At 36.7% G+C, this 218,546-nt stretch overlaps 9 protein-coding genes and 2 long non-coding RNA genes across 16 annotated transcripts; 3 read left to right on the top strand and 8 right to left on the bottom strand.

The window, feature by feature from the left end:
- Positions 1-3,614: 3,614 nt before the first annotated feature.
- Positions 3,615-11,916, bottom strand: LOC139140684 (uncharacterized). 3 transcript variants are annotated; one of them, XM_070710063.1, is made up of 6 exons: positions 11,758-11,916; positions 10,411-10,789; positions 9,777-9,931; positions 7,147-8,989; positions 5,400-5,503; positions 3,615-4,592 (listed from the first exon to the last, which is right to left on the bottom strand). In XM_070710063.1, exons 2-6 carry the CDS (start codon positions 10,700-10,702, stop codon positions 4,470-4,472), a joined length of 2,517 nt encoding a protein of 838 aa, XP_070566164.1. In that variant the 5' UTR covers positions 10,703-10,789; positions 11,758-11,916; the 3' UTR covers positions 3,615-4,469. The 3 variants fall into 3 exon arrangements, with proteins under 3 accessions (XP_070566164.1, XP_070566166.1, XP_070566167.1); XM_070710065.1 differs by having other exon boundaries at positions 9,777-9,922; XM_070710066.1 differs by lacking the exons at positions 9,777-9,931; positions 11,758-11,916 and having other exon boundaries at positions 10,411-10,600.
- Positions 11,917-16,877: 4,961 nt separating this feature from the next.
- LOC139140702 (uncharacterized) lies at positions 16,878-24,328 on the bottom strand. Of its 2 annotated transcripts, none has more exons than XM_070710086.1 (5): positions 23,812-24,328; positions 22,819-22,970; positions 21,972-22,143; positions 20,509-20,612; positions 16,878-19,694 (listed from the first exon to the last, which is right to left on the bottom strand). In XM_070710086.1, the coding sequence occupies exons 1-5, from the start codon at positions 24,320-24,322 to the stop codon at positions 19,482-19,484; spliced, it is 1,152 nt and encodes a 383-aa protein (XP_070566187.1). In that variant the 5' UTR covers positions 24,323-24,328; the 3' UTR covers positions 16,878-19,481. The 2 variants fall into 2 exon arrangements, with proteins under 2 accessions (XP_070566187.1, XP_070566188.1); XM_070710087.1 differs by having other exon boundaries at positions 22,077-22,143; positions 23,812-24,322.
- Positions 24,329-24,434: 106 nt separating this feature from the next.
- Positions 24,435-26,890, bottom strand: LOC139141275 (mitogen-activated protein kinase kinase kinase 14-like). Its single transcript, XM_070710901.1, has 3 exons — positions 26,612-26,890; positions 25,225-25,318; positions 24,435-24,997 (listed from the first exon to the last, which is right to left on the bottom strand). Exons 1-3 carry the CDS (start codon positions 26,888-26,890, stop codon positions 24,435-24,437), a joined length of 936 nt encoding a protein of 311 aa, XP_070567002.1.
- Positions 26,891-28,816: 1,926 nt separating this feature from the next.
- LOC139140700 (uncharacterized) lies at positions 28,817-36,355 on the bottom strand. The gene is made up of 7 exons (XM_070710082.1): positions 36,133-36,355; positions 34,000-34,086; positions 32,747-33,055; positions 30,995-31,953; positions 30,007-30,141; positions 29,481-29,617; positions 28,817-28,951 (listed from the first exon to the last, which is right to left on the bottom strand). Exons 3-7 carry the CDS (start codon positions 32,832-32,834, stop codon positions 28,945-28,947), a joined length of 1,326 nt encoding a protein of 441 aa, XP_070566183.1. The 5' UTR covers positions 32,835-33,055; positions 34,000-34,086; positions 36,133-36,355; the 3' UTR covers positions 28,817-28,944.
- Positions 36,356-36,878: 523 nt separating this feature from the next.
- Positions 36,879-42,740, bottom strand: LOC139140683 (uncharacterized). 3 transcript variants are annotated; one of them, XM_070710060.1, is made up of 5 exons: positions 42,684-42,740; positions 40,658-40,710; positions 37,951-39,538; positions 37,293-37,386; positions 36,879-37,053 (listed from the first exon to the last, which is right to left on the bottom strand). In XM_070710060.1, exons 3-5 carry the CDS (start codon positions 38,393-38,395, stop codon positions 36,999-37,001), a joined length of 594 nt encoding a protein of 197 aa, XP_070566161.1. In that variant the 5' UTR covers positions 38,396-39,538; positions 40,658-40,710; positions 42,684-42,740; the 3' UTR covers positions 36,879-36,998. The 3 variants fall into 3 exon arrangements, with proteins under 3 accessions (XP_070566161.1, XP_070566162.1, XP_070566163.1); XM_070710061.1 differs by lacking the exon at positions 42,684-42,740 and adding an exon at positions 41,817-42,018; XM_070710062.1 differs by lacking the exon at positions 42,684-42,740 and adding an exon at positions 41,855-42,018.
- A 2,067-nt stretch (positions 42,741-44,807) lies between these two features.
- Positions 44,808-107,028, top strand: LOC139140681 (unconventional myosin-Id-like). The gene is given in 22 exon segments (XM_070710059.1): positions 44,808-45,056; positions 67,843-68,051; positions 82,494-82,587; positions 87,252-87,417; positions 88,884-89,033; positions 89,856-89,975; positions 90,692-90,847; positions 90,849-90,899; positions 91,229-91,371; positions 91,901-92,126; positions 93,468-93,598; positions 94,012-94,064; positions 94,067-94,140; positions 97,828-97,905; positions 98,523-98,689; positions 99,242-99,449; positions 99,954-100,177; positions 100,437-100,581; positions 101,341-101,442; positions 102,161-102,277; positions 104,502-104,650; positions 105,944-107,028. Coding segments are annotated over 22 exon segments (3,024 nt in total). The 5' UTR covers positions 44,808-44,958; the 3' UTR covers positions 106,107-107,028.
- Positions 107,029-126,905: 19,877 nt separating this feature from the next.
- LOC139140680 (cyclin-dependent kinase 5 activator 1-like) lies at positions 126,906-129,537 on the bottom strand. Its single transcript, XM_070710058.1, is given in 2 exon segments — positions 126,906-128,626; positions 128,629-129,537. Coding segments are annotated over 2 exon segments (903 nt in total). The 5' UTR covers positions 129,299-129,537; the 3' UTR covers positions 126,906-128,393.
- Positions 129,538-131,888: 2,351 nt separating this feature from the next.
- On the top strand, positions 131,889-142,256 carry LOC139140679 (uncharacterized). The gene is made up of 3 exons (XR_011554040.1): positions 131,889-132,382; positions 138,563-138,727; positions 141,442-142,256. It is a non-coding gene; the product is annotated as an uncharacterized lncRNA (long non-coding RNA).
- Positions 142,257-165,894: 23,638 nt separating this feature from the next.
- Positions 165,895-169,590, bottom strand: LOC139140678 (DNA polymerase III PolC-type-like). Its single transcript, XM_070710057.1, has 6 exons — positions 169,464-169,590; positions 168,415-168,890; positions 168,148-168,285; positions 167,499-167,641; positions 166,601-166,685; positions 165,895-166,345 (listed from the first exon to the last, which is right to left on the bottom strand). The coding sequence occupies exons 2-6, from the start codon at positions 168,836-168,838 to the stop codon at positions 166,302-166,304; spliced, it is 834 nt and encodes a 277-aa protein (XP_070566158.1). The 5' UTR covers positions 168,839-168,890; positions 169,464-169,590; the 3' UTR covers positions 165,895-166,301.
- LOC139140677 (uncharacterized) lies at positions 169,472-172,968 on the bottom strand. Its single transcript, XM_070710056.1, has 5 exons — positions 172,585-172,968; positions 171,184-172,188; positions 170,494-170,685; positions 170,057-170,299; positions 169,472-169,608 (listed from the first exon to the last, which is right to left on the bottom strand). The coding sequence occupies exons 2-5, from the start codon at positions 171,802-171,804 to the stop codon at positions 169,567-169,569; spliced, it is 1,098 nt and encodes a 365-aa protein (XP_070566157.1). The 5' UTR covers positions 171,805-172,188; positions 172,585-172,968; the 3' UTR covers positions 169,472-169,566.
- A 2,456-nt stretch (positions 172,969-175,424) lies between these two features.
- LOC139140676 (uncharacterized) lies at positions 175,425-177,190 on the top strand. The gene is made up of 3 exons (XR_011554038.1): positions 175,425-175,807; positions 176,615-176,750; positions 176,960-177,190. It is a non-coding gene; the product is annotated as an uncharacterized lncRNA (long non-coding RNA).
- Positions 177,191-218,546: the final 41,356 nt, after the last annotated feature.

Raw genomic sequence — 218,546 nt, 5'->3', positions numbered from 1 at the left:
CTCTATCAAAATCAAGAATCAAAATCTGGGGTCACCGTGCAAATTTTGGAACTATAGAGAAACAAATTACTCAAGATTTATCTATGTTTGGCATTTCAAACGGCCGCCATCCCTGTGTTAACTCTATGGAGAAAAAAATAAAATTTGCGATTTTCGAAAAACTAAGCAAGTTAAAAGTTTTCTTACACCAAGAACCTTAAAATGAGCCCCCACAAGTGGTATATCAGAAAAGAATTGGAAATGTTTGAGAGTCCGAATATCTGTCCCCGCGGCGCGTTCTATCAAAACGTATCAACACATCCACTAATATAGTTTATTAGCGGGGTAAATCAGACAGATTATGCAAGAATACGTCCACAAAATTAATATTACAATTTGTTGAGTCACTCTATTGGTTCCAGTACACCGAGGAATAAATGAAACTTTAATACTCGTACGAGTAAGCTGGTGCACCGTGTTCGTTGATCTCTATATTAAGTAGAATAAAGCTGACAGAAAATCGCATCAAAATCTTTCTTTGCACGGAGGATTCTACCATTTGAGCTGAAAACATTCGGGGACAGTGAAAAAAAAGCGACAAGCACCCAACACAAGCCATATATCCATGGCAAGAGTGCTTTATTTATTTATTTATCTAGTTATTCGGATGACCAACAGGAGTAAATTCCGATTACAGGCTCCGCAAAACATAGAAAATACATAAAATTACACAAAACATACAATTGACGAAAAAAATTACGGTGAACATTAATCATCGAAATAAAAATAATTTATTATACTTGCATTAAAAGGACCAAATATGTCAAAAATGTCAATACTCGAGTTTAATTTCGATATATCGTTACAACAGCATATGGCAGAAAGGAGTGTTCGAGAACATTAATGCTGGAAAAGGGTACCCGAAATCACAGTCCCTCTATCCATAGAGGGACTATGGGAGTGTGCCGAAATGGTTTAGCCATAGGCTACGTTCACCGTTCAGTGGTATTTTAGTCAAATAAGAACAATTTACCGCAGAATGAACACATTTTTATAGAAAACTAAGATCAGAAACCTTACTGCGATTGTAAAAAAGAGACAATTTGAAACATTTGCATAATGCTGAGTATCCTGAAGAACAATAGCGCATATTAAGTTTAAAACATAAATGCTCTATGAATTTCTTTTTAATACGCTCAACCTTGTCTACAAGATTCTTTTGCTGGGGATTCCAGATAACAGAATAATATTCGAGGCGGCTGCATTCAAGGGCGATATAAAACGTGTTTTACTTGAGACACACCTTTGGTTGTCTTCGGGCTTTAGGCCATTCTCGAGTCACGTGACATGACAACATTATTGTTGATAACATCTTTTGCACTTCTGCCATTATTGACACTTCTAGTTCCTGAGACCTTATTCGTCGTTGCTTGTTGGGTGTCACTTTGCTCCTCTGCAGTTGGGTTTATGCAGTCACCAATGGATATGTATGATTGCCGCTAGCTCTGCATGGCAGGGCTGTGTGTTACCGGCGTTACACGGCCGTGGTGGGAGGCCGTGTAACGCCGGTAACACACAGCCCTGCCATGCAGAGCTAGATTGCCGCACACTTCATGTACTTTAGTGTTCATAGTGGTCAAAAAGCACAATACTATAAACAGTTATTAATTTCAGGGGATTAAATCCATGTAAGCGTCTTGAAATAACTTTGCTGTAATATTGGGATCGGGAAGGGAAATTTGAACTCCGATCACCTATGAAGATATTTCTGACATCCACTATCCAGTGTAAGGTCTTGCCTTGACAGTGTGATTAATGGTGAGGCTGTTCAATAGCACGTAGCTCTGATATAGCCTTGATCAGAAGAGGGAATAACTCGTCTTGTTTAGGTGGGGTAAATATAATTTCTCGCGGTTCGATAGTATAGAGAGAAATTGATGTCTTCACGTTACGTAAATTTGGCACGTGGCATTAATGATTAATGCGTGGGCGGGGCTACGGAGCTATAAGTTGGAAGTTTAGAATTAGGTATTCAGTCTAGCCAGGCACTTCAGCAGCCTACAGACGTGTTCGTCCAAGTTATCTTCAAAAACAAACAAACAAACAAAAAAAACCAAAACACCAAAGATGTTGTTGTGTTTTCGTATTGAGGGAATAGGGAATGAACGAAAATGGTGAAGTCCGACACCACTGCCCCGTGGTCCTGTGTTATGCACTGTTTTCGGACACAGGTTTCCAGAGAATTTCCCTTATCTAAGGTTTTTTGACCTCTGGTTTTTCCTGGACGGCATGCACAGGTGACGCGGGTACTACATTTCATTTGCGTCCGCCACGCCATTAGCTCGCACTGGAATGCAATGACAGGCTGTGTTGCCAGTACACTGTGATATGTCTGTGTATGTAATGTATGTGTGAACACAGGAACAGACACTGTTGATGGTTTGATGTCTAGACTAGAACTGATTACTTTATTGTCTAATAGTAAAGACTGTAATATATCACGTCATGGATGCTTAATCTCTGGAATGTGATTGTCAAGTCAGTAACTCAAGGATGTTTACTTGACGAAAGCCCCAGTTATAATGTGTACTGTATACTTTGCTCTACTTGTCTGTAATAAAGCTGCCCCTCTGGCTGATCCATGCCCCTCTGGCTGATCCATCATTAATGAATGAATGGAGTGGAACGTAATTCATTTATTAGAATGAGAGTATAGAGAAGACGTGTCCTTCTACGTGGGTGTAGTGCGCCCTCTACGGCTAAAGAGTGAGCCGAACTTTACTTTGTTTATTTATTGAGGGCGCACACATTCATGTTTGTCAATGATCATGAGGCATGCATGCTATGCATCAAATACTTCTATCTTCATTGTCTCTTTTCTCAGCTTAATTGTCAATGGCAATATTGAAACAAACAGAGAAAAACGCTGCTTATTATTCAGAAATTTTGAAAATTGCATTTCTCATTTTAGTTTTCTCTTCCAACAGAAACTTCAGTCAAGATTACAGTTTAGTTCAATTTAACCTGCAGGTGCCATATCAGAGACCATGATTTAAATTTTCATTTTATTGGCACGCCTGTTTGCCAACAGCATAAGATCAGATTAAAGGTATACAGTCACCTGTAATCTAAATATGCCCATATATGGTCAAAGGAACGTTCCTTGGTATTCAAAATGCCCATGTGAGGGCGCTGTTTTTAAAAAGCGGCCACCCGCTTAAAATCTGTGATTGGTTAGATTTTTCTGTTTCCATGGTAACTGTGGCAAAATTGGAACAGGTGACAGTATACCTTTAAGATAACTGGAAAGCTGCATCTACATAATTTACAAGTCAATCATGAAGGCCTCGCTGATTATAGGACATCAGTGGGGAATCTGGTCTAGACCTCTTCTTGTTACAAAATGGTTTGTGTACAAGGTGTGACTGGGCAACTTTGAACTTGCACTCATTTGCTATTGTGTCTACAGTCTTTGAGTTGTCATGAACAATGGAAATAATAAGCCTAAGAACAGTTGCACTCATAATACTTTCCATGGAATGACAGCGGATCATCCTCACTCCCAATTTTTAACCATTCCACATTGCCATGATACCTGCACTATGACGCTCCCAATAACAGACACAGAAGCAAAATCTTGTAAAATTGCTGTTTATTGCTGGATACACAGCTTGACCCCTCTGGTAAAAACTGCCAGCAGATTACATACACAGTGTATTCCAAAATATATACATGAGATCTTCAAAATATTGCTATATATACATATATAAGTTGTAACTTTAAAATTGGAAAAATAAAAAGATATATGTACATAGTAAAATACTTATTGGTAAAAAGTTGTACTCTTTTATTGGTTTGATTATGATACCCCACACCTTCCCATCAAAGAGACAAAAAATCTCCTGGAGATCATTTTGAGGAGTTAAAATACACTGTGTCTGTTTCAGTTATTTCATTAGCTAGAGAAGTCTCCCTGGCAATTTAAATACATGTACACCAATCATAAAGATACACATGTGTGACTTCATGTATGGTACACATATGCCCTTTTGGTGTTCAACTGTGTTGCTTTCCTACGGGTGAGGTCTCTTAATACATAACATACATCCTGATCTTTTCATATCTCAACATCCTGTCTTCTGATTTGTCAAAGCCATTTTCAAAAGTGTTTGACCTTCCTGGTCCATGATTTGTCATTATCAAAGTCAACTGTAGATGGCACCCTTGATGTCATGGATAATGATATGTACAGATTCACTTCTGAACACTTGAAGCACGCTCACATCTATCCATCCATCCCTGCCTAGCCAAAGACCTACGGCTTCAACTGTGATAACAGATTTGTGAATTTGGATCAATACTTCTTTCAAACTGTCAAACGCGAGTACATGTCACACCCCTTTTTGTATCAACAGCAGAAATACAAATGTACTCCTAAGTCTCAACCCTGCAACTTTCAGAAGTTACAAGTACTGTCCTGTTGTCGATTGTTAATGGTTTGGTAGAACTAAAGCCTTGATATCTCCTTTGCCGACGTCACTGCCGCCATCCATGGGCTGGCCATTGGCTTGGTTCATTAGAAGGAAGTCTGTGTAGCCAGTACTGGCTCTCACCTGAAACACAGCAATAAAATACTGTCACCCATCATACTTGCTTGAGTCAATACACAGCATGACACAACAAAGTGCACACTGTTAAATATCGAACTCTTGACCGATTCACATTAATCTCATTAAATGTGTCCACTTATGGAAAGTGCGTAAATAAAGCGTTGCGTAAATAAACGTACGAGTCATTATCAAGAGTGAATATTCACTGGCTGAAAACTGCAATATCTATTCACATTACAGATAAAATGAAGAACACACAGCTAATAAATGTGTGAGTCTATTGCAAATGACTTTCAAGACATTGAGAAGTAACCTGCATATTGGCTGTGGCTTTTTACCCCATCTTTTTGTTACCAAGAATAACTGCATGGCTTACAGACTTTGCCAAATGGCATAGTCTAATGTCAAAGTTATTACAATCTTCAAGGATGTCAATGTATCTTGTTATGTTTCATGCGTCACAATTTTTTCTGTATAATTCTTCAATGGCATGGTGCTTACAAATTGAGTAGTTCAGAAAGAAAATTCCTCTACTTTTTGGCAAAACAGCCGGGAAAAAATAATTTTCTCTCCTATGCATCATTGGCAATAATCTTGGTACAGGTATACCGGTATGTTATCATCTTCGAAAACAGTTTCAGAACACTTCTTCTTTGAAACTAGAAGGCCACTGAGCACTAACTATTTTCACGTGTTCACAGCCGGAAATTTAACCACTGGCAGAAAAAATGGCAGCAACATTTACAAACAGTGTTATTGGACACAATTGAAGTGGTGACTTGGGAGTGATTGTCCGACAGTGAAACTCACCTTGTCCCTGACCAAGTTGTAGACCTCTTGGACAGTGTTAGTTGACCTTAGATGTGCCACGGTTGCTATTAACTTCTGCCCATAGAATACTTGAACACGTACACCTGTATAGCGTAGAAATCAGGACAATCTTGAACAACTTGAGCTTGAAATATCTAATTTCACTTATATTATTATATTTCCTACAATAATACCCACATTTGCAATTATTAGATTATTAGTTTATACCCTTGTCTTTTTTACCTCTTTGAGTGCTGTAATTTTTCCAACAAAATTGTGGTGCAACATTTTACCTATTTTAATGAATTTTTCTGTACGTTTTTTGATAATTTTGGACCAAATTGATATCACTCTTTATTGACTACAATTTTTGAACAAAATTTTGGAAAAAATGAAAAAAAATTATTTGGATCTGAAAAAAAATTGTCTTTGTTATATATATTATACAGTCGACAAAAATTGACTTTGGCACTCAAAGGGTCAATACATTTCCATATGGCCTTGTTACATCAAAATTCCCACGTACATGCTGTATATGGACAGAAAGCAGGTGAAAGTATTGATCCCTAGTGCCAAGTGTAAACCAAAGACCAATGATTGCATACTGAGATTAGGAGAACTTTCTCATGTCTAAGCTATTCAATTTAGACAGAATGCTTTCATCTACAAAGGCAACACACACAATGAAGACACAGACACCAACAGTTATCGTAACTGTTATTGAAAAAGTTGAGACACTTCATCAAAGAATAAACAACTAAACCTGTGATTGTGTAACAGAACTTTTTCAACCAAACACCTTGCTCAAGTCACTGAAAATCAAATTGATTAAAATCTGCCAGTTCCTGCAGTGCTGTGCATTAATCATCAATTTTCTGAAAAAAACGTTCTCCTTTTGTTCGTCTCTATGAATAAACAATGTCATTTAGTATTTCAGATTGACTAGAATAGCCACTCAAGAGTATTTGAAGTATCTTCATGTGAAAACATACCATCATTTTCAAACTCGAAATTATGTTTTCAAATGTATAGAATAAAACTTTGAAATGATTTCAAAAAATGTGAAATTTTGAACTCAATGAAGAACTCTTGACGGCAGTAATGAGAGATTTTGATATTGTAAAGAACTCTGAATTTATGAGCTCTGGGTTGAGTAAACATGGCTGACATAGTTATGCAGCTAACGGCCATTTTTGCTTCCAAGAAGCACAACAATGCTGATATTGATAAAGCCAGTTCTATGTAATCATTAACATAACAAAAGGTAAAACCATGGCAACCTTTCGACGTCACAGTTCAGGAAACCTGTTGAGACTCTATTTTAGGTACTGTATGGGTGGATGACCTTTGACATTAAATAAATCACTCCTCAAAGGTTAAATGTGACTACAGAGCAAAGATAAAACAATATACATGTATGTAAAACCTGTTTTCAAAACTAAACATTTTTTAACATTTGTACTGTGGGATGGTATGGCAATGAAGTCCAGTTTGGCAGCCAAGATGGACGAACCAAAATTGTACTGACATTCACATGCAAACCAAAATAACAGCTTGCGCCTCGGGCACAAGACACTGACTGCAATGATACTGAAGTATGAATAATGCAATAAATATGCACAACCTGGGACCCCATTATTCTGTTTAAAAACAAATCCTGTTCTACGAAGTCTGTTTTCTGATGACTCAGCTACCTTTTAACGATCTTGAAATAGGTCTGTATTTCTGAAGTAAACAAGGAAGTTACCTGGATATTTGTGTTGGCTGGTCCCATTTCCAGTAGCTGGTGCTACCAAAGTTTGTTGTTCAGTCTCTACCTGACAGGCTGACATTGTCTCCATGAAAAAGTGTCCGACTCTCTGCGACAGCGCGGCCAATAAATTGCGGCTTGGTGCATTAGTTTTTGGCCTGTGTTGGAGGAAGGCCGGGTGGTAGGCTGGTAATGCTGGAAGAGGGAGAGGTTTAGCTGCAGAGGCACTTGTCTCATTTCTGTCAATCAGTGTGGAGGCGGCGCTCGCGTCAACACAGGCCTCCTGCTTAGCCGTTATGATGTTCTCACTTTCACATGACTCATGTCTGTTCCTTTGCTTGAAGTCATCTTCCGCACACTCAAGACCCTGTTCCGAGTCTTTCCTACCATCAGGTGATGCAGGAAGCCCATTGAAATACAATTGTTTGTGTTTAACATCACCTGTACAATCTATTCCAGTAATAGAATGCGGCACTTTCCTTGTCGTGGGTGACAACTCAGGAATGGCGATGTTAACATTTCTGTTAACACTCGTCAAATTCTCTTCATTTTCTTGAAAATTATCATCTCCTACTTTAATTGTCGTGAGTAGCGCTGCCTGACCCCCAGCCACATCTGGGTTCTTAAAGATCTTTTTCATGGTTTCTGTCCTAATTCCATTTCCTTCAGCGCCTTCAAATCGGGCAATACCGTTTTTGTGCAACTGTTTGCCTTTGACATCTTGTGTCACAATGCAAGGTGTAAGGCTTGCTGGCTGCACAGGGCAGAAGGTATTACTTTTCCCACTTTGCTCTGACACAGCATCTCTGCCTTCAAAAACATTCTGAGTACTGCTGTCAGTCTGTTCACTTGGCTGCACAGGGGGAAACTGAACTGCTATTTGATAGCATTTGCGTCTTTTCATTGGTCGAATGCTCCGTTGGTTTTGGCACTCTCTGTGTACAGTCCTCCCTCTCGGCACAGGCTGCAATGAGAGTTGCCCTGTCAGGGATTGTCCACTGGCAGCAGAAGAACAAGGCAAACTTGCAGAACTAGTACCGTGATCTGTCCTTTTGGGGCTACACTTGCCAGAATGATCGTCTGAAACTACAGTGCAGTCCAGGCCTTCTCTTGACTTTGACAAACCGTCGGAAGTGTCACTGAAACTGTTATCGCTTTGCTTGCTGCTGGATGCACTACCACTGTGGCTAACCTCACAGCTAAAGTCACTAGCACTTTCACTTTTTGATGACTGACTTTCAGAAAAAGTTGTATTTTGATCATCATGAGGCACTTCCTCTGTGTCTTTGGGGATTACAACAGAATTTTCAGCCTGTAAATCATCATCAACAGATTCGTGAGTTTCAAGCTCAATGTTTTTCTGTGGCCTCGCCCTTTCCCGCTGTTCATATATTTGCTGCATGAAAAGGAGACTCATGGGTACAGTGGGAGGGCATTTTCCAGGATTTGGGTTTCCACATTCCCTGGCAGGTACAACAGCTTTCCCTTGGTTGTTTACTTGTGTCTTGCTTTCATTTCCTTCAGTATAGCTTCCTTCAGACAGACTTAAGTCATCTTCAGTGAGTTTCAAGTCAGAACCAACTACCTTTTCCAGCACTTCGTCACTTTCTGATGTGCTGTCTGGGTGAGCTCCGGCAAGCTGTTCGGCACAAGAAGCCGGCTGTTGAATCTGTGCAGCTACAATGTGTTCCTGTTCCTCTTGTACTGGATTGATGCCTGGAGTTGAAATTGAGGGCACGGCTTGCCTCACAACTGCTGTACTGAAATTACTTGCCTCAGCAAATCCGGTGTCCCCAACTGTTCCGTGTCTCTCTGGGGCACATGCTTTGTTGTATTGGATCTACATTGAAAAACAATACAAATGTCAATAATTGTTTATCCAATAAGACAACAGCAGTAAAAATTTCCATTCAGACACTGTGCATTTTTTGGGGTCATTTTTTCACGGTTTAATTGTTATAAAAAAATAAAGACACAGAGACCCATGGAAATATCCATTACATATTTAATACTTGAAAAGACCATATACTTGTAAATTGTTCACAATGACATTTAAAATCCTACTTCAGGGGAGAGAAAGTTACTGTTTGCATTGACAAGAGTGAGGATGGTTTACACACAATTTTTGTTGTAGTCTTGTACATTGAATTGTCTCTGATAGGTTTCACTAGAGTGTGATGACTTGTCTGTCTCATGGCCATCAACCGTCGATTCTAGATGTCTACTTTTAAAATATTAAAATTAATTTCGATTAGCAGTACTTTAACCCTTTGAGTGTTGTAATTTTTCCCGCCAAAATTTTAGTTCAAAATTTTAGCAATTTTTATGAAGTGTAATTTTTTTGACAGTTTTGCTCTGAATGGATATCACTTTTTATTGTCTACAATTTTTGATCAAAACTCTGAAAAAAATCTGAAAAATATTGTCTGGGTTACAATTTGTGAGGGTGACAAAAATTGACTGTGGCGCTCAAAGGGTTAACTAAACTTCCTTTGAATATGCCATGAGCTCAAAACAGAAATCTTAAAAACTTAGTATGATGGATCAATTCCTAAAATTTGACTTTCACTTCCGTGTATACGAAAATAAACTCTGTTAAATCACTGACAATTTTTTAAAGCCTTTACCTGCTCTTCAGAAATTGAGAGAGTCTGGGCACAAAATGTATCGTGCCCAACCTTTTGTAGTTCAATGGAGTCTGTCTTAGTCCACTGATCACACGTCAATTCTTCCTTGTCCTCACCAATGTCTTTCAACATTTTCAAATCCCCACCTATACATTTTTAAGAAGAGAAACAACGAATCTCATTTTTGACTTCACACCAATCACGTTACACTTTAAAATTTCAGTTCATTCAAATTTTCCTTGTTTTCTCAAGCTTGTTTATGAACCTGTGGTGTTAACCCCACAGTTGGAGTTAAATAGTATTGATCCCAATAAAAGTTTTGTCTCATTAATGTATTTCCTGATGTAATTAACATAAAAGGCACAAAAGTATGTGATTTGCACAGTTAACTGGGCCATGGAGTCTTGAAAATTTTAAGACAGGAAAATCTTATTGCGTCTTTGTTACTGAAAGAAAGAGATTTTCTCATTGAATGACTGGGGTTATGAAGATTGATCAATCGTGCAAAGAGACTGGAGGACTGTACTGTATTTGGCTGATCTTGACGTGCCCCTGTATGCTTAATGCTTGGGACTTATCATTTACACTATCGCATATGTATCAAGCAGACTTTGCAGAGAAACACATGCCTTACCTTCAAACTTTCCTGCACCATCACCTCTTCTGATTCTCTTCGGAAGACCATCCAGCGCTGGGTCTACATGCTTGGCGACAGAAGGATGCTTCCTCAATGAAGAGAGGCACAAGTCCACTTTACCGGACAACTGGTCAAGCTCCTCTCGTAGGCCTTGAAGTTGGAGAAAGGCATTCAACACACAACCTTGGTCTGCACTGTCCTCAAACTTAAACTGCCTATATGGTTCCGGAATACCCTGTTCCTGGTGGCCTATCATTTGTGGCTCGTATTCTGGCAGGTAGTTTGCCATGTTTTTGTTGTCTACCGTTCTGTTCTTGTCTGTCTTTGCGAGGTCTCATACACACAACACATTAGTTCTGAACTGTGCGAATGTGCTCTGTTGAGAGACAGCAGATTAAGAACATCAAACATACCCTTAACGATTACATACATGCATTTTGCTCAAAGACATTTTAAAAAGTACCTTGGTTCCTGTGGGAAAAATTAACTGAATTCGTGTGAATTGTATATTTGACAACCAATCTGCACCTTAATCAAATACTGTACAGGGGAAAAGAATATAATTATTTAAACAGGAACACACAACACATTTCTTTCTTCTTATTATCTCTTTGTCGATTGATTCCAATGTTAGCAATAGTAAATAGAGATCTGATTATCTTTGCTTAAGGAAAGCTAATCAATTTATCCAATTTTGTTGGCGACGCCTATATAGGATATACACAACAAAATGGCATGTACTGCTCAGTACATGTCTTGATGTCCACACCATGGAAATTGGAGGTAGTCTACCTCCATGCCCATACAAAAAAGGCATAATTTATCCATTAAACCAGCATCGATGGCTCCAATACATCTCTAAATTCACATCTGCTATCCTTTTTGCATCAAAATTGATTTTTTTCTGCATTTTGGGGTACGATTTCCGAGATGACCCTTTCTATTTCTAATTGGCCTATCAATTCACCAATGAGCCTATGGAGGTAAAGAACGAACTTTTTACCTCCATGGTATACCGATTTGTTGCAAGCGATCGCGGATAGTCAAACACAGCACCAGTTCTTTCAAATGTACCGCAGGCTGAGCTGTTGTAACAAATGAAATTCTTTTTTCCAAACTTCCTACATTTCTATTACAAATAAGCTTGCATAGTGGCCTTTGCCGTGTATCGAACCATAACTGTCACAGTGTAGCATGGCGTGTGTACATACGTACGATGGACGTAGAAACATCTTTAGCACTGGTATAAAACGCGAGCGTTGATCGATGATCGTCTGTAATATAGAAAGTGCTTGATTAAGTCGATAGGAAGAGTGAGTGTTAAATTTTAAAACTGTTACAGACCTGAACATAGGTACGGAAACTGGCATCTGCGATGTCACTTTTCCGATCAAAAGTGCCGTCAAAACAAATATACGTGGTCCGACGGCGCGCCGCTCCCAACTATTTGTATACATTCAATTTTGCAATCATGTGATTTTTCGGGTATTGATACACACAGAGCATGCAGAGCAGAGAGGCCAAATCGAGAATTTCGCAATCAATTTATATATTGCAACAGTGCGATTTTACAAAACAAATAGTCCCTCACTTCGCTATATGAAAGACATAAAGATAATCGCAGAAACCATAGACCCTAAGACAAACAGCACCATAATCGTTACGACGTACTGAGCTCAGTGTCGCTATCGCAAAGTTGATCGACGAACTACTTTTTTGCGAATTTATATATATATAGGGTGAACGCGTACGTACGACCGGGGGGGGGGGGGGGGCATTAAAACGATGGACCAATGACAGTGCAGTACGGTGACCCACATAGTGAAATACGTGACTGTATAGCTTGGCGGGTGATGAGCACGTGGACACTCCAGAAAAGCATAGGCGACGAGCTGCTAAGGGAGCCGTCATTATTTATGGCCTGGGGGGGTCGGAGGAATCTGAGGGGGGGTCACTCAAAAAATCGAAAGCTACAGGGGGGGTTGCTCAAAAGTGGAGAACAAGAAAGGGGGGGCTACTCAATTTTGTTGACATGTATTGAAGCATTTAGTGGAGTTACGAATTAATACAACAATAATAGTAAAGATATGTATATTCATACCCGGTATTTGTGTACACAACACACACACACACACACACACACACACACACACACACACATATAATATATATATATATATATATATATATATATATATATATATATATATATATATATATATCATAATACAGGTGGTTTCAAGTAGAAACTAAAATCTCATTACACTATTTGTTTCACGTTATTGTGATCTTCAGACGAGAATGATCAGCTATTCGATGTGGCAAGCCTTATGTTAGAGGCTAGTACTGAGTACATTTTTCAGTATTTCCTGATTAAAGATTGATATACTTGCCTGATCATTAATGAGAAACGTCTGCTTTCTATATTCTACATTGTATAGGTTACCGATAGGGGAAAATGTGTAAAGCAAGCTTTTCTGATGCTATAAAGTTTAAAACCAGTTGAATGCCTTGACAACAAACCATCTTTTATTGCAGGAAAATAATAATAAATAATAAATATGAATAAATGTATGCCTGTCGCTATTTTTTCGGTTTCAAAAAATATAGTTGAAATCAGTGAACTGCAATATAAGTTTTGGAATACTGTCTCAGATTTATTTTCCTTTGAGTTTTTTATACGAAAAAAATACTCTCCAAGTGCCATCAAATATCACCATTTTAACCTCTATTTTTCAAAAGCTCCAATGGCAGGAGGGGGGACACCCCCCTCCTGACCTCCCCCCGCGACCGCTTATGTGGTCTCTTGTGGTGCTTTCGCACCACATCTTCCCCCTCTTGAAAAAAATCCTACAGAATAACTGCATGTCACCAGAGCACTGGATACAGACCTGTACATCAGCCCCTGCCACAGCAATTGGAACCTCCTTCCGACAAAGACCTATACCACAGGGTTTAAGCAGGCTGTACAGGGCCTGTAGCAGCAGCAATCCATTTTACTGTATAGATATTTAACTTTCCCAATTTTTTGGGGGGGAGGGGGTCACTCAAATTTTCTGTAGCAGAGAGGGGGGGTTACTCAAACACGTCATGGTTGGCAGGGGGGGGGGTTACTCGAAATTTTGGAGTTTCGAAAGCAATTCCTCCGACCCCCCCCAGGCCGTAAACAATGACGGCTCCCTAATGTGGTACACGCAGAGAACGACGGCTACATAACGCTACACTGAACACTCCTGTGCTCTATTATGGGGCAATATTTAAACCATTTAGATCCAAGAGGGCGTAAAGTGACCGGAATGTGTTTCAAATTGTCTCATACTGTAATCTTAAGATCTTCCTCGGCATCTACAAAAAGTTTTGTGGCATTTTGTATATTCAGCGATTGTCTCACATGTTAATATGTAGGAGCCTATGAAAAGTACGATGTAAGTAAATTAATCACTCTGCTAGTGTGAGTTGAGTATAATAAAGATTGATTGATTGATTGATTGATTGATGTGTCACTGTTAATATACGACGTCAATCATTTGAGATAAAATGAGGTACACATGGCAATTTTTATAGTTTCAGGGATTTGATATATTTTACGCAAATTTTAGTACAGCCACAGTCCCTCCAGAGGGACTGTGTGGTACAGCATATAATAACTACTGACATCAACGGTGGGTACAGTGTAAATACACTGTACAAATACCAGAGAAAACAAGCATCGTCGTAAACAACGTGCCTCTTTTAGCTTAGCGCTACCCGTTAAGATTTTTGCGTAGGTCAGCGGAGCGGAAATTATGCTCTGGCTCGCGAGAATGACCACAAAGGAGAGGCGCGACGTATAACGATAGATAAATAGTCAAACAAGGACATTCTAAAAACTGTGCATAACATCGTAATTTGGCAATGTGTAGATGTAAATAAAAATATCTACAAATCCATATATCATTTTGTATGTAAAGTTAATATCAATAAATGCTGAATCGCCATGTATAAAAGTTTTGCACTATGTATTCCACTTTGTTAAATCTGATTTCCAGCAATGAAGAACACAAACTTTATAGATGTAAATTGTTAAGAACTTGGAGTTCAAACAGGCAAAAAAAAAATAGTGCTGTTCCGATAACATGGTTTTCAAAAATAGGGTAGGTAGGTAGGAAGGGATTTTTTTACTCCAAAATATTTATATCTTTTAAATATGCATTCTCAAGAGTTCAGGGCGATCAAACACTGGCTACAACATTTCCAGAAAAATCTATCATAGCATATAAAGGAATAAAAACATAAAAGCCATCCTCGTTCAAGCATAAATCAAACCCAAGGAAACGAAAGCATGATTTTGTGGGTTTTTTCAAACTCTTTCCTTTTTTTGACTTCAATGTTTAGTACCTCTAAACTGCTAAAAAGTCTAGGGTTGGCAGGTGAAAAGTGGAGTAGGTCGGGTAATAGGAACAGCACAATTTGTTTTGGCCTTACTGTGAAGGCAGCTCTCTTGTGATGTTATACCTGCAGTAGTAATCAGATCTCCAATGGCATGCTGAAAAAAAATACCCTCAAGATGAGAAACCACTTTGACAGAACAGATGCCTCAATGACAGCAATAAACTGAACATCAAAACTGAAGAAACAACAACGAGAACAAAACAAGCCATTTTACCAAGGTATTTGCACATCAATGTGTCATTGAACTTCACTTTTTTCTGAACATATTGCCATGGGGAAATTACTTTCGGGATGATCCTAAAATTTAATCACACTTTCAATTGTCAACGAGAAACAGAGCCAAAATTGCAGCCAAACACTGAAAGAGGGAAGGAAGGAAAGTGAAATGCTAAGAGGAGAAAAGCAAAAAGGAAAAGAGGTGGAGCATAATCACTTGTGAGAAAGTTGCTTATGATCCATCCATAAAAAAGCAATATATGACAGTGATCAGTACTCCATAAGAATTGATGATATTAACAAAACCAAGGTTAATTCTCTGCCATATTACATTTAAAGTATCTATCATACTTCTTGCCAAAATAGCATTTCACAGAAAGTAGCAGTAGCAATTAATTGTCGGAAAGTGATAAAAAAAGGCAAAAATGGATTAGGAAACAGCTAATGGGGCTTTACGGCTGTGTGGCTACTTTTCCATGAATTACCGATATCTACACCCTTAAAAGAGTTCTTATATGTATGTTGGTTGTCCTTGGTCTTTAAGCAGTAAATGTAATTATGTACACTAATTTCTTTTGTGCTATACTTTTCAAAAGTAACATTCACCAAATTTGTAGGTTTTTTAACCAGGCACCAAGATGTTCCTTTCGATAAAGTCAATAAAACGACGTATAGCTAAAGTAGCGGTTCACTTATGCAAAAGAAACCAAAGCTCAATAGTGTATCTGGACGGTTAATCCCCGGGAAACCATAACACCAAAATATTTCCCACCTATCAGTTAGGGCTAAACTGGGGCTAGGTTGCATATCTGGCACACAGGTGTGGGAAGCAGTCTTGGATACGTTCAGCCTTCAAGCAGTCCATCAGAGAATGTATTGAGTAATATTATGAATGTAATAATCTATAGCGCATACTTGAGACACATGGAAACAGAATGTGGAGATGTGTGGAGTGGCGATGTTGTCAGTTCTATTTCATAGATTTATTTAGAAGCGTATTGGATTATCATCGAGTGGTCTAAACTGATCATATCACAAAAAACTGTTGAGTACATATCTAAATATGTTTGATGTGACAAAATCAGATAAATATGCCATGAAGGACTACTCCAATGAAAAATCACCCTTGAATTGAATGCACATGCTGGCTCCGGATGCATGATTGCATTCCAGTGTCAATAGTGTTCATGAGAACAATGCATCCTATTGGTCAAATTGATGGATGGTCCACCCACAGCAGGAACATCTCCTCTATGTTGACACCAAAAAAAATTGCATATTAACTGTACCTAAATGATGAGGGGCTTTGGCAAAATTTCAAGACATCTCTAAATTGATTCTAAGGTGTCAGATACATTGTAAGTTAGAGAGCGCTCTTCATAAGAATCAATTTCATTCACTTAAAATCTACTGATCCAGGGTTTGACAGTATTGTGGGAAATTTTGGGAGGTACAACGACATCTTTATGAAGAGATGATATGTTACTTCTCAGTTTTTTCCAGTAAATTTACTTTTCTTGCCCTTTCTGCTGAATCCACGTACATTGATACATATGTATGCCACTTATGCCAGTGAAGAGGTACATACACTGATGCGCCTATGGTCAAAAGATTATCAGTACTGTACTCAAAAGCAGACCGCAGATTTTGCAACAGAAACTTGGGTGTCACTCTTGTGTTCATATTTTGGTGTATTTCCACTCATCACTGTCATTTAGAACTGTATTAGGGTCATAGGTTTGGGCTTGACAACAGTTTGATGAAATACTTTATTGAACTGAAGCTTGGGGAAAAATAAAACACACAGAATAAAGACATACAGTACTCTACTTTTAATGTCTGTTTGCTAAGCACAGAGTACAACATCTACAAGTACCCACATTGAAATTTCACAGCCAAAATTCTGTTAAAGAGACAATTAAAATGCAATGATGTACCGATGCGTATTATCCCCATCACGTATACAAAGACACTGAAGTATTGTGAAAAAGTTAAATGATCGCATTACTGTCACATTAAAAGATTCAAAGTTCACGATTTGATTATTATGACTTTCATGAATTACACCCAGTCAAATATACAGAGAGATAAAAATTCATTAAAAATTGCAATGATTGCAATTGCAAAGTACACACAGACATAGCATATGTGATTTGACTGTAATTATGATAAATCTAAGGAGTGAGCAACTTCAGGAAGTCACAGTCCAGGACCACCAAGGCCTTTGCTCTGACTGGTCTGTGAGTCATTCACCAGTCTGACAGACAAGTGAATGCTGTTTCCCTTGTATAACAAACAGACAGTACACCTGGGTAGTAACAATGCAGCTCTGCTCAACTTTCAATGTCAAGGGTCTGGCAGCCACTACACTCTGAAATTTGCCCACCCCTGAATATTCATCTACCGGTACAGCTTTGGCTCTTTGATAAGGCGTGTTTTAAAAAACAATCCTCGGCAAAATTTAACAAGACGTGATCATTTGCTTGCTCTGAAGACAAATCTGAATATTTATAAGTTAACTCTATTCAAATTCCAAACATTTTTTCTACATGATCAAATCTGGTCCCTAAGAAGGCACCTATCCAATCAAATTTTTTGGTTGTTCTACACAGATTCATAATTTAAGTACAATTCAAGAAAGCTTACATAGTGTAGATTATACCATGAGACTTTTACGTGATGTAGTGAATAACTTTATCAGCTGAATTGCATACATGACTGAGATAATACATACAAGGAATTTTGTCTGTGTTTATTGGGTTATTGGGTAATGACAGAATACAGAAAGATTTTGGTAAATAAGAATGGATACATGAATGGACTAATACAGACTAATCTAAGACTAGGATATAAGAGAAGCAAGAATCTTTACATCATTTGCATATGTGATAATTCATGGTCATGCTCACATTTACTTAACAGTACCGACGTCATGACACTATACACAGGTGTACTGTATTTGTATAAGTACAACCCCCCTTGTTCAGCAACACAAAACTATAGTTTTACTATTTCTTTGGTCCTGAAACTGTGATGATCCATTACTCTTTCCCAGTGTTGCAGCCAGGATTTGCCCTTTCAACAATATCCCCAAAATCGAATCTGTTCTCCAGCATTCTTGCATACTGCGGCTCACCTCGGGCACTTTCGCAAGTCAGCTTTGTTGGACGTAGTCTGCAAGTAATATCTGATAATGACAATAACCTTTATTTCGCATGATTTTTTTTTTATGCTTTTTACTTTTGGAGCTTTGATTAGAAGTAATTAAAACACTGAAGCAGCACCTGCCATTATAACTTGCTTGTAGTCACACTGAGCTCTCTGACTGGCGGCAGATTTGGTATATGAGCTGCTACAATTACTTGCCTGAAATTCTAGCATAGTGAAGTGGTCCCGGTAGCTTGAATTTGGTTTTGTGTAACTAATTTGTAACAAAATAATACAAAATCGGAATAATATCTGACGCATGTTGTCCCCAAAATCTGCAAAATGTCCCCAAAAATAAACGGTAGGGGGACAGAGTGTCCCCTGGTTTAAAATTCTTGGCTGCAACACTGCTCTTTCCTAACCTTTCAATATTTCAGCTAAACTAGAGCAGAGGGGTTATACCGATACTTAGAAAAGAATGTTTTATACCTATTATGGTAACATTGATAATTTACTCTTCAGCTTTGAAATTCGACAATTACAGCAATTAAGTACACATGGGTGAAAAGAAGCTAATATAACACAGTATGAAAAGGTACACTCTGGAGATCTACCAGAACATGTATTATAGAGAACTGCTCTCTGAATTACAGCATTAGCTGGTATACTACATCTACATGTATGACTAAATTTAGTGCAAAATTTTATCAATTTTTATGAATTTTTCTGGAATTTTTTGACACTTTTGGACCAAATAGACATCACATTTCATTTGCTACAGATTTTTCTCAAAATTTTGGCAAAAATCTTAGAAAAATTGACTGGGGTTTATTTTATAAAGGGGACAAAAATAGACTTTGGCGCTCAAAGGGTTAAACATAAATCTGGTAATAAACTGGGGACTTTAACCCTTTTCCTGCCAGACAGTATCACTTCCCAATCAGCCAAGTCAGTAAAAAGCGGTATTGAGCCAAAACATGACGTATGTTCACCCACTTGGTTTGGTCTGTTATAGCATCTTTAGTCCAAAAAAATCAAGTTTACACTTGTATTTATGTTTACAAATTTTCAAATGTACAGTATTATGTTAAAATACACCATACGGAATATGTTGTGTTTCATTAATTTTAACCACCTTGACCTGATGGTGAAATACGGACTTGGCAGGAAAAGGGTTAAGCCTTAATATGCTTGGATAAAATGTCAATTTGCTTGTTCTGAATCTTTCTGTATTTGACACAAGCATTTGTTGATATTCTTCCTGGCGAAGCTCTTCAGTTGAAGTGACCGATATCAAAGAAGATTTCGTCGTCTTCTCTGGCCTGGATACCTCCATCCCTAGTAACTTTCCAGGTCCATTCGTCGTGTTCACCTACTGGTACCATCCTCATCCGCAACTCATTCTCCCCGATTTCCTTATGGAGCGGCACTGGATCACCATCCTCGGACACCAGGGTGAAAGCCGAGACATTGGGGCGACTGAAAACCTGTGGATGAATTGATACAAGAAATGGAAGTCTTCCTATAGGCAGTACACTACCATGGTTTGGCCCGGACCCATTGCCACTAGTGGAGATTGTGGACTTGTACACAGGGAATATGAGAGGCGAACAGGTTCAATGGTGCCATGGTCTCTTTAGTCTTGGGGAGGGAGACTTAAGTAATCAAACAAGTAGTCCGACGTTCACAGTCATGATCAATTTTTTGGGGCAATCCTATAGAGTTACACTGATCAGACACACCGGTGAATTCAAATGGAACTGCATGAGAAAGAAAGATGCAGGATGGCAAGACAGGATTGCATTATAAGTGATCAAAACCTGTACTGATGACTACAAAATGTTAAACCCTTTCACCACCATACTTGGTAACTCGCCACTGTTTTCAATAGGCTGGACAGACACAGGCAATTTGAGATGAACAGGTTCGTCAGAAGCTAGAGGGCGCTCCCCAAAGGAACTCTGGTATACATTTGCTGCCTAAACAACCATCACATATCGATTCAAATGAATATCTATACCCTGCAGAACAGCCAAATGATCAAAATGCTGACCTAGGAATTTCTTGGTAAAATTCACAACAAATGACAAGTCAATGTTGACAAGCTCTTGGTGCCTACAATATCTCCGTCACATGTTCAATTCCAAATAGCCATGAACTGAATGACACTTACATGTGCATGTATACTGGAAATGAACACCTTGTTTCATGTGTCCGTGTGTTCATTGTTTCATTATCCTTCATAAACATAAATATGAAACCTTAGCCTCAGCGGAAATAGAGAACTTAGGATTACGTTACCTTAGCACTGATTCCCTTGGCAATGTCTTTAGTGGTTTTCTGTGGTGTCAGTCTGATACGCATTTCATCCTGGCCATCCTGGCGAGACACGGTCACTCTAGTTCCTGCAGAAGGAAGTGAGAAAATACACAGAGTGATGCTAAATTGCCTTTAAAGGAACCGGGTCATCTTGGCTGTGAGCTGGACCATGCTGGGCAATTATCTCTACTGTAAAAGTTGAAACAATCGTGAACAGGCACAATCCCTGTAGGCTGCAGTTCTCTCCTGTCCGATCATGTGACAGAGTACACAATGTACCACATAAGATTATCAACAATTCATAATGAGTCACTATGAATGAATGAATGAACTGCTGTAACTACACCAATAAGACTTTTATGCCCTTAATTATGCCCTGTCAAGCATTAGAGAGATCATTTGTCCAGGTCTCCAAGGCTGGAAATTTAATGCAACTTGGGATGACGTATCTTTCAAAAACATCATAGAAGATCTATACAATTCATTTTGAAACAACTGGTGCATCTGTATGATTCATTTCTCTCACTAATATATCCTGTATGTGCATTAAGTACAGAAGTGGGATTAGACACAGAACCAAGGTGATTGATTACTTTTACGCCCTTCTACAACCAGCTTAAATCACTTTTACTAAACTAATTTGCAAGAGGAAAGGGGGAGTTGCAAGGGTACTCAGTTGTGCCACCCAGATTAACTTTAACCGAGGCAAAAGACTGATGCAATTTCAAAAATAGCGGTAGCACCTGTATGAAAGAGTAGATTGTGCAAAAGCCTGGTCAGAACACACATCTGCCAAATTTACCAATCGTGATGGATTCACATTTCACATTAGTACAGTCACGTCATGCCTGTACATGCAACTTTATCCTGTCACTACTAACTTCCAGTACAACTCTGTTGTTTCCTATACCAGCAATGGACCTCTTTACAGGGAAATAGGGACTCAAAGTTAAAACCAACAGAAGAAATTCATATTATATGGTATTATGAGCCCCTGTATTCCCTAAAAGCACGCTGTTCAAAAGGAGAGTTCTTTTGATGTCTGGTTATTCTGATGTTTGGCAGGGAAACCTGGGTCTCTTTGGTGGAAGGGAGATGGCCGACTGTACTTCCTTGACCACACCAAATTGTAATCAACTGTATGTATGGTATGGCATGGAAGACAGAGTACAGGATAGGAAGTGTGTTTGCAAGTCTTCATGCATGCATGCTAATGCAGTTCAAAGGTCAAGGTGAATAGTGTATGGTGACTTTCAGGTAGAGGTAACCAATTTGTGCAGAGGTAAGTTTCCCGAGATGTAAACTGACATGCAGTTCAAAAGTCAAGCAGAAAACAGCACGGTAAACTGCTCGGGGAAAGTAACAATCAGTGCAGAGTCGAGTTTCGAAATACACGGGAAGACTTTAACCCGAGTGTGAATAAAAACACATGGACCTGTGTTTACCTGACTGCACTATGCCGTTGTCTCTGGACAATGCTCGGCATAACTCTGCAATGGTTGTTTGCATTGCTGCGTCAGTTGGGGATGTATCCGGGGTTAGATACGTACCAATACCGGAAGAATTGCTGCTACTACCAAAAGGGGTGTTCTCTCTTCTGGTCTCCTCATCAAAGAACTGAAAAGGAAGGAGTCATACAAATACAGGTAGGTATTTTATGATCCAAATATCAACTGTTGATTAGAATACCTTTATCTTTTAAATTAAATGGCACAGTTGGAGGCATGTTGTCATATCTCATGATCTGTAGCGATAAAATGCTTCCAATCTGTATATATTCATAGAATAATAATTTGAAATCATTCTACTATTTTACTGGCAATAACTGTTTTTTCGTAGCCATTGATTTGATGCTGTAATGTTTATGGTCTGGTGTTTTAGAGTGTGTTTTGAGCAAACTTTCAAATTTCACTAATAGGCCTTGGTGAATCCGTTCCACTTTCAATACAGACGGTGTACAGGTATAGGTTGAACTTTTATCAAGGAAAGTGTTACAAATCTACTGTCTAAAAACCTATTTTCTACTGGATCTTCTTGGACAAGTTTTTCTTTTCAAAGGTACAGTTTTCTCCATTGCTACGAAGCAGAAAATCAAAAATGTGAGAAAATTCAATGGGCAGAGAATTCTTGATGAGACATGGCGTGTTGTGGCTGGTCTAAAGTGATTATTGGAAGACCCTGGGTTTCATAGCTACAGTACCTGACAAAATGTTTCCCCTGCTACAATCCCTTGACTAGTGTAAAGTGAGCTTGGAATTTCACAAGGTGCTTGAAGTGAAGCTGTGTTGTTACCTTAGGGCTGTTGGCATACATGCCACTATTCCCAGAGCTGACTGACGTCGCTGAAGATGAATAATTGCTCACGTCATTGGGTGGGAGAGGTGATGACAGAGAGAGCTTCAGCATCCCATCAGGGTTATCCTTCAGATAACCCTGGACTAGTTCTGAAAGACGGTGAAAGAGAATGACATGTGGACTCATTGTTCAAAATCTGTTTCTTCTTGATTTTTACCTTTTCCCATTATCAAAATTCTCGAACCCTATCTATCCTCCCTGTTTACCTGCAGTCTAACTTACGATTGTAAAAATGCAGCAGCACCAAACTTTGGTGGTAAAAAGCTAAAGTGTTTTAATTTTGACTTCAATGGCAAGGGTATTAACATTATACATCATATCAAAGTGAGCAGTAGTCCAACAGGCTCTCTCTTTTGTACAAAGTAATATGAGGATGTAAGAAGATGGAAAACTCTGGCGTTGTTCTGCCATAGTTCCAAACTGATCCCAGCAGTATGTGTCAACCCTGATTCAGAATAGCGTTGATTGCGATTTCGGATTTGTTACTAAATATAGTGCACGTGCGCGACTTTCGGACAAATATGCTGAAATTCGGACAAATTTTGTTGTTGTATGCGCAGCTGCTGTTGCACCTTGTAGTCTCAGTCATCAATTCATACAAATAAGTGTGACGCTATATAGCCATTCTAACACTCGTAGGTTTTATTTTCGTCGTTTGTGTGGAAAATGCGGACAAATGTTTATTTATGCATATTAATGAGAGAGAACAGTGACGTCATTTGTGATCAGCGCTATTACATCATGTGTCAAATGTGGTATACTTAACTTTTCATGGATTACTTATTGCCAACACCATGGAAATTATACAACCAATATGCTTGCAACACTTTTATGAACAAAGTGAAGACTTTCGATGTCATTGCCAGCAGTAAAATAAATTGCTATTTTCACAACTGCACACAGATAATGGAAGTTCATCAAGATGATTACCTGAGTGGAGATTTTCAAACTCTGCTTGAATTTCATCACTTGAAGTGGACACCATCGATGTTGTTCTCTTGTACCCTCTCTGTCGTGTTTCTTCTTCCTCCAATGCTGGGCTGCTCAGAGAATGGTGTACCGGAGGTGGGTTTGTCTGATGTCCAGGAAAGCCAATAGCTGACTGGCTTCTCTTTGGTGGTTGTTTTTTCTTTGATGAATTCCTTCGTGATGGCTTGTAGGGAACTTCAAAGTTTGGTGCCAGACGTCGAGTTGGTGCCAGTTGGACTGGTTGCTTGGGTGTGGCATCGCCACCTGGACTTATCCCACTTGCCATGCTGAGACCTTCCTTGCTATCATTCTCATCATCTTGCTTCCGGGAACCACTGCTGCGTCTTTCATCCATAGTGTCTTCACCATCCTGAACATCTTTCTCACCATTTGGTTTCTGCTTTGTGACTGAAAGGGTCTTCAGCTGTTCGTGCAGGGCTTCTACCGGACTCGCAGCGAGTATCTCAGCCATGTTTTGATTCGGGGTCAGCTGGCTCCCAGCACCTTGTCGAGGCCTTGGCACCAACACTGGCTGGACGATGGGTTTGTTATTGTCGTGTCACTGTTGAGGCTGTGGGCTTGCTCTATCTTCTGCACATCCCTTGAGCTTGTACCAATCCGTGTTGTTCGCTCATGGCCTCGTGCTGTGCAGTAACTGAAGCGGTTGCATGATCTCCAGTTGTGGCACCCCTTTCAATAATAGTGTCAGAGCTAGCTTCGAGGGCGTTATGTTCCTCCTCAACTTCATCCAGGGGTCTCAACGGCAAATTACGAGGGATGTTGTAGTCACTCCCTGCAGAGTAGATGTCTTCGTCATCATCAATGTCATTGTCATGGTAACTAACTGCTACGCTGGAGGGTGAATACTCAACGGCTTGCTCGCTTCCACAAGCAGGCACTTCCACAACAGACAGCCCAGCGGGATTTGCCGGCACATCATTTGAACTGGGTGGAACATTGGCACTCTCTTGGAGTTTTGATGCACTGTTGCTGCTAGTTGGTTGCAGTGAGAGTGTGGTATCAACAACGTTCTGATCGGACGGCAAGCTTCTGTATTCCGGAATGGTGACCATGGAAGGTCCACTCCAAGACTGTGTGCCGGTATTTTCCGGTAACGGGAGGCTCACGCATCTTGCCAAATCATCATCTGACAAATATTAAAATAATCATGTGACTCATTGAAAGCTGCACGATGCATGAGACAGAAAAACATCAACAGAATGCAGAATTACTTTTTGAAGTTACACAACCAACTCTGACTACATGGATTTGAATAAAAGTGAGCAAGTCATGTAATAAGGGCTTTTTGCTATTCAATAACAAATTTTATCAAGACTATATTTATAAGATGTTTACCACTAGATGTCAGCTTACCTTCAACGAAGACACTGTGATAGAAACACTGCAACGCAGTCGGTCTGTTCTCTGGGTTCTTTTCCAAACCCGATGTATGAATGCCCGCAGGGTACTGGAGCAGTGATCAGGAATTTCGCCAACAGGAGGGGGTTCAGTGACAATCTGTAGGAGGTTGTGAACAGAATTAGAACACGGTACTGCAGATTTTGATGGAAGATCCTTGGTGATCACTGTAAAGCATGTCTGTTCAGCTAACATCCCTTTTTAGCGTATTTAACAACATGTATGTCTGTCAATTCGTTAATTTAAGATGCCAGTAATTTAAACGTTTCCCTATACATGTATTTACTATTGTTAGGATGTGGTTTTTATAGCTAAATTAAGGGGGCGCTGCACCCAGCACGGCATATTTTGCTCAAAACTCACTTTTTGGCAAATATTTATTCACTTTTAATTAATTTGTTAACCGAAGATTAAAATATTGGTTTGGATCACCCTGTAGCTTGTCAAGTTCAAAGTCGTGTGATAAAGAAGTGTTAATTTATGTAAATGTATGCAAATCACCCATTTTTCCTCCCAATTTTGAGATTTCCAAAGAATTTAACTCCACTCTGGCTGCATAAAATTTTCTGAAATTTTCACATTATGTTCTTTAAATGCTATATAGCAAAACGACTATTTTGTTTGGCAATAAAGTTCTTACATTTTGAATAAGAGGCATTTTAATTTTGCTTATTATGATTTTAACCAATTTTTTGGGTGTCAGTCTACCCTTGCCATTTTAGAATGAGGATAGATAATGCCAAATAAAAGTCGTTTTTTTTCTACATATACTCTTCTTTCAAGTGAAATATTACATTTCACAAAATAGCATCAAGTTTTTGACTTAAATTAATTTTTATCATTAATACCGAAATTGAGGTTTTCTACCCCAAATATACATCCACTTCATGATTTGAGAAAACTACTGCTACCATACTAAACTTTAGAGTCTCTGCTTTTTGAAAATATATAGTATAGGGGGTTTCCTTGTCATCTTTGATGAGAAATATTGCTTTGAAAAAAAAACTGTCTTGGCAACATGCAGCTCCACCAAAACTTGCTGATCACAATGAAAATTCAAAAATGTGGTAACAATCTTTCTTCGCGGTATACAAAGTGTACATGTGAAATGACCTCAGAGCCTGCAAGAATGCTCATTCAATGTCTGTAGCCATTGTCTAAAGCAGAGATATTGAATATATTCTGTCTACACACACACAAGTCTCCATTGTTCAAGAAGCACTGAAAAACATTTCTGTAACTAGTATCATCTCTACCAGCATGTTGATCATATCTACAGCACTGGACCATGTAAACTGTACGGAATGGCACTGGGAATACTACTCTTACTCCAAATACCTACCACATAATAAGTCTGCAGGACAGTTTCACATTGTCTTGTCCATGGTGCATATCCATTCAGCATATGCAGAAGGAGGCACATGATGCTCCAGATATCTGCTGGTCTGCCGTGTACTTCACTGCCGGCGATCTCTGGAGGCATGTACGCTGGCGTTCCCTGTGGCGATTCCTTGGCTGGGAAGTCATTCTGGCCGGGAGGCAGCAGCCTGGAGAAGCCATAGTCTACTAGGTACGCAGTCGCACCATCTTCGGTGATCACAACGTTGGAGGCTGTATTCATTAAGACACACACAATTTCTCCTTAATATGCAAGTCACATGCCAACAAGAATATGTGCATAATTACGTTAGTCACATCTAATTAAACACTTGGAAATCATCAGTTTGACACTTCAAGGAATATCAGAAATGCTAAAACAAAATAAAGTTTCTCAATGATCCCATCTTTCAGTGCATCATGTGCCTTTCATATTCAAACGTCATACTGAAAAGCCTTCTGCTCATTGTTCATATCAATTATTATAATACTTGTACTGTCAGACAATATTGTGTAATATGTCCTTGGTAATTGCATTTTCGGCTGTCACCAATAGGACCACACACCAACCAGGACCAGATATGAACTGTAAATGCTCACGTGTTTCAGTATATATTGAAGTTATGTGTAAATTTGAACCTTTGCCACATGTTTGCAACTTCATTGAAATTATTATGATCAACATAATGAACAATAATCACCGCCGATTAGGTCATGAAGTATACAAATATATAATTAGCTGAAATAAAAATATTAAAGTTATTTGACTGCTCTTATTGTATCACCACTTTATCTAGAAAGTGTAATTACCGTTGGCCAAGTCCTTCAAGCCATATACGCCGAGCTGTGAAAGCTCATTAGATATGCAAATTATAAATTAGCTGACATGAAAATGTGAAATGACTTTCGATATTGTTTTGACCTAGTACCTGGTATAATCATCGATGTACATAGCATGTTTTGCCAACTTTGATCAAGTAAATCCCGTATATATACCTAATAAGCAAAGTTAATTAAATATGTAAATTAGGAAGTGGCTTTGGTAAAAATGCTTAGTGATTGTCAGTAATGTTGTATCATGGTATCTGCAATATGTGTAGCAAATTTTGTCAACATTGGTCAAGTCAATTCAGACATATATCTCTAATTAGGAAAGTTCATTAAATATGCAAATGAGGAATTGGCTGAAGAGAAAATGCTTGATGACTTTCAATAATATTGTATTATAGTGTCTTTAATGTACATAGCAAGTTTCATCAATTTTGATCAAGTCCATTCAGATAAATATCCCTAATTATGAAAATTCATTTAATATTAAAATTAGGTTTTGGCTGAAGTAAAAATGTCTTTTGACTTTCAATAATGTTATATCACAGTATCTTTGATGTATATAGTAAGTTTCAATAACTACAATCAAGTTAATTCAGATATATATCCCTAATTGGGAAAGTTCATTAAATATGCAAATTCAGAATTGGCTGAAGTAAAAATGTTTAATGACTTTAAAAATTGTTGTATCATAGTGGCTTCAATACATGTAGCAAGTTTCATCAACTTTGGTCCAGTCATTTCAAATATATATTCCTAATTAACAAAGTTCATGAAATATGGAAATTAGGAATTGGCTGAAATTAAAACGCTTAATGACTTTCAATAATGTTAAATAATAGTATTTTTTAATATACATACCAAGTTTGGTTAATTTGATCGAGTCAAATCAGACATATATCCTAGTTAGGAAAGTTCATTAAATATGCAAATTAGCATTTATCTTTCATGTCACCCTTAATGGTTCCCACCGCTGATATATCTTGGTGTGATCAACATTTGTAGCAAATCTCATCAAATTGTGTGTAGTTGTTTTTAATATATATCCATTTTTTCTAAAATCATTAATTATGCAAATGAGCAAAAACTATGCAAGCCACACCCACCAAAAACTAATCAGTTCTTGCCATTTGCTAACTGAATATATGTACCAGATTTGATTCTGATCTGATAAGCCGTTTTTGAGATAATGGACCAACAGACAGACAGACAGACAGACAGACAGACAGACGGACAGACAGACAGACATCGCTGCGACATATGCCCATGTGTGTAAACACGTGAGCAACCAGGAAAATGCATACTCCCTTCACCAACATACACTTTGCATATCCCAGCATACCTTTCACATCCCCATGCACTATCCGCAGCATATGCATGTGCCTCAGCGCATCAATCACCTGGTAGACCCAAACAAGTGCCACAGCTTCTGGAATCTGGGGCAGATGAGTTTCCAAGATTTCACGAATGTTACATCCTGAGAGAGAGAAAAAAAACAAAGGCAATGTTTAACAAAGCGCGGAGGTTCCTTCTGTCACACCCGCAAATATTTGCTACTTTGCTGATATACCAATGATAACTTCTGCAGAATAAACTGACACTGGCTATGTTACAAATGCACTAGCCATGGCTTCTGGTCAGAAATTACCATTGCTTTTCAAGAGTGACTACAGCTTTGTATATATGTTTTATACTGTGTATACAACATAAGTTACTGTAAGAGACGCAAATGTGCACAATGACTAGTGCAACACTTCCCCTTTCCACTATCTAAAACCGGAAAGAAGACACAGTGCAATCTTTTCATAGTAATCTTCATGCTGAAATTATTCCAAAAATTTCACTGAACTTACCATGTTTCCTCGACCTGTGCAGTGTTGATTGTATGGACGATTAGACAGTCATGAGCAAATGCAGAAGAAAGAAATGCCCCCCCCCCCTCCCACAAGTCAATACTGTGTCGGGCTTGGGGTTTAAATGGAGTAGTAATTTGTACATGTCCTCACCTCGGATGTATTCCATGAAGTAATATATCTTGGTTCCATTTCTGAGGATACCGTAAAGTTTGGGAATGTTTGGATGATTCAGGCATACACCATATCGTAACCTCCTGTGAGTTATGAATGAATGTTCGCAATTCCACCTGCAAGTTGGGCAACAACAGAAAAAAAAGTTCAGTTTTGTTTTCATGTGACAATTTTCCTCGCTTCTGTTTAATGTCTTTTTTTGCAAAACTAATTCTCCCCATGCTTCTGCCTAACATGGATACATACTGACAGCAATCAGGTTAAAAGAGAATCACACAGCCTAAGATAGCTATTTTGGCTGATCGCAGGTGTTACAGGTAATATCACAGACAGCTCTTTGCAGGCAGATATAGATAATTTTCGTGCTGGTCGCACAGTGCCTTGTGAAGCACACGTAAAATAAAGAATAAAGTGGGTGAACACCAATTAACTTTACATCAGCCTTATCCATAAAACATTTGTGACAGGCTATTTAACCATCCTCTGTCATTACAAAAATACATACCTCCTTGACAGCACAGATGAACTCCGTCGTCAGATCACTTGCCAGCTTGCAACTTCCAAATTTTCCTCTTCCAATGGTGCCATACATGGACCAGTGTTCACTGTGGGTGTAGTGTCCATTAACGGGGCAGAATTTCTGTAACAAGGAATAAATTGAAATTTGTCAGCTATTAATTTTAAACATTCTGGGTGGAAAAATTTATGACAGAAGTATTTAAAATCAAGTCTGCAGTTCACATGCTATTCCCTTGGATTTACATAGTAGCATAAAACTCCAATATAAAATATGGCCGTAAAAGTTTTATGGAGTCATAATGTAATTGAATGAATCAGAACACATGCGTATATGACCCCTGTCAATAACCATGTGTTCTGATTCCCCACCAATTTTTCTTCTCACACGGTACAGTGGATTTGGAATGCCAGTAATCCCAGGAAAAGTTGTACTGGTACTACTGTACGTACAGAAAATATGTACCGGTATATGCAGAACCATGAGATAAGCTTGAAGGCCATCTTACTTTCCTTACAACAGACGTACAGACACTAAATTATCCTTTAACCCTTTGAGTGCTGTATTTTTCCCCCACCAAAATTTGAATGCTACGTTTTACCAATGAATTTTTTATGAATTCTTCTGTAATTTTTTTGATAATTTTGGACCAAATGGACATGAAATTGTATTAGCTACAGTTTCTCATCAAAATTTTGGCAAAAATCTGAAAAAAGTTGAGTGGGGTACATCTTGTAAAGGCAACAAAAATTGACTTTGGCGCTCAAAGGGTTAATTACCATTGCCTATACCAAAATATTGCCTATTGCCTGGACATAAACCTTTGGGTACAAACATCATATGAAATGGTTTCCTGGCGCCTCGAGCTACACACTCCATCCCTACCCCTAGCTTTAAAAGCTCCCTAGGTTATCACTGATTATTACAAATTGCTGTCTGTGTGTCCCTTATCTTCACTCTTGCCATACCATCTTACCTCATCAACAAGGAGGCCCTCTTCACCCTGGAAATCTTGAGCCCCGGCCCCGTTCATCAACATTTCTGATAAATGGCACCAATGTTTGGATAAAGCAAGGACGTCATTTATGCACAGCGCAGGTACCTGGGTTACCACGCCGATCAATCTACTGTCCCTAGCTTCTGCTCCAACTGCAGGTACTTCTGCTGCAGGAGGTATCTCTTCTGCTATATCGGACAGCGACGGCAGAACCATGCCAGTGTTTCCAGCGTTGTCGTTGATGAACGCATGGAGAATGTCTTCATGTGCTTTTGGCTGATCAAGAGTGGGGTGTCGCTCGGCGGCCTCAGCTTGCCCATTGGAGGCAGTTCCTCCCCTGGGCACCAACAGTGCCTCGTTTGGTTGGTTTGTGAGGGTCTCCCCTTGGTTTGTGAGGGTCTGGTCTTGATTTGTGAGGGTCTCATCCCCATCTACAGAATAGTCATCTTTGTCAGTGAGATGTCTCATCAGAGCTGAGGAGTTGCAACCTTCCTGAAAAAGCGATGACATGCCTGACTGCTTTGCTAGTGGATCACGTCTAGGCGGGAACCTTGGTTGAAATCCCTGGCCATCCAACCTGGATGTCTGACTCGACTCTGAGTTGAATCTAACCCCATGAAAGGGAGGTGAAATTGGCATCCTAGCAGGAACTTCCACCATGGATGCGAAATTTTGGTGTAGCCTGGAATTGGTATTTACCCCTGGCGGTGGACAAACAGCCACTTCATATCTTGGTGCGTTTCTGCTTGGTACACAACGAGGTTGAGAGTTGCCATAAAACGGCATACTTCGACTAGAACCTTCTAGCGAGTTCTGGGAGTTTTTCGCATCAGGGCGAAATTGGACTTGAGGGTCATTGCTGTGGGCTCCCATTCGCAGTATCTTTGATATATAGTCATGGATAAGCCTGGACAGCGAATTCCACCACACATCATTGTCTGCAAATGAAAAGATCATTGCTTATCTCACCTTGTTGATAGAAAAATATCACCAAAACTAGCTTATTTAGGTGTGGAACAATTCAAAATATATTGATCCAACTGGGAAGCCCGGCAATATGTACATTTCTGTGATTGTCAAAAAAACAAAAGAAGCTTTATAATCTACTGATATACCACTGGTCATACTATAAAAGTGCTGGAACAATTTACATGGTGTGGGAATACCATGAAATTAGGTTAACTTTTCTACTTTCACTCACACAATTCAAGTTCTAGGATATTAGGTCAGGCATATGATGTGGGAGATCCTATGCAAGGTATTATCTATCAGTCTTGAGTAAAATGTGTCGCGTGTTGGGTGAATTGAAAATTGTGAAATGAAAATAAGTGAAATGAACTGAGTGCTGCTTGAGGTTATATGCGCCTCAAAAGGGAAAGACTTAAATTTTTGCTCAAATTTTCTTAAAGAGCTCTTTCAGCCATTCTCTTTCAAAATCAAGAATAAAAATCGGGGGTTACTGTGCAAATTTTGGTACCAGAGAAACAAATTACCCAAGATTTACTCATATTTGAAATTCAAAATGGCCGCCATCCCTGTTTTAACTCTATGGGGAGAAATAAAATTTACCATTTTCAAAAAAGCTAAGACAGTGAAAGTTTTCTTACTCCAAGGACTTCAAAATGAGCCCCCACACGTGGTAGATCAGAAAAGAATTGGAAATGTTTGGGAGTCCAAATATCTGTCCCAGAGGTGCATTCTACCTTAAAATGTAAATATTGTTTCACTCACTTTCTGTTGAATGTGGCACGACTGGTCTGAGCTTCTCACAGAACGGGATTTGACATTCAGACCGGTAGGGAACGCTGATGGTACACATCTCTATGCTAGCTTGGAAGGCCTGGGACACAGGGTTGCAATGTGTACAGTTAATCACCTGCAGAGTGCATTCAACCACGTGCAGTAACCTGTCTTTGATGACAATACACGAAGAGCAGCTACACTGCAGCCATGGTTTGTTCCAGTGGAAACTTGTTTCAAATGAAACATGAACAAACTGGATTGATGCTCATTGTGTGCCACCAGTGATGGATTAACGGGCTGTGAATATTAAGTAGAACACTCATTAGTGTAATTTGTCACACACACACATACTTACTTATATCAGCCCATTGCAAATAGACATCCAATGTTGTTCTTTCCTCCAATTATAAGCTGTCAAATGTTTAAAATCCTACTTTAGATTCTTCCATGTGCTATTCGAGTGCAGTCATTCATTTACTGAAGTATTTTTCAATATTTTTTCTTATTTTTCTGAAATTGTATTGGAAGCCATTTGACTTTAAGTAACTGTTTGAGGGCAAAGCATTTCCTTGAAAGCGATATCTAAACAAAGATACAATATCAGAACTCTTACTTTCCACTGTACTTCAGTAGTTAACCCTTTGACTGCTGTAATTCTCTTCACCAAAGTTTTAATGCAATATTTTACCAATTGTTGTGAACTTTTCTGAAAGTTTTTCATAATTTTGGACCAAATGGATATCATATTTCATGGGCTACAGTTTTTTACGAAATTTTGGCAAAAATCAGAAAAAAATTGACTGTGGTATATTTTATAAAGGTGATAAAAATAGACTTTGGTGCTCAAAGGGTTAAATTTTATGAAAATATCAGTAATTAGCATAATTTTATGAACAAAAGTCATCTTTGATTATAATTTACACTATGGTAATAATGGAAGATTTGCAAATTTTGCAATTTGGGTAAAAATCCTGTTAAGACAATAAATGGTGTTTCCTTTAAAAAAACTTGAAATCCACATAGGAGGTTTACATTGCTGGTATATAAATCGCAGATGTAAAAGTTTTTAGTCAGTCATTGCTTTGAGTAGAGTGTGGCAATTAATTCAGAAACAGCATCACTTTAGAATTTTACAATGTAATGATTGATAATCAAGCCAGCTCACAACCCCCACCCCAAATGAAAATGTACAAAATATTTTGAATTAGAAAATTCACCAGGACTGTTGGGTCGATGCTTACCAATGAGCTGTACGGGATTCTGCTGGAAGCAATTGTACACCCTGTGGCAGCTCCTGCTGCTGTGCTGGGAACAACGGGGATCCGACCCTATAAAAGTAACCAAAAGGCATGATTGTAAAAATATCAGTCCATGAAATTCCAACATGCTGTTGATGAAATTTGCTCTGCAAACTTTGCGGTAAAAAATGCAGAAGTGAAACACCTTTGAACCCTTGACCACACAACCTTCTTGTGCAAAACACCTATGAATTTCTAGGAAGACCCTCCCATCTGGATTCTGATTCGATGGTCGACTGCCAGGCAAGATAAATTTGATTTTGATTTTTGGCATACACAGGTTGAAGGATCCAGATCACACAGTGAGACCAGCGCTGTCGAAAACACTTCCATAACAACCTACCACCCCTGTTTTGCCAGAAAGGTGGAACAACCTTCCTTATTTGGAAGTGCCCTCCTACGATGACCAAATATGGAAGCTGTATATAAAAGGTTGAACTGCATTACAGGTATTGGAGTTTTTCTTGAAAAGTCCAAAGTACTACAGACTGTGTACCATACATGGCCAGAAAGAGAATCTTCAGGAGTCAACATGGAAAAACCTACACCTGAAAATGATATTTAATAATTTTCTTCCTACATATGAAAACCACCTATGCAGATCTGGTCTCCAAACTTACAAAATTTTCAGAAATTCTGCCATATACCTCGAGATTTCTACGACAGAGCCTGACCCTTTTGAAAAACTATGTGCACTGCATGTGAATCAGAGATGGATGTGTGATATCATATATGCTGTCATCCTACTATGTGTGCGAATGTCATTGTGCACAGCTGGTGTAGGCAGATTATACACATCAAAGGTACACTTTGAGAGATCATGTAGGCTGTATTTCTGCTTCATGCAACTCTTTTAGGTAATTGTACTTTCCACTTTTCAGTTACACACTGGATTCTTGAACAGCTTTCCCTGCATTTTTCAAAAATCATCCAAATATGCCCCAAACATAGAGAGAAATGTGTATTTGTAAGTCAATCACACATGTGTAACATGCATCCTTCCTGAACAGAATAGAAATGAAGGTGATCACTGTATCTAACATGCAGACGTCTATTATCTTGAAAAATGAACCAGATATTTCTTTCACATGTATGACGCAAATTGAGAAATACATGTTTAGCCACAGACCCTAAAGGGTCTATGCTTTAGTGTACAATATTTATGTAGCCAATACCCATGGAAGATATATGAATAAAATCGACATGTTCAAATACAAAATGTATATTTAGCATAAAATATTTGTGTAGCAATAAACATAGTAAATATTTGAATAATTCAACTGCAGAGAAATATGGAACAGTTGACCAAACTATAGCTGGGAATTAGTGCATGAATCCTGTATTTGTAGTCAAAAACCATGGCTTGGTTTTACAACAGAAGGCAACTTGAGCAACCCCACCCCATCTCCTTCTTCCCACCCTCCATGGCAAAAATAAAAACAAACAAATAATAGGGTTGTTTACACAACATTATATCAGATTTGAGTCTACATCACAAACCTACGTCAGTGAAGTCCTGAATGTACCATTGTAGTAGGTCTTTCCATCTTTAGTTCTTGTGTTGATAAGGTTAATATCTACAATATAGTAATCATTTTGCATAAAAGCGTTGCACTATTGTATCTGCTTGATTTACTGCATGGAAACCAGTGTTTTTGACGAGTGTCTGTGTAAATGTCTGTGCCAGCCATATTAACCCTTTGAGTGCCTAAGTCAATTTTTTGTCACCTTTATAGAGTAAACACAAGTCAAATTTTTTTCAGATTTTTGCCCACATTTTGAAAAAGAACTACAGCAAATGAAATGTGATGTCCACTTGGTCAAAAATTATCAAAAAAAATTACAAAAATTCTTAAAAATTGGTAAAATGTTGCACTAAAATTTTGGTGGGAAAAATTAGAGCTCTCAATGGGTTAAAAGGCTTAACCTTTACATGTATTTAGCACTTGAGTACCATCAGTTGACTATTCACACCATGAATAGAGAAAGCTTCTGTACAGTTTACAAATATCTTTCTACTTGTTTAATGATAGCTTTTTTATGGTCTGCAATTCAGGTAGAAAATAGCAAACTTACCTTCAAAATTTTAGGAACAGCTCCAGTTGGACTGGATTTTGGATCAGTCTTTGTTTCACCATCACTTATAGTTTTGTCCGCGGGTTCTCTCCTAGATCCCTGCCCGCGTCTTGGCCTTCTGTCACCATCCTCGTCATCATCCTCGTCACCATCTCCACATCCATTTGCACTGGCGCCACCATTGCCCACTGGCAAACTACTGTATTGTCCTTGGCTTGCCCTCTACAGATGTTATAAACAGATACACAATATAAGTGACATATCAGTGTTGGAGATAAATTCAGCCCAGTGTATTAAAAATTCTATCATGAGAAATTTCATGCAGAAAAATTAGAATGGTGTTATTCATGCAGATATGTTACCAATATCAGTATTGAAGGTAACAAAAAATTTCATGTCATCGTATCACTGATGACAGAAGAGTACATGTATATTTACTGGATATCTTACAGACAAAAAAGACCATTATGACAATGCACTCAACACTGCTATTCAACATTGCTGTTTTTCTTATGATCCACATTATTTGTTATTTGAAAAAATTCAAGACAATGTCACTGTGCCTCGTGGGAACTTGACTGTGCACTTGTAAACTGGAGAAAAGGCGGCTTACATTTGACTAGGACCACAGACAGGCAATGTTACTGAATTACCGGCTTGGTTCACTATGAGCTACACACAGATAGCATGACCTGTTGAAGTACGTATACTTAGGATATACTGTATCACATAATTACCTGTGAGAAGTACTTCCACTGTTTGTACTCTGTGTAGCTGGCGTGCCACCATTTCCGGTACCCCCTTTCTTATTAATCTTCGCTGTCTGTCTTCCTTTGCTTGTCTGTTCAGTCTTTCACCTGGAAACCTCATTGTCTTGTTCCTGTTTGTCCTTTCTTCATTTCCGGCTTTTCACACAAGATTCTTTAATTTAACAGCAGGATAAGGAATGCTCTCATTTCTGGCTGCATAGTTAGGGCACATGGCATTTAGCATGACAAAAAGTTTGGATGAGTCTACCAAAAAATCCTGATTGGCTATGTATCTAAAGTCAACGTCTTATGCAAGGAGTTGTGCATATGTTGGTGGATAAATGCTGGTTTTATGTAATTTCACTGTACTCAGTTCGCTGTCAGATGCATAGACACCTACAACTTTCTTACCTTTGAGCCTTAGCATCATCACTTTTCTTTCCCTGTTTCTTCTTTCTTCCGCTCTTCTTTTTCTGTATCCTCCCATTTTTCTGAATTGTAGAATCTTAATAGAAACAAATACAAAAAGACACCAATGAGCAAAGTGAAAAGAACACCATAAAAATGACATGATCTTCAAGATAAAAAAAAAATAAGTTTCATTCATACAGTACTGAGAGCTCTTAACAAGCCTGTATAATCAGTGTGCTTTCAATTCACTATGAAAACCTCAGCCTTTTAATCATAAATCTTCAATACACCGTCCCAGTGCTGAGCCCATGAACTTACACAGCATGACAATACATGTGCTTTTCCTCGTTAGTTACTTTGTTACTTTGTTTTTCACTTTGTTTCAACCTTTTCAACACTATAGTTTGACCCAAACCGATTGACAGAATATCTCGTCATTTTTGAAAATTGGGGTGGATTATCAATTTCCCAGGACATTCCTGGACTTTCTAGCAGTGTATAAGGACACTGTACCGGGAATTGGGGCAAACAGGTCAAAGGTGTTTTGTCTCACATCAAACTTTGTGTCCACAAGGGAAACTACTGATCATCCAATAAACTTTTGCATCACATTTCCTCCCATTTCTCATCATCAAGGAACAAAAATTCTGGTACATACCTTGTGCCTTTTCCACTTCTTTACTCTGTCCTCTCTGACGTGAGTTGTTGCTAGCTTTCTTCGCAGCTTTTTCATATGTGTTTGAGTTTGGCTTATTGCCACTTTTCTTCAAATCTTTCTGACAGGCTGTTTTAGTTGACTTTTTCAAGTTTTTCTTTGCATCATTTTGCTGTGTTACGCTGTTCTGAACTAACTTTTTGCTGTTTTCCTCCATTAATTCAACTTGAGCCTTCTCCGGTTCGTCTCGCAGTGCTTCAATTGCTATGACGCCGTTTCCAGAATATTTCGAATCATGTTCCTTGTTCTTAGCATTTCTACGAGAGACTTCAGATGCTGTGGTCATCTCCGCTTTCGTTGGCGACGTCTTTGCTGGCTCTTCATCCAACTCCAGTAGTTCTTTCACCACTTTCTCAACGTCTATTGGAAGACTGGCTAAGAATTTCATCAGTCTCCAGGTGAACTTTTTGATCCTTTTATTTCCCAGCTCACCTTATTGCAGTCATTACGTTTCCTTCTACCATCTTGATTCTTGTGATCCCTTGTTGCTGCAATGCTTATTCTCCTCTAGAGTGAGCTCTTCTATTTCGAGCAAATCTGTCTGAATGGCAGCATCTTTCTCTTCTTTTCTCCCAGTCATCTGGTTACCTTGTGTCTCATCCCCTCCAGTTTCATCTCCTGTGCCACCATCATCATCTGCTGTACCAGTACATCTGCCGGTGATGGCATCATATTCAGCATCATGGCTGGTCTGTGTGTCATTCAAACTTCTCTCCATCCTGTCACTTCTCAACTGCTCGTTATCACCGTCCGTTTCGTCCATCTCTGATGTCCTCTGCGTCTTTTCGGATCCACTGTCATGCTTCTCCGGCATTTCAAACATTCGTTCCTTCAATTTCTGAAGTTGGTTTCGGATAGACTTTGAATCTTCGTACTTGTTTGAATCTGCCTGGTTGAAAAGAAGTGCCCCATCATCCACACAGAGAGCTTGGGTTGCCCTCAGAGGGATGATATCTGTAGCAAGCTTTGATACCCCCGGACCAAAGTTTGTTTCGGTAATGGCAATCCGACTGAGGGACTTCTCAATGTCTTTCTTCTCTTCTGTATCTGACCATCGGTTATCTGATATCAGGGTACTGGCTGGTTGCTCAGGATTTTCCACCGTGATCTTATAGGAAACGCCATTTTTATCAGTACCTTCTCTGTTATTCTGCTTTTGTTTAGGAAGTCCTTGTCAACATAATCAACTATATTACCATCTTTGCACTTTTTGTTATCACAAACTTCATCAGTCACGCCCTTCTTAAAGACTTTGTGTGTTTTCTTGGCCCGTTCACCCTGCTGCTCTTTCTTCTGTGATGTTACATTGTTGCACTGTCTTTCTAATCTGTCTTCAAGCATATCTGCTGCTGGTGGGCTTTCCATCGGCCAGTCTTCTTCCAGAATACTGAGGTCCTTGCACCCTTCTTCATCAAGTTCATCCAGGATATATTTAGGTTTGGTTGTCCACTCACTGTTGTTGCTGTTGTAGCAAAGTATGTCGTCGCCGACCAACGTCTTAGGGGTGGTCTCATCATCCGTAGATGGACAGCTACATAAAATTGAAAACAGAGATTTGTCACGCCCAGGTAGATATAACATGCAAGCAACTAACATGATTGAATCCCCTTGTAAGTTGTTCCAAACTGCAAACTGTCTAACACTTGCAGAAGCTTTTCCTTTGCAAAGCTACTGTACATAATATCAATTTTAACTGAAAAATCAGTAATCGTCAAACTTTGCAGATCTACCAGGGTACTGGTGCTCTAGATTTCACCCAAAAAAAGTTAATGTCAACCTCTCTCTCTCTACTCTCCTCCACTACAAATGATTTCAAAAGATATTCATGGCACTATACACCAAATACTGTTGTGACATACATTCTCTACTCAAAAAAATTATGAAGTGAGGCTCCCTTTTGCACAAATCATTGAATAAATGTGTACTCTGCATTTCAGGTATGTCATATTCTCTTATCTTTTTCAGCGTCAACCGATACACAGTGTAAAGGTCGAATAAAGCTTCAGAGTTTACCAAGAAATGAGGTCAGTGACGGGTTTACTCTAAGCCCTTCATTGCTGTTTTGCCTATCAATGAAGGTATTTATACAATTGTTCACAATGGCAGATTTATTTGAGGAAAATGCTTGGAAAACTTAAAAGCCACCAGAAACAGTCTTCAAACAAGCTGTCGGCCTTTAATTGCTTTAATATCGTCTTACCAAACATACAAATGAATGGCGAGGCAGAAAATAAGGAAAGAAAGACATGGTAACGAAATATTCATGACATTTGTACTACACTCTATGTAAAGTGAAAGTGAAACTAATCCAGACACTGATAAAATGGCTGTTGTGGTTAAAACAAAAAAATTGACTCTTTTCTGTAGAAGATTTCAAAATTTGATGTTAGTATATCTTCAATTTATCACAGTGATAAAACTGACTAATGTGGATATTTAGTTTAATTCTGGCTAAACGCAAAGGGATTTTACGGTAAATCCTTCTATCTTAAGAACAACCCTTGTGACCTTGAAATCAAGCGTTTTTTTAAAAACATTTTTGAATACACTGTGCATCACTGGGCTCTTACAAAACATATATCATTTAAACGCAGGAAAATTGCCCCAAATCTGCCCTTTGAGCCACAAAAACTCAACCTTTGATACATACCTTTTATTGCTATCCGACTTCGAATCGGGACCCATGGTTCTAGTTACACAATTCTGAAAATAATCAAACAGTATAGTAGACAGTAATCGACTAAGTTCAATGTCAAATTTGATTCCCCCAAAAATTTTAAGTAATTTTCAAGTCAGCAGGTGCAACTGGCTTCAATGGAAGGCTGGACTGGCAAAGTCAACATATATGTTGGTCATTCCATTTTCACTCCACAGCCTATATCTATTTCAACACACAAGGATGTTCAAATTCTAAATTGTAAAGCAATACTCATGATTTGATAATCACCAGACATTCAAAGATAACTGACATATGGAAATCATTAAAGTCACTGTATTTGTAGCACAAGCTCATCATGAGAGTTGTCTTTACATGTAAACAATTTCTGCACTGACCACATGTCAACTAACACTGGCTCACCAATAAAAGGAAATTTACACATAACAAACCATGGGGACAGGGTTCAGACCACATTTGTCATTCTATAAACTTGGCAATTTTACCGAAATTGAGAACACAATCTAATGTAAAATGACAATGGTCTTGGTCATCCACATGAAACAATTAAATTCATCTTAATTTTGAAAACCTTTAGAACCTATTGTTACTATGAACATCATAAATAGATATATATTAAACTTTAAGTCCTTCTCCACAGTCTAGGTAACTTTGTGTTGAATCACTAGTCCGGCAGATATGTATCAGGATAGTTTGACAATTTGGCAAAGCTGACCTACTTAAATGCCGAACTCTTCACAAATCCCTTTTAACACGGCAAATATATGTACACTTTATAGAGCATTGTGATAAGTCCTGATCTTAATTTTAGAAAGATCAAACAGCCCTACTCTGAAATACATGAGCAGTAAAACCAAAAGAAGACTGCTTCATTTTTCTGCGCAAGATGGCTTCCACCTACTTGAAACAAATTTGTATTGTAGTTGTTGGACCGCTAAACTTAATCAAAATATTGCATCATCCTTCAGAAAATTTTCAAACACTCCTCAAAGACATGTTCTTCAATATGATTATCTCCTTTGCCAATTAAAACGTGCATTTTGCTTTTCCTCAAAAAACGATACCTTCCAGAAATACAAATGATTTCCATATGAAAACAAGACATACATATCCGCCATGTTTGAACTGTTACCTGCAGAACATGTATGGCGCAGTACACAAATTCTTCACCTTGTTATCGACAAAACTAGGATCCACTTGACAATCTGACATTTCCAACGCGAGATGAAAGCTGAAAAATGTTTGCAGTGAGACTCTTTAAGCCAGAGCGAGAGAAAACAATTAAAGTGTACATCAGCATAGGTGGAGGACCTAACTGGTGTCTAGACATTTATGCAAATTTAATGTCCATCAAGTCCAAATTTCTGAGAAAATGGGAAGTTGAACTTGCTGACAAGACAAAAATTTTCAATCACACCTCGAGTCCTGCGACGGAGATAGTTTTGAAAATAGAACAGCACCTAGAAAATCGGTAAAGGCAATGATTTTTCAGTATCTTGATGTCTGCTGTGGTTTAACAACGTCACTACTGATTTTTCAATTCTATTTCCTCGTACAGCTTCAGTCTGTCCCGACATGGCAGCTGCAGATGGCCCATGATCCTCTCTGCGGAGTCGACAGACCGAGGTCCATTCTGCTCTTTGGACTTGTACATTCCACGCCCCACATCCTTACCAAACCCACTTATTTGTGTTGAGCTTATCACTTGAACTTGAAAGTTAATGACATATGCTTGCAACTATCCCAAGCTGACGAACGATTTGGCAATGCCAGTGTACCTTGCAGAGGTGTTTTGACAACAAGTCTCCCACACGCTCCCAAATAATGCTGCTCAATTAATGTGTAGGCGACATAAATAACACATCATGTTAGCGAAAATCTACTAATATGATCGAAACTAGCATAGCCATACATTAATTGCACCAGATACTGTTATCTTTTACGTGAGCAGAAGCTTTGATTACATGCATTGATGAGGGGAAGAGAGAGACCAACTTACGAAGCGATGTTCCTCGCTTGATCGAATGCTCGATCACGCTCGATCACAAACTTAAAGGGTCATAGGATGACGTCATCTATATTTCAATAGCCCCCTAACCTGGTAATATTTTTCCTCTCTGTCTGGCAGGTACATGTAATGGTCTCAGTCAATGCGGTGTGTGGTAGAGTTCAAAATCGCAATTCTGTGTTTCACCAGCAGGCTTGTTTAAGTCCCTGCTCAACTCCAATATGTTATCATGAGCTGTATCAAACGTACATGGTGGCAAAATGGCGTAAACATAATCTGAGCAGAAATTGATAAAGCTATACGTTTATTTATTTGTTTGTTTGTTAAATATTTTTTGATTTGCTCATTTGTTTATTATTTATCAAGTGTTAGTCTTGTATATCATATTAATTTATCAGTAAATTTATTCATTCATTCATAGCTCATACTGTTTGTTTTTCTTTGTACTATTTCCTTATTCATTTTCAAAGGGTGAGGCACAATTACTCAGTGCACCAATTATCCCTTCATCGAATTCAGCCAACATGAAAGAAAGTTTATTGTCCTGCAACATGATCATGAAAACAAGGTAGGTCAGTTGACTCATTTTTAGCTAACTGTCACTCAATTAAACACAAAAATTGCAAATAATTTTGTTTTCATTGAAAATGGTTTACGGAGAAGCAATACACTGACAAAACGATGTTTTGCTAATTACAGAACAACTCCATGAGTCATCCCGGGGTCCCGATGTAAAAAAAATTTGCTAGGACCAACATTCGAATTCAGAGGCAGTGCGTGTCCATTCCCTTTGATGCTGGTTGTCGCCTTCAAAATAAAGCAGGCATCTACATGACCTAGTGAGAGACAGCAACCTGACACTTTATGTTTTTAGATAATTTTACAGAGGCAATTGACCGCGGCAAATCACTACCAAATAAATTGCACAGTTCAATCATTTTAGAAAATGGACGATTTAGAATTTAGACATTTAGGCATTAGACATAAAGACATAATGTTCACATAATGTTCAATCACTTAACAGTTGCAATCTGCCCATATAGCAAGTATCTTTGCCATGGACTATTTTTGCCAGCTACCAAAGCTAACTTCTGGGACAGTGCTTAAAAATCAAGGCATATAAGAGCAACAGGTACATAAGCATAAATAGAAAATAAATAAAGCGAAAATTTTACAACAGTTTCTACTATAGTTTCATGGTATACTTCTTGCAGCATTTTGAAAGCATTCATGAATTTATTTTTATTTGTGCACCGTGTTTTTTTCATATGAGAAAAAATTTAACTATGTCGGTATCGATTAAGGTTGATGAAATATGTTTCATTTATGATTATGTTGATTTGTCAAGTTGACAAATGTGATATCCCAAAACCACAGTACCTCCATCACATGGAGGGACTTTGTGTAAACCATAGACCCTAAAAGAAGTTATCATTTAGTCTAACTGTAAGAACAAGTAAAGTCAATCCTCTGTTTAGGTACCAGTAGCTGTAACTTTTGATGAGTTTTATTTGCCATTTCTATTGTGTCGATAGAAAGTTCTTGATGTACTCCCCAAAGCATGTTAAAACACCTACTATTTGCTAATAGGCATCTATACATGTAGAATACACTGTACATGTAATTGTTTACATTTGATTATTCTCGTCTGGACGAGTATTAATTCACTTGTCAACTATAATAATGCATTGTACACATGTACATGCTGAGTTGACAATTAAGCTGAACAATTTATCTCAAACATGGGACTAGACAAGAAACTGTAGGCTGACATTAAAAACAGAGAGCGATTTTGAAAAAATCATCAACACTAATACAGCTTCTGGCCCTTTTGCGGGCTGGCAGCTTTGAGAAATTTATGTATAGCGCCCGCTACGACTACTCCCGGAGATACTGTTGTTTGGTATAAGTTAAACATATTCTTCCTGCTATAGAAACAGGAAAGAAATAAAAATGTATGGATATTGGTTGTAAACTGCAGAGTCTCATCCCTTTGAACTCAAAACAATATCCTACAGAAGCAACGGTATGAATCTACCTGTATTTTAGAAGACACAAAAGCGGAGTCGCGGACTGAGCAGGGTGTCACGTGACTCCATTTGAACTGCGGCGCTAGCTATCCTGTGGCAAGCTGACAACACTATCGAGTGAGTGCTCGCCTTGTCGTCGGCTGAACATTGAGTTTTGGCTGAGTGGCCTAGTGGGTTGAACTCACATTCTCTGACGGGTCGGCTAGACGTTGTATGATCACAATCAACTGGGTAACATGGCTGAGCCACACGAAGGGCCTGAATATGGCAAAGGGGATTTTGTCCTCCTGGACACGGTGGACATGGCAAATTTCATGGCAAATTTGAAGTTAAGGTGAGACAGCCTATTTCTCATGTTGTCATTGGTAGCAGCATGTAGCTTCGCGTGTGTCGTTTTATGTGCGATTGATATGAACGGGTTGCCTTTATCACACTGTGTTTATCAGTATCTTACTTCGAATTCATACAGATATATTTTTAGCCAAGTCTTCGAATTAATCCTGTGACTTTAGCTTTTATATTGACTTTCGTTTGACAAATACTAAGTTTTTTATCGCTGTTTTAATCGAGATACTGCATTTTTCTGCCGTATATATCATGCATACTTTATGGCCGGATCCTCAACATTGCCCAAACCGTACCGGGCTTTGACCTGGGTGCGGCCAATGGGCCGGCCGGTCCGACCGGCGGTAAAATAAATTATGACAAGTTATTTGCAAATAACGGCCCCGCATATGTATGTGGGACTCGCATCCATTAAACGGCCAGCGCTCAGTCGCCGCACACAACCGTCAACTTGGGCACTTTACAGTGATGGATATCGATTTTCAGCCTTTGTTGAGTTAGGTACAGTGTGTGTACATACTTCACTGTTCAGATTTGGTGCATCTTCAATTGGAATGTGGATCACTTTACGGTTGTATCTTCACCAAGTACCGTGCCTAGATTTGATCATGTTTTTCGTGCAAGATATGACAAACTCATAAAATGTAAACAAGAATTACATTTTAATTTTTTTGGTTAAAAATTAAACATGAAAGTAATGACGAAATTAATGTACAGACAAAACGTTGTGATTTCAGACTAAAGCTTTTCTTCACACTTTTTTTTACTTTTGTTCGAAAAATGGTATACTTTGTGCACCAATCATGGCAGATAAGTCCGTGTAACTCTGAAAGGCAAGTTCAAAAGTTTACACACCAGCAAAAACTTGAACTTGAAACTAACATTTATAAACTTCAGCTGTATTTCATATTTCTTTGCCAAATTTACCCAGATACCTGTTTCAAAAGTCTTCCAGTCCTGTATTGATACACAGTGGCCTGTGGTTCAGCTATTTTAGAATGATAGTACTATTAGTACTGATATGAACTCAAAATAAAATAATTCAGTAAACCAGATAAAATTGTCGTAAATTTGCATGAGTTTCCACATTATTATCAAAATGTTCCAGAAAATTTTTTGAAGTAGTACATTCTTGTATATTTATTTGTAAGTATACTTTTATTTGATAAAACTATTGTAGAATGTGTTTATTCGGGTATTGTGACAGGTGAAGTCATTGTGAAATCTGAAAAGTGTTTCATTTTTCCAATGATTTTCAAAGGTTTGACTATGAGCAAAGATAAGTCTATGGTCTGCACATCCTTTGGAATCTGAATTTCACTCTGAGTCATCTTCGAAACCATTATTGAGCATAAGCCAATATTGCCGTATTATATTACCCTTCTGGCTCAGTCACATTCAAAAAGTGAAGTTTGAAAAAATAAATTGTACATCAGAGAAATGAAGTCAAACCACACCTTGGCATTTGCTTTCAAAAGCTGTTTAAATTTCAAGACTATGTGTTACACTACAGGATGTGAGAACCAAGCTATATGTACATTACTACAACCCACAGATAAAGAGGGAGGTGTATGTTCTTCCAATTGACTGCATGCATAATTTCCGCTGCCTACCGGAAGTGAGAAAGTTTTTGGTTTGATCGTAGACAGTCTCCATTCTACTGTCTTTGGTTTGATCTCAGATCACGATTCGATTTTTGTTTCCCTGCAATATTACATGTACTCCTTTCATTTGTTCTTACATTTGCAGTCAGAACCTTGATCGGCGGTCCCTCATACTACCAAATACGTTGTGAGCACAGATTTTTGTTTTACGCAACGGTAGTTAGCACACCTTCCCAAAGTCATCAATATTTAATTTGAAAGATTGATATCAAAGCAAGTTTGAAATGGTTTTATATACCCAATGCTCAGCGAGAGTCTAAAAAAATTGGGTCAGAGTTTCGGCTTTTGGACACACATCCTACCATTTATGGTAGTCACTCTCTCACTCTACCCACTCTCACTTATTACAAATAAATAATGGAAAACGTCTTTTGATTGGATGTGAACGTCAGCTTGAGTTGAGTAGCAATAAAGGTCACAACATCCGTCTCCTTTCAGATTTGGTTTCACCAAATGTATCCCCCGAAGTATTTCCCTCAGAGATATTAAAATTCTTTTGGTTGATTCTCTTTCAAATATAATCCTGTGAATTTGCTTTCACATTTTTTACTCTTTGAACGTACACTGCAAGCAAATCAAACCCTACAGATTACATGTACTTCCTAACTTTAGACATAAGTGACATAAGTAAGTAGTGTTGAGTTCCAAATATGTTCATTGCACTTAATATTTGTAACGATATCCACAAAGAAATATTTTCAGCATCTTTTGGGAGGCAGAAAACTTTTTAAGGTAGTACATGTATATGCCTTGAAAGTGCAATACCTAAAAGTTTGCTCAAACTTTCCTTAATGAGACTTTTAACCATTGTCTTACCAAATCAAGAATAAAAATCAGGGGTCACCATTCAAAGTTTAAACCAACTAATGTTATTAACTTAGATAATATGTCAATGTTCGATGTTGCAATTGTCTAGTATTTAATCAGGCTTTTTTTTATGTCAAGGTTCTTAGGTTGCTGGAGTAGCAATTAGCATAAATAGTCTATTTTTAGAAGGTACACTACCTGATATTAAATCATCACTTCCTTTATTTGTGAATGGAAACTGAAGACTTGTTTACCAATATCTCTCAGTTTTTCAAAACTAAAATTTATACCAGTCAATATCACTGATTTTGTGGAAAAAGACAAACTTAACAAAATGGCATTCAAAACTGGGACGAAATTCATCCTCAAAACTAAAGGTGTTGATAACTGCGGATTTTACCACTGCCATGTATTGCACTACATGTATGGGTGGGCAAGGGCAGGACATTATTTATCTTTGAGTGCTGTAATTTTTCCCACCAAAACTTTACTGCATGATTTTACCAATTTTTGTGAATTTTTTTGATTATTTTGGATCAAATGGACATCAAATTTCATTGCCTACAGTTTTTAATCAAAATTTTGCCAAAAAACTGAAAAAAACTGACAAGAGAATATTTTATGAAGGCGACAAGAATTGACTTTGATGCTCAAAAGGTTAATTTTTAATCATTCATAGAGAGTCAGGGAAGAAAGATTTTCTCTACTGTCTGTATACATTTGCTTTTCCATGTTTGCTGATTGCTGTAGGTTATGAATATCAACTTTTGAAGTTCATCATTACTAAGCATAACCAATGCAGAACACCAAACATTGGAATGCCTCAGCCATTCCGATGTTATGTCTGATGCTAACAGGATAAAGGGATAAGTCTGGAATGCTATTTCATGCATGACTGAACCCTGGAATCAGTGCTACTCTGATAAATCAGTCAGTACGTTGGCAAACTTTAAAGTATAAGACCTGATCAAAACATTAGACAAGCCACTTTTGAAAAGTGATCTTATAAGATTATTTCTAAAGGCGTATAATGTATAGTAAGGATGTGGTTCTGTTATCTCAGACACTTCTGTACCACGCAGGTGTTAAAATTTGCAGCATAGTACAGGATTCCCAATATGTATTTGTGAAATAGCCTCATGGCTTCTACATTTCTTCTGAAGTTTGCCTTTAGATGAACTTACACTCACACCATTTCACCAAATAATGGCTAGAAAATACATGACAACATCACACATGGATTATTTTTATCATCCTCTCCATTTTCAACTCTGTCCTATGATGAGTGTGAAATTTCTGAAAAAATGATTTGCTTTTACTTCCACCTTCAATTCAAATGTTTTGCAAAATTTGTTTCCAAAATTATTTAGTTTAACCAACTTGTTGGCATCATCCCTGTCATTGTCAAATATTTGTACAGGAAAGTGAAAAAAATAAACTTTACCTAGAATCTAAAGATGCATGTTAAAATTTTGTCTTATCATTTTGCTATAAAGGAGAACCCAAACAATACCAAGTACAGGATCAAAAACTTAGAAATATTATCACTATGTTGTTTAAATTTATGGTCCTAAATATTTTTATTATATATTACTGTAGCAAAAATTTCATGCAACTTAAAAAAATGTCTTCAGCCTGTGTAGTGTTTTTTATTGAAACAGACTGAAATGGTCACAAATTTTGTTGTGCTATTCATACTTTCAAGAAATTGCCACCATTTTGATAACATAGAACTAGTTTAGCTTTCAAAATTATTGCAAATGCAGTAGTTGCTTAGAGTTAGACAACCATTTAAAATCTCTCTATGATACTGCTCACAGATACCATTTGGAAACTACCGGTACGTGGGCAGCCGTTCCGTAACACCTCAGTTAAATGAGGTAATTGAAAAATTATCCCAGCGAAAGCGTTAGCCAGGAAATGATTTCATTAGCCAGGGAAGTGTGTGGGAAAATTGCTTTTCCAGAGGAAGCTACTCCTTAGGAAGTGAGAAAAATAATATGGAAGTTTGAAAAAAAATCATACATACATGTAAAAGACTGCACACCAAGGTTGATAGCTTAGTTTACTGCAATGGCTGGTCCTCAAGTGTTGGCTTTCTCACTCTGTCTGAACTGATGTAAACTAAGAGGCCTATGTTTGCAATCTAAGAAAACTGCAAAAGTGTGCATATAATGACTATTTCTGGGAGCTAAGATTGTGCAACAGGTAAAAATAGCCACACACATGCGTCAAAGAAAATGTAGTTCATGTGATGTTGAGGTCAGGTTTGTTGTCAAACAACCTGTTGAGTATGTTATTCTGGCAAAGTGTCAATTGCATGGGAGGGTATAATTTGGTATGAAGTCACCCAAAAGAGTTTCAGTCAAAACAAAGTTATGCAGAAAACAAAAATAAAACTCAATGGGAAAATCCCTTGAAGTGTATCACACTTGATCTAATTTGGCAACTTTTAATAATGTGCAGGAAATGTTTACACATGAAAAGTGCATTGATATGTACTTCTTTGCCTCATGGTTAACAAGGCAGGTTATATGAATTATTTGCCATGAATATTAGCAAAGAACACAGGATAGAGGGACTGTGGCAAAGACAATCTTTGCAAGGAGGATGTGCCTGTTTGATTTGTGATTTCCTTTCCAGTCACTTTCTATTGGCTAGACAGTGATTATGTCATATGTAAACAGTGATTACATCAGGTGTAAATCAACAAAAAAAACTGATACAAAGTATATTGAATCCTGCACATGCACAATAATTCTACCACTGGCTTTCTAGTCATGTTGTGATTACATCGCAAAATATGCATGAAATTAGATATGTTGCCAAATCTACCAGGTTTCACCAAAGTGTGGAGTGAACTACAGTTTCTGGCAATAATAGCATTCTACTCACTGCCTCACCCTATACAATTTTTTTCTTTAAATTACTTGGGTGTGGTGTTCCTCTGTTGTTACTTCATGAGTTGCTGAATGCATTTTCAAAAGCTCAAACCATGGTATACATGATAGGGCACAAAATATATTGTTATACATAATACACTGTAGATATGAGAGTATTAGCAAACATTCATCAAAAGAAGTCAATATGTCATAAAAATAATAGCTTTTCTGCAATTTTGACCTTTAAGTGACCTAGAGCAGAAAGTTCAGCAGTCTTTGAAATTCTACTGCAAAGGTAGCATTAAAAAAAACTTTTGCAAGAATAGTATAAAGCCAAGGTGATAAAAACCAACAAATTGCCAAAAAATTCCAGCAGCCTGGGGTACTTCCGTGTGTAACTCCATCACTGATGTCGATAAAATGAAGTTAATGTCTGTTCTTGTTATCATAACAAACCTACTGGTATCTGTGCCGGCTTTCTGGACTGTGGAACACCCAGTACTAGGAAAACCACATTATCAATTTTCACATTCATGTAGTACATGTATCTATCTCATAAAGTAGGATCACTGTGCCTGCATGCCATGACTCATCAAGCCCCATTTGAATATCACCAATTTTAAATGCACTGATGGGTGGAGTCCATTTGATGGAAAAAAATAAACCAGCCCAAATAAAATTTCACGCCTAAATAGATTTTTTGATGTTATTCAGGATATTGATAATTTTTGACTTCCTCGAGAAAACAAGTTAATTTACCCTGTGAGTGTTAAACAGAGAAAAGGACATCGGTTTCAGTCGTGCCTGCGTTGCTGAAAAGCTGAAAGCAAAACGTCAAAGAATTGCATTGTGAATTACATTAGATCAGTCTGCTGCAAGTGTCAGTGCATTTTGTGTGGTCTATTCTCACGCAAATCCACCGCCTCTTTCATACCAGAAATGAAAATCAAAAGAGCTATAAGCCTCAACTGCCTGACATCAGTTAACCTGCAGTAGATTGACCTCTGCACACAATGTATTCAGTATAGCTGTGATTGCTTCTTTCTTCTTCATAAACGCGGATTTGTCATTTACGCCAGTGTGTGTACACTTATGAAAAACTGCAAATACCGCAGCAAATTGATGCTCTGTTGAAACCTGAGGCAAAAAAATGAACCAGACTCTGTGTATGATAACTGCATTTTATTCAAAGTAATATTAATCAATATATTTTATCATTTTTTGTTGACACATGCAAGATGGCTGTATTATCTGTGCCTCTGTGGGCAAATAGACAGTCTATCTGTACTTAAACACTATTTTGATAACACTAAGTGTACTTTGAGCAAATTTTCCCCTCGGCATTGATTTAATTGTCAGTGGGACAGAAGTACCAGGTATACCAAAATCCAACTCAAAACCCAACAGCTTCATTGGTTTCACAGAAAATTTGACTTTTTCTTCCTGTGATTTTAGTGTTTGGGTTATAATAATTCAGCGTGTTCATTTTTAGCCAGATGCCGGCCAAAGAGTTTGTTTACAAATGTCAGATGGCGGGATTCACAAGCATAAACTTTCCCATGGTTTGCATTGATTGCCTTGTTGCTTGATAGCTGAAGTTGTATTCACTGACAGTGTGAAATTTACCTAACGGTTAACGGTTGAATTTAGCGGTTGTGGGGTCACGGGGTCACTCGTCCACTCCCAAAGGCTTTTGGGAGTAAAACAGCAATTCAAAATGGCGGAGTGGCAATGCAAGTGCGAGTATTCGCCGGACAGTCAATTATCGCCCATAACTAGCAGATTTGAAAGAATTCTGTAACCAGAGTAAAGATTTGAAAGTTTGAAGGTATTTCCGACCGGTCGATGTAATTTTTTTAGGGTAGATGCTTTATTTCGTTTGTTTCGGGCCACCGGTCGATTTTTCCGTGACATACCTTGTATTCTTATACAGTACCGAGGTTCGGCCTTCGGCCTCACAGTACAGTGTCAGTCACTTCCCATCCGACGACGATCTAGGAAACATTCCGTACGCCTGTGGGTTTGGTAGGTTTTTGATCAAATCTAAAGCTACCACAAGTTACTGAGTCTCACTGTTCATACTTTCGAAACGCCACGTCAATCTATCCATGGTCGATCACGATGTCAATATTCAACTCAAGTCGATCGACATCGCGCTTTGTGGAGGGGCTGTGGTTGTGTGCATCGCGGAAGAGAAAGTCGACGCTTGAAAACTTTGATTTTGTGACTTTGTCTGTTGGTTATGGGAGGTTTAGGTCAAATCTAAATAAACAAAAAATTACTTGGTCTCACTTTTCGTACTTTTGAAACGCTACGTCGATCACAGTGTCAAATTTCAGGTCGACCGATATCGCGTTGTGTGTACTGTGTTACAATTGACTACCAGTGTAGTACAGGCTGGCGTTCAGTGTCGTTTATAGTTTGAGGTTTTATCAAACATGAACACTAAAATTTAGCTCTCTTTTTCAATTATATTCAATATCAGCAAAAAGTCAATAATCAGCTCGCGGATTCGTTTTAGTGTGAAATTAGTACAGTGAATTAAAATCACTGAAAATTGTGTTCCTACAATTCATTGAATTGAATAAACTCTTTGATTTTACTGTATCTTCAATCAAGTTTATTTAAATCAGTAAAACACTTTGTACAGCCAGGCTGGTCAGGATTCTAGCGGATCGTTACCTGGGTTGTGAAAACCCTAGGCCCCATTCTACGATGTATTTCAAAATGTTTGTTCAAGTCATGAGCTAAACATAATTCTACACAACAGTCTGGTGAAATTTTGCTATTATCCTTGTCAACTGAATGTAGTTGACAGGCCCAAGTGATATCAAATTAATTTTTCTGACTTTTTTTAAAACTTTATCCCTTGAAAACATGTTGTAATTGGCAATGATAATGATTATTCTGTATGCTGAAACGGTCTTTAATACTGTACAAGAATGCATAAAATTACTCCAAAATGTCTTCAAAATTTAAAAATTTCTTGCCCACCCCCGTCCCTGAAACCCTCCCCCTTTGTGTATGTTGAAATAGCCTTTTATACACTGTATAAGAATGCATGAAATTGCTCAGAAATGTCTCAAATTTAAAAATAATCCTTAACACTCTCATGCTGAAATGGTTTTTCATTACAGTACAATAATGCATGAAATTACTCCAAAATGTCTTCAAATTTTAAAAATTTCTTGCTTTCAGGGAGGGGACCCCCTCCCTGAAACCCTCCCTCCTGTGTGTATGTTGGAATAGCCTTTTATACACTGTATAAGAATGCTTGAAATTGCTTAGAACTATCTCCCCCCCCCCCCCCCCCCCCCCCCCCCCCCCCCCCCCCCCCCCCCCCCCCCCCGCCCAGGGAACCTGGTTGCACACATTAGCTAACCGCCTACTTTTCTGAATTTTCCGCCTACTTCAAAAATTTTTGAGAACCCTGTAATACCATCATAAAAATCGTAATATATCTTTTTATTCATAGTGTGACCATTTGATAGAACTGTGATACACTTCTACGGAATGCAACGGATTCACCAGAAAGAAACATTCTGTATGTGCCTGAAATTTTTTTTAATTCACATATTAATAGTACCTTATATATATAAAATCAATACTTTTATATTTGTGTTAATGCAAAGATGTCTTAAGAAATACAGTACATTGTGAAAAGACTCAGAAAGAATACACAATCCATATTGAACATACCCTAATATGATTTGTGTATCCCAAGAGAAGTTGCAAATCGTAAGATGGGTTGGGCCCACCATTTTGACTTCTTACCTCTTTTTATTAATTTGCCGATCAGAAGCATTTATGATTGTAATTCATTTCACTGTAATAACATAAAGTTTTACCAGTTCAATAAATCTTTCTCACTTTGAGCTGTTTCATGACTTGAGGTTTACAGAGAAATCTTTAATGTTACACCCGGATGGCTGGCTGGCATGCATTCTCTTCAGACAATATGCCAAATCATTTCTTGTATTCCCCAGCAGTCATAACACAATATGTCCCTCAGGAATGCAAATTTACTTTTCATGCTCGTAAACCCGTCATAACCCAGTAAAAATGCTTGTAGCATTATCCAATAGTCTGTGCTTGGCTCTGACTATCTTATACATAAGTATGAAACCACAGAGGTAGTGTGAATATGATCTTGATGATGGAACTCTGTTTACTAAATGGGTGGATATGTCACTGACCGCAAAACTTTTGTTGATTAACTCTCCCATCGCTATTTATAGAAATGCACCACTTGATCCATTTTGTTCACCTCAAAATATTATTTACAGGTGAAATTCCCTTAGGCTTTGTAGCTCTGCATTCCCTTTAGGATTTAAAGAAATGTTATCATGTATTCACCCCAAGGGGATTTTTAAAAGATTACATGTATGCATGAGTTCAGAAATTGCGTTAATAATAAAACAGACTACCTTCGTTTGCTTGACAGTAATTGAGTGTACGATAATAGAGCCATTGTTGTTGAAAATGCAGATCAATTTAGCTATGTTAAATTAAATATAGTATTTTTACTTCATAGACAACCATATTCAGAAGAACTGGTAGGCTGTAAAGTAACTTTTCAATAACGTGTTAATTTTCAAAGAGTGTTTTAACCAGGTCAGTGTGATACTTTGATTCCGGCATTTATTTACCCGCTCAGAGATGAGTTAGTTATTAACCTATCATACAAGTCTTTAATTGCAGCTGCATGAGTGTACCGCAGGATAGTGTACTCAATGCAGCATCTCAATGACATTATTGTTCATATTTTTCAACACTGCATGCCATTGAAGCTGCACAGTGTCCTGCACAGTTGTGTCTTCAAATATTTAGTTAGTGCTATCAGTTCAGAGTCTTGTCTGCACCTTTTCTGTCCCCTGTCCAAGAATAAAAAGTATTGATTCTATGGTTTAAAACCCAAATATATATATATTTTTTTTCCCCTTAATAACAAACAAGCCAAAAAACCATGGTTGACTATTTTATCCACACACTGTAAGGTCCTGCAAGGAATGGAACAGAACATACATACGGTATGTGTTCACGAACATCAGGTGTCTCTGTACATATGTGTTCACCAACCCTTGAAAAGATGATGTCATCTATTTAACAGGCTTTTACCCAGCACCATTTTCACCACTTGCCCACAAGACAATGCACTGTTACACTTACAGTAATAATTTTTGTTTATCCATGTTGTCATCCACAGTATTTGTCCAGGCTTTTGTAGTACCTGGTAGGGAGGGGTGTCAACATGATGTAATTCCTTCCCTGGGGTACTGACATCATCTCATCTAAAAGCAAGAACAAAATACTCATCCTTAATCAAAAATTGAACCAGTGCCATCCTAATATGCCTATTTCTGTGCCAGAGGGAGTTTTGCAGGACAAAATCCCCTACCCCAGGTGAGGAGGGGTGTAAAAATGATGTCATTCCTTCACTGGGATACTGACACCTCATATCACACAGGAAGATTAAAATCCCCATAGGTGGCATACTGAACCACTACCATGCCATCATGATTATTTCTATGCCAGTGGATTTGTTTTTTGTTTTTATTGTTTTCTTAATTGGAATTTTTTTTTAAGGGGGGGGGAGTTGTTCGATTTTATTTGTCATATGCCTCTGTTTTATCTCATATAGTAGCATTCCTATGAAGTGAGTATACACTAATGAAAACAGCATACAGTACAGGAGTTGACCAATGATTCTTTTATACATAATTAGTCATCTTGTGAAATCAAAGCATGGAGGTACAAGTCTCTGTCCATGTGTAAGTATTAGACAAGCCCCTTGCTATTGAATGATGATATAAAATTATAAATAGCCAGTGGAGTGCATATTGTTTAGTACCTGATGTGGCCTATTACAGCTATGCTCTCTAATGATGTCATTTCCTCCCAGGGGTAGTGACAACATCCCCTCATATGGGGGGTACAAAGTCCTCCCAACCCTGGCAGTGTTTCTTATTCTTGTGATTACCCCACCGTGTCATGGTTATTTATGTCTTTGGATTTTTGAAGTTTTTCAGGGGGAATTTGGAACTTTGTTAAAATCTTGGGTAACAGTAATACTTGACATGAAAAAATCTTCACAGCATTATTTTGGCACTGTATTGAAATTTTACTTTAAAAAATTGTATATTCTAGAGCTAAACATTGACCATGCGCATGCATTAATTGAATATTTTACCATTTTAAACATCTATGCCAGGTCATAGGTGGATGTACATGTATAAGCATTCATTACATGTACAGCTCAAAGAGCAATGTCTAAATCCTTAACTTGACTTCTGGAGTAGACCCATGGACTTGAAAAGTTCAGGTCAAGTTAAATTTTTGACAAAGTCATTTGGTATTTTGTGTGCGTATACCAAGGTCATATTTTCAGAAAAGACTTCCCAGTCACAAATCTCTATTACAAGCAAACAAATGACTGTACAACTTATTGTGTTGGTACTGAAGTAGGTTTTGATATTCAACATTTATTGCAATGAGAGAAAAAAAATTGGTATTTAATGGTGATGTACAATGTAATATAGAGAAGGAAAAAAAACAGGATGACTGTCTACAATGAAACACGTCATAACACCTGCAGAGATCACAATACAAATTTAGTCAGAGATCACTAGAATTATTTGAACCTTGCGTCACACACTCTACCATACCCAAGAGAAAGTCTGAAACATACCAAATCATTACAGGCCAAAAACCAGACTTAAAAGCATTTGTTTGTTCACTTTTTATCGACAACTGTTGATAACAAGATTGTTAGCATTGCAGAAACATATGGTACATTGGTGGGATGGCCAGTCATAGGTACTGTGTTAATAGCTATAACTGTCCTACGGTGTGAAATTCTTTGCTGTGATGTTTCTGAGATGGTTCAGCTGCATATATGTCAGTCAAAGAGATCATGGAACATAGCAGAAGTCATAGTTTACAATTCTGACGGTAATAAATATGTTTACAAAGGTGACACTTTTATCATGAAATTTCCTGGTGCGCTTTTCTGAAAAGCTGTCGTACCAGGTACGTGTCAGACTTGCATTACCCTGTAATTTGCATGTAGCAAAACACGGTTGATACATTTAAACAGGTGTTGAACTCATGATGGGTATGAAGGATGTACTGTCACTGCACATGCTAGTTAAATGCACATTTGATTTCCCAATAAAGTGTAAAAGTTCTCCGGATCTGTTATATTCTGTTCAGAAAAAAAACCCTGTCATTTGTCAATGAACATTTCTACAATGTCATATGTTACTACTTCAAAATGGCCTTAAAAGAGTGAGGAGGTAGCTGGTTCCCATAGCAATAATCTACAACAAGCAAACAAGCTGGGTGGCTTCCAGCTGACAATCTGCATATGTCTATTAATGGCACGACATCTGCACAATCATACCGTATTTTAGTACGGAGTACCTGGCTACATGTTGTACATATGTATAATTGAGAAATGTTATGCTGTGGTCATGTGTCTACAGGTACTGTTGCCCTGTTTCTACGTACAAACAGCTGGTGCAGCATTGTGAAATAAATGTCAGCTCCACTGATCTATTAAGCAGAGGAAAGATGGAAAATTCGATTTCAGTGTTTTATAAACACACAGATTAAATCATTGCTAAACATTAATGACAAACAATTTTCCTTTTGTAAGGCTCTAAGTGAATTAAATACTTCATTTAAATTCTTTACACTGTATTGATCTGTTTTGGAGCATCTTTCAAGGCACAAACAATTATCGATATATACCATGATGCAGTGTGTGTTATCTCGTCCTGTTTTTGAGTAAAGTACCTTCCAAATGAAAGCTATTGTCACATTGAACAAAGATATTTCATGAGTGAGACTCGTGTCGTGAATGTCTTGCCAAAGAGGTTCACCAGCAGTAAATATACTGCTGCCAGCCCACTATGATACAAAAGACGTCAGTTATGGGTGAATTGTTGTACAGTTCCAAGGGAACAGTAAAGTGCTTTAGGTACTTTCATGATGAATGTGTCGCCCCTCCCTAATTCAAACACCAATGTTTAGACAGTTCTGAAGAGGCAGAACCATTCATTTATAACATGTGTTCATGTAAATTATGTTATCGTAGATATATTTTTCTATAAAATGACAATTCTTCTGTCTTGGTGAGAGATATTAATTAATCTGTCACCCAGCCATGTATTGTGTAATTGCAAATGCATCAGTTTAGAAAAAAAATATTTATAGTGGTATTTAAATTTGCTTGGCTATATGAGTCGGTTGAAATATTGATCTAGTCCATTACTATGTTGATAGTCTTGAATTCTAAGTAAACAGCAGCAGAAAACTGTCAACCCCTTGAATGCTGTAAATTTTCCCGCCAAAAATTTCATGCAAAATTTTACCAATTTTTTATGAATTTTTCTGTCATTTTTCGACAATTTTGGACCAAATGTACATCACTTTTCATTGGCTACAGTTTTGATCAAAATTTTGGAAAAAATCTGAAAAAATTGTCTGGGACATTTTATAAAGGTGGCAAAAAATTGACTCCAGTTGCCGATTGTCTTGTGTCAAACTGAAAAGGTATACAAATTTGTACAAGCTTTTGAAAGAAAGTGTCCTCAGTTTCCTGGTTCAAGGCAGTTATCTTCTCTTAACAATAATGTGAGAATGGGTGCTTTGTTATGATAATATATGGTCTACACTCCTTTGTGATCACATGGATGACCTCACATGAAAGGTCAAACATTGTCCTGAGTGTGCTGAAGTGAAAATGCTCCCATTGACTGTACTCTATGGGAGACGCATAATCTACAATTTCAGAATCATTAACCTCATATACAGTCAGTTTAAAAAAGAGCAAGTTAGTTGTCGTGAATTGATGTAAGGAAAAGGTCAATTGAAAGATCCACCGCACACACACACATCGACTGTGAATTCAATTTTGAGGCAGACTGACAATGATTGAGAGTAGAAATAGCTACAGGAAATGTTTGTTGTGTAAACTTGTCGAATTAAAATGCCAGTGATGATATATTGTATGAAAACACTGTGTGGTTTTGAGACAGAAGTATTCAGATATTAATTGTAAGTGCAGCCTTTTTTGAAATTCGCAAGTTTCCTCCTGTACCACAGCAAAATTATGATACATGTATGACAAAACATGTATTGAATTAACAAAGATACATGTGTGTTACCAAGTTACCATATTCTTGTTCTTGCAAACAGCAGGCCATTATGCTTGTGTATTTCTTGAAAGTCTATATAGTAACCAAGTAGCTGCCTAAGCTGTCAAGCAGCCAAGTACAGATATCAGAGTGGCTGTCAACAAGTCGTAGTGTCTAAGTTGAAGTATCCTAAATTTACGCTAATACTACTGCTTCTTTTCTTTCTATTCTTTATAAGGGCTTTAAAACCAGACTGGTCTGATAACAATCTCTTATGTAGGACAGTTATGCTAACAACTGAACAAAAAAGTTCATTTCCATAACAATTGATTTATGCAAATTAGACATTAGTAAAGTATATTTCACTACTCCAGTAATGTTTTACTTGGTAGGATTGTGCAGATTACGTCACTGCATCTTGTGTATTTTACGGGCGTATCTCAGAAAATACAGTATGTTCTGATCTCAGAAAATACAGTATGTTCTGTCATGGTTTGTGTGTTTCAGGATACATTGAAGTAAAGACATTCTGTCACAGTCCTTCATTTCCCAAATTTAAACAAAGCCCAGGAAATTTTTGGAACTGGAGTATATAAAGCTGTATCTACATTTTTGTCACCTCCAGGTTAAGATCATTCAACATAACAATATAAACATGAAAAGAGAGGAGTCGCGAGGACTGGAAAAAAGGATTCCAATGTTAAGTTGTACTGTCAAGAAGTTTACAGATGGTATTACTACTTACTGACCAACAGTAATACAGAATAGGCCTTATTTCCTGCAAATTGGATATTAGAAAATCATAATTTCTGCTGATTGGTTTTGCACACATTGCCAATTATCAACATATCCTAAATTGCGTAAGCTTCTCTCTCTATAGCTTTCATGTAGAAACCAAAGTAGTATCTGAAACACATCATTGATATAATGAGATATCGCAATACATCAAAATCCTACCCACAAAGGTGGACATTGGTGTCACAGAAATAAAGATATGTTGCATGTTATTGCCCCCTCAAAAAAATATTATGTTTGTATATCCACGCAATAAATATGCAAAATTACTCATACAAAATGGAAATAGTTAAGTTTAATGAGAAGCATGCTGTTTTGACTGTATTGATATGAGAGTAACATAGCCAAGCTGTCAAATTTATGATAGACAGGATAGAACCCAATTTATCATTTAGCAATGGACTTTAGAATGAAAGTGAATTCTGTTCAGAGTTCTGGGTCATATTTTTAACCATTAGATTTATATAACTGCATGACAGCCAGCAAATATGGTTTATTATGAGGGACAAAGATAAATGAGTATGATCACACTGTGAGAAATTATCACAAAACAAGTAGTTTTCCCAGCCATGAATGTGTAAGCAATGAATTTTTATGGTGTACATTTTCCAGACATGGTTTAATTGAAATGATTAGTTTTTATGGTCGTTTCACATTATGGGCAAAGTATTACTATATTGGAATGGTGAATGGGCCATGTGTAGTCAGTCAGTCATGGCCATTGACCTCATTTGCGCGACATACCGGCCCGGTATCTCTAAGGGAAACTGTGGGTTTAGGGATAAACCATTACCTCTCGGGAGGGATTATCAAATTTTGGAAAAAACTGTAGGGAAAAAATGTGGATAAAAAAATTTGTAGCCTTGCAGCTGTTGCAAAAAAATACTTTTATAAGTGTTGACTGAAAAAATGTGGAATTCTAATCCAGGGCAAAAAATATTCATACCAAACAAAATCCAGAAATATATCGTGAAGTCTTTGAACAGCAATGAAAAATTGCATGTCAGCACTCCAATCATCTCCCCTTCCAAAATTTAAATAGTTCATTCCTCCAAGCGGTAATCTCTCGGAAGTTGAATATAAATTGTACGGTGATATTTTACCGGTAGCGTCAGGCAGGAATGCTAGGGTGTAACCAAAAAACCATTCATCGTGTAGCCAATGTTTACATAAACAAGACTCTTGCAATGCTAGGACCACAGTATATGAAAACACTCCCACAAAACAATGTGCCATTTGATGATAAGTACCCCAAACCAATGTCAAATTATTACGAGATAAGGCAATATTGAAATACTTACACATTGAGTATACATGTAAGTGTGTCTGTGGTGTTTTGCAGGTTGTGTAATCTACCATTTTTTCAAACTGTTTGCTTTATATGCACCTCATAACTCAAAGACTGTTTTCTTTCCTTGAGGAAAGTTTCAGCCATTCTCTTTCAAAATCAATCATAAAATCCCGGATTCACTGTGGAAATTTTGGTGCTGGAGAAACTAATTTCCTGATGGTAATATTTAATGACACTTAAATGGCTGCTATCCCTATGTTTAATTCTCTTGGGAAAAATTAAATTTTCAACTTTCAAAAAATAAGACTGCAAAAAACTTTTTTATTTCAAGAGCTTTAAAGTGAGCGCCCAGGAAAGTACTGTAAAAATTTGAGAGTCCCAAGTGTCATGCCTTGACGCAGACCAAAATTTAATAGAATATTTTGCTTGTTTACAAAAATGAAACTATACTACATTTCCAGAGTAAACAGACTATTAGGACTTGAATAATAAAATGACACATTCTATTGTTTGATTTATATATTATATCAAGAATCAGGGGTTTGATGTCTCTAAGCCTACCAGCAAACTTTACAATTTATATGTAGACAGATTATATAATTTCCTATACACATGTACTACCTATACAGGCTAATCCCTTTCCACTCCCTGTTCACTGTGTAGGATGTTCAATACACCAAATCTAACCTCGTTTCACCTTTTCTCCACCATTGTCTGGTCAATTGGTCTATTGTTATCAATGATGAGATTGGAACTGTCTACACGGAATTGGGGATGAACAGAATAAAGAAATGGGGGTGTACCAAGTGGTTAATACATACAAATTTCTCATAATATCAAACTTTTGTGTGATATATAGGTGAAAGCCACTCAGCACACAGATATAAACACAGATTTGAGTACTTTTGCACCTATAAACCTGTTTCATGCTATACATTCATGAAAAGCAGAAGATAAAAACTTTACGACCATAGTTCGCAAAAATGTGTATATTACTTTGAATACAGGAAGACTAATACCCTGGAAGCAACAGACTTTCAATTCCTAATTTGATACCAAATAAAATCCTGCTTTCGTCTTCAGAAAGTTAAAGATGTTTGTATTGGTATTATAATTTCAGAATGCAACCCACATATTTTATTACAGCGCTTGTAAAATTTGAAGCTGATTTGCAGGAAGTTTGGTGGTCAAAACAGTTCAGCAGTGTGCCAGGTATTGCTTCGGATAACGTTAGATAATTTTATCGTAATTGAATCAATGAGGCAGAAATTATCTCTCAACAGAAGTTGCTCAATGAAATATCAATTTCCTTTTTTCTCAGCAGGGCTCCACATAATGCATAACAGATTTAACATCCGTTGATTTTCTCTGGAAAGAGAGAAAACATATTTTTAACACATGTAAATGATCCTTTCATGATCGTAACTTCTCTTGGGGACTTCAATGAAGTATTATGGTTTGGTTTCCTACAGCATTCAGTTCAATATGTATATTCTATATAAATTTGTGATTTTGATAAAAATTACAGCAAAATGTATTCTCCTTAGGCAGGTTCAGTGAATGTTTGGTTTTTACTCCAATTGTTGCTTGTTTACAATGGTATGCAGGAATCCTTTGGATGTGTATGGCAAAGTTGTACATCTGAATAAAGATAGGGTTGGGGTAATACTCATTCTTGCAAATGTTAATTATTCATTAAGGTAGTCTATGCCTGGAAAGTGAAAGTCTTACAGTTTTACCCAAACTTTCCTCAAAGGAACTTTCAAGACTTTCTTTCAAAATAAAAAATTGAAAACAGTGGTTACCGTGCAAATTTGAATCCAGAGAAACAAATTACCTTAAATTTACTGATATTTACATTTCAAAATGGACGCCATCCCTGTGTAAACTCCACAGTAAAAAAAGATTAAACTTCGTTTTTCACAAAAATAAGACAAATTTTCGTTTTACTTCAAGAGCTCCAAAATGAGACCACACAAGTGGTGGATCAGAAAAATCTTGTAGAAATTTGAGAGTCCAAATATCTGTCCCCCGAGGCAAATTCTGCCTTGACCACACAGCCATCTTTCAGTTACACAAGGCCTTTAAAGTAGCATGTGAAATTCTTATCAACAAAACGAAAAAAGAACAAAAAATGCAGAGTGTCAGTAGTAAATGAAAAAATGTCCAAGTCATTAAAAGTAAGACTGCCCATCCAGAGAGCAGTATTTTCCTGATGGAGATTTATAACATTCTAAAAATGAAGATATCAATAGATAAATTTCCCAAAAATCTTGCTTCTCAAATAGTTGAAATTCCTTCTATATTGATTATGTACAGAGATTAATTGTGTGGCATATTGATTGGAGCACAGTCAGAATCTGCTTCCCCTTCTCCTTCTCCGTTTAAACTAACAATTACTAATAAATCTGTCAGCATTTACAGAACATTATGAATGTTCATATTATCCTAGACATTGTGTGTACTTTATTAAATGTTGGTTATTACCGGAAGCTGATTGTGTAGCCATGGGTACTCCGGGAAAGATTTTGATTGATCGCTATGAATATGTTCAAAAGTACATGTAAATATTGCTCAAGGCAGAGACCTTCATCTTTAATATGCAAATAAAGCTAATACAGCAATAGCATCTCTTAATTACATAGTTGATTTATGTGATTTCAAGACACATTTTATCTAATTTATTTGATTTATATGTTTGTTTCCGTTTTCTGGAGATGGTTTTATTATACTCATCACAAAGAATACAACATAGTAAATTTCTTTCAACTTTTATTAGCAACATGAAATCCTTAGCTTTTTTCACCTACATTCAAAACATCGTGTCTGCCTTGCAAGGAGACCTACCAGGTGTTGTGTTGTATTTATAAATTACTCAGTAGATGACCTTTTCTCAAACCCCTTGCAAAAGACCTTTCGTTACAGTGAATTGCCAATGTATTAAAATCACATTTATTATCATGAAACACTGTGATTGAAACAAAACAATGAATTATAAAGCTGAAAGAATCATCCTGATGTAAGCACAGGTCCTCAACATTGTTGCATGATGTTTGATTTGATGACACATTTAGAAGCAGAGCATGTGCATCATCCCCTGTATTTTGATGTCTGTTACCTGACCTTGACCTGTCACCAACTGTCTGACCCCAAGTGTGAAAGACTTGTGTCACTCAGCCAAGCATATCAGTTTCCTCCATTCAATTTTCTTCACTGTAGAGATAACCACAACTAATTCACAAAGTAATGCTGGAGTGTTACCACAATATGACGAGACTGCAAAATTTTTAACATCAATTTTGTATCTGTATAGCTTGTTGCAATATTGATCCAATACTGCTTCCTACAAGACCATAAGAACTATCTCGGCATCTGCCTGGCATATTGATATGCCATACAACTTTGACATGGATAGACAAGATTTTGTTTCAAAATCATCAACCTTCAAAAAGTTAAAATATGACAGAAATACCATATCTGTGCCAGTTGCCATGGCAACTCTTTCATCACATGATTAAAGTTTAATTGTGGACAGCAGGCGATGTCTCTGGCTGCGGTGTCATCTCGTGTTATCAGTATAAGTGACTATTTTGCACTTTGCCCCATCTGTGCCTTGTCCCAATAAAGTGGATGATCCAGTGATGTGAGATTGTTAAATTCAAGGGAATGGTCTGTCTAGTTTAAACATAGCACAATTATAACTCTACCATAACTGTCCTGTCCCAAAAATTAATATACTATAAGATGAGCAAATTTGCAACAGTGTGGGCAGTTGGTGACATGGAGATGGGGCTTCAAGATAATTTTGAGTGTCATAAAATCAATCAATCAATCAATAGGTCCATCAAACAGTCACACTGATCTGATTTTAATCCCAGCATATTTTATCATGCAGATATATCTGCAGCACAACGACTAAAGGTTGAAAGGGGTAAACATAGTCTTTTCATACATGAAGTATTTATCTCGTTTTCAAAGTTTCATTATTACCAGTAATATCAGCATCAGTGTGAATTTAACAGATGAATGTAGCAGATATATAGTTTATAGTTGATCGTTTGTGAAAGGATGGAATAGGGCAGGGAGAAAAATATGATAAATGTGGTGTTGTAAAATCCAAAAATTAGTTGGAATTTGTATTTAATTACATGTATGAAGTATTGAGAAATGAGTAAAGGTAGTTTCTGTTTTTTAGGGTTATCTGCGTATCACCTTGTCATCATTAATATTGTCTTGAGGCTTGCTAACATGAGGGAACTTGTTCAGTTGTGTCTTTATCATGTTTAGTGATGTTATCTTGTCATGACTTTTCCATGACATGCAATGTGTCATTCAGAGGGACACAAACAGTGTCTGCACATTTATGCATGTACCCTCCTTATTTGAGTTTCAGTTATTAGCATAAAGTATCTTTAATTTTGTTAATTGATGCATTAGCAGTGTACATTTCAACAGGTTTTGCTGGTGACATTGACCTCAACTGAGGTCATGACCTGCTCACTATCAAAATCATGCAAATAACAGCACTTGCTCACTTGCATAGCTAGGTCTAGGTGTGTTGAAGCCATCAATCTTTGGGTCAAAGTTCAACAGGTAACGTTAGCCATGTAAAGCAATTTAACATGTAGCATGTAGCTAAGCTGATAATTGACTCTGATCAAGGTCGTGACGCTTGCCTTTCATCAGAAAATCTAATTAAACCATTAGAACGACAGTGTTGTCATTACGCCTTTTCAGGTCTAGTCATTCAAAATTAGCTGAAGGATCAATTTACCCATAGGATAAATGCAACACACGCAAATACCGTATGACATCAGTGCCAGGTCAAGTCAATGAAATTCACCATGTTTACATACATCTACTGGTACGACTTAGCAAAACAAGTAGATGAAAACACTTTACATGCATGTTTTTATGTCTTGGTGTGATTAAGTCTAATGAGTGTGCTATATATGTTCAATATATGACATAACGGTACTAATGTTTTAGCCAACTTGATCTGATGGTGATTGAGAAGGCTACACTGGTCATTGCAGAGACAAAAACCTGTTGTGAATTCATAGAAAGAAAATTGAAAATGCAGTGACAGGGTGATTGCACCACTCAAATGCTATTGTTAACACATGAAAACAAAAATTTAGAGTTTTTGTGGCTAGCACAACTGACTTTACTAGTAAATATGCATTGTGATTTGGACAGGTTATTAAAAAAAGAAATTATGAAAGAAAAGTCAACATTCTGTTTGCACGCTAGTATTTGACGTGATATGTTCCACTCTGGTATTTGACATGTCATGTTCACAAAGAGTGATTCGGTATGTTGTGTCACAGCTTGTCAGGCATTTGAAATGGCAAAGAAAGACCCATAACAATTTACAACACTAAACAACAAAGCTTCAAATATTATACATACCAAATATAGATATTTTGATAGACTCATACTTATATGTGTATGTGCACATGCGTACATGTGTGTGTGTCTCTGTGTGTGTGTATATATATATATTATATATATATATATATACATATATACACACACAGACACACACACATGTACGCATGTGCACACATACACATAAGTATGAATCTATCAAAATATCTATATTTGTGTATATATATATAATATATATATATATATATATATATATATATATATATATATATATATATATATATATATAGACAGACTGTCATACATGTACTTGTATGATTATTCATTTAGTCATACACAAACATGAGATGCGTGATCAGTTCTTAAACATATTTCTTTACATTCTTTTTATTTGAATGGTCATTTCATATTTTCAGTACACATGATTATATCACTCTGTGTAAACATGGCTGTGTGTAGTTCCAACATTTACCTTTTTTTCAACTCTAATGTAAACATCCAAGTAATAGATCAGAGTCGTTGCAAGGTAACATTTCTCAGTTAATGCAGTATCGTTGTTTGCCCTGTCATATCGAGTCAACTTCACTTTGGATTAATAATCAATCACTACAGTATTACATTTGTGGTTAACAACAGTAATAAATGATTCAATTTTCTTCAGATAAGTTGATTTTCAAAAATTGCTCCCAAGTATTGAACTGTCAATCCTTTTTACCTGTGATCATTGTAGACTGTCAGTATCACTGTCTGAATAATTAAAATTAACAAATCTGTACTCTAAACTTCCATATTTTTCGTTTCTTAGATTCCAGAAGGGCAAAATCTACACATACATCGGGGAAGTTTGCGTCTCTGTCAATCCGTATCAGACTTTAAGAATCTACGGCAATGATGTTGTGGATAAGTACAGAGGACGGGAAATCTACGAGAGGCCGCCGCATATCTTTGCGATCGCAGATGCTGCATACAAAACAATGAAGAGAAGGGCAAAAGACACGTGCATCGTTATATCAGGTTAGTATAGTCTTTATATTAGGCCAAAAAAAAAAAAGAAATGTTTCTGGTCAGGCCTTTCTTAAAAAAATGGTGCGGCGACGCGGATTTTTTTTTTTTTTTTTTTTTTTTTTTTTTTTTTTTTTTCTTTCCTCAAGGGGGGGAGGAGGGTCAGTTAAAGCGCCAAAGCGTAGCGGCTAATTTGCATAATCATTTGCATATCATTAATTTATATTTGCATATGGATGTAAGCTTGCACATGCATCCACACATACATGTACACTCACAACAAAATGCAATGGTAACACACAAGTGTGCAGTTTGAACATCATGGAAACTCTTTATTACACTTAAATAAATCATCACAGTATTGTAATTACAATTGCAATTAAAACAGAAGATTCACATTGAAACTTTGAGAGCAAGAAATGGTTCGTCTGATTGGAGTTTCATTAATACATATATTGCTAATAAATTGTCAAAACTTGCCAACAAAGAGGAAAATTCACAAGTTTAAGCTTTACACAATTCAAATGTAATTGAGTTTTATATCATTTTGAACGACAAACACCGCGAATAATTTTTTATCACGGGGATAGATTTCAACCAGCGCCGCCGCATAACTTCTACTGACACTGAACATCGTCGTTCAATTCTTGATTTTAAAAATACCACCAAGATGATCACAAGACACGAACTAAGTACGACTAGAATCCCTCGAAAATCTGGTGTAAAATCTTTCAGAGAACGTGTCAGAGTGGAACCACACGCGACGCCAGGATCAATGTCAACACGTTATAAACCCGTCCACCAACATGGCCGCCGCCATATTGAAATGTATGCAATGTGAACTTGATCGCGATCGTGATGGTACTCAGACAAAACTCATCGTTGTACAATCATAATCAACCTCACCAGTCAACTCTTATTTCTTTTGCGGTCCATTTCGTTGATCAAAGCTTGGGAATATGATCAAAGGCCCTACTAGTGCTACACCGCCTACCTCTGTGAACACTCGATGTATACTGAGTATTAAGGTCTTTGTTGGTCGTAATAGTCGTTCTGGAATGAAAATTTGTGAACAACCCAGCCGATTCTTCTATTGTTTTAACGTTCCTCTCAACACTTCCGGACAACTTATCTGATGCATACCATACTTCACACCTTTCACTCTTTCAACAGGTTAAAAGTTGCAGTGAGCGCTAATGTGTAGACATTGACAATGCATGCATCAGCTGGTAGCTACGCAGAGCGTGTGAACTAAAGGATGGCAGGAATATTTTAAAGCGTAGCGGGGAGAGGCGAAAGCGTAGGGGGAGCGCTATGGCCTGGGGAGAACACTGAGTTTTACAGCTTTATTAGCTCCGCTGTCAGCGACGCGGAGCTTATCAAATAGGTTGATTTTCCGTCGTCGTCTGTCGTCCGTCAACAATTGCCTTCTCCTCTGAAACCGCAAGTCTGATTGCTTTGAAATTTTATATGCAGTTCACGGAGGGTGACCTCACTTAACCCTTAAAGTGCCGCGTCGGTTTATAAACCGACACGGCATTCTCGCTCTCAGCGCCACGTCGGTATATAAACCGACAGTGATTGCGTTCTATGCTTATGCCTAACTTAGCCATGCTTTGCCGAACTCAGCCAGAAGGAGGGTATTCCTGACCCTTTGAACCCAGTTTAGTACCATATAAGGACTAAAATAATGACATCATGCAGCCTAACAATCGAAAATTCCAGTAATTATGCGAACTTTCTTTAAAAGAGGTCAGCGGTTTTCATGAATATTTAATCAGGTCTGCAGTTTCTCCCGTACGCGGATATGGCCACAGTGCATTGAACGAAATACGTACGTACGTTTTGAAAGCTTTACCATGCCGTAGACATGGAAGACAACTATATTATGCCAAGCTACTGCCCTCTGGGTGATAGAAATGATAGATTTTACAGTTTTTTGAGAATATTTTACGGAAAAATGACGCGATTTGCTGACCAAATCGATCGCGATAGTGAACTTCGAACGTATCGGCGGCCAAGATGGCGGCACTGTGTGATGCCTAACTCTCGACATGGAACCCGAGGTTAAGGTTTTCGAAGTCCAAAACATGCAAGATTGAGAAATTTGTAAGGATTTGGTTAAATTGAAGTGTTTTGTGAATTTTCAAGCGTTTGACTGCCAAAAAGCCCCTTTAAACTGTTGATATTTGACCTCCCGCCGTCCTGAAGCGAGACGGCCATGACAGTCGACCCGGTTTGTAAATGAAATGTAGTTGTTCCGAACTGTTGACATTGCGAGACATTTCCTACGTGTTACGCATTTTTTTAACTGAAATAAACCGGACATGAAACTTTTTTCTCGATACTTAGTGGTTTCTTTCCATTTCGTGGCGGATTTTGTGGCGTGCTTGTCAAAAAACGTGATCAAACTTGGCGAACGGATTGACTAGTATGTATGGTAGTACGAGTCCGTGACTCGATAAGCCACAGATAGTTACACATACGTACGTGAATTAAACTAATGTAAGTTGGGTCAAACACCAAAATAATCGATATAAAAAGGTTAGTGAAATGTGTTTTTGTCTTCAACTCTTCATTATAATTATACAGGCGGTTCAAACTATACAGAGTCAGTTGAATATGCCTATACTTGTGTGCATGTGTTGCACAATAGTTACCCCTCCATGTACAATATGGAACCTTGTTGTCTCTGTGTATGCAAATTAATTGTTTGTGTTTACAGGCAAACAGACTATAATTGATTTCTTCTAACTTTGAAGACAGATTTTAAATAACACTAACAAGAAATCGTATGATAGATAGTAAACTGATTACAAAGTGGATATGTACACTGAATTTTTTTCTGGAAAATCATTTCCACTAGAAGAAATAAAAATATATAAACAAGCAAACAAATACAAACAAACAAACAAACAAATACAATAGACAAGTAAACGACAATGCTTGGGCAATGCAATCATGCCGATGCTCCATACACAGTAGTTGTCAATCTACATTTAGTGTACTGCATGTAAAATATTATTTGTGTTTTTGTAGGAGATGCATTTGCACTGGAAGCATTTGTATTATTTTGAAAGACACTAATTGTTTGTTTGTTTTTGTTTATTATTTACGTATGATGTTACATGATGCTGAAATCGTGTACCTGAATTTGTGTCTTTCCATAACATGAAAATTTTATTCAAGTTTGAAGGCCGATGATGAATTTTTTACATTTTTAGAAACTTTTTATTATTTTCAGTGAATTTTGAACAAAAACGAGCATTTTAGCCCAATTTTACACCTTCAATGTGTAAATTGAAACTTTTCATTGTATAAGAGAGCTCTTCATACTTCTTCATATCCTGCGCTTTGAAATAATAATGGGTTGTTAGGGTTTCTCGTCACAGAAAATGAACTGCACCAGTCTGAAAAAAGCATAACATGTTGAGAAGTTGGGTTCAAAAAGTCCTTGGCCTGGCAGTTGCATTGCATAGAAAGTCTATGGCACTTTAAGGGTTAAGTTTGTTCATATCGTGGTGAAATTTGCATATTTGTATTTTGGGGCATTTTTGGTGTTTTGGGTAAAAAAATCTTCTTCTCTGAAACCGCTCGTCCAATTGCTTTGAAATTTAATGTGCAGTTTACTTAGGGTGACTATAGTCAGATTTGTTCAAATCATGGTGAAATTTGCATATTTGTATTTTCAAGGCAATTTTGTCGTTTTTGGTAAAAAATCTTTAAAAATCTTCTTCTTCAAAACTACCAGTCAGATAGCTTTGATATTTGGTACATAGGTCCCTAGGGATGATCTATTTCAGATTTGTTCAAATTGTGCAGAAATATGCAAATTTGCATTTTTAAGGCAATTTTTGCCATTTTTGGTCAAAAAATGTATTTCTCAAAAAGTACTGGTCTGATAGCTTTGAAATTTGGTATACAGGTTTGTATAGATGAACTAAGTAATATATATTGAATTTCTGATGAAATGTGTAATTTTGTATTTTTGGGGCAATTTTTGCCATTTTTGGTCAAAAAATGTGTATTTCCAAAACTACTCATCTGATAGCTTTGCAATTTGGTATACAGGTTCCTACAGATGAACTTAATGATATTTATTGAAATTATGATGAAATCTGCAATTTTGTTATTTTTGGGTAATTTTTGCCATTTTTGGTCGAAAAATGTGTTTCTCAAAAAGTACTGGTCTGATAGCTTTGAAATTCGATATGCAGGTTCCTACAGATTAACTAAATTTGATATTTTGACATTATGATGAAATCTGCAATTTTGTATTTTTGGGGCAATTTTTGCCATTTCTGTTAAAAAAATTTGTTTCTCAAAAATTGCCATTTTTGGTCAGAAATTTTATTCTCAAAAAACTACTCGTCAGATAGCTTTAGTGGACATGTTCTTTGGAATGATCCTATGTAAAAATTCAAATTATGATGAAATCTTCAAATGTATATTTTTGCAGCTATTTTAGCCTCATTTTTCTGGCCATTGCAATGAGCTATCAAAGATTTCCACCTTCTTCACCAACATGTGTCAAAAATAGTTATTCTCTACATAAACACAGCGGAGGTATATCGGCCGCTAGGTCGCTTGTCAATATAGTAACATTTAAATTGTTCATGCAGTCACTGATCATGTGCCCCAAAGAATTTTCTCTTTTTCTTCAGCCATTTTGGTTTGGTGTCATAGTAATCAGTACGTAGTTTGCCGCCGCCTCCGGCCACAAACCAGGAAAAAAAAGGGTGACGCGCTGTTGTTCAAGTGACGCGCGCGTTGACCAGAAACATTTTTCTTTTTTTTTTGGCCTTAGTGTTAGGACACTTTTAGTTTTAACAGTACCTTGAGTTTTGTATCACGAAAAATTAAATTTAGAATATCAAATGTGGGAAGATGATCAGCTAGGATATTGTGAAACTGACAAGTAAATTGATATATGAAAGTGATAGTGTAAATTTAAAATGATATCTGAAAAATGGTGTTTTGGATAAAAATAGTTCCTGGAAAATTGCAGAATAAGGCCATGAAAGTCCTTGAATTTGAAATGATTATGAGTGTATGGACCCTGTAGTTAATTCCTTGGCTTACAGAAATCATGTTGGCTTAGAGAAATCATGTGTCCTTTTATTCATATGAAACCCTAGTAGTTTCAGATTTTATGTCAGATACGAAGTCATTCTGCAATTTTTACAAAAGAATAGGGATAAACTTCCTAGGTAGTTTGTTTAAAATATTTCATTTAGCATGCACTTAATATAGCATAGTGTGTATAGCGCAGTGTGAGAAGATTTCAAAAATTAATCATGTACCTTATCCATGGGAACATTTTTACCCATCTACATTCCGCATGATCAATAGTAATTTCCCTTGCGTTTACCGCGGTAATGGTTAAGTTTTCCGATTCCGGTAGGGTACTCTGAAATGATGGTGAGGTTTTGGAACAGTGTCTTTGCAAAATACTCCTCATCAATGCATGATAGAGCTTGCAAGAGCCATTGAGGACTGACGGAATGAAAAAAAAAGATGAGTTCTTGTGGCTTGGAACCTTGGCAAACTAAGTGCAAGCACAAGAAGTGAAATATTACTATGGATAGAAGATTTGATGGCTGTACACATATTTGCATTGAGTGATTTATTCTTTGTCTATGCCTGAATGCATCTCCAACACAAAATGTACTTGGCACAATACTACAATGTAATGTTTGCAGTGAACGTTTGCAGTGAACATGTAGCTTCAAAGTGCCATCATTACAGTATATGGAAATTCAATGAACTCTAGCAAAGATGTCTATTTATGACAAAATGCCTCCTTTGAAATACTTTTCCTTGCTGGCTTAAAAAAATTTATGAACCGTACGTTCTACTGCAAAGTGAAAATCGTTTTTTTCCATTGTATGTGACAGCTTTGGAAGCACGAACAGCTTAGTATACCCGGTACTAATGGATTTTCACAGTGTGTTATTGCCTAATGTACATCTACAGACGTAACTTGACATGCATCAGGAGGCGTCTCCCCAGATCTCTGCAGATCATCAGGCATTTTGTCATTGGATGATTGCAAGAGATACTGCTGCTACTTGACAGCTGAAAATGTGAAACCTAATATGAGCAAAGACCGGTTGCCATGGCAATGTCTGACTGAAATATGGATGAGAATATAGATGAGCTGATGATGGCACTCAATTCTGATTTTAATGCACAGTGCATCTGACATTCACACACGCCTCCATTTAACCCTGTCTTCCATGACCTCGTATACCATATACCCGTCCAACATTATTTGATTTCAGTTTCAAAGGCTGGCATGAAAGTGGAATGGTACAGTCTATCTATTCAAAGAGATGACAAACATTAAAGACTTATTTTCCATGCCAAGTCATGTACTACTTCATGATACCTGTTATGAATGTGAAAAAAGGGTTCCAAGTTGTATATTGTGGATTTCACATGCGAGGATTGAGATAAAGTTGTAATCACTGCAGTGCTTTACATCCTAAGGCCTTGTTTTACCAAATTGCCAGGAATATTTAGGAGAATAGATCTAGACCAGAGAAATTGTCAATTTAACAAAAAACTGTAGTTCCATCGTCCCGTAAGATAAAATTTGGATGGTTTTTCTGGGGTTTTTTGTTCTCTGGATTCATTTTCCACTCAAACATGGAGGCATACTCTTCCAATGTATCAGTTTTCAAAAGAATGGCCTGATAGATTTTCCACAGTAAACGTTAATTTTGACAGACCAATGGATAATCAGGAGGTATTGCATTTCTACTTCCTTTTCCAACCGATGCATAATTTATGAAATTTGAAGTATTGTAGTTGATGTACTATTCATGATATTAATCATTCATAAAGCTGAAAGCACCGGATTATGATTTACAAGGTTTAACAACCGGTAAAAATTTACCAGCAAATGACCGTATGCAACGCTACATTACAGAGAGGAAATTGCTGTTTTTATGACAATCATGAGCCTATATTCCACCGAACTTTCTACCCGAACATACGCCTGGCAAAAATTAGGGTTTAATAAAACAAGTCATTAACAGATCATTAAATGTCTTAAAAGAGCTTTCGATATGCCATGCAAGATTCCTCTAAGCGTCTAGAAATTAAAATCTAATAAAAATTGACTCAATAGCCAAGAGAGTTGTGCCTGCAGGCAGAGTCAGATTACCACTTTATTTGCTTTTAAAAAATCACTGCCCTGTTTGCACATAGCTTCAGAGCATCATTCTGCTTTCATGAATTAAAAGTACATGTCAATTTTACTTCTTAGTTTACATTCAAGGCATACAGTGCTTGTTATTTGTACCGTAGTAAGCTGTAATTGTGACAGTTTGTGAGGATGTTTATGAATCTATCCACCAGCTACTGTTTCATGTTCCATTTACTGTAACAAAGTATGTTATTATTTCAAATTTTCTTGTTGCTGGTATGGCCTACATACACACCTTAGTTTTTGACATTGTCATTGTAAGTCCTGGAATTGAATTAATTTCGACGATATTGATAATTATTTCATACCATTATATTGATTGTGCTAATAAAGCAATCTAATTGGTCGTGATGTGAAACTAACCATGCTCTATTCACAATATAGCACATGAGAACATGCGCAAGCTCTCAGCTGGAGAAAAATTCATATTTTGACATTTCACAAAAGAATTTCAATATACTGGTATGATATAATAGCAATAAACCATCCCAGAAATGGGTATACTACTCAATTTTGACCAGTTCACTCCATATGTAGTGAACTTGTCACAATCTTGTGGTGTACTGTCACTTGGTGTAGTTTATTGCTAAAAAATATTCATGCATTTACAGAATATAAAAATACACATCATTGACAGCTGATGTCATGTTTAGTTCAGTTCATATCAGGCTTGCTATGATAAAATTGAATTCCTTGAAAGTTAGCACGTATAATACTTTTTCCCAAAATAGCTATTCCTGGTTGGTTGCAGTATAAAAGAGAGACCAAAGCAGTCACTTTTGATAATATTTTCATAATTATTGTTCTGTAATACAGATACTTTTTACTCATTCTTCTCCGTAAAGTGAATTGAAATTCAAAGCAGTAACCTCGCCAACACATACACTGTGTACAATGAATTATTGTTGACAAATGAATTCTAGTCAAGACTTAAATCAAATCGTCAACAACAATAATATACATGAAGGACATTTCTCCCATAAATGCTTCATTGACAAGTTGAACTGTAGGCCCTTTTTCAAGGTTTTAGGAGAAGAACAAGAAATTGTTTTACCAGAACAATAATACTGGATAAAAGTGTCAGCTGTTGTCCATATAAGGTAGTATGCACTTCAAAAGTGACAGACTTAAACTTTTGCTCAAACTTACCTCAAGGAATCTTTCAACCAGTTTCCTTCATATTCTGTAATAAAAATCAGGGGTCACTGTGCAAATTTTTTACTGGAGAACCAAATTACCAAAAGATTTACCAATACTTGAAATTCAAAATGGCTGCCATCTCCGTGTTAACACTACAGGAAAAAATAATTATTTTTTGATTTTCAGAAAAACTAAGTCAGTGAAAATTTTCTTACACTAAGAACTTTACATGTAAAATGAGGCACCACAAGTGGTAGACCAGAAAACTATTGTAAAAGTTTTAGAGCCTAAATGTCTGTCTGTGAGGAGCATTCTACCTTAAAATAAATAGAAAGAAAACTAGCCATTGCTGATCATGAGGGAGGTGAATTTGTAGTCATTCAACTCAACAAGCTGGGGGATCTACATTTGTGTATGTCGCAGCCGTGTACACAAGCAGAGAATCAAGCAGCAATGTATCTCAGCTAGTGGGCTCCCTGTCTGTGATGCTCCGGCATAATTTACCACTGTGCGCCAAACATGCCAGAAACCACAGGACATCCTTCACAAATTGATGCATGTACAGAGGGATGGTACCGATTTGAAAAAACCAAAAAAAGCATGTTGCGTCATCGTGCTGGGATTTTTGACGTACCATTGTCATTAAGAACATGAACCCATGCTCACAGGCTTTGATTACAACATTGCTTCATAAAGCATTTCATCATTCATCTCCTGAAAAGTGACATCATTAATGGATTGTGCAGTTGCCATGGCAACCATTGTGGCTGGCACATTCGAGATGTGTGATGCCTCTCTTCTCAGATCACATTTATTTCATGTCTTATCCCAGTCATTCATTCATCACAGTATTGATTAAGGTTGTGTGGTCTGTTGATGGTTTCCATGGCAACATCAATGCCTCGGTATCCACATCAGTGTTGAAATAACACACAGCCTCAGTTGACTGTGCTTGTCATTGAAGAGGTAGCGCTACCCACAATTCTTGTAAGACTGTACGATAGTACTGTCAGTTCATCATACTTGAGGAGTCAATTTGCAAATTTATGAGACTCATCCCTTCTCTACCCCCATTCCCCCTCTCTCTCTCTCCCCCCCTCTCTCTCTCTCTCTCTCTCTCTCTCTCTCTCTCTCTCTCTCTCTATCTCCCCCCCATATGCTCTCTTGATTCTGGAATAACACCTATATTGCATATTTCTCCTTTGTCATATAAATGTTCTATTCCCCCTACTATGCCAATTTTACAATGCTTTCATGGGACTGACAGTGATTGTAATCTTTTCAGCAAAGTATTTATACCTTACTATGAAACTCCAGCAGGCAGACTGTATATATTTCTACTATTACAGAATCGCAATTAACCACTTTAAAAATCATTATTGCTTCAATATGAACACAGAAATGCTGTTTTTGATGCTTTTTCTGCTGTTCGTGACCAATGCATAGGCAGCATAAGTCGCCTGATTTTACTTTTAGGAAATGACATATGATATTAAATCGAAAAAACAAAATCTAATGCCAAAGTAGTTGTAACTGGATCCAATCAGTAGAATGGATGCTTTGATAGATATCATAACAGCTTTCTCATACTTGTGTGAAAGTGGAATGATTTCATTTCCTTGCTGTATATTTCCTTTCAACAGAAAAAAATATCAGATAATAATAAAAATATCACCATGATCCTTCCATCAAAGATATCAAGATTTATACACTGTACAGCTTAATGCAGTTATTGTACATAAAAAAGTTAATGACATTATTTGTCTCCTGAAATAATTAAGTGAGAAGCATATTTGTAATATACCCCCCTCCCCCCACCCATTATACATTTTCCCAGAATGCAGTATTGATTTGTGAAGCAGAATGTTTGATTGAAGCTTGAATAACTCATTCTCAATAGTCTTACATGTATTTGCATAAAAGCAGGGATAATGCATGTATGCCATCTCCTACCCTGCATCGCCTGACATTGGCAGAACCCATTACTATGGATTCAATAATCCTCAGCTTGCAATTTTAGCAAATAACAGTCAAATGTTTTTCTGATATCACACCCAGGGGAACACATTGGAATACTATTTGAAAAACATCAGCCGGTAGAAGCAGGGAGTAGCTTTAGAAGTCCAATTTTTTCTCTTGTTTTTTATTTCTAAAGCCGGTTGGAGCTCTTTACGGGGTAAAAGGTGTATTAGACTTAGAAAGGGAAAGTTTTGAATAGTTTCCATGGCGATGAATCTTCTGAGAACCCAATTAGTTGACCATTGTTTGATATGTTTTCCGACTGATGGGATTTAGATCCACCCGGGAAATCTACTTTCCAGGAGAGCTACATGTATGTTTGTAGCCATAGATGTCAAACAGAAGTCTGTAATTTCAGCACAGCTGTCCCAATCAAGGATTTTCACCAAGTAGTGATTATTTTGTCAGTCAAATGGGAATATAATTTGAAGAAGCAAATTATATATTTTGGTGAGACAAAGTAAGCAAATTAGAAATTTTGAATGCCAATCAATAATTTTGATGAAAACTGTAAACATGTATGCACATCATAGTGATGTGACGAAAATGAGCCAGAATGAACAGATGTGAATTTCTGTCACCAGCAGCCAATATAGTTTGCTGAGTGGTATAGTCAGTGAAATCACTGTTTTGCCAGGCCACTGATTGATATATATCCATGCATATACTTTCTATTATGATGAGCTCAGAGATACCGGTACATACCAGCCACATGTTTTGAATGCATCTGATGTATCTCCATTTTCAAGAGATGACGTCAATAACTTAATTTGGAATTATTTTATTTTCCTAAAAACTCTTTCATTCAAAGCATCGATATCAAGTTCAACAAAATCTAGCTCATTTCTTTCGGCTGTATACTCCGCTTAAATCATGATTTCAGTTCATGGCATGACAAGTCCACTTCTGCAAGCATGATCATTGTTAATATGCATTAATATGCATAAGGCATTTATTAACAACTTGCTGTTGTTTCTGATTCTGCCCCTCCAAAAAAGACGAATATTACTCATCATTCACCTTGTGGCACAATATGAAACTACCCGGGGTATGTGTTAGCATTCACAAGAACAGTTTACAAGATCCTCGAAGTTTTGTTTCCATGGACACCAGTACAATTCACATTCTGGTAACAGTTTGGTGTTGAATGTAAAACTTTAAGCTGTCCAATATTGTACCTATATTACTCAATTTCCAGAAGTGTAATCTTAGACACATTTTAATCGACTGAAGTGTGAAAATTGGATATCCCCTCCCCATTAAGTCTGACCCATTCCTTCCAATGAATGCAGTCACAAAATTTACACTTTTAAGTGGCATGTAGGTATTAAACATACTGAACGTGAATATGAAATTGCTCTTAGCTAATAAAAGAACAATTCTTCGTCAAAGACAATTCTTCATCCAGCATTCTTTCTCACCACAACTTCTGGCTTGTTGATCGTGATTCCTAATACTAGTAGTTTGGCACTATGATGAGAAACGTTAAAAGAACTGATGGATATTCAGAATGTACTGCTCCATAAATGTCAACATGTCTCATACATTATCGATTCTGGTCATGGCATTGTGGACGCAGTTATTACATCAGGACGTATGGATGTTTCAGTGCATCGAAAAGCCTGTCAACAAGTCATTGCTTTCTGCCTTTCAACAATTTTGTAAAAATTGATGTCCTCGTAGATCGGATAATTCATTTCAGAGTTCCGTATAATCACTTATGAACATGGGTGTACGATATCTTGCTTTCCTCTTTGAGCAGCTCAGTTGATGAGTTATAGAAGAAAATTATTCTTTTGTGTCCCAAAAGTTCATGAAGTTCACAATTTGAATCATTAGAAATAGTACCTCACATAGTACTGTGGTCTGATGTTGATTGAGACTGAATGATAGGTAGAATGCTCCTCAGAGACAATATTCTGACTCTTAACCCTTTCACCACCGTGGTTTGTCCCAAATCCATTGTTTTCTATGGTAAAGTTGGACCTGTATACAGGGAACTGGGGGTGAAAGGGTTTGAAGATGCTTTATAGGTCTACCGCTTGTTGGGCCTCATTTTGAAGCTCCTGGAGTAAATAATGTTTTCACTGGCTTATTTTTGTGGAAATTAAAAATTTTACTTTTTATTTTCCCCATGGAGTTCACACAGGGATGGTGGCCATTTTAAATTCAAGTGTTGGTAAATATTGAGTAATTTGTTTCTCTACAGTCTTGTACCAAATTTCGCATGGTGACCCCTGATTGTTAGTCTTGGTTTCAAAAGGGATAGGTTTAAAGTTTCATTTAGGAAAGTCGGGGCAAAAGTTTACATCTTTCAACTTTGAGGTGCAGACTACTTTAATTTATGAAGAAAATAGGTGAATGAGCAGTTGTCTGTAATTAACATAATGGTAAATTTTATTTCTTATATGATATAGTGCATTACATATTCAAATATCTCAATGCGCTTTACATTAAAAAGAGAAAAATGAAAACAATAAAAATGTACAATAAAAAGTAACAACTTATAAAAATGTGGAATTGGACTTGATAGAAATTGAAGTTCATGCATATTGGTGCTGTCATATGGTAGTACCCATGCATATTCAAGTTCAAAATATAGCCATATACATGTATAAGGTACATGTACTCTCCTATCCCCTGGCTCCTATCACAGTGTATGAGAACTTTTTAAGTTAAAATATCTTTTCATCAACTTTGCTGTATGTAAATGTAAAGAAACCATGATAACTAATATTATCAGGAAGTACGGGAAAAAGGGAGGCAATATCAACAATTTGTGGCTCCTTTTTTGAGCATTTTTTAAGCAACCTTGGCAATCTGCCAAATCTGTCCATGTACATGTAATGTCTGTGGACCATCTGATTTGAATAACCTATCAGCCTTGGCAAGTTGCCAAAGGACAAAGATGGTCAACATCCAGACCAAAATAGCAATCCAGAAAACAGGAATTACCTCATTTGATTAAAAATGTATCAAGGATATCTATAAATGACAGATAATACAATAAATACAATATTCTGTACAGATACTTGTGATTGCTGTCAAAGAAAAGATCATATTTTTTTGTTATTGTTCATTGTTTTGAAACTATGAATGATAATAAAGGATATTTATGAAATATCATGGATATATTACTCATCCTATTCTACTATAATTTGACAGTGTTACAGAATATGCTCTTATATGTAAAATTTTGAATGAAAAGTGATGGGTGTTTACAAAGTTTCAGTTTCTGAATATCATCTTATAACTTTTTTATTGTCAATATAATTATTTTTATTATGCCTACATAAGAAGAGATACACACACACAATGCCAAAGTAGTGAATAAAAATATTAAAGAACAATGGTACAAAATGACATTAGAATTGCAGTAACATCATATTCAGAGTGTGACGGTTATGTACAGCCTTTGCCGATAAAAGATGACAGACACTATCTGTCTACCTATCTGGTACAGAAAGTCCTCATGCTTTTTAACCCTTTGGTGCTGCTGCAATTTTTCCCACCAAAATATTTTACTGCAACATTTTACCAGTTTATATAAATTTTCCTGTAAATTTTTTGACAATTTTGGACCAAATTGATATCACATTTCATTGGCTACAGGTTTTCATTAAAATTTTGGCATAACTTCGACAAAATTTGACAGGGGCATATTTTATTAGAGCAACAAAATCAATTTTGGCGCTCAAAGTGTTAACATCGAATATGAATATTACTTGTCAAAGATTTGCTGAAATGAATACCACAGAAAAGCAAATTCAAAGGATGGACATAATATACCAGTAGATACATGTAGGCATGGGCATTATTGTGAAAAATCGATTTCATTAACCCCAAAGAACCTAATGTCTTTTTAACTGTCATACCATTAAGTGCATTCAGAGCAGAGTACTTCATCTAGAAAATTTGGGAATGCCAAAACCAGCCTTGAGTACATAGTTATGCTTGCTCCTTTTTTCAGTCTCATTAAACATTTCAATTCCATCAGTAGAAGAAATTTACTTCCAATAAGTGGATCAAACACTTATCGCTGAATGTAATAGCAATTTCCCATTTTTCTTCTTCATCCTCAGGTGAAAGTGGTTCAGGAAAGACAGAAGCTTCCAAGATCATTATGAGATATATTGCAGCGGTGACAAACGTACAAGGCCGACAAGAAATTGAAAGGTAGGCAGATATATCAGCATAATGTGCAACATGCTGCAAAAAAATGGGAAGGATAATAATTCCATTCAAAACAGTTCATGCGTTGATAAAGGTTGACTGGTCTAAAATTAGTCCAAACATTGTATTTATTTATTGATAATGTATTTTCCATTACCTTCATCTCCACAATACCATATTGCTATAATTAGTGAAAGATAAATGCAGAAATGGCCACATGTGGTAAGTTGTTATACCGGTATTTAAAAAATAATAGTTTCTCCCAGGGTTTACCTACCTGCACTGTTATTTTTACGTTTTCTGATACTTTATGATTAGCAAATTTTAAACTCTTTACCCAGGTTAGACAGGTGTGTCTTTAGTAAATTCATCCATTTTAGATTTGGTCATGAAAATTTTCAGCAGGATGAAAATTCCTGGTGATTCCGTCCTCTTACTGAACGTTCCAAATTTCATTTGGGGTTATGTTTATAGCATAAAAAATTATGCCGTATGAGGTTTAACATCCTGTCTGAGTTTACTCTAATAGTCTACTCTGGATTTTCTCAACAGTTTTAAAAAAGTGAAAAAGTAAATGAGGCTACTGTATTTGAGGCACTGAAGGACAGACAATACATGTAGATCACCTTTTATCCAAACATTTATATACAGTTTCCTTAAATAAAGTAACAAGGGCGTGGCACCCCTCTATTGAAGTCTGAATGTTGTCTAGTGAAACGCTATTCAACAAATATTTTTAGAATCAGAATGAAAACATCCACAGTTTTCAACAGGAAAAATCAACCCACATGGCATAAGTCTTCTTGCAAAAAATTGTAGGGAGAACTGTTTCCACAAAATATATTTATAAGAGAAAGTATGAAAAAACATTTGTTAAACTTTTTTGCACTGTGTTGATCATCTTGGAAGAACTTAAATGTTGTGTTGTGCTCACTTAAATACACAGAAACATTATTAGACAGAGTTCTGTTCACATGCCCTTTAAAATATTTAGGTAGAATGGATATAATTTCAGGTGCAAACAAGATTATTGATGCATATTAGGTTTCAAATTCTGATATCCATTATCAGTAGAAATGTAGTTGGTACACTTCTCTGTAAGTCAATTTTTAAAATGGTCGAGAAAACCTGATAACAATATATCTATTTCAGCAAGATTCACTACAATATCATCAGAAATGCAGCAATCTCATTGCCTTTTTGCTCCACTTTTTACCAGCTTACTTTAACCACAGTTAGGATAGAGTATAATCATGCTTTAACCCCTTTACATATGGTACATCCCCACTGTTTCAATAGGATAGTTGGACCTGTGCATAGGGAAACGAGGGGTGGAAGGGTTAAAAGTGACAGCATAAACATCCTGATTTGGCTGGTTCACCTAAACACTAGTAGTACTTAACCCTTTGAGTGTTGTAATTTTTTCCCATTTAAATTTGAATGTAACATTTTACCAAGTGTTATGAATTTTTCTGTAAGTTTTTGATAACTTTGGAGCAAATGAACACAACATTTCAATGGCTACAATTTTGGACCAAAATTTTGGGAAAAACCTGGTCTGACAAAAAGCACCTGGTTATGTTTTATTCTATAAAGGCAACAGAATTCTTAGTTGACTTTGGCACTCAAAGGGTTAATAAAAGAATTTGAGAAAGCCAAATGACAAAGAGTAGCTGATGAACTGAATTGAAAAATATACAACAAAAAATATTCAAAAGTTATGGATGCTGGTTCAAGTAGGATTTCTATGCAGTCGTTAAAAAAGATAACGCACCCACAGTCAGCCCACCTTCTGACAAAAAGGCGGTAAGTACGGTAATGACCTAGAGATTCCACTTGGACTAGCCCAATACTTGTTTTGTGTCATGTTCCTGTGTTTAATATGCAATAATAGTTGCTGCCAGGACGTTGGCAGCACTGCTTACACCATCAGAACATGTTCCGTCCCCCAATAAAATAAAAAAACAGCAGAATTCATGGAAAGATGTAACCATTTCATAAACCCTGGAATTTGGGGCAAGTCTATATTCCATGGTAAACAAGTATGATAGCATCCTAGCACCATTGGAGTGGATGAGTCTTACCCATTTATCTTAACCAGATATGAACTGAAAATGCTCACGTGTTTCATTATATACCGGTTATGTGTAAATTTGAACCTTTGCCACATGTTTGCAACTTCATTCAAAGTATTATGATCAACATAATGAACAATAATCACCGCCGATTAGTTCTAAAAGGTCATGAAGTATACAAATATGTAATTAGCTGAAATAAAAATATTAAAGTTCTTTGACTGCTGTCATTGTATCACCATTTTATATAGCAAGTGTAATTACCGTTGGCCAAGTCCTTCAAGCCATATATGCCGAGCTGTGAAAGCTCATTAGATATGCAAATTAAAATTAGCAGACTTGAAAATGTGAAATGACTTTCGATATCGATTTAACCAGGTATAATCATCAATGTCCATAGCATGTTTTGCCAACTTTGATCAAGTAAATCCCAGTATATATCCTAATAAGCAAAGTTCATTAAATACGTAAATTAGGAATTGGCTTAAGTAAAAATGCTTAATGATTGTCAATAATGTTGTATCATGGTATCTGCAATATATGTAGCAAGTTTTGTCAACTTTGGTCAAGTCAATTCAGATATATATCTCTATATGCAAATTAGCAATTGGCTGAAGAGAAAATGCTTAATGACTTTCAATAATATTGTATTATAGTGTCTTTAATGTACATAGCAAGTTTCATCAATTTTGATCAAGTCAATTCAGATAAATATCCCTAATTATGAAAATTCATTTAATAAGCAAATTAGAATTGGTTGAATTAAAAATGTCTTTTGACTTTCAATAATGTTATATCACAGTATCTTTGATGTATATAGCAAGTTTCAACAACAACAATCAAGTTAATTCAGATATACCAGTATATCCCTAAATGGGAAAGTTCTTTAAATATGCAAATTCGGAATTGGCTGAAGTAAAATGCTTTTATAATAATAAAGACTTTCAAAATGTTGTATCATAGTAGCTCCAAATACATGTAGCAAGTTTCATCAACGTCGGTCCAGTCAATTCAAATATATATCCCTAATTATCAAAGTTCATTAATATGAAAATTAAGAATTGGCTAAAGTTAAAACGCTTAATGACTTTCAATAATGTTAAATCATAGTATCTTTAATATACATACCAAGTTTGGTCAAGTTTGATCGAGTCAAATCAGACATATATCCCTAATTAGGAAAGTTCATTAAATATGCAAATTAGCAACTATCTTTCATGTCACCCCTTAATGCTTCCCACTGCTGATATATCTTGGTGTGATCAACATTTGTAGCAAATCTCATCAAATTGTAGTCGTTTTTAATGTATATCCATTTTTTCTAAAATCATTAATTATGCAAATGAGCAAAAAGTATGCAAGCCACACCCACCAAAAACTAATCAGTTCTTGCCATTTGCTAACTGAATATATGTACCAGATTTGATTCTGATCTGATTAGCCGTTTTTGAGATATCGGACCAACAGACAGACAGACAGACAGACAGACACACAGACAGACAGACAGACAGACAGACATCGCTGCGACATATGCTCACGTGTGTAAACACGTTAGCAAAAAAACGGCTGCTGTCACAGTGCTCCCACATAATCTAGCTTGAATCTCATTGATGTTGCGTATGCAGTTTACACATATATATCAAACATGTAAATGTGTTAAGTGCATCATCAGACCAAATGGCTATGCTTAGCATTCACAACGTGCCATGGCAGAGTGCCGATGCTTCCCTATTCTGAATTCTATGACTCAATTTAGGAATATCCAGAAATCCAAAATGCAATACCAGAAACTTCCTTTGGTGAAGATCAATGACATGTCAATTCGATATTGTAGAGTATACACTTTACAAGAGTGTGAAATGATCACTAAACAAGCATATTTACTCAGACATATACAAAGTACTTGGCTGGCATTTATCACCTAACATTTATCCCATATAGCACACTCTGTGACCCAGACATGAACTGCATCTATCAAAAAAATTGGAACAAAACAGAAGTTAATGAATGGCCAATTTCCCCAATTCCCTCATTCCCTCATACAGGAGCAATTAATTACTCATTTTCACAAATCTATAAAGAGACGGTACCCCAACCCCCACCCCATGTCTTTACTTTATGAAATTGAGTTTGGCTGATTATATGTCAGAGTGTGTGCCATGAAACGCAATTAGCGAGTAAGAAGGGGAACTTCAAAATGAAATTATTGTTATTTTAATAGCACCCTGTTGCTGTACCGTATTTGGCTGCAATATATCATCATACAGCCATAATTACTGTACAGTGTATTATGTCTTCATTGTAAACAACACTGTATAATAACATATTGGCTCACATGCGATTTTTTCCTCTTACATGGCCCATTTACAGCAGACATCTAATTTTAAGCTGAAATTTCACGCTGCAATTGATTCATTATAATTAATTTCCAGACATTTATCATCCTTTTTGAACTCTATTTACACCTCTCTTGGATTAATGCTGTCAGCATACCAGATATTTTTGCAGTGTCAATGTGAGGAGATTTTCACAAGTTTTTTCTCTGAATTCCTCCACAAATTATTAAAACAAATCGTGTTTGTGTTTTTTCAGGGTCAAAAACATTCTCCTACAGTCTAACGTAATCCTGGAATCCTTCGGGAATGCCAAAACCAACAGGAATGACAACTCAAGTCGATTCGGCAAGTACATGGATATCAATTTTGATTTCAAAGGGGATCCCATAGGAGGACACATCAACAATTACCTCCTTGAGAAGGTGAGGATAACTGTTAATCACTGTATTGGATAAATTGTTGCCATTCTCAACATTGACTGAATTTCAGCCACATAATCTTCATTAAACAATCAGAACATGTACCCTGTACAAACTCTACGAGTGACCCGCACATGTGCTATATTTGACGTATTTCATTTCAACAGTTTGCCTTTTTTACCAATTTCACCAATTTGACAATGAAAAAAGCTGAAAAGGCATGTAAATCAGTCAGTGATATTACCAGGGTATTACATGTATATACACTCCTTCAATATTTAGCCAGATCTTCCTAGAAACAAACACTATCCAGCTTATTTCATATTTATCTCCTGTTTTACTCTCATTTTATAGCACCAGAATTGACTTCCATTTACTGTCACCAGGCTTTTCTTCAAATAAAAAAGCACTCTGTGAAAATGCCAGCTGCAAACGATACCCAGTATCGCATTCTCCAAGTCTTGTTGTGTGAGGGCACACTTTTACACCAAAGCTTACTTTGAGAATTTTGCTATGAGCTGCTTTTTTTTGCCAGCACCATCAGTTTATCTTTTTTCATGATTTTACGTTGTCTGTCTTGCTTTATAGCTCCCTGTAAAAACAAAAGCAATTCATTTTATCACTCAGGAATGAATAACCATTCTTTTTTTTCATGTGTAAGTTTGAAGTTCACCATGTTATCTCACAAGCCATAAATGTTTCCAGTGCTTATCTGTACTGCCTTACTGATCATTGTAACATACCAAAATTACCAACCTAGGACCTTTGAATGGAAGAGAATCAACTAGAATAGCATGGCATTAGGCCTTCAACACTGTGTATCATCAAGTTGAAAGGAAGTTTCCATTGAAAACTACAGAATATATTCTATATGTATTATCACAAACAGCTGATTCTGTCTGTGTATTTCAGTGATAGCACACAAGATATGTGTTGTACACAAGATGGACCAAACACTGAAGAGACATGATTCTTGTGGTATCAGGTTTTACAAAATAATGACCGCCTTGGTATCAGTCTTCTGGATTATATACGTACTGGAATGTTTTCTTTCACAAGTGTACTCTTTGAAATTGACATGTGAAACGTCCATCAGGAAGCCCTACAAAAATGCTGTGTTATGTCTGTCGGTGTAAGAGACCCACTTTGTGCGTATGCTGACACTGTCTCTTCAACCTCCTCACCCCTCGCAGTTTAACCTTATCACCCCCAATTTCCTGTGTTGTGGTCCATGAGATGATACCGGATATAAAGTGAAAACTGCCTCATGTAATGAAAAGCGAATGTAGGGAAGGTCACGCAGTCGGCTTGGAATACATCGCAAGGTTGAGTGCTTAGGAATTATTGATGTGTTTAATGGTGTGTTGATGACCTCTTTCCGACTAGTGTAACCCAAAGAATACCAGACCTATGAATACTAATCCCACTCACAAATTCTCTCTTCTTTCTCTCTGTCTTTGACCACACAGTCTCGTGTTGTGCGACAACAAACAGGAGAGAGAAGTTTCCATGCATTCTATCAGTTGATTCAAGGCTCCAACGAAGCAAGTCTGAAAAAGTTTCATCTTCAAAGAGACGTATCCCAGTATCACTACATCAACCAGGGAGATATCCAAAGGGTACCTCGTACATTAATATTCTTGAATGTATTATTGAAAAAAAGATCAGACATATATGACAATGAGGGCGCACTATCTGAATGCCTCAGAAAGAAAGCACGCAACATTGACCAATCAAACTCCTCTGTATCATTTCTTCAAATGACAGATACACAGATAAAACAACAATTAACATTCACTGACCCTCATTTGTTCAACAAAATAATTATGTATCATGTAATTGACAATTTAGAGATCAGATGCCTTTGGATTTGCTTTCATGATTTCGACGTCGTAATGAAATTTTCTAGCACATTTGATAGCTTTTATGGAAACTTGACCATGCAATTTGATCTTGTCAGTTGGTGTTGTTTACTACCATGGAGACATATTGACATGCATGTACAGTGTCATTACACTTGTATTGTACTATCAGTTTCAATGTTTCCTCTTTGCTAAACCAGTTACTTTCCATTGTAATTACTTAACTCTACGATTGCCACATCTGTGTGTGTGTGCCCTATTTGTCTGATCAGCATATACTTTACATATACCTGTGATAACAGTGTTATACTTCAAGAAAAACTGCTCTTTTTTGAAATTCTACAGGTGTATGTGCACTAAGGGGGAAAAAGATTCATATACATGTAATTATTTTGATCAAGATACCAACTTTTATCTCAATACCTGATACCACTATCTGTATTGTAGAAAGCAGAAAAGTGCGAATATATTTGAAAATTTGATCCTGAACAACATGGCACAGGCATGCATCTATTTTCATCATAATTTCTAGAATTCATGTAACAATGACTCTTATTTTCTAATGATCTACTCTATTAGGTGAGTTCCATTGATGACAGACAAAACTACAAAGACAACATGGGTGCCATGAAATTGCTGGGATTTTCAGCCAGTGAACAGGAATGCGTGTGGAAAATCATTGCTGCAACATTGCACCTGGTAAGACCCACAAGTTGTGAAAAGCAAAACCAACTTCTTTTAGCAATATGCATGGCTTAAGGAATAATATGTAGAATATTGGAATATGAAATGGAAAGAAAAAGTAACATTTTTTGTTATGTGATATTTGATAGTAATTGTTTATACTCAAGTAGCTTTGTATTAAAGTTTAAGGTAGAATGCGCCTCAGGGACACATATTCGGACTCTCAAATTTTTACAATACTTATCTGATCTACCACTTTTGGAGGGCTAGTTTCGAGCTCTTGGAGTAAGAATGATTTTCTCCATCTTAGCTTTTTTGAAAATTGAAAATTTATTTTTTAACCCATAGCGTTAACACAGGGGTGGCAGACATTTTTTATTTCAAATATCAGTAAAGGTTAGGTAATTTGTTTCTCTGGTACGAAACTTTGCATGGTGACCCATGATTTTAAATCTTGATTTGGTAAAGGAATGATTGAAAGTTTCATGGAGGAAAGTTTGAGCAAAAGTCTAAATCTGCCACTCTAGAGTCGCATACTACCTTAAAAAGACTGCTAAACCTTGTTTTTTGTCTGATATTGAAATGATGTTGAGGATATACATTCTGTGTATGTTCTCTTGACTATCTGTGTTTGTACTGTGTTTGAATCTGTGTTCTACTTTTGCTTTCTGAAAGTAATTCCACCAGTATCGTTAATGGAAACTGCATACTCATTTAAATTTCCAAAATAGGGCAATCTTGCATTTGACACAGAAGACAGAGAAACCAGCTTTGTAGCCAACAGAGGACTTCTGACTACCATATCCAGTCTGCTGGACGTTTCCCCAGATAACTTGGAGAAGGCACTCTGTTATCGTGTCGTTGCCGCCAGGGGGGAAGTTATCGAAAAAGGGACACACCAAAGAAGATGCTGAATATGGAAGAGATGCATTGGCTAAGGTAAACATTTATGCAAATAAGATAATAATTTACATATATTAATATTAAATATTCAATTTGCATTGCAAATTTTTCACATGGAAACATTCCATATAATGTTTATAACCATTGATAAAGTTGCCCTTATATGTGTATATTTAGTTACATTGTTTCTGATTATTTAACATAAGACAAACCTCACCATTTCATGTTTCCCTTCAATCTGCTTAAGACAGTTCATTCAAGAAATTTATAAATAAGTTCATTAAAGAGGTCTAATGTATAAGTTCATTCAAAGGATTGTATAAATGGAGATGAAATGCATGAATAAATAAATGCAATTTTTTCAGGCCATGTATGAGAGACTGTTCACATGGGTTGTCAAGAAGATCAATGATGTCATCCAAGTGAAAGGAGACATCCTTGAAGTGGGTGACAGCACTGTCATTGGTGTCTTGGATATCTATGGATTTGAAATCTTTGAGGAAAACAGGTAGGGAAAGTGTCATTCGGAATTTCTTGACGCCACAAACTGAATAAACTCTAACTCACTCACCCCCATCCCTCTGTATACCCATCCCACTCCCAGTTGCCTTGCAGACAGGTCCCCCTCCACTGTTGCAAGCCATACAGCTAGACATACAATACAATGCCCAGGGCATTGTATGTCCTAGTAAAATTTGGTACATTGCAGTGATGTATGTACTTGAATTTCATTCATTATTAAACTTTGAACGTCATCACCCTTCTATGCAAACAAATGCTGCTGTTTTCAACGATCAAGTAAGACTAGTATTAGGACAGGAAAATTTGCTTCAATGAATGACATCACACACGTCACAGAGATTCACGTGTACAATGGCATTTTTACTGCTAAATGAGCATTTCCAGAATGTAACAACACGATTAGCTATTTTCATGCTGTGTTGGGGTGGCTCAAAATTGACGTTTCACTCTTGAAGAACTCTGTAAATTGACAGATTATCACTGTAATATATTTGGTCTTCACTGACAATTGACAGCTTTGAACAGTTCTGCATCAACTACTGCAATGAGAAACTCCAACAGCTGTTCATTGAGCTGGTCCTGAAACAGGAACAGGAGGAGTACAACAGAGAAGGCATAGAATGGACCAATGTAGAGTATTTCAATAATCGTATCATATGTGACATGATAGAGTTACAGCATAAAGGTATCATATCCATATTGGATGAAGCTTGTATCAATGTTGGTAGAGTTACAGATGTGGTAAGTACAAAGCAAGACACTTTAACCCTTTGTGCTGCAATTTTTCCCACCAAAATTTAGTGCAACATTAAGCCAATTTTTACGAATTTTTCTGTAATTTTTGATAATTTTGGAGCAAATTGAAATCATATTTCAATGGCTAATGTTTTTCATCAAAATTTTGGCAAAAATCAAAAAAAAAAATTGACAGGGGTATATTTTATGAAGGTGACAAAAACTGACTTTGGTGCTCAAAGGGATATTAAAGTACAGAGCAAAACGCTGTATGTCATCTGGTCATTTTCATAGTCTGTGGTTGCAATATGTAACTGCCACACAGTACAATAAATTACCCATAATCCTGTTTGATTTGTACCAAAGACGTTAGTTTTCTTATAACTTTTTCAGTTTTGCATAAAAGCAATAATGCGAAGTCTCACGATAACTATTTAATTATATTTATTAAAAGTACGTTGAAATATTGTTGTATAAATTTTAAAGAAACCGTTAAATACCCATAAAAGTCACATTCTGCAGGTACTACAAATGTCACAGTTCTAGGAAGCAAGTTATGAGCAACTGAAGGGGTCATTCTCTGAAAAAGTTAGCATGTAAATTTCTTTTGTCTTTTCTATTTGGAAAAAAATCAATATCCTTTTGTTTCATAAAACAGGTGCATCTAGTCTCCTACTTCCATCACTTTATTCTGTGTAGCTGAGGACAAAATCAGTGGAAAATTTACAAAAATGCTATCTCCTCTCTCAATCACACACAATTTTCTTAATCCTTTAAAATGGGAATTGAGAAGAAAAGTGTCCTTAAAAGTACGTTTTCAGAATTTTCACAACAAGTCCAGGAATTTGTCTACACATGGGAAACATGGTAGACTTTACAGGGGAATCTACGTTGGTACAAATCATGATGTATTATGGGAAATCTCTCGTACTGTGTGCCATACCCAGCTAGTCCTCAGCACATTTCTGGTCAGACCTTTCCTAAACTCTTGAATGCCACAGCTTTTAATAGATTGTACTCATGTCTACCAGCTTTCTCCTTGTCAGAGCTCTTCTTTTTCTGCTCAAACCTTGCCATTTTACTGATATGTTAAATAACTTATCCCAGGCTTTTGGTGATTCCATGAGCAGCACTATCAGAATTTTTGGAAAAATGTAAGCTTTGAATTTGTACCTGTACTGTAGAGAAAGTACACATGTAGGACAGTGACAGATGGACATGTTCATGCGACATACCAGTCCAGATGTAAGTTCACATATCCTGCCATTCCAAACTTAAGCTTTGATGAAAAAACACACCTTTTCTCATCAGAATTTCACAGAAGTGTTTGTGCTTTTTTCCGATCAGATGTTTCTAGAAGCCATGGACCAGAAACTATCCAGACACAATCACTACACCAGCAGACAGACCAAACCCACCATGAAAAGTCTGGCCCACAACAGAGATTTCAGTATAGCTCATTATGCAGGTGATGTCACGTAAGTTGACAAGAAACAATTGCTACATGTTATCCCTTTTAACGTTTCACTCTGATATGAAGAGTGGATTTCAATGATCTTGAATTGAAGAGCAAAGATTACATGTAATAAATTCTCCAGAAAAACTTCAATTTATCCCTTTTTTATTTTTTATTCAATATCAGCGTTAAATATGGAATTTAAATATCAATGAATAATTTGAATAATTCCAATGTTGTGTACCAAACATTTCCATATATGAAGAAAAGAAATCCACCCTTCCCATTTAAAAAAATGCGTGTTTTGCTCGCGAAAATACCAGTTGGCAGTAGAAAACTGCCACTTGCCCAACGTTTTTTCTTTCTTTACTAATCGCCCATTTAATGACCATGACGCTTATCTTGTTTGACATTTATATGCTATGTAACACACAGGTACAATGTTGAAGGATTCATTGACAAGAATAAAGACACGTTGTACCAGGACTTTAAAGATTGTTGTACAGTAGTCGTGACCGTACCTTGAGTGAAATGTGGCCTGAAGGTCAGATCTCAGTCCTAGAGGTTAGTTCCTATTTCACTTTGCTGTATTTACCACAGTGGAAGAACCTGAACAATACTTTTAAAGGGCCAGTAACTCCAAGTTTCGATGATATTCTCATTATTTTTATTTTGTATGTCAATTGCAAGTTCTTTTTCTGCTACTAAAATAATGTTGAAACATCCACTATTCAGCTTGTCAACATAGCTAGCATCTATTTGTGTAAAATACATTGTTATTGTTTACATTTTAATGCTACTCCGGATCAGAATTCACTCGTCAACAATAACAATACGTCGGTTTCGAGTTACCATAAGACCATGCGGTAATTCAAGGATTTTAAGCTTTCGCCACTAGGGGCGCTCTTACTTTGACCGGAAGTGAGGGCTACTTTCTGGACTCCGGTCTGCGTATATTGCGATAACACAGACTCCGTATCCATAACCTAAGTTTAGTCTACTTTCATCTGCTCTGTTGAAGCAAGTTCGTCTATCATGTAACCGTCGATCGTTCCCTATCATTCTCAAATGCAGCTTCAAAAGAGAAAGAGAAACGCCTGAGATCGACATGGATAAGGATGATACGACGTGAACTTAGCTGGGTATCTAACCGTTTCCACAGTTACTTGTGATCTATTCCGCTCTCAAACAAGCATCCAATAGACATGTGTACATATGCCTGAGAAAAAGAAAATCAGGAAACCACAAATGGCTGTTTCCTATAGGGATTATGCCACCATGTCATCTTCGACATTCAATTTTACTGTGAAAAGTAGTAGTAGGGTGGCCAAGCCATTTTTTTCTCTTGTTTAACACACAGTTTAAATTGATTTTTAGCAAGAATGGGGTAAAAAGAAGAAAAATAAAAAAAAATTATGCAAATAGCTGTATCCAATCAAAAGTTATGAATTTTTAAAGCAATACAAATGCCATTTTTTCGCGGACAATTTTCGGCAAATTTTAAAATTATTTCAATGAATGCCGATTCCTTCAAGTTTGGCAACCCATAATTTTTTATTTACTTCACATGGAATCATTAAACTATGTGTCTTGTGCACAGATTTACCCAATATTACGGAAAAATCAAGATTTGACTGATGCACAGTCTTGGATTTTGAAACTGTGAGTGTTGAAAATTGAAAATATTTTGTCTGACTTAGTCAAAATTGCGGCGGCACCGTACCATCGAAAAATGGATGTATTTTATGTTTTTATGAATTTTGAATTCACATAACTTAAAAACTAGAGCTCACAATACAATGAAATTTTGTCACAATGTTATTTAATAACACTCAATTCTAACAAATCAATTTAAACAGCCAATTGTCTTTTAATGCAGTTCATTTTCAGCCATGAAATTGTAAGAAATAGCTGTCCCTAACTTCAGCCTCAGGCAGACTGTCAATGGTGTGTCAGTGTGACTGCCTTCCGTCGCCATCTTGAGTCACACTGTACTGAGGTCTATGAATGAACACGATTTTGTTTTTATGATTCGTACTTGTGCTCGTGGACAGATTTTCGTCATATTTCACAGAAATGTTTGAATGATGTTTAAAAAGAGCATGCTACAAGTTTTATGGCAAAAATATGTATCTAAATGGGAAAAATCTACATCGAATTTACCGTACTCACTTTACCTCTTGTTTGCTGGCTAAAATTCCCAGAATATAACAAAAACTCACCACTACATGTAAATGGGATGGTCTGCCACTTCCTGGCCAAGTTTCACAGTTCTATGACAGCGTGCACAGGGCCCGAAAGCAGTTCCGTTGCGAAATAGGTATTGACTGGATTCAGAAGTGCGTGCCATGAGCGGCCACCGCTCGAGCGCTGTGGCTGGTCAGTACAAAGTGGCATTTTTGGAGAGGAAAAACACTATTTTTCTATCGTTTTTTCTTCAGTTTTTTAATGAAATCTGCCTCATACATCGATTTTAATTGGAAATATCCATTTTTTCAGTAACTGAGCTACTTATTTTCAGCAAAAATGGCGTTTAAAATTTCACGAAAATCAAATTTCACTTTCAGTGTGCGTGAGTTGCGTAATATGTCGCAACATTTTAGCTTAACTTTGGCCACCCTAGTAATAGCAAGTTCGTCTATCATGTATTCGTCGATCGTTCCCTATCATTCTCAAAATTCATACGTGGTACTTAATTTGCTTCAAAAATGCTCGTTTTGTGTGATTTTCGCCGAATTCGACGGACACATCGCCAAAACATAAACGTGAGCGACATTATTCGACATTATTCGAGTACAACAACTGGGGCGAAAAGCATAATCCTTCCAGATCAACCAACGTACTTGCTAAACGAAACAGCAACAGTCTCGATGTCGGAGTCTCGCCAACGCATTTAAAACGGGAACTTGCCTCGCTAACCGAAGAGCAAGATCACTAAAATGCATTAAAATAAATTTTCACAAACACAAACCAAGGAAAGAATCTACACTGCGACTGATGAGAAACCACACTCGGGTTTCGAAACGCAAGCGTCAAAGGGCAACTCTATCAACATTGTAACACCATAGGCCCGGCTGCGTCTCGCCAAAAGCTTTCCCCACACGAACAAAACATTACAGTACACACAAAACCAAACTTCCCTACTTATATCCGAAGCGAAACAAACATTTTTATGAACACAAACAATCGGATAAGAATGTACGAATACATATTCGAAACGAATCAAACACAAATTCGACACAAAAAAACATTTTGGATAGTAAGGTGGGGAGCCTCTTTCACTTTTTTTTACATTAGTTTCTAATCCAAGGTCAATGGATTTCTCAGCAAGCTCTACCAACTCAGCCTTTTTAGCTTTGGAAGGAGGAATCTTCCTTGCTTTTAAAAATTCTGGTAGCTCTTTCATGTTCATTTTGCGGACGTCTTCACGCGTGATGTTGCGACTTCCCTCCATGACTGAAATTTTAGCCCCCACTTTTGCGAAATCTCGAGCGCCCCCATGCGACCGATGTTAAAAATTCGTGCGTTTTCTGACAACTCGAAACCGACGTATTGCAGTGTGTACATCTACAGGCTAAGTTGAAAGCTGAATAACATGCTTTTGGGAGGAGAACAAAAAATGTAGTTGACATTAAGAATAAAAATTTTGACAAAATCACAAAAATTAACTGAAAAAAATCATCAAAAATTTGAGTTGCTAGCCCTGTAACAGGATGATTCTATCCCATCCATCTTAGAGTTGATTTTTCGTTTACTATTTTCCATGATAGACTCATTTTTCTGGCAGCTCTGTTTATATTTATGATGAATCAAAACATGTGCACATTAATTTGAAAAAAAGAATCTGAAAACTCTACTCACTATGTAACGTGTTTGACACTGACGGTAGTGTGGATGATCTGGGGGGTTTTTTTTCAATAAAAAAAATATTTTTTTAAAAAGATTCATTTTCCAGTGTCAGTGACATAAAAGACTGCAACCAAAGTCTTTGCTTTACGGCTTATACATGTGTAATATTTGCAAATTCTCTCATGTAAAATTGCTCATTACCATGGTGATTTGTGTGACCTTATTATCATAACTGTTTTTTCACAGTTTTAGCAATTACGTAGAATTTACACTTCTGTGCTGAAATAATTGTCAAGTCAGTCATTTATTTAAACAGCAGCTCTTGTGGCAGAAACTCTGTAAATATGACCGTACTAGTGTTATAAAATCTATTGATTTCTTATTTCCGTTGTTTTTGTTTAGGTTACCAAGAGACCAGCAAATGCAGCGACTGTGTTCAAGACATCCATGATTGAATTAGTCCAGAACTTAATTTCCAAGGTAATCTCATTGTAATTTAATTTCAGGAAAAGGGAAGGCTGAACTGAAGTTGTGCAAACTTCGAAAAATTAACCAGAAAAACCAAGAGACTGGCTAGTGTAATTTTCATTAATTCAGGGAATCTTGTTGGCATAAAAGTGGATTAAAATATATCAAGATTCTGTAGGAAATCCCTGATTAGACCATAATTTGTTTCCACTGAAATAAAACAGTTATGCCAGGGCTTGCTCCATGCACACATCACACTCATGTTGACAGATAGCCAACATTTCTTTACTGAAAACATTTCTATGGTACCTTATGTATAATGTTTAGTTCATGTCACTTTTGTGTAATGTTACGTCAGTGTGACCAATGTATTTGGGTACAGACTTAGTGGGTGTAACCATGGATTGTGAGTTAGAATCCAATCCAGATATCACTGCTTTTCCAGTGCCTATATTCACATGAATGAGAAATTGGTGAATAAAATGTAATGTATCAGTTATCCTACGTTTGATATATATTTGTTGTATGTGCACATTGTAGAGACCAAGTGAGATTTTAACCACATATAATAGTTTGCACCTATTTCATGGTTTGTAAAAGCTGGTGTGCCATCTATTATCACATTACAGGAGCCATACTATGTACGCTGTATCAAACCAAATGAACAGAAATCACCACTGCTGTTTGATGACGTCAGAGTAGAACATCAAGTCAGGTACCTTGGTTTGTTGGAGAATGTCCGAGTCAGGAGAGCTGGATTTGCATACAGACAACACTATTCAAGATTCCTACAAAGGTATTCTTTATGCTTTCAGCCCTATTTCCAACATTTTATGAGTCCAACAAAATTAAAAAAAACTACAGGATCATACCAATCTTGCTGAAAGAAGGGTTCAAAGCTTGCTTGAGGGAGGGTTCAACTGAGAGAAAAATTCTCCGTTTTCACGTGATTTTCCACCGTTCACCACTCAACGTACATTAGAATCCTTCGTTCTCAACAGAATGTTCATGCAAAATTAAGATTAAAGACCCATCAACACATATTTGCATGTAGGATCATCACATTATTTGAAACAAATGTACTGGAAAATGTCCATGCAGTATTTCAAGAGCCTAAGCAAACCACTTCATCAGAACGTGAAATCATTATGGTGATTAGAAATTGTGTGTCATGTAAAGTTTCCTTCATCCTGACATTTTATTCCGATGGTTTGTGGGACAGAAATTTTGCTGCAAAGCTATCTCGCCAAAACCTCTTTGACAACAACAGAATTTCTGATACAATGGATAGCTTGCCTGTGTTCACACTGTTCAAATGATAAGTCTATGACATTCTCCCTTATGTCAGGTATAAGATGCTATCCCAGTACACCTGGCCAAACTTCAGGGGAGGTGTTGACAGGAAAGCTGTGGAGTTTCTGATCAAGGACAAAGGATTTGAGAGTGATGTCAAATATGGACGTACCAAGCTATTTGTACGCACACCAAAGACTATCTTCCTTCTTGAGGAAGCACGCACAAAACTCATTCCAGGCATTGTGCTCTATCTTCAAAAGGTAAGGTGAAAGTTAATGACCTCTACTGTGTTGTCAGAATGTAAGGGTCAAAGTTTATAGGTGAAACTTTGGTTAAAGTTTTTGTCAAAAAAACAGCGAAAAGTGCATGGTGGCACTCTCTTTAACAACTACAAGTAAAGTAATTCTTGAATGGCTTCTTGAATACTTTCCTTTCAATTAATTATTCAACCAGTAGATTAAAATTTATTTTGAGACCAAAATTTAGAAAGTCTTCAATAGTTCAAACGTTCAAACCTTCAACCTCCAGCATGAAATCATACTACCTAGGAAACCTGTGCTTATTTCAAATCTTTAAAAGACTTCTTCACTCGTTCAGAAATGTTGGCGGTAATCTTGTCTGTTATTGATACCAGTTTCTGACTCAAAGCTGTAGTAAAGTTGTTTGCAAAATGAAACCTAGCTTTATCTTAATTCTAACAAAATGAGTCAACTGTATGATTTTTCAAGATTGAAAGCGCTAACAAGTTGTCATCTCCGTTTTAGATATGGCGTGGCACCATGGCTCGTCGCCGTGCCCACCGCATGAGGGCGGTATACCTGATCATGAGTACGTACAAGGCGTACAAAGCCAGGACGTACATGAAAGAAGTGATCTACACATTCAAAGATGTGGAAACAACCACAGACTATGGTAAAAACTTGCGTTGGCCACTGCCACCAAAGGTGTTGAACCAGTTCTCAGATGAAATGAAACGAATGCACCGGAGGTATGTATTTTTTTATTGTGGTTGGTTCATTGTTGGTGTGTGTTTTGTTTGGTATACATTTCCATAGAAAAATTATCCATACTATGTAAAAGTGGATTTGTCATGATTTACCAGATTTTATAACAATTTATTTTGACAGTATTTAAACAAGCAAAAGAAATCTAAAGAAAAGCTTAATAATAATAAGAACAAGAACAAAACAAGAAAAAGAACAAAAACAAGAAAAAGATTTTCATGATTTTAATGTTTCTTCTGACAGGTGGAGAGCAGCCAAGATCCTGTCTCCTTTGAAAAAAGAAGAAATCCCAGAAGTAAGGAACAAGATAGCGGCCATGGATGCACTGAATGGAAAACGACCAGACTGGGGATACAACAGAACATGGCATGGAAATTACTTGTCATCAGTAAGTTAGCTAAAGTCAGGCTATTTAGAAGTGACGTCATGTCCTCATGTTTCTTTTCAGGACAGTTGTAGTTCATGAGCTCATGATGTTACATCGACTTCTGACGTAAACATTGAGTTCTGTCTCAAGTTTGAGCTTGAATTTACCAAAGAGCAAACAGTATCAGAGAGGGTAACCTCGGTGCACTTCATCACAATTTACATTCCATCCCCTGTGCCTTCACTAGATGTGCCTGTTACTGGCTGGATTCTAACAATGGGATAAGAAACAGACCAATTCATGTCGGATGTCTTTAACAGTCACTTGAGCGTATCACTAATTTGATTTCAAAATTGGAAAAAAGCTATTCATCTTAAAATTCATCTTAAAATCAAAACTGATAAAGTTGCAATTTGTAACAAAAGACAACTTAATCAAGTATCTTGTTTCATTGAAAACCAAAATGAAGTGTTACATGTTGTGTCCAGAGTGTAGACACAGAAAACAGGCATCAGACGTAATAAGATGCAAATAACATACCGGTACTGTATCAGAACATAATGGCTTTGAGATGCAGGGCGCCCTCTATGTCCTAGACAAATTATCTTCTTTTCAATCAGAGAAAGATTCCACTCTGACAACATGCTTCACTGTAATGCAACAGCAGGTAAAAGATACTCCATCATTACATTTATTTTACCATACAGATTCATCCATGTTTTCCTTTAAAGTAGGAAAGTTGGACTAGAATTGAGTTTATGTTCCGTTTTTTTTTTCCAGGTCCATTACAGCAATGACACGGCAGCTTTTGTAAATACGTGTGGTCAACTCAAATCACAAGATAGATTCAACATTATTCTCTTTTCATCCCTTTGTCGAAAGGTAGGTCAAAGGTCATTCTCAAGTCAAGAATTTTGTTTTCTTAACACGTGTTAAATGTTCATTCACGGGTTCTGATTAACAAATATTATATGATGTGTTTTTGAAAAAAAATGAAAATCTCAGTGTTCAATTATTGGAAAATGCATAGTCGCCTTTATTTAGGGTGGGATGAAAAAATTGCCATCCTTTGTCAATTGTTTTATAAAACACAACACAAGGTATATCATCTTGCATTGATTTGGTAAACTGTGTTAATAGTGATATAATTATATTAACATTTCAACAGCTGTACTGTGTGTAAAAAGCACCTCATTTCTCAAATTTAGTGTTAAAGAATTTTCCATTACCAGTTTGCTTTCCACAAGGAAATTCTCAACTATTCTCTTTCTAAATCACTACTAAAAATCAGGAATTGCTCTGCAAAGTTTTGTACTAGAGAGAAACAAATACCTTAAACCTATGAATATTTAAAATTCAAAATGGCCACCATCCGTATGGTAACTCTATTGGGAAAACTAAATCAAAGATTTTCACAAAAATAAGACAGTGAAAACTTCATTTATTCCTAGTAAAATGAGCCCACACAGAAATAGGTAAGAAGAGTACAGTAATGTAAAAAGTTGAGTAAAAAAGTTGGTATCTGTCCCCAAGCATTCCACTTTAAACATGACAGAGCTAAGATTGACAGAGAAATTTGATGTGTTTGATTTTCCAACAGACAAACCACCGTAACAAGAATGCAGACAGAGCCCTGCTGTTCACAGATAAACACATCTACAAGCTAGATCCGAGCAAGAAATATAAACCAATGAAAGGCGGCATTCCAATGAGTCAGGTAAGAAATACTTGTCAGGATATCATGTAACATGTCCTTGGTTGTATGAATAACCTTGTTCACGGTTACAGGTTTGTTACTAAATATAGCTGTATGCGCGCGACATCGGACACGCAGCTTGAAATGCGGACAAATTTTATCAATGTTGCATGCGTGGCTGTTTTTGCAGCTTGTACTCTGAGTCGTGAATATGTTTTTTAGCTACTATAGACTATAGTCTATAGAAGCTATTGGGATGGGTATCCGTCCGGCGTCCGTCGTCAGTCTGTATGTATGTATGTATGTATGTATGTATGTCCGTTTGTGAGGCGTCCGTCCACTCAAATATCTTGAGAACCGCAGTACTTACTGATTTGATATTTGTTGTGTAGATGAAAAATATGATTTTGAGAAACTATTTTTTTTAATTTTTTGATATTGTTGAAAATAGGCAAATTAACGCCAAAAAAGGTGTTTTTGGTAAAAAATCTTCTTCTTCATAACCGCTGGTCAGACAGCTTTGTTATTTGGTATACAGGTCCCTAGGGATAACCCAACTTAGATTTGTTCAAATTGTGATGAAATATGCAAATGTGTATTTTTAAGGAATTTTTTTGTCATTTTTGGTCAAAATTTGACTTACATTGTATGTAATTCTTGTACTGTATAAACCCTATCAATTCACCCAGAAAAAAATAATTAATATGATTTTAAATAATTGAATTAATTAAGAAATCATCAAAGCCAAAATAATTTTAGTGTGGAATTATCAGAAATTTCAACTTTTTTTGACAGTTCATAGTGAAATGCTTACCATCGTGGAGGATTAAAACATGTAAAGGCAACTTTCCTGAATCCCAACTTTGATATATTCTGAACCACCATTTATGTTATCTAAAACAAATTGCTCATAATGGTTTGTCATGATAGGGTGGTCAAATAAATAGAGATAGAGAAAGTTCTAATTTCCATTTATGGTTGACTTGGTAAGGATAAAATAAGATTACTTTTGAGGAAAAAAATAGAGTGGTCAATTAAAAGAGTGGTCAAAGTGATAGGGTTTTTATGGTAAAGCTGGGCTGTAAGATTCCTCATGTGCTATTTATAGCAATTATGCAATCTGTGTAAACAGTGCAATGAAAGTGTAACATGATTCCTTATAATGCTTTTGATGACCTTGAACTTCTTAAGTTTCAAACATTTGTCTTTTCAGTGTGCTTTCTCTGAGTACGTACAGTCTCAACTTATTCAACAGAACTTACTTACAATGTTATTTGAAAGTTAAAATGTGCTTGGTTAATAGGATGAAAATACTGATATTAACCCTTTCACCACCATGGTTTGTCCCAAATCCATTGTTTTCTGTGGTAAAGTTGGACCTGTATACAGGGAACTGGGTGAAAGGGTTAAAAGATAACCATTTTTGGTCAGGCCATCCTGAAATGAGCTATCAAAGATATCCACCTTCTTCATCAATACATGTGTCACAAAAAGTTATTCTCTACATAACACAGCAGAGCTCTGTCAACTGTTGGGTTGCTTGTTTTTTCAAAACCACTGGTCAGACAGTTTAATATTTAGTTTACATGTCCCTAGGATGACCCTAGTGAGATAATTTCATATAGTCAGGAAATACTTAATTTTGTACCCATGTCTATAGTAGCTTCAGGGACTTTGGCCCTATGTTTAGTATTCACTGTTACACTAGCAGTCGCCCACTGAGATGTATTTTCGTCGTTCTTGCATGCGTAATTTTCAAAAGCGTAATCTAAAAATGCGGACAAATATTTATTTTTGCATATTAATGAGAGAACAGTGACGTAAACTGTGAACGGCCCTATACTGTGTAGGCAGTTTTTTAAGGCCAAATATCATGACTGCCATGCAACTGTCACAAAAACATATCAAATTTGACAACGACCTCAATGTTGTCTAAATTATAAGACACAATCATAAAAGTATCCATCTTCATTTTCCCACATAAAATTCAAACATTTCCATCAGGGAGAATGGCTTTGGAACAGCGATTCTCACTTGATATAGTTCCCAGAACCCCGCTGTGGTTCCATCCTTATAAAATATGAGCGCGAGCATGCTACAAACCAAGCCTGTGTTATTTGTTGTCTGCCCTGATTGTAATCCTTGCAAGCCTACTGACATTTTATGTGTGATTTTGAAGTGCCATGTCAGATTCAAAACATTTAAAATGTAGATGAATATGAGGTTATCTTCATTTTCTGTACAGGTTACTGGTATCTGTGTGACCCCAGGAAGTGACCAGTTATTGGTTGTGCAACTGGAAGGGGGCAACGACCTGGTGGTGTGTCTCTCGGATACCAAGAATGAAAACAGAGTGCCAGAGTTGGTTGGTGTACTCAACAGGTTCTGGCAAGTGTAAGTGTTGAATGCATTGAAGGGTATTATGCAGTATCGTTTTTCAAAAACTTATCTCCACTGGAAGTACAAAGTTTCATGTGTACCGTCTGGATACTTGTCATCTGATGAAAATGAATGTGAAAATATTTTAGATGGAACAATAAAAAAATCTGAAGAAGGCTCTCAAACTACACATGTGGATCAAGTAAGTGTAGGGTATTGGACTCACAATCAAAGAACAATGAGTTTTAGACCCAGACATGGCCAGAGTAGCGGAAGTCACAATCAGAAGTTGGTGAGTTTGAAACTAGAGCGCGGCGTTGTGCCCATGAGCAAGGCACTGTACTCCTCACTGGGTAATGGGTACCTCATCGTATAATTGACCTTTCACCTGTTGGATGATGGATTGAATAAAAGACATACATAAAAATACATTGTACACTTACTGCTTGAAAAGTCAGGAGTTTATGTAAAAAGCTATAATAGCGTTGATCGCGATTTCGGGTTTGTTACTAAATATAGCTGCACGCGCGCGACTTTCGGACAAATAAGCTGAAATTCGGACAAATTTTGTCGTTGTATGCGCGGCTGTTGTTGCAGCTTGTAGTCTCAGTCATCAATTCATACGAATAAGTGTGACGCTAAATAGCCTTTCTAACACTCGCAGGTTTTATTTTCGTCGTTTATGCGGAAAATGCGGACAAATGTTTATTTATGCATATTAATGAGAGAGAACAGTGACGTCATTTGCGATCAGCGCTATTGCACTTGAAGCGTGATATCATTATGGTGCTCATTTATGCAAAATGTCAATGAGTGTTAATTGAGTATGTAAAACCAATAGCAATGACTCAAGATAAGCAGCTAATATTCATTAACCCTTTTGAGCACTGCAATTTTTCCCACCAAAATTATTGTGTGCAACTTTTTACCAATTTTGTGAATTTTTCCGTATTTTTTGGACAATTTTGGATCAAATTAACATCACATTTTATTTGCTTCCGATTTTTAGCAAAATTTTTGCAAAATTTAGAAAAAAGTTGACTGGTGTAGGCGACAAAAATTGACTTTGGCGCTCAAAGGGTTGATTGTGCTTTCTATGCTCTGTATGCATACAATGCAAAATAACCAAGATACCGTGTTTTATGCTTACAACAGTTGCATACAAAGAGCAATATTTCAGAGTCCCTGTCTTGCACCATGTAGAAACTTGTGGTAAAAAATCACAGGCTACAAAGATACATCATTGTCAGGCTCACGTATATGCATTGCATCTCTGGTACTCATTGTGTTTTCCCCATCTTCTGCCAGGTCAAGGAAGAAGAAGCTCGATACCAAAGTTGAATCTCAAGTTTTGTGTCACCTTGGCAAGAAATCAAAAGTAGTGCACGTGCAGAAGGGGGCGTACACATCGCCAGATTTTAAGAAGGAATCAAATGACTCAATCATGATGATGTGGCCATCACCTCAGTAACAAGCAATATTTTTTTCATCACTCCTGCTTTAATTTTTTTTTTTCACTGAAATGACGTGTGCCTCTTGTGAAGAGAGCATCTGAAATAAGGAGATTAGACCTGGCAACTGAAAATAAAAATCACCAGACAACAGGTATTCCCATGTCTTAGATTTAACCCTTTCACCAACCATGGTTTGTCCCAAAACCATTGTTATCAATGGTGATTGTGGACCTGTTCACAGGGAATTGGGGGTGAACAGGTTATATTCAACAGTGATACTGAAAATGGTGACAAAGGCAACAAATGCTATTGAAGTTTATGTAGAATATTGAATCTCAGCAAAGCTGAGCAGACAGTTGACAAAACACTGGTAAAAATTTCCTAGGATTAGTAATCAGACACACACTAGACATCAAGTACTCAGTCTGTTGCCTGTTGAAAATTTTCAGTTGTAACTAGTGCAGTACATTTTTTTCTATCCACACCTCATGCAATGGCAGTGAACACAGGTTTTGTGTGTATGTGTGTTTGTGCACTAATATTGTAGCTTTCTTATGTAAAAATCTGCAATACTTAGATATCTACTTCACAACATTTTAATCGTCCATTCTTAAGTTTCACCATAAAAATATTGTTTAAAGTTCCATTTAATGTCAGAATTGTGTACAAGTAAGCATTTTCTAGTTGTACATAAAAACTTATCAAGCCTGGTTAAAAATAATACCGTTCAAATTTGAATCAAACAGCTGTCAGCTATGTTTCAAGATTTAAATTTCACATAGAAATGTTGGGTGTAATACATTTGCTGCAATATTGAACTTCCAAATCTTGAACGCATCGCATAGATTTCATTTCCCCTCAAATTGCAGTAGCCTACTGTTTTTAAGGTAGGCACTATCCCGCTCAGACTGAAAGATCTATTATTGACGGTGCTTTCTATTTGGGGGGGGGGGGGGGGGGGGGGGGGGGGGGGGGGGGGGGGGGGGGGCAATTCATAGAGAGCGCCCTCAAACGACAAATTTTTCAGGCACATCCCCTTTTCTTATGAATTTCTCCAGATGATTCCGTCAGCTGCCGAACTCCTGACAGAGTCATCAATCGAAGATATTCCATTGTCCACTGAGTACTAAGTTTTTGTCGTGTTCAGTACTTCCAATTGTTTTCCATTTCAAATTGCAATAGAATCTTCATGAATGAGGAAAAATTTTTGATGAGGAATCAAAATTATCAGCCTTTCAACCCCTTCATCAGCACTTCCCTGTACAGAGAGGTCCGACTTTGCTGTGAAAACAATTGGCTTGACTAAAATTTGTCAGTGATAGGCTTGTGTAATGTCAACTCAATAGTGTGAAATAGATTCGATGTGCAAGGAGTCTGAATCTGAATCTAAAACTGACTTTGATTACCTTTGAATTATGAAACTTTGCAGAGGGTGGAGAGTCTATAGAAATTTTTAGCTCCGCTGTCAGCGACGCGGAGCTTATCAAATAGGTTGATTTTCCGTCGTCGTCGTCGTCGTCCGTCGTCGTCCGTCAACAATTGCCTTCTCCTCTGAAACCGCAAGTCCAAATGCTTTGAAATTTTATATGCAGCTCACTTGGAGTGACCTCACTTAAGTTTGTTCAAATCGTGGTGAAATTTGCATATTTGTATTTTTGGGGCATTTTTTGGTGTTTTTGGTAAAAAAATCTTCTTCTCTGAAACTGCTTGTCTGATTGCTTTGAAATTGATATGCAGTTTACTTAGGGTGACTTCAGACAGATTTGTTTAAATTGTGTTGAAATTTGCATATTTGTATTTTTAAGGCAATTTTTGTCATTTTTGGTAAAAAAACCTTTAAAAATCTTCTCCTTCAAAACTACCAGTCAGATAGCTTTGATATTTGGTACATATGTCCCTAGGGATGATCTAATTCAGATTTGTTCAAATTGTGCAGAAATATGCAAATTTGCATTTTTAAGGCAATTTTGTGATTTTTGGTCAAAAAATGTATTTCTCAAAAAGTACTGGTCTGATAGTTTTGAAATTTGGCATACAGGTTTCTATAGATGAACTAAGTAATATATATTAAATTTCTGATGAAATCTGTAATTTTGTATTTTTGGGGCAATTTTTGCCATTTTTGGTCAAAAAATGTGTATTTCCAAAAGTACTCATCTGATAGCTTTGAAACTTGGTATACAGGTTCCTACAGATGAACTAAATGATATTTATTGAAATTATGATGAAATCTGCAATTTTGTATTTTTGGGGCATTTTTGCCACTTTTGGTCAAAAAATGTGTATTTCCAAAACTACTCATCTGATAGCTTTGTAATTTGGTATACAGGTTCCTACAGATCACCTTAATGATATTTATTGAAATTATGATGAAATCTGCAATTTTGTAATTTGGGGCAATTTTTGCCATTTTTGGTCAAAAAATGTCTTTCTCAAAAAGTACTGGTCTGATGGCTTTGAAATTTGGTATACAGGTTTCTACAGATGAGCTTAGTAATATTTATTGAATTTCTGATGAAATCTGTAATTTTGTATTTTTGGGGCAATTTTTGCCAATTTTGGTCAAAAAATGTGTATTTCCAAAACTACTCATCTGATAGCTTTGAAATTTGGTATAGAGGTTTCTATAGATGAACTAAATAATATTTATTGAAAATTATGATGAAATCTGCAATTTTGAATTTTTGGGTCAATTTTTTCCATTTTTGGTTAAAAAATGTGTTGTCAAAAAGTACTGTTCAACAGCTTTGAAATTTGGTGTACAGGTTTCTATAGATGAACTAAATTTGATCTTTTGAAATTATGATGAAATCTGCAAATTTTATTTTTTTTGGGGCGATTGTTGCCATTTTTGGTCAGAAAATTTTATTCTCCAAAAAACTACTCATCGGATAGCTTTGGTTGACATGTTCTTGGGGATGATCCAATGTGATATATTCAAAGTACAATGAAATGTTCTATTGTGTATTTTTTCAGCTATTTTAGCCACTTTTTTCTGGCCACTGCATTGAGCTATCAAAGATTTCCACCTTCTTCATCAACATGTGTCAAAAATAGTTATTCTCTACATAAACACAGCGGAGCTATATCGGCCGCTAGGTCGCTTGTCTAAATTTTATATCGTCTCTTTTACAGACGAAAAGTAACATTTTGTAAATGCCTCATAGGAATTACATAAACCTGTTGTCGAAATGCCATTTAATTGTGCTTGAAATTGTTGCAATCTTTTCGTTATTCATTACAACAAAATTTATAAATTTTTTTTCTGAGAAATAGATTATAAACATAAAAAGAAGTGAGACTTTTTATAAGATTTAAAAGTAATTTAAAATGATATATGGACATTTTTATATCATATATGTATCATACGTGGAACATTATTGTAATAGATTAGATTTGATTATCCAGTACTTTTAGGTGCATAATTAATAATAATGATGTTGCAAATCATTTATTATGCATGCAAATATATGCATGTACACACTTAATTATGCATGCATATACATGCTCATGTATACTTTTATGTCACCTTTACATGATACATTTAAACTTTCACGTGTCATGTCTCTTTTTGATACTAGCTAGCTCAGAAAAGGGTTAGAAAGTTAGAATTTCTCTGTCTTAATACAGAAAATAGTACTATCCAGGAAAGATTTTTGGTACGCATCAGCTGTAGTTGAAGCTGCATTTGTTTGTTGTGAAGCACCTGCAGAGGCTCGAAGTGGGTCTGAACTTCCGTGTATTTGTAATTTGTCTTCACAGTGCCTTTAATCATAAAGGAAATACAAACCTGACTTATGGATGATGTCGGATTATAATACAACTCAGCAAAGACTGATGTTCTATAGTCTTGCCTTTGTTTCAATATAAATTGTCTGGAAGAACTTATAAAATATTTTCAGAAAAAGCCAAATTGCATCAAATTTAGGGTGTTAAGCAGACATAGAGAGAGTATATATAAACTTATTCAAATATGTGGAGCAAATTAAATTAGGAATGTATGTATACTTTTTACAAAATTTCATAAAAATATCTCCTTTTATTGAAGCCATCCTTGATCATGAAAACAACAAATTGGAACAAATTCCGTGAGAAAAACTGCTAGCTCCAGCGATTATTTGCTATTATATATGCAAATTAGATATATGCAAATTTTTATGTTAATCAGGTATAATATTATGCAAATATGGGCGTTCTACTCAAGGTTGACAATTATATATGAAGTGGGATATGTGAAGTGGGAAAAATATAGATGTGTATGATGGTAAGTGTGTGGCATGCTGGTTCAGAAATATCTGTGCAATGTCGGTGTTTGTTTGAGTGTGCCGTTGAGTGTATTGCATCACAGTTACACACTCTCAATATTGTTCTACATGTACAGTAATATGCCTGTCGGTTATTTTACACACACTTTAATTTACCTCCATGTAAATTAATGTAATTAACAGAATGTTTTCAGGGTTAAAATTTGGAAGGGTTGCCAACGAATTTATGAAATTTCACAGAGATGTCAAATGTTGTCTGCAATATGCAAACTTACGGCTTGGAGCGACATGTTGCTGTGTTTCGCTATTGTAAAATGTTCTGAAACTCTTGTTGAATATGACCTATCTTATGATGATCATTCAAAATGTCACTTGAATATGTAAATTAGTGCATTACATCACAATGATGAACCAATCATAGGCACTGGACTGGTTACATTCACAAAGAGCCATTTTGACAAACCTGGTTGGTACTAATTTCAGATCACAATGTAGCTCATTTTTACTTCCTGATGTTACTGGCATATTGGCTCTGAGTCCCCACTACAGAATCTTGAAAACTTGTGTAGTTTACCGTCAATTTTGCACGGTGACAAGGACTGCAGGACAATTTGCTGGTAACATGTCTTGCTATGCTTCAGTTTGCTGTACTAAGGAAGACAGGTTCCACATAAAAATAATCAAACACTAGTATTCAATATTTTTGTCAAAAGTTTCATGCATGTCTTTCAGAAAAGCAGTATCACATTTTAGATGGGCATAGCGCTGCATTTTGTGTCTTGCTTTTCAAATGATTTCACGAAGTGAATCTTGGCATCTTGTCATTTATTTGGTTTTTTTTCCTACTCATACCTTTTCTGTTCCCATGTCTGTCTAGAAAATTTAATCGTCCAAGAACTGACTTCTTATGTAAGAGAGACAGGTATACATGTGCTCAAAAAAATCGTATACAATTTACTCATTGATTTACCTGACATTGACTAAATTTACCATTCTCTGAAAAACTCAAAATTGTCATGTTCTTGTTAGTCTTGGTTTCAGAATGTTTCCCTGGGTTTATTTAATTTCATAAAAATACTATATTTTTGAAGATGTTAATGTAATAAATAATGCCTTGTACTGTTTTTGCAAATTGTCACTGCTTAAAAACTGTATTCAGTGTGTTATCAGTGGAATATTTACAATAAAATAATTACTGATTTTGACATAGGACTATGGGTGACTTCCCTTTGTACTTTTATCTGAACATTCATAAAAGCATGTGTTATCCACTGCATAAATTTGCTCAAACTTTGAAAAGTTCACATGTGACAGCGCCCTCTATAAGATGTGAACCTTCAATTCATCTTTGGAGGGCGTTGTCCTGTCAAGTGGAGGGATACAAGGTATTTGAGGTGAATGAAGGCCCAGGCTGTAAAAGAAAATTGATAACTGTCACGTTTTCTAGGATTTTCCATCTGTTGCAGTCTCTGAATCTTATTGAAGTACGCAATGCATGAAGCGGTAGTTATGTAAACACAAAATTTGTGTACAATATTCATGAAAATGCAACTTCTCAATTACAAGGGAATGAACAGATAGGACTAGAAATGTACGCAACAATCTTCAACCATCATAAATGCTAGAGGGCGCTGTTTGCAAAAAATTAAGTTCCCATGGTTGGTGTTCAAGCTTGCTACTGTATCAGTATCACGCAATGTGTGTTAATGCTCAAAATGCTAGATGCAAGTCAAAATATTTTATTTTAAAAAAGCTTGATTTTATCAAACTGAAATAGCAAATCAAAATTGTCTTTTCCTTGTAACAACTACTAACACTTATTGATGAGTTTTTTCCTAAACTCAACCATTCTGAAGATGAACAAGAGCTATATCATATACAAGCAAACTGCGATTTTGTAATTCATTTTTATTCGCAACCAAAGTATCACATTCACAGTTTGCTTTTTCTCTTCTTATTCACCAGACCATTATTAAATTCTGTGCCTATGGCCATGACGAAGTCATTATTCCAACCCATAATATTCTGCTTATTTACATCCTGGACACTGCAAAATGAAATGCATTCACTAACTAATATTACCAGCGAAAATATATTCTGTATCATTACCTGTACTTGTCATTGTAAAGAGCTGATCAATATTGCAGGAGTAATTTGGAAATTGAAAGAAAATCATTTAAGAACGGCAAAATCAAGAGAAAAACAATTTTTTAAATTTCTGGCAAACAAGCATGTTGCAGTCTCTTCGCATGAGCGATCAAATATTCATATCTATATATTTCTTGAAACAGGAACACTCCATCTCAAGAAAGGACACGTCTTAATCCAATGTTCAGGTATTGAAAGCCGAAGTCTGTGATAAAACTGTCAATCAAATTGTTCACCAAAGCTGACCTTTGACCCTATGCCTTGAGAAGGCAGCGATTAAACCTGCTGAATACAAGATCTATGATTGGGCACCTTGATAAATGAATATTATGTACTTGAGTAAAAGCAGGTCTCTCTTGTTTATTCAGCTGTTACGTGTCCTATTTTTTAATTCTTAAAGTCACAGACAATTTGGATCCGGGAGAGCACTTGTATTTTATAAGTGCTTGTGATTTATTGAAATTTTTTTTTTGAGTGTCATTCCCTGTCTTTGAGAAGTAAATCAAAATGTCGAACTCCACATCATACAACAGAATTAACGTCAAATGCACTGATTAAAAATGAAATTCAAAGCAAATGATAGGTTCACTCGTGAAAAATTAAGTATAAAATATTAAATTCACTGAAATAAGGGTGTTATTCAGTGGGCAATATTGCTACACATTTCAATAGCAAGAAGAACACACTTCCCTGACAGGGGACACAGGTAGTGACTCTGAGGGGCTTATCAAAGTCTTGTTTCATGCCCAGTGCACAAGCTCTAGTGACATACACCTTGAATATACTCACATCCACCATAAGTCAGACACTACATCATTTCTGTGCTCAATAAAACAAAGTGACTCCCATCGGAAATTCACATTTTATTTTCATCATTCTTTTATTATTATTCATGAAAATATCACACACTTCATTATTAATGAAAAGGTCATTAAATCTTCATGCAGAAACAAAAATTGCCTTTTGACAGTAGTTGATAGAAAAGCTGCGAAGACAACATGACAAAGAAAGCTTGCTGGGAGGAGTACCATATATTCCGTTAAAAACTGAATTTCCCCTGATACACAGATTTTTTTTTGATTTCTTTTATTCTATAAGGCTTACCAGTTCTTTAACCGCCATATCAATCGTGATAATCAAAGGAAAATATGTATTGTATATTATAAATTATGATTGTGAACCTGATCTTACACTACTAATTATTAATTTATGTGACAGGTGTCCTGACTCTGGCTGACGAAAAATTAAATAATTAAAAGATATCAACATTACTATCCTCACTTAAATCATCATCATCATCAGTAGTACTGACTTAATTAGTATCTGTAACTATTTCTCACTGTGGTTTCCATTGCCCTTTTTTGACGATGATCACACCGAAATATTGATCAGATTCTTAAATCACTGTCTTTACGCTGCAGGCTTTTTATGTCAGTGTCAACCAAAATCAATATCAGTAAAAAAAAATTATCAAATTACATTCAACAATCAAAATTTCTTGTTATCTGATTTATTCTTTTGAGAAATTTTCACCAATAAGAGTAGGTAATTTGACCTTCTTGAAAAAAAAAAATTTTAAAAATCAATCTCAAAAATTTACTCTGTCTCAATATTTATATCCAACCTAGAATAAAGGACAGTAAAGTATTACATGCTATTCCAGTGATTTAAACCTGAGAAAATTCTTGGGTTTTTCCTAAAAAAGCTTGAAAAATTACAAAATAATTTTAAAATTTATTTTGTCTTATTGTTTTATATCTAATCTAGAATAAAAGGACTGTAAAATATTACACATTATTTCAGCAATTCAGACCTGACAGAATTCTCTAAAATTTCTTTTTTCAATATTTTCTCAGCACGAAAGATTCCCTACATCTTCTGAAATCCCTGTGTGAACAAGTTTGGCCTCTTGAAACGTACGACAGGGGGGCAAGATTTGGGTAGATTTCAGCGCTGACTTCAACTGCAGTGAAACCTGACTGTCTTCAGGGTATTAGAGTAATACCGCGAGAGATCCATACAACCTGGAGAAGAAGTCATCTTCCTGGGACTCTTCTCTTATTTTTAGCTTTTCTAATTTTCTGATTGCCATCTCAAGGACTTGGACGCTTTCATATGCAAATTTCAGTCGTCCATTTCTCACACCTGACGAGGTTTTCAGAGCACATGTCAGTTTACGAGAAGAATATGCCTCATGACACTTAGCTCGTTTCTTTCTTTCTCGGTTGAACATAATTGAGATGCAGAGCCATGCCTTCAAGTGATGGAAATCAGGAGGCCAGGAAAAAAGGTGTATTCAAACGACATAGAGTATTTTCTCAATTTTTTTTCAATTTCAATTCCTTCCTTTTGACTATACACAAAGTGAAATAAAACTATGCTACTTTCTTTCGTAAACGTCATTTTTTTTTAGAGAGAAGATTTACGATCTAATTTCCTTTCCGGAACCTTTATAAATGAAAATTCACTTTCAGTTCCTTAATTCTCCAGATATACATATCACCACTAATTCATATCCTCAACATCTACAAAATAATGATTGCAGGGAATATTGCAGTTTTTTAAAGATTTTTTAAAATTCACCTGGCAGTGTTTAAATCATTTTATCTTGATATTTAGTTTATCATAAAATTGTCATGCTAGAAGAAAATTATTTTTAAATTTTGGGTAAACCACACAAATTCAAAGGACAATGTTTATAGTGAAACCAATGCAGATATACCTCGAATAGGTCAAGTGCTATATACTCATAATGGCCTTTGAATTTGCAGCAGTGATAAAACCAGCTTGTCACAGTTTGACCTTCGACCTTGAGTTTGACCTTTGTGTATCTATTGGTTTTCAATATTTCAAATCAATTAGATGTAGTATCAAGTTGAGAATTGCCAATATCTCAGATTTTCATTTTCAAGAAAACAGACCAAAAAATAGATCAAGAAAAATCTAGTAAAATACAACACTCAGCTAAATATTTTCCACAGTATAGAAATCTCATCAACCAGAAAACACCAAGTGAATTAAACAGTTCGAATTTTGTAGTACATTAACTTACCAGAGAAATTCCAAATCATTTGGATAACAAATAAAGATAACAATACTGGCAGAATTATTGCAGGCTAGTAGTTTAATGTCTTTTTTGTGAAAAATATTTAACAATTCAAAGTAAGACTTTCTCAATAATAAACAAGCAAAATTTAAAAAAACATACTGTTTTTACACCCTTTTACAATCTCAAATTTTTGATGCAATAAAATTTTAAGGCTATGTAAATTTACACGAATAAAAATACCAGTCTTTTTTTGTAAAAAATATTTAACAATTCAAATTAAGACTTTCCCAATAATAAACGAGCAAAATTAAAAAAAACAAACATACTGCTTTTACAACCTCAAAGATTTTAATCTCAAATTTTTGATGTAATAAAATTTTAAGGCCACATAAATTTACACAAATATAAATGCCTGACTTTTTTTGTAAAAAATATTTAACAATTCAAATTAAGACTTTCCCAATAATAAACGAGCAAAATTTAAAAAAACAAACATACTGCTTTTACAACCTCAGAGATTTTAATCTCAAATTTTTGATGTAATAAAATTTTAAGGCCGCATAAATTTACACAAAACTGATTCAAAAGCTAAATAAAAACATTGTAAAATGTGTTTCATATTAGACGAGTGAAATTGAAAAAGACTGCAAACCCTAAAATGACTCAAAGAAATTTATCTGACATGAACATGGGCTGAGAACTGAGAGCGATCAAATTGCTGATGAATTATTCCAAAGGCATGGCTGCGATTCCCCGAACATTGCCATTACGGGATATTCCTTGTGGAGCGACCTCCACTGAATCCAAATATTATGCATGGCTATGGAATTCCAATGTTTGAAAAATTCCTTAATCAATACACGCACGGTTGCATTACATTGTCTGGGTGTGTATTGAAGGCTATCTCATTATTTAAATTAACTGTATTCATCGATTTACGGTGATCAGACGCTTGCTGACACAGCAGCAAGGTTTATGTGACTACCGTGGTACACTCCCTAGAATTGTGTTTTGGTCGTCATGGTTACAGATACTTTATGACACATCCATTTTTCAGTGATATTAACTGGGCAATATTCCGTGTCTTTTCAATTTGGGTGATGGTACTGCACTGTTACTCATCTAAGCAACGCCCGTCCATACCTGACTAAAAATATTGCACAATTTTGAATTCCATTTTAACACCAATATGATGTCATCAAGTACCATATTCATACATTTATATTCTACAACATCTGCAAAAACATCCATTTTTAGCTACTATAGACTATAGTCTATAGAAGCTATTGGGATGGGTATCCGTCCGGCGTCCGGCGTCAGTCTGTATGTATGTATGTATGTATGTATGTATGTATGTATGTCCGTTTGTGAGGCGTCCGTCCACTCAAATATCTTGAGAACCGCAGTACTTACTGATTTGATATTTGTTGTGTAGATGAAAAATATGATTTTGAGAAACTTTTTTTTTTAATTTTTTGATATTGTTGAAAATAGGCAAATTAATGCCAAAAAAGGTGTTTTTGGTAAAAAATCTTCTTCTTCATAATCGCTGGTCAGACAGCTTTGTTATTTGGTATACAGGTCCCTAGGGGTAACCCAACTTAGACTTGTTCAAATTGTGATGAAATATACAAATCTGTATTTTTAAGGAATTTTTTTGTCATTTTTGGTCAAAATTTGACTTACATTGTATGTAATTCTTGTACTGTATAAACCCTATCAATTCACCCAGAAAAAAATAATTAATATGATTTTAAATAATTGAATTAATTAGGAAATCATCAAAGCCAAAATAATTTAGTGTAGAATTATCAGAAAGTTCAACTTTTTTTGACAGTTCATAGTGAAATGCTTACCATCTTGGAGGATTAAAACATGTAAAGGCAACTTTCCTGAATCCCAACTTTGACATATTCTGAACCGTCATTTATTGTGCCCTGTATGTTATCTAAAAGAATTGCTCAAAATAGTCAATAGAGATAGAGATAGAGATAGAGAAAGTTCTAATTTCCATTTATGGTTGACTTGGTAAGGATAAAATAAAATTACTTTTTGAGGAAAAAAATAGAGTGGTCAATTAAAAGAGTGGTCAAAGTGATAGGGTTTTTATGGTAAAGCTGGGCTGTATAAAGATTCCTCATGTGCTATTTATAGCAATTATGCAATCTGTGTAAACAGTGCAATGAAAGTGTAACATGATTCCTTATAATGCTTTTGATGACCTTGAACTTCTTAAGTTTCAAACCTTGTCTCTTCAGTGTGCTTTCTCTGAGTATGTACAGTCTCAACTTATTAAACAGAACTCACAATGTTAATCAAAGATATCCACCTTCTTCATCAATACATGTGTCACAAAAGGTTATTCTCTACATAACTCAACAGAGCTCTGTCAACTGTTGAGTTGCTTGTTCTTTCAAAACCGCTGGTCAGACAGCTTTAATATTTAGTTTACTTGTCCGTAGGATGACCTTAGTGAGATAATTTCATACAGTCAGGAAATACTTAATTTTGTATCCATGTCTATAGTAGCTTCAGGGACTTTGGCCCTATGTTTTTCATAGTGGTTTTTTGTTTATTTTTCTATCTCTTTGAAAATGAACTCCTGCCACTGCAAATAAAAACTGCATGTCATTAACAAAAACAAAATTTTCTCTTGTATTATTCACTATCTAAATATTACCTCTTGGATAAGAAAAAGAAAATTTTAAAAGGACACCATTTTGATCATCCAGCCAGCTGAAATTATCAATGTTTTCCCAAATATCTTTTCTGACTTGAATTTTTTTCTCGAGAAGATCATCATTTTTCTATCTCCACATTAGCAAGAAAACATTGAGGACCTATGTCACATTTTACACCCTGATATTTTTTCAGGATTACCTGACTTGCAAAAAAATTTGTCCCTGCTTTTCGAGTTCCTGTAACCTTACAATTGCTTCACATTTCTTTTCTTCAGTTTTCAAAAAAATTCAAGGTTACTCAAATACTTGCCCTTGGGCAAAATATCATATCACATTTGTGAATGAAATCCAGCAATGGAATTCTGATGAAAATAAAATTTTGTCTTTCAGCAGTGGAATCTAAAAATATATTAAATTACAGTGAAATGTCATCCGTTCCTTGCGTTATCGTCAATATGGATTGACAATAAATGTTAAAGAATTTTCTTCCTCCCAAAAATCAAATCTGCCGATGATAATTCTCATGTATTCGATTCTTCTCGATGGCTTTACTCAGAAATTATACAATTCATGCACAGGATAAAAATATGTCAGCTATGTTGAGCAATTATGCAAATCAGGGGCAATCAAAATTCCTGTACCTTACAATTGCTTCACATTTCTTCTCCGCATTTTTTTTTCTATGTGGAAAAAAAAGTAGGTCGCCTCTCCTGGTGATTGAAATATGCAGCCTATTTTCAGTGAATTGTGTAAATTTGTCATGATTGTGATCACAGAAAAAATATATGACTATGGTGAGAGACTGTCTAAATAAACTTTAATACCGCATAATTATTCATTTTAAATTAAAGAATCATTATCAAAGTACTTGAATGTTACTGATAGCTAGCTGTGTCTGATTATGAAAAATGGCATTTCTAGGGAGCAGTTTGAAGGAAAAGCCATTGTAGTACCATGGCCATTTTATCTACCATTGTAAGTCCAGCGGAGGAGAAGTTACTGATCCATTTGAGTAAAATCATCTCAGAAACGTGATCTGCATGAAAAGCGGAGAGATTTCACGTCAGCATGCCTTTTTATTCATGTTCTTGAAGAGAGGTTTAAAATTGCAGATCCCACAACGTCATGTACGGCTTGAAACCACATCAATCAATTGTGTGCTTTTCAAATCCTGCTGAAGGATTTGATTTTTATCAGTTCCCAAACCCAAATTCTGAAAAATTCAAACGTGAAATGTTTCACCTTAAAGTGCCCAATGAAAAATTCTGAATTAGCTACAATGATGCCTATTACATTCATCTTTAATTCTAAACCACTCCACTCTAACATGACAAATCCAAAAATCAGGACACTTTCCTTTATTCATCTGACACAAAATTACAAAAGGCCTACAATGTTTTGTGTTTTTGAAAAATAATATGTGAATAGCTTAGATAACAGTATAAACCACAGTGCTTGCATAACTTGAATTGATATGTCATGTTGAAAAGCACCAACTCATGACAAAAGAAATCTCTATCCATAGTGAAAATCTTCCCAAGGCTTCCATGATGGAAAATGTGACATCATCATTTAAAATATGTATATTTTTAATCTTTGAAAGAGCAACAAGCCAAGCCGGTTACAAAAACCAGTAAGACAAGACTGAAATGTGACAGACGTGTAATTCTCAACCTGTGTGTGTGAAAGTCTGAGGAGCACGATTTTGTGCCAGGCCTGGCTGTTACCATGGTAACAAAATACTTTGGATTATTTTTGACGCAGAGGAGTTTACAATTACAATCAGTTTACAATTCTCAGTAGGTGTTGGATAATGATAAACAATTCCTCCTTTTAATTGTTCAATACTTAAAGAGAGAAAAGTAAATAAGACATACGTCATCGCACAATGGCCAAACTATGACTGATAAAGAAGGAAAAAAATTACCGTCTCCATAGAAACACTGGTTTGTGTTTCATCAGATTATTCTTCAAAAATAAGGTCAAAAGGGGTTTCAATGGTAACAGATGGACCTTGATGAAAACTTTCCATTTTCTGAAGTTACACAACTTTTGAAACCCTTTTAGACTTTTTTTTAAGATAAACCACGTAACAGAATCACTGTCTCCATAGAAACACTGGTTTGCATTTCATCAGATTCAACTTCAAAAAAAGGTCAAAAGAAGTTTCAATGGTGATGAAAATTTTCCATTTTCTGAAGTTACACAACTTTTATATGCCCCTTATTAACACGTTATTTTGCATGTTAAACCATCATATACATCACATTCCTGTAGGAATTACATGGCAACACATGGCGCAAAACGTGATTTTGGTTTTCTTGTCTCAGCTGCGTCACTACAGTCGTGATCTTGGTATCTATAGTATCAGCTGAAAAATACAGACACCTGAAAACAATGTCTGTTGTTATGGACATTCAGCAGTGTCCTTGACAAGCTTGTAAAGTTTTTTCTGAAGTGCCCTGAACGCAGATGGGAATCCTCTCGATCATTTAAACGAATAAAGGTGCATTTTTCAATCCCAGGACCTATAATTATGCTAATTTATACTCTGCGAAAATTCTATTCCCATCATTCAGTGCATGAACGACAGACAAATCAAAGACACGCCATGAGAATTCACCATGTCTTTCTTTGTTCTGTCAGGCAACTAACGGCAATTTGGAAATGCCTAAATATTTAAGACAATAGCCACTCAGGGCCAACGTTTTTAAAAAATGAAATATATGAACTGGACCAAAGACAGATGAAATACCATATGGGTATTTTCAAGTTCACAGTTATTTGTATCTAAGTACCCCTGGGATCTCCGCAGTCCGTGGCCAGTTTTGCTGATGAAATTCTGTTGCTGAGTGACACTTTTGAAATCTCAATTCATAATGAGGATAAATAACATTCTTTTATACCAGATACATGGCTTTAAATGCTAAAACACCAGGTAAAAATAGTTTAGGACAGATTTTATGAGATTTTACACTACAAATTGTAAAAATATTCAGTCATGACAATTACAAATCGTACTGAAAATATTGGACTATATATCGTGTTTTCTAACATTTTTAATCTTTTAATTCTTATGTTTTCATTCTTCCATGTGGATTTCTCCCTCCTGAAAATTTCAATTATTTGAATTAATGAGCTTCAATATTGATCTTTGTGATGAGGCAATTTAGAATTGCGTGAGAGGACACTGAGAAATGAAAGACAGTAATTTCTCTGTTCTTACACCGAATCTCAAGATTACCAAATCAAAAACTCTTGCTAGGTATGAATCTTTGCATTCTCCATCCAAACATCGTGAGATTAAAATCTTCTGAAAGCATCAGATCATCTTGCATCTCGCTGGAAATAAATTAGTCAAACATGGAGCATCTTACTGTGTCATCCATTATCAGGCTGGTTGCCTGGCAACCAGTGAGAGACTTGACAGAGAGCACTGCTGTAAGTACCCACTATCACTTCCAACAGAGATGTTAAAAGGTATTTTCTTTCAACACTGGAAGTGGAAGACGTGCTTCAAAAATATGACAATGAGCAAATGCCTCATTCCAAAATCATCTGTTTTGCTTCAAACATATTTCATCCTTGGGTAAGAAATGCTTGACCGAAATTTGTATCGACAAACGTCGACAATTTGCCCTCTTAAAAAGTACTTGGTTGATAGGCATGATCTTTGAAAATTTTTAAAATGGTGTAAATGGATCATCGAAAACTCTTCGTAAAACATGTAAAAAAAAACTGATGTTATAACAAAGCTCCCTATCATTGTCCTGACAGACATCCAGAATAAGAGAAAATCAACTCGTTTGCTTATGACACAAAGAAATAAATATCAGTCCTGAAAGAAATTTGTAATTTCTAGTGATGGTTTTGATAAAAACTGTTATATCCCATCAAATGATGTGTTCCTCTGATAACAAAGATATCTTTCCTGGCTGGCTCCATTGCGATATGGAGAGCGATGGTCGATCTTTATCAACGGGGAATGCCCGGTTTGAGCTGTGAAAGTGCAACACGGCGGAAGAGGAACTCGACTGCTTATCTCGGACAATGCACAATCCACTGTCAAACTTATGCAAGTTACTGAGAAGTCTATAGAACAACTCCGCAGTTCTGGCGGTATCCCAAAACTAACTCGGGGTACCGAAACTGCAGAGCTCTAGACCGTGCCGGTACCTTTGTGGAGCGCATATCCTATTTCACGGAGATAAGCTTATCCCACCTACACACAACACAACTGCGGCACGTACATCAGCGCGCTTTATTGCCGTTACTGTATCCAAACAAGGTTATTATCTTCTCCCGAGGTGCATGTTTCGTAGACTTCCACACACCTGAGACGAAGAAATGAAATGTCATGTCGACACCAAGTTCACCTCAACGGACAATTTCATTCACAACTTACGACGGTACGTTAAGCCTGAACTCAGAAAAAAATACAAAAATCAGTAGTTTTTTTTTTTGAAATTCATATTTTCTAATATTCACAATACATTCTCAGTCCCGAGCTTAGCTACTGATTGACATAATATTCTGGGTTAGACCTTTTCTCACAGTGTCTCCTTTGATGTAATCACAAATAACCATAGATTGACATTTGTTGTTGTTGTTGTTGTTGTTGCTGTTGTCGTTGTTGTTATTTGTTGTGATTGGGGTTTTTTAACAACCACACGAACATGCTATTTTCATCACAATGTAAACAGTGGTTTAATGAAAATAACAATTATTTGGATTTTTCTCCCGTAATCGGTCAAAGTGCAGATTGCGCGACCTGGCATATATTGAAGTGATGTTATTGCAGTGTATCCGGCTTTTAACGAGTAACCTACATTACCTATGCAACACGCAGTTTGGGAAGCAGCTACATCGTTCGGGACACGACCTTTGCCCTTGGAAAAAGAGAAGCCCTCGATATGACCTCCGGGGTTATTTGGTCAGGGGATCCAAGAGATGAATTTGAGAATGTCGGCATTCTCTGAGTAAATTCAAGTGGGGGCGTGGCTTGGAGCAAGGCTTCTACAAGGTAACTATGCATATGTGTAATGTAGACGCTCTCGGTTGTGTAGACTCGGCAAATTTATCAGTGTACGGTCATTTTCCCGCGATCTTATTCCCAAAAGTGTTTCCAGAATTTTAAAATGATTTTCCTTGTATGCCAAGTATTTACAGATTGAAGTATTAAAGTAATTAACTCGGTTAGTGTTCTTGATTTGTGACAATTTTTTTTTTATTTGACCACGAGAAAGCACTGTCATTTTTCTGAATTCGAAAATATTTTACTTCAATGAATTTATCCCTCTGCCTCATAATATAAAACATGTCATACATAACATCGGACTTCATAAGTTTGTCATGTTGTATATAATAAAGAGAGATTGTGTTCCAAAAAATTTAAGCGTATTAAAACGTGCCATCAAAATTTACACGGCCCTAGGAACTAGCTACACTTACTATAACAGTTATAAAAACCATTACCAGCTGTGTTAAGTTCCTTTCGAAAGTCAAACTTGCCTTGCTACATTGATAACAAACAATATTAGGGGGGAAACGTGACCAGCAGAACCGTGGGATGGTCCTTGTCCACAGGGTTGGCTAAGTTCAGCAAGGGTCCACTTAAAGCCCCAACTCCCGTAATAAAGCGCGAGAACCTACGAGAGTGGTCATAATGGTGGGATATTCAAACGTACTCGGTACGCTCTGGACGCCGTCCATAAAAACCGTTAATTAAGAAATCTAACGATTAATTTTTTCTTGGAAATTGAGGGATATGTGTATAAGTATTTGGGGCACAATATACTTGGTTTCTGACGAAATTAAATTTGAAATGACGTCTGGAACCAGAAAAAGGATAAAATATTTGCCGGTAATATCGCCGGTATAACGTTCGATGTTCAGTTTGAATCTGCATGATTGACATGATATGCAAATTGCAAATGAGTCATTAGCGATACGTTGTTTACTTTTTCCGTACGTAGCGTTGATTGTTCAAGGCGGGGAAAAACACCAAATACTCGGAGCGTACCGAAAGATACAAACGCACACACACTGTGTATAACAAATACATGCAAACACATTTGATTCGGTAGTTCTCTTTTTGGAAAATTTGTTGGTCCTGAAAAGGACCGTTTTCATTTGTGTTGGCCTACCTGAGCCGTACATTTTACAGACAGGAAGGCCTATACTGTCATTCATGCCCGGCATAAAGTACGTCTGGTATGTTCGGGTTGAGACCACGGACAAGTACCAGCACAAATTCTGGCATGATCTTTCACTTTGTCTACACTGTCTGTATATCTTCTATCTTCTTTTCAAATGTCAAGTTTTACCCTCTAGTCAACGTACTGTTGAAAGCGCAATCATCGCAATGCGATATGCGTAACTATCGCTTCTTTATAGCTGTTTCCAAAAGTGATATACATTTTTTTTCCCGATCTAAAGCCGTGCATGCCTATGCAACACAAAGCGAACAAAGTCAAAATTCAAAAAGACAAGTAGCCTCCAATGTGCTGACAAAACCGGGATTTTTTTGACGCCTGCAATCGCCTTCGGCATATTCGGTCGTCACTGTGCTGGGTCACTTATACTGATCTCAGTGATCACACGTCGAGTTGACAAACGTCGCCGGCGGCAGCTGAGGTCACCGTACTAATCAGTCCCATAAGTTGCACTCAAATGTCCGCGCTCGATCCCCATCACAGCTAGCTCCAATTCATTCCTGGCAAAGAAAATTCCCGTGGCTACCTCTAGTGCTCATCAGTGACCGCTATCTTCATAAAGCCAGCTGACATAGTGTGATTAGCAGTCTGACTCTGACTACCACGCGTTTGTAATGAATAGTATCGCGACTGCGTGGAGAGTGTAGAAGTGCAGTGCACTCGATTTTGGCGGGATCGTTCAAAGTAGCGAAATACTAGAACTCACCATTTTATAAGGAGGGATGAACATTGAAACGAATGCTCGGAGAATTTATGAAATCACTTTATTCTGATTTTATTTTTGGTGATTAAATATTAACAGGTTTGATTTCTAAAATAAGTATTTTTCAGAAGCTTTTTGAAATAATCATAAGACAACAAATCGACACCACATTTCATTTCGGTCACCATAAAACTTGTAATCGAAGCCGGGGAATAGTCGTCGGTACCCTCCCATCCGACAGCGCCGAGTTCATGAGACAACGAAAGTTTTGAAAAGGAAACTACAACTACCATCCAAGAACTGTGGAAAACTACGTTTTATAATGGAGACACAGCCCTGCCTCGCTGAACTAAGGTCGAACGAGGAAAGGATTGTTTGTAAGACAAAAGCTCTACAAAATTTGGTAGACGACTTGGCCGTTGAGCATTGTGGTAAATGTCCGTCGTCCATTGAAATAACCACACTCGATAAATTTGGACATCTAGTAGGCGAATTTGCTGTTCTTTCAGAACTGTTTTGATTTTTTCCCGTTCTTTCCTGAAATGCGGCATTTCTAGGACGGCGTTTGGACAAAACGGTGCTTCATTATTATCTTCAATCAAGACTCCCTGCAAGAGTGATGTACACTATATATACTATGACTGAGCCGAGGAAAACCCCGATAATAGATCCCGTGGCAGAAAACTACATTTTCTACGATTTCTGCATCGTTTACCCGTATACAAAGATGCGGATAGCTATTGCCACTGTCATGATATGCATTATGTTGAATCATTCAAAAAGGCGCTGAATACAATGACAAACGCTTCGTTTTCGGACGAGAAACGTATACCATGACGCATGAGAACTAAGGAGTGTCGATCGATCGCCTGGCAACGTCATCACGGTTTGTACAAATCCGAGGCGACGCCGCGCCGAACCTCTGCTCCAGTAAGACTTCGAAAAGTCTATGTTCAAGAAAAACCTATTGGGGAAATGAGTGGATGTAACGTATGGAAAGTAAACCGTAAAATTGGGTGAAAATAGTATACGTAAAGTCACCGTGCAGTCAATGTTTACAGTATGTGGCGTGCACGTTCTATTTTTGGAGGTGTTCAACCAGCTGTTTTAATTTGCTACTTTTTGTTCACAAAGAAACCATATTAGTTATGTTTTGCTCCGCCCATTTTCATCGATTTTTCTCGGTAGGGCCCTACCGAGAGTTACCGGTTTAAGTTTGTCCGATTTTACCTTGCTGGCGAGATGATTACACACTGTGTAACACGATATGAATACATGATGAGAGAGGCTACACATAGGTTATACGCAATGCACGACAGTGACACTGTCCGCACCACTGTGGTTTCCAGAGGATATGCAAAAATAGCCAGTCCTTCCATCTCTATGGATTCACGCTATCTTTAAACCCACGTATCCTACAAATGAACGGAAGCCACTCGAGTTGGGCTTCCTCTTTGCCAATTAAACAAAAATGTGGCTGCCCGCAAATATACCAGCTAATTGCAATGAAATTGTCTATGAGGCCTTGATGTCTGAATCGTGATTTTATTGTACACAATATTTATTGATCTGATATTTTTACGAGAACATGTTGGAACACGAAGTGGAAAGAGTGGCGTTTGTTTTAGTTTCTGGGAATCAAGTTAAAAATAAGATTTTTATGTAACATGACGTCTGCTACATTATACGGTACGCGTACCAGTGCCCCGCCTCAACTGAGGTTATATTCACACTGGAAGAAAATACCGAACACGGTTTTACATTGATATCACGCCAGCTCAAAGACCAGCAAATTTATTCATATCCAGTCTTCATTTTCATTTGTCTTTGATACGAAAAAAAATTAAGTAGTCGAGTGTAAAACGAGACAAAGTTACAAACTGACATGTGTAATATGATGACATCCATATCCAATGGCTGGACTATGACATATCGGAACGAAATGATACATTGTAGCACGAGGTGAACCTGACCTCTTGTGAATGATTAGCATATCCGGCAATTAACAAAATCAATTACTACATAGTAAATGTGTTTTTTGTAAATCAATGGTATAAACGGACACATATAGATTTTTTTCTCATAAATTACGTCTCTCTTTTTAAACATTGCACTTGTTTGTTAGAACTGAAAAATATTACAGAACTGATACTCAACACAAAAATAAAGCAGTGGATTGATTATGACTGAGGTGGCAAATAGAGAACACGGATGTCTGTTCTTGTGATATTGTTTACGTTGCAATTGCAATTGTTACAGGATCACTTCACAATGATCACTGCTGTTGTGAAATACCCAACGATGCCCCCCTCTTCCTGTAATACCGACGGGGAAGATGCCATCGTCACGAAAGCTCGGCGTCTTGGCCTGCCAGTTGGCACGGTTGTGCCGCGTGATATATTCTCATGTTTGGAGCACCGTTGTACTCTCGGTTTCCGCACAGACGGAAAGCGAAATTTTCGGATGTGAAAAGAAAAGTCAAATTCATGTGGATGTCCGGCAGACATTAACAATTCTCAAGGCGTAAGTGTATGTGTAGTCGTGACGTTGGCACCTCCCCCTTTCGTGTGCTAGTGACGCACTCGATTGGCAATGGCAAATAATTCGAATGCTTCCCGAATAAAAATTTAGGGGTGTGAAAGTTAAAACGGAATGCATGTTTTCTCGAGAAGCTGATCGTGTCTCACGAATGAAAACACAACGTATTTGAAACGTCTTCAATTTAAAAAAAAGGTTAAGCTTTCAATATATATAATAACAACAAAATGATGAACATGTAACAAAAATAGAAATTCTGTACAAAAAATTTAAAGTCCTGTCACTGAATTTCGAGATACAATAAATAATGTCTATACAGCATCGTTTTGTTTATATTTGTTTTTGGGTTTTTTTGTGACGTAAATGCCAGACGTATTTCTCATCGATGGAAAAGTTCACAGACTTGCCATGGACGAGCGAAATTCAATCTAGCTGGGGAAATATCTGCTAACTAATGCGCGCCATATTGGGCGGGAACGACGTCGAACGAAAGAGAAAATGTCAACATCAAGCACGTATCGATTGTCGCAATCTCAATGTCTCGGAACATACTGAAGTCCTTCTCTGATGTCGCGTTTTCTTTCCGTTTCAGGGGTGTTTCCGATGGCGTCCATTTGATGCAGAGGATTGCAAACTTAACCCCTTTTCAGTCCGTGTGTGTGTATATCTTACTCTATTCTGTGTAACTACGGGTCTTGGTTATCATTATGAATAGGATTTCAGTTCGGCAAATACTTCAGAGAAATACGTACTCTCCTTGTTAATCCGTAACATATTGGCACTACAGTCATTAATGATTTTTAAGCTTCTGTCCCAGAACCTGTCTTTGTCGTCTTCAACGAGGAATGGCTTCAGCGGGTAACTAATCTCGTTGCCCATGTAACTATAGGATAAGTATAAGCACGTCAGCACAACGGCTTGAAGCTCTGATTCGGAGGAAATTTGTCATCGACCAAGTCCCGACACAGCATGTACACGAAGACAAGGTTTGCTGGTGTGATGAACGCAATGTCCTGCCATCCTTGCAGCAGCAGAGACCTGTCCACCGAACGCAGCCACATAATGGCATCGTTACCCTCGAAATCCCGCAAACAGGAACATCGGCGGCTGAGGAAATTTCCCAGACATTTCAGCAGTTCCCCGGTCGACGCCTGGATGGTTTTCTTGGCGTTGGGAGTTTTCACCGCGCTGCCACTTTGTGATTTCTTGATGACGTTGTTGTTGTTGCCCTTGGAAGATTTGTCACAGTGCGAATTGAGATTGAAACAGGAATATGACTTTTTGATGCTGGAAATCACCCCGTTGCTTGTGGCGTTGTTATAGTTATTCTGTTGCTCGATGATGTTCGTATTTTTGGTCCGAAGTACGTTGTTGTTGTTGTTGCTCGGTTTATTCTTCTTGCTCGAAGCACTAAACATTTTCCAGCTCAGCGCGCTGATGAACATAGCCGAATGTTTCCTCATAGGTTTCTCTATCGATGGTTTGGTAGTCGTGTTTATATTATTGTTCTTGCAGTTGTAAAGAGCGTTCAGATTCGCCATGCTTACCGTGCAGTCTTCGTGAAGCGCCGATTTACGTGGCTTGGGAGAAAGAGATAGTACCGTACCCATGGTGAGAATTTGCAAAGAACAGATGTTCAGCCCCTGCACCAGGAAAGAACGAAGAGAAGTTACCCGAAAGGAGTGGAAAAGACCGCTGACGGTTGAGTCTCGTCCGCCTTCACATCGGCGTCTGAGGCGACCACTGTTGTTCGGTAGGAAGCGGCGGCTGTAAGTAACCCCAAATGCCGCTTGATAGGAAACGCTAGCACTGCATCGTTCGGTTACTCGTTCTCCAGGAAATTGTGTCGACTATTCAAATGCTTGCACACTGCTCTATTTAAACGAGTCACATTGTCATCTCATTACCTATTCGCCGGCTGCATTAGATTTTCACAGATAACTCCTTATATGGTATATTTATGTTAATAATAGGCCAAATAAGGAAACTGTATCTCCTTATATGAAAACACTTATGTCATATTGCGCCAATCAAATTCCACTTTCATTTTCACCTGCATTGTACGACAGCAATTTGATTGTGGGGCGCGCGGAAGGTGATAAAGTGATCGTAGAATGCGGGTGTATTTCGCCGGCAAAAGCCGGGTCTTGAAAAAATGGAAAAGGCACCGAAATTTAAGCAACAATTCTCCAAGGGAATATCCTTGTTATGATGAATGCAAATATTCAAAAAACATTTTGAACTTTGAAGGTGGTGATAGGGGTAGCTAAAAAAGCGCGCTCGGATCGACGGCAGACAAATTCCCTTTTGCGCGCAGATCATAGTCGGCCAAGCGAAACGAAGGATGGTAATTGTCGAGAGTTTACCGGTGCGGACAAGAATTAAGCTGGGGTGTAATTGCAGTGTAGATATATTATTTCTCGGGTGAAAAATACTGGTTATTCCAAGCATAAAATGCATATAGGTTTAAGGATATTAATTTCAATCGTATTCGCATGAGTCAAACTCTCATGTTCCGAACCATCCCTCAGCAGGAATTTTTATGCGAATTTTGATCTTCCGGCATGTTCTTGCGGACGCAACCTGCGTTCTTCCTCAGCGTCGCTCGAGGTTGGACATCATTGACCGAGAGAGAGGATGTGAAAACATCCCGGAAAACACTGATACGACATAATATAAAATGATTCAAACAGAAATACAAAGGAAACTAGAAGAATAGCAAATGGGTACATAATTTAACACACATTGCACATTACACATTACAAATACACGTACGACGAAAACAGTTCAGATTTTCGATCGGATTCGAACTCACAACGTACCGCACCCAGTCACTTAACGAAGACATCACAGTCACAACCAACTATGCAAGCGCACGTGTGCCTCGTATGAGTGCATATGAAAGAAATAAGTGATTCAAATATACAATGTATAGGCCTAAATATAAATGCATATATGTAAATGTATGTATGCATGTACATGTGTGTATGTGTACACATATACAGACACGCACACTGTCTCTAAATCACTTATTTGTACAGCTAAAGCAAAGGCACGTATCAACTCGAATAGACAGTAACTTAAAACATTCATTGACGGGTAAATAAGTTCAACACAAATACTGTCAGATCATTTACACATGCCAACTTCCTTACATGAAATGTCTTTTGTGAGATTTAAACAGATGTAATTTCTCCTAAAACATGAATTGATGCTCTCATGGGTATTGCCCGGACGTGATGGTAGAGTGCCGGTTGCTATAGTTACAGCATGATGGAAGATGGGAAATACATATTAAAGGGCATCTCCTTTCGTTTATTATTAATGATGAAAATAAACCTTGAAACCGTTCACGTACTGTTTCTTTACAAAGCTGTGGAGCATGGAATTGTCCATAAGAGTGAAGCTTTGGATTTTTTTCATCACTTTTGGAACATAAAAGAGGACGACTGCTTGCTATGTTCCTAAATCTGAAAATCATTGCCATGGTAACTTGTCCATTCGTTTATTACTTTGTTTGCTTTGACATTAAAACTTCACGAATGACGTATGTGACAGGGACTGAAATACCTGAAGTTGACATATGACAAGGAAAATCATGCAAGACAACACCAATCCAGCACTGTGGTCGCGTAGTCAAGACCAGCTTGGAGACTGGAGACGTGGAGACTGTTTTTGTAAATTTTCTTCATTTTCTTTAGTTTATCATTTGTGAAAAGGATCACCAACATGAGATCTGCTTCTAATCAGTCCACAAAATTGTTACACTTCAACCAAGGATTGCCAGTGTAGAATCGACAGGTTTTTGTCACCTGGAAAACATTAAGGGTATCCAGCCAATCCTAAATAAATTTTAAACTTCATATTGCCTGCTTCAGTAGTTCGTAGGGACGGACAATGCATTAGCGCTACTGCGGCAAATACATGTAGGCCTACGCGCCAAGGGAGTGCGCCGCAGCAGAACGTGATCTGGCCCACGTAAATGTATTTACAAGAATATCATTTTTACGGGACAAAATGACCTTGCAGTATAAGCTAAGACATACTGATGACATAGCCGGCATAGTATGCTTGTAGTATAGATAATTCAAAGTACAGTAAACACAGCCTACACCAAGATTTTTAACCTTCGCCAGCTTATCAAGGTGTTTCTTCGGGCTGGTTAGGGAGCCTTACTACGCCGACCTGTATAATATTTAACCGGACCGGACGGACGACGGGCACTCGACTCAATGCAAGCGAAACCATCACTAATGCAACCAGGTTATTCGTCTGACATTGTCTTGTGCACAGGCTCTTGACTCTGTTAGTGTTGACTCATGCAGGCGAACCGCCAGCCGTCACTGATGTAATCATAGACTCTCGAGAAAACGGCTTTGGCGGTTATACACACCTTAGATTGCATCAGTGACGGATGGCGGTTCGCCTGCATTGAGTCCAAGAGCCTGTGCACTGTGGTGTTGTGCATTCGCTATACATCGTCACGGTCTAGTCGAATTTACAAAGCCTGCTATAAACGTCTGGTCTTCATCAACTCAGGTCGTCGGACCGAATAAACACCCCTGGCTAGCGAAGTTGCAAGCTTGCATATTCTGCTGCCCTTGGCAGTATATGCCCCACAAAAATGATAGCTTAGTGCAGTACAGATGAATAACATATGCCAACCAATTAATGCTTGATTTCCTCAGTAAAAGGTGGGTAGTAAAACTAGTATTCATAGCCTATGCAAAGTGGTAATCAAGATGATGGGCACACAGTCCATGTAGCCGACAATGAGATGCAAATGATATGCGGTCAAGGTCTCCTCAACTAACTTTCAGCTGGTTCTTCACTTTCTACTATTTTTATAGTATTTTTTACAAAGGCACAGACTTATTCTACCTGCAACTTAAAACTGATAGTGATTTTGTAGCTCATTCTTTACTATTTTTCATAGTTTTTGGTAGCCGGTAACAGACACTTCGTGTTCGTGTCGGCTACATGGACGATCTGCCAGATGATGGCACCTTTTTTTCAATGTATGCAAGTTAAATGTTGGTAACGTCTTCTCTAACGAAGATTCACTGGTTTCAAATCAAGCCATATCAGCTACTATACTGGGCTGCAAATATTTCAAGAGACAGAGATCAAGATTAAATTTGGAGAACAACTACTTTAAAGAGAGTATGTCAATGTTAAAATTAAAGGGCCAAAATGCTAACTTTTGATAATTTTTTCACCATTTTGTTTTGAACCACAATTCCTTGTTCTGCATCCCAATTTAAAGCGCAGTGGTCGTCGCGCTGCGCATGCTCCTGAGGGGGTCCCCCCTGTTGTCAACATATCCAAGAATGCCGCACTATACGTTACGCGTTGATTGCGATATTGCTGCTTGTTAAAATGGCGGCTGATCTGTCACAAGCATACCAATTTACCAAATCTAGTAATTACACGCCGGATTGAGATCACATTTGATCATGATTTTCTTGGAATCAGTTGAATGGGGCTCGGCTACTGTTATCGCTCAAGTCATGTAGCTAAACACTTACCTGTACGCCTGTGTATGCCAACAGACTATTAATGACCGGGCGCTAGTCTACGACATCGCTAGCAAGAACGAGAGCTTTCATTTCAATAGGCCCAACAGGAGTATAATGGACAATAACGCAAGCTACAGAAATATACAGCTGTCAGAGCAATGCCCCCTGCAGCAAGAAGCATTTGTTCCGTGGTCTGCATGAACGTCCGTGTCAAGAGAACCCGGTATATGGCGCGCTACACTCGGCTGTGGAGAATCCAACTCCACTACAAAGTTAACCCCTTTCGGGGATGCAAACGAGAATTCCGAGCACAGATATCAAGTCAAGCGAAGGACCTTTCATAGGTCTTCTTGTTATGTGGGGGTTATCTCATTTGAAAGGGGATTCAGACCTACCCGGCAATCAGGAGGTACAACAACGAAGTTTGCGTAGCACCGGTAGGCCTACACTAGCTAGCCGTTGGATCTCTGCCATGACCGTGCACAGGATCTCTCAATACGTCCCTATGTGTAGCCCTGCAATTTTCCTGCCAAATGCCGCGAAAACCCGCTCGTTTTGTCTATTGTTTCCTGTCATTTGACTATTTCTTGCCACGTATTACTAGAAGAAGTTAGAAATGGTGATCAACAGTGGGTCGTGGGCCAAGTCGTCGCGGGGCCGGTACGTTGTGGGACCGGATTCTCTTATATCCGTGTACGTCAACGTGGTGACCGTCTCCCTTATCGAAGCAACAGCATCTCCCGTGCCCTGCTCTGGCTTGCCGATCATGCTCTTGAGTGTAATTTTTGTGTTAGGCGTTGTGCTTGTTGCTAGTCTACATACAGTGTTGATCATTTTAGTGATGTATTTTTACTGTACTGTAATAGCATTGTGTACAACCAGCGTGACCGCGCGCGATCAAACCCATTTGTTCACTATGACTGCGTGCAGTAAACTCAACGACATAATGAGCCGAGTGTAGTTTCTCAATGTTCGTAGCCTTACATGAGCTTATAAATAGAAATACACCACTGAAGTTCGTTTCGATCTTAATATTTTACTATTGCATGATGTTGAGTCTTACAAAGTGGGGGACCGCTCCCATCTCACTCAGATTGAAGTTGAGAGGACTTATGGTTACAAAAATTCATGTTTATCAACAAAAAATCGCGCACGCGCAGCGCGACGACCACTGCGCTTTAAGTATCGATATACATGGTGTTCAGCTTCTCAACTCAGCCTATACGTGTGTAAACTGTATTGTTTATATTGTTAAAAAGTGAATTCTGCTCCAGACTAGCATTCAAATGTAAAAAATAACAATGCATTTTTATAGACACAGCAAAGGTAACAAGTGAAATAGTGGGTGTGTCAACATTCTGTGGGGGAGTAGAATAGAAGTCGCAATTGATATATATAAAAAAAATAATGAAAAATTCATCAAAAGTTAGCATTGGTGGCCCTTTAATCTTGCTTTCATAGCAGTTTAAGTGCCACAGTTGTATGTTTCGCATAACAAGGTTCAGTGCACCTGGCAAACAGGTGTGTCAGATGGCAGAAGTACAATTCAACAAATAAACCATAGGGTACAGTGAAACCTGTCTATTACGGACACCTTCAGGAATGGAAAAAGTGTCCTTAATAGACAGGTAAACAGATCAGAAAATTAAGCGATTGTGTCCGTTTTCTGGAGAACGTCAAAAATGGCAAATTTAACACATGTATTCTTAACTGGCGTTTGCGCCATCATCATGTGACAGTGAAAAACAAAAATCTCAGCTTGAGATCTCACTGCCACTAGTGAATTGCAAACAGCCCCGATATGAAAGAAAGCAATGTGAGCACAAAAATGACATACAAACCATTTTCGACAAGAAGCATTTGCTGCTCTGTTTAATGGTACCATTTTTCACATCAAGATGTTGTTGGGACATTGGTGAATTTCTGGGAAAAAAGCTGCATGGTTTGATATTGGAACCATGCAGGCAACAGTAAACTTCAAACTGCTTTCAGATTTATTTCAGTGTCATATTGCAGTCATTACGATAATTTTCAGGGGTTTTTACATCATTGCAAGTACAGCAACAAGTGTAATACTCATCCCTCCTTCGGGCTTATCCACTCCCACCTCTGCACACTGATTCACCCCAGGGACTCTGCTCAGCTCAGAATTCTGTACAGATTTACCCTAGTCCAAGTTCAAAAAGTACAAGGCACAAGTTAACACTACAATATTTCTTTTAAGTGGGGCCAAAAGTCATTTTTGGCCAAGTGATCTCACACTCTGCTTTTTTTATATATCCCGAAATGTACAGTACTAAGTCAAAAATACTGTCAAAAGTCCACTGTACACACAGTCACTTCAAGAAGTATGTGTAGATTATATCAAAAAAAGTTTCTTTGTCAAAATATGTACATGAGGTGGAAAGTTTGAGGGAGGGGGTGATCAAAGCTGAGGTACATATGTGTATACCTTTCCAAAGGGAATTCATGCCCATCCAGTGTAGGTCCGCGCACCCCTCAAAAAAAATGAAAAACAGTGAGAGTAACCAAACTCTTATTGTGAAAAGGTTTAGAGAAATCAGTTACAAGTGTGCGTTATGAAAACACAATGAATGAAATCAAGAATAAAGTGCTAAACTATCGGCAAAATTTACATAAGAGACACAGAGAGTGAGGAGAATTTGTGTCATGAAGTTGCCTTTAGGTAAGTAATCAAGGAGCTATTGTCCAGTGTCCTGAAAAGGGGTGACCCTTACAATAACAAGAGTTACAAACATATACAACCTATTATAAGTTGAATCAGACAAGGATATCATCACATTCTAAGACTACGTCATTGATGTTATATGTAGCTTAAATTGTATATGTTTTCAAAAGGTGCATCAATCATTTGCATACCCTCCAGTTTATATAATCGTAACGGTTTTAAAATAGAGGATAGATCTATAAGTACATGCTCGAGGATAAACTTTTACTAACGTTCCAAGAGAATATCAATTCCTAAAGTGTCAGTATACTATAATTTTTGATGATTTAAAGTTTTCACTATTTTGATTTTGGTCTACTCCCTTAGACAAACACCACTATTTCTCTTTGTCAACATAGCATCTCTGCATGTGAAATGCAACATTGTTTACATTTTGAATTCTAGTCCAGATCAGAATTCACTTTTCAAGCAATAGCAATACACAAGTGACGAAACATTTGCAGGATGTCTGCAGGAGGGAAAATGGTATGACTGTGTCTCGAGGGTTCAAGTCCTGTGTTTGGGCCATGTTTTTATAACATATGCCACTCTTTTTTTACTCCAAACGTTCATTGTCAAATGACAACCATATGCTTTATCTCCATGTTAGATGAAAATATGTTCAAAAATAGAACAATTTTCATCATCAAATGGCGAATTGATATATTTAAATGACAAAATGACATATATGCGCTACGTCATCAACTTAAACTTACTCCTGAATCCTATGGGACGTGCGACATTCAATATATGAGGCAAGTAGGTTTTAACATTTACAGATTGAATACCGTGTATCTTAACATGCTTTGGAGTGTAGAAGTAGAGACTGAAGTTGACATTCAAAGAAAAACAGTGAGAAAAATAATCAAATTAACTATAGCTAAAGCTTAGGCCCTTCATATATTGCACGGAATGATATTATGGGATGGAAAAATCATGAATACCATTTGGTTTATGGGAAGTGAATAAATGCATGTATGTCAAAATTTGGTGGGTGGGTATTAAATATTAGTATAGTATCGTAAGATGTATCGTAATGTCTGTGTTTAAATTAATATCTCAGTAGACCAGGCTGAGATAGGTAAACAACTGGAGTCTCATTTATGAAAACGTGTACGGTGATACCCAATAAAACACTAGAGTCTAATAAACGTGTAACATATCGATAAACAACTAGAATCTCATTTACGAATATTTGTACATATCCATTAAACTACTGGAGGCTCCTGCATTTATGAAGCAATGTGTACATACCTGATGTGAATCTTGGTGTGTAGTTAAATCAGAAAACCTGGTGTCTGTCATGGTCATCAAAAAAACATGGCACAACATCCTTCAAGATTCAAGGTTGAAATCACAAATATAACACATATTGAAGCTCATTGCATCTATAAACAGAATTTATGGATTGTTTATCATGTGTATACACTAGTGACTCAAGGTTAAAAACATCCATAAAATGCAATTCCAATGTGTTTTTCCTAAATACGAAACAAGACCAGTATTTTTCTCTTTGAATTCTTCAAAGATATCGATAGAATACTTTGTGTGTCTTCCAGGAAGTTACAATCAAGCCTCCCACTTCAAGTATGGTAATGTATTGCTAATATGGACACAATGAAATTAAAATGCTATTGTGCCCTCTCTCGAGTGTCAAAATTTAATGGTAGTATTAAATGGTTTTTAATTTGTTGTATAATGGAGTAAGGACCGGTTATGAAACATGAATTTTACAATTGGTGTCAAGAAAAAAGAGGAAGTTTCCTCATTTACAAGAAAAGGTGGTTGGCCATGCAAAAATAATTGTCCAGATGCATGTCAGTATAAATGTCAAAATGGCTGATAATTATCTCGTGTAGAAATGATTTGTGGGTATTACTTTTATATGTCACACTAATCAGACTAGAATCAACATATCTGCGTCGGCTATTATAAAAATACAAAGGAATTAATGGGGAGACCATTAGCAGTTGCACTACACAGAATAAATTTGGTATTCCTTGATGTTATACAAGCTTACATTTGGTATCATTAAACCTAGAGTTGTGAACAAACTATAGCCACAGCAGAATTTTATCGACTACTAGTTGAACTTCAGCTTCAATGCTTTTACCTGTTGTACAAGATGCAATATTTTCTGCATTATGCAAAGCAGAGTAGTCACGGCAATTTGTTCTGGGATAATTTGGAAAGCACTTTTTTTTTTCAAGTATAGGGCTCTGCTAAGTGTACAACATATCAGTTACAATTTTTAACCAAAGATAATTGGATCAATTACCTGAACCACGGAAGTAAAACTTTGGCCAAATGAATTGGCACTGCAGGGTCTCAAAGGCATATGTTCAAGCGTCATTGTCTTGCCAGGAAATTTACTTACAAGATTACAATTTCAATGGAAAACAAAAGGCCATATGACACCTTCATACTCCTCTTTACAGACTAGAACAAACTCGATCCCTGGGATCGATTCCCCTACCTTTAAAATTTCCTATATAGTCAGGCTAGTCGCAACTTACATCCATAATCACTTTATTGCATGACAACACACTTCAGAAAGTATAGCAAGAACATTAACAATACTAAACATTGCATCAAACACTAATTGTTGTCAATGTCTTTACCTGCAGCTGCTGGGGGAAACAGTGTGTTTGTATACCCAAAAAGTATATTTCCTGCACCCACCCTTCAGCAAAAGGTCACCTTGATATAGTTCTAATACATTTTTGTGCAACGTCAGATGACAGGACTATACACCAAGGCTGACTGGGAGTCACGTTTTCAGAACATGACAAGTAAGTTTGAACATGGAGGGTTATTGGTTATTTATGTAATATGTAGGATTCTCTCTAAGCTTCCGTGTATAATCCCACAGAACTGGAAATCTGCTCTTCCAGTACCATACCCTTGCAAACAACCACCTGCAGCCGGAGTTTCTTTGACGGATGCCCAACAACTTGCCAGGCAGACTTGAATAAGGGATGTCGTGAAATATGCCAATAAAGAGAGAGCTGAGGCCATTACAGGGAAAATTGTTTCCTGAAAAATTCATAATGTCTCAAGCAATGTGCATGGAGACACCTTTGGGTTATTCTAAAATATTGATAAAAGTCATAAGAAATATTCTGGCCCAAGATAATTTGAATAAGTTTGATTTGAATGATTTATTTGACCAATGGATATAAGAATATGAAATAGAATGTTCAGCAGCTTAGCAGAGCATGATATATTTTAGGGAAACCTATCACATGTTTTAGGTTTATATTGTAAGGAGAAAAAATATATATAATATTTGTAAAGAATAAGAGAGTGTTTAAAATATATGTAGGAAATTTGAAAAACACTTTGTTAATTGGAAGGGATACTATAAAAGACGTAAGGTATCGATGTATTTGTCAAATTGATCCAAAATTTAGGTTAAATACTGTTTAAAACGTTGAGACAACATACTGGCTGTTATAATAACAAATGAAAACAGTGAACCAATGAAAATTATTATGTGTTTCCTGTGCCCCTTAACTTGAAGGAATAAGGTGGGTGGGTTAGGTAGGTAAATAGTTATCATGTCTGGGGATACTTTTCCAAAACACATCTGTGGGCTATATTGTGAGCAATCTCAGTTCTCTGGGAAAGTGAATGAATTTTTCATAAGTCTAAATTTACACTACTTGAAGAGCATGCTTGTTCATTGATGTAGAAATTGCGCCAGAAGTTTTTTCCACTTCTCACAGGATTTACTAATTACGAAAACAAACTTGAGATTGAGAGTTACAACCCCTGATGTTACACATGTCAGGTTGCCACAGGTATATATATGTATGTACAATAGATCATGAATTATCAAGGGACAACGTCTTTTATGTTTTATGATGTTTTTATCATTTTTTTTGCCCTTGAAACTTCAGCCAAAAGTATTGATCAAATCTAAAATTCACTGTGTACACTCTGCAGTCTTTATTGCTGACAAATGAATCATGGTCCAGACTAAAATTTCATTTTCAAAAATAACATTAGACATAAATAGATACCTGGGGCTGTGTTGACAAAATTGAACGCAGGCACTGCAACAAACAATCAAGGAACTGTGTTATACAAACAGAACAAACATAGTGGATATACATTTGATGATTATAGGAAAAAAAATTTGCTATAGTCATGGTTTAATGTGGAGATTGAGGATCGAGGCAAAGAGACCAAGGTCAAGGCCATTGATTTTAATGCAGTCCATTTCATCATATCTTCAATCATAGGCTATGACGTAACACATTAAACATACATTTCTTTGGCCCTCACTCATTATCACTATCAAATCTACTGGTACTTGCATCATATCTCCTGTGAGTCATCAACTGCCTGCATAAAAATACTGTCAACGTCAATACAGCCACTCCAGATCTTACTACGCTCAAGTTCACATTGCAAAACTACCATCCATACACCACTTTAAAAAAAAAAGAGGTTGCTACAAGGTAGCAGACAACAGACAAAGATTTCAGAGTGTCATTTAATTTCTGTACATTTGGATGACTCAAAGCTCAATAAAGATTCCATGCTGGGTTACTGTGGTGCTTCAGGTACGATGTGCGGCAAGATCCCACAAGTGGTCCAGTGTCAACTTCCAAGTCACTCAGGGACAATGCCTTGTTGTACTTGCCGTTGCAGTACATGCATCCTAACACACTACCCTCCCTTGATGTCCTTCAAATCTGCAACTGGCTTCATCCAAAAGCCAATAGCGCTGTTCACGGTTACAGGTTTGTTACTAAATATAGCTGTACGCACGCGACATCGGACACGCAGCTTGAAATGCGGACAGATTTTATCAATGTTGCATACATGGCCATTTTTGCAGCTTGTACTCTGAGTCGTGAATATATTTTTTAGTATTCACTGTTACACTAGCAGTCGCCCACTGAGATGTATTTTCGTCGTTGTTGCATGCGTAATTTTAAAAAGCGTAATCTAAAAATGCGGACAAATATTTATTTTTGCCATATTAATGAGAGAACAGTGACGTAAACTGTGACCAGCCCTATATGATGCCTGGTATGCCATCACCCCAGGATTTTGGCCAAACTTTGTCTCTGTGTTGTTCTTTGTGTTTATATAATATAAAAGTTAAAGCCAATAAAGCTTTAATATTTCAAATAAGGCACTTTAAATAAAATTCTTTGTTTTCCGTCCGCGTGCTGGTAGGTTTTCAGAGAAAATTAAGAAAACAAACACGATTTTAACACTATTACAAACAAAAGTATTATTTTTCCACAAGAAATCAAATAAAAAATGAGCTTAAAAAATGGGCCTCCGTGCTTTTTATCTGTGTTTGTTTTTTTTCTCTGGCTGGCTGTAGGTTTTTCAAAAATCCAAGGACGGCAGACAATGAATTTTCTTTAAATGGCCTAATATTTAAAAACCAAGCAGGAGCTTTAATTGCTACATTTGGCTTTGTAATACTCAAATCATCCATCAGGGAAAGAAAACTAACTTTTGGAACTTTTTTGAATTTCAGAAAACACTACACTTCAGCAAGATGAAACTTTGAATTCTGTCCTGTGTCCAAAGGTTTCAGTTGATTTCATCGAAATTGAAATCTCTACTTTGGGTAGGTATCTTTACTGAACTCGGGTTGATAAATGGAACATGCATGAGAGAGGTGGGGGGGGGGGGCAGTGTGCTCAGGTGCTTGCAAAATAGATGAGGCGAATGATGAGAAAAATGATGCTATGCATCACTGAGGTAGGTTTCCATGGGAACCACTGCTCGCTAAAAATTGTTGAACACCTCCAGCCAGGTTTGAAATGCATTGTGGGAATAAGCCAAGGAGCAGGAAATGTACAGCACCTAGAAACTCGATAGATCCCTGGAAGCAATGAGTTGTTGATTGAATAGAGTTCATTTGCAGGCAAGGATCAAAGAGAAAGACAAAACACGAGATGTCAGGGGAAAATCAGTACTTTGCTTCTACGACAAGAAGAATCGATCCAGGGTACCTGTAATTCATTTGCTGCCAACAGTAACCATGATTATCTGACAATTTTTCTCAAAATGAAGTCAAAATTGCATGTATAGATAAGGTAATGCACAACGAAAAATTCAAAAAACAGAATGTGTAACCTCATGCAGGTATTGATGAATCAGTTTACATGACAATGCAGTGAATTTGTCTATGCAATTTTATATGTGGCCAACCCAGTTTACAATTTGTGCCTGCAGCGTGCATCTATAACATAGCAGCTGCAGTACCTTCGGTATAGTCTGCATATTAAATATTGTAATATCATCAGTCAATTCTATGTACTGCCTACATGTAGCTTGCAATGGTCTCTGAACAATTATGAAAAAGTGAAGATAAAAAAACCACACATTTACATGCAAATGGGTGTGTCTGAAGTTTAATCATCTCTATAGGACTTTGCTACTGAGCATGTATATTGCAGGTATAAAGTTGTAAGTCATTTTTGTGTTTATGTTCATTATACAGCTGATTGAAACATGTGTTGTTCACATCAGGCTGAAAACATATAATCCATATATACATTTTCTGCCTGAATAAACTGGCCATGGCCAGGTTTTTTTTCCCCACTTCCATGGTGTAATTACTTCCGTCAACATTGCAGACATTGAGTGTATTGCTTTTTAGAACTCCCAAAGTTCAGTCAACAAGACCTTTAATTGAAATTGAGAGGTGAATATAACTTGGGGCTGTTATCAGGAACACGATATTCCCTGGAATCGTGGATGTGTATAAACAGAAATTCAATCTTGCCAGAGAGAGGTTGGGTTGTGCGAATACAGTGGCGCTGGTTGAAAGTAGAATGTTTTTTTTGTTTTTTATATATTAACAAAGAACAAAAGAAGATCACTCAAGTGCGCCCTTGTTGATTTCATGTTGTATTAGCCTGAAGCCAAAGATAGTTTTTAACTCAAAACATATCAGCCAGACAGTGAGAGTGCGATTGTCACAGCAGAAAATATTGGAGTACGTGACAAAGAGCATGCATTGCATCTCCATCGTGAAAACAACTCTGAGAAATGATAATAATCATTATTATCACATGACTACACTCAGTAATATGGAAACCGTTTTCTCCAGTGCTGTCAATTTTCAAAATCTATAAAAACGAAAAAGAAAATAAGAAATAGAGAAATCAAATATTTAGTGGGAGTCAAATACCAATTAAATGAATTATGGAAAATATTTTAATTTTAATGTATAAAGGAAAAATAAAATAGATGCTTCTGAAAAGTTATCGTTCTCAAAAAATTTTAAATTACTGAATTGAATGGCCAAGACTTAGTACAAGTCTTTGAATAAACTGTTTTGTGAATGCGAAGTAATATTGCAATGTAACAGAGAATATATGTCATAAGGTTGCAGCTCAAACCGACCCGACACTTTTACCGCTACACATGCGCAGATGCCAAGCCTTCATACAACTGGGTAAAAAAATGTTACAATAGTGTTGGGTTCATCAAGGTCAAAGCATTTCATATAAAAAATAACATAATTTGCCAAAATGCGTTATATTTTAACAAAACCAAAAACTTGAACTAAGTCTAAATTTACCTTTCACTAATTGCTTGGACCTACGGCAAGGTGAAGTACACCTGGGAAATTTAAAGAACCTCACTGCGTAGAAATTGCTGACGCAATTCATTGTTCCCTATGCATACCAAGTAGCTACCATTGAGCATGTTGCCTGCGTCAAGTATTCTATTTTCACCTCTTCATGTATATTAGCAGATATGTGACAGGTTTTTCAAAATACGACCCATTCTGTGTGATTTACGTACACAGTTATTTTACTTCAATGATATTTTTAAACTCTTAGCGTTTTAAGTAATGCAAAGATTATCTGTGGGTCACACACTTGGGAATAGGTTCGGGTTTGAAAGACACAATGGCCAGAAACAGGCTTTGTGTTGTACATGTGTCTGAGAATGACCAAATCAAGTCTTGTCTTTATGAATATCACAGGTCCATGTATACTTTGTAGTATGAATAATCATTAGGATTAATAAAGGACACGCCTAATTATAATGACACGCCCAATGTATAATTTGTTTAAACGGGACCTTCCCCCATAAAAGCCGGATTATAGTAAATCTATATGCAAATGTGAAAAAGCCAGTCACTACTGGGTGATCAGGTAACATGCTGTGCTTGGTTCCAAAATCCTATAATTTTGCCATGTTTCAGGCGTTCTGTCATTGAATCTTGCATGTGATGTCTGTGAATACATAGCAACTGAACTTGAGTAAAAAAATAAACTGAAAAATGTTCAATTTTTTATTGGAGAATGTGTATGTTTCAAAATGTGTTCCCTACGACCATTTGAGCCCTCTTTGCATATGTCACAAAAGTGCCCATCATGATTATTCAAATTTCTCATATGGTCAAAGCGATGCTGTGAGAATTCAAAAACTCCCGCCCAGAGTATGCAAGTGGCTGTGTCATCAGTAATCCCGCTATTGGTGCGCCCACGGTCCCGTAACTTCCCGTTTAATTAGGAGAGGAGTTGGTGGGTGGAGCTACACCATACACGTGATTCCCAACATTATCAAAGAGGTGGTAGTCAGGTTCGGTTTCTTATTTGTTAATAAGTTGATTTTTGTCAAAAACTAAAGAGTTGTTTCTTTTGAGAAATATCTTCACTTTTGATCAGAAAATTATCTTCTCCAATATCATCGGTCCATCGTAACTTTCAAATCTTGATTGATCTCATTCAAGTTTTGATAAATGCTAGGTTATCTTGAAATTTGACTTGTTAACCCTTTGAGTGCTGTAATTTTTCCCACCAAAATTTCAGTGCAACATTTTACCAATATTTATGAATTTTTCTGTAGTTTTTTTGATAATTTTGGATCAAATGGACATCACATTTTATTTGCTACAGTTTTTCACCAAAATTTTGGCAAAAATCTTTAAAAAAATTGACTGGGGCACTTTTTATATAGGTGACAAAAATTGACTTTAGCGCTCAAAGGGTTAAACTTTTATTGTCAATTTGTAATAAGTTTATTTCTTACTATTTAGATTGATACTATATAGTTTAGTTCTGGCACAGCCATGGTAGGAGTTATTGTGATTTTTTTTCAACAGTATATTTCAGAAGGCTAATTCTGATACTTGATACATTGAAATCCTTCCAAGTCTAATGCAGAGGTGACATATATATACTCTCTATCATCATCTAACACGGTATGAATCTTCCAAAAGAGAAACTTGTGAGTACATGAATGTGGATGCCCATTGTGACATATCAGTTATTAACTCGCTGTCGCATGTTTTACATCGAAGGGAATATTCCACAGTTTTTTTCTAGCCCAACATATAGCACACTCTGGAAAAATAAACTGGTACTTTATAAAAATTTTTTTAAATATGTTTACCAGTTTTGATATTTTCAACTTATCAAAACAGATAATCACGCAATAGCAAAATATTCTCATAAAACTTGTGAGAAATTCATGTTTGCATCACCATAAGTTTGATTTGATTCGACATGTAAAGCTGTTTATTTACTTTTGCTTTATCTATTCATTGAAGCATTCTGTATTGGTAATAGTCCACCACACTAACAATAGACTGTTGTTACACATCAGATATTGTTACCACACACATGGTGTACTGCTGGAGTTTCACACTCTGTGTTTATTTATGGCTTGTGTATTTCCTTTCACTGAAGTGAGAACAAGTGTTTCTTTCATGGTAAGAAACAAACGCTGGGGAGAACTTGTAGGTTTGAATTTCTTGGCCTGTAATTTGAGAAAGGTGTCATTATCCATGGTGTCAATGCCCTTTGTCAGTTGCAAGACTTTAATAATGATTATGATTTATAAATCTACGACTGTATACATATTATAGTGCAACAGCAACACAACTCAAAAGTTCCACAATTTGAGAATAAAAAGGAAAAATGAGCTGAAAAATACATTATTTCAGATTTGCAGTGGTGGCTTTTTGCTCTTCCGCACTGATTTCAGAAAAGCGACTGAAGTATGAAAGAACTCACATCTGGCAAAAAGAAAAAGTGACATTCCTTTGTACTGAGCTGCAGAAATGTTCAAATTATGTAAGTTTTTTATCACTTTTTTAAGTTGAATTTTAGTCATCGGTTGAAGACCTCATGTTCATGTATCAAGTTCACAAATATATATCTTGTAAAAATATGTGTATGAGTATTAAATGTGAAAAATGAGCTCTCTATTCAAGGTGAATGATTTTTTTTTTGCATGATTTCTTCAAAGTTGAAAATTCAATTGAAGGAATCTCACTGTGAATTACAGGAAATATGACATATCTTGGTCGTGGAAGTTTAAATCATTATATTCAAACTTGTCAAATGGAGCCAATATGCTAGTATCATAGTATATTTGACTGTCTGAGTATATAGTCAATCACTAGCTGGGAAACTTCCATGTAATAGAGTATAGTCACGTCGTATTTTGTCATAAATATATTTTTTTCTTTTCAGAAGCACTATTATTTTCACTGGTGGGTTTCTGACAGGAAATTGTTTACAATAGAATGACAGTTTCAGTCAATTAGTGACGAGAAATCAAGGAAAGTTCCTGGTAACAGCAAAATTGCAGTGCCATCATTTCCTTAAATCTCACAGGGAGTTGTTCATCCTGCTGCTATTGTTTTCGACATATTCATGACATGCTTTCCCGGAGGTGAAGGAGAAAAAGACTAACAATCTCAGTAAACGCACATATGTGACAATGTGGTGAGGATCGCCTGGAAGATGAGTTTTTCAAACCAGAAGAAAAATGGCAGCTAGATAGGCGATCCATGATGCAAGACAGAGATCTTTTGAAATTAATTTGAGAGATTATGCTCAGAACTTGTTTTCTTTTGTTTATTTAAACCTTCATTCTTATGTCTGTAAACAAAATCTACAAATATAAAACCTGTATAAAATGAACCGTTCAGTGATTGAGAAAATTATTCAATTTGGAGAGGTGTTGGTTATATAGAGGTCCTTTTATCATAGAGTCCTATTGGAATGGACTGGGAAGTAAGTTCAGTTTAGACAGGGTTCAGACAGTTTTCACTGTATCAAGATCTCAATACTTCATCACGCTCATGTGATTAGCCCATCAAATCAGCAATGAAGCACTTTGCTTCTTAATTATTGCCATAAAAGAACTCAGACTGGATGAACCTTAATTCAAATTCAAAAAAGTAAAGTATTTTACACTGAAGTATGGTTTAGTGAATGTTTCATTTCAGAATAACTGTGTGAATATGTGAAAACAAACCTAAGGTAACAATTGATGAGAATTAATGTGGGTCTATAATTAAGCAAAGTCATTAAAACAATGGTGATGATTGTTCTTCAGGTCTGTATGACTGGGATATCAATCAGTGACATATAAATCTGATGTCTGTGACCAACCAGCCACAACAGAAGTATTAAGGAGTGGTCAAAGGCTTGATATTCCACATCCTCTTCTGCATTAATGCATCGCTACCACTTTCCTGTGGTTGCTAGCTGACACCCAGTGTTTCATCTAGAGAGGGAGATGGGGAATTCCCACTGTGTTGACACATAGGCACCCCCTGGTAATTTGTCAAGGGGGGACCAATCCCTAATGAAATGGTGCCAGTCATGCACACCGTAGAGATGCAAGTAGCTAAATGTAGGACACATGAACTGGTGAAATCATCCCCTAAATTGTCTAGTAAAGGGGATAATCCCCCTGTTGATGCCATCCTGGATGAAACACTGGACACCATTGTTTTAGTACGGGTCAAGGACTTGCCAAACAGTTTTTGAAGTCTTCTTAAGTTCAGTGAATCTACACAGCTGCTCTGCATTAAAGCACATTTTTCTATACTTTAACTTTCCAGATCTCGCATTCCAGCAGAAAGTTTTTCCAAGTTTTACACATATTAGGAAAATGCTCTTGATCACTATAATGTACCGGTATGTAGTATTTTACTGTTTAAACCTGAAAGCAAAGTTGTTCAATTTCTGGAAACCCTGAATTATTTGGTGGACAGACGTGAAAAATGAGATTAAAACATCTTGCTTTACCAACTGTAACTCCCATGTTGGTGTGATTAACATACATATTGGTGACAAATTGGCCAAAGTAGAAGAAACTATGTAATTGTAAGTTTTGTGACAAAAATTATATTTTTAGTCTTCAGAGTTATTTGTTTTTAAATTTCATGCAAGTTCAATACTGTCAACATTTTGTTTATCATTTTAACATTTTTCATCAAATTGAAAGTTACGGAGAAAACGTTTTTGAAATCAAGATGTCATCACTGTTGGAAGTTTTGTATTCTGCTTGGATGTGTTTGAAAATACACAAATGGTTGTTTTTATAGGAATTGGCTGCCTCAGAAAGCTTATAACAAACATGATGTATAGCATCTGCTGGTGTATATGCCTGACACTATATTTGACAAACAACAAACTGCTAATGGTTATATACATGGAGAAAATACATATATTAACCTAGATTTGAAATAAGGGTGGGGTTTTAGGCATCTTATGGTAAACTTTTAGTGAACTTTGAACTTGGTCATATTCAAATTTTACTTAATGTACATTGAGCTGTCTATCTTGACCAATCACAATCTCTCTTTTCAGACCTTGCAGATCGATTAGCAGAAAATATGCTGCATTATAAAACTGAAGTTCGTTCACCTCATGAGATCCAGGTATTCACCTTAAAGTTCAGAATACATTCAAAAAAGTTTCTTTTGCTCTCATTTTCCAGCTTACATCGGCTGCAGAAATGAATCTCCGAACGCTGTCATTTGATGACCTCACAGCGGTTATTGACAGGGAAAATCTCACTCGATACTTTCCTTAAAGGTTGATACACTGCAATGTGTTTGTTATGCACAACTGTTTGTAGCAACAGCAAATCTCAGCTCATCAGACTGATAGCTCTTCAAGTTTCTTATAATGGGCTACCCTGGGAATCGTAATAACCTGATTCAAATCAGCAAATTGAATACAAAAGTTAGCATGCAGATCTTCTCGTACAGTGGTTTGCATTGAACCGTAGGCAATACAGAAACTATACATATTGCCAACACTTTCAGGTGTAACGTCGCAGTGGTAATACTATAACTGAACAAAAAGAAATCAAAACTGCAAAGGTTTAAATATTATCTGGAAGGCAGTCAGATGTATCAAATAATACTGCCAGGTCCGCACAAAACCAAACTTGCAAGCATGCATTCTGGACAATGTGGGGTGTGTGTGGATGTGTGGTGTCTTGTTTTGAATATACACGTGACCTTTCAGACAATGTTCCATATTACTTTCGCTGAGTTGATTTCTTCGTCACTGTCTGATATTACCGCCGTGAAAATAATTATTACACCTGACAATGTTGGCAATTACCTCATCAATTGGACAGTTTATGTCAAGTTCAAATGCCAACAGTTCCAGAAAGCCCTGTATTCAAAACGTGAATCACTTCTGGATTGATTCCTGGCTGGCTCCTAGCTGCAGTAGCCTAGAATCCTATTCGTCCGCTTGCCTGGGAGTGGGTCGGAGGTACGGAGGCAAGCGGACGAATAGGATTCTAGGCTAAGCTGTAGAGACAGTTTCACAGCTCCCTTGCTAGCATAGATTCCTGCATGTAATGGTCGCAATACTGACTAGTATAAAATATTTTGCCAAGATCATGATGCTGTGAATGTCTCTACAATCGATAAATTTCAAAGAAGCAGGCCTGGGAAATTAATAATCATTTGTTTGACAATTTCACCATTTAAATGCCTGCAATCCTGATCTGTTTTGTGCAGTCCCCGTTGACAGGAAAATTATACTCTCCATGAAACTGTTAATCGATTACGTTTAGCTTCCGCCTATTAAACCAGTATAACTAGTTGACCAGATAATGACATCAGCACAGATGATAAATGCATATCGAATATCAGAAAAATTCTCAAATTTATCTTGGAAGGGAATCAGTTAACAAAAACTTTGGAGTAAATATACTCCACAGAAAGGCATTAATAACAAAGCATTCTGTGTGACAGGTCACTGTACTCGCTGTGTGTATGACTGCAGATCCAATCCATGATCTGAATTATAATTAAGTCCTTTTATGTCGATCCTTTATCAATCACAGAACTTTCACAGATACATCAGGATCAACATTCTCAGATCTGTGGACAAATCGTTGTTAACTCCTGCAGGGCACCGTAAATTTATACCTGGCTGCTTGCATGATTGAGTCAACAAGGAATCACTCTGAGGATTTTTCACGAGAAGATGACTCTGTGGTTTCCTCACCGGATGATGATACCGACGAAAGGCTCTATAATTAAAGAAGGAAGTAAAAGTCATGTCCCACAAATCAATTTCCGATGAAATGACCATGACTTCAGGTCAGGAAGGCAGGACATCAGACTGTTACAAGCTTCCTCATGTGTGTCATGAATCAAAGGAAAAACTGGCCGCAATCACAGAGAGAAACTTTCACAAGCCCCAAGTTGGGTTTAATCCGAAGGGGTATCTCCTAGCTGACCTTTGAACTTCCCCCGGAACAGCAAGTAGATGCATCTATCTTTGGAATGTGTCAGTGAATAAATCAGTGATACAAGATATCAACAGCGGAATTACATCACAATTACTTTACGACATGGCGGTCACATTTCTATGATGAATTGTTGGGTGATGTTGTTCCAAATAGCATCTCAAAGCTACTTTAGATCATGATCCTAGAGAATTCAAGGTTCCCATCAAAGGTTATCTGTTTAATCCTATAAAAGCTGAATATATCTTGTGAATTTTTCTCCCCTGTTTACAAGAAACCAATGCAATACAGCGTGCAGGCAGATACAATCAGTTAAACTGTACTCAATTGCAGTTGCTAAAAAAACAAAGTGATTCAGCAGTTCAATCAATGTGACCTGCATACATGCACATGTTCATCCTCGTGGATGTTTAAATTACAATTTACAAAATTCAATTTGGGCTTGCTGCCAGACAATTCACGCTTTGCTGTGTTTGAAATCTAAATTTAGCTGCGGCAGTAAGTTTGATGTCACGCCTGAGTTTTCGAATTAATACATCACGTTGGTGTAACCAGATACCTATCATGATGTCAGACCGCTGCAGTACAAGCCATGGTTGACCTCGGATGACCTCTGGTGCTGATTGGTGGTGGTGGTGGTAAACCTCGACTGACCTCCCGTGCTGATTGGTGGGCTCTGCGACCCTTACATGTGTGGTTAGATTACATGGTGAGATCTGGACACAGTCCAGCACTGGGATGACAACTGCGGTAATTGTTGATGTGCATGTAATATCATTGAGAGGGTTCAATGGTCTTCTAAATTCCATGTGGTGTTGTCCGAGTATGCGTCAGCCAGGAGATATGAGATCTACGTTTTGAGTTGACGTCAAGCCTTCAGGGTTCAATAATCTTTTGGTCAGATCTCACGTGGCCGCGTCACGTTGACTGAAATACAGCATTCCAAGAGTTATGACAAACTGGCATCTTCCCAGATGGATGAGTAAACAGCTGAAATATTCCTTCAAAATTTTACTTTCTTTCTTGCTAGCTAGCTGTTTTATGGTCCTTGGCATTAATTATCAAAAGATTTTACTGAAATTCAATTTCTCCATAGTTATATACAAATTGACAAAGCTTCCTTATTGGAAAAGGTGAATGTTGGAATGATCTATAATCCAAGAAGAAAAAGTTGTTGGAAAATTTCAAAACATCATAGTTTACAACCATGGCACATATATATAATAGAAAATCTCTACAGTTTTCAGGCTAAAATTTAACTATATAGACAGACTTGCCTCTGTGTTCTGTAGAGGTGCTTTCTTAGTGAGCATAACGCAGGAATTTACAACTTACAATTGAATGTCATTCATTCATTCCACTTGGTTGTAACTGCTAATTTGAAGAATTTCTACAACCATCAAATACAGATTTTTAATGAAATCTAAACCTCATATTTCAAGTTTACCTTTCATTATACATAATTTTATAATGGTATATGAAATGACCGACACATCCATTCATAATCTGAACAACATAAAGTAAAATATCTAACGTTGATAATGAGTCATTTGCATATGATTTGCATAATATAATATACTATTATTTGAGTGTCGTGCATCAGATTTGATTTGATAGCACTATGACGTAAGCAACTGAACTACACAGGGCAAGGGATTGAATACATAAACAGCTCAATCTCAGTTTATCAGTCTTCCTTGATAATTAATACACCATTTATAGTTTGTTCGCAGACTGTAAATAAGATTAGAATGTGCTCAGATTCTTGATATGCAGCATGTATCTTTTGTAATATAAAAATGTAGTGCTGTCTATGGTACTGTACTCCATGGCATAAAAACAGAATGTTGTTAACCCTAGGAGTGCTGTAATTTTTCCCACCAAAATTTTAGTGTAACATTTTCCCAATTTTATGAATTATTCTGTAATTTTTTGGACCAAATGGACATGATATTTCATTGGCTACGTTTTTTATAATAATTTGAGCAAAAAATCTGAAAAAAATTAAATGAGGTTTATTCATATAGGCGACAAAAATTGATTTAGGCACCCAGAATGTTAATTCACATATTATGCTTTGATAGGCCGAGCAGTAATGTTTTTATTGATATGTTTGCATATTTAATTTGGTAAGTTTACATTGAATTTAAATTTTTATTTGTTGGCAGAGCTGCATGAGCTACCTAAAGAAAATGTTAAAAAACAGTAGAGTTCAACAGCAAGACATCCACAGGGACAAGACACATCACTTCACAAGGCCCCTACCAGGGAGGGCCTCCTTAAAAGCTACATTGCGACTGTGGTCCGGTCCACACAGCTTGGTTAGATAGATTTGGGAGGTGGGGGGGCGGGGTGTTGTTAGAGGGTCCAGTACTCAAATAAACATGGCTAGAAGATAAATACACCTGTAATTTTAAAAATGTCCACATATTTAGCGATCATTTATTATGAAAAAGTTGTCTGAATGCAAAAATCTATTTTTGTTGCCTTTATAAATTAAATCATAGACCCTATAATATAATAACCCAGACAATCTTTTTAGCAGATCCAACAATTTATCTTCAGATTTTTTTCCAAAATTTTGATCAAAAACTGTAGACAATAAAAAGTTATATCAATATCAGAAAGCGTACAGAAAATTACTAAAAATTGGTAATACTGTTTGTTGCACTTAAAAATTTGGTGGGGAAAATGCTGAAGCAATCAAAGGGTTAGAATACTTTCCTTTATGACATTTGGATTGGGGAAAATTATGGGCATTCATCAGCCAATATGTAAATGTTTTGTAATTGAAACTTGGGTTGTTAAAATCTCTTGATCTCTCAGACAAATATAACATCAACAGTGTAATACAGCAATTACTTATTTACAATTCCTCCGTGATGTTTATTTTTCCTCCCTCATCACCTAAAGTCTGCTGGCTAATGCACGTTTTATGTGCTGTTCAAAATATTTATCAAATGTGCATGCATTGCATATAAAATGTGTATAAACTTTTGAAGTGCTTTTGCCAACATGGTTTATTTTGTTTTTCAAATGTTATTGTACATGTTCAGCAAATTATCATGTTCACGAAGAAGTGTTTCACAACTGATCAACAGAAATGTTTACAGGCCTAAATTTGTAAAAGGGCTATCACCAATACTGTCAAAGGGTTTCCACAATGTTTTCAAGTAGAGATCGTATAAAGCCTGCAATTTTCTGGAAGGAAGCACAACATTTTAGCTCTCAAAGAGTATTAGTTTTCTAACAGCAAAATTGTTAAAGTAATTGGCCATTTTTGCCACCTGCTGCCTTTGAATGAAACCCCTATGTCTAATAACTCTCATGCACACAAAAAAAATGTACAACAAAAAACCAACAAAAAATATAAGTATTTGAATTGAATTACTTCTGACGTGAAAACTATTTGGCAATCTAAAATATATATAAACTACATGTACCGTACTATCCATGAATGGGTCATATACAGAAAATACTGGACTTGTAATTACCATCTCAAATCTGTCAATCACCACACATTTATGAATAATGTACTTAATTTGTTTATTGTTTTGGGGGATGGGATAGGGGGATTATATTAAGTCCAGAAATTAGACACTGCACTGTGAGACATCGTCTGACCCAGAATGGAATGATGTCAAGCTGAGTAGCATGAAAAGAGTAATAAATAAATGAGAGTTTACAGTTCAGGGACAATAATTCCCACAGGGGAATCATAGAGACATCTTGTAGAGAGAAGAAAATAATAGTCTTGGATCATGCATGTACCTGATACTTATGCATATTTAATGGTATCTCATTCTCGATTATTTCTATCAATATTCGATTATACAAGGTATGAAAAGACCAGACTGTCCGAGATAAAGCATTTTTTTCATGTCGCTCAAAGCTAGGGCAAAGAAATGTATTTTTCCTTCTAGAAAATACTCTGCTTCAGCATAAATTTCTTCTGAATTGAGCGCTGATGTACTGCGCTGCCTGGGGTACTTTGATTCATCGAGTAATCAATGCATGGACTGGGTTTCTCTACGTCAACACGCTGAATACAAAAAATCTGGTTCACTGAAGGTTGTTCGATATGTTTGTCGCAATGTGTCTGTAGTCTCAAAACCAATGTGGTGTAGATGGAGACTGACGGGCTTAAAAGATGGCGCAATGGAGAGGGTTCATCTGTCACCATTCAAATGCTAGAAAGGGATACTGTCAGGGTCAGGGGGACACACACACACACACTTGTGACGGCCATGAAAATTATATACTGATGACACACAGACACCTTGGCAGTGCATTACCAGTAGCCTGTCATTCACCTTGTTGCGACCATGACAAAATGTCAAGGTGATGCAGACAAGATCAAAGTCATCAGGGTCACCCTAGTGTCATTTCAACAATTCTTTGCTCACGTACTGAATGAAAGTTTCAATCATCCATGCTAGATCATGTGATATATCATGTGACATATTAAGATTATCTTAGGTTTGCCATTACAGTATCATAGAAAAGGAAAGGTAAAGATACTAGAATGGGCTGTAAGAAAATTTTATTCAACTCATGAGTATTATTTCTTTATTTGATATATATTTTAATACTTGATAATTTGATATATATTTTAATACTTGATTATATAGATAATTATACATTCCTCAATTTTGATTGAAAAAGTCAAGCAGCACTATACCTTTATCGCTACGTGGAGTTAGTTGTACAGGTATAGGATTCAATTAATTTATTATCGCAATTGAAAATATTGTTTCAGTTTTTAGATTGTTTTGTTGCGAAAGAGAGCAAACCTGTGGATTGCAATGATGCAGCATTCATTTCATCCACTGGCAGATCATTTGCAACATTATACTATAGTTCCAGGAAACAAAACTTGAAAGAAAGAGGAAAAATAATGCACACTTGACAAACTCAATGTCAATGTCACACCCATCCATCAACAGCCAATATCAGTCCATGTGAATCTATGATATCTGGCATCAGTATAATCACTGCCCAGTCCTGAACTCACATCCCCAGGAAACATAAAGTTATCCACACATGACACCCTTCGTAAATCTTACATCAGCACCAGGCTAATGTATTTTCAAGCAGGTATATGTCACCCATAGGCAGATCGTTGAGGTTCTTTTGAGAAGCAAATGATACATAGAAAAATTGGAACTTACTTCACATTACGAAGGATAATATCATGCAATCGGATTTTTTTCAGATGGCAATTTAATACAAATGAAGCACAATCAGTCTTTTGGGGGAAATATCATTTATCATTTCAAAGCATACAGATAATCACTAATGAAAATTAAGTTATTTTTTGATTTCCACAGGGCGAAAAATCATGGGTGTAAAATTGAATAAAATCATTATACAGCTGTTATTCGCCCCTGTAAGAGTCCTTGAGGTAGAAATCATGATGTGGAATATTTCAAGGCAGATAGGATGGCATTAATTATATCCTCAAGGCTTGTCAAATATAAATGAATTATATCTAAACAGACAAGATTACATTAGTGATGCCCATTGGGGTGTGGTGGAAATTTAATGATTACTTCATACCTGGAAGAATTGTAAGCTGAGAACATTTTATGCATAAGATATACACCAAGTTTCCGGTTCCATTAAACATTCATACCTGCCTGGATCCTTCCCGATAAATTACTTCATTATCCCATTTCTTTGACGATCACGACTCGCTGCTCATTGAGTTTGCACGGACCGACTTTCCTGATAACAACGAGACTTAGAGTACTCCAAGCAGATTAACTGGTATTCAAATGCTCTCCCATTCACATAAATTAATATAACAGCAAAATTCTATCTCAATTATGTATTTAACTTTTGACAATTCCGTCTTGTCTTTCAGATGTCTTACATTCACATGGGCTACTGTTGGCCTGGACAATGTATCACATTTCAATAATCACTGAAACAACAAAAAATATACACATATAAAGCAACATCTTGTTTTTTCAACCAGAAAATAAAGACAGTTCATTTCCTTGGAGCTTCCTTCCTTTCTATGCAGCTCTTGAAAAACTTTTCATCATGGCTCTACAGAATAAGTTTAAGGTGGGATGACCTCGATCGGGGACAGATATCCAGACTGTCAATTTTTCCCATTCTTTCATGGCTTACAGCTTGATGTGTGGATTCGTTTTGAATGCTGTTGAATTAAGAAAAAAATCACTGTCTTCATTTTTTTTTTAAATTGAAAATGTTATTTTCTTAATAAGGTTAGCACAGTGAAGTGGCCATTTGGAATTTCATATATCAGTAACTGTATATTTCTTTCTCTTGTACCAAAATTTTGCATAATGATCCCTGATGTTTATATTCAATTTGGTAAGAGAATAGTTGAAAACTTTGTGGAAAGTTTGAGCAAAAGTTTAACTGGTACATACTAGTCAGTATAATGTCCCTATAAAAAGTACAAAATCTATCGGCATTGCCAACACAATACGACTAGCATAAAATACTGTGAAACACTTTGAATTAGCTGCATGCTTTTTTTAGCGATTTTGAATTTTACTCAATCAGCAAGTTTGTAATTTAGCTGAAAAGTCATCTGGACTATAGTCAATATGGAGAAAGTTTAATTTAGCAGCATCTCAAATTTGCTAAAAAGGATGCTTACTAAAAAGAATTGTTTTACAGTATGCAAAATCTGTCATTCTTCACAGATGAATGCTGGTCTTGATTAATTAAACCCAGAAGTCAACAGCAGTACTGGAGATCAAACATAGGAAAAGAACAATTTATTCAAGCCATTTCCGCATGATTTTAGGAATAAAACAAGACAGTATATTTTGCAAACAGAACCAATGGAAAATTAATACACAAAATATTACAGCCTATGGAATTTACATAAGTAACTACCGGTGATCTCCTAAACTTCAAGGGCTTAGAGATCAAGTCATTTAACGCCAATGTGATTCTAGCGTACTCTTTATTCACATTATCAAAACAAAGTTCAAAGCAATAAAAATTCACACAGAGTACAAAGTTATAAATAATTAACAAGGTTCTCAGGGTCCTTCCACAATGAATTTATGATACATTGACTGTGTAAGATATATTGCATGTAAGCTATAGGTTCTCTGATTTTAGATTTTTTTTTGATTTGTGACAATTGAAAGTTATACATCTTTACTAAAATGAAATGTTAATTAGTTTCTCAATGGTCAACACAATACTTGTAATAAATACAACCATGTGAACGGCCACACAATGTTAAATAATATTTGAAGTTTGACCTTGGGATATGAACATGTGCATTGACAGACTATGGTGAAGTTGTTCGAAGCTGATGCACAGAGGCTGCAGTCAAGACTCTTGTATTGACGAGATTAATTTCAGTTTTTTACTCCGATAAGAGGATATGTTACTTTCAAACCTTCAATTAGACAGAAGGGACGAGGGTGGCAAAATGTAAATTAGTAACTTGTAAAATATTTTGAGCCTTTTAACTGATAAAATCACAAGATCACCTATAAGGATATTTATTTATTTATTTATTTATTTATTTATTTATTTATTTATAATATAATACAATATAATATAATATTCATGACATAAAAATTGAATATATATAAATGATGGGGGAATCGCTATGATTACAGTGGTGACAATATCTCCAAGTGATATCAAAAATCACACACAGGAACTTCTTCAGCCACATAAAAAAAGCAATTTGAAGCTTATATATTTAAAACTACTCCAATTCCAGAAAGTAGTTTTTGAAAGGAATTTATCCATTTCAATGGCACTATTATACATCACATGGGGATTAATGTATATTAATAACAGATTGCATTTTTATTAGATATTACCCTCTGTGCTGATTTCTGTACTGTATCAACGACGCTTGTGTTATGAACAGAAAATTGCACCACTGCTACAATTAATCTTCCCGCAACTACCAAAAGTAAAAGTGCCAGGGATTAAAATTTGGCTTAACATTCAGTGGTTGTGTGAGAAAACTGATAAAAATGAAAGCCTGGTCTGAAAATAAACCAAATAGCCCTGATTTGATTATAAAAAGTGGGTTATTTCTGGAAACAAAACAAACTTTGTCAGAGATGTAAAGCACTTTTTTACCCTTTAAACAGGTAATTAGAAACACTAGCCTCCGGGGAGGGCTCCTGATTCGATCTAAACAAGTTTATTTTGTGTGCACTCAGTGGATGAATTTAGACCTAATAATAGCAACATGATAGATCTGCCCAGAGACAAAGAGACTGTAGTTCAGAGAATTCAATGAGTGAAATTTGGTGTTCTGTCGTTGAAAATAGATGTTGAAACATTGACCTTGAGCATGTTTTGTCAGGGAGCCAGCTACAATTTGCAGCAAGGTCGGCTCAGGTCAGGGTGTTGCCACGGTAACCGATTCCGTCACATCCTCATGTTTCCATTCAGTGAGGACTGAGGTAAGTGTTTGTGTAAGGCAAATGGAAAACACAGCATGATGTTAGCAGATAATATCACGGCCAATTTATGTCTTTCATGGATAAAAGGAAATGCAAAGATGGTATATCCATTCGGCTATTCTCTGTTTACATGGTTGAACTTCACAGATGGCAGCTGAGATGATGTAAGAGGGTTCTGATGCAGTTGTTCCTGACAGGTGTTTTCAGAAAAATTTGATTGAAATCTGCTCATCTGTGTAATGACTTGTACTGTAAATTGTTAAAAAATATACACACAGCCTGGCAAAGTATATGTGTTTAATGAATTCTCTTCACATAAGTGCTTGATTCTCAGATTATAGTTACCCAGTGTTATACACCAATATTTACTTAATTGCTCTTTAATGAAGAAGACATGTGATAACTGTTCTCTTTAATATTCAACATGTAAATTGATGTTTGATAGTCTTGCATACAATTTATTTTCCCCTGGAGCCTAATTTCTGACAAACTTTAAATATCTACAGGTTTTGTGAGATTTAATTTTCATTCAAATATACAGACATAATGTGTTAGAAAGGTTGAATTGGTTGACCACAATTTATTGGCCACAGTTGTAATTGTCAAATGTGGATAAAGTTCGAGACTGAGGCAAGAAATTTTCCAACAGGAACAAAATTTGATTTTCTCTCAGTGTAAAGGTAGCGCGTATTCATGTTAAAGTTCCAAAGGAAATAAGTTACACCAATTATACAGGACAAACCATTGGTTGGATTTTCACTGATATTTTACTTGAGCTCTGATGAATTACATGTGCATGCAAAACAGACACCCTTCAAAATAATACCTTGACTGACATTTTATGGGAGAAAAAAATTCAAGCATTACAGGATTCCAACAGAAAATGAAAACCTCTTCTGGGTTGATCTGTCATGTGCGTAAGTAGTTGGGTGAGTGGTGTAAGAACTTGCAGTCATGATGCAATCCAACTCATATTGATTTACTTGCTGACGTCAATACAATCACAAAGTCCCATACATGCAGCCATGCTTACAGCAGAAACAGTTCTTTCATCATAAAACCACTTTCTTTTCTTTACAAATGTTGCTCACTATACACACTAGTAGAGCTTCATTTTTGCATCACAAAGAAGAATAATGAAACAAAATCTGACATATCAGATGTAGATATCTTTGGAAGACGAGAAGCCAGCTCTTCTATTCTCCAATTTCCACTATTATTCGTGAATCGAAACTGATGACGGAGTTTGATGTCAATATGTAAGGATTTGAGGAAAAAAAATTCCGACTGCAGGGTCAACTTCAAATGTCAGAATGCATCGAACAGGATTGGACAACTTATGGAGATTTGGTGACGTGATAAAAAGAATATCTACGTAATGAAGTCTAGATGAGAAATGGAGAACTGACGCAAAATGATTACATAACTCTAGCGCACATAGCACATATGCCTATGATATATAAAAAATTCAAAAGTTTCAACTAATGCCTGTCAGTTTTTAAAACATTGCCATATTTGTAATAATTCTGAAAATTCTTAAGTGATTATGGTACCTATATTTGTACAAAATCAAAAAAAATCAGGAATTCTAAAAAATTTTGCTATGACATTAATTTTCAATTTATTGATTTTGTTTTTAGAATAATCTGTACCATCCTATTAAAATGAAAAGCAGTGAGATGTTTTCAATGTATGCTTTCATAGTACAAAGAATCATTTGTCCATCGGCAACATAAAATTCAATATTTTAGACATGTCCCGTACGAAACAGATTTTTTGTGGTAAACATGCTGCAAGCTCTGGGTAAATATACCACGCATACTTTTGTGTGCCACAACTCTCTATCCATCCTGCGCCGACAGTCACCACTAGTGGTGCACTTGTGGTGATTAGCAATCTTTCTCTTGGTATGTCTACCACAAGACTGAAGTAAACAAAGTTGCAGATTGCTTTGTGGTATGTTTGCCATTGAAGGCTTTACGTAAATACAATGGTCACAGCACAGACTGTGCAGAATCATGTGTAAGAATTCAAGGCTGTACGGTTACAGGGCAGCAAATGAACGTGTGTGCCCAGCTGGCTTCTGTAGATGTACTGTACACAGGCTCTAGAGTCAATGCAGGCGAACCGCTAGCCGCCACTGATACAATAAAAATCAAAAGGTGAGCAACAGCGGCAGCCATGCACGGAGACCGAGTAAATTTCAACAGACGGTTTCGCCCTCTTTTATCTCAAATACAACTTGCTTATTGGGGTCGATCGATGCTCCAGTTCATCAACTTCATAAAAAATCACACCAATATCCAAAATCTCTCTGTTAAGTCCATGAAAAAGCTGTGTTTTCGGAGCAGTGTCAGCTAGGAAACGCTATTATCATACATGACCCACATTGACTGGGGTCAATGGTCATGACCCACAAGGGGAAGCTTGTGATTGGATGACGCTTCTACGAACGTAATTTCAAAATATCGGTTAACTTTCACTTGTCCGCCCCACAATCTTCGCTATGGCAGCGTATTCATACTGGTAAGTGAGATTTACAGTTTTCCTCATTAATGTTTTCACTTCTTATCTTACTTTGAATGAAATTTTCTTCAACATTCCTGACTTGTTGCCATACCTAACAGGGGGTTTGCACCTAGTGCAAGTGGGAGTGGAAGCATATAGGGGTACAGGCTACTGCTATAGTATTTTGTTTTCGTTTTGATCATGTGTAGTACAATGTGAAACAAGCAAAATTCGTGCAAGCTCTAAGAAACATTATTTTCTCTACGCGAGGACTACTTTAGTTCGTTGTACCCTCGAATTAAACTTGCCGATTCTCTTATTAGATAAAATTATTTACATGGTTTACAGAAATCTTTGTGACGGCGTCAGATATAATGTGGAATACTACATTTCGTTCGTATCAGGAACTCATAGCAAGAACTTCTTGTACTGTTGCAAATACGAAGTATTCTTTGGTCAAACAAAAAATATTGTGCTGTTCCGATAACCCGACCTACTCTATTTTTTATCTGCCGACCCTAATTTTTTTGGAGCTACGTAAACAAGGAACTAAAAAGAAAACAAAGAAAATCCGTAAAATCACACGTTCGATACTTGGCATTTGATTTTTGCTTGAGGGAGAGTGTCTTATGTTTTTTCCTTTATATACCTATATGGTACATTTTGATCTGGAAATGTTATGACCAGTGTTTGAGCGCCCTGAACCCCTGAAAAATGCATATTTAAAAATAAAAATATTTTGTAAAAAGAAAAAAAAATCCTGCCGACCTACCTACCTTATTTTTGAAAACCATGTTATCTGAACAGAACAGCACAATTTATTTTCTTTCTTTTTTTGGCCTCAAAGATAATTGCCAATTTACAGTGATACTCTACGAGGTTGCTTGTCAAAATTCGCGGAAATCATTAGAAAATCTTAAAAAAATACTCTTAGTAATTATGACTACGTGTAAAAGTGTCATTCGACGTTACAAACTACTGCTCCACACGCACGCAACGTCTGGTTATCACATGACAACAGCGTGCGGAATTCACGCTAACCCGATGGTCGGAGACCAGCAGTTTCCATGCCGGACGTACCAGTAACTCTTGAAATATGTCCTGCTGTTCCTAAAGACGGGCCAGTAGCTTTTCCTATTGTACAGAAGTTTACCAGAATGTTTTGCTAAGCTAAATACCTGACAAAATTATTCAAAGATACGGTACTGCATCAAAGCGAAAGACGTTACATGTGTTAGGGTGGAGATCTCGTCGTGATCATAAAAGAATAATAGTTTAGCGTATCGATCGAGTTGCATGTGTCAGAAACTGGATTTCGATGACACTTCAACATTATATGATATCGGATATTTGCAGCTACTGGGCAACATCGTATCGAATTAGAATTGTTTGGTCAGATCATAGACCCTTGACTAAAACTAGGTCAGATTTGTAAGATGGAGAAACCTCCATATAAATTGGATATTTACCCACCTTTTAGACAAGTCTAGTATCGTATAATTAAAGTCGGACTATCGAAGTCGGGCTTGGCTAGACCGCGGGGCCAAATCTGTAAGGTTTTTGATCTCCCAGATATACATCGATTATTTACCCCCGATTTGACAGTATAGTATCGAAGTTGGAGCCGCAATGATGAAGTCGGGCTTGGCAAGATCTGTGAGGTGGCAATGCAAATCTCCGACATATATATCGGACGTTTGTCCCAAAATCGCCGATAAACATCGGTGATTTTAAATAGACCACACGTGCCCGAGACACGAGATGAGTCATTCTGGTGACGATATTGGGGTCCCAATCGCCGATAAATATCGAGTAAATATCTTTGATTTCACAGTCATTCCAGAATTGCCTAGCTATAAAGAGTCCTAAAATCGCCGATATCAGCCTGGGATAAAATATAGGCAATTTCTCAAACCCGTCGTGCAGCGACAAGAGGCAAGTCATTCTTGTATTGTCTATAGTATCGATTTTAGACCAGATATATAGATCGTTACGATGACGGATACATGTCGGACGTCAAACGTCGATACTAAAAAGTAAATGTCCGATATTTAAGATGGGGCACCGGTATCTTTTTATATGGTTGCTATGGGCCGTTTTTGGGCTTTACTTATGACTTTCGAGTAAGACGCTTGCCGTGGGTTGGCTAGGTACAGCGACAAGTCGAAATCCGATAGTTGTAATGAGCGCGCGCCCCCTGACGACATTGATATGCAAATTAGGTAGTGCAAAGTTCAAAACCCTAAGGCTTTGCAAAACGCTGCATGTCAACGGAAGTAGTTGTGCGAGGGTCATTCTGGTGACCCATGGAAAGTGTTGACGGATTTTGTTTGCAGCGAAAACGGCTCGATGTTGGTATTTTAGCATGGTCGTTACACCCCTACAAAAATCATGGATTTGGTGCGTTTTCAGACGGGTATTTCGCCTGATAATCCTTTTCGACGAAAGGATATTTGCGAAAACGATGCGTCAACAGTTGCAGACATTGACTGTTTACATTTGTGTAAAATAACGCTGAAATCGGTTCATTGTAGAAAAAGCCTTAGGGATTTTACTGTCGACGGTCCAATGGCGGCGACAGAAAACCATGAATTTTCAGCGCCCGAAAGAGTTACCTTGGAGACTAGTCGCGTCTGTTTCGTACGCGGGATGGTAGAAGAACCAATGCGGACAGAGACGCTTGCACAGGCTGTAGGAGGAAAGTTGCAGGCTAGATACAGGAAAATTTCTGAAGTGCTGTGTGATGCCGAAAAATTGCATCTCAACAATAGTACTAAAAGTTACGACCGAGATTCTGTCTTCCGCCTCACACTCTTGGCATTTGACAGACCTATTAACTGACCCTGTCCAACACTGCAAGCGCCTAGCCTAGGATGCCCACCAGCAACAGTATGATGGAGACACCAGGACAACATAGTGACTTGTAGATTGATAGGGAGGATCATCACTACGTCATCGTCATGTGCAGAAATGACAGAACAGAAAATGTATTTTAGTAAGGTAAGTGGGTATGTTTGTTTTCACTGTTGTTTAATGGTTTCATAAATAGGACCTTGGAGCTGGAGGTAGAAATAGCCAGCCTGTGTTGTAAACATTTTTTCCAAAATATGGGTCACTGTGTCCCCTAGCTGACAATTATAGGTGGTCATCAGCAATATTTGAGTGACAATTTACCTAGGAATTTCTTCAATATTATTGATAAATTGTATAGAAATAGTTTTAATTGTAGTGACTAGTATAAATGATTTTCAAAGCTATACTGCTTATTGGCTTTGGGTGGAACAATGCATGATAAAATTACAATATGAATATGAATATGAAATTTATAAACATGGGACAGTGCAATTCAGAAATTTCATAAGGCTTCACACATAAAACCTGGATAGATTGGGTTGATTCTGTAGGTGCGTAAACTGTTAAGTTGGCATCATACTCATCCTCATCCTCATCCTCAGGGGTCATGTGAAAATGAGGATGAGGATGATGCTACAGCGTCAGCTTCACTGGCGTCAGATCCGATTATTCCCGAATGCGTCTGATGGAATGATAAGTGTAAAATCGACTCTAAAATGTGCTCCAATCAAAACACAGTGGGGTTTGTATTTCATAATATTTAGTAACCTCTCCTCTTAATATCTGTTTCTTGCGGTGTAGTTACAACGCAACATTCCAATAGCCCTTAAAGTTCAAAGGTTGTATGTTTAATATGTTGACTTTTCAGGCGTCAAGTCATAGCTACACAAGTTATATGTTTTATATGTCCTCTGAATAATTAGGGCTTTCATATCACCTCTCATGGTGGCGATTTTTACACATTTCGGACCATGTATACCTTTTTGGCACCAATTTTTTTAAAATCTTAACACAAGAGTTGATAGGATACAAACAAACGTATCCACGGATCCATGGACTGAAAATAACAAACATTTCAAAAAACTAGTCTGTATGGGATATTGTAACGATAGAATATTACCTGCAAACAGTAAACGGTTCAAAATAAAGTTATGAAAGAATGGACTAGTTATTTTCTTTAGTTATGGGTGAATTTTATCATTCATCCGTCATCAGGTAGTGTAACTTTGGCAATCTTCGGATACGATGCTGAAGCTGAGGCTGAGTAGCGTCATTTTAGCGTCAGCTAGAAAGGTCACCAGAGGATGAGGATCAGGATGACGCCAACTTTACCTTCGTTGATTCTGTCAGTGATTTTTTTAAAATCAAGATGCAAAGGTGTCTAGAGTGCATCTTGATGAGAACACAATTTTTGTAGATTAATTGAACATGAGAGAGATGATTCATTGGAGATTACTCAATTTCTCTTTTGACTAAATGCTAATATTTATAACTGGATCATTCTGTTGAAAATTTGGTCAGAAGACAAATTGAGCCATCTCCTATGAAAACACACTGACATGTTCAATTATAAACAACAAGAAACTGGTTATTGATTGATATAGCTATTTTATTAAAAATATATATTATATTCTGTAATCAGCCCCCAAACTGTGTTCAATTAAGAGTGATAATAAAAACTGTATGTAAATTAAATAATTATAAAAATGAATTAAATCAAATCATCATGATATCCTTTGAAAATGTTTCATAATTTGATTAGTTGTATTTTCTCTTTTAAATCCCAAACTTTTTAATTTATTGAGGAAATCCTGAACAGTTGCCCCCTGTGCATATAAATCTTGAAGTTTTTCATATGTAAGATTTTTCTCCACCAATTTACTGTATGTGTAGTTTGATATTTTAATAACTGAATTGTGTGGTGGAGTGTTTTCTACAAATTTTAATTTCAGAGCTGTTACAGCATTGTAATGATGGTATTTTTTCTCCCAGGTGTTTGTTGTTTCTGTGACATTTTTTGTTTCGATGCATTGCAGATGCTGCTTAACCCTTCTGCTGGTCAAGACCATTTCAGTGCCCTTGTGTCCTCAAGTGACCTATGAGCTGTAAAAGAAGATCAATACGTGTATTGGTAAGTAACATTTATTTTCAGTAGATTTATGATGTTCTAGTGTACTGTAGTGCAGTGTCTTTGCCTGTTTTTCCCATTGACTGTCTGCAAGAATGATTGTCATCACACAACACCCAAGCCAATGGACCTCCTATTCTGTCACATGTACCTTTCTATACTTGAAAACTGGGACAGCCCTGTTAAGTGCATAAATGTATGAACTACAACATCAAACTGTCATTACTCACCATTATACCTGCGTCTTGGAAATAGAACTTTAAAGATAGACTCCATTGATACACTGGTTGTCTTCAGTACATTCTGAGACTTCAGCTGAAAAAGTATAATCCTTAATTTGTAAATTGTTCATCACTCTTCAATCAAGTTATTGACAATAATATGATTGTTATGGTAACGAATTTATATCGTTTACCGAAAAGTACAGAGCAACATGCACCACTCTGTGTAATTGCTCTGGGAGAACACTGAGTATATTTCCACATATGTGATGTTTCATATATGTGAAGATCTAAAGTTAATTAGCAAATTTGGTTCTTTTGTTGTATTTGTATTAATAGATTTTCATGGGTTTGCCTTCTTGCATTTTTCTTATTTACATTTTACAAGCCATTTTGACTGAGTTAATGTTCCTTAACCACAGTAACTTTGGCAATAAAAAAATACCTTCCTATGCCTACATGTATTAACATGTACATATATATTGTTTCTCAATTACAGTTTACACATAAGATGTTCATCTACTCTTCCAGTCCATCTATGGTAAGTTTTGTCCATACATGTAGTTGAATCTGACTCTACACAAAAAATCTGTGTTTGCTGAGGCCAAGTAAAGATAAGGTTTGTGTCTCTTCCTAGACATCTTGCAAAAATGATGCAGTGACATGTTTTTTCTCTATTTTTTCATTCTTCAACCAACAAGAATGTGCAAACAACATGAAGACAATATGCAGAAAAAAAGGTTGATGCAGTGGGTCTGGATTGATGAGCGTGTGGTTGAGAAACAAACTTATATTTTTCTTGGCCTAAGTAAACACAAAACAAAAAAACTTCATAAAAATATCAAGACCTCAAAAGTTACCAGACTTTCACATTTGCTGATGTTAAATAAACACAGCTACAACTTACCTCTCTACATAGTTTCAGTGAGTCAGCAAAATGCAAATTACAGTCTTTCATCCTGGCTACAATTAAGTCTGTCATTCCTCTTACATGGACTTCTTTGAAAAGTAGAGGATAGTCATAAGCATAACCATTATGGGCTACCATTACTGTAAGACAAATATGTTTAATAAGTATGACAGTGACACATAGTGTAGACCTTATGCACCTAGCATCCATTCAGTAATCTCCAAGCAATCAGTCTGTTCATCATTATTAAAGGGATTAAGTCACTCTTTTTGACATTATTTTGGTTATTTTAGTTTTGTAATGTTATAAATGTTGTTCTGGTCACTAAATAATGCTTAATCCATGGTTGATAAAGTTCACATGAATTCTTCTTCAGAACAATTTTTGGTACATACAAAAGTTAAATGATGGAAGTAAATAATGCGTTTCGTCTGTGTATAGAGTGTGAGTTGAGCTGTGGGAACCAGTGATTGAGCCCATTTCCATAAGCAGAACAATAAGATAATATTCCACAAGAAACTTCAAACTACAATAATTGAGTGGTGATTAGCAATATGCCCTAAAAAAATAATTTTTATTGTTATTCCTTTTGATCAATAATTTGATTTATTTATAAATCTTAGTTATATTATGTGAGTGTACTTGCCTGGATAAATTGTGCGTTGTAGTTTTTCCTGTACTTCCTGTACAAGGGTGGCCACCCAATCTAAGAAGGATGGTAGTGCCGTGGATAGTTTTGGTTTGCCCTGTAACATTCCCTGGGAAATACCTGTCTTCATTGCAACTGGAAAGGGAATGTTTGAAATATAATATTTATTCCTGTGAAAATAATCCGACCATTCCATAATCATGCATTTTTAAAATTAACTTTCAGTTTTGTTTGAACTTTGCTATTTTAATACTCTATACTAACCTATTGATTTGATCTTTGCAGAAGTCTTAACAAGAGTTGAAAACTCTAGAGGAGTTTCCAGATCCTGGATTCTGTGGGGTATGTATGCACTGGCACCAATCTCTATGATACTATCTCTGTGTGTGTTTCCACCAGTACCCTCTAAATCAAAGATAATAAATATCCTTGATTGCATAGAGGATACTTGTTCAATTCCAGCTTCAGTCCCAGTACCATAGGTAGATGAAGTTGCTGCAGCTTGAGTACTGGCGTTGTTGGTAGCAACTGTACTAGATGGAGTGGTTGTGACAGTAGGTGTTGCTGAAGCCATGTTGTCTTCAATGATGACAGTCTCATCCTCATCACTGCTGTCACTCTGATCTACAGCCATACTTTTGCCCACATATTGAACAGTTGTCACACCAGTGGCTCTAATACTGTCCATTCTAGTCTTCTCATGCCGCAAGCGACGCTTCCTGTTCTTCTTTTGTGTAGCTCTGTGTTTGAGACATGCAATTCACTAATCTAATAATTCTAATAGAAAAAAGACTGTAGGTACATTGTATATCACATGGAGCACTTGTAGAGAATGCCCTATCCCAATAAATTGCTGTGTTAACTATAGACCTGCTAAAATGGTATGAGCCTCATCAGTAGAAAAGCAAAGAGTGCAGCCAGACTGTCATTGCACAGATACAAATTAATTAAATTAATACAGACTTCTGCATCAACTTCACATTACATTTGACACTGCTCTATTATTGTTTTAAAACATTTTTGTTAGGGTTGATTTCCTTAATAATGAGCGTGTGTGCAATCCCTGATTTTAATGGGTTTTGAAATTCACCAGAATTCAGTGAAGAATTGATGATGCGTGTAATTGCCAAAGATACTTGACACACACAATGCTTTAGTAATACTGTTTGTGTGAGATCATGATTTGAGGCCTTAGTGGGTAGCGAACCTATAAATTCCTCAATAAAATCAATGTAGAATGCAAACATTTGATGTCAGTGTGACAAACTACTAATTATACAAATGTAGAAAGGTGCCATTAAGATACAGGATACCTTTTCTTGATGACTTCCTGACTTTCATTCTCTGCTTTCTTCAGTCGCCACTGTCTTTGCTGCTCTAATACTGCTCTAACTGCTGTTTCAGGAACATCAACTTCTAAGTAAGGAACAGCAGCAGTTTCCAAATTGGTCCAATATTCTAGGTAAGTAAAATATTTATGTCTCTAGTTTTAATTCATATCTGAAACACAATTGGCCTATTTTCTGTTATATGGTTTGTCAAATCATTGTCACTTGTGTTTGACAATGATTCAACATACCTAAATGATGAACTCTGTGAGATGCATTACAATAAAATATTTACTGTACTAACAGCATGATGAATGTCTCCTTTTGTGAGTCACTCCAAAATGATCTGTTTCCCCTCAGCCTTCACCTGTGAGGAACAGGTTAATATGGGGTGACTCACAATCCCTTGGGTAGACAGCCATATACTGTTACCCTCATAGCAAATCAATAGATGTAATATACCAAGTTATTTTTTTGGTAAGGAATAAAACAATAAAAAACACTCAACATGCTAAACCATGATTTTGTCCCATGTCACATTGAAGTGTATTATTAATGATGTTATTTTCCAATTTTACCTTGTGCAAGATTGCCATATCCGTCTTCATACAGTAGTGTTTGTGACCTAGGTAAATCCTTTTGTCTCTGTATTTTAGTGCCAGCGAGTGGAAGGCCTCAGCAACATTTGTTGTGAATTTACCAGCAGGATTAATGTATTCTTCTGGCTTGTTAGCTACTTTCTGCATGATGTCTGTGAATTTCTTTAACTGTTCTGGACAATTCACCAAGTTTGTAGTGCTGTAAGGCTTACCGTCTTTCTTCTGAAAATAATTTTAACATTTAAAAAAAATTAAAAATTAAAAATGTAAATTAGACACATTTCCATTGTAGAAGTACAACATTTTATCATGGAGAATGTAAGAAGACATTTGTAATCATTATATTATTAATAATAGCTATGAGACTTGCATCTTTATATTACAGGTGTATGAATGATCCTGACAATGATACACACCTTTGGATGAAATCTGCACCATTCTGAAGAATGATCATCAGAGTAGTGTCGTGGAAAATTCATCACTGCCTCTGCAAATTCCTGGAGCGGGTTTTCTGCTTTCAGGATGTCTTCCGAATTTACAAAGTGATTGAATGACTCCTTGAATGCATCCAACACTTTTGCTGTAAAGCGTTTGCACTTGGTATTGCACTGTAGAACAAGAAAATTTGTAACAAAAGATATTTTTTATAGTATTTCACAAAGCCATATACCACAATCTCTTATTATACACCATAGACAATGACTGACTATTCAATATGGATATAATACTCACAATAACTTCAAAATATGGTTTCATAATTAATGGAGTAGTGGCACCTGTGCAGATATCCACAACATGATGAATAAAATAAAGAGAGTAGTCTTAATCTGCTGTTTTGATTGACACACCACTACTGTAAATTCATAACATATCGCTATTTGCACATTTCTCATATAATTTGGTTGATTCTGTAAGCTCACATCAACTTTGCTGTATTGCAACCAGAAGTAGATAATTCCTAGTGAATTTTAATGTAACCATCATAAAATTTGTGTTGGTGTAATAAATATCAAGTTTAACGAAGGAATATTATTTTTGCTTCTATCATCCACATACTTTCCAAACATAAAAGTTTCCAACTCCCTTCCAAAGGAACCCAATCTTACCTTACATTTCACTTGTGACAAGTTTGCCAATTCACCATAGAGAGTTTTCTGAACATGATTGCTGCAGTAAGTGACTTCAGCTTCAGGGAACAACTCCACCAATATATTGCCGAGAGCTGCATCTTTGTCTGCAATTAGCCGACTGATGGTGATACCTGAAGCTTTGACACTGTGACAGATTTCACTAAACATGTCTCCCTCAGCCCCAGCACTTGTTCCCTCCCAATTATGTCCCTGGCCAAGTTTGGTTCGGTGAGCTCTGAAGGCGATCTTCCCACTCTTCAGATCATGTAGGGTGAATGAACTATTATTAGCATTTCTTCTGCTTCCATAGAAACCGTCTGCCACTGCCTCCCAGTTGTGCTCATCACCCCGCTCCTTTACCATACGCTGCACCTCACTGCAAGACCAGTCACATAGTGTGGCAATTGCTGGGAAGAGCCAGTTTACATCCATTTCAAATGTGGACTCTGCTACTTTGGGCAACCCCAGCAGATCCATCACATCACTGTAATCTTTGTGATACTGACCAGACATTAAAAATGACATGACAGTGTATGTGGGCAGCCAGTTTCTTGGTCTTGTCACCCCCTTAATTTTTTTATCATTGACCAATTCCATCTGATTAAAACAAACATTACAATTAAATCTCAGTACATTTTTTTCAATTTCATGACACAATTTTCCCTCTTGACATTTTCCACAGTTTGTTTGCTCCACAAAATTAATAATAGTTTCTTGATGTTGTAAGGATAGGATTGTGAGATGATTGAGTTGAAAGAGATGAATTTATTAATGATGAAGGAAAAGAAAATTCTTCTTGGGAAATATATTGATTTAATTTTTCGTGATGTGATATTTTATCTGATTGGTAAAGCAATGGGGATTTGTTTGATTGGCAAATAGGAGACATGGTAAAATTTGTAGTAGAATTATTTGATGGATCTATTTGGGGCCCTTCAGTAGAAGAGTCTGCACTGACTTCCAGTCCGTCTGGTACAAGAGCTAGAGAGAATGGTAAATGGCGAGAAAGTTTAGTCTCAACCAATGCGATGGGTGTAATATTGTCAAAACTGACGAAGCCCTAGCTGCAGTCGCAGCTCTTGCAGTTTTTTTTCCCCGGCGAGTACGGGTTGCAACGGGAAAATGAGATCTCCTTTTTCCGTGGCAACTCACACTCCCACGGGGAAAACATACGAGAGCGCGAGCTACGACTGCAGCTAACGAAGCCCTATAGACATCAGATCGCATCATTGGTGCAGTGAATCACTATACTATCTATGTTTGTACTCCACATGGAACATTGAAAACATCACAACAGTGTACTTCCATCATCCCGAAGAATGACAACACAATGAACTTCCTCACACGAAAAGAAGCGAAGCATCGGGCGACACTTACCACTTTCCGATGCGGAAGTCAAAGTCCTGAAGTCGGCATCTCCCGATCCCGGTATCTTGTGCTGCTCACTCCAACGTAAATGACTGGCAGCGACAGCCACACGTTGTCTTTTGGGTTTTCGGGGCATTGGTATCAAAATCTCTCCAAAATTTCGTGGAAAATTTCAGTTTGACAAAAAGTTACACACCGATCTTCAACTACCGGCCTGTACAATTTTCGGTCAAGTAAGGTTATGTTTACATCTGTGTACGCAAGCGCAGTAGGTAAGTCTCGCGTTTTACGTGAACTTTGAACTCACGTTACTAACAAGATTATGCAAATTTTATGCTAATATCACTAGGGAAAAGATACCGGTGCCCCATCTTAAACATTGTGAATAGTACCGTCTTCATTGACCTTGATGGCCATTTGCCTCAAGTTGGTCACTGTAAAGATTACGCTTACATTTTAAATCTGTGATTTGTCTTTTGACGTGGGTTTGGACATTTCAGTATTATTTCTCTTTATCGGTTGCCACCTAATTTTTTGTATTCCCTTCATTGACTTTAATGATGAGTCCCTCAAAAGGGAGAAGTCAGAATCGTGAGTCAAGTGTTGTATTGACTCCATTTGTGTGTGATCCGGCGTTTGTGCTGCCAAAACTTACCCATCCCTGATCGGAGTTCTGGATGCTTAGCATTTCTGTGTTGGGACGTGTTTCAAGCCCACGCTTGTGCTCTTTTTCTCAATGTTAGAAATATTTGTTGTGAAAGGCTATTTTAGGAAATGAAAACGTTTATGTGTTAGTGCTTAACCTTTTACTGATTTCATGTTTTTCAACACTGAGATCAGTTGCCCCAACTTTCGGTTTTGATAGTCATCTTCATTTGAAGAATTAAAAAAGTATAAAAAATAAAAGATAAAAAAATTAAAAGGCATAAAAAAAACAGTTTGATGTTAGGATTTTGAAGTGGTGTCTTTATTTATTATTTTTCAATCCCATATTCTTGGCCCCTAGACTGAGCGCAGGTAAAAATCTCCACTATATTTGGATTTGACCTGATGATCGGACCAGTTGATTTCCTTCAGGGCCAGTGATTTTTTAAAGTTACTGGTCCGCTGGACCAGTAGAGATTTTGCATGAGTTTCGCACACTGCATGACAAAGACTTTACGGATACTGATCGAACGTAATTACGTGTAACTAAATCTCTCGAGTGTAGCACCCCTGAAACGGATGACGTATCCCTTAAAAGTAACAACCAATCAGAACATTTCGTGATAGGTCAATGTGGGTCATGTATGATAACAGCGTTTCCTAGCTGACACTGCTCCGAAAACACAGCTTTTTCATGGACTTAACAGAGAGATTTTGGATATTGGTGTGATTTTTCATGAAGTTGATGAACTGGAGCATCGATCGACCCCAATAAGCAAGTTGTATTTGAGATAAAAGAGGGCGAAACCGTCTGTTGAAATTTACTCGGGCTCCGTGCATGGCTGGCGCTGTTACTCACCTTTTGATTTTTATTGTATCAGTGGCGGCTAGCAGTTCGCCTGCATTGACTCTAGAGCCTGTGGTACTGTATATCATATGCATGAATAAAGAATATACATGTTTGCACTCTAAATTTAATAACAAAATAGTATATATATTGATTTTTCAAAATGGGGATGTTAAAACGTGAATACATATTTGTAGGACAAATCTTAGTCAGTTTCCAAGAAATTAGGAAATTCACATACAAAAGTACCTGACTCTCCAAATGATACTTCTATACACAGTGACAAGATTTTACGAATCCAGATTACATCAACAATAGCACATATGTAAAGGTGCGGGATCGCTGGATTGCCAAAATAGCTTAATTTGAGCGATTTAGCAGCTATAGGCCCTATGGTGTGATCGAGGCGAGAAAAGTGACGAAGTTGATCTAATAAAGACGGGTATTCTGTTGATAACAATGTTGTTTCATACATAGGCCTACACTGTAGGCAGCCACAAAAATCCCATGAAACCATTTTTCCCTGTCCATCGGGAAACGTTTTGAGCCAATGATCTGCACGATAATTCAATGTTAAATTCATGAATTTCATGGCAGCAACGAAAATCTCTCGAAAATCGGCCGTAATCCATGAAGGAAAAGAACTTTGCCACAGTTTGGGTAATAATTAGCGGACAGAGCATGTCAGTCACCGCGGTCGGAGAAAACACTCATTCTATTTGTGTCTTTCGACAATTATTTTCCGAAGCCATCATATGATCAGTATAAGCATGGAGGTAGGTATGGTATAAGTTACTATATCGCCGACTTAGAAAGACAAGGGAATTATAAGTCGTATTGCCATCCACTGTACAAATGATTGACATCTCACTCAACCTGCCGTGGACACGTACGTACGTGTCTCCAGAGAAACGCGCCCGAACAAAAATCTAAGAAATTGTTGAACTGGTATGTTGGATTTTTTGTATCTCACGCCTGTCGTATAGAACACAGTTTTTATCGAAATTGAAGTCCCGTATCTCAGGGAAGGCACACTATAAAATAGTGCTAGTATAGTGCCTATGAAGGGTTTGTACGGTTAGCCCCGCGATCGAGGCGCCACTGGCACTGCTGCGCTAACTGCTATGTAATCAGGTAATAGGGCCTACATAGTGTGGGGCTTAGTGTCGGGTCATAGCCACTGGTGCTGTCAATACACTTTTGCTTGGATATAGTCCGTCGAAAGCTGTAAGTTATCAGTGAATTACTTTTGAATGAATTACTTCTAACAAAACTTCCACTACGATTCATGCTATGTTACGTACGTGTACAGCGATCGCGATTGCAAGGACTTTGTATCGGAAGTCATAGTATCACGCCTGATGACATCATAGATCATGTGAAGACTTCGTTGTGATTGGTCAGATTGGCGTGTCACAGGTCAAATCTCAGCGGCAAATCTGATATCAGAAAGGCAGTTACGACCCTTTTGAATTGCTGAATGCATTGTCGCTGTTTTTTCACTCGACGTTTGACAAAATTTCACTGAAATTTGCCGTTGGACATCACCTTGACAGCTTCGTATACCCTAGCTATGAATGTACAACCTATAGGCAATGTTCAAGACGCGTTAATTTTCATGTCATCGTCGTCACGATCGGCGTGTGGAGATCGGCTTGTGAACAATGGTCACCATTCTTATAATCATGATAACACCCTGAGCTGGCCGAGCTGAGGATCAAGGCGATCGTTTGAATTTCGGTAAGTAAATTTTCGAGTATCCTTCTCTGCAACGTAACGACGAATTTTATCTGTTTTTGTTCTGTGCAATTCTCGAGTAACACTGTCCAATTGTCTGAATAACTCCCGAGGTTGAACGTTGAGTGAACAGTGTGAAAGGAGTGGCCTTTATCTGTTCATACCGATAGTGTCTATGTCTGGGGAATACATACTTCGACACTTTGGCGAAGGCACAGTCCCTCGGGGACTGTACCCAGGGTGAAACTTTTGCTTATATGTATACAAATTTCCCTCGATGTACGATATAAAACAATGAAAAAACAATACATTTAGGAATAGTTAGGTAAGAATTAAGTTCTTAAACTCTGACCTAGTATCGTTTGTACACGTGTTTCATGTCATGAAATTTGGTATACGTCTATTTATAAGATCATGCTGGACGATGCTGGACGTCTCTGTCTTTGACACCTAAGTTTCTTTTGAAATCTTCATTAATGTATTTTGACATTTGTTCAACGTTACCCGTAAATATTTTGCTGGCATATTGTAAGGCGAAATCCAAATCAATGATTTATTTACAATATTTCATTGAAGTTCTACATGAAATTTTACAACACAAAACATGCATACATATTTTCAGTTATCTTTCTGTAGCTGTGGATCACGGGTAGCGTTGTCCCCCCCATCTAAAAGTAATTTAGATTCACAGATATAGTAGTAAACTAGTTTTCATGACCCCAGGCACATGTAGTCAAAATCACCAAACATAATCGCTGGGACTTTTTCCTTTACATTCCTTTTTATTCCATTGCATTTTCTTATTTGTAGCTGGAAGTGACGACATGTCTTTGTGGCAACGGATGCTGAGAAAAAGCAATGCTGATGACAACTCTACATCACCAATCTCATAAACCCACATTGGTCCCAAAAGAGTAACCAAGCTTGCCAAGGCAAATATATAAGTGTAAGTACCGTTTGAAATATCTTTACAATTTAGTGACCTGGATTCCATTTCATGATATGTGCAAGACTCATTATGAAAGGTATGTCAAGGCAGTTGCAATTACATACTGACTGGCAGATTGTTCTCTTGGCATTTTGTCTTCTTTACTATGCTAGTATATGTGATTGCATTAATGTTTCTTTTCTTGTTTTTCTTTTTTTTTGTTTTAGCCCTTTCTGTAGTCTACGGAAAGTAAACCAAGACACTGAACAATCAACTGGATCAAAAGTAACTGTTCCCACTATATCGTTGGATATGCCAACACTTTGTTATGAAGATGCCATGGATTAAGGGAGATATCCTGTGAAAGAACTGTTGATGAACTTGTGATTTCTTTTGTTTTGAGTCATTTGTTAGCATTTCCATCTGCAATAAATGTAAGGTAGGAATTCAATGAAAAACCTGGTAAGATTTTCTTTTGTTTGTGAATGTGTGTGAGTGTTTGTACCTGTGGCTACATTCTGAAAACTTACATGAGCACAAGAATGAGTAGCTACAGTGTGAGTGGTCGTGGCAAAGTGTGAAGGGTAGGGGGTATGCTACTGGGGTGGGGCTACCCATAGGGTCAGCTTCAATAGCGGTATGTATACCGTAAATCCTGTTTGTGGCAAGTATACCGCAAAAAAATTCTGCAAAGCCTAAACTTTTGTGGCAAACATACCAGGACATGCATGAGTGTCGTGGTAAGCATACCACAATATGTGCGCCGCAAAATCCATCAACATGCGAAAATCTCAAGCTATGCGTAAGCTTACCACAACATGTTGTGGTAAACTTACCGGGCAATTATGAAGACTTTACCAGAACTGTTCGCCGCAAGGCTTTAATTTCGTAACGTACTGTAGATTTGCAGTATTTTAAACAAGTGAGAAATATTGCTAGCATCACTTTATGGCATAAAAAGATCAAGTTGATTAATTCCTGATGTGGCTTTTGGTTTGCATACAAATATTTTTTCTGAAAAGGTCCCTAAAGGCACCTAAAATTTACCAATATTTGAAATTTACCAATATTTGAAATTCAAAATGGCCGCCATCTCAGTATTAACTGTATGGGGAAAATAAAATTTTGAATTTTCGAAAAGTAAGACAGTGAAAATTTTACTAAAACTTTAAAATGAGCCTCCACAAGTGTTACTAAGTTCAGTAAAGTATAATTGTAAAAATTTGAGAATCCAAATCATCTGTATCTGAGGTAGATACTACCATAATGACACAATGTATTGCAACATTAAAGTAATTGCTGCTTTCCCCTGACAGTTGGAGATACCTGCAACCTTCTAATGCTATCACAGATATGGCTGTTCAAAATCCCACAATTCATGCTAATATTTGTTCGACAATGCATTTGTTCAGTGAAATCTTATAAAAGATTTAAGTTTGTCTGTGGACTTTTGTGATTATATATATATTTGATAGATTTTTAATGTTTTCTTCAAAATAATAAAAGCAGATAACATAATGGAATAGATTATGAAATCAAGAGTAGCCCTTGAAAATATTAAAGATCCCCTAAGGATATGATGAGTATACACTGAGATGACCACCTAGGCAAATAAAAACTAGTCAAAAGTGTACTTCACTAATAAAAGGGATGGCATAGACCATGACTGGACTTGAAATTTTAATTATCATTAGTAAAGTTACAAAATGATAATTTGGATAATGAAGGTCTTTTACATTGTATCTACACCTACTTAATTACCAGTTCTTAAGGTAAACCTCACCAAGCTTCAATTTCTGTTCATGATTCTAATGTTCCTACATGTTGACAGTATACAATCAAATCAGACACCTTTTTGGGATATCTTGAGAACGGCATTGTATCTATTTGCTGAGATTTTTATGATAGAGTATTAACAGCTCTATAGCGTGGAAAAGTATGTCTTTTTTGTAAGAACCATGTATTTACATTATTTGTTGGCTTACGTGAACAATAATGTACTGTTGCTATAGCAACATATTAAAGTGCCTGTTTTGGGGTCACTGACTTAAAGACAACGGCGCGGCTTGCACTTTCCTGTTATTACAGATACTGATCAAGGCGTGATCGTCATTCCATAAAAGATATGACACTGTTGAGCAATGAATGTAGAAAATGGTCTTTTGAAAGTGATGTAAATGTTATATTGACAGTCAGGGAATAACCAACTCCAAATATAGCCAATTGACGCCTGCATGTGTTCATGCAAGAAACTGCTTGACTGTACTAAAAATTGAGTCCAGCTGCATGATAGACATTGAATGCAGCTATTAGTGACACAGTCTTTGTTTAGCTTGAAGAAACAGGGAGTTATCTCACAGCTAGCATCTGCATTTTGAATGATATACGTGGCTGATCGATCTCAATAAATTTTCTCTGTGGATAATATCAGGATTGTAAGCATTCGCTGCATGAGTGATGTGAAAAGCAAAGGCAGCTAACCCTTTGAGCACCAAAAGTCAATTTTTGTTCTTTATATTAAAATACACCCTAGTCAATTTTCAGAGGTTTGCCAAAATTTTTATAAAAAACTGTAGCCAATGAAATTTGATGTCCATTTGGTCCAAAATTATCCCAAAAATTACAGAAAAAAATCATAAAAATTGGTAAAATGTTGCTCCTAAATTTTTGTTGCAAAAATTATAGCAGGGCAGTATTTCATCCTTTTGAGCAAGCTTGCCTGGCATGTGCACCCAGAAATTTTTAACCTTAGAGAGCCTATATGAATTGTTTGCCCTACGCGAAGCAAAACTTTTCAATTTGTGTATTACTCTGTATACATATTTTAAAAAATATTTATGTAGCTGTATGTCATTGTGCTGAGTCAGAGTATGTGTGATTCAAGTGAACTATCCTATTTCAAGGTCATTTACATATCAGAAACTCTCAGCAATAATTGTATCTATAAATGAAAAATTCTTTATTCATTCTTCTCATTGCACCCACCACTGTGTTAAAGGGATATAGTCGTCGGAACTGCGCTCAAAGGTCGTATGGGACCCATACGACCCATGGCAACAATGTATCTAAGGCACAATGGTGATTGATGACAGTTTAAACATGTTTGTCGTAATCTATCATCGTATAATTTAAATGTTGCAGCTATGATGATGAGGTGCATCTTGATATCGTGCACGAAATACATTGTTTGTAAACAAGATACTCGCACAGGCGCAGTTCCGACGACTATATCCCTTTAACTTACAAGTTTGCAAAATTACAAAAACAGAGTACGTGTCGTTAAAGAAGATATTTCAATTCGATAGATTCTGCTGAGATGATATGTCACGACTACATTAAAGGGAGGGGTCATTGGAACTGCGCGTGTACGACTTTTTTGTTAACAAACAATGTATTTCATGCAATATATCTAGATGCATCAAGTCAACATAGCTGCAACATTTAAATTTTACAATATTCATTGTTAACAAACATGTTTTAACTTTCATCAATCGCCAACCTACCCTAGATACAGTTTTTACATCAGTAGGGGTCCCTGGCAACCTTTGAGCAAAGCTCCGATGACCGCCTCCCTTTTACACATTAACTTGACCTCTAGCTTCAATTCAGTACGCAGCTTTGTCAGCAAGTAAGTGATAACAATCTCTCTTGTTAAAGGTAATTGAGACAAAGAAAGAAAAATAAATGGATATCCCCCACATCGAAATAATATGTGCATGCATGCATCTGAAAACATACTTGAAGATGAAACGAGAGAAATTATGGGTGATAATTGAGAGGTTGATACAGAGATGGACAGCTGCCATCATCCTACGGAGTATTAATACACAGGGTGGTTTAGGGTAATTTAAGGATAATTTGTGATAACACGTGCAACACAGCTGATACTATATATAACACAGTCAAGAAATTCTGCTATATGGTACTGGCTTTAAGAATAATTTGCTGAATAAATATATACACAGGAGTCTGCATCAGACCTTGAGTTGGCAAAACATTTAGTCAATTTTAAGTCTCCTTTGTTTAAGATAATTACGAAAAAAGAGTCATTATATTGTATAGTCCCCAGCATGCCATTGTCTGAAAATAGGTCATTTCAAGGTAGAAGTTCCTGCAAAGAACAAACGATTGAATTGAATCTGGGAATTAAATGAAGGAAATTTCCTAAAGATTCTTGGTAATGTTGTTGTATTTCCTAGTTTTTAGGGACCGTTCAGTGTTTACGGCTGGGGGGGGGGGGGGTCAAAATCCAGGGGGTCATCGTAATTTTGGAATCTGCGAAGGGGGGGTCATCGCTTTTTCACTGGTAGGAAAGGGGGGTCACCACATTTTCAAAAAAATAATTATACCTACAATAAAGTTCACTTTATGCCATGGCCATGATCGACCCTCTTTACCGGCGGGCCGCCTTGGCGGCCCACTACAATAAATATACTTTGCGTATTATCCATGATCCTCTTAACGGGCAGACACCTTTGGCGGCCCACTCCAATTAGGTTTACTTCATGCAATGGCCATGATCGACCCTCTTTACCGGCGGGCCGCCTGCGGCGGCCCACTACAATAAATTGACTTTATGTAATACCCCATGACCATCTTAACAGCCGGACGCCTTCAGCGGCCCTGTCCAGTAAAGTTTACTTTATGCAATGGCCATGATCGACCCTCTTTACCGGCGGGCCACCTTTGGTAGCCCACTAGAATAAAGTTGACTTTACGTAATGGCCCATGACCCTCTTAACCGGAGGGCTGCCTTTGGCGAACCACTCCAATAAAGTTTACTTTATACAATGTCCATGGACATAAGTTGTCTATGGAAATGAAGTTAAAAATTGCCTTACAGTCGTCCTGATTAATAGACGTTTGCATGGATGTGGCTGAGAAGTTTGTGCACTGGCATCTCTGCTACACGAATAAAGTGCGCCGCCTACCGCAGTTCAAATCCAAACCATGCGGGTAAATTTGACATATGGGTTTTGGTTATTTTTCAGCCAGGGAAGGGGGTCATCAAAATTTTTTGTCTGACAAAGGGGGGGTCATCTTTTTTCACGAAAATGCAGGGGGGTCTATATTTTTTTGAACACCGGCGACAAGATTTTGCCGCCCCCCCCCCCCCCCCCAGGCCGGTCCCTTACAATCATTTTGCTATATATGCATGCCCAGGAGTGAATGCATTATGTGCACTGTCACTGCATGCACAGATTATAGGAGTTGTGTTATACCAGCTTAATTCTCACATTGAGTCTGAACTCATACACTAAAATGGTAATTGTCACATATATGCATGGCAGTTTATACACTAACAGATTGATTGCATATAAGGCTGCACCAAATGGCACCATCGATCAGCATCAAAACAAAGTCTAAAGACGTCCATCTTGCAAGTTTTCTACATTATTGGATCACGTGACATAATATGATGTACATTGTTTCCAAAATTTGACAGCTGACTTGTAATATATTGCAGTGTATGAATAAGATATGGCCGATGGAGACACTGTATCATATGAATTCTCTGCTTGCATGCCTCTATGAATTCAAACTAGATTAATTAATTGGTAAACCTGCCGACATGCAGCTGTGCACACTTTATTTCAACTATCTGTTAGTTTTCCAAACTCAATTACACAATGATGCAATTTCTGTGATTTCTACACATAAAAATGTGGCATTAACTAATTTGCATATGAATGAAAAGTAGCTAAGTACTGAGTTTTACTACTTTGCGAAATATTATTGGCACCATGCAACAAAACTTTATAGCAGCTAGACCCTGCATGATGTCCAGGTCTCATGTGAGCTGAATAAAATGAAAGTGGAGTCTGGTAGTTGAGTGATGGTATGCAGAATTGAATCATTTTCCAGGAAATAAACTTTAACCCTTTAAAGAGAATGGGAAGAAATATCCGACAATCTGCATTTTACACACTAATTATTACACATTGGACACTATACCTGTAATACCTCATTGTGACATATTTCTGTGTGAATATTTACAGGCAATTAAAAGTCCGACTGCCCTGTCATCTTTTGTTCACCATGCTATATGCTTGATGCAATTCAAAAGCAGTACTATTAAAGCATAAAGCACATGCACCATGCAGCAACAGTATACCGTGAGATTTTGACCAGTTTACGACATATATGCACAAGCGATAGTGTAATGAAGTGAACTGGTCAAAACCGAGTGGTATACAGTCACGGGGCGTGATTTATTGCTATTATAACAGTACATGGGGGGGGGGGGGGGACATAAATTCTATCTAATGGACATCAAAAAAAGGACCATAATTTGCTCATGCCAAGAGTTTGTGCGTGACGTGCCAACCCCACTATATGTACTATATCACAAATATACCACAGCTCACGTCTCGACCGATCAGATCGCTGTATTTGTGCCATCTATATACTGGTATAATATATCAGATTGCACATTACATGACAAAGCAATATGAAATCTACACTAATGGGAGTCTTTTAACAGTTAAATTAAATATTGTACTCAGCCTTATAAAGCTATATATGCAAAGCTTCTTGCATATATACTACATAGTCTTAAATATCCTTAGCAAACCTATTTGAAATTCATAAAATCTCTTGAATTCAAGGAAAACCTTTAAAAATTACCACTAAAAACCATTTGATGAAATAATTCTGTATTTTATAGAAAATGATGAAAACTAAACAATCCAACAACCAAGATGAAATTTCTTCAATGAGCATGAAACAAATCTAGATTAAATGGTTGTCAGTTACAAATGAAGAGCTATACCCTCGAAAATAGATCCCCTAGGTCAATAATGAATTTTATTACATGCCTCGTATATCGAACGTCGCGCGCTCCATAGGATTCAATGGGAACTCGCCGATGACGTAGCGGGCCGCATAGTCATCACTGGACTGAAAGTGAACCGGAACTATTTTCAACTTGAAAACTTTTGGAATTAAAAGTATTGAAATTTTATGTTTTGCACAGAAAATCTGGTTTTTGGGAAATTTCGCATAAAAATATTGATAAACTGCATAACAGTAGTTTAAATATATCAATGCGCCATTCGATGATGAAAATCGTTCTATTTTTAACTGTTTTTCGTCTAAAATGAAAATAAAGCATTTGACTATAATTTGCCAATAAACGTAAATATTTTTTGTGCAAACTGAGAAAGAGAGGCATGTAATAAAAACATTATAGCCCAAACAAGGGACTATGTACCCTCGGGGCAGGAGACCATTTGCCCTCCTTACGTCGGGCAAATGGTCACCTACCCTCGGGCACATAGTCCCATGTTTGGGCTATAATATATAAGATCCATCACTACCTTAGCAAATAAGAACCTGTCAAAAGTCTATTTCTCTAATCATCAATAACGACATGAAATTTTAATGTAATATTATCAAGCAGATGTCTTTGTGAAATGCCCATTTGTATCATTAGGAAGACATATTGTTTCATCATATCCATTCCACAATGTTGTCAGCAGTTACATAAACCTCACCGTGGTTCAAATTTTATGGTATAGTTGCATGGTTGGTGATTCTTGCAATGATCAAGCAGATGTGTATGATTATGTAAAGTCTCACCCTTTCCTGCATGCATGCCTTCGTTGAGATTCTTTACTGTAACGGTAATATTAACAGCTCTATCAGCACATTAAAATATGTACTCTATGTAATAACCATTTACATTACAATTTGTCAGCCTATATGTGGATAATGGTGTACTGTTGCTATAGCAACATGTCCAACTCAGTTTTGGGTCATTGACTTGGAGACATAAATGCAGCTTGCACTTTTCTGTTATGATTTTGACACATGATAATCGAGAAGTTGTGCAGTCCATCAAATGTGACACTGTGATACAATGAAACTGTTTCAAAAAATTATTTTGGAAATTGGCCGGGCGGCGACGCACATCACCCCGCCGTGTGCCTGCACTCAAGTGAGCTCATATAATCTATAAAACATATCGACAGCTTGGGAACAACCAACTCCGCATTGGCATGGTCAATAATTAACCTCAAACAAGCGACCTAAGCGGCCGATATGGCTCTGCTGTGTTATGTAGAGAATAACTATTTTTGACACATGTGCTGATGAAGAAGGCAGAATTAAGTGGCCAGACAGAAAATGGCAAAGATAGCTGCAAAATGAAAAGTGAAGATTTCATCATGCTTTGAACATATCACATCTCTAAGACCATGTCAACCAAAGGTATATCACAGAGTAGTTTTTTTGAGAATCAAAGTTTTTGAGTAGAAATGGCAAAATTGCCTAAAAAACCAAAATTATAGATTTTATCATAATTACAATTGATCATATTAAAATAATAAAATTGCATGTTTCATCATAATTTCAATATATCACATTTTTTCAGAAACACATTTTTTGACCAAAACATGGATATTCCAACTAGGGTTAAGGAATGTTTTTACTATATATTCACATTGATGTGCCTGGAGATTCTGTGAATGTGCTGGGTATATGTATGGAAACTGTAGCTACATGGCAGTATTTTATAATCTCTTTTCATGTAATGAAATAATTGGCCAGCTCCAGGATTACTGTATTCTTGCATTAACTCTGTGTAGAATCAAGCTGAGCTTTTAATGAAACCCTGGTATGCCCTTTTCATCCTCTTCTGTGTGAATGTGCACCTATTTGAAACTCTTAGCATTAATACAGTGTCAGTGTTTCACAGAAAACAACAGCATGACAATCAGGATGGGTGACTTTGAAAAGTTGCCTGCCTGTGTAAAATTGTACCTGCATGCCTATTGTTCTGCGGACTGTATGTATGGTATACCTGCCTCAGATCTCAGCAGTTATTGCAATCACCTGTTTTAGCAATAGACTTCACCTCAGCCTGTCCAAAGCAGTTATTTTAGTCTATGATTGGTAAGTTGGTTAAGGCATTCAATGTCTTTCAAAAAGATATTAGACGTGTGCTTTTTCAAAGGTGGACTGAATTTCCTGAATTCCATATTAAGCCAACTATAACTGAACAGGGTAACCAATGGTTGAAAGTTTGGATCTGACTGAAAATATCTGAATTCAATTACCAGGCTGTAAAGAACAAGTTTGTAAAAACTCTCAAAGTGTCGTGATATGGGATGGCCTCAAAGACGCATTTCTGAGATAGCCTTCATGTCAATATCACTCCCAGACTAAAACGCTCAGCTATACTTAGCTGACCTTATACATGCAAGTTTTAGTCGTTCAAGATAATTTTCAGACAAAGAGCTTAGTTAAATAGATGTCCCCTACATGGTGTATCTGAAAAAAGAACAAGGTAAAAAAGATTTCATACAGTTGGTCTTGATTGTAGGTGATGCCCAATTTGAGTACACAAATATAGGCTGCTTTATATTATGCAAGGTATTTTCATAGCTACTATATAGCCTCATAACTTTACAGAGACACTGATGAAAACATGAGTTAATTTACAATTATTATAGATGCATGCACAGTTATGATTACCACTTCATATAACAAATATGTCTATTATGCCTACATTTAGCTCACATTTAAGCTCCTTGGAACTCATATTGTATGATACGCTTGGCATTTGTCCCATGATCCCTAGACTTTGTTAATGTATAGACTTGTGCACCTATGGACCAGAAAGAAAGAACACAGACTCTAGAAGACCCAGAGTAGAACAGTTGTCCACATCACCCGATTTTATTTTTATTTTATTTTGTGGAAAAGTTTATATTCTGTACGTAGATGGTTCCTAAAATTTGACAGTTGACTTTTCGCACCTCGAAAGTGAAAGACTTAAACTTTTGCTAAAACTTTCCTTAAGGAATCTTTCAACCATTCTCTTTCATAATCAAGAATAAAAATCGGGGGTCACATGCAAATTTTGCTACTAGGGAAAAAAATAACTCAAGATTATAAACTGATATTTATAATTCAAAATGGCCACCATCCCTGTCTTAACTCTATGGAGAAAAATAACATTTTTCAGATTTCGAAAAAACCAAGCCGGTGAAAAGTTTTCTTAGACCAAGAGCTTTAAAATGAACCCCACAAGTGGTAGATCTGAAGAGAATCGCAAACGTTTTTGAGTCCAAATTTGTATCCCCAAGGCGTGTTCTACCTTAACCACCAATTTCTTTGAAGCAATATTTTTTATCAAAGATGACATGATAACCAGCCTGATCTATGTATTTTTAGACAGCAGAGAATCTAAAGTTTCGTATAGTAGCAATAAATTACTCAAAGGCTGAAGCAGTACATATTTTGGGGAAAAAAATTCAATTCTGATTTTTATGATAAATATTAATTCATGTCTAGAACTTGATAAATGTCTCATTTGAAACTAGAGTTGATGCAGAAAAAACATTTTAGCTTTGCATTATCTATACTGAGATTCAAAAACTTGATTGAAATGAAGATAAGCAAAATTGAAATAAAAAATTTGACCTGGCCAGAGTGCATGGAGCTAAATGTTTTTGAAATGTTCAAAATTGGAGAAAAAAGAAGCCAGGAAATAGGGTGATTTGCATAAATGTACACTTTCTCCTTGTCATGCTAAATGGTGAAGCAATCAAAATTTTAATCTTGGGTTATCAAATTAATGAAAATTAAATGAGTCTTTGCAAAAAAAGTGATTTTGAGCAAAATACGCTGTTATGTTTTTTTGTAATGATTATATGCAAGAGACTTAACAAGCTGTTAATTATTCTCTATTCACTTGCAGATCAGCAAACATAGATGCATGATAATTTCTTTACAATGACGGATGAAATACGTCCTTTTTGACACACCTGCTCTTTCCACAAACAAAATGAGGATGTCAGCAAAGTTGAACAAGAAGACTTGGCACTGGAGGTGTATGATTACTTTAAAACAGCATGGCATGGACCCCGTTTCATGATAGATGGTGTAGATGAGTAGCTGAATAGCCAGAGAGGACAATTTACACAGTCTTACAACTTGCACTCCTGAGTGCATCTTGTTTCACACCTCATTTACAGTTGTTTTACATCCATTCACTGTCAGTGTTTTTCAAAACAGCCAATTAGAACCAATTGCCAGGCCATCTTTGAAAAAAGTGTCCATTAATGGATGTTCCCACTGTACGTAAGACTTGCAACATTATATTGATAAATACACGTTTGTGATTAAACATAAAGATCAACAAAGATAAATAAAATTGCAAAACAAAAATAACCCTTTCTCAAATAGTATGGCTGACTCGCAGCTTTGTATCTGGCTTGAAGCTGTCTCCAATTGGGCCTAGTAACCCTCTAATGTTCCATATTTGAGCTTATAAGAATCTCTTCACCTGACATACTTTTACATATCAATGACACACAGAACTAAATACACACATAGAAAAACAATAAATATATGATCAATATTAGAAGTATCGCAGCAATGTTCTATAAGTAAAACCACACTGAATATTCAAAATGTGGCCTTAGAGTCATTCAAATTGTCAACAAATAGTCTACACCATCTGGGAGAGATGGTGTATTCCTTTGAGTTCGAGTTAAACATTTGAAATTGCTGTTGCAATTGGCAAAACACTACCCAGGAAGAAACATAATAGCTGCGTTATTACTCTCTCACACATTGGAAATTTTCTCAGCAAAATTACATGTGGGTTTCCCAATTATATATCTCAGTAGGTGCCACTTTTGCTGGATACAGTATCCATTAAAATATGCAAATGCACCTCAAAAGAGAAAGGCTTAAACTTTTTGCTCACACTTTCCTCACTGAAACTTTCAACCATTCCCTTACACAAAATAAAGAATAAAATCAGGGGTCACTCTCCGTGGACTTGAACTAGAGAAATAAATGTAACCTAACATTTACCCATATTTGAAATTCAAAATGGCTGCCATACCTGTGTTAACTCTATGGGGAAAAATCAATCAGATGTAGAGTATGGCGACGTTTCTTATGTGGTATTTATTCTCTTGCTGTCGCCTCTCACTACACATCTGACCAACTCCCATAGAAGGTTGTGTTCAAATCTCGTGGCAGCAAGAGAATACCGCATAAGTATAAATGTCGCTGTACTCTACATCTGATTTTAATCAGATTGGGGGAAAAATTGAAGTTTTGATTTTGTTTCTTACTCCAAAAGAAATGACCCTCCACAAGTGGTAGATGAGAAAAGAAGAAAATATTTGAGTCACAATATCTGTACCTAAGGTACATTCTACCTTAATGTGGTGTATCCTTCCAGTCTATTCGGGTGGAAGAGAGAAAATTTTCTCCAAATCTCCAGGAGTAAAATGTTCCAATAGCATGTCACAAGATTTCACATAAAAAATAACTTATTCTTGCTGTTGGATGAAGTGTTTAAGATATGATCACCATTTTTGATGAGATGATTATATGTATGTAATTTAACATCCAATCATCATATTTCATATATGGTTCCAGAGAAAGTGTGTTGAAAGTATCGTACACAGTTTGTTTTCATATTGTTCAGAAATCTAGAGCACATTTTGATTCATGTGCCTTTCACATAAATTTTGATTAACTGCAATTTTCCATCTGCTGTGGTACAGGTATACACAAGCGGATACATTTATTGAATATTCTGCTCCAAGATGACAATTTTCTCCACAGTACAATTGGACCTTGCTGCGGATCCGTAGCCCGTAACCACTCACTTTGCTGGTTGTGTTAATTATTGCAGCAAAGTTTACAATAACAAATCACATTTTCGCATGATCTGAGGTAATGTGATTCAGACAAAGTGATACATCTTGATCACTTCTATGACCTAGCCTTGGTTTTTACATTTTTTTGGGGGGGGGGGGAAACAACAACCCCAACACTCCTCCAACACAACCAGCAAAGGGAGTGGTAGGGCTACGGATCCGCAGCAAAACTGGACCTTACTTTTGATGCATAGTGCCCTTGAAAGGATTTTACCTGCACAATGATAATAATATATAATGCAGGTATCAGATTTCTCAAAATTGCCCAATTAGGAAAGTCACTCTTGCAGCCAAGGCCTGTTCTGTTCATCAGAACTACTTCGACCCTCTTTTGGAAGTCACAAGGGCACTTCCTGTAATTTTTTACAACTGAAGAAAAATGAACAGTAAATCCATACATCACAGATCTGTTTTCAGGGCTTTTACATAAGGAAAACTTAGGATAATTAGGTAATTATACAGGACAGTAAATCAATCTTTTAGATGCACAAATGCTCTAATTATTGCAGCAAAAGTTTACAATAACAAATCACATTTTCTGAGGTAATGTGATTCAGACAATGTGATACAACTCGATCAATTCTATGACCTAGCCTTGGTTTTTACATTTCTTGGGGGGAAAATTACAAGGATGTTGTGATATTTAACCTTGGCTTTGACTCCACAGGGTTTTCTTTGACACAGATTAATTCACCCAGTATTAATCTGAATTTCATCCCCCATTTCCTCCGAGGAGGTCCACCTTTAATGAAGAAAAAAATTGGTCAATTAACCTAAACAATGGCAATGAAGGGTTATCACTGTCAAGTTTACTGAACCATGGCAACAGTGTAAAAGACATACTTTTTGTGACAAAATCCAGCAATATATACAACTTGAAACTTATGCTCAACATGTTTTTTGTCCTATTTTTGTCGGAAAATACATTTATCGGTTGTATTTTAGGGTAGCAATTCTGTGAAGATGCTTTTATATTACTATAAATAATTCTTTTAGAATGTTAAGATTAAACACAGTTCTCTGAAGTCTGATCTTTAAAAACATTGTATCTTTCTTTTGTAATAAGCCAGCTGGAGTACAGTTCTTTTGTTGGGAATCTTTGGCAAAAGTTACATATGTTAATTTTAGAAAGTATTCAAAGGAAATTTGTCAAAGGTTTCTTCTTGAAGACTCATACTGTTTTCCTTCCTGATCAGTATGAAGCTCTATGTTCTGTGTTCAGACTTCCATATTACAGAACAGCACTTCTATCTGTACATGATGTTTTTACATAAATGTGCCACTGTTACTTATAATTTGCCTCCAATCTTTTGTTGAGGTTATGTTTTAAACGTGCCTGATATTACAAACTCTGTGTGCGTGCATGTGTGTGTATGTGCATGTGTATGTGTGTGTGTGCATGACCTGTGATTGTTACACATTTGTTATTTAATCATCTTTTCCTGGTTGTTCAATTTTAGTTTATTTGACTTTTTTTCATGTAGTCGTATATTTATGTCTTTGACTTTTTTGGAACAAGTAAATGTTATGATAGATTCTGTAGGCATTCCTTAAATAATTAAAAAGTAAATAAATAAATCAATAAATAAAAACAAAAATAGATAAAAAAATAAAAACAAATATGAAATAAATAAATAGATAAATACATCAATATATTTATCTATCATTCTGCAAACGCATGCAATGAACTTATCTCACCCAAAAGTTACTCAGAGGAACAGTGTCCTAACAGTTGTGTTGTGAAACCGATGCATGTGTCTTTTAAAGCCGATATGACTCATCTGGTAATATAAATCTAAGCTGGTGACTCACTGGCATTAATATCAATTTTAACTCTGACTGAGACGTTAAATAGATTAAATTATTGTCTCAATCTGGCAAAGATGTAAACAGAATGTTGAACAATGTTAGAAAACTAGAAGATTTTCAAAAAAAAGGAGCTGCCAGCAAAATTCAAGGGGAAACATTTGTCACTGCCAGAGGTGGGAAAAATTCAGATGCTTTGTGAAAATCGCCCTTGTGGCCTTATAGGCCTCTCATATATCTCAGCTGTGAGCTTATTTTCTGACGTGATTCTCGTTTGACCATAAATATGATTGCAATACAGAATTAACTGTGGTGACTCTAAATCAAATGTTTTGCATCCATTCCATGATGTTCAATTACAGCTTATTGGACGTGGGAGAAAGACCGCAGACCATAAATTTCACTCTTCTTATATCAGTGGACAGCCCCTGTAGAGAAGGATTATACTAACAGTAAGGCGGTAGCTTAGCTGCTCAAAGATTTATACCCAAAAGATTACTTATGGTAGAACGAACCTTGAAAGTGAAAGACGTCCGCTTAAACTTTCCTCAATGAAACTTTCAACTATTCTCTTACCAAATCAAGAAATAAAATCAGGGGGTCACCTCGCAAAATTTGGTACTAGGGAGATCTAAATTACCTAAGATTTCACGATATTTGAAATTCAAAATAGTCGCCATCCTTGTGTCAACTGTTGGGAAAATAAAATTTTCAATTTTCAAAAAACTAAGACAAAATATTTTTTACACAAAGAGCTTTAAAATGAGCGCCCACAAGTGGTATACCAGAAAAGTATTAATAAAATTTGAGAGATTGACTATTTATCCCCGAGGCGCATTCTACCTTAATTTCAACAAATTCTGTCAGATTACTGGGAGTATCTGTAATAAAATTTATGGCAATATCAAAAGGAAAAGTTGCCTAAAGAATTTTGAATGAAATTCTTTGTTATCTGCATCATCTTCACACAATAGAAGCAGACTCATCGATATAATCTTTGATATCTGATCATTATTCCCAGTGGAAGAATTAGCATAGCACAAGATGTACTTTGAAACATCTTGCAGAACAGAATTTAATATTCACTATGTGTTCTTTATGAGTCTGTATCATATCTTTTTCATCCTTTTCCAGTTTATCATATTGACAGAACAGTTGGCCTCAACAATCAGAATGAAAAACATGATATATAACTTGAGCCCATAATTCTTTGATTTTGAAATGTTTTGTGATGGTGGTAACAGAAAATTTTATAGCTGGATTTTTTCTTGTGTAATCAAATTCTAAAGCTTCATGACTTGGTGATAAATTTTCTCTAGCAGTAAAACAGGAATTCGTCAGTCCTAACAGATCATATAATGACATTTTACATGTCCCTTCAAACTTCTTTGCAATTACTTCAGCTGTAATATTATTTTTGTCATTTCAGTCTGATACAATTTATCGGGTGTCGTATTGCTTCAACATTTTTTCTGGTGCACAAACAGTTCCATAACCCACTCATTTTTTGTGTGTGTGGATGTATTCAAGTGCATTATGGGTGTGTAGGTACTTATACGGCCTGAAGGCATTACACCCACTCAGGCCACTTTGTTTGTGTTATGTTTTTCACTTTCAAAGGCAGCGTTCTCTGCTGTAATTAATTTGCCAGCAGGAATAATTCAAATCCATGACTTCATACTAATAAGTCAAGGTTTCCAGATTCCAGCTTGCTCTCTGATTTACATCCTTTACTGTTACGAGCATGACATGCTGCAATTGCTTGTATATACACCCATGGATAACACACGATATGTATATTCAGAGAGCTAGAGGAATTGAATGTGCTACATACTTTTTGTATTTGACTATGTGATATATACTCAAGCGCTCTCTATGACTGAAATAGTTGATAAGTACCTGTATCTACAAGTTGAGTTTGAGCAGGATCAAGTTTAGTTACACCGGAAGTAAAAAGGGTTAAGAATACACACCAGCAGGCAACTCCTGCAGTCTCCATACCGGCTAGATCTATCGTGTAATGGACAACATTGAGACACCTTTATAGAAATTGAGTTGAAAGATAGAGCATGTAGGACAGGGGCACCAAATTTCCATCCTTGGTTTTTTAAGTTGACTCTGATGGTTTACAAGTGCAGTTTTTTTTCTGCAAGGCTATTTGAGGCCAATGGAGCAATGTTTACTTTGCTTTGATTGAATGTCATGCTCTTGGATATCTTTGTGAGTGCGTGATTGAATTCATGCTGAAGGGGTCAAAATAGCAACAACTTGGCTCGATCATTTATTTCAATCTACTTCTTTGAGATAAGCATTATCGTAATGGAAGTCTGCATTCAATTGAATTTTTGACACTTTGCGAGGAAAAGCAGACAAAAACATATATAATCATTACAAGGCTGCTCTGCCAATTGGTATGAAGTAAGTATACCGGAACTGTAGTAGTATGTGCTATGCAAGTGGTGAAACTTCCCTGCCTTGAGCACAGTGTGGGCAGGACACTGGCAAATGGCATATGTGTACGCAAACATCCCTGGTGGGCAAGATGAACACTTGATCCCTCATGCTGCAGTGTCAACCACACAGATGAGATTTAATACACTCTTCATATTTGCCTGTCTAGTGAATAGAAGCCAGAAAGGTGCACCTGCAGGATTGAACTACAGTTCCATCAGACTGGCTAGTATGAAATCATCAAAGACTTCAGTAAAGTCTGTAACTTGAAATCCCCCACATCCCGAAACTTTAATTCACTTGCAGATCCATGTCTTCACTGCGTGATCTTGTAGTCGTGCGTCTGAGAAATGTGACATTTTCTTTGCAAATTCCAATATATAGCCTTTCAATTGTCTGTTTAAGAAGGATGTACTTTCAAAAATCCATCTGCAGATCTGCCAATAACCTATTTTAATTTTCTCACTGAAGTCCTTCAATGTAGCGTTCCCCGCATGTACTTCTTGAGACGATCATGTTCCAGACATCCAGAGTCACATTAACTGAACTGAACTTGTTGATATCTGAAAGTCTACGCTGTAAATGTGAACAGCAAACCTATTTGAAAGCAATAATCAATATACATCTTTTGAAAGCAACTTCAAGTACATTGAAAAACTAAACTTGTTACCACATCCCAACAGCATGATCAATGATCACTTTTAGCTACTCCCGGTATGTTAAAATGTGTTTAGTTACAGTGTTTTTACATTGATGAAAAGGCATTATTTCACACAGCTCATGATTATTTTGTCTTTCAGAATAAATTAAAACCTAAAATAACGTATATCAGATGCATTAATTGACATGAAATGTTAGAGAACAGTTTTCTATTTATATTCCATGTTTTTGACATTAGATATGGCAGGAGACTTAGAGTCATATGCAAACCAAGGAGGAAATTGTTACACACACTTTAATAGTAAATTTACTCTTTATAAATGTATCCACTGACAAGATGTTACAGTAAGTAACAAATGTAAAGTTCATTTCCTTTCCAAGCAGTGGTAGTTCATTTGCTAACTAACTAAAGGTGCATTCAAAAACACCTTTAGAGGGGGAGACGGGGATTCAAAAAATCAAGGGTATTGGGAAGGGGCATTTGAAGGGATCTGGGGACTTAAGGGGGACTCGACTGTTATGAAATATGTGTTGGATTGTCTCTTAAATAAAAAGTAAAAAAAAACCAAAAAAAACGCATTCTCTCTGTTGTGTATTTATTGTTAAGAGCACATACACAAACATACAGGTACTTTCTCACACCCATAGGCATCAACCCAGATAACATAGAACTGCTCCAGCCTCTTTGTTTTATGTACCAACAGAAACAACAATCAAAATCTAATTTAGTTCTGGACTACCGTACAATTCATTTGTCATCATTCATTTGCCAAACAGAATATTTGTTATTCAAGCATGCTGTGCAGGGAGTAGAAAAAGAAACTGCAGGTGATGTACAGAACAAAATGTATATACAAAAAATTGGCAAAAATGTACAGCTGATATCCCTTCTGCTCATCATCCTTATGCAAGTCATCCTGTTTCCAAACCTTTTTATGTGATTGCTGTTTCTCTGTTTTACGAAATGAAGTTTTCTTGTAAGAGTTGTCAAACAAGTGCCCTCCTTGCCTAGAAGGGATCGAAGCACTAACAAACACACACACACAGAAAAATCTGACCATTCTAAAATCAGGCCTGTTTTATTTTGAGGGGGATTTCAAAATTATAGCAAGTCAGAAGGGGCATTTGAACGTGATTTTGAGTTTGTAAGGGAAGGTATGCATTTGAAAAAATCTGAGAACATTTTTTGGATTCCCCTCCCCTCCAAAATGTTTGAGAATGCAGCCGGAGGATGTACTTATGTGCTGTTTGATTTCAAGCCTTGATTTCATTAGATATTCAACCAACCATATGCTATGATAAGAACGTCAACGAGGAAATGAGCACAAAGGGTTTTTTGTAATACTAGGTTCTTGTACCCTTGTATACTTATTGGAGCTCATTTGAATGCTCTTGGAGTAAGAAATATATTGCCACTGTCTTGCTTTTTCAAAAATCGAAAATTTCATTTCCCCCATAGAGTTAGCACAGAAATGTTGGCCATTTTGAATGTCATATATATATCAGTAAATGTTAGCTAATTTGTTGATCTGTAGTATCAAATTTCAAACAATTATTCTTTATTTGGGAGGACAATGGTTGAAAGTTTCATTAAGGAAAGTTTGAGCTAAATTTTACATCTTTCCCTTTCGAGGCGCATACTGTACCTAAACCCGAATCAACCCATAATAAAGCCAGATTGAATGTTAGATTGAAAGGTCAAGAATATCAAAGCTACGGACATATTAGCAATTCTTTTGAGCACAACTCAAATGATGAATCTCAGATGTCATAGGGAATATTAGGGGTCACTCAGATCCAGGTTATCATGTTATCGATTCCACTCAATGTTTGTTCAGATTCCTGAAAAGCAGATAATTATGTGATAAAGCCTGAAATAAGAACTGCGAAGGCCATGTCGGTAAGAGGGAATTACGTTTAGACTAGGAGTATATAGCAGTGAGCCATTTTCTAAGAACTACCTGTTGATTTGAGTGAATGTCTGGGAGCTAGCAGCCAGTGAATATTAAGGTTAAAGGGCCAATAATGTTAACTTTTGATGATTTCTTCACTACTTTTATTTTGTATGTCAATTGCCAATTATTATTCCACTCACAACAGAATTTTGAAACACTCGCTATTTAACTTGTCGACATATATGTCTATATGCACTTATTTTCATTTAAGTTCTAGTCAGGACCAGAATTCAATAGTCAACAATAACGATGCAGTTTACACTAGTGTATAGGCTGAGTTGACAAACTGAATACTGTGTATCTCAACATGCTTTGGCGAGTAGAACAAGAAATTATGGTTGACATTTAAAAAAAAATAGTGAAAAAATAATTAAAAGTTAGCATTAAAAAAAACAAGTGTTTGTACCATGATATCCTCTGATCTTGAATATTTAACCCTTTGAGTGCTGTATTTTTTCCGATCAGAATTTTAGTCCAACATTTTACCAATTTTTATGAACTTTTCTGTAATTTTTCTAATAATTTTGGACCAAATGAACACAACATTTCATTTGTCACAGTTTTTTATCAAAATTTTGGCAAAAATCTGACAAAAATTGACTCAGGTATATTTTATAAGGGTGACAAAATATTTGTTGCTCAAAGGGTTAATACTTCAAATCAAATATTTTGATTGAATATTTGTGCAATTTGGTTAGCAAAACGTAATTTGTTGGCTTTATCCACTATCAATAGTTCTCAAATGGCATCAAAAAATCAAGTAAAATAAAACGGAAGAAATGTCTTGATGATTTGATACTGTATTGCAAAATCAATTAGGCTTGACTAGTGCTAAAATCATCATTGATGACTGTTTGTTGTGGAACATTTATAGTAGAGAAATCTGAACCAAGATAACATATTTGAACAGTGCATTTTCACAAATGATAACATAAAATTGAATGGCACTATGCGCTCAGAGGAGCTGTACTGTTATGCATGTATATTCTGGAGTATTATTGTTTCTGCCTTACATTTTCTTGACCCTCAGTATTCCCGCAACACCACTGGTGCCTGTTGATCGACATAATGCTGTGATATGTTATTCCTTGTGGAAAATTAGCATGCACAGTGAAAATGAACATGAAGTCTCTACTGAAAGCCTGTAGAGATGCACTTAATTAGTACCACAGTGCAGAAAAAAGAAAAAAACCACATTACTGTTCTAGGAAAAAACAATTCAACCGTAGCTTCCTGCAATAAATTAGATGTCAACGATCCTGCACCCTGTGTACTTTCAACTCAATGTGCTAATTTCCACCTAGCTGCTTCTTGTCATTAAAGTCAATTATTGTTTGACAGTGACAGACAGCTATACGGGCACTGAACATAGTCAACTCTTAGGTGATAAAAAATTATTCATTTGTTTTCTCTGGCTTAATTGACATTCATTTCTCTATTGAAAATTAGATATGCCCTGAAAATCATTTGCTGGGAGAGAAATTTACCATACGTCCGCTAAAAATTTCAAACAACGGCAAAAATTTGAACCATCACTTCTGCACCTGCACCTCATCAAATTTCTGAATATTTTGCACTGTTTTAGCAAAAGATAAAATTCATAAATTGAACAGCCCGAGAATTTCACTTTATATATATTTGAAGTCTTTTTTTAAAAGCCTTAATTGTCCTCTATCTATGGTTTGCATTCACTTAATAAAACAGTATTGAGGGGAAGGCAAGTGACCTATAATGTCAAAAAAAGATATGTTAGTTAACTGAAAGTATAAATACCTTTGCATTTGTTATTTATTTTTAATAATTAAATAACTATTTATTGGTTATTTATTTATTTATTTATTTATTTAGTATTTCTGGAACATTATTCACATCAGGTTCATACCTCAAGCTCTCCTTTGTGACAATAGGGAAAACTTGAGAATCAGTTTTTTTCCTTCCATTTGCATTTACATTTTGGTAGTTGTTTTTCCAACACACCCAATTAACTTTGGAAATCATTACATTTCATTGGCCACATCACACATCTTAAATTGAATTAAGGTCTTTGAACGTCAGAAACTGTGTCATACTTCAATCAACAGTCTTGCAAATGACGTCGTTTTTTGTTCCATAAGAAAGAATGTCAATAGCCATATATGGATCTGTCTTAACAACTCCTATGAGGACCTCGCTGCTTGATGTAACTGTGTTGTATCCCCGGAGGGTCTGATATCTCAGAGTTTACCTTGTGTTTAAGGCTGTGCATGTATTTACGCAGCGATGATGCTTGTTGACTTAGATGACGTATACTACAGTGACTGCGCGGCCTTCTGGTCATATTATAAACATGTTATGTACCAGCTGAAAAACGGCAAAAAACGTAGCAGGTCACACTTTCAACAGCATGTGCAATAATATTTTACCTCATAAATCACTGTCTGCAATTTTGAGGTATTGAAGCCCAACTGTGGCCACAAGTTTTGTATAAACGGTTTTTCTTGTGCTGATTGAGGATGAATTTAATCATTCAAAGATTCAATGCAACAAAATGTTTTGTTTTCAGCGATGAAGTCCAACTTTCAGATTCTGGAAAGACTCAAGAGTGAGAAAGAAATAATCTTGTACACTCTGACTTTTACTGACAAGTATCTTAATTCCTGTGATGACTATACTTCAAACAAAGTAAGCTCCTCAACGACAGTTACTGATGATAATGGTAGCATTTGTGCAATGTGTATGTAACTGCATGTGCTTGTGCCTTGCGAAGTAATTGTCATACAATTTTAATGTAGTCGTGTAATATTTTTGAAATTTTCATATTATGTCATTTAAATACTATACACCAAAATGACAATTTTGTCCGGCACTCAAGTTCTTACATTTTGAAAAAAAGTCATTTCAATATTGCTTATGATGATTTGAAATTTATTTTTGAATCTGGGACTTTCAATCCCTGACATTTAAGAATGAGATTCGTTTTTTTCTACATCTACTCTAGTTTCAAAAGATATTAAATTTCATAAAATAGTATCAAATTTTTCACATTATTTTTATCACCAGTACCAAAATTGAGGTTTTCTATCCCAAAGGCCTTTATCCTTCGAGTAAACTACCATACTAAACTTTAGATTCTCTGCTTCTATAATTAGTAGGGGGGCGGTTTCATGTCATCTTCGATAAGACATATTGCTTTGGAAAAAAGTGTTTTGGTTAAGTGCAACACCACTAGATTGTTTTGTGGTGTGTATGCAACATCGATTACATGAGCAGCTTTCATTGTCAGTGTGATCGAGGCATTGGCAAGTGGCTAAGGTGCCGTGATTCTGTTGGTTCACCTTGAATGCTGTTACATTAGCACACTTCATCTAAGGCAGTCATAGAAGCTAGAATTCCCACGAAAACCTTTTTTTCTTTCCCATATCAGAAAATAACGTTTTGATCCTACGATAGTTTAATCGGGTGTTTTAATAGATACGACACGCAACATCACTTTTAAACATTGATAATTAGAGTAGGGTACTTGTCTTACAGGTTTATTAAGTTCATTCTAGACACCTGCAGCTACCGCCATTTACTATAAGCATGGTTCAATTTAATGTTGTAAATAAAACATCTCTCGCGGACATGGTAACAATTTATCTTATATGGATATGATTGTTGGACCAGTTTTGATGTCGTAGATTAACCCAAATTGATGTATTATATGGTGTTGATATGAAATTTAAAAAAAATTTAAAAAAAACGGCAATTAAGCTGTTCGGTACTTTTTGACAAAATGAACTGAAGAGAAAGGATCAATACAGGCTTGAGAGCAATGATGGTATAAACATTAAGACAGGTGTCAAGACCCTATCAATTTTCAAATAATTTTTGGTGTAGATGAAGCATGGGGAAAGTAAGGGAGCTGATATTACAGCCTACTGCAAATGAAAATTTGCAATTTTACATCAATATTCCCTATCATTGCGTGACATGCTCATGGTACTGGAATATCCGAAGTCGATTTGGCGCTGTGGGCTGTATTTTGAATTGGGACTGGGCGTAGGGCTGTGGATTTTAAAATGTTAAGTAATGTGTCGTTTTAACATGCTGCCCAGCATGTTCAGTGTACGTATTTGAACAGCAGAAACTGACGTCACATTATGAAATGAATCATATCAAAGGTCATAAACATAGGAAATTCATTGTTACCAATAACACAACTTTTGATCTTTTGAGGGTGCAAAAGGTGCATCATTAAAATGGCAGCCAAAAAGCAATCGTGTTGATCTCGGCAGATTTAATGACGTCAAGAAGTCATAAAATCATTGACAAGGTGTTACACGAACGTCAATTAATTTGGTCAAAGGGACCTTCACGCGTATTAAACGTAAGTGAATTTTAAATAACAAGTGTTATAGTTGAAACAGCATGCTGATCAAGCTGAGATCTGTCTCAAGTGCTTTCATAATCCTAAGTTAGCTCCATTTTAAACTCAAACATTTAGGCCTTGTGAAAGTTTTAATTTGGTGCAATAATTAATTGCAAAAGATCAGACTTTTCCAGAACTACCACATCAGTGAAGCTGCAAGCCAAAGTTTATTGCTGAATGTTTCATGCAACAGTACTGTATATGCATGCAGGCATCAACAGAACTGTAAAATCGTCAATGTCTATATAATAACTATTGTAATGCTACCGGTCACCAAACTAATTAAAGCCCCAATAGCTGTGAATTTTATGCATTTTATATTTTCATGATTTTATTTTCAAACCAAGGTCCAGGTTCATGTAAATGTGCTAACTGAAGGACATGAGTAGAAGTATCACTGCTTGCTGATTCGGACCATGCCTACACGTTTTAACAGGCTGAATAATAAACAGGTGCCACACTCATAAAATGGCGCCCCCACGGAAAAGTACAAAAAATAGCGTCAATGACACTGTAGCTCCCATCCTGGACTATTTAGTGTTTGTTCTCTGGTCAGATATTTGAACATGTGTGAAAGGGATAAAGTGCATGAAGTGAAAATACTTAAATGTAATGTACTGGAGACAGTGAAATATGTTTAATGTATTTATTCAGAATATAAAATGGAAAAAATACAGAATTAGATATATCGAATACTGTGATACAACCATTAACTCAACAAGTCATTTACAATGACATAGTCCCCACTTGTAATAGGAGTATTAGTCTTGATGGGGCAGGAAAATGTGGTCATTAAGAAGTATCACTGGAGTGTATATGTTGAGATCTATGGGCACATAGGTCTATGTCGTTGTTCTCAGTTTGAAACACATGAGGCATGTCTAAGTTATGGTTCTAAATAGGGAAAAGAGATCAGACCTCTAGCAGTATTGGCCAGCCAAGAAATACATATGCGCATTATAAATGAGGTACAAGATGTGGCATCTTAAGGTCTAATATCCTATCAAAATTGGAGGGTATAGAATTTGTGGTTACTGAGATATGCATATATATGTATAATCAAGGTCAAAGGTCATCGAGGTCACATGACATTTTGAAAAAAAAAAATTATATTGCTAATTAATCCCTATATGCCAAAAAATCAGATCTCTAGCTCTATTCGCTTGCCCAGAATTAGATGTGTACATAATTAATGAGGTAAAGCGTGTGTTGTCATAAGGTCTCCCATCCTACTAAATACAAAGGACATAGCACTTGTGGTTACTTATTTATTGACATAAACGTATATTTTAGGTAAAAGGTCATCGAGGTCACATGACATTTGGTCAAAAAATTTATCTCCTATAGTTATCCCTATATACCAAAAATCAGACCTCTAGCTCTATTGGCTCGCTCAAAATTAGATATGCACATAATTAATGAGGTACAATATGTGGCGTCATAAGGTGTCCCATCATACCATACATGAAGGCTGTAGCACTTGCGGTAACTGAGTTATGGACAAATATGTATATTTCAGGTCAAAGGTCACCGAGGTCACGTGACATTTTGTCAAAAAATTGTTTTGCTAAGTTATCCCTATATAACAAAAATCAGACCTCTAGCTCTATTTGCTCGCTCAAAATTAGATATGTGCATAATTAATGAGGTACAATATGTGGCGTCATAAGGTGTCCCATCATACCATATATGAAGGGTGGTAGCACTTGTGGTTTAACCAGTTATGGACAAATATGTATATTTGAGATCAAAGATCATCAAGGTCACATGACATTTTGTCAAAATATCCGAGATATCTGCGTGAACGGATAGACTCACGGATGGACGAACAGACAGACATGACCCAATCTATAAGCCCACTGGACTTCATCCGTGGGGACTAAAAATTGTGTCACTGCATCCTTTTTGCAATATGAATACGATGAGAAACTAAATTTTTATTTTTCGTGGCCTTATACATGGGAGTCTATGGAGATCTGCCTTATACATGGGAGTCTATGGACGTGTAAACTAAAAATATGCAAATTTCACCACGATTTGCCCAAATTTGCGAAAGGTCACACCTATGCACTTCCATACCAAGTTTCAAATCAATCGGACTTGTGGTTTCAGAGAAGAAGATTTTTTGACCAAAAATGGGAGAAAATTACAAAAAAATTCATGAAAAATAGCAAGTCCAAGATACTGACCCAAGATATGCACAATCATTTCATGTCAGCCCAAAGTACTTACATGCTAATTTTTCATGTAATCTGCTCAGTGGTTATTGAGTTTTTTCAATTTTGACTGTTTTTACATTTTTTCACTTAATTTGCATATTTTGGCAATGACAACTTCATTTGAACAAAATCTCATCTACAGCCCATCATCCATGTACACACCAAATATCAAGAAGAAATGTACAGCGGTTTTGGAGTTTTTGATGTTGACGGACAGACATACAGACATACATACATACAGACATTTCCCTAGCCTATAAGAATAGCTTCCATTGCCATATATACATATGGCTATGGGAGCTAAAAACAGTATTTCCTGCACATACACATCGTGATCATACTGGAAACAAGCATGATGCCATTTACTTGTATGCACAACACACCATGACCAACATTTTGTTGTTGTAATCTTTATTTTCTCTGTCATATAATTAGTTTTTGAAAATGATGGGAAATCTAAGATGATGTTAAACATTTGAATTTACATGCCACTTCCGACACTTATGACTGTGTTATACACTTTTTCAGTTTTTAATGGGTCTTATTCCAAGGAAACTCTTGGAAAACTGAGGATATTTTGAGATCGGTTTATTACATATTCGCAGGTATTGGGGCTTTAATATAAACTTTCTTTAAAGAAAACAGCCTCCGCAATTCTTACTTAGCTAGTAATCCTTGGTTAAGTTCATACTACAGGACTTAGTCTAAGCTTCTACAGTAGAATTTATTGCTTTTAATACTTGGTAAAAAAATAACTGATTCCCCCCTTGAAAAATAAACATAGGGCCCTGGGGCACTGACGTCCTTTGTACCTCCTCAGTGTTTATTATTTGACATGAATGTGAAGTTTGTCAAAAAAGTCAAATTTTTTGGCATGAATGAAAGTTTCTTGAACTGGTTAGTTACTGCTCCAGTATAATAGACAATAAATGTGATTGTCAGGAGCTGGAATATGTAAATTCAAGTGTGGAATCTAGTATGAATATCCTTTGCATGTGTTAAAGTGAATTAAGACATGGGACTCGATTAGATGAAAAATATCTAAAACGGAAAATGGTGAAGTTTTATAACGCAGAAGGTAGAAAAAATTTGGCCACAAACTATTGTACCATAACAATGGCTATAATCTACACCAAATTACTGGGCAATGCCCTACCTGAACTGAGGGGAGACGTGCATATAATAAACATAGGGCCAAAGTCCCTGAAGCTACTATAGACATGGATACAAAATTAAGTATTTCCTGACTGTATGAAATCATCTCATAAGGTCATCCTAGGGACATGTAAACCAAATATAAAGCTGTCTGACCAGCTGTTTTTGAAAAAACAAGCGACTCAACAGTTGACAGAGCTCTGCTGTGTTATGTAGAGAATAACCTTTTGTGACACATGTATTGATGAAGGTGGACATCTTTGATAGCTCATTTCAGGATGGCCTGACCAAAAATGGAAATAAATTCCGTAAAAATACAGATTTGCATATTTCATCAGACTATATTAGTCTAAATAGCAAATAAACGAGAGTTAATTACATTCTAATTAAATTAAACAAGACTTGCTTAAATCAAGATTTACGTCATAAAAAACAGCATATCTGTCAGGTTATAAAGAATCTTGAGCTGGTTATCTTTTAATATCAGTAGTTTCATCCTATTGACCAAGCACATTTTAACTTTCAAATTAACATTGTAAGTAAGTTCTGTTGAATAAGTTGAGACTGTGCGTACTCAGAGAAAGCACACTGAAGAGACAAATGTTTGAAACTTAAGAAGTTCAAGGTCATCAAAAGCATTATAAGGAATCATGTTACACTTTCCTTGCACTGTTTACACAGATTGCATAATTGCTATAAATAGCACATGAGGAATCTTACAGCCGTGCTTTACCATAAAAACCCTATCACTTTGACCACTCTTTTAATTGACCACTCTATTTTTTTGCTCCAAAAGTAATCTTATTTTATCCTTACCAAGTCAACCATAAATGGAAATTAGAACTTTCTCTATCTCTATTGTTTAACCACCCTATCATGACAAACTATTATGAGCAATTTCTTTTAGATAACATAAATGGTGGTTCAGAATATATCAAAGTTGGGATTCAGGAAAGTTGCCTTTACATGTTTTAATCCTCAATTCACTATGAACTGTCAAAAAAGTTTAACTTTCTGATAATTCCACACTAAAATTATTTTGGCTTTGATGATTTCCTAATTAATTCAATTATTTAAAAACATATTAATTATTTTTTCTGGGTGAATTGATAGGGTTTTTACAGTACAAGAATTACATACAATGTAAGTCAAACTTTGACCAAAAATGACAAAAAAATTCCTTAAAAATACACATTTGCATATTTCATCACAATTTGAACAAATCTAAGTTGGGTTATCCCTAGGGACCTGTATACCAAATAACAAAGCTGTCTGACCAGCTGTTATGAAGAAGAAGACTTTTTTACCAAAAACAACTTTTTGGCATTAATTTGCCTATTTTCAACAATATCAAAAAATAAAAAAAAAACAGTTTCTCAAAATCATATTTTTCATCTACACAACAATTATCAAATCAGTAAGTACTGTGGTTCTCAAGATATTTGAGTGGACGGACGCCTCACAAACAGACATACATACATACATACATACATACAGACTGACGCCGTACTTCGGACGGATACCCATCCCAATAGCTTCTATAGACTATAGTCTATAGTAGCTAAAACTTGGTGTTAAACTTGATTATTGGCATTTATTACAAATGTATCTATTGTCCATCACATATAGAAAATAAATTTGGGTCATTGATTAAAAAACATTTGCTTGGTTCCTAACAAGTTTACATGTACTTTGCCGTATATATATATCTGGAGCGTACACTTAGTCTACCATACATGTTCAATGAAGTTTATTAACTTGTGTGGAGAGACTGTAAGTCAACAGTACATCTTTGTCTATGAGAGTAAATATAAGTAAGTTTACCCCTCTTCAAGTGTGTATAGGCAAAAACCAAATTTAATTTTGAATTATGTAATGCGAGGAACAACATACAATATGGTGAAAACAAACTAAATATCATAAAAAATGAATGAAATGATATGTAATGTTGTCTCACAGTCATAAGTAGTGTGTGCCAAGAGACAAATACTAACATTGGCAATAAATAATAACATGAATCATCCTGACCACAGTTACTCTCTTATTTATGATATCCATCATCATCTCTGTTCAAACTGGTTCGTTTCCTTCTGATTTTCTGATACAGTGATCGGTACAAAAATATCTATAATATGTGGCTATTCACGAGAGTCATACAACATAGCTTGCATTTCTGTCCACAGTAGAAATTTTATGATAACTTTCGCGGTAACTGTAAATTCTGGCTTAGCTTGGGTAGCACAAAGTTAACGTGGCGATACTAAAATGTTTTCATACAGACTTGCACATACGCAGTCGATGTATTAGTATGAGAGTCTACCACATTCAAGCATGGTGATGTTGACAATTACATGCATGCCGGTGCGCGATTTCAAGTAGCCATGAGGAAATTCTTATGGTCTTTTGGCGAAAATATAGGTAACAACAGTGAAACAAACAACAGTACTTATGATCGTGACAGTGCGAAAATGCATACTCGGATCAGTATGTCGGATCATGCCATGAATCCACGATTCGTTGTCTCATAGTCTGACATGCACCTACTGCCTACATAAATCGATCAAAATGTAAGCATACACTCTCTTCGGTGATCGGAGTCAACAATGATGTCAAAATCAACACACAACTGACGAAATTACCCAAAATAAGAGACGGAAAATTCAAAAGTTATCGCTGTGTCGAAATCACAATCACGGCATATCCTCGTTAGCAAACAACAATATGACAGGTAACATGCGCATGCGCATACTAAGCGTGGCCTCGCTCTGGCCCAGCACATATTCGCAGCCCCCCATGGATTGCCTTTCCTCGGTAGAACTGACAGATCTGCCGCCAGAGAAATGGATTTGCCGGTACCCGGTGAGTAGGGTTTACGGAGGCCATGTTCTTCCCTCGATTGAAGGAGCCTTTCATACAAAAAAATGCATGACAGCGACGAATTAGTTACCATCACTGTCAACTTCATATATAAGAGACACATTTAAATACACGTGAAAAAATGTAATAAATCAGACGAGACCGAGAAACAAGATGGCGTCGATTTTTATTCTTCAACTCACATTTAGTTCTTGCATTCAGTGCATGCGCACATGGTAGCTTTAGCAAAATTGACTAAACATCAACTAAAAATCAATTAAAAATGGATAAAAATATTATTAAAAATAAAATAAGGCATACATCACCACAATTTGAACATTTCTGACCACATTTCAACTATACGAACACCCATGTCAAACAAAGAAATGATCAAATCAGCGGTTTTGAGGAAAAATTGAAAATACTGATTTTCACAAAAAAGCTAAAAACGTGACTTTAACCCTTAAAGTGCCATAGACTTTCTATGCAATGCAACTGCCAGGCCAAGGACTTTTTGAACCCAACTTCTCAACATGTTACGCTTTTTTCAGACTGGTGCAGTTCATTTTCTGTGATGAGAAACCCTAACAACCCATTATTATTTCCAAAGCTCAGGATATGAAGAAGCTCTCTATGACAATGAAAAGTTTCAATTAGCACATTGAAGGTGTAAAATTGGGCTAAAATGCTCGTTTTTTGTTCAAAATTCACTGAAAATGATAAAAAGTTTCTAAAAATGTAAAAAATTCATCATTGGCCTTCAAACTTGAATAAAATTTTCATGTTATGGAAAGACACGAATTCAGGTACACGATTTCAGCATCATGTAACATCATACGTAAATAATAAACAAAAACAAACAAACAATTAGTGTCTTTCAAAATAATACAAATGCTTCCTGTGCAAATGCATCTCTACAAAAATACAAATAATATTTTACATGCAGTACACTAAATGTAGATTGACAACTTCTGTGTATGGAGCATCGGCATGATTGCATTGCCCAAGCATTGTCGTTTACTTGTCTATTGTATTTGTTTGTTTGTTTGTATTTGTTTGCTTGTTTATATATTTTTATTTCTACTCGTGGAAATGATTTTCCAGAGAAAAATTCAGTGTACATATCCACTTTGTCATCAGTTTACTATCTATCATACGATTTATTGTTAGTGTTATTTAAAATCTGTCTTCAAAGTTAGAAGAAATCAATTATAGTCTTGTTTGCCTGTAAACACAAACAATTAATTTGCATACACAGAGACAACAAGGTTCCATATTGTACATGGAGGGGTAACTATTGTGCAACACATGCACACAACTATAGGGCATATTCAACTGACTCTGTATAGTTTGAACCGCCGGTATAATTATAATGAAGAGTTGAAGACAAAAACACATTTCACTAACCTTTTTATCGATTAATTTTGGTGTTTGACCCAACTTACATTAGTTTAATTCACGTACGCGTGTAACTATCTGTGGCTTATCGAGTCACGGACTCGTACTACCATACATACTAGTCAATCCGTTCGCCAAGTTTGATCACGTTTTTTGACAAGCACGCCACGAAATGGAAAGAAACCACTAAGTATCGAGAAAAAAGTTTCATGTCCGGTTTATTTCAGTTAAAAAATGCGCAACACGTAGGAAATGTCTCGCAATGTCAACAGTTCGGAACAACTACATTTCATTTACAAACCGGGTCGACTGTCATGGCCGTCTCGCTTCAGGACGGCCGGAGGTCAAATATCAACAGTTTAAAGGGGCTTTTTGGCAGTCAAACGCTTGAAAATTCACAAAATACACTTCAATTTAACCAAATCCTTACAAATTTCTCAATCTTGCATGTTTTGGACTTCGAAAACCTTAACCTCGGGTTCCATGTTGAGAGTTAGGCATCACACAGTGCCGCCATCTTGGCCGCCGATACGTTCGAAGTTCACTATCGCGATCGATTTGGTCTCAAAATCGCGTCATTTTTCCGTAAATTATTCTCAAAAAAACTGTAAAATCTATCATTTCTATCACCCAGAGGGCAGTAGCTTGGCATAATATAGTTGTCTTTCGTGTCTACGGCATGGTAAAGCTTTCAAAACGTACGTACGTGTTTCGTTCAATGCACTGTGGCCGTATCCACGTACGGGTGAAACTGCAGACCTGATTAAATATTCATGAAAACTGCTGACCTCTTCTGAAGAAAGTTCGCATAAATTACTGGAATTTTCGATTGTTAGGCTGCATGATGTCATATTTTAGTCCTTATATGGTACTAAACTGGGTTCAAAGGTCAGGAATACCCTCCTTCTGGCTGAGTTCGGCAATGCATAGCTAAGTTAGGCATAAGCATAGAACGCAACCACTGTCGGTTTATACACCGACGTGGCGCTGAGAGCGAGAATGCCGTGTCGGTTTATAAACCGACGCGGCACTTTAAGGGTTAAAATGATTCAATCACAAAAAGAAAAAAGAGTGTTTGAGATATTTGCCCGAGTGACCATCAGACCAAATTTCAGAAAAAGTTACTGAAGCGTTTCTGAGATACCTCCGTCCACGTCATACAGCACACTGTATACGGCATACGCCAGGCCATCACATTAGTACTTTGGACCCCACAGGGTCCAAAGGACTAAAAATAGATCACCTCAGGTGATCAACGGGCCGGCACACCGAGCTACCGGTAGGCACCAAAGAAAATGACCATGCAGTCCCTAATGGCAACATGCATGGGTCATGCTGCAGCTTTGCAGTACTCTACATTGGTAATGTTCACTAAAGCTAAGCATCAGGTGGGCAATTAAAAGGCGCAGTTGTTTGTTTTTCTTTGGAGAAGCCTAATAGAACACACACAGAGTTGGGTACTTGACTGTGCACACTGAGACAGCCAATGTTTCAGTGGATTCTAAGAAATTGTGACCAAAGGTGTTATGCACGCAAATATATATATGCTACAACGTCACCAGAAACACAGCTAGTGAAAGTTTGAATGGAAAACCCAAAGTCATTCGAGACTGGCGCCTTCCGACTGTAATTTGAAAAGCTTTTCCATCCATTGGTTAAATTATCCAATCAAAACAATTATTTGCCCCCCCCCCTCCACTTCTTTACATGAGGTACTCGTTACACTGTCTCTGACATACAATTTTCTCCTCCCGTAAGGCTACCTCTCCATAGTAAAATTTCAAAACAAATTAATCTAACTCAGTTCCAAAGGGTTGTTTTGAAGAATCAATATCAACAATCTTGAACTTTTTGATGTTACTTTCAAAGAAAAGATTCAGTGACATAAACTAGTACTTTCTTCTTCACAAACACAAAATGTACATTATTTATACCAAAAGCTGGTCAAACTACAAATTTAAAAGCATTTAAAAAGCAGAGAAATGTTTTCATTTTGCACAGACTAAACCCACCAGTTAATCAGAAATGAAACAATAAAAATAGCGTCAATAACACTTTGCTCACTTTTGGGCAGATTTAGCAGGCCCATTAGTGGGGTATGTACGATATTAACCTTTCACCACCATGGTTTGTCCCAAATCCATTGTTTTCTATGGTAAAGTTGGACCTGTATACAGGGAACTGGGGGTGATAGCTTGTAATATTCATAATCAAGTACATTTGAACACATTTTGATGCATGAAATACCAAGGCATAGTAAGTAATGGTTGGCAATTAAGTGTTGCAATGTACATATAAATATACAACACCATGCAGCTTGGTACATCAAAAGTAGTGATACAATCTACCGCATCAAAGCAACTATGTCCTCTTGTAATATTGTATTGCATAGAATTTATGTAAACAAAATTTGGTGTTCATCAAGCAATGACATTTAAGAAAACATCTATTATTGGCTTAAAGATCTTTGCTTGTGTTTCTGTACAAATCGTCACCAACAGGTAAAATTCTAACTCAGACTCATTGAGATTTTCACCAAGTTTACATATTTGCTGCTCATTAGCATACTTTTGGTAAATGATAACTTCATTTCAAGAAATCCCATTTACATGCCAAATGCAAAGGTGAACTGTGTAGCTGTTCTAAAGTTTTTGCGATTGGACCATGGAATTCAAGAATGAGATATTTGGCATTTTTTTTTACCAAAAACAGCAAAAATTGTCCCAAAAATATAATTTTGCAGGTTTTGTCACAATTTGAACAAAACTGTATAAATTATCATTTAGCATCTTCATATCAAATTTCATAAATATAAGACCAGCAATTTCAGAGAAATTTGTTTACCAAAATAAGGAGAAAAATACTAACATGCAAAGTTCGCCATAATTTGAACAAACTAGCTAAGGTGACCCCTAGGAACATGCATACAAAGTTTCAAAGCAATTGATTTCAGAGAACATGATTTTTTTTACCAAAAATGGGAAAATTGCCCAAAAATACAAATATGAAAATGTCAATACAATTTGCAGATATTTAGCTAAGGTCACCCCTAAGATTATGCATATCAAGTTTCAAAGCAATCAGACGCGTTGTTTCAGAGAAGATGTTGTTTTGATGAGAAGAAATTGCCAAATTTGAACAAATTGATTGAAACAAATCTGACAGAGGTCAACTCTGGGATCATTCATATCAAGTTTCAAAGCAATCTGACAATCAGTATTTTAAGAAAAGGAGATTTTTCAACCAAAAATGGAAAAAACGCCCCCAAAATACAAATATGAAAATTTCACCACCATTTGATGACACTGACAACTGAGTTGCCCCTGGCAATATGCACATCAAGTTTCGAAGCAATTGGACATATTCTTTCAGAAAAGATGATTTTTTGACCAAAAATGGGAAAAAAATTGCCCTTAAAGTATAAAAATATAAAGATAACACCACAATTTGAAGTAATCTGACAGAGATCAAACCTAGGATCATCCATACTATTAAAGTTTCAAAACAATTGAACAAGTGGTTTCAAAAAAGATTTTTTGACCAAAAACATGAAAAATTATCCAAAAATACAATAAGTATGAAAATTTCACCAATATTTGAACAAATTTAATATATCTCACCTTAAGGAACCTGCATACCAAGTTTCAACCATTCTGGCTTACAGATACAGAACTTTGGCAATTTGCAGGACTTTGCCTTGTTCCCCTCATTAGCATATTTTTGACACCCATCCACCAACCTACCTATCTAAACACCTACCTACATACATACCAGTACATACCGGTACATACAGGAAATGTGAGCTAAAAAACTATAGAGAAAACAAATTCTAGCACAATCCATAGTTTTGTCTGTATAGAATCATCAATTGGACAAATGAAGTAAGGAACTGGTCAGTTTCTTTGGCCCGGGGGTGGGGTTGGGGGTGGATTATTTTTTGACGATGTCAAAAAGTAGCTGACCCCCCATTCAAACTTTCAAAAACAGGGTTAACACCCCCCCTGCTGCATTCCAACTATCGAAAAGAGAGTGACACCCCCCCTCAAGCGCGCAACAATTAGGTAAAACAAAAGGTGGAATACAGTATATATATATATATATATATATATATATGTAATTGTACGGGTTAGAGTGGGTTTATAATTCTAAACCTCACGGCTTTAGATTGCATTTGTAAACCGCACGAGGCCAAAGGCCTCGTGCGGTTTACAATTTGCCAGCTAAAGCCGTGAGGTTTAGAATTGTAAACTCATGAGAACCTGTACAATTACCTACTTATACCACGATAAAAGAGGAAATTTGAAATTATCATGACCTAGTTGTGCGGTGCTATCAGAATGATCAATTTGCATTGCGCCTTAAAACACCTGGTGTCATTAGGGATTGAAATTCTGACACAATAGCATAGTATAATACAGCTTTCTCATTGGCTAACAAACTGACTGCACTGACCCAGGTGCACATCAATTTGCCACGTGGTATGATGCATGTGCATGTCACTGTGTATCGGCCACGCCACAAGTATGGACGCATACTTGTATATCTCCGACACAATGTAATCAAGCGAAGTGGAACGGTTCTGCTCGCAGTTTGACAACGCGATACCACTGGATGACAGAGAGGATTTAACCGAACGGCAAACAGGAACGTGAAAGATTTCCTGCTCCCGTGAACAGTGCACAATTGACTGAAATACAAGGATCTCGCGTACTTCAAAATACACGCAATTCTACCGGATCAGGTGTGTCAGTGTCGGATGCATGGGGACGTACCCGAAGCGAGAAACTTAAAACAGCTGAAGTTAAAAGCAGCGAAATATTCATTTGTGGATGTGTGGAATATCTGGATATCATACCCAACATTCGGGCAAGTTAGTTTCAATTATTTTCTCACATTTCCAGGCGTGGCCGTTATCGTTATTGTTTCTTCCATAGTGTTTTTGAAAGGCCAGTTTAATATGACATGATAATATTTGAAACATTCGATGCATTGGGTCTACCCGCCCGCTGAGTGTTGTTATTTGAGCGGATTTTTAAGTGTTGGATTCCATTACTTTCCGCTCAAATGTCATTCCTTTTCGTCGTCAATATTTTTCAATTATTGATTATTTTCATTAAATTCAGGTTGCTGCAGCAACTTCTTTGTATGAATAAGGGCTTCGATGAACAACTATTTAAAGAATGCACTGGCCATCATCCTGATGAAGAATTTCGCACGTACAAGCGTATCAGCAATTTCCGGCAGAAAACCGTGTCTAACGCTTTACAGCCCCCACAACCTGTGACAAAAGTTGATGTAAAAGTTGAAGAGTACCATTCTCCGTGCTGCTCGTCAGATACCACTACGTTTAATAACCTTGTACACAAGTTCATCAGGCCATATTTTCATTAAAAATCAACACGGTGATAAGTTGTCATTGAAATGTAATTTCGCAAGTTCATTAAAAGTTGCCACGTGTACAATCTGCCAGATGTTTGATTTTCGTTCGTATGTAGATAAGTAAACCTTTACGCGTGCATTGATATGGAAAGTGGTAAACCTTACATTTGTATTTATATGTCATAATGAAGTATATTCATTAAACTGTAAGATTTACTAACTTCAATATCAATGAACCGTAATGGTTTACTTATTTGCATAAGAACAATTGGTGTTGCGATAATAAACGTACAGTGAGAACAATATGTCACATGACCATGAGTGATTTATATTATATATATATATATATATATATATATATATATATATATATATATATATATATATATATATATATATATATATATATATATATATATATATGTTTATAATTTTTGGGGTATATTTTAACTATTTAGTCATTCTGTGTTTTAATGAAATTGTTGTCATGTCAGTTGTAAGTTGGAACTTAAAAGTGTCTCAATCTTAAAGTTTGAATACAGTATTTTGAATGAGCTGTGAATAATGTGTTCCACACTTTTCATGCATAACCAGATGTCCAGAACTGTTGTGAGAAAAATGTGATTGTGAAATATTAGTTCATGTTGCTTTCTAATACTGAATTCTCATACAGAAACAGAAAAGTATCAGGAACTTGGCATGCTTTTCATATGAACTGGCAGATTTCATAATGATTATAAGAACACGCCCAAAGGGCACTCCGAAAAATTGTAAACATTCAGATATCTCTGATATATATATATATATCTGATATATTAAAGTTTCACTCTTGGAGGATTCTCTGAAAAATATGTCTTATTATTATTAAAGTTAGGCGCCCAAAGGGCGCGCCAAAAAATGCAACTGATTGATGAAATTTGTGGCTGGCACAATGCATTTTAGGCAAGTCCCTGTGTCGAAATTCAAAAACACACTGACCCCCCTATCAGGCATTTCAAAAATATGGTGAACCTCCCTATCACCTAAGTCAAAAACAGGGTGACACCCCCCACCCCCCAGTATCACTTGTCATTTTTTCCTTACTGACATCTCGTTTCATGTGTAATGGATAACTGCATGCACAGTTACTAGACAGTAGATATTTAACCATGTGCTCTCTATACTTAGTATATCATGTCAAGAAATACTTCTAGCACCATTTTTACAATATTTTATGAATTAAACCGAAGTTTTCAAATTTTTTCATAATCTTTCTGACCTTTGTAGATCATGAAATGTCTATTGCCTATAAACCATCACATTTCAAAATTTTACTCCATACACTGCAGTGGCACTTTTAGGTATAATTGAATCAACAAATACAAAATTTAGACTTAAAATTCTGCTGAATTGTAAAGGTGCCCTGGCTTCTCAATCACTGATTCTCGTGTCAGTGGACTTGAAAAGAGCTCATTATAAGCACTTTGTTTATTTTTTGTAATTCGAAAAATTTTCTGTCAGATATTAAAATCTGACTTTTACTATAAAATAGGGAATTTAATGTTAAGGGAACTGAGCTTGGAAGACAGTCAGACACATCAGGAGATCATGGAATCTGGTGGGATGTAAAGCAGTTGGGGGCAGAAGACTGATCACAGCATGGCCAAAGGCCAAACCTTTTAAAATAGTGGCTTGATAACAAGGAAAGGCCTATATACCACCTGCATCTCAGTCACTGCCCCCAACTGCTTATCCACTGCTGGCATGCATTGCCCTAGGGAAATGACAAGGCCATAGTGCATCGCGTTGCTCGCCTTTTCAACACCTTACAGTAACACTGTTCTATCTCGATCTCCCTCTCGTCCCGCAGTTGCTGTGTTTATTACTTTGGCCAAGTGAATAAACTTAAATCTAGGCTGATATTTATTCTCTGACAACATGTGTGTTTGATCATGGTCCTTTCCTCTTGGTTGCAGAAGGTTTTTCATCCTATGAAATGATGCAACTCAATTTCAGATATTCTGATTAGTTTTCCTTCTCTTGATGTATTGTGCAGAGGATGGGAAATCAATTCGCACATAGTATACTGGACGCCCCGGCCGGCCACCTATGTCACACATAACTCATACACATACAGCGATTTTATCGAGTGCTGCTCCACAGAAAGGAAGCTCAACCTGGATGAAATAATAACTTTGTTTTAGTGATATCCATATTTCATATTTTATAATTTATTATTTTTGATAATTATGAAGATAATATCATATTTTATATAATTCATGTCCATTTCGCCTGTGACTGGTATGGTGTTGATATGGTTCAAAGGAATATAACTGAGTAGGCATTGTTTCCTCCTTGTATGGGCCATTGGTTTGGTGACTTTTTCATTATATTTTCCACTATTTGTTTTTATGTCAACAAACATTTCTTGTCTAACTCCCCAAAGTATGTTGAGATTCACATGCAGTCTCCAGCTAGTGAACTCTGAGCTTATACTAGTGTCGACTTGACTGTTATTGTTGACATTGTGAATTTCAGTCTGGACTATGGCCGCGTTCAAAATAGATTCCCCCCTCCCCCCGGTCTATATGATCAAAAATTTCAAGTCGCTCTACCCAAATTATCATATAGCCGCATATTTATAAGGAATGCACGCAGAGTAAAAATAAACATGTACTGCATAGTTCTTCACACAGATGTTTGACACTACCTCTTATCAGCAGCTTGAATATTCCTAAGGCAAGTTCTTAAATGCATCAGTGGACTTTTTGGATTTATCAGTCTAAGTCGACTTGAGTTTATCTAACTCTGGCCAGGTCAATGGCACCAGCTGAAGAGCACGCAAAATGACAATCATGAGAGAGTATGCAAATTTTGAATTTCTGGCTACATTTTACCAAAGTGTGAAAAACTGAGAACAGTGACCTACCGACAAAATATTTTTTCAAAAGTGCAAGACATATACAACTTAGATGCTACTTATAAATGTTTTACAAAATTGACAATACTGGAAGGTTTAAATATCCCATCAAATAAATGTTTTAATCTCAGAAATTTTGGGTGTAATAATGGCAAATTTGGTAAAAAATAAATAATTCCATTTAGTCACGTTTTTTTTCATTTAAATTAGAGTCTTTACTGTTCAAAATTTTACTTTTGTGTTATTGTACGATGAGATGAGAAAATTTCATTCACTGCATGAACTTTAAATGAATGGTTTTATATATTGATTTTATTAGTGATTTGTGAAAAACTCTGACTTTTCATCATACATTTGTATAAAATCAAGCATGATGACCCCATTTCTTTTCTCTAATATTTGATTTTTCTCTATTTCTCATATGCCAGAATTCAAAAATCCAAGGTAACTGTTAAGTCTCCTAGTCTTCTATGTTGCTCTCTGGCCTGATCTTGTGTACATGTATGTTTCACTGTCAATTGAGTGTCCTGTGACCGAAACTCTTCTTAAACTACATCAGAGTCAGAGCCATCAATGTCACTGCCAGTATGCAGTAGCAAGACAGTAGCTGTATTAACTTTGTATTTGACAACAAGCTTGTTCAGTTTATACAACTGCATTCTTGTTCTACTTCCTACAGCAAGTTGAACTGTCCATGCAGTATTCATCTTGCTAACACAGCCAATACACACCCCGCATTTGTATGATTGACAAATAACTTTTAGCCTGAACTCTAATTCAACAATCACCATTATATTACCATGCCCTGAGCGTCGTATTTTGATTGGTCGAGGTGAACCACGTGACTGACCACAAATACACAGTAATGGTTTCACAGTTTACATGCCCGTGAATATGAATAATAAGATTCTGAAAACATCTCCGGATTTGCCATTTTTTACAGCGCGCGTGACAGTGCGTTGCGTATTGTTCAGTTTCTGGGGCCCAGTTGTTGTTCGCTCCGGAAATTTTCGGAAATTTTGACGGCTTTCTTGGGTTCACTGTTAATATAATGGAAATAACAGACTCCGCTCAAACCATTAATTTATTTGTGGGCGCGGGCTCAAGGAAAGCCAAATTTTTGGCTTTCCTCTCGGCCTTGCCCACAAATAACGTTAATGGTCAGCGCGTGGCCCGTTATTTCTATAATATTTTACAAAAGGGCTTTGTTGACAAACTGAATACCGTGTTTGTCAGCATGCTGTAGAGAGACACCAAGAAGCTGTATTTGATAAATTGCATAGAAATATTGAAAAAATTATCAACAGTTGCAGCTCCTACCCCGTTACAAGGCCAACTTGTTGTTTTTATGAAAATTTAATGGCATTAATACATTTTTAGCTTTTTTTAAGATTAAAGTCATGAAATCCAACAAAACGCTTCTAGATTTTGTTTAATTATTACTAACATTAGAACCTCTGGATGACATCAAAATCTTGGGAACCAAAATATTTTCCAGTTCCCCCCTATAGGCAGAGCAAAACTTTCAAGTCCCCCCCCCTCAACTACCACCAGAATTTTCGAATCCCCCCTGAATTCCTCAAGGCCCCCTCAACAATTTTTTGCTCATGTGTTTACACACATGAGCATATGTCGCAGCGATGTCTGTCTGTCTGTCTGTCTGTCTGTTGGTCCGATATCTCAAACATAGGGCCAAAGTCCCTGAAGCTACTATAGACATGGATACAAAATTAAGTATTTCCTGACTGTATGAAATTATCTCACTAAGGTCATCCTAGGGACATGTAAACCAAATATTAAAGCTGTCTGACCAGTGGTTTTGAAAAAACAAGCAACTCAACAGTTGACAGAGCTCTGCTGTGTTATGTAGAGAATAACCTTTTGTGACACATGTATTGATGAAGAAGGTGGATATCTTTAATAGCTCATTTCAGGATGGCCTGACCAAAAATGGAAA

This window comes from Ptychodera flava, chromosome 9, assembly GCF_041260155.1.
Source record: "Ptychodera flava strain L36383 chromosome 9, AS_Pfla_20210202, whole genome shotgun sequence".
Classification (NCBI taxonomy): Eukaryota; Metazoa; Hemichordata; class Enteropneusta; family Ptychoderidae; genus Ptychodera; species Ptychodera flava.
The sequence above is the reverse complement of the archived record's forward strand: the minus strand, read 5'-3'. Positions and strand labels throughout refer to the sequence as shown.

What these genes read in the sequence shown, in the direction of transcription:
- LOC139140677 (XM_070710056.1), bottom strand. Translation starts at nt 171,804, where the DNA reads ATGGAATTGGTCAATGATAAAAAAATTAAGGGGGTGACAAGACCAAGA. An exon ending in TGTCACAAGTGAAATGTAAG is followed by an intron (nt 170,686 to 171,183) that starts GTAAGATTGGGT and finishes CTTGTTCTACAG; the next exon opens with TGCAATACCAAGTGCAAACG. An exon ending in GGTGCAGATTTCATCCAAAG is followed by an intron (nt 170,300 to 170,493) that starts GTGTGTATCATT and finishes AATTATTTTCAG; the next exon opens with AAGAAAGACGGTAAGCCTTA.
- LOC139140702 (XM_070710086.1), bottom strand. Translation starts at nt 24,322, where the DNA reads ATGGCTGAGATACTCGCTGCGAGTCCGGTAGAAGCCCTGCACGAACAG. An exon ending in TGTATGCCAACAGCCCTAAG is followed by an intron (nt 22,144 to 22,818) that starts GTAACAACACAG and finishes CTTCCTTTTCAG; the next exon opens with TTCTTTGATGAGGAGACCAG. An exon ending in CCAAGGGAATCAGTGCTAAG is followed by an intron (nt 19,695 to 20,508) that starts GTAACGTAATCC and finishes ATTCATCCACAG; the next exon opens with GTTTTCAGTCGCCCCAATGT.
- LOC139140678 (XM_070710057.1), bottom strand. Translation starts at nt 168,838, where the DNA reads ATGGACAGTATTAGAGCCACTGGTGTGACAACTGTTCAATATGTGGGC. An exon ending in TGCAAAGATCAAATCAATAG is followed by an intron (nt 168,286 to 168,414) that starts GTTAGTATAGAG and finishes TTCCCTTTCCAG; the next exon opens with TTGCAATGAAGACAGGTATT. An exon ending in TCCAAGACGCAGGTATAATG is followed by an intron (nt 166,346 to 166,600) that starts GTGAGTAATGAC and finishes CTTCTTTTACAG; the next exon opens with CTCATAGGTCACTTGAGGAC.
- LOC139141275 (XM_070710901.1), bottom strand. Translation starts at nt 26,890, where the DNA reads ATGAATACAGCCTCCAACGTTGTGATCACCGAAGATGGTGCGACTGCG. An exon ending in TCCTGCAGACTTATTATGTG is followed by an intron (nt 25,319 to 26,611) that starts GTAGGTATTTGG and finishes TCACTGCTCCAG; the next exon opens with TACCCTGCGGGCATTCATAC. An exon ending in TCACAGTGTCTTCGTTGAAG is followed by an intron (nt 24,998 to 25,224) that starts GTAAGCTGACAT and finishes AATATTTGTCAG; the next exon opens with ATGATGATTTGGCAAGATGC.
- LOC139140700 (XM_070710082.1), bottom strand. Translation starts at nt 32,834, where the DNA reads ATGTGTACCATCAGCGTTCCCTACCGGTCTGAATGTCAAATCCCGTTC. An exon ending in CGTGCCACATTCAACAGAAA is followed by an intron (nt 31,954 to 32,746) that starts GTGAGTGAAACA and finishes TTTCATTTGCAG; the next exon opens with ACAATGATGTGTGGTGGAAT. An exon ending in AGGGCCTCCTTGTTGATGAG is followed by an intron (nt 30,142 to 30,994) that starts GTAAGATGGTAT and finishes TCCTTGTTACAG; the next exon opens with AAATTCTGCCCCGTTAATGG.
- LOC139140684 (XM_070710063.1), bottom strand. Translation starts at nt 10,702, where the DNA reads ATGGCAAACTACCTGCCAGAATACGAGCCACAAATGATAGGCCACCAG. An exon ending in TCTCAATTTCTGAAGAGCAG is followed by an intron (nt 8,990 to 9,776) that starts GTAAAGGCTTTA and finishes TTTTCAATGTAG; the next exon opens with ATCCAATACAACAAAGCATG. An exon ending in ACAACTTGGTCAGGGACAAG is followed by an intron (nt 4,593 to 5,399) that starts GTGAGTTTCACT and finishes GCTGTGTTTCAG; the next exon opens with GTGAGAGCCAGTACTGGCTA.
- LOC139140683 (XM_070710060.1), bottom strand. Translation starts at nt 38,395, where the DNA reads ATGAAATTCTTAGCCAGTCTTCCAATAGACGTTGAGAAAGTGGTGAAA. An exon ending in AGAAGTGGAAAAGGCACAAG is followed by an intron (nt 37,387 to 37,950) that starts GTATGTACCAGA and finishes GTTTCTATTAAG; the next exon opens with ATTCTACAATTCAGAAAAAT. An exon ending in GATGATGCTAAGGCTCAAAG is followed by an intron (nt 37,054 to 37,292) that starts GTAAGAAAGTTG and finishes GTTAAATTAAAG; the next exon opens with AATCTTGTGTGAAAAGCCGG.